The 288,358-nt window shown below is 39.3% G+C and overlaps 1 protein-coding gene across 1 annotated transcript; it reads right to left on the bottom strand.

Annotated features, from left to right (window-relative positions):
- Positions 1–46,614: 46,614 nt before the first annotated feature.
- On the bottom strand, positions 46,615–287,520 carry KCNMB2 (potassium calcium-activated channel subfamily M regulatory beta subunit 2). The gene is made up of 5 exons (XM_030330289.1): positions 287,106–287,520; positions 85,331–85,453; positions 69,666–69,836; positions 67,080–67,275; positions 46,615–52,328 (listed from the first exon to the last, which is right to left on the bottom strand). Exons 2-5 carry the CDS (start codon positions 85,384–85,386, stop codon positions 52,044–52,046), a joined length of 708 nt encoding a protein of 235 aa, XP_030186149.1. The 5' UTR covers positions 85,387–85,453; positions 287,106–287,520; the 3' UTR covers positions 46,615–52,043.
- Positions 287,521–288,358: the final 838 nt, after the last annotated feature.

The following is a 288,358-nucleotide window of genomic DNA, read 5'->3' as shown; positions in this document are numbered from 1 at the left end:
TAGTTTAATTTCCAGGTATTGGGGAATTTTTTCCAAATATCTATGTTTGTGATTTCTAGTCTAGTTCCATTATGATAAGAGAACATATTTTGTATGATTTCAGTTCTTTTATTTATTTCCAGTTTTATTGAGAAATGTTTGACATTCATCACTGTATACTTTTAAGGGGTACAGCATGATGGTTTGATTCAAATATATTATGAAATAATAACCACAATAGGTTAGTTAACATTCATCATCTCACATAGATACAACCAAAAAAAAAAAAAAAAGAAAAGAAAAAAATTCTCCTTTTGTTGAGAATTCTTAGGATCTACTCTTCTAACTACTTTCCTATGTATCATACAGCAGAGTTAACTGTAGTCATGCTATACATCCCCTCTCTAGTACTTAATTTATCTTCTGACTGTCAGTTTGTCCCTTTTGATCATTTTCTTCCAGTCTCCCCTCACCCAGTTCAGCCAACCCATGCCTTTGGTAACCACAAATCTGATCTCTTTTTTAATGAGTTTGGTGGTTTTTGTTTTGTTTTGTTTTATATGTGATCCCACATATAAAACAGTGTCGTTCTCTGTCTCACTTTTTCACTTAGTATCATGTCTTCAATATTTGCTAAAGTTCATGGTACAAAGTAGAACATGGCTTATGCTGGTTAATGTTTCATGTACATTTGTAAAGAATATGCATTCTGCTGTTGTTGGGTAGAGTGCTTGATAAATGTCAGTTAGGTTTGATGGTGTTCAGTCCTTCTATATTTTTTTCTGATTTTACTATTAGTTCTACTGATAGTTGAGAGAGAAATGTTGAAAACTCCAAATATAATTGTGGATTTTCTCTTTTTCCTTTCAGTTCTGTCAGTTTCTGTTTTGGTTATTTTCAAGGGCTATCTTCAGGTATATACAAATTTAGGACTGCTGTGTCTTCTTGGTATGCATTGACTCTTGTCATTATGTAATGTCTTTATCGCTGTTAACTTTCTGTGCTTTAGGATCCTTTTTTTGTCTGATATTAACATAGCCTCTCTGGCTTTCTTCTAGAGTGTTTCTGTGGTAGATCTTTTTCTATCGTTTTAGTTTTACCTCATCAGTTTTATGTTTTATCCATTCTGACCAGCTCTGTATTTTAATTAGTATATTTAGACCATTTCCTCATTTGCTTCCAAGCAGTTATTGATATGGTTGGATTTAGTTGTACCAATTTTTAGTTTGTTTAATGTCTGTCTCCTCTATTTTTTATTTTTCTGTTTTTCCTGTCCTGACTTCTTTTGCGTTATTTGATTTTTTTTAGTGCTTTCTCCAGAGATTACAATAAACTGGCTTAATTTTTTAGTCTGCTTATAATTAATATTTGGCCACTTGAAGTGAAATATAGGAACCTCACAGTTATATAGATAACTTTGTTGTCTCTTTTTTATGTTGTAGATGACATATGTATAATGTCTACATAATTTTAAGGCACAACAGGTGATGTTGTCATTTTGCTTTAAGCAGTCATAGATATTTTAGAGAACATAAAAAGAGAAATATCATTTATTTTTTTACCTAGATATTTACCATTTGTGTTTTTCCCTATTTATTACTGAAATTCCAAGTTTCTTTCTGTTATAAATCTCCCTGCCACCTGGAAAGCTTCTTGTAGTATATGTTTTAGAGAAGATCTGGTGCTGGTGAAGTTTTCTTAGTTTCCTTCATCTGAGAATGCCTTGTTGCCCCTCTTCATTTGTGAAGGTAATTTCTCTGGGTATAGGAATCTTGGTTGGTAGTTTACTTTAAAAATTATTCAATTGTATTTTGTCCTCCATAGTTTCTGATGAGAAATCTTTAGCTATTTAAATCATTTTCCCCCTATATTTCCTGTGTTGCTTTATGTTTTGAAAAATTTTTTCTTGAGAAAAAGTAGTTTTCAACAATTTGATTATAATGTATAATGAACACAAAAGAGTGTTTTTCTTTGAATTTAAGCTGTTGGGATTATCTGAGCTTCTGGAATATATAAATTTATGTCCTCTACCAAATTTGGGAAAATTTCAGTCATTATTTCTTCAAATGTTTTTCTTCACTAATCTCTTTCTTTTCTCTTTTTGGAACTCCAGGGATCTGAATGCTAGAATTTTGAGGATGTTTCCCAGATTCCTGAAACTCTGTTCATCCCCCCAAACCTCATCTCTCTTTTTCTTAATCTCTGTTGTTTAACTTGGGTAATTTCTATTGATATGTATTAAATTCTCTCACTCTTTACTCTGTTATTTCTGTTTTGCTATTGAGACCATCTCATTAATATTTTAGTAATGTGTTCTTTAGTTTCAAAATGTCTATTTATTTATTTATTTATTTATTTATTTAATAGTTTCTATTTCTTTGGTGAATGCTCTGTCTCTCTATTCATTCGAGAGAGTTTGCCTTTCCTTAATGGAGCATAGTTACAATAGCTGCTTTACAGTCTTTGATAATTCTAAAATCTAGTCATTGTGGGATTGGCATCTATTGATTGTCTTTTGCCTTGAGAGTTGTTGAGATTTTACTGGGTCTTTTGATTAATGCTGTATTGTGTTCTGGACATTTTGAACAGTATGTTTTGAGAGTCTGGGTCTTTGGGCCTATTAAAATCCTCTGGACAAAGTCAAGAGTCAACCTGGTTCAGTTTAGACCATAAGTCCCAATCTATCCTCTGTGGACTGTGGATCTGATAGCAATTTAGTTTTCAAAGGCTTTCCAGTGACCCATTGCCATCCGAGACCTGCAGCAGATGAGGAGAAAGAGCCCTGAGCTTCTTGTGGGGGCTCTGCGTATGGTCCATCCAGGGGCCAGTCTGGGACTTAAGCAGTGGTTTGTTCTATAGGTGCACTCTCAAAATCTTTCTATTCGGCTTTGGTTCAGTTCCATGCATGCACAGCTCATGCACGAGCCCAGGACATCATGTATAGATTTAGGGGGTCCTCTTCTCTTCAGCTTCTTCTCTGTGATACCTCCCAAACTCTCCAGTCCTAAGAGACCCCTTTCCCTATACCCCTGGCTGCAAGCTGGGGTTTTAGCTTCCCTGCGCTGTCACTCATTTCCCTTTATCAAGTGCACCTCAGGGGTGAAACAGCAAGAGAAAAAAGGAAAGAAAAATAATGGAAATTTCTCACTGCACTGTTCAGAGCATATCAGCCTCATTTCCTGGTTTCTCCAGTAAAAGAGAAGATTTTACTCTCGGAGTTTTAGGTGTCTGCATACTGTTTGCACCATAGGAGTGCTGCCTGGGCCTGAGCTTGCCTCAGGGAAGGGCCAGGAGAGTAAAAACAGAAAAACACTGGGGTTTTTCCCTAGACTCTCTGTCATGTAGGCTCCTACCTTCATTCTCTGTCCTGTAGCTAGAAAGATTTTCTTGGAGATTTTTCTATATAAACTTGCTATGTGGGTCTGCAATTCAGGCTGCTTTAGTATCTAAGTAAGAAGACAGAGGAGGAGAAAAGGGAACTCTAGGAAACTCACTGTCATATTGATAATTCCTCAAGTTTTGATTTTCCTACTTATTTCACATGTTATTAATAACTTTCCAGAGTCTTCAGGAAGTTCCGTTATGTAGTCTTTCCAGAGTGTAATTTGTGGGAGAGATAGTGGACTTTGTTCGTTTAAACTGGAAGCCTCCTCTTATTTTTCAAAACATTATTGATTCTACAAACAGTGGCCAACTGTAGTTGGAAAGTTCTGTTGGTTGTGTGCTTCAGATAGGTTAATGAATTAAATAGGATTGAAGGCTGTCTGGGTGATTTATTTCCACTTTAGCATTATTTCTACGGGAAAATATATTCTAAATTCCAAATAGTCATTATATGAAAACAACATTTGGCAAACAACTCGCTCCTGTCCTGTCTCCTAGATGACAAAGGAGCTTGGAGACTGAAGTAGATATTTGCTTTGTCATGAAAGTTTCCTCAGTTTCTGTGTTCTGTACTCTGTTGTTGGTTTTGGTTTGGGCATGTTTTTGTCTATGGCTGCCTCTCTGATTCAGAATCTGTGTCATTCTATTTCCTCATTGGTTCATGGCCTTTTTTGTTGATCTTACTCTTTGCTTCTGTCCTTCTGGGTCTTGTTCTTATGCTATCATACTCTGTTCATACCCTTTATGCTGATAATTGGAAAAAATTATACTGACTGAATGTTCGTGTCCCTCAAATTTATATGTTGAAGCATAATTTTTAATGTGACAGTATTAGGAGATAGGGCCCTTGGCAGGTAATTAGGTTATGAAAATGAAGACTGTGAATGGGATTGGTGCCCTTCTAAGAAGAGACACAAAGAGACATGATCTCTTTTTCTGCCTTGTGAGGATTCAGCAAGAAGATGGCTGTCTGTCTGCACATTGGGAAGAGGGCTTTCACCAGAATCTGACCATACTGCCATGCTGATCTCAGACTTGCCAGCCTCCAGAGCTGTGAGAAATAAATATCTATTGTTTAAGCCACACAGTCTATTTTATTTGTTACAGCAGCCTGAACTAAGACACTAACACTACTGTGAATTGCTTTTTTTCTCTCATAATTGATTCAAAAGCTTTCATACTCTGTTCCAAGCATTGCTTTAGAAATTGGGAGATACCAAAATTAACAGTGCCTAGATCATGACTTTAGGAAGCTCATCCTTTATGAGAAGACCATAAATGACCATATTACGAGGGCAAAATAGAGGATAGGGGAATTTAGAGAAAGGCTGGATTATTTCTTGCTGGGGAGTTTAAAGAAGACTTGATAAAGAAAGTTTGAACTGACCCGAGAGAAGAAGCAGGGTTTAAGCACGCATAGAAAGGAGGACAACCACATTGGGAAGAAACCGGAAGAAAGTCAAGGAGCTGGAGAAGCACAAGTTGGGAACAGTGGGTTCTGTTGGCTGGCAGTAAGGGATTCAAAGCAGTAGCACTTCTTCTCTCATTAGGCATAGACGTGCCATGGTATATCCATGATCCTGCTGCTCAGGAAGATTCTTCCTGTCCTCCTATCTCTTCTTCAGCACCTGGCCTTCCCTAAGACATGGTTATTATGAGGATTAAGAAAGCAATTTGTCATAGAAAGTGCTAAATAAAACTGGGGTGCTTTATTCCTCAAGAGATCTCTGCCCAGTCTCCAGGTGTGAGTGATAAGGAGCACACTTAGGGAGAGGTTTTTACCCCCCCGAAAGCATGGCCCAGGGAGGCTCTTCCAGGAAGCCCAGCAGTGAGCCCTCTGCTCCTCAGATGGAGCAAATTCTCCCTTATTTTAACTGTAGACTGGATCCCTTGTGAGACCTGGAGTCAGAAATCTCCTCATCCAGCTCTGGAGGCATGTCCAGAAGGGGTGTTTCTAAAATATTCTAAGTAACTAGAAGGATTTTTAGAATAAGCAAATTGACTCCTAAGATGACAGCACTCATTTGCGTGGAAATTTTCTGGTCTATTTTTGTTTTAAAACCTCCCTACACCATAGTCATCGTACATATGGCTCAGGGCTGCCTGTCATGTTTTTATTTTAGTCAGCTTAAGGAGGCTAATTGTCTCAATGTCTCTTACAACCTGTTATTTATTCGAAAGTGCATTTGCAATAATGCATTAAATGGTAGCCTAGTGACCTGAAAGAGTTAATGCACGTCCCCTTTTGCTGAACTTCTTCTACCTTAGAATCACTTAGGCATTTAGGGAATTTTATTCAGTGAATGTGGAATAATCATGTCTGACCCAGGTGCAGCGAGTATAGGCTTTTAAAACATGTCAAGACAAGGCTGTCTACTGACCTGTGACAAATATCAGAGAGTTAAGAATAACCGTGTGTTTTATCACCATTGTACTTGCCATCATGGAATATTTAAAGTCAAATCAGAACAAAGGCTGGAGATGAGCAAGCCAAATTTAAACAAGTAACAAGGGTCAAGGCAAGGTTAAACCTAACCCACAAAATAAACTTTAAAAATGCGAACCGATCATGCCACTTCCCTGCTTAAAACCCTTGAGTGGTTTCAGGATAGATCTTAAATTCTGCAGAGTATTATCAAGATCCTTCAGGAACTGATTCCAGCCTGATTCTCTTAGGCTCATTTCTTACGGATACACCAGTGTTAATTTGCTAGCACTGCCATAACAAAGCATCACAGGCTGGGTGCCTCAAACAAGAGAGATTTGATGTCTCACGGTTCTAGAAGACAAAAGTTCAAGAATGAAGTATCAGCAAGGTTGGGTCCTTCTGACCCCTCTCTCCTTGGTTTATAGATGGCTATGTCTTCACATGGTCTTCCCTCTGTGTATACAAATTTCCTCTTCTTATAAGGAAAGTTGTATTGGATTAAGGCACACCTTAATGACCTCATCTTGACTTAGTTACCTCTTTAAAGACATTATCCCTAAGTCCAGTCACATTCTGAGGTACTGGGGGTTAGAACTTCAACTTGTAAATTTGGGGGGAACACAATTCAGCCCATGAACCCATGCTCCAGTCATGCTAAACTACTGTAGGTCTTGCTTGCTCTCACTTCTTGTCTATATACATGTAGGTCCTTTTCACACTTCCTTGTCTGACCCATGCCTACTTGGCTCAAGCATCACCTTTGTCATTGCTAGGTTGTGATCTAGAGGGCTGACACTGTGTCTCACTCATTCCTGCATTGATTGAAATAATGCTCAACAAATATTAATCTGAAGTAACAATTTTAGGGGCTCATAAAAGGAAATAAAATGGAAATATTTTTGACACTTTCCCTGTTTTCTCCCCATTTCCACATCTCTATCTCTTTTTTAATTTATTTTATTTTTATTTATTTATTTTTATTTTTTCAATATATGAAGTTTATTGTCAAATTGGTTTCCATACAACACCCAGTGCTCATCCCAAAAGGTGCCCTCCTCAATACCCATCACCCACCCTCCCCTCCCTCCCACCCCCCATCAACCCTCAGTTTGTTCTCAGTTTTTAAGAGTCTCTTATGCTTTGGCTCTCTCCCACTCTAACCTCCTTTTTTTTTTTCCCCCTTCCCCTCCCCCATGGGTTTCTGTTAAGTTTCTCAGGATCCACCTAAGAGTGAAAACATGGTATCTCTCTTTCTCTGTATGGCTTATTTCACTTAGCATAACACTCTCCAGTTCCATCCATGTTGCTACAAAGGGCCATATTTCATTCTTTCTCATTGCCACATAGTACTCCATTGTGTATATAAACCACAATTTCTTTATCCATTCATCAGTTGATGGACATTTAGGCTCTTTCCATAATTTGGCTATTGTTGAGAGTGCTGCTATAAACATTGGGGTACAAGTGCCCCTATGCATCAGTACTCCTGTATCCCTTGGGTAAATTCCTAGCAGTGCTACTGCTGGGTCATAGGGTAGGTCTATTTTTAATTTTCTGAGGAACCTCCACACTGTTTTCCAGAGCGGCTGCACCAATTTGCATTCCCACCAACAGTGCAAGAGGGTTCCCGTTTCTCCACATCCTCTCCAGCATCTATAGTCTCCTGATTTGTTCATTTTGGCCACTCTGACTGGCGTGAGGTGATATCTGAGTGTGGTTTTGATTTGTATTTCCCTAATGAGGAGCGATGTTGAGTATCTTTTCATGTGCCTGTTGGCCATCTGGATGTCTTCTTTAGAGAAGTGTCTATTCATGTCTCCTGCCCATTTCTTCACTGGGTTATTTGTTTTTCAGGTGTGGAGTTTGGTGAGCTCTTTATAGATTTTGGATACTAACCCTTTGTTCGATATGTCATTTGCAAATATCTTTTCCCATTCCATTGGTTGCCTTTTAGTTTTCTTGGTTGTTTCCTTTGCTGTGCAGAAGCTTTTTATCTTCATAAGGTCCCAGTAGTTCATTTTTGCTTTTAATTCCCTTGCCTTTGGGGATGTGTCAAGTAAAAATTGCTACGGCTGAGGTCAGAGATGTCTTTTCCTGCTTTCTCCTCTAGGGTTTTGATGGTTTTCTGTCTCACATTCAAGTCCTTTATCCATTTTGAGTTTATTTTTGTGAATGGTGTGAGAAAGTGGTCTAGTTTCAGTCTTCTGCATGTTGCTGTCCAGTTCTCCCAGCACCATTTGTTAAAGAGACTGTCTTTTTTCCATTGGATGTTCTTTGTCAAAGATGAGTTGGCCATACGTTTGTGGGTCTAGTTCTGGGGTTTCTATTCTATCCCATTGGTCTATGTGTCTGTTTTTGTGCCAATACCATGCTGTCTTGGTGATTACAGCTTTGTAGTAGAGGCTAAAGTCTGGGATTGTGATGTCTCCTGCTTTGGTCTTCTTCAAAATTACTTTGGCTATTCGGGGCCTTTTGTGGTTCCATATGAATTTTAGGATCACTTGTACTAGTTTCGAGAAGAATGCTGGTGCAATTTTGATTGGGTTTGCATTGAATGTGTAGATAGCTTTGGGTAGTGTTGACATTTTGACAATATTTATTCTTCCAATCCATGAGCATGGAATGTTTTTCCATTTCTTTATATCTTCTTCAATTTCCTTCGTAAGCTTTCTTTTTTATTTTTTATTTTTTTTATTTATTTATTTATTTTTTTTAATTTATTTTTTTTTTTCCAACGTTTATTTATTTTGGGGACAGAGAGAGACAGAGCATGAACGGGGGAGGGGCAGAGAGAGAGGGAGACACAGAATCGGAAACAGGCTCCAGGCTCTGAGCCATCAGCCCAGAGCCGGACGCGGGGCTCGAACTCACGGACCGCGAGATCGTGACCTGGCTGAAGTCGGACGCTTAACCGACTGCGCCACCCAGGCGCCCCTCCTTCGTAAGCTTTCTATAGTTTTCAGCATAGAGATCTTTTACATCTTTGATTAGATTCCTAGGTATTTTTAGATTCCTTAGATTCCTTTGATTCCTTAGATTCCTTAGATTCCTTTGATTATTCCTAGGTATTTTATGCTTCTTTGTGCAATTGTGAATGGGATCAGTTTCTTTGTCTTTCTGTTGCTTCATTATTAGTGCATAAGAATGCAACTGATTTCTGTACATTGATTTTGTATCCTGCAACTTTGCTAAATTCATGTATCAGTTCTAGCAGACTTCTGGTGGAGTCTATCGGATTTTCCATGTATAATATCATGTCATCTGCAAAAAGCGAAAGCTTGACTTCATCTTTGCCAATTTTGATGCCTTTGATTTCCTTTTGTTGTCTGATTGCTGATGCTAGAACTTCCAACCTATGTTAAACAACAGCGGTGAGAGTGGACATCCCTGTCGTGTTCCTGATCTCAGGGAAAAAGCTCTCAGTTTTTCCCCATTGAGGATGATGTTAGCTGTGGGCTTTTCATAAATGGCTTTTATGATCTTTAAGTATGTTCCTTCTATCCCGACTTTCTCGAGGGTTTTTATTAAGAAAGGTTGCTGAATTTTGTCAAAGGCCTTTTCTGCATCGATTGACAGGATCATATGGTTCTTATCTTTCCTTTTATTAATGTGATGTATCATGTTGATTGATATGCGAATGTTGAACCAGCCCTGCATCCCAGGAATGAATCCCACTTGGTCATGGTGAATAATTTTTTTTATATGCTGTTGAATTCGATTTGCTAGTATCTTATTGAGAATTTTTGCATCCATATTCATCAGGGATATTGGCCTGTAGTTCTCTTTTTTTTACTGGGTCTCTGTCTGGTTTAGGAATCAAAGTAATAATGGCTTCATAGAATGAGTCTGAAAGTTTTCCTTCCCTTTCTATTTTTTGGAATAGCTTGAGAAGGATAGGTATTATCTCTGCTTTAAATGTCTGGTAGAACTCCCCTGGGAAGCCATCTGGCCCTGGACTCTTATTTGTTGGGAGATTTTTGGTGACTGATTCAATTTCTTCACTGGTTATGGGTCTGCTCAAGCTTTCTATTTCCTCCTGATTGAGTTTTGGAAGCGTGTGGGTGTTTAGGAATTTGTCCATTTCTTCCAGGTTGTCCAGTTTGTTGGCATATAATTTTTCATAGTATTCCCTGATAATTGCTTATATCTCTGAGGGATTGGTTGTAATAATTCCATTTTCATTCATGATTTTATCTATTTGGGTCATCTCCCTTTTCTTTTTCAGAAGCCTGGCTAGAGGTTTATCAATTTTGTTTATTTTTTCAAAAAACCAACTCTTGGTTTTGTTGATCTGCTCTACAATTTTTTTAGATTCTATATTGTTTATTTCTGCTCTGATCTTTATTATTTCTCTTCTTCTGCTGGGTTTAGGCTGTCTTTGCTGTTCTGCTTCTATTTCCTTTAGGTGTGCTGTTAGATTTTGTATTTGGGATTTTTCTTGTTTCTTGAGATAGGCCTGGATTGCAATGTATTTTCCTCTTAGGACTGCCTTTGCTGTATCCCAAAGCATTTGGATTGTTGTATTTTCATTTTCGTTTGTTTCCATATATTTTTAAATTTCTTCTCTAATGGCCTGGTTGACCCACTCATTCTTTAGTAGGGTGTTCTTTAACCTCCATGCTTTTGGAGGTTTTCCAGACTTTTTCCTGTGGTTGATTTCAAGCTTCATAGCATTGTGGTCTGAAAGTATGCATGGTATGATTTCAATTCTTGTATACTTATGAAGGGCTGTTTTGTGACCCAGTATGTGATCTATCTTGGAGAATGTTCCATGTGCACTCGAGAAGAAAGTATATTCTGTTGCTTTGGGATGCAGAGTTCTAACTATATCTGTCAAGTGCATCTGATCCAATGTCTCATTCAGGGCCCTTGTTTCTTTATTGACCGTGTGTCTAGATGATCTATCCATTTCTGTAAGTGGAGTGTTAAAGTCCCCTGCAATGAACACATTCTTATCAATAAGGTTGCTTATGTTTGTGAGTAATTGTTTTATATATTTGGGGGCTCCTGTATTTGGCGCATAGACATTTATAATTGTTAGCTCTTCTTGATGGATAGACCCTGTGATTATTATATAATGCCCTTCTTCATCTCTTATTACAGCCTCTAATTTAAAGTCTAGTTTGTCTGATATAAGTATGGCTACTCCAGCTTTCTTTTGACTTCCAGTGGCATGATAAATAGTTCTCCATCCCCTCACTCTCAATCTGAAGGTGTCCTCAGGTCTAAAATCAGTCTCTTGTAGACAGCAAATAGATGGGTCTTGTTTTTTTAATCCATTCTGATACCCTATGTTTTTTGGTTGGCGCATTTAGTCCATTTACATTCAGTGTTATTATAGAAAGATATGGGTTTAGAGTCATTGTGATGTCCATAGGTTTCATGCTTGTAGCGATGTCTCTGGTACTTTGTCTCACAGGATCCCCCTTAGGATCTCTTGTATGGCTTGTTTAGTGGTGACGAATTCCTTCAGTTTTTCTTTGTTTGGGAAGACCTTTATCTCTCCTTCTATTCTGAATGACAGACTTGCTGGATAAAGGATTCTTGGCTGCATATTTTTTCTGTTCATCACATTGAAGATCTCCTGCCATTCCTTTCTGGCCTGCCAAGTTTCAGTAGAAAGATCGGTCACGAGTCTTATAGGTCTCCCTTTATATGTTAGAGCACGTTTATCTCTAGCTGCTTTCAGAATTTTCTCTTTATCCTTGTATTTTGCTAGTTTCACTATGATATGTCGTGCAGAAGATCGATTCAAGTTACTTCTGAAGGGAGTTCTCTGTGCCTCTTGGATTTCAATGCCTTTTTCCTTCCCCAGATCAGGGAAGTTCTCAGCTATTATTTCTTCAAGTACACCTTCAGCACCTTTCCCTCTCTCTTCCTCCTCTGGAATACCAATTATGCATATATTATTTCTCTTTAGTGCATCACTTAGTTCTCTAATTTTCTCCTCATACTCCTGGATTTTTTTTATCTCTCTTGTTCTCAGCTGCTTCTTTTTCCATAATTTTATCTTCTAGTTCACCTATTCTCTCCTCTGCCTCTTCAATCTAAGCCGTGGTTGTCTCCATTTTATTTTGCAGCTCATTGATAGCATTTTTTAGCTCCTCCTGGCTGTTTCTTAGTCCCTTGATCTCTGTAGCAATAGATTCTCTGCGTCCTGTATACTGTTTAAAGCTCAGCGATTAATTTTATGACTATTATTCTAAATTCACTTTCTGTTATATTGTTTAAATTGTTTTTGATCAGTTTGTTAGCTGTTGTTATTTCCTGGACGTTTTTTTGAGGGGAATTCTTCCGTTTTGTCATTTTGGATAGTCCCTGGAGTGGTGCGGGACTGCGGGGCACTTCCCCTGTGCTGTCTTGAATAACTTGCTTGGTGGGTGGGGCCGCAGTCAGACTGGTGTGTGCCTTCTCTTCCCCTCTACTTGGGGCGGGATTCACTGTGGGATGGCGTGGCCTGTTTGGGCTACTTGCACACTGCCAGGCTTGTGGTGCTGGGGATCTGGCGTATTAGCTGGGGTGGATCGGCAAGGTGCACAGGGGCGGGAGGGGCAGGCTCAGCTCGCTTTTCCTTCAGAGATCCACTTCGGGAGGGGCCCTGCGGCACCAGGAGGGAGTCAGACCCGCCGGAGGGATGGATCCGCAGAAGCACAGCTTTGGGTGTTTGTGGGGTGCAAGCAAGTTCCCTGGCAGGAACCGGTTCCCTTTGGGATTTTGGCTGGGGGATGGGCGAGGGAGATGGCACTGGCGAGCACCTTTGTTCCCCTCCAAGCTGAGCTCTGTCGTCCGGGGCTCAACAACTCTCCCTCCCATTGTCCTCCAGCCCTCCCGTTCTCCAAGCAGAGCTGTTAGCTTATAACCTTCCAGATGTCAAGTCCCTCTTGCTGTCGGAACACACTCCATCCGGCCCCTCCGCTTTTGCAAGCCAGACTCAGGGGCTCTGCTTGGACGGTGGGCCGCCCCTCCACTCTGGCTCCCTCCCGCCAGTCCATGCAGCGTGCACCGCCTTGCTGCCCTTCTTACCCTTCCGTGGGCCTCTCATCTGCACTTGGCTCCTGAGACTCCATTCTGCTAGTCTTCTGGTGGTTTTCTGGGTTATTTAGGCAGGTGTAGGTGGATTCTAAGTGATCAGCAGGCCGCGCGGTGAGCCCAGCGTCCTCCTAGGCCGCCATCTTCCCAGGATCCCTCCTCTCTTTTTTAACTTAATTAAAAAATTTTGTTTTACATTTATTTATTTTTGATAGACAGAGACAGAGCACAAGTGGGGGAGGGGCTGAGAGAGAAGGAGACACAGAATCCGAAGCAGGCTCCAGGCTCCGAGCTGTCAGCACAGAGCCCAACGCGGGACTCGAGCTCACAAACTGTGAGATCATGACCTGAGCTGACGTTGGACACTTAACCGACTGAGCCACTTAGGTGCCCTGACACATCTCTCCGCTTTAATGACATATGTCAATTCTGGTTCAACACAGGTCACCCATCTGGGTCAATACGTTAGAAACAATGCCATGGGAGGTTGAGGGTCCACGCAGTCATAAGAGCCAATCTAGTCAATATGGTAGCCACTAGCTAAATATGGTTATTTCAATGTAAATAATTTTAAATTAAATAAAATTAAAAATTCATTTCCGCATTTATACTAGTTACATTTGAAGTGCTCAGTAGCCACATGTGGCTAGTGGCTACTGTATTGAATAACACAAATATAGTCCGTTTCCAGTATTTCAGAAAGGTCTGTTGGACAGCTCTGGGAGACCTCAAAAGGCCAGCTTGGTCTGTGTTTGCTGCTTCTGCCTCTACCCTGACCCTTTTATTTAGGCTGAAGGCAATCCCAGGTGCATTGAAGTGAAATTTTTTGGCTTTACTGAAGCAAATAAAACTTTGACCCCGAATTTACCTGTTTTACTATGGTCCTTGGGTATGACTCACATTGATCTTCATACTGTAGTGCTACTTGGCAACAGAATAAATTCTAAACACAATTCTATTTACATCTATATTTAAAACTATAGATGTGTTCCGGACAACTTGGGATACAAGTGAAGGTGGTTATAGGTACTCAGAGTTCCTTTTATATTCTGAGACTAAGCTAAAGTCTACACTTACAATCACCAAATATTATTTTCTCTTAAGATCCAATCTTAGGGAAAAAAGACATACAGTATTAGTCATTTCTTCCTTAGCATGGCTTTATCATATTACCTTGCCCTACAGTGTAAGATAAAATAGCACAATAAATCTGTGATTAAGAAATTTGATTCTGTCCCTACCAGCTATCTGAGCCTGGGAAAGTATTTTGTCCCTTTGGAGTCTCTATTTCCTGTACTGTACAATGAGGACAGTATGTCCACTTCATACTGTTGTAAGAAATGACATAGGAGGGTGTAGAACACCTACCAAAGAATACAAATACTAAATGATAACCTACCACAGCATGCATATACTTAATGCTGGCTTTCTTCCTTAACTTTTATCTCTCAAAATTTTTTGATTACTGTTAAGAGGCTTTTTTTGGGGTATGGGGGTACATTAGGGAAGAGGTAGAGCTCTTTTGCAGAGCTCCTGACAAATATTCCAAATATTCCCAGGACCAGTCTTCTATTGTGCCTAAACATTCATTTGAGCCTGGGAGGAGACATACAAGGTGAAATGGTGTTGGGCCTCCTGGATTTCTTCTGTAGGTGGTATGGTTTTTGATCTAATTTCTCTTAAAATATCCTAAGGCTCTTCTTCATGGACACAACCGTCACATATTCTTAAAAGTGACTTCTGGAAGTTCAGGAAAAATGTTCAATGTGGCAGTCCATTATTTCTGGTCAGAACAAGTGGTGGATTCAGCCCACCAGCAGATTGCATTCCATGGGACTGACTGTGTACCTTTGCCACTGGGAGAAATCCATCAGCTAGGTCAGCCCGGTTACCTGAATGTCAGCAGACTGCTTATACTGGGGCATGGCACAATAGGACAAGTGATAATCGACTACCAGTGTTAGTGAAGAGCTTGGTACTGGATGGGCAAGGTTAGTTTTTAAATTACACGTTTAATAGATTCTTACCATTCTCAACGCTAGAAAGCAACTCTAGAAGGAAAATAGCTGGAGTGCAGACTTCTGATTCCAGCACAAAGAGTCTGATCCAGGATTTTAGCATTTAAAGGACTGCTTTATTTTTGAGGAGGATATTCCTCTTGCATAAGAACAATTTTTTAAAGTTTATTTATTTATTTTGAGAGAGAGAGAGAGAGAGAGCACAAGCAGGGGAGGGGCAATAAGAGAAGGGGAGGGAGGGAGGGAGACTCCCAATCAGGCTCCGTGCCATCAACAAAGAACCTGATGTGGGACTCGAACGCATGAACCTGATCATGACCTGAGCCAAAACCAAGAATTGGATGCTTAACTGACTGAACCACCCAGGTGCCCATAAAATTTGTTTTTTTTTGTTTTGTTTTGTTTTGAGGGTCACCTTTTCTTGATTGTCATCACTGACAAAAAGAAGGTGGTTCTTAGGAGTTATAGATGTAAGACAAATAGTGCTAGAAACAAAAGTTCTTCATTTAATAACACAAAAACCTTCTTCAACTTTCTCCCCAAACTGAACTAAATGGAATTGGTTCTACTAAGTAAATTACTTTAACTGTGTTTTTCCATGATTTATTTTAAATTTTTTTTTTTTAACGTTTATTTGTTTTTGAGACAGAGAGAGGCAGAGCATGAACGGGGGAGGGTCAGAGAGAGAGGGAGACACAGAATCGGAAGCAGGCTCCAGGCTCTGGGCCATCATCAGCCCAGAGCCCGACGCGGGGCTCAAACTCACGGACCGTGAGATCGTGACCTGAGCTGAAGTCGGACGCTTAACCGACTGAGCCACCCAGGCGCCCCTCCATGATTTATTTTAAGTTTGAGAAACACACGTGAGGGTTTTACAATTGATGGAGATTTGTATGTCCCTGTTTTATTTGTGTTTCTACTGTGTAGCAACTTACTCCATAATTCAAGACATTTTAGATCCAAGCTTTCTGACCTCGTGAGTAACCATGATGACTGGGGTAGAATTAATTCCTGAAGATTTGACTTAGTTGATAGGGCAATGTAATGGTAATTTTATGGACTGTACAGTATTTAACCTGTTATTTCTTTTATTTGCTAAGAGAAATGAGCCTTCCTTCCACCGCTCTGTTTCCTTCTTCCTTCCTTTTATCCTCTTTCCTTTCTTCTCTGTCTTCCTCCCTCTGTTCATTTCTTCCTTCCTTTTTTCCTCATGGGCACAAGGAACCTCTAATTTCACTACTTGGTATGTAATATTAAATCTATGAAATCAGTTAAACAGTATTTACTGAATACCTTCTCTGTTCCATGCATAGTTCCAGGCACTAACAATACAATGGATGAAAAAATGTGTATAAACCTCTGTCTTCACAGAGCTTACATTCTTGAAATAATCTCCAGATCTGTTAGGGATCTTCTGGAAGCATTTTGGAGGATTTGTCATAAAGTGTAAGGAAAATTTATAGTTTGTAAAATTTTGGAGGATTTGTCATAAAGTGTAAAGGAAAATGTACAGTTTGTAAAAAGCCATTTTCACCAATTTAATGAATTTCAGATGGCCCACTACCTAGGGTTTGGGGTACTTGACCTTACCATTGCTGTTATGGTCAAATGCCTTCAATATCTCTATCCTTAAATTCCCCCATTTAACCTACCTAGAATTTTCTATGATTGTAAGTCATTTATTAAAATGAATGTTTAATTTTACTTTTTTTTTCTTTTTATTAATCTTGATGGGTTGTCCTGTTTCCCTATTTCTGCTGGAATGTTTATGAGACAAATGCCACCCAGATACAAATTTATCTTATTCACTTAGGTTCTGAAATTTGCATTCCTTTTCCTCTGAAAAACAATAGATAGCAATATGTTCTGCATCAAGATCACAGTCATTCTGTTTTTCTTACGCTTAACATAAATTTGAGTTCCTAAGCACGAACTGTCCAACTCTCAGACCATATGTTAACAAATTAGGTAGCAGGATTAAAAATACAAGCAAAAGAGAAAGCTCTCAGTGAGATATATTTTACATAAATCTAGCATTTATGAATGGGAAAAGCCCAGCAAGTTTAAAACAATTCAGCTGAAGCCAACAGCTCTTTTGGAATCTTCTCTCCTCTATCACTTTCTATCATAGTCTGCTAAATTATGCTGTGAATTATGCAGACTGTGAATGAATTTAGCTAAGAATACACTCAAATGCTATCAGGAGAGGGGCTAACTTTTGTGGAAAACCATTTTCATCTTTCATACTTAATTTTCCCTTTCTCTTAAAAAGTGAGACAAATCATCTTTTAAATTACATAAACTTGATTTCTGATACTTTATTTAAATGTTTTTCCTGAGTACAACAATCCTAAAGTTTGACTTCTTCTTCAATGAGACTTATATTCTTGGAGGTAGTGTAGGGACTCTGGATTTGATGGTCATAATTTCCTTTCCTTTAATGATCAAGGTCTTGAAGTGGTGTTTGGTAGTACTTCTTTCCTTGGAAGATTATATCTAAGGCAAGAAGAACCCTCATTCCCTTTTCCCTCATTTCTCTCCTTTCCCAAATGTTTATCTTCAAATATTTAATGAAATCTTAGTTTGTGTAAAGCAAGGTGTTCAAGGTGATATTCTTGGAAATGAGAATTAATAGAAATAATATTATAATAATATAATATTATAATAATATTAATAAAGGTCAATAGATACAATTTAATGCCCATTTTTGCTGTGTACTTTACAGTTTATTCATAAACATATTTCATAAACTCTGGCTTCGAATTCTAAATTTAGGAGCAGAGTGTCCAGCTCATGTACCTGCTCAGTAGGACATAGTACATGTTAAGTAGATTTAATCTCTACATATTGTCAATGAAGAGCTCCTTTCATTGTTCCCCTTCTGCTTGGCCTTGAAGCTTTATTTTTGAGAAGTATTGTCAAATGGGTCCAGGGAGGTAAAATGATCCTGGGCTTCAATAAGGGTGTTTATACAGATGCTGATCAGTTTAATTTCATGTCAGCAGAAGACAGAAACAGGGAGAAGGGCTTAAATTGGAAGAGGAGATACATGAAAGCGGAGAGAATGGACTTCCTTGTCTTATTCCTAATTAATGGAAAAGCTCTCACTTTTTCCCCATTGAGGATGATGTTAGTTATGAGTTTTTCATGTATGGCCTTTATTATCTTGAGATATATTCCCTCTAAACCTACTTTGTTGAGGACATTTATCATGAATGGATGTTGTACTTTGTCAAATGGTTTTCCTGTGCCTATTGAAATGAACATATGTTTTTAATCCTTTCTATTGTTGATGGAATATATTACATTGATTGGTTTGTGAATATTGAACCACCTTTGTATCCTGGGAATAAATTCCACTTGATTGTGGTGAATAATTCTTTTAATGTATTGTTGGATTTAGTTTGTTAATACTTTGTGGAGGAGTTTTGCAGGTGTGTTCTTCAGGGGTATTGGATCTAGCTCTCTTTTTTGTAATATCTTTACCTGGTTTTGGTATTAGGGCAATATTGGCTTCATAGAATGGATTTGGAAGCTTTCCTTCCTTTTTTATTTTTTTGGATAGTTTGAGGAGAATAGGTTCTTCTTTAAAGAAGAATTGCTCTAAACTTCCCTTTTAGACCAGCTTTTGCTGCATCCCAAAGATTTTGGACTGTGGTGTTCATTTTCATTTGTTTTCATGTATTTGTTGATTTCCTCTTTGAATTCTTGGTTGACCCCTTCATTGATTTAACCTCCATGTGTTTGTGTTCTTTCTAGATTTTTCTTGTGGTTGATTTCTAGTGTCATAGTGTTATGGTCAGAAAAGATGCATGGTATGATTTCAATCTTTTTGAATATGTTGAGATTTGTTTTGTGGCCTAACATGTTATCTATTCTGAAAAATATTCCACGTGCACTTGAAAAGAATGTGTATTCTGCTCTTTTGGGATGAAATATTCTGAATATATCTGTTAAGTCCATCTTAAATAGAATGCGGGGGTGGGGCGCCCAGTGCCAGGAAGGTCCATGCAGGTCTGCTGTGGGAAGGGACCTGAAGGCACCCAAAACTCCTGCTGAGGCTGGCCAGGTTGGAGGGAGCAGATCTGCAGAGGTGTGCAAGGGTGGTGTGCACTGTTATTAAGCCAGATGGAGGGTGTTGGTGCTGCACTACTACGGCACTGGTGACCATGTATCTAGGCTGGGGGATCTGTGAGGGAAATGGTGCCTGCCAGTTCTTTTGTTCTTGGAGAAGTTTCCCTGTGATCCCTTCCCCTCCAGCCACATACTCTGATATTAGTAAATAAATCTTCGGGGCGCCTGGGTGGCGCAGTCGGTTAAGCGTCCGACTTCAGCCAGGTCACGATCTCGCGGTCTGTGAGTTCGAGCCCCGCGTCAGGCTCTGGGCTGATGACTCAGAGCCTGGAGCCTGTTTCCGATTCTGTGTCTCCCTCTCTCTCTGCCCCTCCCCCGTTCATGCTCTGTCTCTCTCTGTCCCAAAAATAAATAAACGTTGAAAAAAAAAAAAATTTTTAAAAAAATAAAAAAAAAAAATAAATCTTCACTGTACCCCAGGCATTTTTCAGTGTTGCTTCTATGTTGTGTCTCAGTGGGACTGTTTGTTGTGCTGTCTCTAAGGGTGGGGACTCAGTCTCCTATTGCCCTCCTGACTCTGAGCCAAGCCTGCTGATTTTTAAAGTTCCAGGTGTTAAACTCTACTGATTGTAAGACTGTCTGAAATTAGACCCCTCTGGGTTTCAAAGCCAGATGTTACGGGGATTTGTCTTCACTATGTGGGTTCCCCTGTTCCTGGGGTGCCCAGTGTGTGTGTTTATTTCCTCTCTCCATGCTCACAGTGTCCCTCCCTCCCATGGACAGTCTCAGGAGTCTATTTAGCTCCTACCGCATCTCTGCCCTTCCTACCCTCTTCAATGTGGCCTCTCCTCTACATTTAGCTTTGGAGTCTGTTCTGCCAGTCTTTAGGTTGCTTTCTAGGTTATTTACACTGATGTGGGTATTATCTAGTTGCATCCATTAGACAAGGTGAGATTAGGAGACTCCTACTCTGCCATCTTCCCCAGAAGCCTAAAAAAGAAACCTTAACAAGTTTAAGAAGATTGAAATTCTACCTTTAATCCTTCTGACCACAATGGAACTAGAAATCAATAGTAGAAGAAAAACTGGAGAATTCACATATATGTAGAAATTAAAAAACACACTCTTAAGTAACCATTGGATCAAAGAAGAAATAAAAAGTGAAATTAAAAAATACCTTGAAACAAAAGAAAATAAAAACACAACATACAAAAATGTATGGGCTGCCAAAACAAAACAAAACAAAACAAAACACAAAAGGCAGTACTAAGAGCACAGTTAATAGCAATAAACAACTACAAAAAAAGGAGAAAGATCTCAAGTAAACAACCTAACTTTACACTTCAAGGAGCTAGAAAGAGAGCAACAAACTAAAACCAAAGTTAGTAGAAGGAAGGAAACAATAAAGGTTAGAGCAGAAATAAATAGGAAATAGAAAAACAATAGAGAAAAATCAATGAAACCTAAGAGTTTGTTTTTTAAAAAGATTTTTAAAAAGAAACAGAATTGACAAACCTTTAGATGAAGAAAAAAACCTCAAAATCAGAAAAGAAAGAAGAGATGTGACAAATTTTGCCACAGAAATAAAAAAGATCATGGGACTAAATGAACAATTACATGCCAACAAAATGTATAACCTAGAAGAAATGGATAAATTCCTAGAAATACAATCTATCAATACTAAATCAGGAAAAAATAGAAAATCTGAGCAGCCCGGTAACTAGCATGGGGATTAAATCAGTAATCAAAACCCTTTCAACATGGAAAAGCCCAGATCAGATGATTTCTCCCAACGATTTAAGGAAGAATTAACAATAATCCTTCTCAAACTTTTCCAAAAAATTGAAGAGGAGGGAGCACTCCCAAACTCATTTATAAGGCCAAAATTCCTTTGATACCAAAACCAGAAAAGACACCATAAGATAACACGGGCCAATATCCTTGATGACTATAGATGCAAAATGCTCAACAAAATGCTAGAAAACTGAGTCCAGTAGCACATTAAAAAGATAATACACCATGACCAAGTGGGATTTTATCTCTGGGATACAAGGATGTTTCAACTTATGAAAATCAGTTAATGTGATATACCACATTAACAGAATAAAGGATGAAAATCACATGACCATCTCAATAGATAGAAAAAAGCATTTGTCAAAATCCAACATTTTTCACGATATATACGTTCAACAAACTAGGAATAGGAGTAAAGTGCCTTAACAAAATAAGGACCATGTATGAAAAACCTACATCATTGCCTAAAGTAATCTATTGTTAAAACCTGAAAGTTTTTCTTCTAGGATGAGAAACGAGGCAAAGTTGTCCATTCTCATCACTTCTATTCAACTTATACCAGCAGTCCATAGTCCTAGCCAGTACAATTAGAAAAGAAAAAAAAATGTATCCAAATTGGAGAGGAAGAAGTAAAATTATCCATTTGTAGATAACATTATCTTATATGTAGAAACCCTAAAGATTGTACCAAAAAACTGTTAGAAATAATAAACAAAGTCAGTAAAGTTGCAGGATACAAAATCAACAGTTGCATGTCTGTATACTAACAATGAGTTATCTGACAAAGAAATTAGAAAACAATCCCATTTACAATAGTACCAAAAAAACCCCCTTAGGAATAAACTAACGAGATGGTAGACTTATATATTGAAAACTACACAACCCTGATTAAAGATCTTAAATAAGGCACAACAAAATGGAAACACATCCTGTATTTAGGGATTGGAAAGACTTACAATTGTCAAAATGTCCATACTACCTAAAGTGATCTATAGACTCAATGCAATCTCTATCAAAATCCCAATGATATCCTTTACAGAAATAGAAAAAATAATTTTATAATTCAAATGGAACCACAAAAGATCGTGGATAGCCCAAGAATTCCTGAGAAAGAATAATAATTCTGGAGGCATCATACTTCCTGATTTCAAAATATATTGCAATATATTTTACAATATATATTACAATATAGTACACTAGCCAAAACAGTATGGTACTGGCATAAAGAGACATACAGACCAGTGGAACAGAATAGAGAGCCCAGAAATAAATCCACACGTATGTGGTCAACTTAATTTTGACAAGGGTGCCAAGAATACACAATGGGCAAGGATAGTCTGTTTGACAAATGGTGTTGGGAAAACTGGGGCCCTTATCTTAAACTATATACAAAATAAACTCAAAATGGATAAAAGACTTGATACCTGAAACTGTCAAACTCTGAGAAGAAAACAGGAGAGACTCACAACTGTATGGTCAACTAATCTTTGACAAAGCAGGAAAGGATATTCAGTGGAAAAAAGTCAGTCTCTTCAACAAGTGGTGCTGGGAAAACAGGACGGCAACATGAAGAAGAATGAAACTGGACCACTTTTTTTTTCTAAATTGTTTTTAATTATATTTATTTATTTGAGAGACAGAGAGAGACAGAGCACAAGTGGGGGAGGGGCAGAGAGAGAAGGAGACACAGAAGCCGAAGCAGGCTTCAGGCTCTGAGCTGTCAGCACAGAGCCATATGTGGGGCTCGAACTCACAAATGTGAGATCATGACCCGAGCCAAAGTTGAATGCTCAACCAGCTGAGCCACCCAGGCGCCCTGAAACTGGACCACTTTCTTACACCATACACAAAAATAAATTCAAAATGGATGAAAGACCTAAATGTGAGACAGGGAACCATCAAAATCCTAGAGGAGAACACAGGCAAGAACCTTTTTGACCTCAGCCATAGCAACTTCTTATTAGACACATTGCTGAAGGCAAGGGAATCAAAAGCAAGCATGAACTGTTGGGACTTCAAGATTAAAACTTCTGCACAGCAAAGGAAACGACCAACAAAACTAAAAGGCAGCCTATGTAATGGGAGATGATATTTGCAAATGACATATCTGATAAAGGATTAGTATCCAAAATCTATAAAGAACCTAACAAACTCAACACCCAAAAAACAGATAACCCGGTGAAGAAATGAGCAGAAGACATAACAGATGCTTTTCTGAAAAAGACATCCAGATGGTTAACAGGCACATGAAAAGATGCTCAATATCACTCATCATCAGGGACACACAAATCAAAACCACAATGAGATATCAACTCACACCTGTCAGACAGCTAAAATTAACAAATAAGAAACACAGGTGTTGGCAAAGATGCAGAGAAAGGGGAACCCTCTTACGCTGTTGGTGGGAATGCAAACTGGTGCATCCACTCTGGAGAACAGTATGGAGGTTCTTCAAAAAACTAAAAATAGAACTACCCTATGATTCAGCAATTACACTATTAGATATTTACATGAAGGATACAAAAATACAGATTTGAAGGGATACATGCATGCCAGTGTTTACAGCAGCATTATCAACAATAGCCAAACTATGGAGAGAGCCAGATGTCCATCTACTGATGAATAGATAAAGAAGATACGGTATGTATGTATGTATGTATGTATGTATGTATGTATGTGTACACACACATATATACACAAAATGGAATATTCCCCAGCCATCAAAAAGAATGAAATCTTGCCATTTGTTAGATTGGCATGATGATGAGGATGGAGCTAGAATGTATTATGGTAAATGAAATAAGTCAATCAGAGAAAGACAAATACCATATGATTTCACTCATATGTGGAATTTAAGAAACAAAACAGATGAACATATGGGAAAGGGGTAGGGAAAGAGAAGAGAGGGAAACAAACCACAAGAGACTCTTAATGACAGAGAACAAACTATGGGTTGACAGAGGAAAGTAGATGGGAGATGGGCTAGATGGATGATGGGTACTAAAGAGAGCATTTGCTCTGATGAGCACTGGGTGTTGTATTTATAAACCATATATCTGATAAGGGGTTAATATCCAAAATATGTAAGGAACTCCTACAATTAAATAGCAAAAAGACCAAAAACCCAATTGAAAAATAAAATAAAGACTTGGATACTTGGATAGACATTTCTGCAAAAAAGACATACAAATGACTAATAGCTATGAAAAAAATGCTCAATGTTACTAACCATTTCAGGGAATGCAAATCAAAACCACAATGATATATCACTTTACATTTGTCAAGATGGCTATTATCAAAAAAACAAAAGACAACAAATGTTGGAGATGATGTGTAAAAATTAGAAACCTTGCACACTGTTGGTGGAAATGCAAAATGGTACAGTGTTATGGAAAACAATGTGGATGTTTATGAAGAACTTAAAAATCCACTGCCATATGATCCAGCAGTCTCATTTCTGGGTATTTATCCAAAAGAATTGCAATCAGGATCTTGAAGAGATAGCACTCTGTGTTCATTATAGTGTTACAATAGCCAAGATGTGAAAACAACCTAAATGTCCATTGACAGATGAATGGATAAAAGAAAATGTGGTACATACACACAATAGAATACTATTCAACCTTAAAGGACATTCTGTAATATGCAACAAAATGGATATACCTCGAGGTCATTATACTAAATGAAATGAGCTACTCAGCAAGACAAACACTGCATGATTCTACTTATATGAGGTACCTAAAATAGCCAAATTAATAAAATTGAAGGGTGGAATGGTGGTTACAAGGGGAGAGGGGTAAAGGAAAAAGAGAGTTACTAATCAACGGGCATAAAGTTTCTGTTAAGCAAAATGAATAAACATTGGAAGATTGCTATCCAACATTATACCTATAGTTTACAATAACGATTATACTCTTAAAATTTAGTTAAAAGGTGTAACGTGCTAAATGTTTTTATATCAATAAAATAAAAAAAAGAAAATGGATTTTCTTCAGATACTTTTATGTTTCCACTTAAATCATTGATTCATTTAAAATTTATGTATGTATGTATTTATTTATTATTTATATATTTAAACAATTTTAACTTTATTTTTTTAATTTACATCCAAATTAGTTAGCATATAGTGCAACTAATGATTTCAGGAGTAGATTCCTTAATGCCCCTTACGCATTTAGCCCATCACCCCTCCCACAACCCCTCCAATAACCCTCTGTTCTCCATATTTAAGAGTCTTTTATGTTTTGTCCCCCTCCCTGTTTTTATATTATTTTTACTTCCCTTCCCTTGTGTTCATCTGTTCTGTGTCTTTTTTTTTTTTTTATTTATTTATTTTTTTTTTTTAAATTTTTTTTTCAATGTTTTTATTTATTTTTGGGACAGAGAGAGACAGAGCATGAATGGGGGAGGGGCAGAGAGAGAGGGAGACACAGAATCGGAAACAGGCTCCAGGCTCTGAGCCATCAGCCCAGAGCCTGACGCGGGGCTCGAACTCCCGGACCGCGAGATCGTGACCTGGCTGAAGTCGGACGCTTAACCGACTGCGCCACCCAGGCGCCCCTGTTCTGTGTCTTAAAGTCCTCCTACGAGTGAAGTCATATGAAATTTGTCTTTCTCTGACTAATTTCGCTTAGCATAATACCCTCTAGTTCCATCCACGTAGTTGCAAGATTTCATTCTTTTTGATTGCCAAGTAATACTCCATTGTATATATATACCACATCTTCTTTTTCCATTCATCCATCGATGGACATTTGGGCTCTTTCCATACTTTGGCTATTGTTGATAGTGCTGCTATAAACATGGGGGTGCATGTGTCCCTTCGAAACAGCACACCTGTATCCCTTGGATAAATGCCTAGTAGTGCAATTGCTGGGTTGTAGGGTAGTTCTAGTTTTAGTTTTTTGAGGAACCTCTATACTGTTTTCCAGAGTGGCTGCACCAGTTTGCATTCCCAAAATTTATTTATATTTAAATTTTGAAATAGTGATTTAACTATATTACTGTTCCTAAAATTGATATTAGTTATCCCAGTGCCATCTGTTATAGCCATTATTTTTCCATTAATTTGAAGTCCCATCTTTGTCAAAGATATGATGTGTTTCTGGGCTTTGTATTATTTTAGTTACTTTTTCTATTTCTGCACTGATGCTGTGCTGGTTAATTGCTTTATCTTTATTATCTGGTAGGGCCAGCCAGCCTCTATTATTTCTTTCCAAATTTCTCTTGAATAGATTTTTAGTTTATTCTTTCAGAAGAAGCTCAGAATTTTATTGTCAGTTTCCCCAAAAGTTTTTTTTAAGGAAGTTTGATGGGAATTATATTAAATATATAGGATATTTACTGAGACTTCTTTGTAATACTAAGTCTCTTCATTCAGGAATGTGGTCTCTAATAAAATCTTTCATGTCCTTTGGTTAAATTTTGTCAATTTCTTCATAGAAATGGTATGTTTTTCTTTTTTTTTTTTTTGCCACTGAGAATGTTATTTTTTCCCACTGTATTTTATAACTATATATTGCTGGTATAAAAAAAGCCATAGCTTTTTGTTACATTTATTAGGTAATGGCCATCTACTAAACTTGCTTATTGTTTCTTATAGGTGAGACTATTGCTGGTGTTTTTAAGAGGAAAACAAGTGACCTGGGATCCAAGGAGGGGCAGCTAAATGACCACCTTAGAGGTCTCACAGGTTGTGAACCTTAGTCTTGAATTTACAGTTACTTTCACCAATACCCTCTACAGATGGATAAAAACCACATTAGTAGGGGACAAAATGAATAAACCAGAATGGTAACTAATTTGTATACCATGAAAAGGTATATTTTGTAGGAATGGGAATGATCTTATGTTTCAATCCACGGCACTTAAAAAAATGTTTATTTTTGAGAGAGAAAGAACATGCAAATGGGGGAAGGGCAGAGAGAGAGAGGGGGACAGAGGATCCAAAGTGGGCCTTGCACTGACAGCAGAGAGCCCTATGTGGGGCTCAAAGTTGTGAACCATGAGATCATGACCTGAGCCGGGTCAGATGTTTAAACAACCAAGCCACCCAGGTGCCCCAGCATTTTCATTCTCTATTATGAGGTAGTTGGGAAATAAACTTAACAATGAAAAGTTTTCTTGGGGAGCAGGCAGGTCAATGGTCTTGGAGTTCATTTCAGTTGGATCTTACTGGAATTGAATTTCCTCAAATCCTAAGCAGATAGTGAACATTTCTTCAAGGTCTAGAATATTAGAATTCTGCCTGAGCCATTTTCATCCTCCTGGCTAGTCCTGCACACGTGCTCCTAGGTTTGCCTTCTGGACCCAGCATTTTTCTGTTGGCCACTGACTTCTGTTAGTACATTCTTTGTTTAGGTGCATTTTTACTATCAAGAAAGTTGCTGTTTTTACAAGAGCAAGTCTTGGGGAACCTGAGTGTGACTCAGTGGGTTAAGCATCCGACTCTTGATTTTGGCTCAGGTCATGATCTCACGGTTCATGGGATCATCAGGCTCTGTGCTGACAGTGTGGAGCCTGCCTGGAATTCTCTCTTCCTCTCTCTTTGCCCCTTCCCCACTTTCGCTCACTCTCTCAAAATAAATAAACATTAAACAACAATAACAACAACAACAGTGAATCCTGAGTGTTTGTCACCTGCTTAAAAAAAAAAAGGGCAAGGGGTGCCTCAGTGGCTCAGTCAGTTAAGCATCCGACTTTGGCTTAGGTCATGATATCACACCTTATGGGTTCGAGCCCCACATTGAGCTCTGTGCTGACAGCTCAGAGTATGGATCCTGCTTCAGATTCTATGTCTCTGTCCCTCTCTGTCCCTTCCCTGCTCACACTCTGTTTCTGTCTCTCAGTCTCTCCGTCTCTGTCTCTGTCTTTCTCTCTCTCTCTCTCAAAAATAAATAAGCATTAAAAGAATTTTAAAAGGAGAAATTTTTCTATGGGATCAAAGAAACTGTTTCTTTTACCATTATGTGTCAGTTTAATTAGATTAACTTTCAGAAGGTGGCCTTAATTTTCTGATTTCCAATTTAGAGAGTGTGTGGGAAAATTACCTAATTATGAATCCTCCACTCCTTGGTTCACATAGCCACAGTGCAAAAACAGAAAGTTTGGTGGCCATTTTGGTTTTGTATTCTTTTTGTGTGAATTAAGGTTACTAAATACAGAAATATAAAATTAAAAAACACATTTTAATGACAAAGGGGACATTGCCAAAGATAGGGATGATGGGATGGATAAAGCTTGAATATGCATACCTGTGCCCTTCTCCATCTCGTTTTCCTTTCCATGGCGAACACCAACGCCACAGCTGTGGGAATCCCAATGATAGTTGAGGTATGCTCCAGGGCGAAAAAGTCTGGATACTTTTGAGAACATTGTTAGATAATGGGCAGAGGGTTCTCTTCTTGTCCTTGCCTTAGAAAAGTATGTTGTGTATTCTCCTGAAACAGGAGAGGAGAATTAAGCCCCTTAGTAAAAGATAAAACTTCTCACCAATTTAGTAAATAAACACCATCTCATTATAGTTTGGCTTAATACAGTTTATTGGAGTCAGTCCGTTGGGTGTTATCTGAAACATTTGCTAGAAAAAGTTTCAAGGAGATCTGCTTAAGCTGAGAAAGCACACAGAACACCGACCACATTCATCGGAAATCCAAACTGAAAGAGGAGCCAGATAGAAAATAACATACTGTGTGAGTAACCTTATAAGTAACAAAGGCTAATTAGCTTGAACAGGTGTATTTTACTTGATATTTGGACATTATTGGTCCCTTATTTGTTTCCTTTATGGCTTACATATTTACTATTTATAAATCATGCTCTGGTCTTCCCACATGCTGCTGAAGCAGGTAGATGGTCCTACTCCCCCTTTACAAATAAAGAAGTTTTAGAGTATGTCTTCCTCCGTTCAAAGCGTAAAAGCGAATAGCCTTCGCAGAGCCTGTGTTTCATGCATCTTCTTTTCAGGTCCCATCAAGGCTGTCACAGTGCATTTAGCTAGCGGACCTTTACTAGGTAGTGGTTGGTACACTGTAGCCATGTCCTGGAATAGCTTCCACGTTTCTCAGAATAAAAATTTCAGGACTAGAAGGGGAAAGCCTAAAAATTGTCGAATTACTAAAAGAAGTCATATAAAGAGAGCTGACTTGTTAATCTTTGAGACTGGCTGCCGGTAAAAGGTAAGAATACAAAGAATCAAGGAAAGAATCAAGAGCAGACCTGAGCAGGAAAGGAATCCAGTAGTGGCAGAGGAAGAGAAATTCCTTACATGTTTCCAAGAAGGAAAACATGGAGTGTGGCATCCCTGAAGCCAGGAGAGAGTAAAATGGTCATTTTGAGGAGAACCAGGAAAAAAGCCATTGGATTTTGGAATCAAGAACTGATGGCCCTCCAGGAGCAGTGTTAGCAGATCAGAGTCAGACCACAAGAGGTTGAGAAGGGAAAGGGCAATCATGGGAGGTGGCAATACAGCTGGATGGTTAAGCACAGACATTTGCAGTTAGCTAGTCTGGGTCCAAATCGGCATTCTTCCTAGCTCAGTGTTTCTGATGAGTTACTTCAGCTTTCCAAGACAGTTCCCTTGTTGGTATTGATGAACTAATGGCAGTGCCTACCTCAGGACGAATAAATGGGACAATACATATAAACACTTAGCCTAGTGCCTCACCGATTCAATAAATACTAGTTGCTAAAAAGAAATAGAGGTAGTGCATTTCAATATTTTTGAGCAACCTGGAGGGAAAGGTGATTGAAGAACAGGAAAAACTTGAGAATATTTTTTGGCCAAGTAAAACAGGGTAAAAGAAAATATTGGTGCTAGAATAAAGGATGGCTAATGCAGGTGTGAGGGGAGAGTGAAGACAACATGATGAAGGCAGAGGGTCTTGGCCAAGCAGGCCTTTCCAGCCAGAGTAAAAGGATGTTAAAGAGCTCGCTAGATTACCCTGGAGTGAAGCTCACAGGTACATTTATTGGCCGAGAGAATGGAGATGTAGTGAATATTTAATGGCTTAGTAGAGGGAAGAGGGTTGGAACAGAGATGTAGTGCATGCTATGGCAAGCTCATGAAAAATGAGCACAAGGTAAACAGCTAAGCCCTTCTGGCTTGGCTGACAACAGGACGATTTCATGGTGGACCATGCAGCCAAATGGCCAGTTAGGAGACTCACATTGGCAAGCCTCCCTGGGTGGAGAGAAGGTGCAGAGAGGAAAAGTGGAGGAGTTTACCCAGAATTGGGACTGGCAGTAAGGTACAGGAGAAGCTCTAGAGGAGAGAGGTTCTGGAGGGCAGGTGAGAGCATAGTTGATGAGCGACTGTGAGGTCCAGGTGGAAAAACAAGCCAAGTGATGCTTGAAATGAGCTGATGACCAAAGAGCCTGGGAAATGGAAGGATAGGTGTAGGCAGAGGTCAGATGGATATTTTACTGCATCTTTCCAGAGTTCACATTAATTCACATGGAATTTGAGAGACACTGACTTCTTAAATAAAACTAAGGTAATTTTTACAAAGAAAACTTGGCAAACCTTCACTAGAAAAAAAAAATAACTTTGGGTCTGTCTCCTTTTGATAAAAATTAAAAAATGCGGGGCGCCTGGGTGGCGCAGTCGGTTAAGCGTCCGACTTCAGCCAGGTCACGATCTCGCGGTCTGTGAGTTCGAGCCCCGCGTCAGGCTCTGGGCTGATGGCTCAGAGCCTGGAGCCTGTTTCCGGTTCTGTGTCTCCCTCTCTCTCTGCCCCTCCCCCGTTCATGCTCTGTCTCTCTCTGTCCCAAAAATAAATAAAAAACGTTGAAAAAAAAATTAAAAAATGCATAGAGGTCATTTAGTTTTCTTGGCCAAATGCCTTCCTTGAATAGTGACTTCAAGGTTAGGAAGCTAGGAAATTAAAGATTTCTCTTAAAAATATCTAATCCTATGGGGACATATGGGAAGCATTCTACTACACATGTGGAGAACTGAATACACAAAAATGAACTCTATACTTAAGACTTTGAAAATCTGAACAGTTGAATAGAAGAATTTTTGGCTTACGGAGACAGTTTATGTATCAACAAGTCATTTCTCAGAATAAGTTAAAAAATAGTCTCTTCTAATAATAAATATTACCATAATTAAAAGAATACTTTTAACACTTACAACAGCTCTGATAGGTTGGTATATTAGTTTCTTATTGTTGCTGTAACAAATTACTACATTTAGTGGCCCAAAACAACACAAATATCTTACAACTTTGGAGGTCAGATGTCTGAAACGGGTTTTGCCGGGTTAAAGCCAAGGTTTTGGCAGGGGCTGCATTCCTTCTGGATACTCCTAGGGAGAATCCGCATCCTTGGCTTTTCCAGCTCCTTGATAGAGGCTGCCCACCTTCCTTGGCTGGGGGCCTGTTCCATTTTTTTAAATGTTTTTATTTATTTTTGAGACAGAGACAGAGCATGAACGGGGGAGGGTCAGAGAGAGGGAGACACAGAATCTGAAACAGGCCCCAGGCTCTGAGCTGTCAGCACAGAGTCTGATGTGGGGCTCGAACTCATAGACCGTGAGATCATGACCTGAGCCGACGTTGGCCGCTTAACCAACTGAGCCACCCAGGCGCCCCTGTTCTTCCATTTTTAAAGCCAGTAACACAGCATCTTCCAATCTCAATCTTTCTCTCTCTCTCACCTCTGTTTCCATTGCTAAATATTTCTGACTCAGACTCTTCTGCTTTTCTCTTCTAATGGAACTTGTGTTTATACTAGGCCAACCAGGAAAATCTAGAATAATCTTCTCATTTCAAGATCCTTAACTCAATCACACCTGCAAAGTCCCCTTTGCCATGTGTGATATGTTGCACAGGTTCCAGGGATTAGGACACGGATGTCTTTCGGGTCTTTGTCTTCCACAGTAGGTATGGTTAACCCATGTCACGGAAGAGGAAACAGGCTCAACATTTAAAAGGTTTTCCTGAAGTCACATAGCTAGTGATGCAGCATGAATTAGAGCTCAGGCTACCATGCCATCATAGAAAGTTAAATATATATATGATATATATATATATATATATATATATATATATATATATCTATCTATCATATATATATTTAAGTAAGCTTCACACCCAGCATGGAGCCCAGCACGGGGCTCAAACTCATAACCCTGAGATCAAGACTTGAGCTGAGCTCAAGAGTCAGATGCTTAACTGACTGAGCCACCCAGGTGTTGGTGTATATTTTTTATACAAGTGCTACATGAATATAGGCATGCTCATTAGTTTTCCATGACTACTGTAACAAATGACCAAAAACTTGAGGGCTTAAAACAACAGAAATGCATTCTCTTACAGTTCTGGAGGCCAGAAGTTCAAAATCAGTGTCTCTGGGACAAATAAAAGTATCAGCAGGGCCACACTCCCCCTGAAGATTCCAGGAGATTATCTACTTCTTGCCTCTTCCAGCTTCTGGTGGCTGCTGACAGTTTTTGACTTTTGGACATACCACTCCAAATCTCTGCCTGTCTCACATGGCCTTCTTCTCTGTGTTACAGTAACAAGATTCCCTCAGCCTCTCTCTTATTATAAAGATGCTTTATGATGGCATTTAGGGCCCACCTGGATAATTCAGGATGATTGTCTCATCTCAAGATCCGCAACTTAATCACATCTGCAGAAAACTGCTTTTTCCCAATAAGGTAATATTTATAGGTTCCAGACATTTGGATATGCATCAGTGAGGGTTCTCCAGAGAAACAGAACCAATAGGACATCTCTCTTTTTCTCTTAAGAAACTGGCTCAGAGGAGAGCCGGCTAGTCTGAAATCTGTAGATCACGGGGCAGGCTCAGGCAGAATTGTTGCTGCAGTCTTGAGGCAGAATCTCTTCTTCTCTAGGAAACCTCAGTTTTTACTCTTCAGGCCTTTGACTGATTGAAGAGGCTCATTCATGGCATCAAGGGTAATCCCCTATAAAGTCATCCATCCACATATTAACCCCATCTACAAAATACCTTCACAGCAACCCCTAGCTTAGTATAGGATTAAATAACTGAGTACTATTGTCTAGCCAAGTTGACACATTAGACTAACCATCAAAGGACACATATCTTGGAGGGCATTCTGTTTTTCAAAAAAAAATTTTTTTAATGTTTATTTATTTTTGAGATAGAGACAGAGCATGAGCGGGGGAGGGGCAGAGAGTGAGGGAGACATAGAACCTGAAGCAGGCTTCAGGCTCCAAGCTATCAGCACAGAGCCCGACACGGGGCTCGAACTCATGGGCTGTGAGATCATGACCTGAGCCGAAGTCAGACGCTCAAACGACTGAGCCACCCAGGTGCCCCAGAGGGCACTCTTTAGCATGGTACACCATGTTATAAAAACTAAGGTTTAGGTAACATAGAAGAATAAAGAGTAAAACGTGAAAGCCCCTCCTTTACTCTTCTCTTCAAGACATTCAACTCTTCTCCCCAAGACATCACTGTTAAATGGTGTTTACAATTTCAGACATATAGATTTACATAATATACGTTTCTGTGCTCATATCCATTTTATGTGTATCATAAATTGGACTTGCTTTTTAAATATTTTGTCTTGCAGGTCTTTCTGCATCTGTATATATATAGGTCTACTTCAATTTTCTTAAACTACTGTATAAATGTCCAAGGTATAGATGTACTGTGAAACACTTAACTACTTTCCTTAGTGATGTATCTTCCTTTTCTTTCTTTTTTAATTACTATGAACAGGACTATTACAGTACACAATCCTTGATCAAATATCTATGTGTAGTTAGTTACATCTTTAAGAGATATCCTTAGAAGTGGAATCGCTATATCAAATGGGATTCACATTTTAGCATTTGATAGTACTTTTAAATTATTGTCCATAAAGGCTATAATAATTTGCACTTGCACCAACAGAACAAGCACTTATTTTTACACAGCTTTGATATGAGGAATCTTACAGTTTTAATATTTTACAGCCCGAGGGGAAAGTGACATATGAAGGGAAAGTGATATATCATTTTTTAGTTTACTTTTCCTTGCTTACTAATGTGATCAAACATCTTTTCAAGCATTTGTTGGCCACTTTTATTTCCTTTTCTATGAATTGCCTTTGTCTGTCCCTTGCTCATTGTCTCTTGCCATGTCTTTTTCTTATTTATTTTTAAACGCCTTTTATTTATTAACATAAAGTTAATTTGTCTATTTTATGAATTATACATATTTTACCTATATTTTTCACTTGCTTGTGAACTTCATTTTTGGTTTGTTTTATGGATATTTTTGACTCTGCATATTTTCGTTGTAGTTGAATCTGTCAGTATCTTCCTCTATGGCTCCTACATTTTGTGTGTTGCTTAGGAGATTCTTATCAACTTTCTATTAGGCTATGAGTAGAAAACTTACTGATTTTGTGTTTTTTGCAGGGTTTGTATTTGATTTCCATAGTGCAAGCAAACCCAGACAACTGTACGGTGGCCTGATAGTTGGCTATAGTTGTCGTGATTTTCAATGGACTGTATTCCTCAAGATCTTTGACACACCTGAGCTCTCTAGATATCTTTTTCTATAAATAACATTTTCATGTTTATTTACTCAGCTGTTAATTAATTTTTTTCCTGGAACCACCAGAAGCTAGTTTATTAGGTTCCTTATTTCACACCCTATAATTCACAGATATAGCATTTTTAAATTTTACAATAAAATCAGTGACAAAGAAAGCAAGAAGTTAGTGGATAAGCTCACAGTCTGATACTCTAGTGTCATGCTAGTGATGAGGCTGTTTCTTAGTTTCCCTCTGCATCATTTGTATGTTGGCTTTTTATTCCCTGCCATTTTATTGACGGAGAGTTAGTTCCCTATAGTTTCATCCAGCATAGTAGGGATCTGAATTGGGAATGGTATCTGATATGAATATGGTGTATATATATATACATGTGTGTGTATATATATATATATATATATATACACCATATACATGTATATACACCATATACATGTATATATATATTTATATATATGTATGTGTGTGTATACACACACACACACACACACACACACACGTATATATATATATTTAACAGCATCTGCCATTTCACACTGCAATAATTGGTCCTGGTCCAGCCTCACCATCAAATTACATGACTTCAAATGACATTACACAATCCCAGGAAACACTAAATGTGAATGATTACCCTGTATCATAGTGTAATGGGACTCCCTGTTGGGCTACAATTGAGTGCTCACTTGTTTCTTTGATGTTTTCCCCATTTCAAAGTGAATCTCAATATTTTTATATAAAACATTGAATTAACTAAGAATTCTCTCTATAGATGTTTATTTTCATGAATTCCATCATCCTGCCTATGGACCCAAAGTTTGGCAAATACATAGACTCTCCTGAACAATTTCAAAGTTTTTAAAAATTGTGTTGTCCATTGAGCCTTTCCAGGCAGTTTTTGAGTCACATTTTGAAAGTTTTGTGTTAAGAAGTGACTATGTTTTAGGTCAATCTACTATGGTGGATATAGATAAGACCTGAATGTATGGAAAAGGGGAGAGAAAGTCAGTGAGAATTAGAATTATACTCTTTTGAGGAATTATGTGTCTTTAAAATAAAAAAGTTTTTGAATAGGTAATAAATTCAAGTAAGTTCAAAATTCAAAGTTACTAAATGGTATATGGTTAAAAATGCCTTGAGGCACCTAGATGGCTCAGTCAGTTAAGCTTCTGACTCTTGATTTTGGCTCAGGTCATGATCTCATGATTGGTTAGATCGAGTCCTGCATCAAGCTCTGTGGTGACAGCACAGAGTCTGTTTGGGATTCTCTCTGTTTCCCTCTTTCGCTGCCCCTCCTCTTCTCTCTCTCTCTCAAATGTGTTTCCCTTCACTATTTTCTAGCCACCAAGTTTCTTCCCAGAAGACATAAAACACCATTTCTTGTGCATTTTGCAAAGATTGTCATGTGCAAGCAAGATACATATATATATAGGGCAGGAACTTTCAGGCATGAGCTGAAGGTACAAGCCATGGCAGAATTAATTCTTCTTCAGGGAAACCTTGATTCTGCTCCTAAGGCCATTCAACTGATATAATCAGGCCTGCTCAAGTTATCTCAGATAAACTCCCTTAGAGTGAATTGATTGTAGACACTAGTCACACATACAAAATTCTTTAATTATAACACCTAGATTAGTGTTTGATTGGATAACTGGGGCTATGTCCTAGCCAAATCTACACATAAAACTGATTGTCCATGTCTTGTCATCTTGGCATTTATACACATCTCCCTAAACCATACTTTTTTTTTTTAAGTTTATTTTTTTCGAGAGAGACAAGGACAGAACAATTTGCGGGGGGGAGCAGAGAGAGAAGGAGAGAGAGAGAATCCCAAGCAGACTCCATGCTGCCAGCATAGAGCCCAATATAGGGCTCTAATTCATGAAACTGTGAGATCACAGTCTGAGCCAAAACCAAGAGTTTGACACTAAACCAGCTGAGTGACCCGTGAACCCCTCCCTAAACCAGACTTAATTTCCAAATAAAGGTGATAGCCAAGTCATACTTCCACCCAACATGACACAGCTATCCAGTGAAAATACACTAACTCCCAAAAGAGAATACAGAACCCTTGGGTGATGTTCACTCTTATTCTTGATATTCTGTAGTTCAACTATTGTGATGTAAAGTTACCTATTATTAGTATATCTTATGTTAGACGATCAGGGTGTAAGAAAGGAGAGAAAATAAATATATTCATTTAAAATATATACAAACATTCATAACAAAATAAGGACGACGTATCTGTAATTACTATAGTCTTCATTTTTGCAACTAGTCAAGTGGTTATATCTGGTATTTATAGCTTACCTTCTTTCACTACCCATTTCTTTTTTTTTAAGTATTTTTTTAATGTTTTTCTTTTTTTTTTAAATGTTTTTTAACGTTTATTTATTATTGAGAGACAGAGAGACAGAGCATGAGTAGGGGAGGGGCAGAGAGAGGAGGAGACACAGAATCTGAAGTAGGCTCCAGGCTCTGAGCTGTCAGCACAGAACCCGACACAGGGCTTGAACTCACAGACCGTGAGATCATGACCTGAGCTGAAGTCGGACGCTCAACCAACTGAGCCACCCAGGCGCCCCTGTTTTTCTTTGTTTTTTAAAATTTATTTTTGAGAGAGAGAGAGAGAGAGAGCGTGAGCAGGGGAGGTACACAGAGAGAGAGACAGAAACACAGAATCTGAAGCAGGCTCCAGGCTCTGAGCTGTCAGCACAGAGCCCAATGCAGGGCTCGAACTCATGAACCATGAGATCATGACCTGAGCCAAAGTCGGCCGCTTAACCGACTGAGCCACCCAGGCGTGCCCCCCCATTTCTTTTTTAAAAAATAGTTTATAAAAATGTTTATTTTGAGAGAGAGGAAGAGAGCGTGAGCACAGAGGGGCAGAGAGAATCCCGAGCAGGCTCAGTGCTGTCCTGCAGAGCCTGATGCTGGGCTTGAACTCATGAACCATGAGATCATGACCTGAGCCGAAACCAAGAGTTAGACACTTAACCAACTGAGACACCCAGGTGCCCCTCTTTTGCTACCCGTTTAATATCCTCTTTGCCCTCAGCAAGAACTTTAGCTTATTTTATCTCTTTGCCTAGTGGGGTGACCCAAATTTTCATTCCTGAAGGGTCTGGGCCATTAGCATTCCTGTCTGAATTGGGTTTTTGTATCTTTCTGTTGACTTTAATCAGAGGGCATGATAGAACTAAGGGACACTCTAAGAGATCTCCTATATTCCAGACACACTATTCCTTACCCTCATCGTGTAGTAGCAACTCTAGGACCAGTCTCCCCAGCCAATATAGTAACTCTCTCTCTGCCTGTTGATTCAGAGCCATGAGGAGGAAGTGGCTGAATGTCAATGTTAACTTCCAGTTCAAAGAAATCATTGTTGTGTCTTCTGGTTGAGCAGCCCTGCTCCCTATGAAACTTAAACCTTTAGACTAGCAGAACAGAGGTCTGCTAGGAATGGGAGGTAATGGGAGTAAGAAGCAAAAATTTTGCTAGTGGATGATTCAGACTAGTAGTGAATGATGCCACTCACATTTCTACTCCTCAGTCCCAGGACCCATGAATTCTGACTCTGGGAGAAATAGAACTATATATTGGATGCTAAATTAGAGCATATATGGCATCCTGATGAACCTCGTCCAAGCCCCTGCAAGGTATTGCATCACTGTAACTGAGTTTTCAAAAGGCAATTCCACTGCTCTGTCAAGCCAGATGCTTTAGGATGGTGGCAACATGGTAAGACCAGCGAACCATGATCATGGGCCCTTTGCTGAGCTTCTTTTATTGTGAAGTGAGTTCCTTCATAAGAGGCAATACTGTATGGAATAACATGATAGTGGATAAGGCATTCTATAAGTCCATGGATGGTAGTTTTGGCAGAAGCATTGCATCCAGGGATGGCAAATCCATATCTAGAATAAGTGTCTGTTTCAGGTAGAAAGAGTGCTGCTCCTTCCATTATGGAAGTGGTCCAATGTAATGAACTTGCCACTAGATGGGTAATGATGCCTTTTCGAGGACTTAGTGTTGGTCTCTGCTGCTGGCAGATTGGGTACTCAAGCAGTGGCCATCGCCAGATCAGCCTTAGTGAATGGGAGTGCATGTTGCTGAGCCCATACGTAACTGCCATCCTTTCCACCATAGCCACTTTGTTCGTGAGCCAATTGGATGATGACAGGGGTGGCTGGGGAACATGCTGACTGGTAGCCATAGAACAGGTCATCTTTTCTGCTTGAAGCACGCCCTATATACTGGCTTCTCCCTTACTTCTTTTCACTAAATAAGTCCTTAACAAATATTCCATATCAGTGCATGCAGAGCTTTATGCATCTTTCTAAGAGATTGCTTTATTTTTTTGTTTTATGTGGCCAGACTAATTTTTAGCAATGTGATTTAGTGGAATTGAACAGTGAGGGGCAAGCTCCTTTCTAGGCCCGAGTTGTGCTGTATACCTGATATGTTGAATTGACCTCATAGAACTAGAAATACTTGGTACCTAAGCAGGAAGCCAGCAAAATGGCAGGGACATTCTCAGAGCACCAGTATCTAGACCAGTTTTAGTCATGACCGTTTAGCCCGTGTGTAGTGGTTGAAGAGCATTAACCTAAGCCAATGACTATTTTGGGCTATCTGTGTCTCTTCCCAAAATTCTTTAACTCATTAATGTCTATTTATTTTATTCATTAATTTGTATATCCCCTCTGTAATCTTCTTGTGGACAGAGACCTTGTCTTAATCATTGTTTTATTTCAAGTGCTTCACATAATGCCTGATGCATGGTAGGTACTCATTTCTTAGTCACTTATTACTTTATTCAGCAAATATTGACTGACTCCCTGTTATTAATGCATCTTGAATGAACAGCCCCTTCCTCTTTTCCTTCTTTTTTCTAACTATAACTTTTTACCACATTCTTCCCTTATTTGGCATAGAAGGAAAACAAGTCTTATTGAAAGATAACTTAGTTTGCTTCAATTCTACAGACATTTATTGAGTGCTTACTTTGAAAGGGCACAAAATTTGAGAAGACTTTCCCTCAAGGCACCACTGAGTAAAAAAAAAAAAAAAAAAACCAAAACAACATATAATGAATATAATTAAATATAATCAAAAGTAATATGGCAAATACAATGATAGAAATATACTTTTGGAGCTAGGAGAGTGTCTTATAGCCACTATGGAAGCGGTATGGAGGTTCCTCAAAAAATTAGAAAATAGAACTACTATATAATTCAGCAATCTCACTTCTGGGGATGTATGCAAAGAAAATGAAATGAGGATCTCCAGGAGAGATATGCATTCCCATGTCCACTGCAACATTATTTACAATGGCCAAGATATTGACACAACTTAAGTATCTATTGATGAATGGATAAAGATATATGTATATGTGTGTACACATATACCTATGTATATATGTATATGTATATGTATGTATCCATTGATGAATGGATAAAGATATATGTATATGTGTGTACACATATACATAGGTGTCTATAGATATAGGTATGTATATACATATAGGTATATTCATTTAACCATGAGAAAGGAAGAAATCCTGCCATTTGTGACAATATGGTTGGCCCTTGAGGGCATCATGCTAGATCAGACAAATCAGAGAAAGACAAATACTGTATAACATCACTTATATGTGGATTCTAAAAATGCCAAACTCATAGAGACAGGGAGTAGAATGGTGGTTTCCAGGGGCTGGTGGGGGAGAGTGGGGGCAGTAGAGAGATATTGGTCAAAGTCTACAAACTTCCAGTTATAAGATAAATAAGTTCTGGGGAATCTAATGTACAGCATGTTGACTATAGTTAACAATATTGTATTATATTGTTGACAGTTGCTAAGAGAGTAGATCTTAAATATTCTTATCACACAGAAAATGGTAATTATGTGAGGTAATGAAGGCATTAACTAACCCTACTGTGGTAATCTTTTCTCCCTGTCTACATGTTGAACACCTTACATTTACACAACGTTATAGGTCAGTTATATCTCAATAGAGCTGGAAAAAAAGAATTGTGTATTGGTAACCCAGGAAGCTTGCCTCTCAGATGGATATCTCTTGGGTAGGATGTCTCTGAAGCCACAGTTCTTCACTATCTCTCAGAATTTCCCTGTGGGATGACATGTCAGCCGCCCGCAGAGGGAGCTGGCTTGATAACATGGTCTCTATTGGGGCGATCTCTCTTCCCTTTTTCACTTTGCTTACTCCCCTATTGGTATTTTCTGAGCCTCCAAATAAACTGCTGGCACTTGAATCCTTGTCTCAGGGTCTGCTTCTGGGTGAACCTGAGCCAAGACAAGTAACACACACAGGGTAGAGACAGGATTTGAACCCAGGCACTTAAAGCCTGAGTCTATGCTTTTACCACTGACAAGAAGAGGCAGGTTGGGCAGAGAGCAGGGGTAAAGACACAGAGGCTTGAGAAAGTCTGGTGGGTTTGAAGAAATGGTTCAGTATGGCTAGAACAGAACATATAGGGGGCTAGGATGTGGCTGGCCGGAGCGGGGGTGTGGGGGGGGAATGAAGCCGGAAATGTAGCCTGGGGTGAATTCATGGTCAGGTTAAGGCATTTGAGCTCTATTACGAGGGCAACAGGAAGTCATTACACAGTTCTCTTCAGAGTGTGATATGGTCAGATAGCCTTTGCAGAAGTTCCTTTTGGTGGAAAGAATGAATTGGGGTGAGAGGAAGTGGGGAGACTGGAGAGAAGAAGACTGGTTTGGAGCTGTAGCTACTGGCAGAGCAACAGTGTGGATAGAAAAGAAGGAGGTGACCTGACAGGTGCTTCGAGAACAGGGTCAATGCAACCTGGTGACGAGTCTGGTTGTGGGCACGTGGGGACAGTGAGAAGTATTGGGTGGGTGGCAGGGAGAACTGGGGCATGTGAGAGTTATGTGTGTTTGTATCGATTTAGAAAGGGGACCATTTCAACCAGACGTATTGGGTTGTAGGTAGCTGGAGGTTACTCAGGTGGAGATTCCCAGAAGCTGATAAAGATAGAGCTCTGAGATTTCAGAAAAAGCCCATAACTAGACATACAAATTTTGAAATATTAATTGATATTTGAAGATCTTAATGTGCCACGCATGGACGGAGTTCCTTGGGAAAAGGGAAAAAGGGCTATGCAAATGATCTCACTTGCTCTTCATAATAACCATCTGAGATAGGGAGGAAAGATGATTTTCACCATCATCTTGTAAGGGACAAAATCAGGATATAGAGAGAGGTAAGGTGGCTTCTCCCTTAGCTGGAAAGGGGGAAGAGCTGAGGCAAAGAATAGATCTACTGGCTCTATATCCAGTGCTCCTCCCATCATACTGCACTGTCCCTCCCAAAATACATCTGCCTGCCTATATTGAGTGATAGAGGCTCTCTCCAGAAAAGTTTTTTTTTTTTAAAGAAGGTATCATTTCTTTCCTCATGTTATATATGTCTCTCATATATTGTAGACATCTGGCATATGTCTAATCATGATGTATAATATTCTTTTATGCATTTTTGCTTATTTGCTGGTAATTTGACAGACATTTAACATAATGGTTGGATACACGCATCAATGACACGAATCCCATTTTTCAAGGCAATGCTTGCAGGTGCATTCTTGGAGGCTCAGCTTATCTTGGTCGTTTTTCTCAGTCCATTCATCCCTGCATCAGCTGTCACCATGGTCGTCTTCCCTTTTCATTATTTTTGGCCATGTGCAAACTAACTCTATAGAATTAAGTTTTAGGCTGTAATAATTCACATTTATTCAGTGGACATCCTAAATGCCCACAATAAATCTTCCTGAGGTTTTTCTCTTCCTCCTTTCATGCTGTGGGGAAAGCACTCTCCAAACAGTACAGTAAGTCATGTCAGGAAAAGACCCTGACACAGAGACCCTTTGAATACAGACAACACAACCAACCTTTTTTTTTTTTTTTTTTTTTTTTTTTTTTTTGCCAAGACTTTAAAAAACCTACTTCCTTTTCTTATTTGCCAGGGAGATGATACTGAGATTTGGAAAATGTTGCAGGAGAGGTTTTATATGTAACAAATTGTGACATGTTTTATTACAGGATTTGTGTCATATTTTATCTGCTTGGGGAAAAAAACCCTGACAATGTCACATATATATAAGAGAGTCAAGCCCTTGTAATGTCCCTGGGGCAGCCGCAGTTTGAACTGAGTCGAACCGGCTGAAGGAGCAGCTCACGTACACAGAGAGCAGGAGGGGGCTTGTCATGTTCTTGCTGTGGTTGGCAGTCCGCTTTCCCACCTCTCTGAGCATATGCTAAGTGACGGTGGGGAAAAATGATCCCAGATGATGGCAGGACACCCTCGGTTGTGTTTTCTCAGCTTTCTTCCGTTTTAACCAATTGCCAGTCAATTTTACTGATTTTGTTTTAGGCAGAAAAACATCACCATCCTGATCTTTCTCTTTGATCATGAGAATTTGCTAAGTTTGTTTTAATTGTGATAGAAATCAAGTTATGACTTACTTGTGAGGGACACAAGTAAGGGACAGTTTGTAGAACTTCTGTCCCCTATTCACGCCCCTCTTTCCCCCTTTAAAATGCCTAGAACACAGCCACTACATGCTAATGACTGGCTTAGGAAGCAGATGTGCCCTGACTGATAAAAAACTTGAATAAAGCTACTTTTTTTCCGAATGGTATGTGTCTGTGTGCATGTGCACATGTATAGATTTTTTAAAGCACTGTGGCCCCTTTCCCACCACCCCAGACCTCCTGATTATCCAAAGTATTTTTGTGAGGGCAGAAAGTATTCTTCTTATAGCCATCCTTTCCTTTTGGGAGAATAAAAATTGTTTCCAGTGTGAGGATATTTAGCCATATATTGGATCATTTTCTTCTTACTCTTCCCAGTTTGCTGGAAATCAGAGACAGAAAGTAGGGGATAAACAACATTTTCATTGCTGAGTTGAGAGCTTATGTTTATGTTCTCACTCTCAGTGGAAAACAAGTGCCCTGTAATCCTGTGCATAAAAATGTCAACGTACTTAGATAAGGTGTGTGGTTAATCAGAGCCAGTTTCTTGACTCTTTTCTTGCAAGGAACAAGAACTTGGATCCAGTGTCTGGCACTCTTGAATGGATCCTTGGTGTTAACGACTCTGGTTCAAGTGTATATATTCATGTTCTCCTCCTCCTCTGTCTCTCCCTGTACCCTTGTTTCTTTTACAGGTGGCTCTCTGGAGCCCCTCAACTCAGATGCTTGTTTTCTCAGCATCTTGTGCTTCTATTTTGAAAAATGTTTCTGGGATTTCATGCACTGTCTAGATGAGGTTTGATGCAGGGACTGAATCCCTTTTCTTACCACTTTGTGGGTAGTGGCAGTGAACAGAAATCCTCTTCATAGGTTTCTCCTCCAGAGAAACTGGGGAGCATGTGATACAATATCTCAAGTCAATCTCTTGACTCCCCATCCACATTTCTCTGTTGATAGGGGTGCTTTCAAGTCTCCCAGAACTGACCTTAGTTATGAGATTTTGTTTGGTGGTGCTAAGGCTGGAGTCAGTCCTAGAAAAAAATTGTAGAATCGATGAAGCTCATTTTAATAATATTTGTACTGCATCCATCTTTTTACCTTTGCCTCCAAACTCTCTGTGCTCGGTACTAAAAATAATAATAAGCTTTGACTTTTATTATGTATTACTATGAAGTGATTGCTGTCATCCCACAAGGGTTTACCATATGCTAGACATTTTGCGAAGCATTTTCATATATTATCTCATTTAATCTTATGACTTGGATATTATTATTCCCATTTCCCAGATGAAGAAATTGATGCATGAGTGAGTTAAGTATACTTCCCTGCGTCTCACAGCTAGTGTGTAGCAGAACCAAGATTCAAACTTGGGTTTGAATGATGCCAAGGCCTGTGTGCTCATCGCTTGTTTAGACTGCCTTCCCCTTCTTGGGCATTATTTCATTTTATAGGTTTAAGATTTTAGTTGTCTCCCATCAGAATTTAACTGTTACGTTTTCCTGCAGCCCTGCTCTTTGGTTTCTGGCATGATGGTTCTAGGGTACTGAGGACACATTGGCAGAGAGAGACAGCATTGCCTTATGGTCATCTGCAAGTTTGCTGTCAGGTCACCAGAATCTATAGTAAAAGGAACAGATCTCTAATGGTGGCTTTTCAGGTATATTGTCATTTGGAAAGATCTTCCTGTACAGAGAAGTCTACTTAATTTGCCTACTTTTTATTAATAACTCACTTATTCATTTATTGGTTTAACTAGCATTTGTTGAGCCCCTTCTATGGGCCAGGAATGGTATTAGACCAGATGATAAGAATTTAACAAAAAACAAAGATGAATAAAATAAATCCATGCCTTCCAGAATCTTGTAGGAGTACTAGAGAAATAAAGCAAGACAATAATGTGGGTGATAAGTGTTTCCATAGGGGGTGCCATGGGGTGTTATGGAAGCATAGAAGGCAGGCACCTAGCCTGGGCCTGGGGAGCTCAGGAACGACCAACTGGTGTGGATGAAGTTTGAACTCAATCTTAGAGGATGAGTGTAAGTTAGCCAGGTGGCTAGAAGGGAGGTTGGTGAAGGGAGTCTCAGGCAGAGAAAAGTGTAAACACGAAGGCCCAGAGGTGAGAAAGAATTTGGAAGACTGGGGATGGCCACTGATCCCATGGCTGAAAAGTAGGGGATATGGGAGTGATGATGGGAAGGGGATCTGAAGGGCCAGTTCACTCCATGATCCAAGTCCTTGGCAACAGCAGTTTCTGGGGTATAAGTCTTCCTAAGTAAAGGCAGAACACTGGGCTGGGCTACAGTCTGTTGAATGCAAAGCACTTCCTAGCAGGCCTCCAAGTCTGCAGATGCCAAAGTTAGTCTGGGCTCCACTTACTGCTTTCCATACAATAGAAGTTTTCCCAGTGGCTGCTATTCAGGGATCACAGGCTACACTGATATCAGAGGTAAAGTGAATGGCTGGCTGGCTGGCTTTAACTGCTCTTCTGAAGGGCTTCTTTAAGGTTCCAGTTCTCCATGGTTTTTTTTTTTTGTTGTTTTTAGTCTTTTTTTTAGAATTGAGTTTAATGGTAAATGTTCAGTTTCTGAGGCTACTCAACTATTAAAATGCTTCGTTCTTAAAGCAGAGAGAGTTGCTGATTTCTACTATTAGACAATTTGGACACGTGGCTTTTCAAACATACCACGCGGAATCTTCTAAATAGCCTTGGATGCTTGCCAGGCTAACTTGAAGGCTGTTCGTATTTAAAGAGTTATTTATTCAGCCAGACAGGATAGCATTTTTAAAGAAACGGAGGCCTGGAAAGCCTCTTTGAAATGTTAGCTTCAAAACTGGTGTTAGCTCAAACCCAGTTTGTTGTGAGAGGCCTCAGCTGGTGGAGCTGGGCCTGGCTCCCGAGATTTCTGTTGATGGATGCCAGAGCTGTAGTTAGAACACTTTTTCTAGGAAAGCTGAAATTTCTCAGCTGATTATGACTTTCTAGAGATGGATCTAACTGTACTATTGGCACCAAATTGTGTATTTGCGACAACAGTTGAATGGAAGGGATATCTTTTGTATACAATATGAGTCCCCGAGCTTAAACTCTGTACTTTCTTCCCAGTATTGCTAGATGTTAGCTACAGCAGCTGATACACATACTGCTAATTGTTCAGTTAGATACACATACTGCTAATTGTTCCAAAAGGATACTTCTGTCATGTCAAGGATGATGCAAGGGTGGCCTGCTGTGTTTCCTCACCACTGGAAGGAGCTAACTTTCAGGGTTTGCAGCTGCCTCACTGACTGCTGGAGTTTTAATGCACCAGATAAAAGGATTGAGCTTTGGTGGAAGCTGATGAGTTTGGACAGACCTAAGTTGAAAGTGTTATATGGATGTGTAGATGCTGAGGTCACCATGGCATCGCAGATGGTAGGTAAGGTTGTGGATGCTTCTTGTTGCTATCTCTGTGATAAGATCTCTCACTGTATGGTCCAAGAAGGAATCATTTTCTGAAATGTGATGATGTGTGAAAAAGTTAATGGGTAGAAAGAACCCAGGCTTTCCTCTCTTCATATGCTCCTTAAATGAATTTATTCCAAAATAAGCAGCAAATGGGACAACTGAATCTGTGCTAGTCCAAATAGGTATTTATCAGTCCAAAGAATCCAAGGCCCTTAAGAAACACACAGAGGAATTCTTCAGTATTGGATGAATAGCAATAGTTTTTTTAATTCGATTTTTGAATTCCCAGTCTCCTTTCCCCGTGGCGTATCATCCTCTCCCTTTTAAGTTAATTTGTTTCCTATCTTCCCTCTTCTTGCCCTATCAGTTGTTTCTAAGGGAACCTTGTGTCCTTTGCTGAAACCAAAGTATCCCCGCATCTCTCATTGAATGAAAATCAGAAATTTCTTTTTCTTTTAAATTTTATTAATAACTGGGGGAGTGATAGAAAAATTGCAAAGTAAATTCTGAGTACTAGTTCTTTTTTACTCTTTCAGTCCCATGAGTTTTTCTCATGTCTGCAGTGCTCTTTCTCCTTCACCCAAAATCTCTGTTGGTAGAAGCACTTGGTCCAGGTTGCCGGTAGTGGATATCTGTTGTTTTTGCTTGCCTGGCACCCCTTCTTCTCTTCTTTCCACATGTCCATTTTCCTTCGGGAGTTACTTGACCCCACCCAGTGGGCTGCTCCGTAGTGACTGGGGTGGGTCAGTAGTGGCCAAGTGATACAGAGAGAGCTGGCAGTTTGGAGGACTGAGCGGAGTTCTGGCTTAGTCTCCTCCTGCAGTTTTAGACATGAGGAATTTTGTCACCATGGGGCCATCTTTGCTGGTGTATGAAGATTAAGAACACAACCAATGGAAAAAAAAAGAGCTAGGAGAAAGAGAGAGAGAGAGAGAGAAACAGAGAGATACAGGGAGAGGGAGGGAGGGAGGGAGAGAGAGAGAGAGAGAGAGGGAGATGGAGAGACAGAGATATTTTTATGAAGGGAAGTTGTGATTTCTACCCAAAGCAATTTCTGGTACTGCTAACAGTGCTAATAGGGGATGAAATTGTGTAGACGACCTTGAGCCTTCTCCATGTCCTGATATCACACTATGTTGGTAACAAGTCACATTACAACTTGCAAGGGCTTGGGGATTACATTTGTTTTGGAAGAAGCTGGCTAAAGAACAGTTCTGGAAGCCCTAATTAGGTGATTATATTGAGAGAACAACTTTTCTTCCTACCTAAATGAAGCAGTTAATTCATAAAGTCACTGCTGGAGTTCACAGATTGACATTTCCTTCCAGTTCCTTGGCCTTGCACTGGAGAATGGTACTTTAGCCAAGGCGAATCCATGGCATAATTATAGTAGTGTCTTGTTAGGAACATATCTATGCTCCTAAGTAATCTGGTTACTTAGATAACTTAGTCTGGTGTCAGAGTTGAATAAGAACACAATGTAGAATTTCAGACAGTGAAATTACTTGAGAGATGGTGCAGGATTAAAATTCACATGGGCATCTGAGGGTTAAGCTAGCTCATCAATTCATTTATGAATGTGTAGGTTCTAATAGGTATATTATTAACCTTTGAAAGTTGATGTCATTTATAAATTTTCATTTATGTCATAATCCTGGCTGAATGTGTGATTTTCCATGGTTTTGTATTCTAAACAAATGAAAATTGCTCTTTCCCCAATCCCTCCTCCATTTTTTAATAAAATCGCACTAATAGGGTAAGTTAGTGACACAGGAGTACTGATCTGATTTTGTGTGAATTTAGTGGGTAGATATTATAGGGAGGCAGATTTCAAACTGGTATCAGGAAAACTTTCCAGCATTGTCTTATTAATTGGTAAGCTATCCCACTGCTGGCAGGATTCAAGTAGTAACTATCCCTATCACTAGATGATCCCTGCTAAGGATGTTGTAGAAGGGATTTAGGCATTGCTGTGAGTTCTGGGCAAAACGACATTTTTGAGCTATTCTAGCTCTAAGAGACTATGTACTACTAGTGGTTATATGATTAATACTATTAATACTACTTCTACATTTTGCTATTAATAGTAATAATTGCCACTTGGTAAGCATCTATTATATGCTATATACAGTGCTAGGCATTTTACATATATACCCCAGGTCAACCTCATATGAACCCTCTGTAGATACTATGCTCACAGATGTGGATTAGAGACCTAACTGTTCTCTCTCTCTCTCTACTTTTTCATATACGTTGTCTTGACCCCTTCTGGTTAATCACAAACTCATTCTTAGGAGAGAAGGCAGTGTTGTATACTTGTATTATTCCTTACAGTTGCTGCCATTATGGAAAGGTGGAACAGATTCACCTAAAAAGTTGTCTGCTTAGTTCTGTTGTGCACATCACCCTGACAGGTTCTTCAGGAGAGTCCTGAAACTTTGTTCCTTGAGTCAAACTTCTCACATGGTACATACATTGGCGTGGTTACCGCAGAACTGTGAGGTTGTTCTTACTGAATGTTTTACATAGAGAAAGGGAAAAAAGTAGAAGTTGGGAAGAAGAGGAACAATGTCCAACCTTTAATCACCTCCTTTTCCTCATCAGGACAAAAATTCCCTTGCTTGCTGGAGCATTGTTTGCTTCGGTATTTTGGCGCGGGGGGGGGGGAGGAAATTTAATTGTGCTTGTGAATGACAAATCATCGCTTTAAAATTATTGTTTTAACTCACTTGCATCAACTGCCTATATTATTTTGCTGTCTTAACAGATCTCTCTGTTAATGTCAATGGAATGATTACAGTGTCAAGATGTTTTATCCACTGAAATGTGATGTTTATGGCTTGACATACTGAAAATAATATTTGTTATATAAATGCCACGCATAATTACTTTTTTTGGTTATTTACAGCAATGAGAAAAGAGTAATGTGCTGGAACCCTAAATGTCACGTGGCCTATATAAGAGGTATTTTATGATTGCCTACACCATCATTATGATCAGTCAGCACTTCATCAGTGGCTTTCTGTAGAAAGCCATATTTTTTATTATGGCTATTTGCATGCAATCATTGGTATATTTACCATTTTCTGGGTTTTAATATAATTACAACTCAGGGAATTTGAAATCAATAAAGTTTTAGATGGGATATGCCAATTGGCTAATGAAAGTGATTTGGAAGCATAGGTATTCTGTAAGGGATATCATCTTTGTTGAATAATGTGGAGACTCAGAGCTCTGCTTCTGGGAGGTGTAAATAAAGTTTTGGGCCCTAAAGAAGGGACATGTGGCTTATAGGGAATATTAGCAGGGAGGCCGTTTTTAATCCATGGACAAATATGTGTAGGTTCTATTTGAGGATCAGTTCTGTGCTATGAAGGTTGGAGAATGGTATTCATCCTTCCTTCCATACACCTAGGATGAAATGTTAATGTTAAAAGGGGACTCAGTGATCAGCTGGTCACACATTCTAATCTTATAATTAAAGAAGTCAAGAGACTAATTGAGAAGCCTGAAGTCATCTAGTCACCATGTCTTGAAAGATATCTTTGCCTTCCAGCTCAGTGATCTTCTTTACCTTTTACCCCTATAATCCTTTCCCAACTTTAGCATTCCTCAGTGTTATCAACAATACTCCAAAGCCATGGAAATGGGGGAGAAGGTACAGGCTGGGTATTTTCTCAGCTCTCTGCCATTTGAGTATCTGTGTAACCTTCGGGAAGTTACTTAACATCTCTAAGCCTCAACATTCTCTTCTATAGAATGGGAAAATAATAATGATCCCTCCAATAGGATTGTAATAAAGATTAAATTAGCTAACCTATGCAAAGCATTTAAGACATTATTATTATTCCCAGTTCATTCTCCTTTAATAATGAGCATTTAATTGTGGATACATTTAAATTACTTGAAGGGGCCGTTGTTTTACTGGAACTTAGAGGGCACTAGTTAACTTCTTTTTGGTGTCTTTATTTTGAGATTTCTTCATTCTTCTCTGAAACATTAGTTGGGAATTTTTAATTACAAGTCCTAAAAAAAAAAAAATAAAAGTCATCTTTGGATTACTTGAAGGGAAGCTCAAGAAATATTGAAGATTATAAATTTTCAGCTCCACGATTTTTCTATCATCTTCAGAATTATGTTTTTAGAGTAAGAGTCGAATTTTCCATCATATTTTCCAAATATTCATAATATTGCTTGAAAGTTGTATGTGTTTGGATGTCAAAGGGACTTTATAATCTCTTTAAATGCTGTAAATGTAGTGAATCATAGGTTTTTGGACTGCCATGGGCTTGTCAGCTTAGAACAGAACGCAAGAGGTATTCAAATCTTGCTGATGTCATGGATTTTTGTTTAAATTTTAATTACACATTTGAAGTCCTGATTATACCCTAAGGATTTATGTGCTTATGGAAAGTCAAACTATGAATTACAGTATTACAGGATATTTTCCACTTCATCAGATTAGTTTCACTATTCATTCCACAAATATGTTTTGTAAAATTTTCCAATTTGTAGAAAACTTTGATACCACATTACAAAAGGGTACTTAAATATAGATGAGAAAGATAGATGTGTGTCTTTCCCTTTTGATATTGATGTTAAATAAAAGATGGAATGTTTTTGTTTAAAATCAATCCCTCATTCCACCCCGCCCCCCTCAACACAATAAGTAAATGGCATTGTGAACAAAGTCTTCCTTTAGAGCTGTTATTCATTTAAAGTGTGTGTTAGGAAAAAAGTCTACTCTGTGTATAAAATCTAGCAAAAAAATAATAGAATTGTAAATAGAAAAATAAAACATGTAGAGGAGACAAATATTCTGTGTACATAGTTTTAAAATCCCTATGGGGAACACTTGTCAGAAAGAGAGACTACATACTCGTTAAGTTAAACATAAATTCCCAAAGAGTAACATTGCAATATGTTAATTTGCCACAGTAGATTTACCCACTGAAATCAGTCTACCAGTCTTGGCCAGCAAGTAGGATCTTAATTTTACCATCTAACAGTTGACTTGAAATAGAATAAAGATTTTCACATAAATATCTTAGTGACATAGACTTTCCTGGATTGCAGTGGTGCACCTACTCAACATTCAGTCAATTCACAGGTAATGAAACTCTTTGTAAGTGTTATCTCCTCACACAGTAGCAGGGTCTTAAATGGAAAAGGGCTCTGTTCATTTTCTATTTAAATCACAGGAAGAGATTATAGAATCAGTTGATGAAAACAGCTTATTTTTGGAAATCAGTTAAAAAATCTGAAGTTATGAATAGAAAATAATAAAAGAGAAATAACTGTCTGGGTTTTCTCCCTTCTTTACAGTGATATGGTAGAAATATAAGGAAAATGCTTAACATCCTTTAGTTAGGAAATGTGGTCCCTTCACTTGCTACAGGGCTCAGTTTTGAGTAAGAAAAGAAAGAACATTTTTGGCTGCAGCTTTAGTAAACAATGAATGATGAAAAATATTGCAGAAATGTCTTCAAGAGATCTGACAATTGAGAACACAGACCTTATCGCGTTGATATTGTCTACATTCCTCCACAAAGCTTGGCAAATGAATAACTGAGCCCTGTTTTGGCGGAACGAGAGAAGGAAGTACTAGTTCCAGCATCAAAACAAGATAATGAAAACAACCAACCAACACAAAACAGTTATTTCTTCTCCTGAATAATAAAGACATCATGTTTGCATATAGAACAGCTTTTGCATTATTGCTCTACATATAAGAATATATTAAGGAACTCATAACAGACTGCACATTACAAACTTAAGGTTCTTTGGTGAAGAATGAAAGAAAACAGTATTTGAGCTTTAAAGAAAATGATCTCATCCCTTTTGCTTTTATCTATTGATCCGTTGGATCCTCTCACAGAGCAGGGAGAGGTACTGTGTGAGTTTCACCATGGCTACAATCACCACGCCCCCAGCCATCATACATGTTGGCCAGAACAGTGAATGGAACAGCACGTTGGAACTGTAGAGTTTGGTGAGGATGACGCTCTTCTGGTTTCCTTCTGGGTCGGAATAGCAGGAGAAGTGTTGATACTTCCTGAAGTTTTCCATGACAACATTCACCAGGGACATGGATTCTTCAAAATTTTTTCCACACTTAGGTATATAGGAGCACTGTGGAAAACGAGATAAACTGTCACCAGAAGATACTTTCTTTGTGTATTTATGTATGTCTGGTTCTAGGAGGGGATGGGATATTGAGGTCAGCTTAATGAGCTGTGAAATAATCATGATGGTTTTTCTTTTCGTATTCAAACCAATGCCTCCAGAAACCCTAAGATCTCACACAGTAATGAAGACAATGTTTTTTAGGTATCTGACCCAGATGGACCTAGATAGTTCACCCATATATAGTTTGATTATTGATTAGAATTGGATGACTCCAATGGATTCTTTTTACCGTAGCATGGTGAGTTTTAATTATTCCCTACTGAACACACTTTTCCATGGAATCAGAATGTCAATTTCTGTCTTTTGTCTATCCACGGCTGTCCATATAATATCAAAAGCTACCAGTTCTCTCAGGGAAAGTAGTTTATTCTCTTTTTGCTTGGCTTACTTTATTCAGCCAAGTCACCTTGGTCACCTTGCTATAGTAGCCAAGGAAATAGCTATACCTCTGGTGAGTTGCTGAAAAAGAATCCTGGAAAGGGTAGAGAAACTGACTAGTTAAAGAGCCGTGATGAATTGTTCATGCTCAGTGAGCATGATAGCATGACAAAGCAACTTTTTCCATAAGCCAGGGAAAAATAAAACAGAACCAAATGAGTTTACTCTTCAAGCAGTGCTCATCTGAAAATTTACACTATATTTCCTTTGAACTTTTCCCCTCTCTTATCTTTACTGTTGTATCTCTTCTACATGTCTCTCCTTTCCTCCTACATACTTATATTCTTGGATTGCTTTCTTTGTGTCTCTTTTTCTTCCCTGCCTTGCCCCAACTCCTCAGTTTTTATTATTTATTGCATATACTTTGGAACACATTTTTTCCTCATTTAAATTTTTTTTTTCAACGTTTATTTATTTTTGGGACAGAGAGAGACAGAGCATGAACGGGCGAGGGGCAGAGAGAGAGGGAGACACAGAATCGGAAACAGGCTCCAGGCTCCGAGCCATCAGCCCAGAGCCCGACGCGGGGCTCGAACTCACGGACCGCGAGATCGTGACCTGGCTGAAGTCGGACGCTTAACCGACTGCGCCACCCAGGCGCCCCAATTTTTTCCTCATTTAAAAAGCAGTCTTCAAGGAGATGAAATCTCTGTGCCCCTTTTCCCTTGGCCTGTCAATGGGCAGTGACAAAACTGATTTTTTAAAAAGTTAGGAAAAAAGTGATTGAAAGAAATCTATTCAAACCCCCTCCTGCCCTCCCACCCCAGCCACCCTTATAGACAAAACTCACAGGGATCTGCAGTAGGCCTTAACTCTTTGTTTTTCTAGATCCCAGGGCATTACATTCTTAGAAAATCGACCCCGACTACAAAACATATTTTTCTCTAGCCTGACCACAACACACATCCCAGATGAGCCCCAGTCAGAGCCCCTTGAGAAACCTGCCCCCGCTTGCTCCACTGGCCACGAGTTGACCCTGTCCCACACTCTCCCCAGAGCATAGCTGCAACCCTTTCACATCCTTCAAAACCCCTTAAAAGGCCCAGCCTAACAGAAACGTGGGCTGGCCTCTCTCCTCCCTTGAAGAGTAAATAAACTCTTGTCTTGCTTGTTGCTTCACTCTGTGCAATTCTTTGCCACCTGTGTCACTGGCCACCCTAACAGTGATTTAAGTCACTTTCCAGGGAGATGTGTGAGTCCTTAGCTCTTTCCCCTCTTTATCATAATTGCCTTTCAACAGGAAAAAAAAAAAACAAAAAAAACCAAAACCTGCCTTATTGTTATACACATTATCAAATGATTAACTTAACTGATTTTTCTGAATTGAATTGGTTTGTGACAAGATCACTGCTAATCTATATAATGTTTTGGTGTAAATTAGACAGCTGTGTCCCCTCTTTGGAACACTATTATTTTTCTGCCAAAAAATTGTCCTAATACACTTATTTTATGAAAAAGCCTCACATATTTTACTGCTATTACCAACTTACAAGTTGTGCTTACAAATATTCACTTCTATGACTTTTTACAGTGTGACTGGTATCCCAAAGGTTGTGCAGTGCACAACTCACACAACTGTATGTGGAGACACAAAATGAGGTGGGGTATTGTTGACCTTTAAGGTACATTCTGGAATTCCAGAACAATTTAGACCTGTAGATTTCACAGGAAAAAAAATATAAAAGAAATGGAATGGGTTTTGCTAATGGAGTATGTTTGGATTACTCTTTTTCCCTTATTTTGTTTACAGTGCTGTAATCATTGGATTCTTTGACTATAAACAGCAGGAAGATTCTTACTTAGTTAAGAATGGAGATGGAGTATGCTGGTATTTATCGTAAACCAGGCTTAAAGTAATGTTCTCATAGCAGGGCTGGTTGACACCTTCCCGTGTAATCAGCTAAGAATAAACGTGAGTACACTCATAAATATGAGTACAGCAGAGAGCTGGCACTAGAACAACATTAAGGGTCTGAAAGTAGCTCCAAAAAAGCAGAATTTCTCAGTGAGTTACAAGTTAGTACAAAATTAGCCTATGACTCCATGAAACAAATTTTCTACCAGTTGGATGCCTTTGGGATCAAAAGAGTTTAAGGCAGGATGGAGATACCTACCTTTGTTATTTTTTTCTTCTTCAAAGCTGCCTCATGTCTTTATAGCTTTAAAAAATGTTTTCTGAAGCAAAGCATTAAAGACATCACAGACAAGCCATTTGTAGCTGAATTTGAACAGAGCCAATTTAGATCATAAATGCATCAGGCTTCTGTATATTTTTGTGCCAAGACAGTTTATAGTAGTAGTTTCAGTGGTTAACAGTACCAAATTATTGAAATGATCTCAGTAAAATTGGCATTCCATTAAAATGGAGTTTTTCTTATGCTCTTGTGAATTGATCTGGCTTAAAAAAATTTTTTTTTGAAGAAACATTTGTCAGTCAAATGACAATAATTCTGTCACTAGGTAAGATTCTTTCAAGTATAATGAGATGTAAAGTATTAAAAAGTTTTTTTAAAATTTATTTTGAGACACAGAGAGAGAGAGAGAGAATGAGTAGGGGAGGGGCACAGGGAGAGGGAGAGAGAGAATCCCAAGCAGACTCCGTGATGTCAGCACAGAGCCTTATGCAGCGCTTGATCCCACGAACTATGAGACCATGACCTGAGGCAAAATTAAGAGGTAGATGCTTAGCCGACAGAGGCACCCAGGCGTCCTGATATAAAGTACTTTTGAGACTGTCTAGGAAGGATCTAGTACAGGTTTACTATTCCTTATTAAAGTTTCAAACTATCAGGGTCTCATATACGTTTGGAATGGCCAGATAAGGCATGTTCTATATAGATTGGACTGTGCCGGTGTCAATCATTCATTTACTTTTGTTATTGATGAATCCTTCTTTTGTCATGACCAATGCATGTGCGCATAATGAGCTCAAGCTGTGTTCAGGAGATCTGGTTACTGTGTTTCTATAGGCAATTTACTTGGCTCCTCAGAATCAACTTCTTTATCTGTACAAAGGGGTTAACAGAGCCTTCCGGGCAGGCTTTGTGTGAAGAGCAAATGATGAATATGCCTAAAGCCTCAATACATTTTCATTTATGTACTTTCTTATTGGAATATCACATTGTCCACATGATCTTCTAAAGTCTTCAACCAAGTGCTGCATACTAAACTACGAAACTTCTAAGGAGGGCAAAATTATTAGTTATGTGGTTTTCACAGGGGAGGGCCGTTCAATGGCTTTTATGTTATGGTCCTTGCTTTTGTGTCCCAGGAGAGTTGATATTATGCTGAATCCTACACTAGGATTCTAGGTTTCTGTCTCTATGGCTCAAACTTAGCCATGTGTACATTCCTGAGGCTGGTGTGAATTTGGGGTGAAGGTTTAATGATCTTATGATTTTATCGCATGCTTGGAGGATCATTTTCTGTGTTTGGTTTAAAATACGCAGAATGCATTTCAGCAAATGGAAACTTTACTAAGTGATCTATGTTTATTTGGAAAATATAATGTGGATTGAAAAGATAAAAATCCCAGCATTTTAGATCATTTCTTTTTTTAGTGGGAAGGGTGGGTTAAGAAAGATTTAACTTTTAGACTCTGCATGATATATATGATAAAGGAACATATGAGTTATAATTTTATACACACAACACACTTAAGTACTAATAAAAATATGGTAATTTTTTTACCATGGCCTTGAGTCATTCTTTCTTTTGTGTTTTAACATATGAATATATAAAACTTTCAAGCCTCTGAGATGCTTATTCAGTGGAAGACATAGTCTCACATACCTGTTCTCAATCCTGAGTTTTGTTAACAAACCTTATTGCTTTCCCAAATCCCTTAAATTCTCTTTGGTATTGAAAACCATCAAGCTGGCTCAGGGGTATGGCCTTTCCTCTCTTAGCTGAAGAAACCTGGGTCCTGACAACTTGTCTTGTGGCCCTTACATGGCAATGAAGACCCAGCATTGCATATTTTCTACAATTCTTTGAAAAGTGGCTGAAAATTCGCTTTTATTAACCTCACTTCCAGAATCTTTGATATCACTGGAGTTATTTTTATTCTGATGATGGACAGAAGTTTTGAGGAACTATCTGTTGGGCTTTGCTTAGACATGCTTTGCTAAGCATGTATAAAGTAAATAGTGACAGGCCTTCACCCTAAACATAAAAGGTGTGGGGAGAAGTGGGGGGCAGTGGGAAGGGGATGGTTTGGCTGAGTAACCTCACTGGCCAGCCTCTCTTTTTTATATTGGTAGGAAAGGGGCTATCAATTCTCTGTATCGCCTCAAGGGAAGGGTTTGTTCTTCATTTGTTCTTTTACAAAAAGAGAAGAGTTTTATTTCAGAGAGGGGTTAGAAGTTTAATGAAGTCCAATCAATGTTGAATGTCTCTAATGTGCCTGATGGCATGCTAGACACAGGCATCAAAAACATAAATAATAGGGGCACCTTGGTGGCTCAGTTAGTTGAGCATCCAACTTTGGCTCAGGTTATGATCTCACGATTCATAAGTTTGAACCCTGCATTGCTCTCTGTGCAGATAGCTCAGAGCCTGGAGCCTAGCCTGCTTCAGATTCTGTGTCTCCCTTTCTCTGCCCTGCCCCCGCCCCCCCATCCTCTCCTTCCTGCTTGTTTTCTCTCTCTCTCTCTCTCTCAAAAATAAGTAAACATTAAAAAAAAAACATAAATAATACAAGGCAGATCATTAGAAAGAAACAGGAAGAGATTATAAAGCAAGGATGGGGTGATAACAATGGGACCAGGAATGAAGCTAATGAGGTTTTCAGTAAAGATATATCCTCCATAGGGGGGACCACGAATTTGCTCTCAGAACTTGTTAGTAGCCAGGGCATCCTAAGCCCACCATGGCCATGAGATAAAAACATAAAGATTGCTCATGTGAAACATAGATATTCTTGGTTCTAGAGTCAGATGGAATTGTTTCTCGTGTCCTCAAACAACGAATGTCCTGCATGTGGTGATGAAGCTGGTCCACTGTGTGACATGCCAGGGTTTGTGTTCTGTGCTGGAGAAGAAGAAAGGATCCGCATGTTGAGAGAATATAGAGATCACCTGCTGGAAGCCCTGGGTTACTCCAGTCCACAAGTGTATTTTAAACTTTTGAGTTTTTTGGATATAAGTGATGGACAAAAGAGATGAGAGAGAGAGTCAGTCGGGATGTTGTTTTCTTTCCCTTTTGAGACTTCTTGTTCCTTATCGTGGCTTCTAAAAAAAAGTAAATCCAAAAAATCCCACAAAATCTACTGTCTGCTTGATCTTGGCAAGTGGGACTGTTTGAATTGTTTGGAAGAGGAAAGGAAAACAGCTTTCACACTCTGCTATGCGCTAATGTTCCTTTCAGTATCGAGACACAGGTCTCTCCGGAGAGAAGTGTTCCTTTCTTGTGTTTCCCAGAGCTGCCACGCTGTTAACGGCATTTCTGCCTGATTTGAAGTAGAGAAGAAGCTAAAAGGACCCAGGAAGTCTACTAACTAAATACAAGCCATCTGAAGTCTTGAGATTAGTCAATACCCAAGATGGCTAAACCACAGAGGCATCCCCCTTCCCAGTTCACAGTGTATCCAGTTAGGATTAGAGTAAGTCAGACACGTCCTCTGACCTTGCCCTTTGACATGATCTTCTTTCTCAGCAGTTGGAAAGGAATAGATTATGTCTCCATGCTTTTCTTCTTGATGCTTAGTTCAGGCTCCTTTTGGGCACATTCTTTCATTTCTGCACAAAGGTGCCCTGGGATGTCCCAGAATTCAGTTTTGGCAAGAAGTGACTAAACTCTGTCAATCATAAAAGCATTTCTGAATCTCTGGTCCATAGGTAGCTTCAGCAAAAGTCTCATAGATATCCTTCAATTTAAAGTGCTAATTATGGGGATTTCATACGTCACATTTCCAGGCATGTCTTCTGCCCCCTTTCAGGGTTCACTTCTATCTGTTTAGTATCTATTCTTGGAAACTGGTGATGAATACACAGCCCTGACCTTCCCCATGGATCACAGATAATTCTATTCTGTGTGTGATGGCCTTTTGATTCTAAGCAGCTCTTGGGATATGATGGAATGGCATGGATTCTCACCTGTGCACTAAAACGTATTATCAGAGGATAAATATTTCATAGAATTAGATTTTTCATCCTCTCAAGGGGATGCTCTCATGTTTTCCTCTTTAACAGTAGGATGAGATGAAGAGACTTCGAGTTTTATTCAGACCTAATTAGCGAATGTGTGACTTTAGGAAAATTATTTCATTTTCTGAGCTCAGTTCCATTACTGAAAAAAGTGGAGATAATAGTGGTACCTAAAATGTGGGGTTGCTGCTGTAATTAAATAAGTGAGTTCAGGGGTGCCTGGGTGGCTCAGTCGGTTAAGCGTCCGACTTTGGCTCAGGTCATGATCTCGTGGTCCGTGAGTTGGAGCCCCGCGTCGGGCTCTGTGCTGACAGCTCAGAGCCTGGAGCCTGTTTCCGATTCTGTGTCTCCCTCTCTCTCTGGCCCTCCCCCGTTCATGCTCTGTCTCTCTCTGTCTCAAAAATAAAATAAACGTAAAAAAAAAATAAGTGAGTTCATGTAAAATATTTAATATGATACAGTGCCTGGAACGTTGTAAACTCTTGATAAAATTTGACTGTTGTTTTAGGAGTATGGTTTTAGTCAGGATTAAATGAGATGATTTTTGTAAAGTTCTTAGCATAGTGCTGGGGACACTATATATGGCAGACATTTGACAAATATCGGATTCTTTTCTTTCCTGTCTAGATTTTCAACTTCACTCATGTTTCTTCCCTTTTACCCTTACCCTACCAATACAATGTAGAGGACTTCAGTGCTTCCAAACTTTGCTTAGGATTTTGGGATCTTACAGCATCTAAATTCAAAGCTACATAAAGTCTTGTTCTGCCACTGTCTGGAGACATTTTTAGTTGTCACAATTGGAGAGGGGAGGATGCTAGACATCTAGGGGGCAGAGACCAGGTATCTTACATTGAACAGGACAGAAGCCACCCTCATGGAACAACAAAGAATTATCCCCTGCGCCCCCACACCCCCAAATATCGATAGTGCTGAGGTTGAGAAATCCCTGTCTAGATACGTATATTCTCTGCATTTTGTAAACCCCAAAGGCTTCAAAATGGGTGATGAAGTGAGGGACAATGGTGAGTTTGGAGCTGCAAATAATTGATTAGTTTATAGAACTTATTACATCAATAATAGCTGTCTTCCCTATGACAATTGTACATAAAATATAATATAATATGGTACTATCCCACATAACCAAAGAATGGATGTGATATTGCGATTTATAATAAGAAATAAATATTTGTTCTTTGTTCCTGTTTCTGAAACAGAACTCCTAAAACCCTTGGAATTTCCTAAGTGATAAGAGCTATAAAGGCGTCTTTTGTTAGATTAATAAGGTGACTTTGGGACCACACTTACGGATTGGGGCTGGCTGCCAGGAGAACCACCTATGTGATTAGAGTATTAGAATGTTCAGTCTTACCCCCCTGACCTCCTGGGAGAAGGGCTGGAGAGTGAATCAACTGCCAATGGCTGATGGATTAATTAATCATGCCTAGATAATGAAGCCTCCATAAAAACCCAAAGGACAGGGTTAGGAGAGCTTCCGGGTTGGTGAACGCATGGAGATTTGGGGAGAATGGCATGCTTGGAGCAGCTCTGTGCCCTTCCCCACACTTTGCCCTATATGTCTCTTGCATCTGGATGTTCCTGAGTTCTATAATTTTAAAACAACCTGGGAATCGAATAAGCAAAATGTGTCTCTGCATCTGTGAGCTACTCTAGCAAATTAATTGAACTTAAGGAAGGGGTTTTTGGAATCTCTGACAACCTGGGCTTGTGACTGGCATCTGAACTTGAGGTGGGGACAGTCTTTTGGAACAGGCTCTTAATGTAAGGAATCTAATGCTCTTTCTGGGTAGATAGTGTCAGATTTGAGTTGAATTGTAGGACACTCAGCTGGTTTTGGAGGATTACTTGATGGTGTGGGAAACACCATCTCTTCCCGCCCCAGACACATTGGCATTGAGTTCAGAACCCCTTTAATGGATACGTTTTCTTGCTTTATACCAAATTTCATTTTAAATCCACTCTCAAACTACAGAGTCATGTTTTGAGAATCCCTGGTGGGCAGAATAGGTTTTAAACTTCCAAAGGAGATCAGCATTGAGGAATTTAACAACCATAGTGAATTAATCGTCAGCCACTGTTTGTGATTCCTCTGACGGCCTTGTGGCCTTGAGAGGCAGGGGCCCTTGAGCCCACTTGCAGCAAACAGGAACAGTCAGCCAATTGCTCTACAAGAGCATGCCAGCTTATCAGCTTAAGCAGCTCCAACTGTAATATTGACAAGAGGCTGGGCACTGGGTTTAAAGGCTTAAAAAAAAAAGAATATATGAGAGATTGAAAATTTAAAAATAAAATTCTTTTGGATATTTTCTACAAAGGTACAGACAGCCTGACTGATATCCTTTTGCCTCCTGTTTTCTCAGATCAAACATGGTCAGTGGTGCCTTATGTATCTCAAAAAAACGATGCCCATTTCTTGGCAACTCTGGGGCAGACTGTAAGCTTGTGGGAGGGTAATAGGAAGGAGAGCTCCACATAGAGAATATTTTTATGTTTTCTATAGGAATATCCTGAATACTCCCCATGTTGCATGAAGATTGTGGTTTAATGACCTTCTGATGTGGCGGTAACTGTATTTTCAATATATATACTTGTTTTTTTTCTAAATGTTTATTAATTTTTGAGAGAGAGACAGAGACAGAGACAGAGACAGAGTGCGAGCAGGGGAGAGGCAGAAAGAGAGGGAGACATAGAATCTGAAGCAGGCTCCAGGCTCTGAGTTGTTAGCAGAGAGCCCTACGCGGGGTTTGAACTCACAAATTGCGACATCATGACCTGAGTCAAAGTCGGATGCTTAATTGATTGATTTAACTCAGGTGCCCCCCAAATATGCTTCTGATTAAAGGCAGAGGACAGCTGTCCAGAGCGTGAAGAGCTGTGGGGCCAGAAGGGTGAGCCACCTTTGGTGCCACCTTTCCCTTGGGAGTATATGCTGATTCTAGAAGGGGACTGAAAGCCTAGAAAGCCGAACAGAATTTTTGACAGCCTTGCAGAGGTAGGGGCAGGAACCATCATTGAAGATCTATCAGGTAGGGGCCCCAATGACCACCCCCCCCCCATTCACTGTATTGGGACCTTGAAAGGACTGCATTCTAGGAATAATGGCAACCTGAATTATATCTCCAAAGGGACTTCAATTCAGACTTGTATATCTCAGTTTATGAAGTCAGAATGACATGATCATGTATGGCTCATACATTCAGGAACCTAGCAGAAACAAATAGAAATACTATTTGGAAAAGATGACATCATGACATCATCCCAGGCTTAAAATTATTTTTATAAATAATTTTGCAAATGTGACACCTGATAAGAAATAACCAGATATTACAAGACAAACATGAAAACATACAAGAGAAGAAAAGAAAATAACACATTAGTGTCTCTGGATATTGAAGTCATCAAGATAAACTTTAAAATAACTATAATTTTACTTTTAATGTTGAAGGATTTAAAAGACAAGCATGAGATATTTCATAAAACTAGAAATGATAAAACAGACTCAAATGGATATTCCCAAAATGAAAAATACAATACGAGAAACTAAGAACCCAATGGGTAGGTTTAACAGTAGGTTTGTCAAAGCTGAGGAATGAATTACAAATTAGAAGATAGGTCAGTATTGGGGATGAAGCACTGAGAGATTTAACAGAGGATAGCTACAAAAAAGAGAGATATGGCCAGTATGAGTGCCAAAAGGAGAAAGAGGAGCGAATCAAAGTAGAGAATATTTGATGAAATACTGACTGAGAACTTTCTGAAATTGAGGAAAAACATCAAGGAACAGCAAAAGAAGCCCTGGGAAGCAGTAAGCAGGCTAAATAAAAATAAATGCACTCTCTGCCACTTAAGAGTTAAACTATAGAAAACCAAATAAAATGATCTGTAAAATAAACCAAGATTAGCTTCAAAGAAGCAGCAATTAGACTGAGAGTTGATTTCTAAATAGTAATAAAGCTTACCAGAAGACAATGGAATGTTTCTGATGTGCAGAAACAAAATAACAGCCAAGTTCAGATTTTAGGCTCAGTGAATGTATCCTTCAAGAATAAAAATGAAATAAAAATATTTTCAAACAAATGAAAGCTGAGATAATTCATTAGAGCAGATACTGCACTAAGCAAATACTGAAGAGTATTCTTTATGTAGTAGAAAAATGATCCTAGATGGAAAAACAGAGATAAAGGAAGGAATGAATGATAATAAAAATAGAGAATCATGAGGACACATCTAAATGAATATCTACCACCTACAAAAACAATAATAATGTCTGCATGAATTTAAAGTGTATATAGAAGGGGCACCTGGGTGGCTCAGTTGGTTGACGTCTGACTTCGGCTCAGGTCATGATCTCGTGGTCTGTGAGTTCGAGCCCCATGTCGGGCTCTGTGCTGACAGCGCAGAGCCTGGAGCCTGTTTTGGATTCTGTGTCTCCCTCTCTCTCTGCTCCTCCCCCGCTTGTGCTCTCTCTCTCGCTCTCAAAAATAAATAAACATTAAGAAAAAAAAACATATAGAATAAAATAATAATATATACCTTGGGAAAATAGTAAGTAGGAGTTAAGATGTTTTAATGTCCTTAGTCAAGATCACAAGTTGTAATCTGTAGGCTAAATCCTAAAAGAATACTAATACAAAAGATAACATCCAAGAAAAAAAGGGGGGAATGAGATTATAAAATAATCCAGTGAGGAAAATGTGGTCTTTTCATAAACTGACTTGGTCAAATGGCTATCCACATGAGAAAAAAGAGAAACCCAGAAACCAGGCTGGAGGGAAGGTGGGTGGGGGATGGTTCTAAATGGGTGATAGGCATTAAGGAGGGCACTTGTGATGAGTACTTGGTGTTACATGTAAGTGATGAATCACTAAATTCTACTCCTGAAACCAATACTATACTCTATGCTAACCAACTTGAATTTAAATAAAGTCTTGGGAAGCCAGGGGGTGAGTGTGTGGGGAGTGGCGGGTGTGGTGGTAGGAGGTGGTGGCTGGAGGGTGGGGGGGTGTGTGGGGTGGGGGCAGTGGAAAGAAACCACTTTCATAAAAATCAATTCCAGGCAGATCGTATTCTAAATGTGAAAGGAGAAATAATGACATTTCTCAAAGATAATTTAGGAGAGTGAGTTCATGAACTCAGGATAGCTAAAGACTCTTAAACAGGACAAAAAAATACCAGAAAAACAAAACAAACCAAAAAAACCTCCCCCAAACCCAAACACCAAAACAACAACCACCACAACAGCAAAAACAGACTGACAAAAAATTTTGTCTATTCTGAAATTAGAAAGCTCTTTCATTCAAAGACATCATGAAGAAATTGAAAAGGCCACAGAATGAGAGAAGTTATTTACAATGCATGTAACCAACAGAGGTTCATATCTAGTTATAGAGAATTCCTACAATGAATATGAAGAAGAAATAATCTGATAGAAAAATGGACAAGGGACTTCAACAGACATTGTACAAAAGAGAACATCCAAATGGCCAATAAATAAATGAAAAGGAACGTGACAATATTAGTCATCAGAATCCCAAAGAAATATCAGTACATTAGCTAAAGTTAAAATTGCAGATGAGGGGCGCCTGGGTGGCGCAGTCGGTTAAGCGTCCGACTTCAGCCGGGTCACGATCTTGCGGTGCGTGAGTTCGAGCCCCGCATCAGGCTCTGGGCTGATGGCTCAGAGCCTGGAGCCTGTTTCCGATTCTGTGTCTCCCTCTCTCTCTGCCCCTCCCCCATTCATGCTCTGTCTCTCTCTGTCCCAAAAATAAATAAACGTTGAAAAAAAAAATTTAAAATTGCAGATGATAGCGATGTCAGTAAGGATTTGAAACAATAAAAACTCTCATATCTTTAGAGTTGGTGGGAGTGTAGCTGGGCAGGCACTTTGGAAAACCATTTGATATTATCTACTAAACTTTCAGATGTGTGTACCCTCTGATCTAGATATTTCATTCCCAGGTTTATATCTGACAGAAATGTGCATGCTTGTGCACCAAGAGACATATACAAGAATATTCATGGCAGAATTATTTGTAATAGCCCCAAACTGTACAGGACTCAAAATGTCCATCAACAGTAGAATGGATAAATAAAGTGGCATGGTCATACAGTGGGATATGATACCGTAATGGAAATGAATGAACCTTCACCAAGTGGAATGGCTCTAACAAACCTAAGTATTATGTGAAAGAAGTCAGACACAACGGGAAATATTCTGTATAATTCCATTTATATCAGGTTTAAAAACCAGGCAAAACTAAAAGATAGTGTTTCAGGACATAGGCTTAGGTGCTGACACTACAAAGAAAAATTTAAAAAAGTAATTACCATATTGTCAGGATGGTTGTTATCTTTGGCAAGAGACAGCCTATTATTGAGAGGGTGCGTGAGGGGTATTTTTGCGGTGCAGGAAATGTTTTATTTCTTTACCCTCGTGGTGGTCTCTGTGATAAATACTTGAGCTGCACTCTTTGATTTCTCGCATGTTTCTGTATGTTATAATCCACGATTAAAAACAAGGTAATGGGGCAAATAAACCAAACAATGACCTAGTATCATGCTGACAACAGACAGATACTGGTCCTAAATTTTTAACTGAAACTTTCTATGGTAGGTTCACTCCCTGTTTATAGCCTAAATAATGAATTCACAGGGCTGTAGTGATAAAATGTCAAAATGAGGAAAGGGAAATTTGTCCTACTTTTTGATGCCTCTTCAACTTTGGCCAATTTCCAGTTCCACAGAGATCTGAGAGTTTTATAGGCATTTGCCATTACAGGTCAGTTTTGATTTAAAGATCTGACTTGAGGGAAGATCTTGAAAAACAAACACTTGTGCAAAAGCCAAGCTTTATGTATTTGCAGAACAGGGTTAGGATTGGTATTACTTGTAGCTGCCACAAACGAAAGGAAATCAGAGCAGACGTTTTCAAACGATGGTCTCTGAAATATTCATTATGTTCAGTCCTCAGAGATATCTGCAAGGATTCTTTCAAGTTATTGTGGCCAAAATGCAAGGTGGATTTTCTTACTTTGTGTCCATATAACACAAAACAGGTCCTATGTTCTAGTGTCTAATTTCCAAACTACTGCATTTTTTTCAATACATATAACCTGTATCATTTAGGTGCTGATAACTGTGATGGAAATAAAAGTTTTTACAGAAACAGTACGGTTCATGAGGCTTGTATCCTAGTAATGAGAGCCAGTTATCCTACTGGAGAGTGACATCAGGTGGTCTTGGCATATCTAAATTGCTACCATAAATCCTATACTCAATATATTTAACTTAACATTGATAATAGCAGGTTGGTCCTGCTGACACGTTACTCATCATCTCAGACCTTAGAAATGCAAGTGTTCTGTACAGCTTTCACACAATACACTTTTGTTGTCCATCTGCCTTGTGGAGTTGAATATATTGGCGCTAGAAAATTCAGCCTCTCTGAACTTAGTGCATATGAGGAGAGAAACACAAACACACACACCGTGACCATGGATTGAAGGTCTCCCCTGTGCCAAGCACCATGGTCTGCTCCACACTTTACATACACAGCTCTGATTCTCCAAATGACTTTGCAAGATGGCCATTGTTATGTTTCTCCTTTTAGAGAAAAGGGAGCTGAAGCTCTGAGGGATTAAGTTATGTTCCTGTGGCAAGCAAAAGGCAGTTTTACCCTAGTGCTCTCAGGTCTATGACGAATACCTCTTTTTTGTTTTTTTGTTTTTTTGTTTTTGTTTTGGCTTGTACCACTTGGACTAAGCTGCATGTTTGCTTTGAACGACCTAGTCTATTTGTGTAGAAATGATAGAATGTTTACTCTCCTAGATGAAAGTAAAGGGTAAATCCACACTACCACAAAAAGGGGGAATGATCTGTCCACAACATGCACAGAAAATAAATGTCTCCCAGGCAAGAGTCACATAGTTCTGTGAATGGATGAGGCAGGGCCCGCTTTCCAGTGGTATTTTCCTTTGAAATGCCGGCATGGGAGGACTTCAGAGGGCCGAGTGCAGGAGCTCTGTGGGGGTGACCGAAATGCAGTGTGTGTGTGTGTGTGTGTGTGTGTGTGTGTGTGCCAAGCTCCTACCTTCTGATTGATTTTCATGGTCTCTTCGGTGTGGTAGAGAAGGAGCTTTTCACCAGAAGAAGTCAGGTTAACGTACACCTGGAGGCAGGGGTACTGAGAGAGTTTCCAGCAGTCTGGACCACAGCTGAAGGAGCAGTTAAATGTTTCTGTGATGGATGCATTCACCAAGGTGCATTGAGACTCCTCAGTCCACACGCTACAGAGAGAGGGGAGAATAAACACAGGCCCAGACACTAAGGGCGAGGAAGGCATAATCAGAGGGGATCATCTGTTAGCTCCTTAACCTGAAGAATCCAAGTCTATCGTACAATCTATTTGTTATAGTTTATGCCTTTGAATTGAGCAGCTTTAGGCAAAGTACAATATAAAGATGGATAAACTGCCTGGCACCTGAAAACTTCCAGTGACTTCTATCAGATGTACTATAATATCCAATGCTTGATTTAAGTTAGATTTTTACTTTTTTATCAAATTCGCTGGTAAGCATAAGGCATCTTTTATATCACACCTGTAATCACCCTGCATTCCTATCTTGTCAGCCGTCACACCCCAGTCCTCACCTCTGCAGTGTCTGCCTAGTTTGTAGGTAGCAGAGGTGTAAGAGAGAAGCGGAGGGAAGATGGCAGAGGGGTGGGCGGACTTGACATCTAACTTGATAGATACGAGGTCAGTGATACATTTCTTTGTATGGTCTTTCTAATAAGGGAGAAAAGATAACTCCACCCTTTCATTGTACCAAAACCGATCACTTGTAGCATCTGTCTTCACCCTAACTGGTGCTTTGTATACATTTCCAAAACTTTATAGGTTGGGTATTGAATTTTTTTAAGGTGAGTTTACTGAGAGTCAGAGAAATCAGGAAACATTCAAGGGCACACAGCTAGTAAAGCGATGGAAATGGCGATTCTACCCAGTCCGGCATTTCTCTAAGGCCCAGGCTTATTCCGTGGTACTGCGCTGACACCCTTTGAACACAGTGGAAGAGAGGCCCTTCCATGGAGATAATGGGTTCATGTCAGTGTCCTGGGAACCTCTATTAGAAAGATCAAAAAAGAAAAAGTAAACAAACCTCCAGCTGCCCATTGGCCAGTTTTCCTTCTAAAATACATGTAATTTTATGATCAAGGGTAACATTTGTGATTAAGAAGAGACACACAAGCAATCAAAGTTTTGCCTCTGGGTATAAGCTGATTACTATTGTGATCAGAAAACAGCACATTTTCTTCACAGATGAATACCCTTTCCTTTTGCTGGACATGTGTTGACTTCCCTTTTCATGTCCAGCTTTATGCCGGAGGCAGGTTACTGGCCCTGACCCCCTCTGGCGTGGCAAATTGTATTTTCCTAGGATATGGATGGTCAGATTTTGCTTATACAAAGGGGAAAAAAAGTCTTAGATGGTTCTAAGCACAGATGTGAAGATCTGAAAGCGGTTTTGGAAACAGTGAACACTCAGGCCTGAGGCATCAGCGCTTTCATTGAGAAGGAGCACAGCTGAAGGCATCAGAGACACAGAGCAGAGCAGCCACAAATGGGAAAGATGATGCCTTAATTTTAGCAAATTACTGTCTTTCAGCTAGATTTTGCTTCTAAAATGAAAGTATTAATTTAGGTGGATAAATGAATGCCACAAAATGGTTTGATTCTCTTTCAGATCGAAATCTCAATTTTTCATTTGAAAGGGCCTCATTCCTTTGAGCCAAACCACTGTGAGACTTTCCCCATTAGTTACAGCAATGCTGGTCTCCCCTGTGCTCAAAGTGTCCAATGTATGGACAACAGTTAGCTAGAGAGGCTGTGGGGATTTATCATGTGGCTTACTCAGGGGGAATACACTTGCTGTCTCAGTATTTAATTGCCTCCCTATCTATTCAGTAAACCTAGGGCAAATATTAAAATGAAAGGAGTTCAAAATCTGCTACTGTTAAAAGTTGATGCATAGCAGTATTTCTCAGCCTTGACAGCACGTTAGGATTGCCTGGGGGAACTTTGAAAGATGTTGGTGACTGGGTCCTACTATATGCCATTAAATCTGACCTTCTGGGAGGATGGGGGAGGGGTGACTGAGCATCAGTATTTTTTAAAGTTTCTCAGGAAGTTTAAATGTGCAGTTGAGAACCACTGACATGTGGGGTGATGAAGAGGTGTGTGGGCTGGAAAAGGATGATGGTGGAGAACAGAGGTGTGAAGAGGCAAGAATAGGGACTCTGGGATTAGTGGGATGGGGGTGTGAATCTTACCTCTGCCATATGCTAGAGTTGTGTGATATCAGGCAAATTAGATTTATCTTGAGCCTCAGTTTTGCCATTCTTATAAGGAGCATATTCGTATCATACTGCCTTTATAACATACGTGTGAGCATTAAGCAAGTCATGTATGGGGAGGGAAGTTCCTGCACATAGTAGGTAGTACTATTTTTATCATTATTATTCGGTAGCATTATTAAAAAATGTTACATGCCAGTCACTGCTAATAGTTATTATTGGGAAAGGAGGTGAGGAAGAGGACTTTAGGGTTGATAAGCTATGGGAGAGGAAGGAGAAGGAGAAGACGAACGACCGTGTCCCAACCACCCAATGGCATTACCTCTGCATGTATGAGCGCAGGAGTGTGATTCCCAGCAGAAAGTACATCATGATGGAGCAGACCATCATGGCCAGTCCCAGGAGAATGGCCCGGTCCTCTCCTGCTTTCAGTGCTGTGACAGTTTTCCTTTTGTCCAGGAGGTCGTGGTCCCTGATTTTTTGGTAAATATTTCTGAGGTTGAAAATAATACAGTCTTACATGAAGTTCACAGTTAATCAGCACACTCCTAGAGAGTGGGTAAGTTTCTGCCCATGCTTTCCTTCCTTTTTAGAGGAGCCCTCTAAACCTACCTGAATGCAATTGGATCCCACCATGTGACAACTATCTCCCAACACACACATGCACCAACCTTGAGCAGAAACAAGTCCCCCTTCTTTCCTTGGGGCCCATGTCTGGTTGTAAGCACCTTTTTCCTCCTCTTAAATCTGAAGAAAGAAAGCACTTCCTTCAACTCTTAAAAGAATGCTTTTGGATTTGCCATTTAACCTCCAGCTGATCGTTATTGATCGTTTTATACTCTCTGAATACCTAATGGAGCATTAATTCAAATAAATGGCAGAATACCTCAGAAATCTGTCAACTTAATACCTTATTTCCCTTCAGTAGTAATAGACAAAAATTATTTTGGTTAACATTTTTCTCAAGTTTAGGGTAGCTTAGGGCGCTGTTGGCTTGAGATTTATAAGCAGTATGAAAATGTGGAGTAGTGACCCAGTGTTTTTTCTCATAGATGTAAACACTTGAGTGAGTTTTGAAAAATGTCAGTCAAGGGCCAAACTGCATAACTTTGACTACTTTTATTAGTATTTTTTAAAAATTTTTACAGCAGAAACATAGAGTAAGACAGGACATGAGACTGGACCAAACTGGCTCCTGTGTTCAAAATCTGATTTCCCTGCTGACTACCTGTGTGATCAAGGCAAGTTCCTCATCCTTTCTGATTCCCAGTTTCCTGCATAGTGGGAATAATGTTTAACTGCATTGTAATGTTTAAATGAAATGACACAAGTAAATCATCCAAGAGAATGACTGACGTGAAGCATTTAACAAGTGCTCCCACTGGAAAATGGGGTGGGAAGCTATAGTTCTGTGACAGGTGCATCAAAGTATCCTAAAATTGCTACAATCTTCCAAGGAATTTCTAAAGGACAGAATTGCAGGGAAATGAATAATGTAGAAAGCTTATGAGCAGAAGACTGGATTTGAAAGAAGATCTGGAAGAGAAGACAAAAAAGAAGAAATTGCTGGGGTGCTGGATGCTTGGAGAGATATGTGAGAAGTGTAGGATTTGGTAAAGCAGGTGACTGGGGAAGGAGCAGCTCAGGACTTCCTTTAGTTTCTATTCTGAGAAGCAAGTTTTGGATTGCAGGGGTCCAAGAGTAGGGGTATTGTTGTTGGCCTTTAGGGTCTTTCAAATAGAAAGCTGAAAATGGAGAAGGAAACTCTTAGAGCTTTTTTTTTTTTTTTTTTTTTTTTTTTTTAGTTTCAGGCAAAAAAGCCAATATACACAAGAATAACTTCAGATTTTCCTTAAAAATTTTTATCACTAGTCATTCTTGTTGCTTGGAAAAGAAACCAGAGTGAAATCCAGAATGGAACTTTGCAGGGCAAGGAAGAGATGCCTGTTACTTGTACAATTGTGTATATATTCAGGGCTTCTATTTAGGTTTGTGCTCCAGGATAGCCTTACTGATATTGATGGCTGGCATCCTTTTTGGTTGGCTAGTTCATTCTGGACTAGTTGTTAGATATTTTGATTCTCTGTGGAAGTGTGAAAACGTGTATTAGCTTAATATATTTCCAGAAGGTTTTAGGGTAGAGTATTTATTAATTTAGTTATTGGAGTATGAAATTAACCAATTAGCTTATTATTATTTAAAGTTCTTTTCATGAAGTAGTTTATACAAATCTTAATCTTTCCTTAAAGAGTGGGCCCATTGTAGTAGGAGAATCATAGCTAAATAGAAGCCATATTTCTGTGGTCTTGTCCTTCTTGGCTCCCCTCCACCCTCCCTCACTCTGGGCTGCTCATTATCATCATCGCCAGAAGCCCTGAGAGTTCATATCTTTCATTATTCTCCAGTTCCCAAGTCTAGTGCCCCCAGACTAGCTGCTGTGCTTAGACTTCCATAGACTGTCCACTGCCCACCTTCTAAGTTTCTCCATTTGTTTCCTGAGATTTCCTTTGGAAAATATAAGATTTATATAAAAGCTCTTTAAACTTGACTCTTTATTAACTTGATTAAAAAAAAATCTTTTCCCATTAGCAGCTAAAGCCAATAGTAAGCAGGAAGAAACTGAGTGGCTTCAAAGACCTGTTATAGGAGCACGTGGGCAGCTCAGTTGGTTAAGCATCTGACTCTTGATTTTGGCTCAGGTCATGATCCCACAGTTTGTGAGTTTGAGCCCCGCATGAGGCTCTGTGGTGCTGCACCAAAACTGCTTGGGATTCTCTCTCTGCCCCTCCCCTGCTTGTGCTCTCTCTCTCTCTCTCTCTCTCTCAAAATAAATAAATAAACTTAAAAAATAGACCTGTTGTAAAAGTAATGTGATGTTACTAGGCTATTATTTATCAAAATGTATTTAATTCTGATGGCTGCCTTTACAATTTGCATTTCCTTCAGAGGGAAGCCAGCAAAGAGAAAGCAGTAGTCTGACGGTTCCAGAGGATTAGGCTGTCACTCCACATCACTTATGTCAGCCCATATCTGTGAAAGATGCAGTGTAATCAGTCAGTAATGTCACCAGAACAAGAAGCATATAAAAGTGATTCAAATGAGTAATTTAAAAACAAATCACAGTTTGGAAATGGGTGACAAATGATCTTCATATGCTTTGGAATTTCTAAAGATGGAAAATGGTTGGTTTCCACATAGGCCAAAGGTATTTGGGAAATTAGGATATTACTCAGCCAAAAGAAAGTGGATGAGTCGAGTGGGACATACTCATGAAATTTATCAGTAAATTATTATTGAATTCATGGATAAATTAAGGAATGAATAATTTGGAAAAACAAGGAATTCAGTTTAAGTCCACAAATTTATCTCAAGTGCTGGAAGTCTCTATTTCCTGGGGATATGGCCCCTGCCCAAGAAAGGCATGAAAATAAATATCAACAAAGGGTAGTGAATTCAATGATGGAGCGATTCACAGAGTGAGTACAGAAGGGAAGTAAGTTCTCTAGCCTGGAGGGAGCAGGACAGGAAGCAATAGGCGTTAAGGTTAGGGAAGGCTTCCTGGAGGTAATATCTTAAGCAGAATCTTCAAGATTGAATCAGAGTTAACCAAATAAGACAGGGACTCTAGGGTATTTCAAACATAAGGAATCACATGAAGGAAGGGATGAAGATTTGGAACTGCAAGGCGACTGTCAAAAACTACAAGCATTTTACTATTACATGAGTGTGGGACAGGGGATATGGGGCAGGTGAGTTTGGAAAGGCACTAGGTCATGAAGTGTTTTGTAAATCCTTCTAAAGAGCTTGGCCTTTATCCTGTAGTTAACGGGAAGCAGTCAAAGAGTGACATAATCAAAATTGAGTTTCAGAATGATCACTTTGGCTACAGTGTGGAGATTAGATTAGAAATAGAACAAAACAAATCAGAAAGAACTAGGAAATTGTTACTGTAGTGTTGGCAAAGGGTGATAGATAAGTCCTGGATATAGGATTGAAGTAGGATAGATGGAGAGAAAAGGATGTATGGAGAAATATGTAGAGGTAAAACTTTAGGGTTTGATGATTGATAGAATGTAGAGGATGATGAGGAAGTCAGAGGAAGGATGTAGATTAGATTTAGGCCCAAGTACTTGGCTTGGATCACCGGGGATTGGTAGAACATGTTAAAACTGGGATTCTTCTGTTCTTACTCTTCAGGGTCCCAAAGAAGGGACTTTTGCTGCCCTGCCTAAGAAGGGAGAGGCTGAGGGTGCATCACAGATTCTCCCACAAGCATAGTGTCCTGAGCTCAGGTGAGGAGTGACTAATCTGACTGAGCAGATGGACCAGAGCATGACGGTCATGGGCCAGGTCTATCTTTTGGGTGACTTTGAATGTCATTGTTCATGTATGGCATGATTTTTTAAAAATCCTTTTGGATTTGTCTGTGTTCAGGCCTGGGGTGCCTTGACTTTCCTATCTCCAGGTAGTAAGCCCCAGTGGGGGAGGGCAGTATCCATAGCCGAAACCAAGTGGTCAGTTAGGTGGGCTCTTTCATGCCAAGCTGTCTTCAGTGCTATGTTTCTGGCTTCATACCAGGAAAGCTTGTACTTTGGAAATTACTGTGCCAGCACTAACAGAGCTGGTATTTCATCTCCCTTTGGTTCTTTGCATTTATTCTCTATGAATCTACCTGAAAGGGGGCAGAGGAGAAATAAGGGAATGAAGGCCAGTACAGTTCAATGAAGTACAGTCTTGGGAGGAAGAATCAGTATGGAGCAGGACTACAAATTCAGTTTTGAACATGTACGGTGTCCAACAACAGTAGGTATAGAGCAGGAACTTGGATTTCTTAAAAAAAAAATTTTTTAATGTTTAATTTTGAGAGAGAGAGTGAGGGAGCAAGTGCATTAGTGGAGGTGGGACAGAGAGAGAGGGAGAGAGAGAGAAGCCCAAGCAGGCCCCACACTGTCAGTGCAGAGCCTGATGTGGGGCTTGAAACTACAAACCATGAGATCATGACCTAAGCCAAAATGAAGAGTTGGATACTTAACCAACTGAGCCATCCAGGTGCTCCAGGAATTTGGATTTCTAAGCTTGGTGCAGATCTAGCCTTGGTGTGTTCTGGAAAAGCAGTACATTTGAGCTCTGTTGAGGCAGTCGTGGCTTCAGGATGAACTATGAATCAATATAGTGGATATAAGTCAACATTTATAGATGTTGACAGAACAAATAGTAGATAATGTATAGTCTTTACTACGTGTGCAGGGGGCATTCTGTCCAAATCTTTTTGGTGAATGGGCGTTATTAATAAAGGTACAAGGCAAATCCAAGCACAATAAAAGTCTGATAATAAATCTACAAGGCAAATCCAAGTATAATAAAATATCTTGCATAAAAAAGGGTTATCAATTATCCAATAAAGCTTCCTTCCTTCCCCCCCCCCCCAAACAGTAGTCAGCACAATATAATTTTATTTCAAACTCCATATTTGGATAGTTTCTTAAAGTTTGATATTAGGACTGAGACTATAGTTCATAAGCAAATTATTTACAAGACTATCTATATACAAACATGGATATAAAGAGTAAAATGTGTAAGATTTTTCTCCCTAGCCTTCCCTATTTAAATTCAGATTCTCCTGATAGTTAGCTTGCCAGGAGAAAATATTCAGGTTAAGGCAGGGTAAAGATTATTTATTAATTCATTTGTTTGTCAATATTTTTAAGTCCTCATCAGATGAAATATATGGTGCTGAGTTCTGGGGATACAAAGTGAGTAAGGCATGTCCTGTGGGGCTGGGTAAGAGACCACTGAAATTGATTTGAGAGGAATACAGAAGAGAAGCAAGTCAGTGTGCTGCAGCCATTTGCCAAAGGATCAATTAGTGAACAGCTCATTCACCAAGAGCCAATCTACTGAAGGATCAGTTTGCTAAATGAATAGTTTGCCTACTTTATCACATTTACACACTTAACAAAGACTTTTTAAAGGAGTATTATCTTAAGTATGGTAAATGAATACGGATACTTTTTGTTATGGATATTTTAAGAACACATTCAATCAAAAAGTAAATTCTTCTTGTGAATATATTCTTTTTAGCAGCTTTGTAAGATCTCTTTGATTTTTTTAAAGCTAAGCTTCCTAGGGAGACTGAGTCTTTTTATAAATATATTCTTATGAATATATTCATGGATATATCTTTCTTGACTACGTGTGTGAATATATTCTTCTAATAGATATAACAAAAATTGGCATTTGATTTGGAAGAATCTCAGTTTATATTAATTTTTTCAAAACGTTTTTAGAGTCATTGCCATTTTGCTAACATTTTAGCATCATTGGTATTCTTATGACAAATTTCATGTTGACTACTTTGATTTGTTAACTTTATCAATTAACCAAATTTCTTCTAACTATTTATAAGGTTATGGTAGTTAATTTTGGACAGGAATTTTAACAGCTTTTTGAAGATTTTTTGAAGTTTCGTTTGAAAAGTTTTTATTTTGTCCTTATGACATCATCTTACAAAATGTTTAATTTGTCTCTGCTCTGGTCCTGTTATTGCAACGGGAGGCATCTGGGTAAAAATGGTGGGACCCTCTGTTGGGGGAAAATTGAAGAGGAGAAATCAGCATATGGCACAGATTGGCAGTCTGCTAACCTGTAGAACTATGTAGGATTACATTGAGCATACTAAGTTTTTGGTACATAGCTAAATTTGAGAAACTCATTTTTTTTGGGGGGGTGGGGAGTAATGGTTTCAGGCAAATTGGCTATCACTGTGTTGGGTATTGCTTGAGCTGGGCATTCAACAGATTGACGGTAGATAAATGATACTAGGGCTATGATTTATAAGCATGAAGGTGGTGTAGAAGTGTGCCAGTTGAAGGCCATAACTTGATTTCATTGGCCATGGTTAAGGGTCCTACAGCAGACTGAACTGAGTCTCTGATGAGCAAACAATTTAGAAAGAGAAGAGTATCTAGCAGAATGTGACAGAATAGGAGTAGTTGAGAATAGTTGGATTCTAGGATCTGGTGGGTGGGGGATGGCAGGCAGCAAGCTGGTTAGGTAGGCAGGGGCCGTAGGTAAAGGATCTTGTGTGTCTTCTTAAGTCAGAAGAACCATTAAAAGATTTTAAAGAATGAAATGATATAATCTCATTTGTACTTTAGGAAGATCACTCAAGTTAGCGTGGTTGATTATTTAGAAAAGTTTAAGTCTGGAGGTAGAGGCTGATTCTGGAACTCTCCCAGTGTTTCAGGGGTTAGATAAAGAGGAACTGGAAAAAAAAAAAGCAGTGGCAGAGGAGATGAAAATTTAGATCTGAGCATCATTGGTTTCCAGAACAAGTAACACCATGGATTTTAATGAGATTTTCTCATCAGAGAAACAAAAGACAGTGAGGGTGCTGGATGGAACAGAGAGGGCAAGAAGACAGATCTGCAAAGGGTACGGAATGTGTGAAAGGTGAGGGGGCCTGGAGGGTGTGGGAAAGATATGAATAAAAGTAAACAATTATGTATATCTGAAGTTACTTGGGGGGGATACTTAAGAAACTCATACATAATACTTAACATACTGAATATTTATATTTATGTCTTTCTGGTCTAACGAGTACTGAGCTGCTTAACAGTGAGAGCCAGACCACATTCATCTTTGTAGGCTCAGTCTCTTGGATTTATTAGGGTCACAAAATATATTCCTTTTATGTGGGCTAGATATGGCTACAGTATGCTTAGATTGTGAGGTAGCCAGCATTAGGAAGCTAAATGACCAATGGAAACCAACTAAATTAGGGAAACATGGCTAGAGCAGGCTCCTGTCTTCCTTTTTCTGTCAGTGTCCATTGGACTCTACCACCAACAAATTTAGTATTACTTCCAGAAAGACTTCAAACTTTTGAGACACTAAGAGCTCTCATTTCCAGACTTCAAGGAAAAGAGTCTTCTGTTACATCCTTTCGGGGATGAACCTATGGGGCAGTGGATGGCTGAGGGTCAGGTGAGCTGAAATGAGCAGAGTTGCTATATATTTCTGTTCCAGGAACACAAAAACTGTTATCTCATATGGCAGAGCTGGGAGTGGCATTGATTAAAACAGTCATTGAGGTGGATGAAGCTAGAATGCATTATGCTAAGTGAAATAAGTCAATCAGAGAAAGCCAAATGCCATATGATTTCACTCTTATGTAGAATTTAAGAAACAAAACAGATGAACATATGGGAAGGGGGGGGGAGAGAAAGGAGGGGAATAAACCACAAGAGACTCTTAATGATAGAGAAGAAACTATGTGTCGACAGAGGGAGGTGGGTGGGAGGTGAGCTAGACAGGTGTTGGGTACTAAGAAGAGCACTTGTGATGAGCACTGGGTATTGTATGTAAGTGATGAATCACTGACTTCTACTCCTGAAACCAATATTTCACTGTATGTTAACTCACTAAAATTTAAATTAAAAAAAGAAAAAAGAAATAAACTTTAAAGGAAAACAGAACAAAACAAAAAAACCAGCCATTTTTCTGCCTTTTGTCCATCAAAGCCTTCCATGTTTTTGAGATGTGCTTCTTCATATGTATATCCTCTTTTTCTATTACTTCCACACTTCATGTTTTCTTTTCCTTGAGCTAATAGGTGTGTGTGTGTGTGTGTGTGTGTGTGTGTACACATATAAATTTAATTATTCTGTTTCCAATCTTTTAAAGTACATTCCATTGGGAGAAATGTGCTTTGAGTTTGGGAACAAATGGTAGTCACATTTAATATAGCCATTAACAAGAGAGGTTTTGTCCATGAGCCTACTGTTATTGTAAACTTATTAATCCACAGGACTTGCCAGGAAGTCTTGAAATATTATTTTATGAGTAATAGACAAAGGATGAAAGCAAAATGATGGAGATAAAAGTAGGAGTTATTTCTTTTTAGTCCTGCCTTTAACTTACCAGATCACACAATTTCCCAGTGGTATCTTAATTTTTAATTCTTAATTTTTAATCATATTGTAGCTACTTAATTTTATTTTTTACCTGATCTATTAGCATATTGGAATTGATTAAAAACTCATTAGTGAAAAATAGAAGGAAAGAAAATTATGTGAATCATTCAGCTAAGGTAGGGTAACCTGATAACCTAAAGAGTCTTTGAGAAGTACTGCTTTTTACATTGACTACATTATTTGGCACTAGTGCAATAATGGTAAAAATAAGTAACAAATAATAACTAGAATGACTCTATACATGGAGATAAAAATAGAGTTACAAAGAACTCATGGGTCATAGAATAAAACATGATAAAGTAGGACATATTTAGGACTGAATAATAACAAAACACTAAAGAGCAACTAATGGGTTGTGACTAAAGCAATACATACATTAAATACATTAAATGTAAATACATACATTAAATAAGCAATACATTAAATTCTTGTATTAGGTAAGAAAGGAGCCTAAAAATTAATGTGGTAGACATCTAACTTAGGGAGTTATAAAAAGATTAAGAAAATATATTAAAAGAAAATGCAAGAAGGAAATAATAAATAATAGAAGATAAATTATATTAAAGGATCAATGAATTCAAAATTAATTTTTTGAAAAGACTAATGAAATATACAACCTCTGACAAGACTGATCAAGAATAAAATAGAGAAGGGCAAAATAAATATTAATAATTAAAAAACCATAAATACAGATACAACATGGATTAGAAAGATAATAGAGGATATTTAAAACAACTTTATAGCAAGACATTTGAAAACTCTGACATACATAATTTACTGAAATATACAGTAAATTCTTTTAAATATAGAACTTACTGAAATGGATTCAGGAATAACTAGAAAATCTGAATAGTTCTAAATCATTAAAAAATTGAATCATAAAATTTAAATATCCTCATAATGGAAATCATTCTGGAGTATAGAAAAAGATGGAATGCTATCCAACCTATTTATGAGGTTAGCAAATTTTGATGCCAAAAGCAAATCATACAACACAAAGAGGAGAGTAATGGACCAATTTCATTCATAAACATAAATGCAAACATTTAAAAAACAAGTTAGCTCACTAAATCTAGCAATATATAAAAGTGAAAACACATCATTCTCAATTTGCGGTTATCCCAGGAATATGATGTTCGTCATCATTTGATTATCAATGTAATGTATAAACATATTAAAGGGTTACCATTATATGAAGAGAAACATATTTGATAATAATTAACATCCATTCATGATAAAAACTTTTACAAAATTAGAAATAAAAATATTTTTTTTAATGTTTATTTATTTTTGAGAGAGTGCAAGTGAGGGAGGGGCCAAGGGGGGTAGGTATGGAGGACCCGAAGCAGGCTCTGCACTGACAGCAGTGAGCAGGGTGTGGGGCTTGAACTCACAAACTGCAGGATCATGACCTAAACTGAAGTTGGATGCTTCCAGAAATAGAAACATTCTTAATGTGATGAAATAGAGGAAATATAGTAAACCTGATTCTTAATGGTGAAATGTTTATGAGCAGGAACAAAGCAAAGATATTCACTATTATCTGTTTTATTTGTGGTTTACTGGCTGTATAATATGGCAAGAAAAATAAATGAATGGTATATTTACTGATAAAAAAAAGCAAAAATTTATTATTCACTAATGATATGATTGTGAAGAAAATGCAAAAGAATCTATGGATAAATTATTAAAATTAATTAGAAAATTAGTATAGTTGAAAAAAGTTGATATATTTGCTTTTCCACATGCCTGTAAAAGCAGAAAATATAATTTATATTTATTCATTTTGTTTTTGAAAATATAATTTAAACATTAAAAAATCAAAATACTTAGGAATAAATCTAATGAGCTATGTGTAAGTTCTCTTTGGAGTATCTATGAAGTTTTATTGGGAGATATTAGGGAACACAAATCAATGTAGAGATTAATCATTTTCAGTGAAAGACTCGATGACATAAAGTTGCAAATTTGCCATAAATTAATTAATGGATTTCATAAAATTCCAATAAGATTTCAAGAACTTCAATAAAAATTTCAAGCGGGGTAGGTATGACTTGACAAGCTGATTCTAAAATTTATATGGAAGTACAAACATCTAGGGATAGCAAATCCACTTCTGATTATAAAAGAACAAGGTGGGCAACTTGTCCTGTCAGATAACAAGATTTTTACAATGCAAAAGTTTGTAAGCTCAAGGGTGGTGTCTGTTTGAGGTAGACAGAGTTGACCAGTGAAACAAAATGGAGATCCAAGAACATATCCATGCATGTGTGGAAACCTGATATATGATACATGTGTGCTTTTAGATCACTGGGGAAAGGATATTCTATCTAAGAAAAGGTGCTGGGCCATTTGGTTATCCATAAAGAAAAAAAATTGGATGTCTACTTCACAAAATACAAAAGTCAACTTCAGATGATTGAAGACTTAATTGTGAAAGGCACACCTACAAAATATTAAGGAAACTGAACTTGGAGTAGGAAGGGATTTTAAAATGTTCAAAAAAATGCTAACACATTAAAATAAGAACATATATTTATGAGAAGACATCATAAACAGGGTGAGAACAAACTGGGAGAAGCTATTTGCACACAATAAACAGCAAAAGGGTTAATGTAAATTTTTACAAAGAATTCCTACAAGTCAATAAAAAGACAATCCAGTAGAAAACTTGACTTCGTATTTGAACAGGCACTTCACAGAAAAGAACAAAGGAAACAGGCTCAATCTTATTAGTAATCTGAGAAATGGGAATCGAAGTCATAGTGCCCTCTGGATTGGTGAAAATTAAAAATCTGAAAACCTGGGGCATGTGGGTGGTTCAGTCAATTAAGCATCGGACTTGATTTTGGCTCAAGTCATGAGCTCGCAATTCATTGAGCTTGGGCTCTGTGCTGACAGTGCAAAGCCTGCTTGGGATTCTCTCTCTCCTTCTCTCTCTGTCCCTCCCCTGCTCATGCTCTCTCTCTGTCTCTCAAAATAAGTAAATAAACTTAAAAAACAAACTCTGAAAACCCTATGTAAGGTTGTAGAGCAATGAAATGACATTAATGGCTGCTGTGGAAAGCAATGGCATTACCTGGTAGAGTAGAAGCTGTACATACTTTTGAACTAAATATACCCGTTAGGTACATATCCTAAGAAATATTTGTACAAAGTGTACAAGAAGACATGGACAAGAGGGATTATAGCAGCATTGTTGGTACAAAAAGAACTAGAAATGATGCAAATGTCTATTAGCAATAGACTGGATGAATAAATGGTAGTATATTCATATCAGAGCAGACTACACAGAGAGAAAATGAGATGTAGCTACCCACATTGGCACTGATAAATCATAGAAACATAATGTTTGGTGAAAAAAGTTTCAGAATAATTCATAAGGCACGATTCCATTGATATAAAGCCTCCAAACATTCAGCAGTAAACAATACATTGTTTAAAGATTCCAATGTGATAAACTCCTGAAGAAAAAGCAAGGGGATGACAAACAGAACATTCAGGATGGTGGTTATCTCTGGGTAGAGAGGAGGGTGCTATTAGGGAAGCATCCACAAGTGCTTCAAAAATTCTGATTGCTTTATTTTTTTAACCTTAATGAAGGGTGCTCAGATGCTTATATATCACCATCTTTTGTGTGTTAACATGATGAATATTCCTTTATATCAGTTCACTATTTAATAAAAACAACCCAAAGAATATTTGATAAAAGCTTGGCTGTACTGTCCTTAGCCGATAACCTCTCTTTCCTTTAAATTCTGAATTAGTTATTGTTGATGCTGTTTTATTCTGCTGCCTGCAATTTTGGGATTAAACTAAGCTCACCTAACCAAGAAGTTTGTTCAGAGATGAAAAGTATTCCTTCATAGTGCTGGTGCGTGGAATGGGGGATAAGGATAGAAACCAGTATTGTGCATAGAGCAGATGATCAGAACAAGGACTGGCTTTGATTTAAAAAGATGGGAAAAAAATACAAAATTGACTTTAACTTCCCTTGAGCCATAAGACATTTGGTTTCAGGATCTGGGGTGGACATTTCCTTCTCTTTGGTTGCTCTGCCTGTCTGTAAGCTATTTCCTGATGTTCCACCTCTTGAGGAATCCCAGGGAAGCCAGTGTCCTAACAAGTTTGGCTGTGGTCTCTCGAAGAGGGCGCACGGAGTGGAGCTGAGGAGTTTTGGCTGCCTGGCCCCTGGGATCGCTGCAGGAGCTTGGCGCAGAAAGGCCAGCTTTGCAGAATAAAAAAGTGGAGGTGGAACCATTGCCAGCAGGGCTGGACAGTGCTGCCAGACAACCTACTTCATTTATTTCCAAGTAATTAACTTGAGGACCTTAATGATCTAGATTCATTATCAGCCATCATCACCTTCATTACCACCATGATTACTGCCACTAAGAGCATCTTAAGCAGCACAATAGACGCTGTTCCAAATCAGTTTTAAAATCAGAGTCTTATCCTGCAGGAGTCTGTGAATTAGGCAGTGAAGAGGAAGGTGTGGTCAAGGCAGAGGTACAGACAAATGAACCAACATCAAACTAAGGATACTGGCTTAGTGGCAGATTCCGTTGCTGGGTTCGTTGGCTGTTTTTCCATTTGTCTTTGACTTTCAAGGCTAAAACCGTGCAGATTGATTTCATAGGCCTTGGCATTCCTATCCCATAAATAAAGCTTGCTGAAAATTATTTCTTATAGTCAATAGTTTAATTATTTTAAATCTTATAGTTATTGAAATCATAACTTGAAAATAAAAAAATGAAAGTAGTAATTTAAGAGTTTCATATAATTTTAATGGTGTAGAATATGAAGCTAATTATTGGCTCCCTTTAACTGCACAAACATTGCCAACATATCATATCCACATGTTTACTGTCTCCTTTGATATGCGATTTTCAGCTGTGTTTTAATACAGTCTCCCCCGCTGCGGGCTTGGCTGTTCATTGCTGTTCCAAATGTCTCATGTTTGAAAGAGCCGATGGAAGCTCTGGGTGGAGGGGAGAGAATATGACCTTGAGGTCAAATTCTGATCCCATCACTGGCCAGTTGTTGGACCCTTGGAAGTTATTTAAAAATCTCTGAGCCTCAGCTTCCTCATCTGTAAAATGGGTGCAATCATCTCTATCTTATACATTAAGAGGGCAGTTTATATAAAACATATAGTGCATAGTAATTTCTTCTCTGGTGTTAAACTTTTTGTAAAAATGTTTTATATATATATATATATATATATATATATACTTAATTAAATTATTCGATGAGAATGAATAGGAGGTGAAATAAGTCACGCTTCACCTTCTCTGGTGAAGCCTTCAAAATCTCAGACAGGCTGGCCATTGAAAGTCACAATATTGCTCTAGAGCAGCACAATCTCTGCCATTTCTCACTATCACTGTCAGGGAATTTTTTTTTTAAGGAAACGAGATTATATGCAAAATATGGAATTTTCAAATGACACACTGAGTTTTAGTCTTACAGTAAAGATCTTGCTGAAAAATGATTCACTTACTTGGATTGAAAGCAAATGAAAAATAACTTGATTAAGCACTGAGAAAAAGCACGTGGAAACCTACAGATGAACAAACATAGCGAATTTTCAGTCCATCTTCTTGTGCTGTGTTGAGCACTAGGACTTTGTTCAAACACTAGTTGCCTCCGGGCTGTAATTTTACCTAAACATCATATGATTATTTTTCCCATAATTAAGATAGTATAACATATTACAAAGCATTTAGAAAATGGAGAAGTAAAAAACATGTTTTTCCTTCCAGGCTTTTTCCTGTGTGTGTGTGTGTGTGTGTGTGTGTGTGTGTGTGTGTGTGTAGCTACACACACACATATAGTGGCTGCAATCATAGATTGTATGCAATTTTTCAACTTGATTTTTCAGTTAATATGATGTCAAAGTATTTTTAAGTGCTAAGTGATATATTGCATTTCATGATTTATTTAACAGGTTTTCTGTTGTGAATACTAATGTCGCTTCCAAGTTTTTTGCTGTAATATATAGTTACTGCGAAGAACAGTTTTGCTTTTGGAATTTTTCAAAGGATTTCCTCTGTAGGGTAATACAGACTTTAAAAGGAAAAATGAAAGTACCAGCTCTCAAAACTGCATTCAAGTCAACCTCCTTCAGGTCCTTCCTGTGTCCAGCACCATTTATCAGGTCTGGTTTCTGTCAGCTTCTGCAGGCAGATGAGCCTTGCTTAAGTTGCAATATGCTGGTGTAGGTAGTTGGGTTTCCAACTCCACCAAACCCAAGTAATAGTATAAGGTCAACGAGGAAAAGAGAGAAGCGGCAGAAAATAAACGGAGAGAAAGCAAATATTTAAAAATGGCCAGAGAATTTTATGAATGGATGTGCTCCCTAAACACAAGTGGGAGAGCTAGACTGAGGTGTGAAATTGTCGTTTTGTCTTTTATTTACATTGCCTCTGCCTTTCAATCTTTCTTCTCATTCCTCCACTCCTCCCCTACCCCATGCTACTTCTTCTTCTAAGGACTTTGAGGGCTGCATGGGCTTGTCCATCCTCTTTTCACCCTCTCATAGTTTCTGCTTTCCTTCCTTGCCATATGTCTTTGAAAGGCAATTTTCATCACTTTGGTTCAGTATTTATTGAGAATTTACTATGTGCCAGGAACAGTGGTAGGTGCTGGGGATTCACTGTGAACTACAAAGTCTGTGCTGGTCAAGAGGATGGTGGGAGGCTCTGACTGAATGGATATTCTGAAAGCAGAGCTGGAGCTAGCTAAGTGATGAATAGGTATGTGTGTTCATGGATGAAGGGCATCTATGACAGGGAATAGCCTTTGCAAAGCCATGCAGTGGGAGGGAGCACTGAGAGTGCAAGGCGGTGGACCAGAGTGTCGGAAACCCTACTCCCTCAATGTAGTGCCCATTCCTCATTAACACTTGCCAAACATGAAGCTCAGTTGCCTCTTGCTTTCCTACTGGCGCTCTGTCTGGGCAGTTGGGTTAAATGATTCTGAAAAGCCCCCGGAGTCCCCAGTAATTTACCTTTTCTCATCGTGTCTATAAGATGAAGAGGTCCGGCCACTGGTCCATATAAACATCTTAGAGGATGTTGGTCCAGGGGCTGTTTTCCTTACAGTGGAAGTCCTGGAGGAATGGCGAAAAGACCTAGAAGGGGAACACACTGAAGTTAAATCCATTACCTCGAGTGTGGGGAACTCTGTATCAGTAGCAACCAATAGCTTCGGTGGATCGACTCTCTTAAATAAGGCCAGGTTTCTGTTGCTGTAGGGCAGTGGTTCTCAACTTTGGCTGCATATGAAAATCAATTGGGAATCTTTTAAAAACCAGATCCCTTCCTCAGAAATATGCATTCAATTTTTAAAAAGGTTCCTTGTTTCTAATGCACTGCTAGGGTGGAGAGCCACAGCCGAGCCACTGCCGTAGGGAAACCTGGTTAATTGATGTTAACATCATATTCCTTCTCCACAAATCTAATTTTGGTATGGTTTCACACTCTTTGGTACACTCTATTTTGGTTCAGATTTGGATACTAAAATTCTATTTCTCCTTTCCTATTTAAACTCTTTTCCTTGATGTTGACAGATGTGCACATTGGATGACAAAACATCATCTTTTATTTTTATTTTTTATTTTAAAAAATTTTTAGTGTTTATTTTTGAGAGACAGAGAGACAGACAAAACACGAGTGGGGGAGGAGCAGAGAGAGAGGGAGACACAGAATCCGAAGCAGGCTCCAGGCTCTGAGCTGACAGCCCCACGTAGGGCTCGAACTCACAGACAGTGAGATCATGACCTGAGCTGAAGTTGGAGGCTCAACTGACTGAGTCACAAGGGGCCCCAAAACATCATCTTTTAAATATGCTCTGCTGTTGCCAAAGCTGTGGGTGCATTCTGTGGTGTTTGAGTCTCTGAGAAAATCACAGCAGCAGGAGCAGAAGCAGATACTCTCTGGTTCCTAGAGGCTAGGTTTATAGGATCAAGAGTCAGGATGTTAGACGAATGTTGTGTTCTCTTGGTTAGGATTTGGCTTAGGGGTAAGTTTTTTCATCTCTAAGCATAGCACTGAAAGCAGTTAGCTATTATTATTTGTTTTCTGCATAATAGTCATTTTCTAGGGATTTAGAAATATGAAATATAGAAATCATAATCACATAAAAGTTAAAATAATATTGAGCAAATAGAACAAAGGAAGGAAGGAAAGTGATTCCTTCATGACGTACAATCACTTATGACTTCATTTTTTTGGTTGAATACTATTTTTTTTTTTTAATTTTTTTTTTTTTTTAACATTTTATTTATTTTTGAGACAGAGAGAGACAGAGCATGAACGGGGGAGGGGCAGAGCGAGAGGGAGACACAGAATCGGAAACAGGCTCCAGGCTCTGAGCCATCAGCCCAGAGCCCGACGCGGGGCTCGACCTCGTGGACCGCGAGATCGTGACCTGGCTGAAGTCGGACGCTCAACCGACTGCGCCACCCAGGCGCCCCATGGTTGAATACTATTTTAATGGGAGGCATGAGACTGGAAATATTAGCTATTATATGATATATTCGCTACTACATGCCAGGCACTTTGCATATATTATTTATTCATATATCTTGAGATGTATATTCATATATCCACCTTGTGATTATATAATGAAAACTGCAAGGTGGATGGTGCTATTATTTCCAGATTACAAATGATACTTCCAGGAGATTGAAATATTTGCTCAGATTTAGAAAAAGTGAAGCCATGCTTCAAAACCAATGTCTGCTTGCCTCAAATTCTCATGTTCTCTGAAGAAAGACATATTATGATCTCAGCCCAGTGAATCTCAAACTGTAATGTGCTTGTGAATTACCTGGGGGTTTTACAACAATGTGGATTCTGATTTGGTGGGGTCTGGGGTAGGGCCTGAGTTTTTGCATTAATAACACGGTCTCAGGTGATGCTGTTGTTGAATGTCTTCAGAAAATACTGAGCAGCAAGGGCTCAGAGCATGTACTTAGAGTCAGTGGTTGGTTAGAGGCCCAATTTTGTCACTATATAACTGTGTGGCCTTAGGAAAGTCACTTAATTTTGCTAGGGCTTGGTTGTTTTTTTTTTTTTTTAATTTTCCCAATGTTTATTTATTTTTGAGAGACAGAGAGAGACAGAGCGTGAGTAGGGAAGGGGCAGAGAGAGAGGGAGACACAGAATCCAAAGCAGGCTCCAGACTCCAAGCCACCAGCACAGAGCCTGATGCAGGGCTCAAACCCATGAACCGTGAGATCATGACATGAGCTGAAGTTGGATGCTTAACACACTGAGCCACCCAAGTGTCCCAGGGCTTGATTGTTTTTAATCTGTAACATAGAAAGTTTGAAATAGAGAACCTTTATGATCGCTCTCAGGTCCAACATTTTGTGATTCAGTAAATGGTAGAAGGAATCCAAACATATGCAAGTCATTGTGTACTGCCTTTCTGGGTCTAGGTCTGGGAATAGATTTCCTTCTGCAACTCTAGGGCCAGCATCCAAGAAGGAACAGAGACCATGGAGATAGCAGGGGTTTGGTAACCAGTATAGACGAAGAAAGGATACACCTGAATGGAAGCCCTTAACAGTTTTAGAAAGGCTTAGAAGTTGAATCTGATAGCTATTTTTTAAAAAATGTTTATTTATTTATAAAGTTTTTCTAAATGTTTATTTATTGTTGAGACAGAGTGAGACAGAATGTGAGCAGGAGAGGGGCAGACACAGAATCCGAAGCAGGCTCCAGACTCTGAGCTATCAGCACAGAGCCCCTCATAGCTCAAACCCATGAAGTGTGAGATCATGACCTGAGTTGAAGTCAAACACTTAACTGACTGAGCCACCTACTTGCCCCTATTTATTTTTGAGAGAGAGAGAGAGAGAGAAAACGCATGTGGGGGTGGGGAGAGGCAGAGAGAGAGAGGGAGACAGAGGATCCAATGTGGGCTTTGCGCTGTGAGCAGAGAGCCCTATGCAGGGCTTGAACTCAAGAACCATGAGATCATGACCTGAGCTAAAGTCGGAAGCTTAACTGACTGAGCCACCCAGGTGCCCCCAAATCTGCTAGGTCTTTAAATGACTCGGATCTGAGATACTGAAAGTTAGTTATGTTGCTTTTTGAAGATCTGTAAAACACATCAAATAGCATGGAGATTAAATCCATTACCAAAGCCAGTCAGCCTTCAGGAGATAAGAATGATTTGAGTCTAAGTTGAATGAAATACTCCATAAGAATGTGGGCTGGCTTAAACTTCCAGGAAGTTACTTCAGCACTGACTCTAGTGGAATCTTCTGCTCAGCTCAGTCACTCCGGAAGGACTAGGGATGTGGAGTAGACAGAAAACTGGCACACTTTGAGTTAAGGTAAAGCAATAAATTAGTGAGTTCCTGCCCTGTTACTGGTCATTAACCAGCATTTAATAGACACACCATACACATTATGGATGCTTTGAAATCATTCTAAGTGCAAAGAGCTACAGTGATTTTAATATGCTTAGGATACTTTCAGACTGTGTGTCATTATTCTAGCATGTACCTGGCTCTGTCGTTTTAAGATATGGAAAGTGGGAGACGAAAGATATATTCATTCTAATTAACCATGTAAAGCTTGTTAGAAGGGACTCAGTGACTCCTCAGGTTAGGTCACTGAGTGGAATTGGGTTTCTCCAGCCCAATGTCCTTTCATAAAGACAAACTGTTATTTAAAGCCTGTTAGGTTTGCTGTTAATTAAACTGAAAAGGAGTAGCTGCTTTCAGGACAATGGTATAAAGGTTCTGTGGAAGTTGAAAAAATTTCCAGGCTTCAAAGAAACTCCCAGGATATGTTAATGGAAGTTGATTTGGAGGCTCTCTGAGCTCAAAGGCAGTCCTCCTGAACTCTTAAATAATTACCTCAACTTCACTCACGTTCTAAGACAAGGAACATCTCATTTGAATTGTGATAAGAACAGTGATACAGAGACAGAAAAAAACACTTTATACAATTTTGCAATTTGGAATCCTAGCATGAGCAGAGACCTGTGTTAGTGGTGGCACGGGCCGTGGGCAGGGGGCGGAAGCCTGGATCCAGTTCCATCACGAAATGACCTAGGACTTGCAGTGAGCCTGGCAGGGCCATGACTCGTGTGACTCCAGATGAATGTGGTCGAAAACCCAGCAACCTAAAAGACCCAATCTCAGCCTTGAATGAAAACAGGGTGTCTGTGAGAATGTGACAGTTTCCTTGTCTCAGGAACTTACAAAGGGCCTCTTTCATTGCTCACGCACACACCTTGTGGGTTTCTACCTCCTTGACTCCGTGCGAGCTTTCTCTCTGCCTCACTTCCCTGCCTGGTGAAGGAGTTCCTTTGTCTCCAGGGCTGTCTCAGATGTCACCTCTTCTGGGAAGCCTTTCTCTGACCCACGGTAGCAGCTCCCTCCGCTCTGCTCCCAATCCTTGGTACTCCACTTCTGTTAGAGCAAGGCATGGCTCTCCTGCTTGTATGCAAATCTGCCACCCCTGCTAGGCCACAGGCCCTTCCAGGGCAGGGCTGCATCTTACATACGTTTATGGCACAATGCAGTTCACACAATGACACGCAGCTTATGTTTGCTGCCTGACCGTCCAAGTAGCCATTTGAAAGCATAATTGTTGGTATGACTCTGGCCTCCCGTGTTGTGGCTCAGTGCTGCTGGGTGCAGCTGCAGTTCCTTCCTGACCGACCCCGAGCTCAGCACAGGTCGTCATTCCTTCCCCCACTCCCACCTCCTCCTGCTCCTTCTCCTGATTGTCCTGCTCCCTCTGTCTCTTTCACTGACTTGGCCAAAAGTTTCTGTTGCTTGCTGAATTGTCATCCAATAAGGTTTTCTTTAGAAAGAAAGCATGGTCCAAGCAGAGCCAGATGGGGCCTGTTTGTCTGTTTGCCTCCTGGCATCACCAGCTACCAACCGTGTGACCTTGGACAAGTCAGTTTAACACCTCGGCGTCTAAGTTTCCTCAACTGGAAAAATGGCAGTGGTGACATTTGTTTTTCTGGGTTGCTTGGAAGACTAGTGGAGTAACAGATGCCTAAGGACCTAAAGTAAGATCGAGGCACATACTAAACATCAGTTTCTTTCTTTTTCCCCTTGTTATTAATTTTTATAGCAAATGAACTGGATTTTATCTTTTTGTAAAAAAAAAAATCCAATTAAGTTGCTTGGTACTTGCACATTTAGACTATTGATTTTTTTTTTTTTTTTTTTTTTTTTCTGATGGGTCAGTGGCACTCAAAGGGAAAAACAGTTTTCTGAGATACTGAGATCATGAAATCTGAAGTACTTCCTCATTCCCATTAATTTCTGGTACCTATCCTAAGCCGGGAGAGCAAAAGACAGTGTCCCTGAACCCTGGCCACACACTACAACCACCTGAGGAAATGTCTAACAAACACTGGGTCTCCAGCCCGGCCAGTGAGGATCGTTGGGGTGGGGACCTTGCCCTGGAATGTTGTATAAAAGCTGCTTCAGGTGATTCTGATGTGCAGCCCAGGTGAGAAACACGGCTGCAAACTCTCAGGTTCTGATTTCATTTAAGTTGAATCCTTTATGGAGACTCGCCCTGTCTCTAGAAGCTTCAGCGGGAGACTAACATTTCTGAGTACTGTTCTGGGCAGTGGCTTCTCCACTGGAACCAGTGCCGAGGCCTCGGGGTGACAGCTGCAAGGACGAGTAGCATATGAGGCAGGGGAAGAACAAGCGGACGGATGCCGTTTTCTGGCGTCGGTGGCCTTGAGCTACGCATATGGGATACTCTTAACGCACTCTGCTTTATTAAACAGCAAGCAGGAGCCAGCAGAACTATTTAACACATAATTACATGCCTAATCTTGTGTAAAATTGTAACACTAATGACATCACAGCAGCAACTTGAAAGGTCACTCTAAGCACAGAAATTTAGGAATGCTTCTAATCTGAGAGAGACTATCTTTGCAGACGGCAAATTATATGTTCTCCATAGGAACCGAGTTGTTTTGGCTTCAGGGCCTTTGGAGGGAGAAGCCAAATGTATGGTGATAATTTTAGACCTAGTGATTTAATGTAGAAAACACTGGTACATCTTAAGAGCTGCTTTAAATGTCTTTGGGATGTTTCTTTCTAAAATAAACTATGACGTCTTGTTTTAATGAATCCATTTGACGACATTTGTTAAGTGCCTGTACGTGCCAGGCACCGTACTGGGTGCTGTGGGTGCCAGGCCATCATCATATCTGCTCCTAAGGAGAGTGTGCAGTCTATGGAGGAGTCGGAATAACAAATCGACATTTGCACTCTACCAGAACTGCTCTTTCTAAGGGTGCTGTGACTTCCCAGTGGGCATATCTGATAGTTTCTTGTCTCTTCTCATCTTATTTAACTTGCTCAGCTTACGGAATTTGACATTAATATCGTTGGTCGTTTCCTACTTCCAAGATGCTTTACAACCTTGACTTACAGGACAAGGCTCTCTTGTTTTTCTTTCTCACTCTCTAGCTGTTCCTTCCGTTTCTTTGTTGGGTGCCTGATCCTCTCTCTGCCCCCTAAATGTTAGTATCATCTGGGGGACTAGTCAGTACCATTGAAAAGCCTTGCGACCATACCTCCTAACAGGGATGTGAAAGACCTTTCTTCCCCAGTTTGATGCCTGAAAGATGGAGTGAATGGCTCTGTTTGCTGCTCAGTTGTAGAGGTAAAGAAGGGTATCGCTGAACACTAATGACCTCTTTGAGAGGAATCAAATAAGAGAAAATGGGTTCTGTTAATTTTTTTTTTTTGCAGACTGCTTTTCAGCAGATGGGTTCACAATGTTCGGACTCCTGTGGCTGGAGATGGGTGCAGGAGTCACTTGTGACCTGTCACATATGCTGACTGGACAGCTGCTCATGTAATCAGGATGTGTTTGACTTCTGCTTCAGGAGGACACAGCCCGACTTAAATAATGTACCTGTCCGTTAGCCTGCTGGTGACTTGGCTCACTGAGCATAGCATTTCAGAGGCTCTGAGCTTCTAATCTTCACTCTGTGGCTGAGTAGTTGTATGAATGAAGGCAAAACACTCCTTTTATCCTCAATGTTGCCATCTGTGAAAGGATGTGGAACTCAATGCTATTCTTTTAGTGAATTCAGTTCTTCACTTAACAAATACTGAAGACGTAGCATGTGTCAGGCACTGAGCTGGGTGTTGGGGATATATTGCTGAACACAAAATGGATGGCCCCCCTTTTATGGACCTTACAGTCTAGAGGAGGGGCCAGATCGGCCACACAGGGGTGCATGGGGCTCTTTCAGATAAGATTGTTACGCATGTGCATATAATGAAGCAAGTTGTACATGACATCTACAGTCACAACAGCTATCAGAAATAACTGTCTCCAGGCTTAGTTGAAAAAGCCTTGAAATTAGTTGCAGGTTGAAATCCCAGCTCTACAACACAGTAATTATGTAACCTAAATACATTGTTAAACTTCTCTGAGCCTCATTTTCCTCATCAAGAAAATCGGAGTAATAACAGATATCATAAAGATTCACCATGCAGATAATTTGAAATAATGTATGACATTGAGTAGGCACTCAGTAAATGTTAGTGTTTTTCATTTGGAGGAAATAGAATCTTTTTTTCCAAATTGCCATACGAATATATCAAGTCCTTCTGTTTGAGTCATTTAAAAAAAAAGAGTCTTATGCAGAAATGGAACACATATTTCTACATGGGCTTAATTAGTCCACTATTCCATAATTCATTTCTTAATGAGCTTTTCAAGCAGATAATCACAACTGATGTTCAGTTTGATTCCTTCCATGCTACATATTTAAAACTAGTTTAATTGTTAAACATTCACTCTATTGGGTATCACACATACACAGCTGGTGTGAGAAAACCTGCTCATAACTCACGTGTGCCTCAGATTGGTACAAATGACAGATTTATGCTGAAACCATCCATCTCTTCTTGGTGAATATGGTTTAATTCTTCTATTTCAGTTGAAAATCAAGGACGTTAAACTATAATAAGAGTTTTTTTTAATAGAGAAGAGCTAGAAATGCCAATAATAAACATAAAGGTATGAGGTTCTTCTCCAGACCTATACAAATAATGCATGTATATGCATTGTTTCATGAAATACAGCAATCTGTTTGGGAGCTCTCGCTGCTTACCAGAAGAGGAAGCCGATATTCAGAAAAGTAAGTAAATTGTCTCAAGTCACAGCTATCGACTATTGATCTATAAAGCGATGATTCAGAATTTCGAACCAACCCTGTCCAACTCCAAAACCCATGCTCTCTCAACCTCTTTTGAGGTTTTGAGACCGCTTTTGCCTCCTGGCCTCCTGTTCCTCATATATAACGTGAGAGAAATGAAGGAGATGAGTCTAAGTTTCCTTTCATCTGAAAAATTTTATTTCGTTCTGCTTTGGAAAATTGCAGTCAAGGTCTATTCCTACAACCTGGCTTTATAATTTCACTTTGGTTAGATATAACTTCTTTCTATATTACATTCTGTTAATTTTTAAAATGAAGTCTTCAGTAATGCTCATGGGAAATCTAGTAAGGTAGAGGGAGGAGAAATTAAGCACCAAATAAGGAGGCAGAATGAAATCCCCCCCCATGACTCTTGAAAAGGATTTCAGTGGACCTAGGCATTTCTGTAGAGCGGGACATCTTGGGTACAAACCCTGTCTTGGTGTCAGGATTCCAACAGACTCTTCTATCTAATTTCTCCCACTCCCTATGCTGCCTCACCACACAGCTCATTTATAAGTCTATTGTTAAATCACCACTCTATCCCAAGGAGGGAGCTGTGATCGTCAACACTTTAGATGCTGTAGCATATTGGTGAGAGAGATATTTTGGGGGCAAGAGAATATAGTTCATAGGTCCAACTGTGGTCATCACTGAATGGACTTTATTTAGTCCATGGTCTCTCCTAGTAGGTGCTCTGAACGGACTACTGATAATATGTGTAAAATTCTACTCCTGGAGGAAACTAGCATTCTGAACTTGCTGTTCTCAGCCTCAAATTGAGTGCCCTATCTCTTTCTTTTTGCCAACAGGATTATTCCTTTGATTTATCCTTGTCTTTAATTGCTAAATGGAATAGTGGTAAGAAACCATGAGCTCTGAAAGCAGAGTAAACTTGAGTTCATGTCCCATTTCTGCCCTTTTGCTATCAATATTACATTGGATACAAATTAATTAACTTCTCTGAGTCTCAGTTTCCTTATCTGTGAAGTGGGAATATGATGTAATCTTCAAAATTTTTTTGTGAGGATTAATTACAACAATGAACCTGACATTATTGGCAGCTACTTATTTATATGTAGCTATTTATTTATGTGTATATAAATAAATGTTTATCTGTATATACTAATATACCTAATATGCCAAATTAATACCATTATTCTGATAAAGGGATTTGAGACAGAATTCTAAGAAATCATTGAATACTAGCTAGAAGAGATACCAGAAATATTCTAGGACATATGCCAATAATTAGTCCTGGAGATTTTAGGTTTTCTTAGATAAGCTGTTTAAGGCTTCAGGTAAAAGGCAAATGGGTCTAATTATAAAAGTAGTTTTTCATGATGCAAAGGCACTAAGTCGGCAAAGGAAAATATTTTTTAAATTCTAAATCCTACTTTGATTTGGTGGAAGGAACTGTACTTAAAGATACAAGAAAAAAAAAAAAAAGAACCAGCAGCAGAAATAGTGATTCCTTTTTGAAGGCCACAAGTTGAAGAAAACCCCATTCAAACTGCTTGGATTTTGTGGTGAAATACTCTTGAAAATATATGTTAGATATATAGTTCCTTTTAAAATGTATGTTTTTATTATTGTCTAAAAAAGGCCTGATGTGATAATTCAATTGCTAAGGATAATTATAACATAAATAATATAATCACCTTGGAATAGATTGCTTAAATATCTTGCATCTCCTGCATTTTGTAGCATATATGATTTTGGCTTCCACATTAAGAACTAAGAACCCAGGAGACTAAGAGAAACCACCGAAGATGAGCGAGTGTCAGAAATTGGAATCCTACACATGTACCCCTAAATAACAACCCAAATTGGAAAGAAGCGGCATGGAGGCAGATAGGATCACTTTTACCGCTCACTTTCATTTCTTCCTTGCTCTGTGATATGGGGTGAGTTAATTAACCTCTCTGAATCTCAATTTCGTTACCTGTAAAAATGAGGGGGGCTGTAATATCTACCTCCAACAATTGTTTTGGTATTAAGTGAGAAGACACGTTAAGTGTCTGGAGTATGATAGGTACTAATCAATGTAAATCTCTCTCTGAAAGGAACTGATTTCGTTACCTTGTCCAACATCTGTTATCAAGACCCAGAAAAACTGCCTCTTTTCAAGCAGGGAAAAACAGCCAGTGTATATGGTTGGTGTCTCGAAAAAATGGACATCAAGCCATTAAGAAGCATTTATTGGGGCACCTGGGTGGCTCAGTCGGTTGAGCGTCCAGCTTCGGCTCAGGTCATGATCTCACAGTTCCTGAGTTTGAGCCCTGCATTGGGCTCTGTGCTGAGCCTGGAGCCTGGAGCCTGCTTCAGATTTTGTGTCTCCGTCTCTCTCTGATCCTCCCCTGCTTATGCTCTGTTCTCAATCTCGCCCTCAAAAATAAATAAACATTAAAAAAATTTAAAAAAAGCATATATTAAAAGTTGCTTCATATTAGAAGATGTTAAACATATAGGGATAAACGAAAGAAGTGATTTCCCTGTCCCTCACACCTCAGCCACTCAGTCTCCAAATTCTTGTATATAATTTCTTACTATCTCTAGAGGACCACTATTCAATGAAAGTATAATATGAACCATATAGGTAATTTTAAGTTTTCTAATAGTCACAATAAAAAAATAAAAAGAGGGGCGCCTGGGTGGCGCAGTCGGTTAAGCGTCCGACTTCAGCCAGGTCACGATCTCGCGGTCCGGGAGTTCGAGCCCCGCGTCAGGCTCTGGGCTGATGGCTTGGAGCCTGGAGCCTGTTTCCGATTCTGTGTCTCCCTCTCTCTCTGCCCCTCCCCCGTTCATGCTCTGTCTCTCTCTGTCCCAAAAATAAATAAAAACGTTGAAAAAAAATTAAAAAAAAATAAAATAAAAAGAAAGAGTAGAGATTAATTATAAGAATATATTTTATTTAACCTAATATACTCCAAATATTATCAACATGTAATAAAATAAAAATTATTAATAGAATAATTTGTACTTTGTTTTAAAAAAGAAAATGAAGGCTTTAAGATTGAGTGCCTGTTTTATACTTGTAACACAAAGCAATGCAGGCTAACCACATCTGAAGTGCTCAGTAGGCACATGTGGACAGTGGCTAGTGTTTTGGACTATTTTCGAATCTACCCTCTGTCACTACATCAATTTTTGTGACAAAAATAAAACACAAAAAATAATCGTCATTTTCATTTACTGAGTACTTGCCATGTCATGAGTCTGGTATTTTATATGCATCACATTGACAACTACCCTTATTTTATGGATGATGAAGCTGAGGCTTACAGGGATTAAATAATTTGCCCAAGGTCATACAACTTTTTAAGTGACAGATCTGGCATTCAAATCCAGGTCAGTCTGATTCCACTGTCTATCATACTGTCTGTCTGGTTTCCTCGAATAGCTAACTGGTTACCTGTCTTACAGCAGGACATTTTGATGTGGTTATGTCACAATAGCCACTTCAAATGTAGTGGCCATTATTTTATCATTATCACCTAGTAACTTTTGTCACAGACATTCTTGACCTTCAGCAGTCTTTGAGCCTGAACCTATTCATGAGGACCAGCCAGACCCTCATTTCATTCTCAAGTCACTTAGAGGTATAGGGTTGGGGTGAGATGCAGGGATATAATTGGAGTTCAGAGTGGGTCAAGATTGCTGGTGAAAATGCCAGCATTGTCCCTAAAAGGGATGAAGTTTCCTTAGCTGAAGCCAGATCTAGGGCAGGAGCTATACAAGAGGAATCATACCAGGTAGCAAGACATCTATCAAAGACTATCGGGATCATTTGAAAAGGATTTAGGGGCTGACTTGAAAGTGCAGAGATAGAACAATCTGACTATTAATCAGAATAACAACTAAAATGAATGGAAATATAACAAATATGTTTAATTTGTGATTTCACAGTATTATTTTAAAAAGGCAACTGGTTACCATTAGAAGATGCTAGGAAACAAACTTATTACGTTGAAAATTGGTAAGTATAGGGAAAGAATCACTCATCCTACATTTCCAATATTAACTAAAACACTGGGAAACCAAATAGCTAAAGTAAAGTTTGTCTTTATAGAAATATTTCACCTAATTAAGGAAGATTAAACTATCATCATTTTTCAGCTCTTAAGAAGCTAAAGTTCTTAGGCTTTGATCATCAGTGACTGTTATCATCAAAAAAGAGTATCAGTTATGAATTAGTCTTGTGAAAAACAAAAACAAAAATAACCAAACTTGAATCTTATCAATTCTCTGGAGCCAACGAACAATTTATAGAAAACAAAGAGGACAGAAGAACATGTTATAAAATATAGTGGGGACGCAATCAATGAAATTGAGACTTTGAGAACAGATACCCTGGAGCGTTTAATAAATAATTGCTAAGATAAAATAGAGAAGGAGCCTGTAGATTAAATGAGACTTAAAAACATATTTACCCATTGCAACATTTGAATTTTATTCAGATTCTGATTTACAGACTATGAAAGGAAAAAGTCATGTTCTCTTCTGTTTTTAATCTTTATTGCAGTCCATTTCCACTAGAATTATTTTTTCTAAAGCATACTTTTAGTAAGGTTATGTCCTTGTTTAACATCCATCAATGGCTTTCCATTATCTGTAAGTAAACCCAAGAAATATTTCACAGGCTCTAAATACTCTAAGGAGGGTGATATAAACATGAACTTTAGGGAAGGCTTCCTAGATGAAGGGGAAGTTGATAGGCAAAGAAGAGGAAGAATATTAGACAGACGTTCTGGGAAGGGCAATCAAATATGTTCTCTGATGTGAGCATAGTATGTAGGGATTGGGTGGGAGGTTGGAACTTCATGAAGTTGAGGGTCCATGTTGTGTAGCTAGAGTGTGAAGAGCTGTGAAAACCAGGTCTCAGAGGAGTTGATACTTGGTGCAGTGGGATACATCATTGCACTTTTCCTTTTGCTCCTTAAATATCATTATAAGATGAAGCCCTTCTTTTTGTAAATTTTTTTTAAGTTTATTTATTTTGAGAGAGAGAGAACATGAGCAGGGGAGGGGTAGAGAGAGAGGGAGAGAGAGAATCCCAAGCAGGATCCAGGCCATCAGCACAGAGCCTGATGTGCGGTTTGAACCCATGAACCGTGGTATCATGACCTGAGATGAAATCAAGAGCCAGATGTTTAACTGACTGAGCCACTCAGGAGCCCCAAGATGAAGCTCTTCTTTAAAGCAGTGATTCTTAATTTTTTCCCCTTCATGACACACATTCTCATGCAGTCTACTCCATGGGCATTACCAATTTCTGAAGGTCAGGCTGCAGCATAGTCTCCCAGTTATGCACCAGCTTTAATGTGGTAGCCTTCCTAACCGATAACAGTACAGTGTGTCTCGTTACCCCAGTGGAAAACCCCTCTTGTGCTGATGGTGGTAAGGTAGAGCCCAGCAACCTGTTGGCAGGAGTTTGGGTCAAGAGTGCTAGGGCTACAATGAGGAATATTCTAATTGGCTGGTCCAGAGCCAGCAGACAAATGCAGGTCCAAGACTGAAGGACAAATACAAATGTCAAGAATTATATTCAGATTCAAAGACTGGCTTTAGTGTGTTTCCAAGAGGGAAAGGTGTTCAGGATCATGGAAAATGACACAGTGGCTTCTGATCCTCTCAAGATCTGAGACAAGTTTGGCTCTATGATGCAGGGAGCGAGCCTGGAACAAGTGAGGAGAGGGTCCTGACATAACTGAGGCAGGCTTGGAGGCAAGTGCTTTCCATCTTTATTGGCATGTGACTCTCTCCTTCCCCCCTTATTGACTATGTGGCTATCAGTTGGCAATTAAGCATACCTTAGCTTGTTTCCTGATTTTTAAAAATAGACTTATTATTGGCGCATGGAAGGAACTCCACCAGGTAGCTCTTTTAAATGGATTTATCTCAAAGCTTCAATTATGTCAAGGTCAAAAGATGACCCATTTCTTTTTTTCTGAGCATTCTCACCTTATATAAACTGATGCCTAAGACCAAAATAAAGCTCTTCTCAAACTCATGTTTGCCATATTGCTTTCAAAACATGTCAGTGAATGAAAATAAACACTGCAAACAAATTGTAGAGGGAAAAGACAGTCATTGTTTCTTTCAAGGAACAGAATTCTGTAAGAAACAAAAAGAAATGCAGCTGCAGTAGCCAAGGATAGCTGCCACTTGAGGACATTTGGCTAGACTTGTCCCTCATGAATTGTGGGACCAGGAAGATTGCTTCAGATGCTGTGGTGTATTATAGACCTAGAGTTTACACAGCACAGGGACAGCAGGTTTATTGAGGGAAACTAGATGACAAACCAACCTAAGCTGGGGTCAGTGACATAAATATTTATGCGATATGGAATTCACCAAAAATATTCAATTACTATAAACACCTATTTACTGCTTAGTGATATGTTAAGCCCTTTGTCATCTGAGACTCGTAAGATCCTTAGAGGTCATCCTTTTCCCTTGTATCCGATGCTTCAATTCTTTGGAATGTTCTAAAGGAGGAGTTATTTGGCTATTGATTAAAAAACGCTACTGGTGAGGAATCTACTTTCCCTGGAGACAACCTCCCCCCATTGTTGGACAGTCTATTTGTTGGAAAATGTTTCTATAATTTGAGCTGTAATCTGCCTTCCTAGAGTACCATATTGCTCCTGGTTCTGTGTCTGGATTGCTTTCCAGCTGTTTCAGTCAGCTGTAATATCCTGCCAATACTTCTTCACTATAAACTGAACATTATCTAACTGTTTATCACATTACATGATCTCAATTTCTTTTCTTATTTCCCGCCTTAGGCCATACTCCATTGGGTAATGCCTTTCCCAAAGTATCATGGGCAGAACAATACTAAAATTTATTATTTAATAGTGCTATATTTAAAAAATTAATTTAGTTGCCACAGAACCTTTATAAGATAGGTATTCTTATTATTCCTATCTTACTGATGAGGAAACAGAAGCAGAGAGACTTTAAATAGCCTGCCGAAAGTCACGGAGCTGATAAGGAGAGGACCAAGAAAATGAACCCTGGCTGCCTACACTCAAAATCTATACTCTTAAACACTGTACAATTGTATTTTTCTGAATATATTACTTCTAGTATCATTTGATTAGGCTGAGAATGGCAAAACTATTACCTCCTTCTGTGTATGTATCCTGAGATCACATTAACACTTTTGGCCATTATGACTGACTGATACAGACAGGGAATTAAATCAAGAGTCAGATCCTGAAATTCCACATCTGTCTTGCAGAGGCCATGCAGAAGTCCTTATCTGGAAGATGATGGAGTCCTATTTTGCATTTAATATGATGAAATCATAGTGTGCATTTTTTATTTTGATATCCATCACACATTTTTGAGCATGGGGGCAAGCCACATGATCCTATTTACATATTGGAAACACTACTCTGAAGCTAGAATCGAGGATGAATTGGAGCGGGATGAAATGATAAGCAGGGAATTACGTGATGATGAGGGCAATAATTCAAGCAAGACCCAAAAGGAAGTGGAGATGGTAAAGAACGAAGAGACCCAGGCAGTGTTTGGAAGGTGTGAGGTCGGAACTCAGTGACTGATTGGATTCAAGGGGGAAAAGGTGATGGGAGGAAGATTTAAGAAGGATTTTCAGGTTTCCCTTGAGGACTGTGTGGATGGTGGCATGATTTACCACAGTGGGGAATATAGTAAAGGGAGGGGTGCATTGGGGCAGGGGCAGGGGGGATGGAGTTTGGGGGAGGGTAGGGGTGGTCAGGAAGGATAAAGGAAATGTCAAGTGAAACACCCAGGAAAGGGCTGCAGGCGGTGGATGTGTGTAGGAACTCGGAAGGTCCAGCTGTGTACGACGTGCTGAAGTTTGGCTTTTGTTCTTGCTCTTGGGAGCCCCGAGGATAAAGTCCCTGCGCCGCCCTTGATGTCTTCCTGTGTCAAAACTCAAGCAAAATGCTTCTGATTTTCTTTATTGCCTTGTCAGTTGTAAATGAATTTACATTTACGTAAGGAATAATGTTTGACAAGAACCATATTCATCACTTCAAAATGTTCCCCAAGTACTTGAACAGGGTGACCGTTTGGTATAAGTGGTATGTTTGATGATAGTAAGTGATTATCTCTCAAGAAAATGAATTCCTATTGTAAGAATCTGATATATATTTTTTTTTAATTTTTTTTTTTTCAACGTTTATTTATTTTTGGGACAGAGAGAGACAGAGCATGAACGGGGGAGGGGCAGAGAGAGAGGGAGACACAGAATCGGAAACAGGCTCCAGGCTCTGAGCCATCAGCCCAGAGCCTGACGCGGGGCTCGAACTCACGGACCGCGAGATCGCGGCCTGGCTGAAGTCGGACGCTTAACCGACTGCGCCACCCAGGCGCCCCAGAATCTGATATTTTTGTGTAAAAACACAGGAAGTTTACATCCCAGTAAAATAAGAGTTAAGAGTCTGTTTTGTCTAGAATACAAATGTTAGGTCATTTTTCCTGTTTCCTGTCTTAAAAAAGTATTCTCCTTGTTTTTATCTTTTAAACAATTTCTGTGAGTTTCTCATTCATTGATGCATTCAATTTATCCAATATTTGTTAGAAACATACTAGATCAGGTAGCATACTGCATGTGAAGGATTAATTCCTTTTATTTGGCCATGATCAGAAATATGGGAATTCTTAAAAGAAATCAAACACTTATGCACAATAGTGAACGTGGTGACTTGGCAACAAATATTGATTGGTGAACTGCTGGCCATTTTTAATAGCCTACTTATTCTTGTGGGAACCGAGTATGAATTCTTGCTCCAGAAAGTCAAAGATGAAACAGTATGTGTCTCTGAACTTTGATGCATTTCTGGAGTCCGGCTGCAAATATTACAGAATATTCAGAAAGCAGTTCTGTCCCTGCATTTGTATGAGGATGATTCTGGGACGCCTATTAGCCTCTGGAAGTTGAAATCTTTTGCTATCTTACAGAGGAGTTTCTATTTAAAATTAAGGTCAAAGAGACAAGGAAAATACTAAGGTGTTAGATAGAAGGAACACACATTTGACCTTCAAAACTGCCCTAGGTATGACATCTAAACTGTTGGGATCATTTTGAGCTATTGTCCCTACTGTCTGCTCTTCTTGGATATATTTTCAATAGGGAAGAGAAGGATGACAAAGTTGTTCTAAGTTTGAATGGACAAAAGGAAGTTCTTGTACTTCTAGAAGTAGTTCTTGGCAAGCCTATTACATGTGTCTCCTTTCCAGTCCAGAACTGGGTCTTCTCAGTGTGTGCTTTCCTCAGTGTCTGTGGCACAGGTCTGGCCTCATGTACCCCTACCTCTCTTGGTATATGAATGAGAGCAGAGGACCCAGTGAACCCCAGGTGTTCTCTTGCTCAACCCCATCGGATCTAATGCATTCCTCAAGACTGTGAGTAGGAAACAGGGTCCTTGGTTATTGTAATGGACTGAATGTTTGTAATTCCTAACCCCCAAGATGATGATATTAGGAGGTGGGGCCTTTGAGAGATGATTAGTTCATAGGGTGGAGGCTTCGTCAGTGGGATCACTGCCTGTATAAAAGAGACCCCAGGGAGCTTCCTCGACCTTCTGCCATGTGAGAACACAGTGAAAAGACTGCCCATTTGTGAATAAGGAAGTGAATCTTCACCAGACATTGAACCTGCTGGCACCTTGATCTTGGACTTCCCAGGCTCCAGAACTGTGAGAAATAAATTTCTGTTGTTTATAAGCAACCCAGTCTGTGGTATTCTGTTATAGCTAGCAGATTGCTCGGTGGAAGACAGACATAGTAAGTACTCTGTAGGTCTCTTTCTTATCTTACTCATCTTTATTTCTTTTACTCTGTATCTTTCCAACATCCAGTCTGAAGAAAGGAGTAGCCCTGAGGGCTAGGATTGTAGCTGAAGCAGAAAACCCTGTCCTAAAAAAAGCCCCTAAGTTAATATGTTTGAATAGGGGCATACTGAATATTTGCTCTGTGGCAGAAGTGAAAAATGTAATGGCTTTCTGACTGTAAATGAGAACTGGCAAATGGGGAACCCCTTACTTCATGCAGGTCGGCAATCATTTCAGTAATGGAAGATGAGGTACCATAAACTTTCAGGAGACTGTGCCTGCTAAATTTCTAGAGTCCCAAAGGGGACATTGTTTTTTGAGTATTTAAAAACATTTTTTAAAAATTTATTTACTAATTTTGAAAGAGACAGAGACAGCACGAGTGGGGGAGGGGCAGGGAGGAGGAGGAGGAGGAGAGAGGATCCCATGCAGGCTCCATGCTACCAGCACAGAGCTGGGCACAGGGCTTAAACCCACAAAACCGTGGGATCATGACCTGAGAAGAAACTGAGTTGGATATTTAACTGACTGAGCCACCCAGGCGCCTACCCCCCACAAAGGGGGACATTGATCTGGAGTATGGGTTAATGAGGAGAGTGAGGAAGAAGGGGCAATGAACATGCATATGTGGTCTTTTCTTAGATGAGGGCATTCTCACTACAGTCCAGTAAAATCATGTTATTTTTTTTTTTAAGTTTATTTATTTTGAGGGAGAGAGAACACACGCTTGCAAGCAGCAGAGGGTCAGACGGAGGGAGAGAGAGAGAGAATCCTAGCAGGCTTTGCTCTGCCAGCACAGAGCCCCATGCAGGGCTTGAACTCACAAACTGTGAGATCATGACCTGAGCCAAAATCAAAAGTCGGATGCTTAACCAACAGAGCCACCCAGGTACCCCTGTAAAGATCACGTTCTGAGTGTAAGAGTGTCCTGTTTTGTTAAAAAGACGTGTCTGAACAAAGGGGTAAAGCCTATTTGATTATTCTGGACTCAGATTAAAAAAGGGGAACGAGCTGGCCTGAGATTATTAAGCACATACTGCTATCAAGAAATAATCACCATGCAAATATATAAAGGTCATATTGATTAGTAAGAAAGCAGTAAAAGAGGAGTAACTTGCCAGAGAATAATGAATAGGAAATAAAATGTGTTTAGCAAGTGTTAAGACTGGATATCAGGAATCTCTCTGCCTTGAGCAGAGGGAGCAGATAGAAGGGCCCTTCAGCCTTTTCTCTCTTCCCTATTCCCACATCAGGGCAGTCAGGGCTTGTTGCTCTGGAGGCCTGCCTGGCACTATAAGATGCCCTGGCCTACGCCTGGTCTCCCTTTGTGAATATGGAAGGGTTGTAATGGAAATCAGCAGCGAAAAGTAATGGATACCTTGTCCTTCTAAAAACATCATCCGACCTCTGTCTTTGAAGTGATAGAGGCAAGTTGTATGGGTGCCACTGGCTTTGAGTTCTGAAGAAACCACCAAGGGGTGTTCAGGTGAGGCTAAATCCCTGATGGGCATAGGAGATGGTGAGTGAGGACCAAACTGAGCTAAGGTGGAGAGTGGTTGCTACCAGTTAGATAAGACACCTGACTGTTCCTGCATGTTCTGGTTCCTTAAAACTCACCTCAAACAAATCACTTTTTCAACGTGTATTTATTGAACACCATTCTATGCAAGGCATTGTTACCTACATAGGAAAATTTAGTAGGGAGTAAAACCGGTCCTCATAAAGCTACTAAATTAAACCATATGAAATTGAAGCTATTTGGCCATTTTTGACCTATGCAAATGGCCATTCCATACGGTTTAACCGAATGTATTCGAGTGGGGATAAGGAGATGAAAAATAAATGAGCCAGTACATGTATCATGTCAATTGGTGACGAGTGCCTGGGGGGCTGTCACACAGGATAAGGAGGGCCTGATCATTTATATACATCAGTCAGGGAAGCCTCACTGATAAACTCATATTTTGGTGAAGCAGTAAGGGATTGAGCCAGTGGTATAGAGGTAAGAGGTCTCACCTGCTGGCAGGAGAATAGCAAGTGTAAAGGTGCTGAGGTGATCATGTGCCTCTTGTTTTTGAAGAACAGCAAGGAGGCCAAGTGTGGCCCGAGCATTTGGGTGGCGATGGGATGGCAGGAGGTGAGTTAGAGAGTTAAGAGGCAGGCAGCTAGGTCTCTAAGGGGCTGGAGGCTAGGCCAGCACTTGGCTTTTGCTCAGGTGACATGGGGAGTCATTTCAGGACTTTGAGCATTGGAAGGGCATGATCAACGTAGATTTTCCTGGAATCGCTGTGCCTGGTGTGTTGAGAACAGACTGCAGAGAGCAAGGGTTGAAGCACGGAGTCAGTTTTTGAGGCTGTAGAAATAGTCAAGACCCGAGAGGAGGGATGTGTGGAGTGGTGTGGTAGCAGTGGGGGTCTTGAATACCTTGTGAAGGTAGAGCCTGACGGGACTTGCTGAGAGCTGAATGTAGGCTGTGTGAGAAAAAGAGGAGGTGAGGGTGATTCTAAGATTCATATGCAGCTTTGCTCTTGTCAGGTGAACAGAGAGAAATGATCAAGCAGATAATTATCAGTTAATGAGTATGTATGCTCTTCAAATCTCCGACTAGATTTTGTGCAATTGTTTTTCCCAAGAGTAAGTATCTGTTGCTCTTACCCATGTTTATAGGCATTTCTATTCATTCACTGGAAGAGCAATCCTAGTACCAGCAAACAGCACTGGGTGCTGCCTCTATCACTTAGCAAAGGCATGAGGTATCTTTCCTGGAAGCCTCACACAACTCTGTTAGATGAGGTGAACAAAAAACCTCTGTGGAGCGGTGGCTGTGGTTAGATGAGATAATGCATGTAAAGTGTCTAGCAATGACTATTTTATATAAAGGCAGTGGTAATAAAATATGTACGGACACCATTGGGGTGTTTGGCAGCCCTCTGCACTACTTTCACATATTTTGTGTTATTTTAACCTCTGGAGATTTTATTTTATTTTATTTTTAAGTGTTTATTTTTGAGAGAGACAGTGTGAGTGGGGGAGGGGCAGAGAGCGAGGGGGACAGAGGATCCGAAGCGGGCTCTGTGCTGACAGCAGAGAGCCCAATACGGGGCTGGAACTCAGGAACCATGAGCTCATGACCTGAGCCAAAGTCAGAAACTTAACTGACCGATGGGGCGACTGGGTGGCTCAGTCCGTTAAGTGTCCGACTTCGGCTCAGGTCATGATCTCGCGGTCCGTGAGTTCGAGCTCCGCGTTGGGCTCTGTGCTGACACCTCAGAGCCTGGAGCCTGTTTCAGATTCTGTGTCTCCCTCTCTCTGACCCTGCCCCGTTCATGCTCTGTCTCTCTCTGTCTCAAAAATAAATAAACGTTAAAACAAAACAAAACAAAAAACTGACCGAGCCACTCAGATGCCCCCTTCTGGAGCTTTTATACTGAGAACAATTTTTATGATGGTTTGTTTTTTTATGTTGGTAAAAAAGAATGGTTATTCTATCTCAACAACTTCACTGAAAATTTTGTGACACTTACACATTGATAAAAGTAAGTGAAAACCATGCTAGGCCCTGTCTGGTTCCTGGCCCTGCACAATGTTACCCTTGGTCTCTACCTTCTGGCTGTACTGGCTTGAGGCAGTCCCTCTTGATCAGACTTGGGCACTCAGTATCAAGGTAACCCTGATGCTCCTGTCTTTTATGTTTCTAAGTCATTAAAACCAGATTTCTGCCTTGATTGCTATCCCCAAATTCCTATAGATATAACTTAAATATTATCCACTGACCCTGTCTGTGAATGTGGGGCCTGCTTTCTTCTTGTGACAGCCTCTCTCAGAGCCTGGAGCTTAGTTGGTGAATAACTTCCTGGTGACCAGGACCCTATTACCAGGGTAACCATAGAATTTAGTGCCCAAACTGGAAACCTTTGAGAGTGAAACACTGAGCTATTCATAAATATGCATGGACAACCCTATTTATAACATATAACCATAGGTCTGGATTAGCATCCGACAGTCCAATTTTTGGCTATTGTTCAGCATCCCACTGGTACTTTCTTTTACTGTTAAATTGTCTTGATTTGGACAGTAAATTGTATAACCCACCAACTGAGTTATAGAAACCTACTTGGAGCAGATGTTTTCCTGTTAAATGGTAACTTTATCAGAGACTGAATTCCTGGATCTGTTTCTAAATTATACTCCTGTCCATTTATATAATTTCCTTATTCTGGCATCAATAAAGTGTTGATTACTATAAACTTCATGGTGCATTTTAATATAGGAGAGAACTAGTCCATCATTTTTTTTTCTACCAAAAACTTCTTGGCTATTCTTTAGTATTTACTCTTCTAGATGAATTTTAGACATAGCTTGTCAAATTTTGTTTCAACAATCTTTTGATTTTGATTGGAATGACTCTGAATTTTGGACCAATTTGGAGGGAATTAACATTTTTACCAAATCAAGTCTTTCTGTACTTTCTGCCTTCCTGCCTGGACTTCTGAATATCATTGCTAACTGTGGATTTGCAATTCATATGAAGAGAACCTTTTGGGATACCCCACTGGATTTGTTGCCTGTCTCCACAGTTATTATGGATCTAATGCCTTGTACAAATGACACCATCTATCGGGGTCTTCTGGTGGGTCAGACCCCACTTCTATCCCACCCCAGCATTTCGGCCTGACTGGTGTAAGAACTGGTCATGCACGAATAAACCATAAGACATGATAAAATGGACTTTCATTAAGCAGTACAAGCATTCTTACTCTCAGAGAACTTGGAAATGCGTTTACATGATATATTACTGTGATGGGAATGTAATGGTCAAAAAAAATTAAATGGTTCTAATGAATTCAAGGTAAATTAGAGATGAGACATACAGGGGGTGAAAAATGAAATCGATGAGGTCAATTAAGGAAGGCACATTTGGAAAACTGGAGGAGTCTTTGCACTGCAGGTGGCAGGCTACTTTTCAACATCATCCTGCGGGGCTGGTTAATGTTCACAGATCCTGTAAATGTAACTGCTTCTTCCTCGGGGGGATGGAGCGGGTGGTGTTTGGGGGTTTGGTTTACTTTGGACGTTAGACAGTGCCTCCGGGTAAGTTGGCTATTGCTGTCACATTGCTGTTCAATGATCGTACATCACTGGGTGTCCTTCTCTTTCAGGCTTCACTTGTGCAAAATTAAGAGAAATGTGTGAAAATTAGAAACACAGAATTGATGAGTCTGGCTGAGTTTTTTATTTGCTCTGTGAGCTAGAGATGGGGCTCTTTGTTTATGCGGAGGGAATTATGACACAGGTCAGTGGGATAAAAGAGGGGAAAATGCAGATCTGCAGCCTGAGAAGTAGATGCTCATTGTCTCCAGTAAAGGGAGGGCTCCTCTGGAGAAATGAAGTGGCAAGGCAGGGATCCTGAGAGCAGTGCCTCTTGACCTTTTAAAATTCGTGCCTCCCGCAGTGCTTTTCATTCTGTTTTCTGACTAGTCTTGTGAGATACTGTGATTTATAATACGGAATACATATTTGGTCTTCTTCTGTTTCTGGCACAGAGCTCCTAAAACCCTTGGAATTTCCTAAGTAAGGAGAGCAATAAAGATGTCTTTTGTTATGTTAATGAGGCAATTTTTGGAAAGCACCTTTGGTTGGGGACTGGTTACCAGAAAAAATCGACCTTGTAGGTTAGAGGGTTGGAACTTTCCCACACCCAACCCCTGGGGAGGAGGGTGGGGCTGGAGCTTCCATCAATCACCAATGGCCAAATGATTTAGTCAATCCTGCCTATGTAATACAGCCTCCCTAAGACCCCAAAAGGATGAAGTTAGGACACACACAGAGATTTAGGGAGGGTGGTGTGCCTGAAGGGGGGCGTGGAAGTTCTGAGCCCTTTCCCCACACCTCGCCCTATGCATCTCTTCCATCTGGCTGTTTCTGAGTTATATCCTTTTATAATAAACAAGTATGCTGGTAAGGAAAATGTTTCTCTGAGTTCTGTGTTTTAGCCACTCTCACAAGTTAATTGAACCCGAGGAGGGGGTTTGGGGACCTTCTGATTTGTAGCCAGTAGGTCAAAAGCACACGTAACAACTTGGAACTTGTGACTGGCATGGTGGAGGCAGAGAACAGTCTTGTAAGACCTGATGCTGTCTCCAGGTAGATAGTATCACAATTGAATTGAGTTGGAGAATATCCTGCTGGTGTCTGATAAATGCTTGATATTGTATAGGAATCACTTCCTACCCTCCCCACCACACATGCACGTGCATGCACACACACCCACTCACACACACACACACACACACACACACGCACACAGAAATTGGGTCCAGGAACTCCAAAGATCTTGCCAGACAAGAACATTTTGTCAAGTGTTACTTTCAATAATGTATATTACAGAAAACAAACACACAAAAATACTGAATATACTTAAAAATCTACTTATATATTCCTTTTTCAATTTGAGGTCCCTGTTTTGAGTGCAGTATGTAGTCTTCAAGTTGCTTTGAAAACTTGATGGCTTTAAAATTCTTGAAGCTGCTGCAATTTGCAAGATGCAAACAATGGTGGCAAGTGTCCTGGGCTGGGATATGTGGATGATGTTGGTCTCGTGAAATGGGTGGAAAAGGAGAGGAAGTAGGATCAGGCAGAAGAAACTCTCAACCAAGACAACTCAGGGATTGGGGGAAACTGGTTTTGGGAGAGAGGCTGCTGCACCACTGGGGAGGCAGATGGCCCAGGCATCAAGGTTTGAGGTCCAGGGGAGAGCAGGTGCTAAGTAAAGAGTTGCGGAAAGAATCTTTGAATGAATTGTTCTGGGGAAATCTGTACTTAAATTCCTACCTGCATGGAGTAGATAATGGAGAAAGATCATCCCTGGGAAAAGAGACCTGGCAAGAGCCAGCCAAATTGAATGTGGACACAGCAGCCCCTGGTGATTCAAAATCAGATCAAAGGAGAAGGTGTCTGGACAAAAGTCCTGTCCAATGGATTGAGCCAATGTGGAGTGTATGTGCAGATGCGAAGCACTCCATCTCAGGGCTAAAGAGGCACAGACCTGCATACAGCTTCAGGTGTTGGGTTGGACATGTCAGGTGGCTCTTGACTGACATTTTGTGGGTGAGGTGAAGTGAAGGTAGATGAGGCAACAGTGGTTGTAACTAAGGCACCTTATCGTAATCTGATCTAATCCCTAGTTCTAACATCTAATCCCTAGTTCTACTCACAGGGGTTGCAGATGGATGAAGGAGATGTTTTAAAGTACTGGTTCCTTGTACAAAACGTTCCTACCTTTGCATTTACTGAAGAGTTTTATGCAAATAATTACTTTTTAAGAGTTTGGTTTGTGTTTCTGTCTGCAACACATGAAGAGGCATGGCAGAAATAAAATAATAAAATATGAAAGTAATATAACAAAATTAAATAAGAAAATATGAAAATAAAACAATTCAAGATCACAATGCAGTTGTCACAAGGCAATGAAATGAATTGCCAAGTCACTTGCCTAAAATATATTTTTCCTAGGAATCTGGAAGAGGGAGGTATCTCCTTTTGTGAGGAGGTATGGGAAGATTTTAAATAAGAGGTGGGATTTGAGAGGAATTTTTATGTTTTCATAAAATTTGGAGAGGCAGAGAGGAATGGTGATGTGCAGAAGTAGATGTGGAGAGGAAGAACTGCAGTAGATATATGGTAGGGATGGTTTGTTGGAAACCAAAGCAAGTCTTAGATCGAGAAGAAAGAAGGGAGAAGGGGACACAGGAAGGTCGAGCATAGAATAGAATATTTGGAGTAGGAAAGATAGGATAGTTTGTGTTTTACAATTGCCATCTTCTTAGCAGAAGTAGCAGAAAGGGTATTTAAGTAAATGTGAGGGGAGCAGAGATAAGCTTGGGGGTATGATAAACAGGGGGAACGTCTAGAATGGCAATTTTTGAAAGGTTCTGGGGATTAGGGAACCGACAATGATTAATAGAAGCATTGCCTTGTACAAAACCAGAAAGGATACAGCGCTCCCCCCCACCCCCCACCCCATATACACACACACGTACACACAGGCAAACACACAGCCAAACAGATTCTAGCAGAGCTGATCTGGAAGCCTGACTGGCACATGCTGAAGAGGAAGTAGGTGGGTATTGTAGGAGGAGAATTGGTGACAGGTTGTGAAGAAGGAGAGCTAAATCATGTTTACTAAAGAAAATATCCTTTTCTTAGCTCCTCTCATGCTCCCTTTAGAAAAATGAAAAAAGGTGGGATAAAAAGTCAACAAGAAATGGGAGGTGGTTTTATTTTATAAAACAGAAAAGCAAGGCTGCGACAAGGCTCCTCTCTGCTGACCTTTTAAGGGATGGCTAGAGTAGCCGGCGGATGGCAGGCTTCTTTTTCTAGCACGTAGTTACTAAAATGCGTGTGCGGTGCAAAAGCCACAACGGTGCCCTTTAGGAAAGAAAGAGTGGATTCCAGGAGTCCATGTCCACTTTCACACTCTGGGATGATTGTTTCTTTGGTGCCTACTTTACAAGAGGGCACAACCACCATTACCTGATTAGCAAAGTATGTTTGAGAGCAGGAGGCTAGGGTTTTAGTTGGATGTGCTCACGCTGTAATTTTGGCAGGATTCCTGTACTACGTTATTCATTTCAGACATGAGAGAAGAGCAATAAAGATACTATTTCTTTTTCTTGCTGTTCTAAATTCAGTTCATTGTTCTTGTTGATGGGATTTCATAGGGTCACGCAAAGTATTACAGTTTACTTATACTCCCTCAGTTGTCTGAGTTAAATAACTGTTTAAACACCCCTTGCTTCTGCTTCCATTTTATCCTGCGACTATTACAATGCTCTGGGCCAGGAGAGAGATTTTGTTCTTTTTTTCGTTTTTTGGGGTAAAGTTTAGTTTTAATATATGCGTATTATTCTGGGTAATCAAACCCAGACAAGCTCCCTGTGTTCACATCAGGCTTATGATAGTCTGCATTGGGTGACAGTGCTCAGAATCATTACGGGCTCCTGGGTGGCTCAGTCAGTTGGGTGTCTGACTTTCGATTTTGGCTCAGGTCATTATCTCATGGTTCATGGGATCGAGCCCTGCTGTCGGTGCAGAGCCTGCTTGGGATTCTCTCTCTCCCTCTCTCTCTCTGCCCCTCCCCCACTTGCGTGTGTTCTCTCTCTCTCTCTCTCTCTCTCTCTCTCACACACACACACACTAAATAGGTAAACTAAAAAAAAAAAAAAATGCCCCGAATTCTTAGTTGTTCTGAGTCTTCAATCCTTGACTCCCCCAGGAAGTAATATGTTGTAATGGTAGGGTATTAAGGATATCTACTTTTTGGGTGACAGTTTATGAAAAATCAGTTTATAATTTATTCATGCTTCTTGTTATAATGAGTGTATTTACACAAAGATCAAAATATTCAAAAGCATTTGCTTTTAACAACTGGGCGTTAGATTTTATGTTTGGCAAAATGACAAATAGTGTGATGGAAAGAACACTGGACTATGAATCAAATAATGGGCATTTAATTCTGGATCCTTTATTTACTGTCTAACCTTGATCACTTAATTTCCCTGAGCCTTGGTTTCCTTTTCTATAAAATAAACCTAATCATGACTTGTGTTCTATAGTGGTTTCCTAGTTTAAAATGAGTTTGATATATGTCACTCTATTGAAAAGTGACAATAACTTAATAAAAATAAAAGTGACAATAACTTTGTGAGTGTTGACTTAGTTACTATGAGTCCTGTGTTTCAGGTGAAGAAACTGAGGCACTATGGGGTTTTTGAACCCATCATGCCACTAGAAAATGGCAGAGGTATAACATGACCCACTGTTTTCTACTTCCAAATCAAAGATTTGTTTCACCAGCCCACAGTGGTGTTTTGGCTTGATTCCTTTATAAGAAATTGCTGAGGATCAAAAGATACCATCTAATCTCCCTCTCCACCTCAGCCACTGACTCATCCTACATTTTATCATCACCAGTAAGCACCATTTCAGGAATCTTGATTTTGAGCATCCTACTCCCTGGTCAACAACCCTGTTTCAAAGCTTATTGATTCCAAGATTCTCTCTGGTACATTTTTTTTTAATCTTATTGGGTCCCCCAACCCAATGCCACTGCCTCTTCTCATTATCCATCAACGTGTCACCTCCTCTTTTTACTTCTGTATTATCTAAATGTATTTCATGGTCTTTCACTATAACCCTCCCTTGAAGACACCCTTAGTTCCTTTGCCTCACTTTTCTGTCATTGTTTTTGTTGGACTAAACCCCAACCTTGGGTAAAAATAACTATCCGTCTTCACTGTTCCTGCACAGTGGCAGCCAAACTTTGCTGAAGAAAATCACAAAGCCTGACTTACTGGTTTTACATTAAATAATGACTGTAAATTTCAAATGGCATTCAGCCATTGCCTACAGTTCTCTAGTGAGTTCCATCTCTCTCTCTGAAACAATTCATATGTTCACCTTTCCTGTCAAACATCCCACAGTTTCCAATTCCCTAACTGATGACCTTGCCTCTTCTACCATAGACCTGTGTGGTAGTCCCCCCCAGTTTTGTGGGGGGATACATTACTGGACCCACAGTAGATGCCTGAAACCATGGGTAGTGCTGAACCCTAGATATACGAGGATTTTTCCTCTACGGGCATACCTCGGAGATATTGTGAGTCTGGTTCCAGACCACCACCGTAAAGAGAGCATCACGATAAAATGAGTCATATTTTGGTTTCCCAATGCACATACAAGTTATGTTTATACTATACTGTAGTCTATTAAGTGTGCAATAGCATCATGTTTTTTAAAAAATGTAAATACCTTAAATTTAAAAATATTTTATTGCTGGGGCGCCTAAGCAGCTCACTAGGTTAAGTGTCTGACTCTTGATTTCAGCTCAGGTCATGATTTCACGGTTTGTGAGTTTGAGCCCTTAGGGATTCTATCTCTCTCTGCCCCTCCCCTGCTTGTGCTCTCTGTCTCTCTCTCTCAAAATAAATAAATAAACTCAAAAAAATTTATTGCTGAAAAATGCTAACCATCATCTGAGCTTTCAGTGAGTCATAATCCCTGATCACAGATCACCATAAGAAATATAATAATGAAAAAATTTGAAATATTGTGAGAGTTACCATAATGTGACACAGAGACACAAAATGAGCAAATGCTATTGGAAAAATAGTGCCTATAGATTTTCTCAGTGCAGGGTTGCCACAAACATTCAATTTGTAAAAAAAAAAAAAAAAAAAGCATATTGTGAAGTGTAATAAAATGAGGTATACCTGTACATACATGCCTATGATAAAGTTTAATTTATAAATTATGGACAATAAGAGATTAACAATAAAAATCAACAAAATAGGACAATTGTAACAATTGTAACAAAATACTGTAATAAAAGAATGTGGTCTCTCTCTCAAAATATCTTCTTATATTATATGCATTCTTCTTGTGATGATGTAAGATGATGCCTATGTGATAAGAAGAAGTGAGGTGAATGGCATAGATGTTGAGACATAGGGTTAGGCTACTATTGACCTTCTGACTATATGTCAGCAGGATCATTTGCCTCTGGACTATGGTGGACCATGGGTGACTGAAACTGTGGAAAGAATACTGTGTGGATGGGGCAGGGGTGACTACTGCACATCTGCTGGCATCTTTTCTCACCTTTCCTGTTTTTCCTTATGGGATTCCCACCCCATGCGCTCAGCCAAGATCTTTCCCTTTATTCTCAACTCAGGATCCTATTGTCTCCTATTTCTGCAAAGTTTTCTCTCCTTCCGTTGTTCTCCACCTCTCTTCGTTTCTATTGCTTTCGTGATTACAATCACTCTAATTAGCAGGATTCTAGAATATTCCATATGAAAAAAAAATTCCTCAATCTCGCACCTCCCATTCATTACCTCCTTGTTTTTCTGCTTATCTCTACAGCAAAACTTTTCAAATGAGTTGAATATACCTATTGTCTTCTCTTCCTCATTCTCCATTCAGTCTTCATATATTCCATTAGGATGTGAATCTCCAACTCTCACTAAAACCTCTTTTCAAGGTCGGCAATGATTTCTAAGGTGCCAGAACCAACGTACAGGTCTTTACTCTAAATTTACCTGAACTCTTAACAGCATTCAATATAGTTGGCTACTTATTTCCTGAGCAACTCTTCTCTTGTGGATTCCATAACACCACACTGTCTTGGTTTTTCTTTTCTCTCTCTAACTGTTTCTTCTCAGTCTCCTTGGGTGGCTTGTTGGTCTCTGCCTGTTCTCCAAATGTTGAAGTGACTCTCTTCTTTATCTATGCTTCTTAGATGGCCTCATCCAGTTCCATGGCTTTAAATACCATCTATAGCTAACTGATTCCCAAATTTATATCTCCAGACTTATCTCCTGCATTCCTGACTCCAGTTTCTCAAGTCAAAAATTTAAAAATAACTTTTGATTGCTTTCTTTACTCACCATACTTTCCCACATCCAGATAATCTCCATACTCCGTATGGAGTACTCCATAATCTAATTTATCTCTCAAACCAGTTTTCTTTTCTTTGTTACTACTATTACAACCCTGGTTTAAGCTATCAACATTTCTTCTACCTGCACCTCAGTAGTAGCCTCATTTCTGATGTCTCTGCTTCCTTTTTTACCCTTATTGTCTACACCTTACAGCAGTTAGAGAGGTATTTTAAAAGGGGAAATTAGAGTGGGCCTTTCCTTGCTCTAAATCTGCTAATGGATTTCCATTGCTCTTGATATTTGAACTCTTGATGGGCCCTATGTAGTCTCGCTGACATTATTATGTCCTGTTATTCTTCTTCATCTGGCCACACTGGACATGATGTCTCCTCGGAGCCTTTGGACATACTGTTTTGTCTTCCTAGAATGCTTTGCTCCTACCTCTTGGCTTGCTGTATATCCTTCTGATCTTTTTGTTTACAGCTCAAGATCATGTCTCCAGAGATGCTTTGAATCACCACTCTTTCTGAGAGTCCCACTTGCTTTTCTTCTTTTTCCTAATTACTTTCTACCATTAAATTTTTTTCTTTATGGGGCGCCTGGGTGACTCAGTTGGTTAAGTGTCCGACTTCAGCTTAGGTCATGATCTCATGGTTCGTTGGTTCGAGCCTCATGTCGGGCTCTGTGCTGACAGCTCAGAGTCTGGAGTCTGCTTCAGATTCTGTGTCTCCCTCCTCTGCTCATGCTGTGTCTCTCTGTTTCTCTCTCTCTCTTTCAAAAATAAATTACATTAAAAAAATTTTTTTTTCTTTATAATCCTTCTCACAACTGAAATTACTTTGTGTATTTGTTTATTTATTTACTGTGTTTCTCTCTCAACCAGTGGGTCCATGCATGACATTAGCAATCTTGTTTATATTTTTTATAGCTTTTCTCCAGTGCTTGGTATGTTTCCCATCACCTAGGAGGTGAGAATATTTGTTGAATGAATGCATATGCATAAGGGATGTGAAACTGTTCATTTTGCTATACTGGTGTAACACATTCTATTTTTCACAGATTACTTTAGTAGATCAGTAACACAAGTGGTCTGTATTGGGCACTAAAAGGTAAAATCATAAGCCATATTGGCTGTATTTGCCATGCAACAGCTCTCTTTCCCATATGAAGAGCTATTTTTTGTTTTGCAAAATCAAAACTGGACTAATAGGATATGGATAGACTGTAAGGAAATGTTGACTCAGGTAAATAATACCTGTTAAGAAAAGTTTGTGGCAAAATGGCATTGCATAACATGAGTACAATTGTATTTCTTCTATGTTTTAAACAACCCGACCTTAAACTTCTATTGCTTATTCTGGATGAAGGCCTGAGCAGAATATACAGTAGTATTCAGGCATCACAGGAAATAGTCTTACAACACTGATATTATAGAGGCAAGGGATGGGAATCAAGAGTATCACTCACCACGATCCGTTCCTAGCTTCTTTGTCCAAGCTTGAAGGTTTTCTTTAAAAGTAAGTTAAAGCTCATTCTGACCGAGAGTTAATGCAGACCCAGAGAAACTGTCCATATCTCATCTTAGTAATTAGAAGTATGCCACCTTGAAGGTCTCACACCTTCCATTTGCACTGAATTTAAGGTTAAAGAAATCGTCCAATATCTTGTGTCAAGGCTCTAAAACCCAGAATTTCAACTGGTACACATCCTTGCTAGTAAGTCAAGTTATTGGATGATATGTTGATCAGAAAATGGCATAAGTAGTAAAAAAGTAAACTCTAAGTATCTTCTTATAAAGATCCTTTCCTTTCATGGCCAATATTTGCTTCTTTTTCCACTTGATGCTTATCTCTAAGGAATTGGTTTGTTTATAAACATTTTTCTTAGAGATCCTATTTGTTATTTAAATCAACATAGTGCCCATTTCAAAGCCCTAGCTCCCTATAGGAGTTGCTTAGCTCTTGGATACTTTTCTGCCAATGTCTTTGTTTCTCTTTTTTCCTGAAGTTTACTTCTTTCTTATAGAAGAAAATTTAGCAAATGCTGATAGGTACAAAGAAAAGCAAAGGAGGAAAGGAAAATTACCACCCAGAATCAACTGTGGTTAAATTTTGAAATATGGTACTTTAGGCATGAGGCTAATTTTGAGGAGTCCTATCTTTGACAACAGTGTTGGGTGAAACTTGGAAGAAGGTTGTGTTTTAGCTGAACATGAATAAATTTTTGAAATAGTTTGAGCAAATTCAAAAATAGCACAGCAATACCATTGACATTTTGTTTTACTTGCTTGATACAAAAAGGTGGCGGTGATCCAACTGGGGTTAAGGTTTTTGACTTTTTGTTATTTTTTTTTAATATGAAATTTATTGTCAAATTGGTTTCCATAAAACACCCAGTGCTCATCCCAACAGGTGCTCTCCTCAATACCCATCACCCCCCCCACCCCTTCCACCCCCCATCAACCCTCAGTTTGTTCTCAGTTTTTAAGAGTCTCTTATGTTTTGGCTCCCTCCCTCTCTAACCATTTTTTTTTTCTTTCCTTCCCCTCCCCCATGGTCTTCTGTTAAGTTTCTCAGGATCCACATAAGAGTGAAATATATACACAATGGAATACTACTTGGCAATGAGAAAGAATGAAATATGGCCTTTTGTAGCAACGTGGATGGAACTGGAGAGTGTTATGCTAAGTGAAATAAGTCATACAGAGAATGACTTTTTGTTATTAAAATGATCTCAACCAAAAAAATATTTCTAAGATACTAATAGGTATTTTCCCATCCCACGTTAAGCTTAACATTTTTTTTAACATTTATTTATTTTTGAGAGAAGAGAGAGACAGAGCATGAGTGGGGGAGGAGCAGACAGGGAGACACAGAATCCGAAGCAGGCTCCAGACTCCGAGAGGTCAGCACAGAGCCCGATGCAGAGCCCAAATTCATAAACCGCGAGATCATGACCTGAGCCGAAGTCAGATGTCATTCCACATTAAGCTTTAAATAAAAATTCAAACATTATAACTTTTAGAGTTTCCAAACCTGAAAAGATGATGGTATTTCCCACCCCTAATATATGATGGAGAAAAAAAATAAGGCTAAACTGCAAAATAAGTATGAGAAAGTTCACAATATGACATCTGTCATGTCTATTTTGAAACCTTTTTATTTTTTAAACATCAGGTTCTTTCATGGAGCATTTATTGGGAGCCCCTGCTTTGCAGGTGCCCAGGCACGTCCCCTGTCCTTGCCGCCCCAGATGGAGGAGGTGCTGACATTGCCCGCCACAGCAGTGGTGCTCTCGGAGCTGTCGGTCATGCTTCCCTTCCTCTGCTGCTGGCGTTAGCATCTCTGGGATGCAGGGGGAGCCTAATGTGTGCCAGCCAGAATAGGGAAATGTCCATCTGCTCTGCGCTGGGCCTGAATTTCATCACCGGTGATGGTTGCATAGCAGATGCCTGAAGCCGGGGTACGCAATGGCCATTTACTCAGAGGCCACGGTAGAGGAACTTTAGTCAGTCTGTTTATAGCCTGTAATGCGGAAAGAGAGCCAAACGTGCTAAACAGGCTGTCTCTGCAGAGGTCTGAGCTTTGAGGTCTATGCAGTCTCAAACGGATGGGGCACACTTTGTTTCTAACTCCGTGATGTTGTTGATATGACCTTGGGCAAGTCCCTTTACCTTCATGCTTTGTTGTAACAAAGTATCATCTGTAAACTAATTGCAGATTATAGAATGCATTCTATCTATGTTCCCTGCCTGTTGTGAGGACATAACATCAGATCTCACTTATTCATCTGAGCATAGCACACATGCTGCCTCCTTTGTAGCTGTCAAAAAGGGAACCATTCTTTTTGATTTCTATGGGCACTTTATTAGCTTTTCTCTTTGGACACATAATAAATACATCAGCAAACATTTATTAGCTGTGCCTACTTTATTCCAGGTGCTATTCTGAGTACTTCGGTGGTTATGGGTGATCGGGTGGGGGGGGGGTGGGGGAGTAGTAGAATCAGCTACAAAGATACGTAACTGAGTTCTTGAGGAGTTACTTTACAAATGATGCAGATTACCTATATTCCATCTGCTTCTCTCCCAGCAACTTATAAAGTCCTTCACGATGGAGTCTCTTGCCTATAAAGAGGCTTGACTCTTTATACTTGATTACCTTTGACTACCTCAAAGCATCCATCAACACACCCTGTGCAAAGTAATGACCACATATTGGACACTTACTAATGCCAAGCGTTCTTCCAGATGCTTTACATGAATTAACCCATTCAGTCATTATCACAACACTATTATTACAAACATTTTACAGATGAGATCAGAAAGTGGCACGGAGCAGTTAAGTAACCTAAGGTCACATAGTGGGTGCGTGGCAGAGCCTCACACAGGCAGCCCAGCTCTCTAGCACATACTCATAATCACTGTGGTTTCACATCAGTGGTAGGTTGTTGAATGAATGAGTGAGGAGTGTTGGAATGTTTTAAAGAGTGTAAAGCACTTTTATGGGTTTAAGTCATTACTACTGCTTTTGCTCCAGACAGAACTATCACTACAGGATTATAGCTGACATCCTATATAGCATTTTGGGGGAAAGAAGTCTCAGCATTCTACTTATGATGGTGGAGCTCAAGTACAGATGGGGAGCAAGCACCTGACCAGAGTTGAGCAAACTTACTGTAAAAGATAAATTCAGCTGTAGGAGAACTAGAAAAACAATGTCCCTGATTTCTGATCCTTACCTGTGGGGCCATGACACTTAGGCCAATTCTGGGTGACTTCTGATTATAGGCTTAGCCCATAACTAGTCTCTTTCCCAAAAGACTCTGTATGAGATGATCTTTTGTACCCCAAACTGACTTTTCACTGACATTATTTTTGCCCTCAATATACCCTTTCTAGTACCCAAGCTAGACAATGCCACCTCATCCTCAGTTTCCCCCTCCTTCACTTTGTGGCTAAGTCTTGCCCATTAAGTGTTTCTTAAAGATATCCCCTTCCCTTCTATTCTGACTGCTGTTAATGTTAATATCCCTCCCTGTTAAAAGGCATCAATGGGGGTGCCTGGGTGGCTCAGTCAGTTAAGCTTCCGACTTGATCTCAGGTCATGATCTTGCGGTTCATGAGTTGGAGCCCCGTGTCAGGCTCTGTGCTGACAGCTCAGAGCCTGGAGCCTGCTTTGGATTCTCTGTCTCCCTCTCTCTCTGCCCCTCCCCTGCTTGCACTCTGTCTCAAAAATAAATAAACATTAAAAACATTTTTTACAAAAAGGCATTAATGGCATTTAATTTCCTCTAAGACAGACCATAAACTTCTTACTATGGTGGTCAAGGCACTCCACTACAGGGTCTCAACCTGCTTTTTGGATATCATCTCCCATGATACTTCCACAGTAACCCAATATGTTGTAGCCACACTGGGTTCTTTACAGTTCTTGGAATGGATCATGTTCCCATGTCCCAAGGATGTATGCCCTACCTTCTTTAAAAAAAATTTCTTTTCTTTTCCACCTGTTAAAATATTTGATCTTCTTCAAGGCAAGCTCAAATGTCATTTCCCAATTACCCCAAGATAGAATTCATTGCCATTTCTAACAACTCTATGTTTATAGTTTATGTTCTCTTCAGACATTCTTTGTGTTACAGGGTGGTTGATATGCCTTTTCCACAATAGATTGGAAGATCCTTGAACTTGGAAAACATTACGTCATCTTTGAAGCCATGTACCACCTAGCATAGTTTTCCTGTAATTTTAGCTTTCTGAATGTGTACAGCTCTACTCCCCATATAGGCTGTTGGTTTTTGGCAGGCAGTGACCATTTACAATATGAGCTATCTTCTGTATTTGGGGCTTTCGTTGACTTTAAATTTGCTTTTGCCAGTTAACATGCAGGTATAGGGGATCAAAAGAAAGCTATTACTTCTGATTCCTATTTTCAGTGAGTGCTGTGAGGGCTGAGAAATAACACCTTCAAAGCACTGGCTGCATAGCAGAAGCTCAGAAGAAGTAACGATTGGTTAGCTTCATGGTTGCACTCCTTGGCAAGTCATTTTATGTGACTGAGATTTGGCCTGAGCCATCCAATCTCAGGACTGATTGTCTTCCATAATGAAACACATGTGCAGTTAAATTCTAGAATACTCTCCAAAGGAACATTTATCTTCCCTTCTTCCCCATTGTACCATCAGGCACTTTTACCATGATGTCAGTTGCTCCAGAACAGATAATCAATTTACTAGTACCTTGTAAATGCTTTTAATTTTGAATAGTTTTATTATCATTATTGTTATTATTTTTATTTGTCTCTAAACTCTTTGTACCCCCTTGCTTTAGTCTTCCTGCAATATAGAAAAAAGCCTCACTTTTGCAGATTACCATGCCTGAAGCATAGTAGGCAACAAATATTTGTTGACTCAGTGAATGGAGAATGAATAAATGACCTCCATGCTCCTTAGGCAAAAAAGGACAAACTATTTATTTAAATGAGTTGTCCGCATCAGTCATGCAAAACTCACTCTGGCTCTAGGCAGCATAGCTGGGAATGGTTTTCTGTCCTGGGGCAGATGGATCTCTTCCTCTCTCAAATAACAACTAGATCCATTGAAAGAACAGTGCCGTGGTGGATGCAGGGAGAATTGAAAAGAACATGAGCATTACATGAGGCAGGATATTATTTGTCTGCTGGAGTTGATGAGGAAGTTACACTGGGGAATCAATAACTATTAATCTCTGCAGGATCTCTCCCTCTCTCATTACCTAATGAAGCTCTGCCAAGCAAGAAACCCATAAACTCTCACAGTCTGAAGAACAGTGTGGAATCAGGATTCTTACTGGAAAACCTGACTCTAAGATCTGTGTGGGTGTGGAAGTCTATCTGAGACCTTCTGGGCAGTGTATGCTGAATGACAAGGCAAGCCTCCACAAAGATTCCTAAAACCCAAATGGGATTAGATGAGGGTGGAGATGTGGGACAAATTTTATGAGGAGACTGCTTCATGTATCAGGCCCTGGAATAAGGTGCTGTTGGATTTCCCCTTCAGATTGGAATGGCTGACTGGCCATTTCATTGCCCTCATCAAAGGAGAATGTTTAGAAAGTGAGTTGATTGAGAAGTGGGTCTTTTGTAGATGGCTACTACAGATTAGAGTAGTTATATGAGATTATTACATCAGCTACCTTACATTCTTCTTCAGAAAAAACAGTACCAAAACTTTATCTCCTTTCCCCCTCCTTCTCAAAATCCCTAAGTCTCCATGTCTTATTTTCTAAACCACTTTTTTTTTTTTTTTTTTTTTGTCGAGGTCATTGACTATTAAGACTATGAGATCTTAATGGCAGAGTGGATTATTTTAATTTTTATTTGACCTCTTTTCTAAGTGATTTCCTCAGCAATGAGTGAGTTTCCATCTCTGCTCTCTAAAAGTGGTTAATGGATGTATCTCTCTCTATCAGTTTGGTACAAATTGTGTCTTCCTACTTATTTTTTCATAAGAATACATCTAATCTGCTCTTTGTGCCCCTGCATCAACATTTGTTGAGCAACATTTAAGAGTTTAACAGCCAATATTTATTTGGCACTTCCCTGAGATTATCCAAGATCCATTGGCCTTCAAGTACAATGTGTCATATTTAGAGGAATCTCTGCTATAGTTCTGCTATGATTTTCATGTCGGTGCCCTTGGGAAAGAGCCCATGTCTACAGTCTTACATAGTTACTCTGAATGTCATCACCAAATTAAAGGCAGAACAAAATGCTGAGATGATAAATTTAATCAGCTTTCCCAGAGGTTAGAAACATTTCTCAGACACCTCTGCCCCAACACATCTATATTCCAATCTGTTCAATTCGGCTGTCACAATTTCACCCCAATTTACCCATTGCAAGCACTTGAAATGATGCCTTTAATTAATTCTCTGCACTCAGAACTTTGAGCAATGCCAAGTGAGTTAATTACCCAAGTTTATGGCTTTAAGCATTTCCTAGATGCAAATGATGAAAACTCTTAGTGAGTGCCAGCACCCAATCTTCAAAGACTTCAGCCTCCTCCCTCCACAGAACTGTTCTGAGGAGCTAGAGGTGGGTGTGCTGGGTACAAAATGACCAGATGGTATAGAACAGTATCTAGATGAAATTTTCACTGTAAACTAGCAGATGGTTATTTTTAGAAACATCCTCACTACTTTATTGAAGAAGTGGGAAGGTTCAAAGGGAAGTTGTAATCTGCTTCTGAGCAAATTGGATTAGAATTGTTATTATAGGAATTCTCTTAGGATAAGTCGTTTATATCTCTATGCTAGGTGTTACAATTTGAGGTCAGGTAATGATCATGGATGCCAAAGTGTACTGTTTTAGTGGAAATTTGTTTTACAAGGAGTTTCTCAGGAGGGAAGGAAGGAAAGAAATAACCTTTATTTTCTCCTCTCTAGGCAGTCTAATATATCACATGCATTCCTCATGAGAACTGTGTGATAGGTATTAACATCCCCATTGTTATAGTTAAAGAAACTAAAGCCCAGAAAACGAAACTAAATTAAAGATAGTTGAAGGATTTGAATTCAGGTTTGCCAGACTTTTGGGGTGATGCTTTCTCCATTAGACCCCTTTTCTGTATGTAATTTGATAAATAGCACTGAACCATTAGGAAAGTCATTAATAAAGTTGTTGCTCCCCTTGAGATCACTGGGAACATTTGTTTGTTAAATTGGGATCCTAGTTTGTTGCAATCACTACTACTTGTCAGTAAGAGAAAGGTTTCTTCAGTTTCTTAAATATAAGCACATGTCTTGCCCCTCCTAACAGAGGAGGATATTTCAACATAATGGACCTGGTGTCACCAAGACACAAGGCCTCAGGATAGCTAAGGAATAGTTTTGTGTTCCAAGGTAACTTCACATAAAATGTTCCATTCTTAATTTTCAATAGCTAGTTTCCACTCGTGGACATTAATCTAAAATTGTTAAAAGCATAAAGTTCAGAGTATTTCCTGTGGGCCTGGGAGAAAGGGTATAGACAAAAGTCTAATCTCTTAATGGAGAATCAATTAGTGTAAAACTTTCTACTGTGCAGTAGAAAAAAGGATTTTACCCTATGATGCCTAATTTTCTACTCTCACTCATAAGTCATCATTTTTCTTTCCTAAACTTTGAATTTTGGCAGATTATTCTAGGAGCCTCTGTTGCCCTCCAGCTCCCCTTTCCTTCCCCAAATGGCATCTGGTAATGTTTGAACTGGTAAGAACTGTGTGTTGATAGAACTATGAAGTGTTTCTCACTCTTTAATATATACACAGGGAATCTTGACATAGGAATCAAGAAGGAAAAAGAGCAAATGTTTACTAGATAGAAGTTATTATATCAGGTGAGCAAAGTACTTTTATCATAGACTAAGCTCCATTGTATAGACATAGCTGAAATATTCTTTAGTTCTTTACTTTTTACCTGATATTGGTGAATATAGTTTTGGCAGTAGTTATTTTTGAATAAAGTGATGGCTCCAAGCCAGGCAGACTTTGGCCTCCATATACACAGAAATATCACAGAGGAAATAAGAAAGTTTCATTAGTCTCCAAGTCAAAAATCCCAGATCGAAGTCCTACCTCTGGTAACAATTAACAGAATGAGCTTGGGTTAGTCATTAGACTTTTTATTTTATTTTTAATTTTATTTTTTTAAATGTTCATTAATTTTTGAGAGAGAGCATGAGAGTTAGCAAGCTGGGGTGGGGCAGAGAGGGAGGGAGACAGAGGATCTTGTCTGATGTGGGGCTTGAACTCATAAGTTGTGAGATCATGATGTGAGCCAAAGTCAGATGCTTAACCGACTGAGCCACCCAGGCACCCCAGTCATCAGACTTTTTAAAACCTCAATTGCTGTACCTGCATAATGAGTACATTAGACATGTCAGTCATATTTCCTGCCATGCCTACAGCCCCTTTTATCTGGGCCCTATTTAAAATAAGTAAACTTACTGCCTACAGCCACAGCAAACTGACCCTGGGTGGATAATGACATAAGGTGGGCCAGCAAACTTTGAGGGGATTTGTCATGAAAAGATGAGCTGAGATTTGAAATAGAATTGAGGCCAAGACAGGTCATGGTGAGTGGAAGTTAAGGGTACTTCAATCGAGCAACATTGAGATCAAGAAAAGATTTACAGATTCGAGAACAAGACCGAGTCAGTTATTATGGTAGCACAGTCATTAAGACTACAGGTCTTGGAGTTTGTGGATTCCCATACACTATATAATTATCAGCAATTTATTTAACTTCTCTAGGGCTCTAGTTTCCTTTCAGTGAAATTAAGATAATAATAGTACTTTCATCATAGGATTGTTGTGAAGATTACATGAATTAATACATGGAAACCCTTAGAACACTACTTGGCCCTTTGCTACATCCTATGTCAGTGTTGTGATAACTGTTATTGACTGAGAAGCATCATACCACGGGCTGTATATTGATTTATGTCAGTCAATCCTTCAACAACTTTGTGAGGTAGGTTCTATTAATATCTCCATGTTAAAGATGTGGAAAATAAGGCATGGAAATATTACTGATGTCTTCATGGTCACATAACTAGGAAGAAGCAGGCTGGCATTTAAACCTGGGTTCTTTGGCTCCAGAGTCTGCTTGTTGACCATGACTTTCTACTGCCTCTCTGTAATTGATATGTCCCAACAAGAGGAAAGCAGAGCAGGGCAAAGCGTGGCTGAGTCCTAGAGATGGCTGGAAATTGGTTTAAAGAAGAGAAAAATCAGCTTGAGGAGACTTATGGCTGTCCTGGGTCCAATTACAAGTCCAAGGAAACCTTACCATGTTTGTTCCTGGTCTTGGAGTACCACGAGATCCTTTGTGTATCCTTCTAGAAAGTATCCCCTTTCATGAGAGGGCTCTAGTGAGCAACAAAGAGGAATGGATGAGGTGAGCCAGTGGGTACCAACCCTTTGTCTGTCTCGTTCTCTAGGATTGATGAAATAGGGGTCGCTTTGTTTTGGTTTTCACCATCTACCTATCATTTAGTATAGCACATAGTAGGGGCTCCTGAAATACTCGTTGAATGACAGAGTGAAAAACTGTGATGCATTAAACAAATGTAGAGTATAATTACTTCCTTCTAATGATTGATATCACTATTCTCTTTCTTTCAAAGACTAATTTCTCATGTACAAATCTGTATAGTTACAGAAAAGGACGTTCTGCTAGAAAATTGAGGATTTGTATTATAGTCATAAAACTAGTGGTTGGGATTTCTTTTATTTGAAGGACTAAGAGAGCAAAAAGGCATTTCAGGTTATTATTCCATATTTATCATGTCAACAATTTATCAGGCATGCCTAACTATAAAAGGCCCATTATAGCTTCATTTAATGTGAAATACTGTGTTATTAACTTGCTACATTAAGTGTATTTCATCCTAACCATAGTAATTTCAGAGATCACAGTCTCTTTCCATCTCTGCTAGTAGTTAAAATAAGATTTAACTTCTGCCACCCTAGCACATCATTCGCTACTGAATATTGACCTTCTTGAGGGTCACATGTCTATGCACTCTAAATTAAAATCTGTTAATGATATCATTTCACGAATCCCCAGAAATAGATGTTTTACATTCTGACTAATGTTGCATTCTCTTCAAGCAATGGCCCTCTTTTTCTTGCTGAAAATTCATAGCAAGACCAGTGGTTGATGAATCTGAACACTTCTCTGGCTTCCCTTTGATCCTCCTGCATTAAATGCTTAAAATTTAATGCTGGAGCTTATAGCGCCATGAGCTCGAGGGAGAGAAGTAAATGAAAAGTCAACCTTTTGGGCTGTATTCCTGTGCAGGCTTTTGTGTTTGTGTTCCACCTTTCCCCCCCATGGCTGCTAAAACAGTTTGCTGTCAGAACACTCTCCTGTCAGAAGAACTTTGTGGTTGACACGATGCAGAGATTGGAAAATGTCACTATTAAAGAATTAAAGTGAGCAGGGCTCTTTCCAAACAAGTCCATTTGCGCCTGCAGAATTTTGTCAACACGGCAGGAGCCTGGGGGTTCACATCATTTGTACTAGCACTTGAGAGTCTATGTTTGCTTTTCCTTGGGGAAAATTCAGAAGATGAGAAAGCCCAGCTGTTCTGAGAATTTCTGAGCCTTGGAGGATCGAGCTAGAAAGAGGAGATGGGGAGGGGGTATTGGGGTGGAGGTGGGGGGTCAATATAATCTGATCTCTGATATGGCTGTGACAGATTACCATCATAATTTTTTTTTTTTTTTGGTTTTGTCTTGAAAAAAACTTAGCCAATATGTTTTTCATTTCTGGAGTTGATTTATTATTTTAACATATTTAGACACTTATAACTATAACTTCTTAATAGGGGCTGAAACTTTGGGGAGAGGGCATGTGCTGAGCAGGGAGAACATTGTGCCTGATTATGGCCACAGGGCCCCTGGGCCCCTTTCTGCATGCTTTGTTGTACTGCTATGGAGCAAACAGTGGTCCTATCTCAAGGCTTGTCTTCTCTTTTGCTTTCCCCCTAGGAATCTCACTCACTTTGCCAACCAGGCTTAGCCCTAGTATTTCCTCAAGGTATCACCCCAAAACTCACTTGGTTTACCCTGCCCTGAATCCCACACAGGCCTGAGAGACATGCCTGGACAAGGCTCAGTGCCTTTGCCTCAACTGCCCAGTGCCAGCTTGGCAGGACAGGCATTGGCTACTTCTTGGCCAGCATATGCCAGAGCACAGTGATGGGAGATGGTGCCCCATAGCCATATTGAAACAATATTGCAAAGTGTGTGAGGCGATTGACTCAAAACCCTTTCAGGGACTCCCCCATCCCCAGCCATATGCTTGGTACTACAGGTATGTTTGTCTTCCTGTATCACTTAGGGTATTTTTTGACATTTCTTCCATTATACCGTGATTTGCTGCCTCCACAAGGGCTTTCCATGAATGCCTTGTTGCTGTGTGGGGAGGCAGAGAGAAGAGCCTCAGGTTTCAACTAAGATGTTAATTATGCTGGTGACAGACCTGCCTTAATGGGCCTTTATTGGTATCTCTGCCCCAGTCTCAGAAAATTTAAAAATTTGCTTTTGTTTTCACCTTGACCAAAGAATGATCATTATTCCTATGAGTTGAGTAAAGATGCAGTAGGGGTCAGACAAGAGTAAATTTTGAGGAGCATCCAATGTCATTGGAGTTATTTGTTTCGCCATGGTCATGATTCCACAAGCACAGAGTGAGTGTCAGAGAAATTTTACTATAGCTGAGACCTGGGTGTGCAGGTGCAGAACCCATCTGATAAAGGCCCCTGACTTGTTGGAAGAGTGTGCTATCCCATTGGAGGTTTTATGAATGTGAGTAGCATTTGAATCTTCCTAAATGAATGTACCTAATTTCCCTAATCATTTACTGCAGAGTAATTTTAATGGCTGTACCCCATGAAATATATACTGACAGTGAAATTGCCTTTATAAGGTGTTCTATGACTTTCAATGCTATGATTCCTCAGTGAAATGTATTTTTATGATGGATATTAACAGTTGGTTAGACTCTTCTTACCAGCCCATTATATCTATAAATCAGTGCATCTACAATATTTAAGAAAGATGAATTTTTTAAAACTTAGGTTTATTTTTTCACATAATAATCTTTAGTGCTGGACAGGTGCTTGTTAATTACCCAGTAATGTTGAACTTCTCTATAATCACTGGACAACTCTAAATCTAGCCTATGAGCCTTGGTTAGATGTGGAGTTGGATTTATAAAAGAGAGATTTAAATCATCTGTAAGGCAAGTTGACTCACTCATCAGGTATGTACTGATGGTCTGCTGTCAGCCTGACCCCAAGCTAGGCTGGAGGTCTGACCAAAAAGAGGAGGCTGGCTCTTGAAGGTCTTACGTTCTCATAGTTGAATGGAGGGTGTAGATCCTTGTCTTAAAAACAGCAAGCCCAGAGCATATCAACACCTTCTCTTTTCAACCCCAGCCCAGAGACAAAGCATTGTAGAGGGAAGAGCCTTTGTGGGAGAAACAGGAAAGAAAGCCCTATTCTTAGGGGCAAACCAGAATCAATTAAGGAGGGGAAAATAAAGCAAGAAGAATGGATAGAGACAGATTTGATGCGGGTTAAGAGGCCCTTATAGAAAGCAAATACAATAAATGGGAAAAGAAAAGCAAGGATTGTCTCCTCTTCCTCCAAAGAGGGCTGGGAGAAGAAGTAAGCATTCATTAAGTGTTTTCATTTTATTTGTTTTTGAAAGCAAGAGCACAAGTAGGGCAGAGGGCCAGAGGGAGCGAGAGAGCACACCCAGTGCAGAGCCTGACGTGGGACTTGATCTCACAACCCTGAGATCATGACCAGAGCTGAAATCAAGAGATGGATGCTTAACTGACTGAGCCACCCAGGTGACCCTCATTGAGTTTTTATTATGTGCTAGCTGTTTCATGCATGCTACTCCAATTATTTCTTAAAACAGCCCTGTAAGTAGACATTATGTCCAGTTTTAGGGAAGGTATTGAGGTCAGAAAGGTTAAATAACTACCAAAATTCATATTCCGGTATACAGTGAAGATGATGTTCAAGCACAGGTGTGTCTAACTCCAAATACATTCTCTTTCATGAAGCAGATTCCAATGCCTTGACTGCAAATTCACAAGCATGTTCATTCATTCGGCAAAAACCGAGACCTTAAGATATATCAGACAGTCAAGATTATTTCTCTCATTCCTTTCTTTTCGACTTTAATGCTGCTCTCTGTCCTTGTCTTCTGTTTTGTACCCTTTTAAGTTCTTTTGAACTTGTTACTTGTAAGAAATTGATGACTTTGCATCCCTGGTCTACTGTTAGGGAAGTTAAATCATTTTGTTACATTGAGCCTCTGATTTTTCCCCCGTAAAGTGGAGAATAATAAGAATCCCTACCTCATGATGTTGGGCAGTTTAAATGAGGTAATACATCTGAGCACATCTGTTGCACAGATGGTGGGTGGTTAGCATATGTATGCTCATTAATATATTCACAAAAGATTCTTTCTGTACAGCGGAAGATGATACAGACATGTCTCTTTGGAGAACAATAATTCTACTGATAGTGATGATGGTGAGTAATGATGAAGAAAATCCTTAAAGACAGAGGTCATAAGCTGGCTGCCTAAATATGTGTTTTGTGTGGTATACTCAGTGTTAAAAGTAGTTTCCAGTATTTAAAATAAGATAAGTTTATATAAAAAGCCCCAATCTTTTGATTCTCCTGAAAAGTGGGAAGACCTGTCAATGGTAGGTTGGCGTTCTGCATTAACTGGAGCCAACCAGTCATACTTCCTAGTCTGGGTGACCATATGTCCTGGTTTGCCTGGGATAGCCTGGTTTATACCTATTTCCCTAGGATAATTAATAGTAATATGCCCTTTTTTGGGGATGGGACAATATTTTATGTGTTCCCCTCATCTCTAGTATGCTATGGTGTCTGTCTACTCACCTCAACTGCCGATCACCTTTAAGTTATCTGCCTGCCCCTGTAAGCATTTGAATTTGTGACACCCCCCTCCCCCCTATTTTTTAAGGGCATCTTATTCCTCTTGACTTTGTTTCAATAGCACACTGCTTTCCAAAGGATGCATCAGTTTGGAGGTCAGGAAGATTTAGCTTCTCCACCTTTAGAAACTATACTCACCAATCACTCTTGAATGCAAGGAAAAGGTAATGTCCTGTGAAGTGGCATCTGCCCTATGGAGAGCTTCTGCCAGCCTTGGTAATTCACTGGAAAATTTGGTCAGACCTAGACTGTCCAACTAGACAATTTATTTAGCTCTGCAAGGAAAAAAAATCTGGAGTTGTCCCCCAGGGGCAAATTCATTGAAACATTTAAACAGTGGAAATAAGATATTATTTCCATGGCTATCCAATAACAGTCTGTTACTTTTATAGAGCTCCTTTCCTTGGACATAGAAGTCTCTCCTTCAACATATCACTTGAGGTGGACAGAAAAGTGTTTTTTATTTCTAGTGTTAAAGATAAAGAAGCTGATTTAGAGGTTAAGCAGCATAGCCTAAAGTCACATAGCCCATAGCACACCCCCCTTGCCACCGCATGCATGAATGCACACATTCTTTTTCTGTTACCTGAGGACATTTCTCTACTCTGGAGCCCCCTTTCCCCCCTGTACACACCATGTATCTTATGACCTTTTCCTAATTACATATCAACTGATAACTTGAAATTATATATTTTTATAAAAATTGAAATATATAACCTTGGCATGCACTTTCAATACTCTCTGCATGTTGAGAGACAGAGTGGCTCAGTAAATATTTATTGTAGGCATTCCATGGGTTAGATATGGTGCCTGATTTCATGACTCTTACAGTCTGGTGAGGAGGGGAAACAGACATAGTCAAATATTCACAGAGTATGGAATTAGAAGTGGACAATACAGATAGTCCCTGCCCTGAGAGATATTTATGTCCCAGTGAAGGGTAAGGATTGAGAGTGGTAAGAGGGGCACAATGGAGGGGTGTGGGGGTGAGGGAGTAATGGGGAAGATTTACCATGGAGACCTAGAGAAAGATTTTCTTAGGAAGTAAAATTTGACTTGAGGTTTAAAGTGGGGCTGGGGTTTAGGTAGGAGAGTTCTAAGCAGAGGAAAGGGGATATGAAAAGGCCCTGAGGCAGGAGGAAGTTTGGCTTCTTGGGAGAAGTTGGAGAATACTAATGGGTTAGAGTGCAAATAATGAAGGGGAGGGTGGTACAACCTGAAGCTGCCAGACCACATGGGACTTTGGGGCCATGAATCCTGGACAGTATTCTGAAGGCAATGGAGAATTAGTAACAGTTAAGCAAGGGAGCAGCAGGATCAGATTTAAATTTTGAAAACTTCCATGTTGCTGATATTTTATAGTAGAATAGATTGATGGAGCAGGGCCGATAGGGAATGTGGATTTTTACAATGCTGGAGGGGCTGATGAATGGACCAAAGCGGGAGTGAAGTTAGAGAGCAGACTTAGCATGGGAGTAGAGGCAGAGTGTCAGGATTACCCCTAGGCTTCTGTCCTGGGTGGTGGTGGTGCCATTCATTGAGTCAAGGGGTGGGAGGGGCAGTTGTGGTAAAGGTGAGATTAACACTAAAGAATTGATACCAATGGTTTGTCAATGGGCAAACATGCCAACTTTTACTCACCGACAGAAACACCAGTGTCTTCTGATCTCTGGGTGGGAAGGTATTGTTCCCAGTTTGTGGCCATTCAGTAGATAAACATTTACTGGCACCTAGCTGAGTTTTACTAAATAGCAATACTGTCAGCAAATGTGGTTATTTCCTATTGCACAGCTCTCTTCAAAGTGGGCATCTTGGGTTTCACTGGCAAAAGTCATGGCAGTGGGGATCCACTTAGAAGAATTTTAATTTAATTCTGAGTAATTCTGTCATGTCTGAGCTGTCTTTCCTGATATTACCCTCAACTCACATCTTATGTGCAGCCCCCTTAAACCATTAGGCATAAGTCTATATATTTTTTTTCATATTAAACTATAATTTGTTGTTGTTGTTTTTACCATCACTACTTTGAAAGCTTCTTGAAAGCAGGGACCACGTCACATTCACATTTCTTTTCTAGGTGTCCAGACATTGCCGGGCACATGGGATTTATGCAGCAAATGATTGTTGAGTAAATGTTTTATATGATAGATATGTTTTTTTTTAATTTTTTTTTCAACGTTTATTTATTTTTGGGACAGAGAGAGACAGAGCATGAACGGGGGAGGGGCAGAGAGAGAGGGAGACACAGAATCGGAAACAGGCTCCAGGCTCTGAGCCATCAGCCCAGAGCCCGACGCGGGGCTCGAACTCACAGACTGCAAGATCGTGACCTGGCTGAAGTCGGACGCTTAACCGACTGCGCCACCCAGGCGCCCCATGATAGATATGTTTTAAATTTGTTATTCATTTGTCTCATTTTTGTCCCCACTGACAATGTACTATAGTGACTGTAGGAACATTTTCCAGAAAGTAGTGAGGAAGAAATTTGAGACCTAAACAAATCTTTCGGGCTGTAGTTCATTAAAGTGCAAAGAAAAACTGTTTTTAGTTCCTTAAATTGTAAGATGTATACTCAGATCCTTTAGCAGCTTGATTTTGGGGAAGAGATGTAGCTAAAGTTTGCCATAATGCCACTGTAATAATGTTTGGTTACAATGTGGGAAGGGAATAACCTGGGTTCTGGTCTTACGTCAGCTTCTACCGTTCTTTAATGAAGCTGGTAGACAGCATTTCTAAGATTATTTTACAGTCTTTTTTTAAAATTACCTGGGCAGTGTCATTCATGCATCATAGACCATTGTTTGGCACTAGTAATCCAATTAATTTAAAAGATTAAATATTCTTGGTTAGTTTCTTTTTTAAAAAATACTTTGTTAGTATTATTTGTCTCCCTGACTTTCCAACTTATTCTTGACAATATTCCTGATGTCCACCTGGAACTTGCAGAGTCTATATATCCAAGAGGCTCCTTTAGAAGCCCTTTTTCTGAAAGCTGGTGCACATTATGAATGTCATCCAAAGCCATCCATCAAACTCGTTACTGCGTGGGCAGAGGTGAATGAGCCTCTGGTGTTGGGTCAGATGCTTCTACAGCTCGTGGGGCTTGGTCTTAGACATTCGTCTTTAGCTGCAGAATGGCAAGGTCCCGAAAGGAGAGTACAGGCTGTTCTTTGATGAGAAAGACAAGAAAGCCCAAGTAGGCGTGAATGAGGGAGTCTCAATCTAGCAAGTAAGTGCAGAATTTAGAAACAGCCCCTTTTAAGATACAAAGCCAACATTCACCGTGGCCTGGGCATTTTAAATGGTTGATTCTTTTAGATTAGCTATCTTTTAAGGAACACTGAGTTTTCTTAAGTGGCAGGAAATGAATATTTCTATTTAACTGTTTTTATTAATTGAAAGTTATATTCTTTGCCATACTTAAAATACTGATTTTCAAGTTACTGTGCTATTTTTGGAAAAGGCATTTGTTTAGTGTCCAGAGAGATGTTGGGTTTGCAGCCAAGCTCTGTTATTCACTAGTCTTGTGTCCCAAGACAAGCCCTTTGGCCCCTCTGAGCCTCAGGTACATTGTGAGTAGTAAAAGGGGTGTGTGAAATGTGTCAGATGTGGAGCAGTTTTATTTGTACTCATAAACATTTTATTGGTCAAAATTGGATCATCTCTAATGGTAGATACCCCAGTATTTTGCAAATATTTTCTTCCCCATATGAGTTATTAAAAACTCCTTCATTGTAGTTTCTGGGGTCTAAAATCTTGATCCTTTATTTATCTCATATCCCACACTCAACTGGTCAGGACATCCTCCTAGCTCTACTTTCAAAATATATTGAGAATCAACTACTTATTACTATCTCTACTGCTACCACTCCTGGCCCCAGCCACCATCTTTTCTTACTTGGATTGTCACAGTGTTCTGGGTATCTTTGCTTGCATTCCAGATTCCTTACACTAAAGTCTATACTCGACAGAAGCTAGATGATCACTTAAAATTGAAGTCAATCATTTCATCCCTCTTCTCAAAACCCTCCAGTTACTACCTGTATAATCCAGAATAGAAGTCAAAGCCCTTATGAGGACTAATAGGCCCAATGTGATTTGGCTTCCCATTACCTCTTTGACATTATCTCCTCTTGCTCACTGTACCCTAGCCACACTGGTTTCCTTTTCAGTGCCTTGAATATATTAGGTACACTTTGCTTCAGGGCCTTTGCTGCTTTCTGGCCAGTGTTGTCATCTGTTTCTAAAATGTCATCTTCTCAGGAAGACTTATCCTGACCTCCTAATTGAAATTGTAAACTGATGCATGCCTCCTCAAATCTCTAGTTTACTCTAGCTCTATTTTTATAACTTTCTGTTATAGAAAATTTCAAACATATACAGAAATGGAGTATAATGAAGTCCCAAATATTATCACCTGATTTCAACAATGATACAGTATGGCCAATCTTGTTTCATCTACCCTCACCCACTACTCCTTATCCCAGATTATTTTGAAGCAAATCCAAAACCATATAATTTCATTTGTTATACAGTCAATTGTTGTTTTTTATTATTCATAATTTTATTTTAGCCACTATATATACATTTATAAATGCGCAGATGATATAGTTTATGTACATGGATTAGGTGGGTGTTTAAGGACACATAAAGTGTCTACTAGAAGATTATTAAAGTGTAGAAGTCTGAAAATCATATAATTACATTTGTTATATAGTCAATTCTCATTGGTTTTTGTTGTTATGTTCCCTAAAGTTGTTACAAACACTGAATTAGCAAAGAGAGAACCATTGCTTCTAAGGGAAATAGCGGGTTAGGATTCTATGAGCATCTGGTTACATTTTTGTCAAGCGGTCAGTGCATAACTTTTTTTATGTGTGTTTCCATTTAAAGACACCTTATTTAATATGTGTTATTGATTCATTTACATTGAACTCATGGCCCACAGCACTATAACTGATGCCTGAAGGAGGTTTACCTGACACATGTATTTTCTCCATATGGTACATCACAGCCTTCTTGTGTTTAGGAATACTACACAGGACTTCAGCACTATGCTTGGGGGGCCATTTTAAACTGCAAAATCACTCACAAAAAGTACAAAAATGTGAAAAATGTGTGGCACTAAATAGACCATGAAAAGGACACTTGTTTATAGTTAAAAAGCTGAAACAAGAAAGTAGACCATTTCCTTGTTTGACTTCAGTTGAAAGCTTATGTGCCAGGTGACTCAAATATTTTGCCACTCTGTGCATGTGCATGAGTGACTGCAACAACATTATGAGTATTGATTTTGGTGTTCCAAATAAATTGTAGCATGTAGGAGAAATTGCAAATATGGAATTTGCAAATAATAAAGATTATGTTTCAATATTTACCTCTAACAAAAGGAGTTTCTTTTAAAAACATATCACAGTATTATTATTTCACCAAAATTTTAACAATTACTTAGTATCACCAAAAATCCAGTTATTGTTGCATTTCCCCAATTTTTGCTGTTTCTTTTAATCTGTAGTTACTTCTCTACTTCCCTCACTTTTTCTTTTTCTTTTTATCTTGCAATCCTGTCATGAAGAACAGATTTTTTTTCTGATGGTCTGGATTTTGCTGATTGTCCTTCTGGTATTGTTTAATATGGTCTTTTGTGCCCTGTACTTTCTGCATATTGATGGTTAGATGTGGAGGCTTATTCAGGTTCAAGTTTTGTTTGTTTTTCTTTTTTGGAGAGATTATTTTATGGGTTGTGTTCCGTATTTCCATCAGAGAGCACATAATCTCTGTCTCTTATTTTGTCATGTAAACAGCTATTGATGCTCATTTCTTAGATCAGTGGTTCTTAAGCGATTTTTCCTCCCAGAGAATATTTGGCAATGTTTAGAGACAATTACCAGCAGCTGGAGGGTAGAGCCAGGGATGCTGCTAAATATTGCACAATGCACAGGACAGTCTCCCAGAACAAAGAATTATCCAGACCAAAATTTTGGATAATGGTGATGCACTAATTGTATCATTCCTGTTTTGTTGATCAGCTAAAATACTTTTTTTAAAAGTAATTTATTTTGAAAGAGACAGAGACAGCCTAAGTGGGGGAAGAGAGAATCCCAAGCAGGTTCTGAGCTGCCAGCACAGAGTTCTACGCAGGGTTTGAACCCACGAAACCGTGAGATCATGACCTGAGCTTAAACCAAGAGCTGGATGCTTAACTGACTGAGCCACCCAGGCTCTTCTAGCTGAAATACTTAAAAAGAAAAAAAATACTTAAAAAGAAATACTTAAAAAGAAAATATCAAAAGTATATATATATATATATATATATATATATATATAGACACACACATATACATATACATATTTATACATATATATACACACACACATATACACATATATATGTACATATATATGTATACATATAGGTATATTTTATGTTTATTTATTTTTGAGAGAGAGAGCATGAGCTGAGGGAAGAGGAGAGAGAGAGACACACACACACACAGAATCTGAAGTAGGCTCCAGGCTCTGAGCTGTCAGCACAGAGCCTCACCCAGGGCTCAAACTCGTAGACCATAAGATCATGACCTGAGCTGAAGTGGGACACTTAACCAACTGAGCCACCCAAGCGCCCCTGATTATAGAGAAAAACTTCCCCTCAAAGTTTTATCATCAACGTCAATTATCCTGAAGTGCAAATCATATAGAAGTGGCAGGATTTAAACACAGTAGTGCTCAATATTGTACCATTTTTGGCCAGTAGGAACCTATTCAAGTAGGTATCTATTTTGCTCTGTTTTCTTTCTCTTCCTTCCTTCTGTCCTCCCTTCCATTCCTCCTTCCATTTAATAAAATATATAACTTACTTATTTAATATATTTGTTATATATGTCTCCACTTCGTGAAGCAGGCATATCTATTTCTTTTGTTAGTACATTTAAGTATCTAAAACAGTCTCTGATGCACAGTTGACACTTAAATATGTGTTAAATGAATAAATAACATTGAATCATTGGAGGGGGTACTATTTTAGATTGTGTGATCAGGGATAGTCTCTCTAGAGGGTGCATTAATATAAGACTGAATGACAAAGATGCCAGCCATGTGAAGAATTGGGGAAAGAGTGTTCCAGGCAGAGGAAAGGGTTACACAAAGGTTCTGATGCATGCATTAGCTTGGCTTATTTGAAGATCAAAAAGAAGACAAATGTGGGTAGAACAGAGTGGGTAAGGAGAAGTGGTGCCAGGTGAGGTTGAAGAGGTAGGCAGGGTGAAGATCTTTATAGGACATGGTGAAGAGTTTGTATTTTATTGTTACATGGGAAGAAATTGGAAGGTCCTAAGTAGGAGAAACCTTGATTTGATTTTCCTTTTGAAAAGAAACAATCTGGATGCTATGTGAGGAAATGGCCTTTGGAGGGCAAGGGTGGAAATAAGATCGGTTTGGAAGCTGTTGGAGTCCTTCAGGACTAGATGAGCCGTGTGGGTGGGAGAAGAGGTGTGTGTGTGTGTGTGTGTGTGTGTGTGTGTGTGGAAGGGATGGTAGTGACAATGGAGACAGGGAGAGAAGCAGCTAAAATATGAAAAACTGAAACATATAGATGTATTCTGGTTTATTACATGCAATTACCTAAAATATCTAGTAGGTTATTATAATAATCAGCACCTGTACAATGGGCGAGATATACAACTTGATATTGTGGATCAAATGACACATCAAAACACAAATTTTTACAGCAGCACATGACTGTCAGCAGTGTTGTCAAATATTTTAAATCTCTAACTTACTAAAAATGGTTGGATTGTACTTCCTCATTTCCTTGTGGTTGTTTGGAGCCAACAAGTTGTGAATAGAAGTGATGTATATCACACTGGGTTAGAGCATTTACATATTTGTCAGTTTCAGACTGTCTAGAGGATTCTTTTCTACTGAGATGGCAAGATGGAGGCTACTTTGTTAGTCTGGGTGCCCCCCTCCCAGTGACTACAATGAGATCCCCCACCCCCACCCCTGTCAATAGGCAAAGGACATGTAGCATGAGTGAGGAATAAACCCTTGCTGTTTTAAGCCACTGGGATTTTGTTGTGTTTTTGTTTTACTTGTAGCATAATTTAGCCTTCTATGATTGACACATGGCAAAGAAGGCAAAAGTCTTGAAGACAGAAAAACCAAACCATCTTCCAGGAGACGTCTAGGAATGACCACGATTTAAAAACAATATCTACAGACTGCTGAAATATATATATAAACCTTCTGGGATAAAAAAGTATAAAATATGTCTGGAAATGGGATCTAAAAATGTAATATTCTGCAGAGTGGTTGTTTTATTTGTCTATTTATTAGGAAAAGAACTTTCTGAAGGAATCTTTGACCTGGCTGACTTCAGCCCAGCATTGGGCTAATTGAAAATCTTACCACATGAAGTATAAAAGTCAGGATAGCAGAAATCCAAAAGAGAAAGACTTAAAGAGATAAGAGATTTTAAGATCATTGGTAGTACTGGAGATTAAATGAACAAATACAGTAGAAGAAGAGGTGGAGAATTAATGAAATACCTGACTGGATTTTGGTCTGCTTACAGCTGCTGACTCTGCTGGAAGAGACTCTGGAAGAGACAATCATTTCAGCCATATTCCTAATCAATAGTGCAAGCTGGGACCAAAGTGATTGTACGGTACATGAAACACAGCCTAGGAGAAGCTGATAGGACCTAGACACCATGATATATTTGGCCTGACTCACTCACTTTCTCTTGTGCCACATTTCAGTCAGTTTCGATAAAAATCCAGTACTAAGGAATTTTCTTTTTTTCTCTTTTCCTTCCCTCATGTCCTAGTGTCCCCTTGGTTAACAAACCTGACTAGAAAGTGGTTTTGTTTGTTTGTTTTTGCAATGTTTGTGCAAGATTTGCTAACCTGGCACCAAGTAGAAAACTTCTTTGCTTATCTGTTTCTCCCACATTACATTTCTGGGAAATAATGTGGTAGGCTAGAGTAACACACAAGCCTCTCTTTTCAAGAGTTAACCAGGCCTAAATATGCACTTACACACTGACACTTGATCCCTGGATTCTCAGCCTCGTGGATAGGAGGTTAGGTAAGCTTGCAAGAGAATGAGATAGGTGTGAATGATGGACTAAGAATTGCATGCTGTCGCTCTCATCTCTTTTGCTTCTTGAAAAGACAGCGCTACAATGATTCATAACTTGGCTTAGAAATAGTCATTCATCTGATGGTGTCATGGGTAACATTGCTTGATGCCTTCTCCCTGACACTCTTGTGTGAAAAATAAGCAATTGCATTTCCTTTCTGTGGTTTCCCCCCCTTCTCCTTGGCCCATCATATTTCCCAAAATAACCTCACTGATTCACTGGAAAGATTTTGTGGATACAAATATGTCTTTAATGTCCTTTGACTGCTGGATCTAAAGATATGAATGCCATCAGGGTCCACGTCTGGGTGAAGTCACCCATCTTTATTATGCCTGATGCTCATTCCATTTCTCTAATGAAAAATCACAGGCAGGAGACCAATTGGAATGAAAGAGCAATGTTAATATGCATTGTCATTATCAGAGCCTGTCCCAGAGCCAGGTGTGAAGTGATGGCTCAATAACTGTTTTGTGTGATGAATGAACGAATTCACCAATAACCACATTCTCACATAAAACGTCTATACCTGCTTTCAAGGCACTCACAATCCTTTGCAAGAAGCAGACAAGTAAGCCAATGGTATCACTGCTTTTGAGAAATGGTACGTACATATTGTTAGCACTATGTGTGGAGTGTGACAAGAGCTTATAGAAGCGGCATTTAACACAAACTGGAGGGGGTTGTATTAGTTCCCTATTGCTGCTATAACATATTACCACTAACTTAGTGTCTTAACACAAATTTATTATCTTATAGTACTATAGTTTCTAGCTTAAAGTCTGACACAGGTGGCATTAAGCCAAGTTTAAGGTGTCAGCAGGGCTGCCTTCCTTTCTGGAGGCTCTAGGGGAAAACTGTTTCCTTGTCTTTTCCAGCTTCTAAATGTCATCTACATTTCTTGGCTCATGGCTCCCTTCCTCCATCTTCAACTTCAGCAATGTTGCATCTCTCTGACCTTCCTTCCTTGGTCACATCTCCCTCTGACCACAGGCAGGAAAGGTTCTCTACTTTGAAGAACTCATATGATTAGATTAGGCCAACCTGAATAATTCAGGCTCATCTCTCCACTTCAATTAATCTATTCACATCTGCAAAGTTGCTTTTACCTTATGCAAGGTAACATATATTCAGGTTCCAGGGATTAGAATATAGGCATCTTTGGAGGGGGGCTACTATTCTGCCTATCACAATGAAAAAAGAGGAAGTGAAGGAAAGCATCCTAAAGCGATGACACTTGATTTGGAGCTAAAGGCCAAACTGAAATTCTCAAGGTGAACGGGGAGAGGAGAGAGACATGAGGAAGGGATTCTACGCTAGATGGGAACCCCAGCTTCTGTGGGGAAAATGTGTAGCAGCTGGTACATGGATTCAAGGGAAATCCAGAATTGATTTTTCTTGGTCTTTTAAAAAGGTATATGGCTATTTCCTATTACTGCAATAAATACCTACACATTCAAGGGTTTTGCTATTATTAGCCTATTAATTCTTGTTTCAAAAATTTTTTTCTTTTTGAGACAGAGACAGAGAGAGATAGAGAGACAGAGAGGGAGAGAGAAAGCAGGGGAGGGACAGAGAGAGAGGGATGGAGAATCCCAAGCAGCTTCTGCACTGTTAGTACAGAGCCCTATGTGGGGTTCAAACTCATAAACTGAGAGATCATGACCTGAGCCAAAATCAAGATTGGACGCTTAACCAACTGAGCCACCCAGGTGCCCCTATTAATTCTTGTTTAATTTGCAGCCCAGTGAGGGAGGCAGATGCTAGATGTTATTAATGAAGATTGTTTGGTTTTAACTCATGAGCTAGTGGTCTCTAGCCAGGGTGATGATGAAGGGGTAATAACAACAGGATTAGAAAATCAGTGAAAGGAAAACTAGATCTGTAATATGAGAGACAATATGTCTTTTCAGTTAATTGTGGGAGAAAAACCAGTTACTTGAAATAGTGACAGGCTGCAGTCTTGTGCTTTGTTGGCTCAATATCTCATATTATCCTAAGTGTACATTGTATGTTTGCTATAGCAGCTTTCCTACTTGAGGGCAAATGTGGAAGTGCAAACAAACAATATATTTGAATGTCTATTTCATAAGAAGACAAAATGAAACAGACTATGGTCCATAAAAATAAAAAATCTCAATGTTGTTCACATTCAGTGTATATCAGAAAACAGCTCAAGAAATATTTGAAGAAAAAAAAAAACCCAGTGAACCCAGAATTCTATAACCATTGAAAATATCTTTCAGGAATGAAGGTGAAATAAAAAAAATTTTCAGGCAAAAGAACACCAAAAGAATAGACCTGTTCTAAAAGAATCAGAAAAGGAAATTATTCAGATGAAAGAGAAATTATACCTGAAGGAAACTTGGAACATCAGGAATGAGGAAACAGCAACAAAAATAGTAGATAGACTATTCTTTTCCTCTGGAGTTTAAATATGTTTGATACTTGAAAGTAAAAGTTAGAGCATTGTCATCTGAGGTTTTCAATAAGTGCAAATGTAATACATAGAACTATTATAAAGGAGAAGGATAATGAAATCTACATGGTGGAAAGATTTTCACACTCTATTTGAAGTGATAAATATTCTTTCTATAGACTACAAAGAATTATGTAGATTGTAATCCCCAGACTGGCCACTAAAAAATTAACAGTGAGATATAGTAAAAAACACATTAGGTAAATTAAACACTAAAAATATTTAAATAACTTGACAGGAGTCAGGGAATGGAAAACCAAGGAATGAGAAATAGAGGAAGCAAACAGAAAAGAAATAATAAAATAGTAGACCTAAATTCACCATGATTATATTAAATGCAAATGTTATAAACACCCCCAACTAAAATACAGAGATTGTTGGGATGGATTAAAAAAAATGAACGAACTATATGTGGTCTACAAGAAATTTGCTTCAAAGAAATGATATAGGTAGGTTAAAAGTAAAAGGGTAAGAAATGATACACCATGAAACTATTAATAAAAAAAGCTGGGGTGGCTATATTAATATCTGAAAATGTAGATCTTTGAGCAAAGTAAATCACCAGGGATAAAAAGTAGTGCATTACATCATAATAAAAGAGTCAATTCACCAAGAAGAAATAACAATTCTAAAAGTTATACACTTAACCACAAAGTTCAAAATACATGAGACAAAAACTGACATAACCAAAAGGAGAAACAGACAAATTAACAATTATAGTTAGAAATTTCAAAGTTTCTCTCAGTAATCCACAGAATAGTAGACATGAAATCAATAAGGACATAAAAGACCTAAACAGTATTATCAACCAACTCAATCCAATTGATGTTTATAGAACATTCCACCCAACAACAGCACACAAAATGTTCTTTTTTTAAGTGCATAAGGGAAATTCACCAAGATAGATCATATTCTAGGTCAAAACAAACCTTAAAAAATTGGAAGAAATTGAAATAGTACACAATATATTATTTGACCATAATAAAATTAAACTAGAAACCAACATCAAGAAAACATCAGGAAAATCTCCAAAGGCTTTACTTTTCTCTTCTAAATAGTGTGTACCTATTCTGTATGCTAAAAACAACAAAACACTGATGAAAGAAATCAAAGAAGACAGAAATAACTGGAGAGACATACTGAGTTTATGAATTAGGAGACCCAATATGGTAATGGTATCAATTATCCCCCAATTGATCCAGAGATTTAGTGCAATTCCAGTTAAAATTCTGGCAGAGTATCTTCAAGATACAGACAATCTGCTTGTAAATGTTATATGGAAAGGCAAAGGAATTAGAATAGCCTGAACACTTATGAAAATGAGAAACAAAGTCAGACGAGTTATACTACTGATTTTGAGACTTACTGTAAAACTATAGTGGTCAATCCACTGTAATATTAATGAAAGGATAGGTACATAGATACATGGAACTAAATAGAGTCCAGAAATTGATCAACACAAATATAGTCATCTGATTTTTTTTTTTTTTACAAAAGTGCAGACAATTCAGTGGAGAAAGGCCAGTCTTTTCAACAAAGGTGTTGAAACACTTAGACATATATATGAAAAAAAAAAAAAAAAGAACATCAGTTAAACTTCATACCACCTTATACAAAAATTAACATGAAATGAATGATAGGTCTGAACTTACAGCATTAAACTAATAAACTTCTGGAAAAACACAGGAATAAATCTTTGTTACCTAGGGTTAAGGAAAGAACTCTTGGACATGATACCAAAATTCATCAAAACTCATCAAAATTCATTATTTTTGCTTTGCCAAAGACTGTGTTATAAGAGTGAAAATACATGCTACAGTCTAGGGAAAAATATTTGTAAATCACTTATCTTACAAAGGACTTGTATCCAGATTGTATAAAGAACTTTCAAAATTCAACATTAAGAAAATAACTTAATCAAAAAAATTTTTTGAAGTTTTATTTATTTAGGTAATTTCTACACCCAACATGGGGCTCGAACTTACAACCCTGAGACCAAGAGTCACATGCTCCTCTGACTGCCCCAAATACTTAATTTTTAAAACAGACAAAATGGCTTGATACACAACCAAAGTATATATAAAGATGGAAAATCAGCATGTGAAAAAATATTCAACATCATTAGCCACTTGTGAAATTCGAGTTAAAACTAAAATACGAGAGCACTACACATCTAAAAAAATAGCTAAAATTGAAACACACTGACAATTAATACTCAGTGCCTAACAGGATGTGGAAAAACTGTAACTCTCATAAATTGTTGGTCAGAATGAAAATGGTACTGCCACTCTTCCACAGTATGACAGTTCCTTAATATATGACCTGGTAATTATGTTCCAGGCCACTTACCCCAGAAAAATGAAAACTTATGTTCACACAAAAACCTACAAGCAAAAGTGCATAGAAGATTATGTATAATTCTCATAAGTGGAAACTACCCAAATATCCTTCAAGTGATGGATAAACAACTGTGGTACATCCATACAATGGAATACTACTCAGCAATAAAAAGGAAGCAACCATGCATACAACAACATGAATAAATCTCTAATGCATTGTGTGAATTGAAATAAACCAGACTCAAAAGGTGACAGACTATATGATTCCATTTATATGTCATTCTGTAAAAGACAAAACTATAAAACAGTGGTTGCCAGAGGCCAGAGGTGAGGCAAAGATTTGAGTACAAAGGTTCATTAGGTTGAGAGAACCCTATTTTGATTGTGGTGGTGGTTACATGAATCGATACATGTGTTAAGATTCATAGAACCAAATACCAAACACACAAAAATAGTCATATTCACTGTATGACAAAAGAAGGAAAGAACTATTTGGACATCCAGATGGGAGAAGCAGACAAATCTGCTGCAGTTCTCCAGTTTACGATCGTGTTTTTGATGTTGAACAGGAGAAAACATAAAAACCGTGAACGTGTTCCACTTGAAAATCATATGCATTCCCAAGCCACTGGAGGAAAACAGGTTTGGGAAGGTAAAAAAATCAAAAAGAAAAAGAAATCAAACTTTGAGAAGGAATACAATGAAGCCAAATGCTGTCAGCCGCCCTCTGAGAGCAGGGTTAATCACTTCAGAAGTGGCTCAGAGGCCCAGAGTGGAGTCACACAGGCTGTCACCTAGGAGTCATAAAGCAAGACCTTCCCTACCTGTTCACTGGGGATCATGGTCAACAAGGCATCACCACGGCCTGAAGAGAAGGGTCTTGAAATAGAGCTCACTGGAATGTTCAAAGGTCCTACAACTCCCTTGTGAAAAGACACTAGTGAGAGGAAAGCCCATGACTTTGGCCTGCTTGGAGCAGTGCCAGCTTCCCTGTGCAGGATTCAGTCTGCTGAAAGGAGAGTGTCGACACTCGATCCTTATAAGGGAAAGAATAAAGCAAGTGTTGAAAATGCAAGAAACTAGGCTAAAATGTCACACACTGTGCTCCATAAGTAGCCCTAATCTGAAGACAACTGAGTAGGCCCAGCTTGGTGTAGGATGCTCATGGGAAATTCACAGGGCTTGGTTGAAGGCTGTGAGAACTAGTAGTTCAGGGACCCACCCTGTCTTTGGGGGTCCATAGCCTGAATTACACCTCTTCTCATCACCACTTGGAGGAGATCTGGTTATCTCCAGAAGGGACAGATCTCATACTTTCCGCAGTGTCCTGAGGCTGTCTTATTCATCGTTGCCTCCCTTAGTCTAGGAGAGTGCCTGACATACAGCAGGTGCTCAGTAAATGCTTGCTGCGGAAGTTGATAATGTCAGCTTTGTAAACCTCAAAGGGCCACGTAAGTATAAGGGATTACTTTACTGTATTAGTTGAGGAGATGCCTCCCTGAAGCTACCTTAACTCCCAGGCATAGATAGCTGTCACCATGCTTGATGTGAGCAGGGGCTTTTTAACTTCAGCTGTCCAATTCTCTCTGGAGGAGTCAGCTGAAGCAAACCCATAGGGAGTGTGGACCCTGTAGGCTAGACTTTGGGTAAAGTTCCTATACTGAGGTTGTACTAGGCTCTGTCAATATTTGGAAGGCCTGGGAATAAACTTCCTGCAAGCATAGCCAAGGAAGAAAACCAATGACAGCCTGAGAAAGACATGATCAGGCAAAGGATGCAAGATATGAGTAGGAAGGCCTGGCAAGGCCTGAGGAAGTTAGAAACAGGTGGAAATGTGACACAAGGCAGCATGAAAGTAAATTGTTCCTGAATACAGTGGTGCTGGAGCCTATGCTTTTGGAGCAGGTGCCCAGTCTAAAAACCCAAGTCATATTAGATACGAGAATAGCAAACATAATAGAAACACTGTTTTTCTTTCCTTCAGTTTTCCATTTATATCTGGACACATCTTGATGTTGACATAGATGTATTTTAGGTTAGACATGTTGGAATTTGAATAGCTCATCTTTTTTCTTTTTTAAGTTGCTGAAATTTGCCCAAATGTGAAACACCAATATGAGCCTGACAAGCTGATCATTTAACTTACTCCAAAAAAGTAGGGTTTTATGTTTTTAAAAGCAATGCCTAAAGAGAAAGACTGACTCTACTATTATCTGTGAGTATGAACTCCTCTTTTAAAGTGAGCCAAATCCTGGAGGGATGGGGAATGTGCCTGGGAGCTCTTCAGTCTCTGATTTGGGGTCAAATAGGACCTGATCCACAGAGCACTGGGCCCCCCTATAGTAACTAACGTGCCAGTGTTGGAAAACCTCTGCCCCTGAGATGTTCCTAAGGGCCATGGTATTAAGATATGCAAGTTCTAATTCCTGTTCTGGGCCTTGCCTGCTCTGTGACCACAAGTGAGTTACCTTTCTAAGGTTAAGTTTTCTCACTGATAAAATGGGGGGAATAATAGTATTTAGTCATAAGACTATCCATGAGGGAGATAAATGAGATAGCATATGGATGTTTAGCATGTCTCTGACATATAATAAGTGCTCAGTAAATATTTGATATTATTGTTTTTATGTACATTATCTAGGTATTCAGAAATGTCAGAAATATCACATGTAGAAGAAGAAGCCAAGACCATGGCTGGAGTATAGTGGATCAAACTGCAGAACTCTTTCCCTTGGGAATGAACACTCCATTGTTAATTTGAAAGACCATTGGGAAGTGGTTGAATTGTATACCTTGGTAAGAGGGATGTGTGGAATCAGTTGGGAACAACTGACAGTAGGGACAGACACCTCACGGGAAGAGGGCACTGACAGAGAACGGTCATACAGCATGGGAAAAGTTCAGGTATTTTCAGCATCTCTACCCAAACCTCAAGCAGGGCTGAGGTACCACTGTAGACTTCTGACTTGCTTCCTGAAAATTCAACCCCTGTCTACTCAGGGTCCTGGGCAGTTCTGTTTAGTTGTCATCCTACCATGAAAGGGAAGTTCACTAAGCCAAGGGCCCTTTGTTAAATTGTGTGATTAAAACTAGAGGTGGGTGGGAAACCAAACTTCAATGGTTAAATGAACATAGCATCTAAAAAATTCCAAGTGCACAGAGTGTTTAATAATCTCTCAGTGAGTCAAAGGCAGTTCCTTATTGGGTATGGCAATAAATCCAACCACAGTAGCATGGTGTGGTTTTCAAATAAACTAGATTTATAATAGGACTTTGAAAACAGAAAGACAGCCCCCGATGCAGGTCCTAACTTGTCCCTCCTTGAAATGAATACCGAGGTCTAGCTGAAAACCATGTTAGCTCAAAGACAGAGGCAGACCCTATGTCAAAATATTGAGAAGGTAGACTTCAGAGGAATGGCTCGCACAAAACTTCCACTTGAATTCATAGAAAGAATCTTTCACTATTTGCCTCAAATAACCAGCAACTTTTTGAAACAACCCAACACACAAAACTGCACCACTGCTCTTCATATCTCTTCTCCCCAAGTGAACTGAATATTCAGGAGTTAAATTCTCTTCTGTGGCTCTTGCAATCCCCCTAGAATAGAGCTCTAAAAGGAGATAGGCAGCAGTTTCAGAAAAGCATGAGGCAATAATCAGCCAACATTGCTTACCAAAGCACAAAGCTCTTGGGAACACAAGCCATTATTCAAATCAGCCCCAAACTCTCTTTTTAAAATCCTCCAACTGAAAAAGTAGGCTGGAACCTTCAAAATCTCTCTGTAATTACCTCCAAAATAAACAAAAGTGGTCAAATATTTTTTTTCCTCTTCAGTACTATAGAAATGCCGGGGCAGACATACGGAATTTCAGGATTAGAGAAGAAGAGCTTCAGAAAACAGAAGATGTGTTCTTTCTAGATGGAAGACTCTGGTTCAGGTGTGCTTTCCACAGTCAATCTCTCAAAGAGAAGTGGGACCCAGCCTCAAGTGCAAAAGCTGTATCTCAGGCTGACAAACATTAGGTGTTACTAACATGGCCCTTATCTTGTCACTGCTGCTTCAAAGCCTCCACTGGAGCGAAACTGTCCACCTGCAGATTAACAAGCACAAACTCTTTCACCTGACCCAAAAGAACCTTGCTATCACTGTAACCTACCTTTCTAAACATGGCTCACTCACTCCTGCTCACCATTCCTCTTTGTCATTGATAAGCACATCATGCTTTCTCCAGAGTCTACATGCTTACATATGCTGGTCTCTCTGTCCCAGGTACCCTCTCCATCATCACTCAGCAAATTCCCAGTGGTCTTCCAAGACCTGGTTCAAAGTCACTTCCTCTGTGACACCTTCCCCCACTGTCTCAGGAAGAGAAAGTTGCTCCTTTCCCTGCTCTCAGTACTCTGTGCCAATCCTTTAGAGTCTTTGGGAGCACTTGTAATATAGCTGTTTGAGGGTATTTCCCCACAGTGAACCCCTCCAGGCAAGGACTGTAAGTTATGTCCAGTATAGGACCAAATACTAGCAACTCTGAAGGAATATTTGCTGAATAAACATTGAAATGAAATATTTTGGATTTGAAAATTGAAGAAGGAAGGTCATATTTTCATGTGTGTATGTGTGTGTTACTGAAAGGACGGTGCAATTTAATCATAACCAGGAATCTTTTGTAAATTAATACCATGTTTTTCTGTCTACTAGCTATTTTTCTGAAGGTTTCCATTTCCTCATGGGTAATGCAAAAACGTGTGGAGACCTTGAGAGTTAAATAAAAATAATTATAAGATTTTCATATCTAGAGGGAATTTCTATATTTCTTTTAAAAAAGCAGACTGTAATAAGACAATATAGACAAATACTTCTACAAGGTTAGTGATCAGACATTTGTGCATTTTGGGGTCTCTGTTACTTGGGGACTTCTATACAGGTTTGCCCTTTGGTGCTGAAATTTTTCTAATGATGGCCAATCTTAGACCACACTATTGGAAGAGGTCATGGAGAGGATGTGACCTCCAGTTGACCCACAAGCCCACCTGGGCAGTTTGAGGCTCCTCCCCTGCACCTGTTCTTGCCTACCATTTCTACAGCTGGAGCCATTTTAAAAAGGCTGCTTTGAGATAATGATGGGTTCTTGAGACCAAGTGGATGGTATTCATGACTGAACCCCGTTAAGACCTCTATATAAGCTTTTAAGAGGGCTGTGGGTGAGTGTAGCAATCTATTTATCTTGTTTGTGGGTGCAGGATACGTCTTGTAAGTTCCCTTGCTTGTGAAATCTGCCACCTACCAATCTGGAGTGGCTTTCTTCCTTGTCTCTCTTTGCCCTCTGTGTATAGGGGCCAATTTGCAAACAAACACATATCAAAAAGTCTCCTTCCTTTAAATTATCCTAGGGTTTGTATGAGGGTGGTCTCAGAGCATGGCTCCTCAGGTGGCATTATAGGGCACTGCTGATTAGCCTTGAGGAAGCCCTTCCCTGCGGCAGAGATCATGTTCCTGAGGGTGGGGTAGAGAGTCAGGGGGGTAGGAGGCAGGGTGAAGGGTGGGAGTGTGGCACAGCCGGAGTCTGGTCCCAAGTATTTTGCCTCCAACAGGATGTGGGACTTTGTACAAGGCAACTCCTGTCTGCGGTTTGGTTTCTGGATTTGTTCAACCAGATCTCTAAAGTGAGCTCCAAGGACTATTTTTGCCCCAAGAGTAGGTGACTTCAGGAGTAGGTAAGTCCTTTTCTTCATTTTTAGCTATAATACTATTTTTCTTATCTTGGATGCTCTTTAAACATTCATGTGGACCAACTTCATAAGACAAGCTGATTTTGTATTGTAATTTTAGAATAGTGACTTGACTTCAAAAATTTCCTGGGGATGAGATACAGTTTCTCTTGAGTATTTGCCTATGTCCACCAGGAAAGAATAATAATAAAAATTTATAACTGCAAGATGAAGAAGCTCTAACATTTACAGAGTAATCATTGCATGTTGCTCGCTATATATGTTTTATCTCAATGTGTCCTTACAACAATTATCTCAAGGCTACGATTTTACCCTGATTTTACAGTGAGGAAACTAAGCATTGTCTAAGATCAATGGGCTGAGTTCATATTTGCACTTTTCATTTATTTTTTATTTTTGTACTGAGTTCATATTTGAACAACCTCTTCCCTCTTTTTTCCAATGGAATATATGCATATATAGTAAAAGGAATACTGAAGACAAAAAATGTAAAAAATGAGTTCTTGTGTCTATTTCCTCCTGGTTTACAGCTGCTTTACCCTTCTGTTTGGTTTTAATTTCAAACATGGTGATTTTTTTTTTTTACCACTTGCTATTTCCAATTCATAGATGTGTTAAAGCGCCTAGAATATAAAATTTCTCTGAATAATATAAAATACCATTTAAAACTCCAGATTAAAGAAGCAGTTTGCCCACTGGTTAAGGCAGCAATCTTTGCCTCTGATATTTACCACGTGTGAATCTGAATCCTGGCTCTGATATTTATCATCTGTGTGACCTTGAGCAAGTTACTTAACCTGTCTGTGCTTTAGATTCCCTTCTGTAAAATGGAGATACTGAAAGCAGCTAATGCTGATGAGAGTCTTAACAAAATAACATGCATATAGAACAATTACTATTGCAGGGCCTCACATATAGCACACATCTTATAAATGTCCATTTTTGTTAGTTGCATTATCTCAGTAGGTTAAAATGCCATGAGAGCAAAGTCTCTTTCAACATAATGTCTTCAGCACCCAGATCAGTGGCTGGCACCGGAGTAACATTTGATAAATATTTGTTGAGTCAATATAACACCCAAACACAGCCTCCTTCTAGCAGACTGTACACGCTATTAATTAATACTCAGACAGTCTTTTGGGATAGGTTTCCAAAATAACAGGTGGGTTTTTAATCAGTCCCAAGTTCCACCCATTATACACATCTACAGATTACAGCTTCTGGGTGGTAGCCACCCCCCCTCATAAATATGCTAATCTTATTATTTTCTATTGGGGAAGAGTGACCTGGAGATAGCAGATACACTATTAATCTCCTGGTTTGAATAAGGATGCTATGGTAGGAACATTTTTTAATTTTTTTTTTTAGTGTTTATTTTTGAGAGAGAGAGAGAGAGAGAGAGAGAGAGAGAGAGAATGGGGAAGGGGCAGAGAGAGGGAGATACAGAATCTGAAGCAGGCTCCAGGCTCTGAGCTGTCAGCACAGAGCCAGATGCGGGCCTGAACCCATGAACCGTGAGATCCTGACCTGAGCCAAAGTTGGACGCTTTACCGACTGAGCCACTCAGGCGCCCTGGAACATTTTAAAACTTAGTGGCACAATAGAAGAATTACACTCAAACCTCAAGGTGGGACACACAGACTATTTGAATACTTCCTAGTCACAGTGACCGCAGCAAACACCTTGTCTGATGGAGAGAGGGTGGAAGCAAGGGAACCAACATTCGTTGCATGTCACCGTAGACCAGGAAATTGATCTTAGTGACCTCGTAACTATGCTGCATTTTACATTTTCCACTTTCCAAATGTGAAATCAGAGGTTTCGACAGGGAAGTCGAACAATTGGCTTAAAGGAAACATAACATGGTTTTGAAAGAGGTCCTTTTATTCCCAAACCAGTGCTTTCTCTGTTAAATCAAGCCTGGCACTTAGAAAAGGTTCAGTAAATGGCAAATATTAAAAAAAAAGTTAACTTTATTTCTTCTGGCCGGAGAGGATAGTGGAAGTGATACTGGGCCTATTCTTAATTTTAAGTGGAACTTTCAACCTTTTTTGAGGATTCAGTCTTCTCTAGCATTTTGGGTTGAACCCCGGGCTCTCTGGAAGAAAGGGCTTTATTGACTGAGAGATTCCTTGCAGCACCAAGTGAAGCTAATTTTGCAGCGGGGCCCTATTCTATGGTCTTCCAACAACTTGCACAAGAAGCCCATGGAATGCCTCATGGAAAGCTTGCATCCTGCCCTGCCCCTACCACCAGTTTACCAAAATAGAATCTTCAGGGGTTAGGCCTGTAGATCTGCATTTAAAAAACCTCTGGGGCACCTGGGTGGCTCAGTTGGATAAGCTTCCAGCTTTGGCTCAGGTCATGATCTCACAATTCATGAGTTCAAGCCCTGCATGGGGCTCTGTGCTGACAACTTGGAGCCTGGAGCCTGCTTTGGATTCTGTGTCTCCCTCTCTCTCTGCCCCTCTCCCGCTCCTACTCTGTCACTGTCTCAAAAATAAATAAACATTAAAAAACCTCTAGGCGATTCTGATGCATCTTAAAATTTTATAAACCAATTCTAGGACTTTGGGGGGACACTGTAACAGGTGGACCCCAGGGATAGGCTTTATACACTCTGAGTCTAGAGAGACTGGGGAATGGGGACCTCCTCTGGGCTTCTCTGAATGAGAACAGGTCTCCTAGTGTCCATGTACCAGGCTTCCTTTTCCTTTGAGGAATGACAAAGTCTTGCCTCTTGGTTTTTAGAAGATAGTAGGGGAATCTGTTTTCAGGGGAGAGGCAGGGCTGGGCAAGAGGAAGACTGTCTGGCACTTACCAAGGGGACCTGGCTATGATAGAAGTTTCAGGAATTTAGGATTAAGTTCTGTCTGCAAAATGAGAATAAAAATAATGCCTGCAGATGAAATGCCAGGTTAAGGGTTAATGATGTGAAGGGTTTTGTTTGTATTGTGGCCATTAATCTTCACAGTGAAAATCTATGCAAATGTGCACAATTAAAATACAGGCACTGTGGCATGGTGGTGAAGTGTTTGTGCTCTGGAAGACCTGGATTTGAATTTTGATTCCATGTTGGCAAGTGCTGTTTCCTTCCCTCTCATGGACTCCCTTTTCCCTTGTGTGAAAAGGGATTTATCGTGATATCTACTTCATGTGGTAGCTGTGAGGGGTAAGTGAACTGTAAATAAGCTAATGATGTAAAGAGACTAGCCTGGTTCTTAGAATATAGTAAGTGCTCAATTAATGTCTCTTTAACAGGAATCTTGGTAAAGGCAGGGCCAACGTCCACGCAGTTCATCACTCTGTCTCCAGTTCTTTGTGCAGACTAGGCATTCAACAAATATTAAATATGGGTTGAATACACGAATGGAAGCCAGAGAGGAAGCATGTGATGGCCAGGGCCTCATCAGAAGCATCGGAGGGAATTATAATATTGATACTATAAGATGGTTTAATATGAAAATTAACAAGATCCTTAGGGAAGATGGAAATCTTTCCAAACTTTGCTCCCTATTTAGTACCAGGAAGAATTTGGATGTTTTGAGTACCTTTCATATGCAAAATGGCTTCTCTTACACACACACACACACACACACACACACACACACACACACAGAGTTATAGCCCCGCAAGCAGGGAAGAAACACAAAACTGCTTTCCTCTAGCTGGCATGCAAATCTGGAATCTAGAATTACTGAGTTTTGGAATGTGGCACCTGAGAATTGTGTCCTGATAAGGTTCTCTCCAGAGCCCCAGACTGTGGTGCATTGCCTCCTCCAATTTGGATGTGTGCGGTTAAAGGACGATGGGGAAAGGCAGGAATGAGACGTTTGAAGTGATTGTAATTTGTAATCTGGGGCTCTGAGAAGGAGCTGGAGCTGAGGCCCTCCTTGATTCCTATAGCCTGAGGGTGCCCTGTAATTCAATGGTAGTTTTGTCTAACTATATTACTTCAGGTCCCTGGGGCACCTTCCAGGGCAGGGAATCTGAGAGCAAGGCATAGACAGGGGCCCCAGTGGCTGGTTTGGGCAGGCTTCAAGTATCAGAAAGGGGGAGTATGCATTTCCAGGGCTAGGCTGGGATTTAAGTGTGCTGGCAGAAACTGCTTTTTTTTTTTTTTTTTTCCTGGGCTCCTCTGAAAGTCTTTGAGACCCAACTATGAATTCTAAACAAGCATCTTATCCGCATAATCTGTTACTTTATCTGTAAAAATGGTGGAAGTAGTTTTCTCCCAGAATCTCATTGGAGATGAAATAAGAGCTACGTGAAATTGCTTAGATGAACAGTACAAACAAAATCCTGGGGAGACTGGTAAACAAGTACCAGAACTTCATTAAACCAATGTGTTAATTAAAAAGAATTCTCAACTTCCACTAAAACAGAATCTCTATTTGATTCTGTCTGTTCATTTGAAATTACTGAACTTAATGAACAGAATTCTATTATTTAGAATCCATAATTTATGCTTTTGACTACTTTAGAAGTGCCCTTTCTGATGTTTGAGTTAGTCTTACTGTATTAAAAAAATGAGTTAAAAAACACATTGTGTTAACTTGTCTTTTGCTATTGATCTAGCACTGTGACAGCTGCTAGTGACAAGTCTCGGAAAACCTGTATAAAGTCAAATGCCCTCTTCTGTGGTTCAGTTTCAATACTTTGTGTGTCACAGCCTATGGCTGCAAGTTTAATTCAAGACCTCTTCAGAGCTGAAGCACAGGTGACTTAGCTAAGGTGCCTGGAAAGCAGGAAGTATGTTGCCTAGCAACCAGAAACATTTGAAAATATCCAGTACATCTTCTGTTCAGTGTTCCCAGCCTTCCTGTTTTTCCAATACACATAGCAGATGTCAAGCCTCCCGTTTAAAATTTAAACACATGAAACACCATAGTGAAAAGCAGGGACAGCACTTCCATTTGCAAACTAACAAACTGGCTTCAGGAACCAAATCTTGGGGAATTGCAGAGACTCCTTTCCTTCATGTTGATTTCCCCCAAATAGAACTAGGACACTGCTTTTTTCTCCCCCCTCCTTTAACCTGTAAGAAGAGTTAAGCTGCTTATAAATCAGGGATGCTTGCCAAGAATGTTGATAAAGATGGTAAGAATAGAAAAAGACTTGAAAAGATCATTCACTGATTTCATCCATTCTTTCATTCATCCATTGGTGGATTAACAAATAATACAGTATTGTTTAGTAATAGCCAGAAATCACACACATTTGGGTTCTGTGCCCTACCTTGCTCTGTGAATGACCTCATTTGCAATTAGTTAACCTCTTACCAAGTTTCAATTTCCCCCTCCTAAAAGGGAATAACAGGACCTGCTTTGTAGGTTTTTTTGTTTGTTTTAGTGAGAATATAATGTAATCTAGTTGGTAAAGGGATCAGCCGAGATCATGGGACAGAGGGAGCTGTCAATAAATTGTGGGTGATACTGTTGCTCCTTTATTTTTGTTGGTAAATTCACTAAGTCCACACTATGATACAGAGGTGTTTCTAACTTAATGGAAAAGAGTATAGGCTCCAGAGTCTGACTACCTGATCAAGCAAGTTTCTTAACCTCTCAATGCCTCAATTTTCTCAGGTATAAAATGAAGCTAATGATAGCATTTTACTCCACACGTTGTGAGAATGGAACAAGAGAACATTTGTAAAGAGCGTAGCCCAATGGCAGGCACACAGGGTTAGCATTTCATGAACGTTGGCTATCATCTTTATCATTCTGTATCTTTGCCACTGGAGTTACAAAGATGAATAAATCATGGTCCATGGTCTTAAGTAGTCTCGTGGGGGTAGAGGCACTTGCCGGAGCACACTTATAAGGAATTAACTAGATGGGGATAATGATAATAGAGGTGTAAACAGAAGGCAGTAGAAGCCCAAGGCCAGGTGAAACCCTCCTAAGGCAGCTATTGGAACTATGGTTCTCGCACTTGGCTACACATTAGAACTACCTTTAAAAATGACTGATGTCTGCATTCTCCTCCCAGAGATTCTGACCATTGGTATGGGGCATATAACCTGGGCATTTTAAATCAGGATTGTTTTAAAGCTCTTGGATGATTTTAATGTGCAGCCTAGTGTCGATAGTGATGACATTTACTGCAAAATTGGCACAGGTATCTGGGAGGAGCCGTGAAGTTTTTGCCCTTGTTATCTCTATCTTGCCACGAGCATTTCAGAGTAGCAACTGCAATAGTAGCAATTCCTCTGTTCTTCCGTGTAGTAGTATTAGAAGTAATACTAATGCTGACAGTAACTGCTGTCGTTTATTTGGAGCACACTGTGTGCCAGGCACCGTGCCGGGGGCTTCTAATGTATCTCATTTAATCATCCCAACAACCCTAAGAGTTAGGGGACTTGTCTGTCCTTTGCATTGATGAGGAAACTAATGATCAAAAATTGACCTTGTTTACCCAGAGTCTCATGATTAGTAAGTGCCAGATGCCTCTGCTCCCTGCAACTCAGCCACAGGCTATCACTGTCTACCAGAGACCTTGAAACTAGACCCTGGAAATCAATGCTACTGGCCACTCACATTCTCCCTCAGGCCTTTCTCCTTACATTTCTACTTGCAAATAGGAAAAAAAAAATGAGGTCTGGTTGCTCTGTGGCACTCCAGTGGCTGTGTTTTGTGTTGAAATGTTAAATAAGCTAGCTGTGAGGACCCTGGTGGGGAGGAGCCCAGAGTCACCCTGGAGACACAGGGCTTTGGAGTGGACTGCAGTGTGAACCTGTGGAGGACTGGGGTCAGGGAGGTAGGAGAGCAAATTAGGCATTAGAGCTGGGTGGGCGTGGGGCTGCAGAGAGACCTGTTCTTGTTCATCACAAGAAGTCTAGGCCTGCCATAGTGACCACAGCCAGAGAAAAACAACTTTCTCCTTTCTTGAAGTCCCTGATGGTACAGTAGCCCTGGCCTGGATTGGGAGTGGAAGGCTGTGAGGTTAACAAGAAAGGGGAGACCAGACTAGAGCTATGTGTCTAGTCAAAGTTGCTCTGCACTCATTTGGAAATAGTGTAGACCTTTGAAGTGTGGTTGTTTCTATACACTGAAAGGGATAGGTCAGTGAGGGTGGCTAATGTGGCCTTACACATACAAAGCACGGTGTATAATCACAAAACGAACATCAAGGGCTGTTTGGGGAAGGTCTTTGTGTATATTATCTCATTTCATTACTAAAAAATGCTATGAGCTTGGAATTACCATGATCTTGCTACAGATAATTACTGATCAAAAGTTTAACTTGTTTTGGGGCGCCTGGGTGGCTCAGTCGGTTAAGCGTCCGACTTCAGCCCGGGTCACGATCTCGCGGTCTGTGAGTTCGAGCCCTGCGTTGGGCTCTGGGCTGATGGCTCAGAGCCTGGAGCCTGCTTCCGATTCTGTGTCTCCCTCTCTCTCTCCCCCTCCCCCGTTCATGCTCTATCTCTCTCTGTCTCAAAAATAAGTAAACGGTAAAAAAAATAAAAAATAAAAAAAAAGTTTAACTTGTTTTATTGAATCTCTAGTACTCTAAAGGTTTTTTGCTGAAGATCAAGCAGCTGGTGATTTGAGAGCTAGGCAAATGCCTCCTGTCTATGGCTATGGATACCAAAGGCAAGGATGGGGGGGCATGAAATATAGACGTTAACCAGTGTGGGTCTTGGAGTGGATGTTCACATCAAACCTCCAACAGCTGGTCACGAGATCGGATGGGCCAAGGTTTTCCCCTACCCCTAAACACTTGAAGGTGTCTCCTGTAGTCTGACTGGGGGTAGGGGAAGCAGTACCTAGTGGTAGTACTAAGTCTAAATGTGTCTTCCATGTTGGTACTTTTCTCCTTCTGCTTCTGGGTTTACTTTTCTATGCAAACCTTTTTTGGAAGAAGAGGATGGGATTTTATTCCTTTTAACTTTGATTATAGGATACTTGGCATTCTATTTCCTGGCAGAGATGGCTTTGACTCTAAGTTTGGTGTTTGCTTTTAACAATAATTATTTTAGATATGCTACATCTAAATAACTGTTCAAAAGCATAGGCATGAATAATTTTAAAAAGTTAGAAAAATAAGACTATTATAGACAACTCTAAAAAGTTTTTGTTTTGTTTTGTTTTGTTTTGTTTTTGGTCTTTCCCCAAATACAAACATCAACCCTTCTGAGTGTGTGTGTATGTTATGTGGGTGTGTGTATCTGGAACTCATTTTCAGACCTTCTTTCCTGTGTGATTAAACTCTAATTTTAACATTCATGTAATTTTACATTTTACAAAAATAAAACCTACTCCCATTTATATTACTTCAATGTAGGCAATGAAATATGTATCCACAATTCATAGTATCTCATATGGGTTCTCAGCTAGGCCAGTCCCACCAATGGGATGGCTGTGAGGCGAACCAGGCTTGATTTTTGATAGGTCTCTACTAATGGCTGATTAAGATCTCCCACCTGCCCAAGTGCTGCTGTACAGTGACAGCCTGGCTGTCACAGGCCTGTGACTCAGAAGTGATTACCGGGGAGTGTGTCCACATTCCTGCATGGATACCCCGGGAGGAAGGTCAGAAACTCAGGCTAGGTCTCTGCTCAAATCAGGTCAAGCTGCCAGAGGGATTGTATAGGGATATAGTCAGTACATTTTCCTCAGAAATGGTTGGATTGGGATCCCAGCTTGAGGGCTGAGGCTGGGAGCATGGGGTTCTCTGGGACCTGGGACCATAGATTTATGAGAAAGGGCCTGGGTTTTGGTTTAGAGGACTTAGGAAAAGTGGCCAAAGGAGGATTTATGGTAACTTGGATTTGAATTTGAAGAAGGCGAAAGGGTGGTCAGTACCCAGAGAGGGGAGAACAGAAACTGAAGAGGCTGGAGACTCACAGAAGTTGCATTTTCTAGAAGTTAGGAATTGATGATGATTGGAAAACACTGTGGCCACTCAAATATGCCCTTTATTCTTAGCCTTAAATGAAAAGACCCTGTGAATGGGCTGGTACTGAGCACGTGCAAGAGAGGCAGAGTTGAGTCTTGATCCTCACATTAACTGGTATGATGAATTTGAGAAAGCCGGTTAACCTTTTGTATCTCATGTTGTTACATTGCAAGAGAAGAGGAAAAGTGATTACTTGTTTCTCTTGTCTGACAAGGTATTTTTAAATAAATGTTTTGCCTCTATGAAAGGGAGAATATTTGTTTAGAGTTGTTCTGTCCAGGAGAATTTTTTTTCCTGCAATGATGGAAATGTTCTATAACCCTGCACTGATCGATTATGGGGCCACTAGACACAAAAGGCTCAAATTGAGCACTTGAAATATGACTAGTGAGTCTAGGATACAGAATTATAAATTTAATTAAGTTAACTGAACCCCACCTTTGGGTGATGCCTGAAACATTTTACAAATGACATAAACCAGGGAAGAGATGATCTCTTATTAGGTGACCTTTCTCCTTGGGGACTGCCACCACTGTTTGGAACCATCTGAGATGATTATATGAAAGTGTAATTTGTATAAAAAACACAGGAAATGCCATTTTTTTTACCATGGTACTTGAAATTTAATTGTTTTCCATGGAGGATGAAGATTTTAAATAAAATTATCTGAACATAAAAGCACTTCATCAACTACTAAAGCTGTATTTCTCAATTCCAGCATTATAAATTGAGAGGCTTCTCTTCTCCAGGGCATGACATTCATTGGTCTATGAAAAAAAAGGCATTTCGTTTATTGCTTAAGAAATACACCTTAGACTTGCCTCCTGAATATCCTTGGGCTTTTAAAACCCTGGGAATTGTGTTGATTTATACCATCATTCAAACCACCCAATTTCTCATCTTAACATCTTATAATAAATGCTTGAAATGACTCACAGATTAAGTCCTTTGAATTATTCAGTATTTAGAAAGAGTTTGGGCCTATAGCCAGCAGTGATCCACATGGAAGAGCCAAGATCTACATTCATGGAAGCAGATACATGTTCACAGGAACAAAACGTATGGAGAGCATTTATACATTTGCGTGACTCTCAAAGTTTTCATGGCTCATAAATGAGCTCGTGTGTGTGTGTGTGTGTGTGTGTGTGTGTATTTTCCTCCCCACAACTTTTGGTCCAACATTAACTGAGTACCATTAATTAAAGAATAAGTGTTTTTCCCCATGATGAAAACATTTATATTCTTTGTAACTTTTAATCTGAATAATGGACTTGAATAGCTACTGCTTTTTTTTTTTTTTTTTTTTTCTGGGCATCTGAAAGGGACTTACTGGGGTCTCTGCATGACCACCTCACTAAAATGACCATCTAGAAGCCAAAAGGACACAAATGGAGAGCTAAATATCTCCCTGTTCTTTTTTCTTTTTTCCTCCCCAGCCACATCCTCTTTGCTTTCTGAAAGCTTTAGGAATAATGGAATGGTGGAAAGCATGTAAACAAACCACGACTTCAAAAACCTTCCAGATCTATGACCTATGCTCCATTCCAGCTTCCTCCTCTACAAAATGAGAGTATGGATATCTGTTAAAAACATGAAAATATCAAGGATTCAGTACCCAGCAAACTAGGAGTCTCTTAGTAAATGCTTATCAATATTATTGGTCAGACTTCACTGTCCTCTTTATTTTCTGGTCCTCTGTCCCTTTTTTGTTTCCCTCCTTTTTTCTCCTTCTTTGCTTTCTGTTAATTTTAATCCTCCTTTTCATAGTCCTCTCAGCCATCCTAAAACTTTAAAGGAATAAGACTATATGTATAATTAAGTAACCTTCATCTCTTTCTTTGTCTAGATTTCCTTTAGTCTGCAAATAGAGCAGGAATGACTATCTGTATATCTATAGAGTATATTTTTAAAAAGCTGGTAAAGTTGAGGATCCCATTAGGTTGAAGATACTTAAGAGTAAAGGAAAAATGTATTAAGTACCCACTTTATATCAGGCCCTGGGATTAGACACCTGCAGTAAGGAAGGCGTGTGTGGTCTGTGTACCCTAACTCCATTGGCTTCCGTGAATAGAGATTTGACAGTGATGGGCTCAGACTAGGTTCCTATCCCTTGTTTCACCATTTTCAGCACTAGTCGTTACATAGAAGTGAATCCTATTAGAATTTTAAAGAAAATCATCCGACTAGATCTGTTTTTGCTTTGGAAAAAATCCACCTTAGAATGTAAGCAGCATTAATTGAGTTTAGATTGGCTGTTACAGTAAAATCCTAGAAGAGGAGGACCTTTGGCTCTTATACTATGGCTCAGTGGGCCTCAGTTTCACACTCACATAGCCAGACACTCTAAGACTTTAGGACTCTATTTGAAGAGTATTTTAAAAACACAAGCAGGGGTGCCTGGGTGGCTCAGTCGGTTAAGCGCCCGACTTTGGCTCAGGTCATGATCTCACGATCCGTGAGTTCGAGCCCTGCATCGGGCTCTGTGCTGACAGCTCAGAGCCTGGAGCCTGTTTCAGATTCTGTGTCTCCCTCTCTCTCTGCCCCTCCCCTGTTCATGCTCTGTCTCTCTCTGTCTCAAAAATAAATAAACGTTAAAATAAATAAAAACACAAGCAATTTCTTGCATTCCTTTTTAAACATTACTCCTCAGGAGGATGTGATTGAAGATGAGTTGGGAAAAGAGATGAGCTCTCGCTCCTTTTGTTTTAGTGCTGTTGGCTGGAAGTGCCTCCTCTGGTCTCTTTTTAAATCTGTTACATTAGAAATGGAAGAAATTGGAGAATAATTATGTTCTTGAAGGAAATAGCCGTGTATTGACAGAAAATTTCTTCACATCTTTGGACCCATGATTCCTTTTTAGAGAAAGAAGGGCATTGGGCTAGCACTGTATGGTCTGAAAAGTCCTTTCAAGAATCGAAGTTTCAGGGCTCAGGTACTTTAACAAATCATCCTAGTCAGGGGATGGTAAACTGGAAGAAAGTTTGTCCATACACTTTCTAAAATATTTGCCTACTTCTTAAGGGGTTAGGCACAAACTAGAATTTTAAATCTGATAAATGTTTTAGATGGTGAAATGGGATTCTTTAGTTGATGGAAGTACTGAATTGTGTACCAGAAGACCTGTTTTCTTGTTTTTGTTTTTTTTTAAGCTAGTCTTGCAGCCATAAGTGATTAGTATGAACTCTTTGGGCTTTAGTTTTTCCACTGTAAAATTAATATAATTATGCCTGCACAGAATTATGAAGATTGAATGAGGTTATGCACATGCAAGTACTTTGCAAACTCAAAGGCTTTAATAGATATAGATCCCTGAATCACTTCCATCTTTTTTGGGGTATGTTTCAGAAATTCCATATACTGCCCTTAAATTGGTTGAAGCTGTGACCCTTAAGCTTCATTCCAGGCTTGAGTCTACCACATGAGGATCTTCCTGTGGGTGAATTATCCTCAGTATTGAATATGACCACATTTTTTTCTAATGGGAAATCCTATTTTATGTCAATGATATGTTCTTAAAATTTTGCATAGTGTATAATTTGGATAACTGAAACCTAATTTTCCCAAATTGGTAAGTAAAAAGGAGAGTGCATTGTTGGAACACAGAAATCTACAGCCATTATGACAATTCCTCCCTACTTCCTCTTTCTTCTTCCTCACTTATTCTTTCTGCTGTTCTCCCCATTTTCTTTTTCCTCTTCTTTTTCTTCTTTCTCTCTTTCTCCTTTTTCTCTCTTCCCCCTCCTTCAGAGATGCTTTTATATATCTAGATGCAGAATTACCTATTATTTTTAGAGCTTTCTCCCCCCAAATCAGCAGCCCATTGTCTCTTGGCACTTGTTTGGCCTTCTTTAAAGTATTTTAGCATATCTGATCTTTCTTCCAAAGTTGTTTATTTTGGGAGTTTGTTTTTTGCACTAGCAACATGGTTTGATTAATGATTAGAAACTTTGCTATAGTATTTAAAAAGGGGAATATAATCATAACACTGAATGCTACAGATTTCCATTTCCATTCAAGGAAACTCAGTTTGGCTAAGTTTAATACTTAAATGGCAAGTGCAACAGGCTATAAAGAAAGCAACAGAGAATGAAAGTGCTTGAATATTTCCAACCTCTGTCAACACGTGAGTTTTCTTTATGAAATCCAGCTACACATAACTGCTGCTGGGGCCCCTGATATCCCCTTTCCCTTTGGTGAGGTTTCCATAGTAATATTTAGAAATAGTTCATCTTTTCAATAGAGGTATTGTGGAGTGGTGGCAAGAATATGACTGGAGAAGACTCAAGTTCAAGTCCTGATCCCACTACTCAACTAACCTTAAGACCTTGGATAGACACGTAACCATGCCTTCAATCTATATTTCTTTCTTTAGACAAAGGAAGAGGTAAAGCATTTCTCAGAGTATTTGGGTATCAAATGAGATCATTTAGATGACTGTGTCCTGTGACTTCTAAAGTGTTATATAAGTTCTGTATGTTATTCCTGGTGAAATATCTCCTCTTTTGAACACTACTCCAAGCACAATAAAATGGGAGAAAAATAATCTTAAGAATCTGTAATTACCAAGATACTTGCCATTATCAGGTCAATCTGAATTTTTTACTACCCTTTTATAGGAGAGAATGTCACAGATTTACTAGAACAACAGAAATTTAGATTATAATATGCAGTACTTAGTATTTTTTTTATATTAGGATTTTGTGAATGTTCCTTCATTTAAAATTTTGTGATATGTAATAATGCTCTGAAGACTTTTGTTTAGCTTAAGTCCAAAATGAGAAGTTTAAAGTTCTTTTTCTCTGTTTCATGTATTTTTAATACTTACAGAGTATTTTTTTTAATAGGTGAAAGACATGTAAACGTTTGTTCAAACAGGAATATGCACTGATAGCAAAAGCTGATAGACATTGGTATTCACATTTTTTGATGGGAATATAAAGGGAATTCACTATATTTAAGTATACTCTATTGTTTCATATTTGCCAACTTCCTTTTTCCCTTATCAAAGAATATGCAAATATAAACAAACAAATTTACATAGACATGAAATTTGAGTTGGAAGTTCAGTAGTTGAAAAAAAAAATTCCAAATTCCACATTTAGGTAATTTATTATTATTTTTGGATTCTCCTTTTATTGTCCCTGGAATTGCAGATAGGACAATGCATTACTGCAGAGACAGGTACTCTTAGGTATAATGTAACCAGTTATGAATGAAAAAACATTGTTAGGGAGTTTTCAGCCTCAGAGTTCCTTGTTTTTGTGCTCCAAGACTTTTATTTCTGTGTGTCCTCACTATAAATTCCTTATTTCTTTTCATTAAGGTAAGTTATTTAGTGTGTTCTCAATCTGAAGTCTGAGGTGATAGATACAGATCAATAAAATTTGATGACAAATGTTATAAAGTTGTCTGAAAAATAGGATCATATGCTTGAATTTTAAAAATTCAGGCTACAACGGCTGCCACCAGCTTTATTCTGGAGATGACGTAGCAAGATTTATGTCATAAGACTAACCCTCAAATTATTGTCCTATAAAATATCTTTCACTTGAGCGGAATCTCATTAGTTTCTTTATCATTTCAAAACTGCTAAGCTCTGAGAATTCTTATCTGAAATGTCAAAAGCAAAAGAGAGAGTTTGTAGCCCACTTAATTCTTGATTCCCAATTTTGCTCACCCTAAACCTCATCTCTTTTCTCCCCTCATATTTCATTAATAAGTTTAGGAATATTCTCCAAACTTTAATTGATAGTTTCCTTAGTAACAGTAGACCCAAAGTTCTCAGTAAGACTTCAATTGTGTCAGGCAAAGGTATTTTTCCTTCCAATTACATTCATCTGTAGTTTTACCTTTAGGAAGAAAGCCTATTTAAAAATAGGTAATTTATTCAAAATCTTTTTACAGGGATTTTTGGATTTTTTCCTTTATCTTCATTTAGATTTTTAGAGATGGCAAGAATAACATACGTACTAAAAATTTCAAAACTATACCATTGTCCTAATGTTCTGGTGGTTGCTCAGGAACAGAAATAGTCATAAAAGTAAAAAGTAATAAATAAATTGAATAGTAAAAATTGAGATTCTGAGTCAGACTTTAGGTTACAAACCCCTAGTCACTTCTACAGTTTTTGAAACTTCCTCCCTGACCTGCAATGCTATTTATATCTCTTCCTATAATTGTTTTACTCACATGATTCCTGGGCATTATTCTAATTTCCACAAACAGCATTGAGCATTCCACTGGATATGTGCCTTGCCTTTCATGTTCTCTTTGCAGAAGTCTTCCTTTAGTAATAGCTACTGGGTTCCCATTGTACGGCCATGTAGAAACTCCAGACTCACAGACTGAGGCTTATTACAAAAATATGATGAGAACCAATGAAGAAACTTTTGGATGTGAACATTAATCTTCCTTTTGTCAAGCCATGAACCAAAAAATCTGATCTGACTTTCCCAATTATCCATGCAGTTCACTGTCGTCATGAGCGGTAAATCAGGAGTCAACCCTTTTTTAGTGGCACTGCCATGATTTTGGAAAATCTCACTGCTGCAGTCAAAGATGTAGAGATTTCCTTAGTTCCTATTTCCAAGAGCATCCTCGTGCAGATTCCTGGATGGAAATGCAGAGCTCTTTGTGTTATTGTTAGTCTCCTCCACTGGGCTACTTTGTCCTTGGATGGTATTTGTTTTCCTAAATCAAGCATGCTCAAGAGATGTTCCCCGTCTATCTAAATCTGTTCAGATTTCCTATAAGAGGCACTTGCTAATTTGCTTCTGTCGTTTAAAAAAATAATAAAAGCTGTCTGTACTTCTTGCCAGTAGATATTCACAATCCAGAATAGCTTGGGATATGATTTGTTCCTCTTTTAAACAGAAGGTTTTCTGAACTAAGCAGATATAGTATGTTTAGCTATCACTCTGATTCATCAGGGGATCTCCTTGGTAACTAGCCTTTTCTCTTTGTGTTTTGGGAAAGTTCTTTCAATTAAAAATGAACAAATTAAAAGTTGTATACCATACACAAATATGAACCTAGGGACATATATAAAAAGGTATTACTAAAAAGTGATAGTTTCATATTTGCAAAGTGTGGGAGTAGCAAGATTTCTTTCTCTAACATAATGAAATGGGAATGGGTTATGGAAGAACCTATTAGGGTTATGGGTTTTAAGAATGGTGTCTTAAGCCATATATCATAATAACTTGACAAGAACATGCGGTTTTGGTAGTCAGTGTTTTTTTCATGAAGCTTGGGGGGGTGGTTTCACTTTAACCAGAATTTGCAACTTGAGTGGCACTTATTTGTAATTTAAAAGGGTAAAGGATAATTTACTCAGAAAATATTGACTGGACTATTAAATGCTTAATTCAATTTTCTTCTTTCAGTTTCTACCTATCACTGCTTGTTCCTTCAGACTGATACCGTTTAAAGCAGGCAGCACTTGGCATACTACGGGGATACTACTGATGAACTTCATAGAAAGGACATAAAAATTGCCTAGGTTTGGAGTTGATAACTCTATGACAAAAATATCCCACCGGCATGCTAATAGCTCTGCAAGGCAGTGTGATGATGATCTGTAAAAATGAGGTTACTGAAGTATTAAATATTAATTTCTTCATTTAAAAATGGAGCCAGTGTTGATGTGGCTGACTGGTTTGGCAAGGATGAGCAATAGCTGCCTTGATCTCTGACTGCCTTTTGATGGTACTAACACTCACAGGCTAATATTGTGGTGCTAATCCTATGCCTCAATGTCACAAGAAAATGATCACCCCATGGGGTGTATGAAAGAGCCACTAAAAGAAGCATTTTCAAGTATGGATTTCTCGGGTTAAACTAGAGTATCATTATTGCTAATTGTGGTCTGTTGAATGAGCTTTTAAAATCCTGATAGCTACTGATTTTAGCCCCACCTGCCCTCCCATATGTCAAGGGTAGTTAATGGCAGAACCTAGGCATGAAGGTAAACCCAAGCCTACCTCATGTCGCAATCCTTGCTCTTCACCAAGATCCCTCTGCCTGTTAATCGCTAGACCTCTCTTCAATGGTCTGTGACTTCCTACCCACGTGGAATTAGGCAGAGACAATGTCCTTAGAGGAGCAGTCCAGCATTCAAGGTTCTAAACAAGTATAGGAGGAAGGAGCAAGAGCCTTCCAGATGAATGAAGGATTTGTATATTTCTTTAGGTAAGAATGGGAGAATATGGCAGATGAGTATTTTTGATAAATGTTTGATAAGCCCATAAAATTGGGGTCATTAGCAAAGAGAAGCAGTTGGTGGGTGAAGCTTAAACCGATACAGGCTGTGTGGTTCCATGATAGTTACTAGTCACATATGGCCATTAAGTACTTGAAATACGGCTAGTCTGAATTAAGATACACTGTAAGTGTAAAGTACACACCAGAATTTTAATTCTTAATTTTACTTAATTTTAATACTTAAGTTACTTAATTATTAAGTAATTATTAATACTTAAAATACTTAATTTAATAATACTTAATTTTAATACTTAAAACAGATTGTCAATATTTCACTAATAATTTTCACATGGTAACATGTTAAAATGACAACATTTTAGATACATTAAATAAAATAAAAATTAATTTTAGCTATTTCTTTTTACTTCACTTTAATTTGGCCACTAATAAAACTTAGAGTTATATATATGGCTCACATTTGTGGCCTGCAATTTATTTCTACTAGAATCACGAGCCTTGGAGATGTAAAGGGAGGAGAAGTAAAGTTCCAAGTCCCAACTTGGAGGTTATGATGATGGAAAAAGTGTTGCTCTCTATAAAATCCATTACATGAATTAATTGCAGTAACATACATGAATTGGGTTCCCACTGTAAGACTCTGCCTAGGATGAGAGGCAAATAGAACCATAAAATACAGTCTGTAGTCTTGTTTACATGGGAAGGCAAGAAATAAGCCTCTGAAACCATTGACTGGTAACAAACCTCAGGGTAAGTGCAAATAATGGTACCTGTCTAGGATGTAGAAGGTGTAAGTTGGTTCTCACCCTATATTTTTGGGTAACTATTAGTGTGACCTTATGTAAATTACTTAACCCTTTTAATGGTCAGTTTTCTTATCTATAAAGTTGGCATAACATTATATTTTCATGGCTGTTAACAGGACCAAAATCCAAATGAGTAAGAACCAATATCCATGTTCATATACGTTATGAATTGTGCTATATTTGAAAATCCATTTATTAGCTATTACTGGGTTAGACAGATATAGGACCACTATTTCTTGGGGACCCTTGTTAAATCTACAGATGTTTTTAGGCTTCTGACTCATTCCCGGTAGCACCTGAGTGTGAATTCCATGGACTCTGTGAGCTATTTTAAAAAGTAACATTTATTAAGCATATATAATTAATTTTTACTTCTCACAGCAACTCTGTAAAGTTGGTATTGTTAGCCCCATTTTACTAACGGGAAAACCAAAGCTCAGATTCAGCAAGTCTAGTAGGTTTGAGAGGATGGCCTTAAGTCTAGGTTCTCTCACACAAGGTTCTGTGCTCTTGCCTCCAATTCCCAGAGTCTGATCCTTTTGTATTTGGAGTAGGGCCCAGGTATGCATATTTTAAAAACTTCTAGAGATTGCAGTAGGCATTGAGGCTCACGAACCCTGCTCAGGCAAGCTCTTTGGGACAAGTATTGTCTTGTAAGGCAGCTGGGAGCTTGGACTGTTAGAAGAGTCTCAGTCTGATTCCTGGAGCTTCTACTGATTTTCTTGATCCTATCCTGCAGGATCACACAAGTAGTCTGAAAACCTTTTAACACACACACTTCAGATACTTCAGGTGTTCTTTGGGGGTATCTGTTGAAGGCATGTGGGGCCCCTTCTGAAGAGATAGTCTAACAAAGTTTTCAGACTCCAAGTCTGTTAATTTTTCTTTACTGGGACACTTTTTGCTGAGAGAATAGGGGTGAGAATTAGAGGCAAGACCCTGGCGAGGTAGTTGGTTGAGGAGAGTGTAGGTCCTTTCTGGACACCTTGATTGGGTATATATAAGTGCCAATGGAGAGCCCTAGGGGGAGATGTCAGAGACATAACCCCAGTAGCTTCAAGAGTCAAGAGAAACTAGAAATTCCTGGTATTAGAATTGGATTCTAATACTTTTTCAGTAAAATTTAATATTAAATATTTTAGTTGTGTTTCTGTTTTCCTGCCTTTTAGATTCCCCCAAGTGATAAAACAGAAACTCTTCAAAAATAAGGGAAAAAAATATTTGGATAAAGAACAGCCAAAGTGAGTGACAGCCAGCCTCCAGACAGCCCGGCTAGTAGGTGTAGAAGCTGTCAACACAGCTGGAGGACATGGGCAATCTTGGAATAAGTGTGCTTCTAGACAGACAGGCCTTAAAGAGACCTCTGGGGCCTCACTAGGCAGGCACTGGTAGAGCTAGATTAAAAGAAAAGGCACAACCCTTCTTCCATCTCCAGCTCCCTCTAACCTTATCTCTCTCCCACAGGCTTTGCCTCGACTTTATTGGGATTAGGGGATATGTGCAGTCTCCTCTAGAAAAAAGTGGGAGTGGGAGAGACCAACAATCAGTTGCTGGTTTGTGTGCATGGATATGCTTCAGAGCTCTTTGGGGTCTTGCAGTCCATCTTTTCCTATGGTCTCATGCCAAGGTCATACTCTGTGCTCTCTTCCAACCACTTGAGGGAAAAGCCGTGAATAATGTCTTTAGATGACATTTCTAAGGACAGAGCATCTTGTGAATAGGGACATTTTAAACTGCCCTGCCTCCATTCCTTGTTGGAAAGAAATGAGGAAAATATACATCACAATAAAATGGTAGGAGCTCTGGAATGGTGAGGTCATAGCCCAGGATTCATTGCGGCAGGGAGTTTTCAAATCTATGTCTTTGTAGGTACTTGTCAGACCATTTGTTCTGATTTTTAGTCCTCTTTATTTTAACTGTCAACCCTAGAGGTCAAAGGGGACAGAGTAGATGGATATGAACTTAGGTAAAACTCCCCTGTTTCCAGAAATCCTGAAATGTGGTATGGTCTCTCCTGCCAGTCCCAAGACATCCTTGAACATAGTCTTCACCAGCTTTTTCCTTTTTTTGGGGGGGGGGGCAGCGTGAGGTGGGGCATGTATCTAAATAATGTTTCTCATACTGCCTTGTGTAGAATCATATATTTTCATGTGTCCTTACATTCAGATGGACTGTAGGCTCTGAGAACAGTTGGGTTTATGGATTATCTACTGAAAATCAGGTGCTATGACAGAGATATCAGTGGAATGAATGAGTATTAATAACAATTGAGCCCTTACTCGATAATATCCCACCATAGTAATGAAAGTAGACATGCTAATGTAGCTTCTGTCTTTTGGGGGAGCCAGCCAACAGACAAATAAATTGATGAATGAACAAAACAATTACAGATTATTAAGTGTTAAGACAGGCGTAAACAGTGCTGTGATTAATAGAGAAAAAGGAAGGGTGTCAGGAAAGGTCTCCAGGTCCCATTTAAATGGAGTCCTGTAAGGTGACGAGAAAGTCATAGTCATGCCAGTAATTGAGGGAATCCTGTGGCAACAGGACATTGTATGTCTCCACATTATTCCAGGACATGTCTTTCTCCCCTTCCTCAATCCCTCAAGTGCCTGATACATAGAATACAAAAAGAATTAGCATTATCTTCCTTTTCTCCTTCTGACATAGGCAGTCAGAAGAATCCCTGGCGGGTCAGTCTTCAGAGTCTTCATGTATTGGTGGCTCTGTGTGGTCAGGTATATGTCAAAAATGAAGTGCTCAGCCTACACAAAATGTTTCCCAAAGCAATCCTGTTTTACTCAGTCATTCCTATTAGGCTGCCACATTTTGTGAAGATAAACAAAACAAAGTCTGTTTGGGTTTTCTTGAGTAGTATTGCTAGGTTTTCTTCTCTTCTACCTTCTTCCTCTTTCTTAGGCCTTTTTGGCTAACTTCTTATAAACCCTGGTTCTCTCTACATGGTGTATAGACTATAGGCCAGGATTGTAAGAAAAAGGCTGGGAAGTGAAGCACAGAGATGCTGGTGGGAAGAGCAAACACATGGGGCCATGGGCACCAGAGGAGAGAGGGGCTGTAGTGCTTCATCTGGTCCCACACAGAGGCTGCCCATGAAGAGAACAGGTCAAGTCATGGCCTAACTTCCTACAGGGCCAGGGTTTCTGTGTGAGAGCCCCTTCCCATTCCTTGTCTCTTGTCTATCCCACTGTCCCTGTTCTTCTGATTTCTTTGATTGTTCAAAGTCTAAAGTTGTCCTCAATGTAAATGTTCTTCTTAACAGCTTCCAGTGTTTATCCACAGGAAACGTGCTACCATTTATAAAACTACAAATAAATGGAGGATGGGAAGAATCCCTGAGCCAAGAAGCCCTCTATGAATTGATGTCAGCACAAGAGAGTTTGATTTCCTACTCTTAAGTTCTGGCAATGGTTTTGTTTAATTTGATTTTATGTCTATTAATGGGAGCAAAGGTCCTATCATGAGGAAATGAAAATTAGGCTAAAGAAGCCTACTCATCTCTGGCAGGTTGAGTCATTCTCTTTTGGCTGTAGTGAAGGGGGCAGTTGGATCTGGGCTCTGACTGCTGCCTGATGCTGAACAGCTCTGTGGCCCACACTAAGCTACTCACCTTCTCTGAATCTCTATTTCTACATCTGACCTGAGGGAAAACACCTCCAGCACTCTTGGAAAAATTCAGTGAGATAATGCAGCTGGAAGTGTTTTTGTAACATGCTAAACAAATGGGAGATATTATCTTTCCCTGGCATGGAAAGGTCAGGAATAAGAGGGTCAGACAAACCATGAGAAAATTGATTAAAGCCTAAGCATTTTGACTGCTACCTAGGAGCTGTGTCAGACCTCACAGACTGCCTGAAGGACATTTGCTGTGAGAGATTACTTTACCCTCAAATGGGTTATGTTTTGCCTCTCTATAGGTTATTGTTACCTGGGTGCTAATGAAAAACTTGGGGTAGGATACTTGATGTGATCAGGGGAAGCTGAGAGGTCTCAGGAGGGAGGGGGTGGTAGAACCAAGAACAATATGCCAGGACCCTCATTTTGAAGAGACAAAAGGGTGAGCTTGGAGAGAACAGTAGAGGTTGGAGGAGAAAAATGGGTGGACGAGGAGGATGATAGGGAGAAAGGAAACCCATGAGGTAGCCTGCTATCAGCCTCAGCCCTAACCTTACCTCTCTGTGCATCTGTCTCCACGGTCTGTCTACATTTGTCTGCCAAAAATTGGACCGCAGCCCGAAGCCTGGTGTAAAGCCCTTGTCCTGTGTGCCCACTGGGCTAGTTCTTGTCACTCATGTCAGTGTGTCCAAGCTGTTGGGCTGGACTTGTGCCCTGAGAGGCTTCCAGTTCCCTACTGGGGACTGAGCCCTAGCATGATGCTGGCCTGCTTACCCTAACCTCCCTTTCCAGGCCTGAGCACTTTTTCTAAACCTCTGCTGAAGCCTAGTATAGGAGCATTAACATGGGTCTGGGATCAAAGAGACTTGAGTTTGCATACTGATCCTATCACATACTAGTTGGGTGAATTTAGGCAGCTGATGATCCTTTCTGAGTCTCAGTGTTCTTATGTTTAGAATGGGGATAATGTATGTGTTTTGAACATCTGTGAGATGATTCACGTAAAGAACCTAATAGACCTGACACACAATATGTGGTCCATAAATGGTCAATATTATGATTATTGTTATTCCACACAGAGAAACCTCTGAGAACTAGCACGCTCCTACCTGCCTGACAGAAGGCCAGACCCTCCTCCACCTACTGGATCTGAAATTTTCAGTATCGGTCTTCATTTTGTAATGGTGCTGTGGACTCTCTATACCCTGGCTTCTATTGTTCATGGTGTGCCTAAACTGAGTCTATCTATTCTCTTGTTTCCAGAAGTGGTCTACAGCAGACCATTCCACTTTTAGATAAGCTTTTCCAAGAAAATGTGTGAGAACCTATCAAAGATTACTTCTACTTACTAAAGCAAACACTTAAAAAAAAAAAAACCTAAGGAAAAAGTGCTCAGATACCAACTTGCAGTCTTTACTTACCCACATTTGCCCTTGCTCAGGCTTTGTCCTGAGTCTACCCCAAGCAGGTGTGGCAGAAGTTCTGACATCTACAGAAATCAATCCCTGTGGGAAATTGGCAGTTCATACTTGTAAACTTAACTTCACCTTGATCTCCTTGGAGTGCCCTCAGAAACATGGTAGTTGGTTCCTAATTTGATTCAACTTAGAAGAATAAAATCCATTATTTTAAACCTCAGCAGGTTCTAGAAGTCTGGCTAGTGTTTACTAATCAGTAATTTAAATACATCAGGCTTTTTACCAATGCTTATTAAAAGGCTCATTAGGCTTTTAAGTACTAATAGCTTTTATAATAGGACATGATGAATGAATTAAAAATACATCAAAATCATATTTTAAAATTATTTTGTCCTTCATTCAACATTTAAGAAATATTTGCTGAATACCTACCACATGCTGACCTGTTCTGCTGAGGATTCAAAACAATAAAAAATTCTCTGCCCTTGTGGAGATTGCCTTCTATTATAATTATTAGTAAAATAAATACATAAGTTGTGTATTATTGAAAGATAATTGTTCAAGGCACATAGTAGGTAGGAAAGGAGGAAAATTTAGGACCTGCAATCACAATTGTGAGGGGCTAGAGTCTTTCCAAGAATAGTTGAGCCATGTGGAATTCTGGGAGGAGGGCATTCTTGGTAAGGAGAGCATCAGGTGAGAAGGGCCGTGAGGCCAGAGCCTGCCACTCTGTTCCAGGAATAGCAAAGAAACCATGGTGAATGTACTGGATTGAGAAAGGAGAGAGCAGTAGATGAGTTAAGGCTGTGGCAGACAGCTTGTGAAGGACCTAGGAGGCCATGTAGGGACTTGGGATTCTACTCTGGGAGAGGTGGGTTTTGAGAAGAGGAGTGTTATGAGCTGACTTGCCTTTTAACAGGGTCACTGTCTTGTTGGGAGTAGACTGTAATGCAGGGAGGGAAGGCAGAAACACAGAGCCTTGCAATAACTGAGGTGAGAGATGCAGGCAGTTTGGATTAGTGTGGTAGAAGTGATGGTGTCAGATTCTGGCTCATTTTTGAAGGTAAGGTCAACCAGATTTACTGATGGGTTAGATGCAGAAACTCAGCAAAAGGTCAAGAATGTCTCCTAGACTTTTGGCTTGAGCAACTGAAAAGTTAGCATTGATTGAGAAGGGGATGAAATAGGTTTGGAGAAAATCAGGCATTTGTTTTAAAATGTTAAGTTGAAGATACACATCAGATATGTGTGAGATGTGAAAGATGTGATATTAGGTTAAGTCATCCAGGGAATGGATGGAAGAAGAGCAAAGGAGTGGTAGTAGAGATGTGGAATAGACCAAGGAGACTGGGAAGGAGTGGTCCCTGGGGCAAAGAGGAAATTAGAGAATGGTGGTTTTAAGTGAGCAAAGAAAGAAGGTGTGAAGTATGAAATCAGCTATCAAATACTTCTGAGATGCAAGTAAGGTGAGGCCTGAGAGTTGATATTTTGATCTAACAGATGAAGGAAGAATTGGTGGAATTATTTGGGCAAAGTCTAAATGAAGTGAATTTAAGAGAGAAAGGAAAGAAAATAATTGGAGAGAGTGAGTACAGACAAACTTTGAGAGGAACTTTAATTGAAGGAAAGTAGGAAAATGAGGCGGTTCCTATAGGGAAGTGGAATCAAAGAAATGTTCTTGAAGGGTTGGAGAAGAGTAGCCTGACTTTAAGTGATGGTATAGGTTCCATGGAGAAGAAAACTTAAGGGTGCAGTGTTGGAGCACTGTCCTGGTTGGGCATGGAATCTAGTGCCCACGGGTGGAGGTTGGCCTTTCATAGAAGCCTAAACAGCTCATATGTAGCAAGAGAAGGGAAGGCAGGACTTAGGAGTACAGGTGTTAGGAGATGGGGAAGTATGATGGTGGGAGCTTGAAGGAGTTCTCTCATGGTTGCTTCTGTTTTGTTTGTTTGTTTGTTTGTTTTGTTTTGTTTTGTTTTTAGTAAGTAAGAAGTAAGATCATCAGCTGAGTGAAGATGCAGCAGTAGGGGGAGAGAGTTGATAAATAATAAAATGGGATAGAAGAATATTATACTTGCGGCTGGGCGGCTAAATTGGTTGAGCCTCCTACTCTTGATTTCGGTTCATGTCATGATCCCACAGTCATGGGATAGAGTCCTATCTTGGGCTCTGCACTGAGTGCAGAGCCTGCTTAAGATTTTCTCTCTCTCTCTCTGCCCTTCCCACACGTGTGTGCACATACCTGCGTGATCTCTCTCTCAAATTAAAAAACAAATGAAAGAATATTACACTTGGGCATAGACTGAGAAGACATAACATGCTTGCCCTAATGCCACTTGAAGTTTATGGTCATAATTAAAAAGTGAGGCCATCTTCTGTTGTATGTTTGTATTCAGCTATTTTCAACTGCATGAGTAGAAGTGAAGAATAAGTAGAAAGTTGAATTAATCAGGGTTAAATCAGGGTTGAGGTTTTGCCAAGTGTGATGAAATAACGTAGTAATGGAAATGGGTAATTGAGAATGCAGGCGAAAGAATGATAAAAAAAATTGGTGATGGACTTCAAGCTGGTAAGAGAGAAGTCACGTGAAATAAGGACATGGAGGCAAGAGACAATGAAAGGGTAGTATGATCAGTGAATTGGAGATCTTGGCATCTTTATCAAACCATCATCAATGGTTTTTGGCAAGATACAAGAGGAAATGAGCTGGGGAGATGGGAGGTGGTGGTCAGAGGGTTGGATGCTTCAAATTTAGATTATGGACATGTTGCAGGTTTGGGGAAGGACAAGCCTGGAAGTGTGACCCTAGGAATGAGTGGCTGAGATAGGATGAAGGACCATATCATGGGAGTGGAGGAGTTTCAGAAACTGAAAGTGAAGACTCAACATGAATATTAAAGTTGCTAAGAATTTAAAGAATTTCCCAAATCTTGCTAATGATATTGAAAATATTTAAGATACACTGTTATCTTCCTCAGCATGCACAAATCTTATGTTGTTCACAAAGGCACTTCACTATAGGTATATGAACTCATGAAACCAATGTTAGCACAGACCCTTGTGCATATTTGGTGTCTCTGCTCTGCATTTCCATAAGGAGTCTTTATGTTCCTCTAGGCTAGCAGTTACATTGCAGTCATTCTTTTATGTATTGGTTTTCCTAGCCCAACTGTAAGCTCTTTAAGGACCAAGATGATACTACTACTCATAGTAGCCTTGCAGGCTGGTATAGTGGCTCAATGGGTGTACAATAGGTATTTGTTATATGTAGTATATGGTGGCTAAGAACATGAATTCTGAAGTCTGACACAACTGGGTTCTAATCTTATTAACCACATACTCCTGGAAAAGACACTTAAGCCCATTTCCTCATCTATAAAATGGAGACAACAATAACACCCCCTTATGGCGATATGGTAAGGAGTTGATGAGATGGCGCTTTACATGTAAAGTGCTCAGTATAGTCCTGGCACATAGAATGCGCTTGGTGACCGATGCATGAAAGCAATAAAACTTCATGTTTGACTGGATTGTTTCCAGAGTGGTATACTTTCACATCAGCCACCCTGGGCTACAGTCCTTCAGAGAAAAACGGTATGGGGAGCAATCTGAATGGTGTCCAGTGATCCAATAACATACTGAGGGAGAAATTGATGAAAGAATAATTGTATTTTTTATTAATAGAGCAGACTTCATGAGCTCTCTTAGCAAAGGTGTACACCTCTCTGTACATACAACCCGGAAAATGCACGGTCTTTGTTTCCATAACTACTCAATGAACTGAGTGGTGTTGCCAGTTCCTGCTTCTGTGTTGTCAGTGATTACATTATTGAATCACATGTTGACTAAACTAGAGCACACAGATATGATAAATGCTCATATATAAGCATGAAAACTACTATTTCACAAAGGCACACTTAAAGAAACGTTCTCATACTTTTTGTTTTCGGGGAAACAAGGACAGACCCAGAGCAAGGTGAAGTAGCTAAAATGCATATTTTGTCATGCTAGCATAGCCTTTTTTTCTGTCCCTCATTAGGCACCCCCCATCCTTTTGATTGACCAGAAAACTGTGCTGTGGATCATCAATTTCACCTTCTGTCTGTATTCTGTATTTTCTCCCTAAGCTCAGATCTTCCTGCTCTGAGACACTGGGGGATGCGATAATGAGTCTAGACTGCTCATTTTCTCTGTCTAGCAGATGGGAGCACCTGTCATGTGTGGGCAGACCGCCTCTCTAGAGGTTAGGCAGCGGTAGAGTATTCGGACCCTCTCTCTTTCTAAATGCCACAAGGTTGCACAATTAAGAGAGAGTCAAAACATCTTATGTCAGCCCTCAAAGCAACTGAAAAGTGTCTCTTCTTGTATTTGAAGTTAGAATTTTAGTAGAATTACTCTGGATTGGAAACTTGAATCCTAAGAAAATTTTCATTCAACAGGCCAGAAGTTTTTAGAAACCAACACAGACATTTTTACACTCTCTTTAGGTTTCTACAGGTTCAAGATGACATTGGCCAAGTGCTCTATTTCGTGTGTGTGTGTGTGTGTGTGTGTGTGTGTGTGTGTGTGTGTGTGTAGCCTGTGTATTTACAGGTGTGTGTGAGAGAGGGGGTATGTGGCAGGCAGGTGACTTTCAGGGGTCCAATCTTTTAATGCTAGTATCACATTGAATCTGAAACTGCTTTTTATTCCAGAGGCAATTCCATTGTCACCTGTTACTTGCTTTTACATACAGTTGTCCCAGGAGGAGGAACTGGTTCCTTTGCATCCATCCCTAGGCAGAAAAACATCTGAAGAGTGAGCCACAAGACCTAGATTTTAACCACAGAGAAGTTACCCAATAGGCAGGTGACTTTGGGAAAGTCCTATCACCTCCTCAAGCTTCCCCTCCTTCTTAGCAGATTAGCAAATTAGCTGCCCTTAGACTAGAAGCAATACAGCAGAGTGGTTATGCTTTTTGGCTGGGAATCAGATGACCTGGTTCAAATCTCGGATTCAAAACTTAAGAACTATAGGACTTTGATCTTTAGTTTTATCACCGGTAAAATGGGGATAATAGTTGTACCTAGTTTATAAGGACTGAGGTCTTCTGTTGTGTAGCCCTCCCATGGCCCATCAGTGGGCCATGATCTTTGGGTAGATTTATTCAGCTAATTTTGAATCTACCTAACATAAAAATAATAAAGCCCTTAGAACACTAGCATGTAGCATTAAATTGTTAGTTGTTGTTGTTGTTGTTCTACCTCTAAGATGTCTTCTACCTTAAAATTTTCTTTTATTTAACATCCTTTGCTTCTTTAGTCCCCATTCTCTTTATCTGGTGGGTAGAGCCCAGAGATGTTGCTAGACATCCTATAATGCATAGGACAGAACTTCTCTCCACCAACAGAGAATTACCCTGCCCTTGAGGATTACTGGAGCAGGGAATGGTTTAAAGGCTGCTTTGAGACTCTCTTGGCGATGAATTTTCTTTTTCTTTGCCAAGTAAGTATGTGTTGGTCACTACCAATACATGTTGATGTTTTTGGCTCCAGGTGAGTGAGGATAGAGTAATACCCATTTTATGTCCTTAACTTTCCAGTGGGAAAGCTCAGAAAGTCTAGAAGAATCAAAAAAAATCAAAAAATAAAACTTCTCTCAGCAGTATCCATATGTGCTCTCTTTGCCTTATCTCTGTGCTTTGTTCCCTCTTTGCCCTCCATTTGGGACACAGCATCCATTTACTGCACATGCCCTCATTGTTCCTACCTCTTAAAATCCTATTCATCCTTTAAATAGGAGGGACTCAAACATGATTTTTCCCATGATGGTTTTCCAAATCCTTCAAGTGTTTCCTTTGTCCCTCTGACTCCCAGAACCTAGTGGTTTATATCTCATGACGGATATCCTATCCTGCCTGGTATTTCAAGTATTGCTGTTCCTGCCTAGTCATGCCTCTTAAATGAGAAGTCCCTGGAAGGCAGGAATTGCTTCTCATTCTTTGAATCCTGTAGAATTTAGCACACCATGTTGTACACAGTAAGGGCTCAAGCAATAGTAGTTGAATTACAGTATTGTCTCTATGACTAAGTTCCACTCCTGCTGGTCACTGCAGGTGCCCATGACATCCCTCAGCCTTCACAGGATTCCTGTTTCAACATTCCTACTTATTACCTTCACAACCTCCACACTTAACCCTCCCTCTCTCCTCTCCTCTGTTTAGTGACGAGCAGGCTATTTTAGGAATGCAGCACAAAGTGGCAGCTGCTATTTATAAAGTAGGAAGTGGTCTGTAGTCCCCTGTGGGTCACGTGTCTATCCATCTTCATTTATGTTTGAAAGAGATATTTCCTACAAGTCCTTGTGGTTTCCTTTTTTTCCTATCACACCACCCACCCTACTCACTACCCCAGTCATTGGGGATTTTTATTTTATTTTTGCCTTGGCTTTAATTTTCTATTTGATTTGGACTTCTTTCCTATTTCTTCTCTCTTCTCATAAAAAGCAGAAGCAAGAGAGAAAAACCCCACTAAGCTATGTAAATGTCTTTTTATGAATTGGACCTGGAGAGGAGAGCTTCACTACTAAGGGAAAAATGAACTTCTGCTCCTGTGATTTGGTAATGGAAATGTTGTATTTTATGAAATCTTAAGCATTTTTTTACCCTGGTAATATGTAAACCATTTAATATTCTAATAACTTGCTATTGAAGAGTGGAGGACATAGTAATAGTAGCTTTATTTTTAGTACTAGTGAACAGAATTAAATTTGGGCCAGCTTTTAAACGTGCAGTGTTCACACACCTGTATGTTGGAATTGTGATTCAGACACACACACTGGAGCAATACTATTGGATTGTGAAGATTCATAACTTCAGGACCTCATGAGTAATGAGATTCATTATTTCAGGTCTTTAAAGAACTTCTGAACTCAGCCCCCTGACACTTCTCCTTTCCCACTTCCATCTAACCTTGTTTCTGCCAGGGTTAGAATTTTAAAGATAGTCACAGGTCTTGTTTCCTTAAAAAAACATCTGTCAGTTCTCCATTATGTACAGCATAAAGTCCAAAACTCCTTAGTGTGGCAGAAACGGGTCTTACACTCCACTGCTATATATCTCTTTACCTCCTCTCCTGCTCCAGTGTTCAATACACATTTTACTCTAGCCATGGCAAGCTGGTGTCCTTTCTTTGAAGACACTGTGGACCCTTGTGTGCCTTTGACTCCCTCAACAACAACTTTCCATTTTCCTGGGAGGCTCTGCTTGTCCCCAGGCCCCTATCTCCTCTTGATATGCCCCTACACTTCATTCTATGAAGTGATAAATGTGAAAAGGACTTAGCAGAGGGCTTGGTGCAGAGCAAGGGGTCAGTAAATAAACATTCAGTGAATGAATAGACACCTGAGTTGGCAAATTCAAAGGGAAGATTTGTGTCTTATGAATGGGTTATGTTCTGGATATTTATGTCAGTTTAACTATTTATGTCCTATTTAACTCAGCATGACTGATCCATGTATAATGTTATTTTTATATGAATATATACATTCTTTCCTTCCTTGAAAGCTCTCAATGGCAAAAGAGGACCCTCTTCCTCAATAGTTTTCACAGTAATTATTGCCCTGGAGGCTGCTGCTCTATCAGCCTGGGGGAGCAGCAACCCTGGGGGTGGGAAAGGAAGGGAACTTTGGGCAGGAAGGTTGATACTCGAGTGGGGCTTTGGGGACCAGACACCTGGGATAGTAGAGGTTCTGACAGAGGTTTATATTAATTTGCTAGAGCTTCCATAACAAAGTACCACAGACTGGGTGGCTTACATATCAGAAATTTTCTCACAGTTTTGGAGGTTAGAAGTCAGAAGTCAAGATGCTAGCAGGGTTGGTTTCTTCTGAGGCCTCTCTCTTTGGCCTGTAGATGGCCATCTTCTCCCTTATCTTCACATGGTCTTCCCTCTGTGTGCATCTGTGTGTTAATTTCCCTTATTATAAGGACACCAGTCAGCTTGGGTTAGGACCTACCCTAATAACCTATTTTAACTTAATTATCTCATGAATGATCTTGTCTCTAAAAGCGGTCACATTCTGAGGTACTGGGGGTTAGAACTTCATAAGATTTTTTGGGGGGATACAGGTCAGCTCATGAGAGGATGATAATGGGGACCTCAGTGTCTCCTCACAGGAATGCCTGGAGGGCAGGGATGACACCCTCAGCATTCTTCAGTGGCTTAGTTATGGTGGGCATTCGGTACAGGTTTTGGAACTGACTTATAGCCTCCACTTAGAAGTGAAGTAAGCTTCTGATGGTGGCCCTCCAACAGGTACATGAGCTTTTCCTCTCAGACTTTTTTTCATGTGTGAATTTTATTAGGATTTTATTGACCTTCTCATTTAAATAATTGTGGAAAATACTGACCATGATCAAGCATTGAGGCCTTCCCTTGTGCCTCCCTCCTGTGAATTGAACAATGGGCCATGATGTTTAAGTAGGTTTATTTAGCTAACTTGAAATCCACCTAACTAGATTGCCATGCAGGCCATGTTTCTTCACAAAGATGTTTTGTTTACATGTTTATTTCACTAACGTTCTTCATGAAATTTTTATTGATGGGTTTATCACCACCTGATTCCTAAAAAAGGACTTGAGGTAGCTCTTAAAACGTAGACATAATATGTCTCGAGCATCATCTTCACTTACCCCTTTTATGACCTTGTTGCAGATGCCAGTAACGTTGATCTGATTTGCCTGACTTGTTCTCAGTGAACCATGCTTGCGCCTGGTAATTGCCATTCTCTTGAGTCCACAAACCACATTTTTAAGTAACCTTTCTGGAACACTGACATCTACTTCCCTGGTCTGCAGCTCCCCAATGACACATGAACATCTACATTGAATAGACAAGTAGGGCTAAAGTGTAGAGATGTACATGGCTGCTCCATGGGCCATTAGGATTAGCTGGACTCCTACTTGAAAGGCTTAATGGGGAATAATGTCCTAGGACAGCTATTCAATTGGACTTATACTGATGGAAAGATGCTAAGAAAGGCTTAGATCTGAGAAAGATGACTTGTGTGATTTCAGTCTCATCGTTATTGTCTTGACATTAGATTAAATATTAATTCATATATTGACAAATATTCTCTAGAAGACAAACTCTCTGAGGGCAAGAACTTTGCCTGTTTTGTTTGCTGTTCTATTGCTAGCAATCAGATATGTTTCTGTTATTAAGCAAGTCACTTAGATACTCTGAAACTAAAATTGCTCCTGTGCCTAATGATAATACCAATATTTGTTCTATCTAACCTCAAGGTCATTGAAAACATCTTAATGAGATGTAAAAGCAATTTATAAACCATAAAGTAGCTTGTAAAGATAAGGAGCTATAAGGTATGTGATTTTGAAAGGCCAGAAACAAGATACGGAGACTCTATATGATAAAGAGCTTTACTGTCACGTATGGAGTTCAGACTTGGAGTACAAATCAAAACTTTAAAAGGAATCCATTCATTTGCTGGGTTGTCAACTCACAACTCAGCTTTTAAAAAATGTTGAATTTGATTAGAAAAATCAAAAAATAGCTACAGCTGTATTTGAAAGCACAAATTATTGAATTTGTGAGTGACACACATGAACTTCACTTGTATCACTTCCCTAGTAGATGAATTCTTTTTATGAGAAATGTCCTTTGTCAAAACCTCAAAGGTGGCTGAGAATTCCTTGAAGTAATTTGTTTAAATAATCACATGAGAAGATCCCTCTTAAACTTCTCTGTAAGCAAACAAATGCCACAAAGCAGAATGCATTTCATACCTTTTGGGAGTCCATTAATTTATTTTCAGTGGCATTAAGTAATGAACACTCTTACAGCAAGGTCACAGTTCCATTTTATATCAAACAGCTATCCTTTCTCATATATGATACATGAAGCACATTTCTTGCTTAGGGAAAAATGTTTTATTAAAATCATCTCCTTTGTTCTTTTGTATAGACTGTTTTCTGTGACAATAAAGATTGTCTGCATGACATATCTCTTTAGGACAGCCATTGTATAATTATACTAATAGAGCTTAATCTAATGCTACATTAATTTTCTTCCATTATTTTTTCCAAGAAGGAAGCCACTATTGTTTACATGACAATGCAATTTCTTTCTTTTTGTTTTCTTTTATCTGTGGGAGGTTTATATTAGGGGCAGTAAAGGAAATAAATCTCAGGGTTTGGGAAGCCTTTCTCAATCCTCTGGGTGCAAAGGATCCCTGATAGTTACAGAGCAAATAGACCAATCATTATATCCTACTTCCATGCCCCCCACTACCATGATTCTGTTATTCAGGCATTCTTGATGAGAGGAAAAAAACCATCCTGTAGCAAACAAGAGTGAATGGCCAGGTTGTTTGACTTTAGAACTATCCCTCCTATCCCTTGTACTTGAATGTTTACAGCGTTTCACCCAGAGTAGTGCAAAAACCTCTCAGTTGGTCTCTTTACTCATCTTCTGCTCCTTTAATCCACCCTCTCTCTGTGGCCTGAGAGATCTTCCTAAAATGTCAATCTGATCATGTCATACATTAAAGTTCCCTAACTCCTTAGTATGGCTTATAAAGCTCTCCATATACTGTCTCCAGAGTGGTCTTCTGATGTTGACCCTCTTCTCCCATAACTAGCATTCCCAGATGCCCACAGGGAAAGCCCAAATGCTCTTCCACTCTAAAAGTCCTGTGTGATGCACAGTGAGGTAATGGTGTTATCTTTTGGTGTTATGCCACTTTAAGTATCAGTTAGGTCCCTAGAGAGAAATTATATAAAATCAATCTTTCTAATAATATGAATAACTTAAGGAATGAAAAGTGATCTGTCTTTATTTTGTATTTTGTTAACCTAACTTCTCTTAGACCCCTTTTATCATTTCTAAATGGGGTTAGTTTTAGTAACTTAGGGTTGTTGTGTAGATCAAATGAGATAGTTAATGCAGAGGTCTTAGTACACCAAATGATCAACAAATGTTGGTTATTATGACAATATTATATTTCATATCAGTATTATAGTGATTGAAATATTATAATTTTATTTCACTAATGTTGGGCATGAGATATAATGTTTTCATATTTCTTTTTTTTTTTTTAATTTTTTTTTTCAACGTTTATTTATTTTTGGGACAGAGAGAGACAGAGCATGAACGGGGGAGGGGCAGAGAGAGAGGGAGACACAGAATCGGAAACAGGCTCCAGGCTCTGAGCCATCAGCCCAGAGCCTGACGCGGGGCTCGAACTCCCGGACCGCGAGATCGTGACCTGGCTGAAGTCGGACGCTTAACCGACTGCGCCACCCAGGCGCCCCTTCATATTTCTTATTTGATACCACTTCTGAGATATTATCTACTTTTCATATGTGAACAAATAGAAATTAAATGATATGCTTGATAAGCAAGTGTTTCCCAAGTTTGGCCTCACTGTATTATGTAACAGATAATAAAGCACTGGTTTCACTTTTGGAGTAAGATGCCACAGAAAAGGTATAAGACTCTGATATACATTTTGTATATGGTCCTCATCCTTGGGCAGATTTTATAGCCCTCAATAATCTATATCATTGTTTATTTCATTTTTTTATCTTATATTTTATGTGTTTATAAGTTACCTCAAATTTTTAAGAAAAAATTTGAAGAGGAATTTAAAAATGAATAAATATAAAAATACCATCTGAGTAATAATATGGCCCTCTGAAGAGTTTACGATGTTGGGTAAAGTTGAGTAAAGGACAGTATGTGAAGGGTATTGTATTTTTATGATTTTATAGGAGAGTGAAAATTTATTTCTATGACTAGGCAATACTTTAAATCCTTTAGAATAAGAACCTGTGCTTATAATGATGAAAAAAATATTATAATTCAGAGTTAGTGTCTCTGAAATACCGTGTGGCCTTGATCATACCATTTCTGAGATGAATATCAATAACAGATTTTTAAAATTCTGAGCAAAATCTCAGTGCTGTTATCTTCTTGACTTATTTAATTTCTCTGAACTTCTGTTTCTTGGTGTGCAAAATGGGATGATAGCAGCCATCGTGCCATGTTGTGAACATTATAGACCAAGTATGCTTTGTGCCTGGAATAGTGCTTGAACTATAGGATGTATTCAATGAGTTGAAGATAAGATGTATTCAATGAGTTGCACACTTTAATGCCTACATGAATCACCTGGGGATCATCTGAAAAGTCAGACTCTGATTCAGTAGATTTGGGGTGAGATCCAAAATTCTGCTTTTGCAACAAGCTCCAAGATGATGCTGGTGTTTACGGTCTATGACCATACTTTGAGCAGCAAGCATGGAGAGCAGGGGTTGGCAAATTATGGCCCATAGGCCAAATCCGGCAGTTGCTTGTTCTTGTAAATGAAGTTTTGCTGGAACACAGCCATGCTCACTTGTCCATGTATTGTTTATGCCTGCTTGTACACTACATTGTGAAAGCAAAGTGGTTGCAACAGAGGTTGTGTGGCCCACAAAGCCTAAAATATTTAGTGTCTGGCACTTTACAGAAAAAGACCATTAATCCTTGATATAAAGCACTGTAAGTTCATAACACTTTGAGGGGACAATGGAATGCCACTGAGGGAGATGGAAGGATCTGTCTGAGGAAACACAATATTGTAATGGGTCTCACCGGGTCCTCAGATGCTGGGTGTGGGTTTGATTTGATCTATGATTGTGAGGCATTGTGTATAAGATGCAACAGGGTTGGGTGACATATAAGACTCCAAACAGGCTTTGGAGTCTTGGCCTTGCCAGTTATTACCTCTTTGACCTTGAGGAAGTCATTTTAACTTCTCTGTGCCTCAGTTTTCTCAGCTGTAAAATAAGATTCATCAAACCAGTCCATGGGTTCTATTAGAGAATTTGTGATTATATATAAAAGATATTTAACATTTAACCTCCATTAGAATAGGTAATAACTGTGTTATGGTCTATGTGTCCTCCCAAATTCTTATGTTGAAACTTAACCCCTAAAGTGATATTATTGAGAGGTTGGGGCATTTGGGGGGTGATTAGGAATTAGTACCCTTATAAAAGAGGCTCCAGAGTGCTCCCTAGTTGCTTTTACTATGTTGAGGACAAAACAAGAAGTCTGAACCCTGGAAAAGGATCCTCACCTGACCATGGTGTGGCACCCTGATCTCAGACTTCCTACTTCCAGAACTGTGAGAAATAACTTTCTGTTGTTACAGTGGCTCAAACAAACTAAGACGCGCTGTTCCTACGGCATTGGCCAGGATGAGAGAAAGTCTTGTCAGCCATGAGAGGCTTGCTGCCAGAATTTCTAAGCTTTTTGATGCTCAGAGTCAAGTGGGTAGCTGTTTCCAGCTTCCATGCAGTCCTTTTTGGGAAAGGGCCCTGGTGAGAGCTTGTTCTCAGACAACTGAGCTGGGCATCATGTCAGCACTCAAGTGGTGATGGTAATAGTTTAGAACCCAAGACCAAGTCTTCTCACAGGGATAGGGAAACAATGGTGGTTTTATTGAGTGCCTACCATTGTCAGTTGGTGTACTAAGAATTTTGCACACATTATTTTCTTTTTTTTACCCCAGTCTTATTGAGAAACAACTGACCTACATCACTGTAAAAGTTTAAGGCATAGAGCATGATGGTTTGATTGACATATATTGTGAAACAATTACCATGATAGGGTTTATGCCATTCAGGGTGTGTCTGCTGGTAATGTCTTTGGGTGGGTGAGACCTGCTATTATGATCTCTATATTTGCGCAAGGGAACTATTTGAGCTCTGAGGACAGGAATGGAGGATGGGTATGAGAACGTTGGGATAGGACTGCTGGCTTGCTTCCCTACCCAAGTGAGGCTGTAGGATGGGTTTCACAGTTACCTGGATTTTCTGGTTAGTCTTACTAGATGGTTGGGACAGAGTACTGTATTTAGTAGTAGGTGGGGCTATAAATTGGCCTCTTACCCTGGCAGGGAAGCAGGAGGGAATCCAGGACCGCCTATACGGCTTATTGTTTGGGGGCCCAAGTTGGGCCGGAGTGTATACTGAATATCCTGGTCAGGTGAAGCCATTGGTTTTGCTCTGTAGATGGGGGAAGCCATGAGCTGTGTCAAGTGCCATTGTAAGCATTGCTGTTGGGCGAGTTGTACAGTTTCTTGTATGCTCTAGTTAGGTTCCCCAATCAGACAGGCTAAAGGCTATATTCAGCAATGAGTAGGTCTATGAATTAGGTTCTCTGCCTGGGCATAGTGGGAGAAGCAATCTAAAGCCAATAAAGCTTTTTTGTTGTCTCAACCCATGCTGACCTGTACCCCAAGTTCTATGGCCAAACAGGGCCACTGGCTTTGCTCTGCAAGCTAATGGCTCTGCTGCCCTTCTCTAAGTTTGAGTACTGCTGGGCCACACAGTTTCCAGGACTTGTCACCAGCTTTTCTGGTCAGATGGGGTCAGAAGACACTTTCCACAGCAGTTGTGGCTATGCCTCAGTTCCCAGGCCTGGGCAGAAAGGGGAGGGGCTGCTCTAGGCTACTCTCTTTCCCAAACTGGTGCTACAATTCCGGGGGGTGGGAGTAGGAGCTACCCTCCTCCTTGGCTATGAATTAATCCCTCTGCTTGTGCATAACACTGGAATTCTCCACACCCAGAATTGGCTTTGCTGTGGGGTGATCAACTCTGCCTATCCACTTCTTGGCTTGTGTTGCTGAGGCACACAACTTCCAGAAGTTGTTGCCAGTTCTCCTGGTCAGATGAGGCTGGAAGGTACTCTTCATGGCAAGTGAGGCTGTGACTCTGCTCCTTACCTGGGCGTGGGCAAACTGGGCTCTAGGGCCACCAAAACTCCCCATTTGAGGATATGAATTAGGCAGATCTGTACCCTGATAGTTTCCCTGGTTGCCATTTGGTTCTTCAGATGAGCAAAGCTGCTGGATCACCACTTGGGCTCTGCAGGTTTGTACTTGCTCTGGCAAGATCCCTGTACTAGCTGTTGCAAGCCCCTCCCCACTTCCCTCACAGTGATTCCCAGTGGTTGAGTCTCTCAGATTCCTCTGCAATCCCAGTAGTGCAAGATCAAAATAGGGGCTCCCCAATAAAGACCCTAATGTTTGGGAAATGTTCGCCTCCCCTGGGTTCTCTTTTTCTCACTAGAAGAGCTGGAGGCTCAAGGGATACCTCTTCTGGTGCTGTGCTGGCCTGATGGAGGGACAGTGTGGTCAATGTATAGCCGCTTCTCTCACCCTTCTAATGCAGTCTGTCTTGATCTTTGTGGGATGTGTGTGTAGCTTGCTTCAGCCTCATTTTCTAGGATTCTCTCAGAGGTGTGTTGTTCTTGAATAGTTGTTAGTTGTTCTTATAAGGGGAAGAGAAGTCAGGAATGACCTATTTTGCCATCTTGGTGATGTCACTACATTATTTAATCTTCTGTACATTCTCTGCAATGTAGATACTACTCCCTTAAGGAGAAAACTAAAGATCAGAAAAATTAAGTAATCCAAGGTCAACCACATAAGTGACAGAGCTACATTAAGACCCAGAACTGTCTGATTCAGAACCAAATACTCTTTCTACTTGGCCATGAGGCTTCCATAGGCTAGAGGGGAAAGTAACTTGGTAAAGACTTGGTAAAGAGATTAGTGCTCAGGGGCTTATCATAGACTTGTTGGAACCCTAGCTAATCGTGGGAACATCAGTTCTAGGCTTTGTTCACTGCTCAGAAGGGGATTCTTAAAAACACAGTGAGCCTGACTAATCTGATGGGAAATTATGTGAAGCTTAGAGGGCAGCAGGTTGGATAGTAATAATAGTAATGATAATGATCCTAGCAATGGCTACCATTTATAAAGTATTATGATGGACCATTTCTACATACACATGTTGTGTTTAATTAAAATAACTTCCCTATGAAATAGGAATTACTCATTTCAAGAGAGGTTGATTTGCTTGTTCACAAAGCCCATGTGGTATGCACAATGGATCTGAGTGGACCGATAAACTGAGCTGTGGAGCATAGTATTGACCAACTCTGAGGCCACATTTAGCTCTGATATTAGCTGATGTGGTAAGCTTTGACAAGCCATGTGTCCCTCTAAGTCTCAATTTCTTTACTGTAAACAGAGAGAATTTCACCAAATAATATTTTGTGGATATCTGAGCTCTAGCATTTTAAGGCTGTATGAAATTTACATTAAACTTGACTAACATTGTTATTTGGAGAAATTTGAACTTTTAAGAACTATAGTTTTCAGAAACATGTTGAGAGCTTTAACATTCATTTAAATATTTAAAGGTGAGGGACCCATGTCTAAATGAGGGTTTGTTATTCACAGATGTTTTGTTTGGCTGGCAACCTGAGGATTTAGAACATTCTGCCTTGAAATCAAATTGCATAATATTATGCTTCTGTGATTTTCACCTGGCAGTTGTCACATCAGATCTGGCCTCCATTCTGGAAACATGCACAGAATTCCAGAGTGAGTGCTTCACGCATGAACTGACTTTGCTATTTGAAATGGTAAAAACATCCTTAGTCTATTGCCTTGCAAAGATCCTTTAGCAGGAGGGGCTGGAAGGAAATGAGTGTCTTTTGAGCGCTGCTTCACTTCACTATGGGATTTCTGTCAAGGCCCAAGCTCAGGCATTTGCCTAATGAAGTAACTTGGCGTTCACATAGTCTGATGGGGTGAGAGCTGTCTGCCCAGCATGTGACTCCTACTCACTCAGTACTGTGCATGCCAGCCAGACTTAGTGAAGGTGTCTTAATTCAAGAAGATAACGTTCTGGGCGTATGCGAAGCTTTGGTATAGTTGTCTGAGCAGTCCTTTAAGCTTATTATTTTGGGCAGCATTTGCTGAGTAATATGCTATGTGTATGGTATAGCGCTGGTTACAGGAGGCTTGGGGTGAAGGGACAGAGGCAGAAGGAATGGCCCTCTGGCCTTTGGTTTCCCATTGTCTGGCATGCATTCCATCTAGACTGGGAGGCAACCAACCTCACATCAAGTAGTCCATGAAGAGATTCAGCTTTTAAACCACTGCTAGAGAATGTGACACAGATGTTCAGAAGAAAGAGAAAACAATGGAAGAAAGGGATTGGCACAGAGGCTAGAGAAATGTTCTTGGAGTATTTGGTAAGGTAGGTTTTCCAGTTGGGTGTCAGAAGAAAGAGAGGCTATAATGAAGTAACTTTACCTTGATGTGATAATGTAGGTCTATTTGTTATTCATGAATGGACGTCTTTGAAATTCCTCAGGGATGAGCAGAATAGCAGCTTACTGTACCAGCACTTTGGTAGCATGAGGAAAACCTGTTTCTTAAAGTGTGCACTTGAGAAGTTTGAGAAGTGGGCTAGGAATATGGCATCTTTTTGACAAGGCTTTAAGTTTTGGAGCCAATGGTGGCTGTCTTTCCTTCTATCCCCTCTTTTCTTCTCTTGCTTTGCTTATTTCTCTTTCCTAGACTCTTTCCATGAATGATGGGGTTCTAAAATGCCAGTTCCAAGATGGGATTAATGTTAACATGGGGCCAGGGCAAGGTCAAGAACTTGGGAGAGGATGGAACAATATGTTAATTATGAAGTGAGCAGCCTCGCTGATGACAGGCCACAGCTATGACAGCAGCCCTTACTCATTGATGGAAAGTTTGCTATGTGTTACCCCATTTGAAAATGGACTCCTGTGGAGTAGGTGACTATCCCTATTTCACAGGTGAAAACCCAAGGCTTAGAGAGATGACCTAGCTTGATCCAAGTCACATGGGGCAGGGGTAGGGTTTGTTTCCAGGTCAGTCCACCTCCAAAGTCTAAGCCCTAGGCTGAAAGCAAGAGACCTGGAATCAAAGCTGGAGTGACTGAGAACTTGCAACTAAAGACAAACCCTCACATCTTCCAAAGATGCAGAGCAATGAGGGCTGAACTCCACAAACCCACACAAATGAATTCCGAGGCCTTGTCCCCTGTGGTGTGGGCCCCTTTTGGGGCAGCATAGCCGGAGGGCTCTAGAATGGGTAAGTGCCTCTGCCAGGCCCTGGCTCTGTTGCCTTGGACAAGTTGCTTCTACCCTGTGAGCCTTAGTTTTGCATTTTGCAGAGATGGAGTGACAACTGAGAGACAGAGAGCAGTTAGCAGGCAAACAGCAGAGGCCATCATGCAGTAGGTATGAAACCAGTGCAGCCTCAGAGGCTCGCCTCTGCATTTGGGTTTTACCGAGCTCCTTTTAAAATGTCTTCAGCTGAGCACGCTGCTTGTCTCCTTCACTCCAAGGAAGGCACGTTTTAATCATTTTGATATATGCTATTTAAAGCTCACACATGAGACTTCGAATATGGGCTGAGGCGAGTACAGCATTCCTTGAGATGGGTGCCAGAACACCCTGTCACCTTTTCTGTTAGACTGATGAACACATTCCTGACATATGCTATAATGCCATTATTCAAGATGAATTCTCAGGTGGTAATTTCCACTTTATAGCAGTATCATTTCATTTCCGCATTCAATAGCATTAATGCTTATTAACCTACTAAAGAAAAGAACTTGACGGTTCCTAGAGAATCACTTCTGGAAACTCCTGGCTTTTATTCCTGCTGGAGTTTAGTTGTCAGAAATAGAGTTCCATTTGCATTTAGTAGACTGTGAAGATCTCTCAGAAGAAATTAAACATGGATCCCTAATTTATATTAATGTAATATAATTGAGGTCTTAGTTGGAACATTCTAGGTCATGTTTACATGTCAGCCTGCTTTTATCACGTTTGCATGTCTGGATAGGAGACCATTGCCGCCGGTTTCAAAATGGTAACAACGTACTTTTGTGGGCCTCCTTTATGAGAACCTACCAGTCCCCCTTGGTTTCATTACCCTTCCATCTCCTGTTAAAGGGGGCCGACAGCTGCTGGGATGCAGACCTCCTGTTTTCCCCTGGAGGAACATGAATTCTGATGGCAGGTTGTGAAATTCAGGAAGCTCTCACACTTTACAAAAATAACTTTGCAGCCTGGGGCTCTGGGGAAAGCCTCAAAGGACCAAGGCAGCTTCTTTGGAAGTTGGCTCCCAGGACTGAGGGCCCAGCAGGGCATCTATACCTGGCACGCCTGGAGTCCAGGGACTCATATCCTCCCTGCGTCTCTGGAAAGCCCGCTCCTCAGATCAGTAAACAACAGTACTGTCACTGCTTCTGGGGGGCTGTCTCACTTCCCGCATTTTCTCTCTGTCTTATTTTGTGTTTTCCTGAGAATTCTGTATAGAATAGAAGAGGCTGAAAAAGCTCCAGGGAAAATCAACAAGGGAGGGGCTTTGCTGCCCTGGTCAGGTGTATAGTTCTTTCACAGTCACTCTAAAAAGCTTTCTCTTTCGATTTCTCAGCACTCCATCCGGGCTAGGGCTGTGATATATTCTTCCCCATTCCACTGTCTACTTCTGTGTGCGTGAAACCCAGAGATCATTCTGCACCAGATCTTTGCCACTGAATTTCTCACTCGTGCTCCGAAGCCACATCATACCACTTCCAGTCTGGATTTGGGTATCTTATTTACACAGCGCTATCACATTTATGGGAGAATTAAAATTAATACTCGAGCATGCTTTCTTAGTTTGTCCAAGATTTTCTCTTCCATGGAAAGGGGTATGTAAATATAATACAGTTTACTAAGACCCATACACCAAGAGCTAACATTTACTGAACATTATGTTAAGCACATGATAGACTTTATTTTATCCATTTAGTTCTTACGACCGCTCTCTGAGGTAGAAACCATTATGCTCCCCACTTGCAAATGAGAAAGCAGGTTTCGAGAGCCTGAGTGCGATTGCACGGCAAAGTGGCAGAGTCAAACACTGAACCCATTGGGTTGAATATAGAGCTACTCTCGCAACGAGTACGGCACAACATCTTTCAGTAAGTACGGTAATAAAGCTCCACTTCACCTTTTGCTGACTGAAACAGGTTGCCTCTGTGATTTTCCTCACCAAATTCTCAACATTGTAAAAACAAAACAATGAAAGCAAACAACTTTTTTTTTGGTCTACAGCTTAAAGTCATATATATATCTAAAAGCACTTTTAAAAAATTGCCAATTTTAGCTACTTCTTGTTTTCCTCCATTTCATTTATTTTTGCCATTAATCTCATTATTTTCTTTTATTTTGGGGGGTTTGCTCCATTGCTCCTTTGAGTTGAATATTCAGTTTAAGTTTTTGGTTCTTCTTGTTTTATGATAAATATATTCAAAACTATGCATTTTCCTACAACTATTTTAGCAGTGTCCCTCACGTGTTGACATTAGATGCTTTTATTGTCTCTCAGCTTGAAGTATTTTTTTTTTAAGTGTGCATAAATAAAACGAAAGCTGCTTCTTTGAAGAGACAAATAAGAGAAACCAACTTATGGCAGGACTACTTAAAGGATGAGAACACTTGAAGTCTGGAATGAAAGGAGAAAAATAGTAAAAAATAAAAAGAATACAGTAAATCATTGCATGCTAGTAAATTTGAATGAAATAAAATGGATACATTTCTAGAAATGAATAAAATGTTAAAATTGGCTTAAAAAAGAATTGGTTAGTTCTATAACCTACAGCCTCCAGGTTCAACCCGTCTCACAGATGAGAACCAAACTTATATAAGAAATAGATAGTTTTTATTTTAGTAAATAGAAAAAGGGAAAATTGTCGAACACATTTCATGAGGCTAGTATTACTGAGACCCAAGACCTATGCATAGCACACACACAAAAATTATAGGCCAATTTGACTATCATTGATGTAAAAACTGGGGATGAAATATTAGCCAAACCCAACATTGTGTTTTAAAAAATCATAATCATGGTTTAATTCTAAAAATATAAAGATGAGTTGACATGAACAATTTATTAATGTAAGTTAATAGGTTAATGAATGGTGAAAAATTAATGATACCTAAAAACCTTTTAGAGAACCAAGATTTACTAATTTTATAAAAAAATATATGCCAAAAGATTATGACCAACATCATAGTTAATGGATATGCCTTCAGGCACAAGATAAGGATGGCCATCATCTCTGCTAGTGCTCAATACAGAACAAAGGTATTCTGGCTATGCACTAAGAAGAGTGTGAGAGGAGTCAGGATTGGAGAGGAAGAGAGGACTGTTGTTATTTGAAAATGACATCATTTACATAAAAAATGGAAAAGCACCTGCAAATAAACTATAAAAACTAATAAGAATGGTTAGTAAATTTACTGGGTATAAGGATAATTTAGTATGTTTTGTTAGCAAAAATCAAATAGAAAAGTAGAGAAAACGTAGCATTATCAAAGGGCTATGAATATAAATCATCTACATAGAAATTATTCTCACAAAGAATGCATAGAGCCACTATGGATAAGATACAAAATCTTATAAAAGAGATCTGAATAAATGGAGTGATAGCACTATATTTGTAGATGGGATGTTTTTGTGAAGGTGTCACTAATTTCTCATCTACTGATGTCAAGTTTCCTGGTATTTTAATTGAATATACAAGTTGACTCTAAATAGTATCTGGAGAACTAAAGGTCTAGAAATAGCTAAGCTAATTTTTAAAAAAGGAAACGGGGGGATTTTCTTACCCAATATTAGACACATGACACTATTAAATTTAAACACTTAAAACGTATTAACAAGGTCTCAGTTGTGTGTTATAAATAGCTTCACAAACCAGCAGAGAAAAGATCAATTACTCTATAGATGATGTCAGGAGAATTGATTCATCATATGGGGGGTGGTGGGAGTTGAACCCTATCTGATATCATATGTAAAATGTCTGTAATTAAAATCAGTTCTGAATAAGAGTACAAAGAAAAATAGAATAGAAGGGTATGTTTGAGATTATCTGTAACTTTTAGATTGGAAAGAATTTCTTGAACAAGACCAGAAGAGCTTAAAACATAAAAAGCAAGGGTGAAGGGTTTAATGACAACAAAACACAGATTGTATTCAATGAAGGAGAGTATAGTTAAAACTGTGAAAAATGACAAGCCAAGAGAAGTTATTTGTGTAAAACAAAGAACATTAATATCTAAACCATGTAATTACAAATCAATAAGAAATAGCGGAAACCTAATAGAAAAATGGACAATTTAGAACACGAGATACCTATGTGCCATGAACTGAGGGAAACAATTAACCTAATAAAACCATATTGAGATATGAACAATATCACAATATCATTTACTTAGAGAAATGCAAGTTGAAACAACTAAATGCCACTTTATACCCATCAGATGAGAAATGTTAGCACATCAAATAATACCATGCCTTGGCAAAGATATGGAATCGAAAAATGGTACAAAAATGTCAGTGACCATAAGTATGCAAAAACTTGATGCCTCGGTATGTATATTTACCAAAAAACTCTTTAACAGATTCATAAAGATACATGTGTGATGATTGTCAAACTGCTTAGAGCAGCAGGATGTAAAGCAGTTAGGTGCCCAATGCTAGGAGAACAGATAAAGGTGATTTATACATACCAGGGAATACTAAGAGCACTAAGATCTACATGAAAATAGGAAGACTTCATTTAAGAACAGGGTTAGGAGGACAGAGAAACGACTTATTTATAACCTAATACTTTTTATGTATATTACATATGTATATTACATATGAACACTTTATACATTTCAAGAATTCATATATCTCTAAGTGGATGGGTGGAAGCAGGGTGAATGGACACATAATCAATAGTGGAGTCTGTGCCTATGGTGGGGGGGGGGGGGGGGGTGTTGATAAGAGAGGTGAAAAAATAGAGCCTTGCATGAACTCATGGTGAGAGTCTGTCATGAGCTGAGAAATAGTATTAATTCAATTTTGTGCACCTAAAATCAAAATAAAAAAGGAAGAAAAGGAAAATATACTATAAATGAAATGAATTATTTTTACATATTGGGGCATTACTGATCCTCCTGTTTGAAAATAATAAATCACTATGTCTTTTATCATTTGGCTTAAAATAACAATCTTCTTCATGAATTATTAGTCAGGATTTATTTAATGACTCTCTTCCCTATTTTAAGGAAGTCAGATAATGTCACTATTATTCATTTCTGTATCCCCAGACCCTAAAACATTATGACTTGCCCATGAGAGATGTTTGATAAAATGAAACTGAGTTGTTTATCAAAAACAACATGAAGTGAAGCCTACTTAACAGTTTTTAAGCACTTACTATGTGTTAGTAAGTAGCACATATTCTCAATTCTCAAAGCAGTCTGAAGTAGGCTTTTTCACTTGTGTTTTGTAGATTACAAAACTTGGGCTCAGAGAGTTTAAATAACTTTTCCATGTTTATAAGTGATGGCACTAGGATTTTTAACTCAGATTGTTTTGATTCCAGAGGTCTCTTAATTACAGGACATGACCAGATCGTGATAGAAAGTAGCTATGTTCTTTCTCTCCTCTGCCCCATACATTTTGGTCTCCAAATTTTGCCTTGAGTGTATTTCTAGAATATAAAAGGGGAAACATGGGAAAAGCACACCCATAACAAACTTCAGCTGCCCAAGAGGAATATTCTCCCTTTGGATTATTCTTCCACCTACCTCATTATACATGCAACTCAGAACGATTACCCAAAAGGCATGCCAGGCCTTGAATGCTGATCTTGGATAGATTATGAATTGAACTGGAAGAACTGAAATGTAAACATACTTTATAGTTCTTTATTATATCTACTTAGAATTAAAGTATAGCTGTAAGATTGTATTTGTTTTCCTTAGAGCTTACTTGCATTTATCCAACAATAATATATATGGAGAGGTGGATCCAGATTAATTAGGTGAATATGTAATAAATTCTACTGCTGAAAAATGCCTTTTTAATAAAGATAACATATCTGTGGTGCTGGCATAGTTTTAATCGAAGTCATTTTTCTCCTTCTTGAGTGGAAGATAAATGTTCTCTAATGAACTTTGTCACCGTGGCCAGACCAAGTTCATTAACAGCATGATACACTGTTAACTTACTATCTAGAATTGTGGTTTTGGAGATTAATGCCAGAGAGCCCTCTACCACTGTCCCTTCTGTAGTTCTATCTGACTAATTCTCAGATCTGCTGGCTTAAAGGAATGGCATCAGAGGTGCTCATAACAGTAGATCCTGACTTCTTTCCAGGGAATGTCCTGTCTTCCCTGGGCTACAGCATCAACACCCACTGCCTTGCAACTATTACCTTTGTATCCATCTCTAAGTCAGACGAACAGATGCCATTTGCCCCTCGGAGAGTTAGCCTACTTTCTTCTGGCCTGCATAGCTAAATTATGCTAAGTCTGGGCCAAAATGAAGCCAGGAGTTAAACCAAGCTTTATAATTTGGAGGAAACAAATTAACATGCCTGATTATAATTACAACCTGTGTCACAGATAGTGAGCCATTGCCAGATCCTTGTCTGTCTGTTTCCAGAGCCTTAATGGAGTCTATGGCCCAGAACAGGTGGTAATGTGCCGTGGGCTCTGCCCTACAGCTGTTTGATTTCCCTGTGATCTTGAAACTGCCTTCCCAGGACTATCATCTAGTCAGGGAGATGGATGCCTTTAGGAAACAAATGTTCTCAGGCTTGCTCCTCTAGATGCGGTCACCTTTTGTGATACATACCACATTTTCTTGTGTTCATATCAGAAACTGTTTTGAAAGTGATGATAGCTTTGGATTCAGAGAAATGCATGCAGATGGATGCCACAAATGGAGAGCCTGCCTTCTACCTGGAATAAATAAGTGTCCTCCTTTTGTGGTTCCAGGAGGACCCCATAAAACACCTGTCTCTGCACTCAAGTAGTGCCAGAAATTCTCTTAAAGTTGCTCAATATCTAATACTTTTCCTTCTGTTGAAAGGTAAATACAGACACAAAGGCTTATTGGTCCTATTGACACACACCTGTTTCCAGATGCTTTCATTCTTGGTGCTTGGCCTTATTTCCTCCCTCCCCATCTCTGTGAGCAATGCTCAAATGCCTGCCAGAAGTAACCATGTATCTTGGCTACAAGTTTTCTCAGGTCTGCCCAGCAGGACAGGAGTTCCACTAAGAAGTGATATTGTGCTCCACCAAGAGCCCTCCTAACCAGTGACTGGATAAAAAAAAAATCCTGCTTCCCCTGAAGTGTCCTTCTACACTGGCCTTTAGGGCTTTTTTGGTGTGATTCCTCATCAGTGACCTGAAGAGGTAGTTGGTTTGATGTTGTCCCTTCATTGCTGGAGCTCTTAATTTCTGGTCTTAATTCCCTTTCTCCTATAGGTGTTTCTTCCCCCTTGCGAAGAAATGACTGGTACTAGAATTGTTGTTTCAGGGGGTTTGCTTTAGGAGAATTCCAAATATGAATGGCAGTGAGAGAACACAAGAGAATCTTGGATCCTGAACAAGAGGGGAACTACCATTAGAAAAAAGAAAATTACAAAACCAAGAGCTTATCTATTAGGGGCAAAGATCTGTGAAAGGCATGTTCCAATATAATTCTCCATTTAACTTGACAAGAGATTTATGTGGTAGACTCTTATCCCCCTTTTACACATGGGCAAACTAACACTCAATAAAATGAACTTGCTCAATGCACATAGCCTGTAAGGGATACAGAACTTTGGTTCCAAGTCTAGTATTTCTACAGCACTATGGTTGCCTGCTACTCTGCCTTCCCGTTTGGGATAGGATGCAAAAGGAAGGCAGGATGGGTCTGCAGCAGAAACTGACCTAAAGCCAAGAGAAGTTGGTGCATACACATGTAATTTTAACTTAGGGACAGCCTGTGAGCATTCTGGGGCAGAAGCAGCACCTTCTTGGTCCCAGTCATCTCGTTGTTGCTCCAGTGCTGAGAATAACTTGCCATGCCAGATAGGCTGAGTTCTAGGTGTGTCAGGAGGGGTGTACATTCTAGGTGTGACAGAGTATGGTGGTTTTCATGTAGCTGTGTCTGAGCACACTCCTCAGTCATATGGTACCACAGGAAACATGGGCCTCAGAAATCAGCCAGGCTGGGTTTTAATCCTCCTCTCCAACACCCCCCCACCACCCCCCAAATCAACACTCCAGTAATAAACCACTTCTCTTTCTTTGTCCAGAGGTTCCCTTTGCCAGGAATTCTACCTTGCCGGCTTTCAATCTGGAGAGTTTCTCCTTTACCTTAAAGTCTCAGTCAAATACTACCTTCTTGGACACCTTCCCTGATTGGATACTCTGCTTAAGTACTTTATTTTTGACTTGGGCATTATCGTTCCTGTCAGACCCTAAAGGACTCCTGACAACCAGGCACATTTAGTGAGGTGGTAGGACTGGGTGGACCCTTGAGGTTCTATTTCACATGCTCATTTGTCCCGAGGGACATTGGTCTGTGAGAAGGCTATTGTTTAGATGTCTAAAAGTGTAGAGGGCAAAGAGCTATGGAGAAAACAGTTGCCTATCCCTCTAGTACCTTCATGAACAAAGTCTGAGCTCTTCAGGGATGATAATATTTGAAAAAGACAGCTCTGAGAATTGGGCAGTGGTGACTTGGTGAGCAATGCAGTTTGAGGAGAAAGGAGGCATCACATGTGAGGAGTTGCTGAAGGCTCCCAGAAATAATAGGGCAAGACCCAAGAGGGTTAGGCTAGAAGGACTGAAATTTGAGGCATTTCTGTGATCTGAACCTATTGGTTCCTACAGACTGGAGAGGTTAAAGAGATCCGAGTTTTAGCTCTTTGGAGGGCAGGGAACTTGTCTGTGTGCCAATAACTTTATTATTATGTACACTACTGTTTAAATTTAATATGATTTTCATATATCATGAATTTTTCTGATTTTTTAAAATTAAGACTTTTAAGAGCAGTTTTAGTTTCACAGAAAAACTGAGGGAAAGGTGCAGAGTTTTTCATACATCTCCTACTCCCACACATGCACACCTACCCCCCATTATCAATATCCCCCACCAGAATGGTACATTTATTAGAATTTCTGAACTTAGATTGACACACTGTCATTATTCAAAGTCCATAGTTGACATTATGGTTCACTCTTGGTGTTGTACGTTCTGTGGAAACCTTGTCTTTTGTAAACTTTACATTTTGAAATAATTATAGATTCATAGGAAGTTGCAAATCAATGTACAGGGAAATACTGTGCACCCTTCACCTAGTCTCTTCTAATGTTAGCATTTTATACAACTATAATACAGTATAAAAAATGAAGTTGACATTGGTATAATCACTAGAACTTATTCAGATGTCATCAGTTATATATGCACTTGTATATGTTTATATTGTGCTGTACATCTTTATTACATGTTTAGCCTTAAACATGTAAGGCTCCTCCACCACTCCTCCAATCAAGACATTCAACTGCACTATCCATCATCACAAGACTTTCTCAGGTTACCTTTTTTTTAGTCACTTCTGTCTACTCCTATCTCTAACCCTGGCAACCACTAGCCCATTTTCCATCTCTATAATTATTTTATTTCATGAATGTTACACAAAATAATGTAGTAGTATCCTTTGAAGATTGGCGTTTTCCCCCCCCACTCAGCATAATTGAGGTTCATCTAGGTTATTTACAGTAGTTTTTTTTCCTTTTTATCCTGAATTGTATTATATGGTGTGTATGTACCACAGGGACCTTTATTTTTTTTTTATGTTTATTTATTTATTAGAGAGTGAGAGAGAGAGAGAGAGAGAGTGTGTGTGCAGGAGAGGTGCAGAGAGAAGGAGAAAGAATCACAAGCAGGCTCTGTGCTGTCAGCGCAGAGCCTGACATGGGGCTCGAACTCACAAGCTGTGAGATCATGACCTGAGATGAAACTATGAGTCAGATGCTTAACTGACTGAACCACCCAGGCACCCCCAAACCTTTATTTTTTATCTCTATATTTCCTGCATGGCATCTGGCACATGGTTGGAGTCCATCCAGCATGAGCTATGTGAAATAATTGACTCTGCAGATAACTTTGTCAAATGTTTTGTGTGAATGTAGAAAGCTGAAGTTGGTTATTTCTATAGCATTTAGAAGAGTCAAATATTCTGACCTACTGGTTCAAATTCACCATGAGTCCCTCTAGATGACCAGTCACTTCATTTGACTGATGAACTGGATTATATAAGACTGATAAAGAAACTTTATTTGTATGTGGTATGATTAGGCCAGATTTGAAATTGGTGCTATGTGTGAATTAAGCCTTCGGTGGCTTGATAACCTCATGTGATTTTTTATCTGGCAGTGAAGGTCAATTAAAACTTGAAATCACAGAAAATGAAAGTGCATTGATGGGGTTTAAGTGTAAAAATCTGATGAATGTCAGAACTTTTCCCTCCTAACTTAAACTTCCAATAATAATAATGTTTTCCTTTTCTATTGTGCTTGAAAATTATAAAAGATAGTTTTCCATATTCTTACTTGTTCCTGAATAAATACTGTGAGGTGTGTGGGGAGCACACAGTGGTGGTGACACTATTATTGTCATTGCACTTGACAAATGAGACTACAAAACTATGTAAGTGTCAGGTGATTTGCCTAAGACTGAAAAACCACTTAATGAATGAACCTGGGTAGAACTCTGATATTCATTCAACATCCATTGTATCAGACTGATGTTGCTCATCGATAAGCAAACCCTTTTTTAGAACACAAGAAATCTTTGCTTTTTTTTTTTTTTTTTACTTACAGACTACATTCATCATTTGTCTCTCAAAATCTCAATGTCAAAGTATCCCAAGTATGTATTCCTACAGCATTCACTTGCTGAAAGTCATGTTTGTAAAAAAACAAAAAACAAAAAAACAAACAAAAAAAACCCCCAAACCAGAAGAAGCTCTATCTTAATTGTTTTTCCTCAAACAAATCTTAGAGGTACTTAGAATAAACTGCTGTATGATATTACAGATGATTGCGGTAATTTATTTTACCTGGGAGCAAGATCCTAGCTGTTCAGTAAATTTTCTACAAATCTCCAGATGGCTTAATTATACCATTTTAAAAGCCAAGCATATAAAAATAAAATGGATAAATAAGCACAATTTGGAAATATACAGTGATGAAATAAAAGTTAAAGCAAAACTTGAGTTTTTAAAAATGAAATCTTTTCACTTATGATAAAAACTCAACAAACTAGGAATAGTTGATCTTCATCAACTTGATGAAGAATATGCATGTAAAACCCACAGTTAACATCATACTTAATGGTTAGAAGCTGGATGCTTTCCTCTAATATCAGGAATAGGGCAAGCATTTTCTCTCATCACTTCTACTCAATATCATACTGAAAATCTTAATTACTGCAATAGAACAAAAAAAAATAAAAGGTATACAGTTTGGGAAAGAAGAAATAAAACTGTCTTTGTTCACAGGTAATATGATTGTCTGTGAAGAAAATGCCAAGGAATTGACAAAAGGTCTCCTGTAACAAGTGTTTATAACAAGATTACAAGACACAAAATTAATATACAAAAGTCAATTGCTTTCTTATATACCAGCAATAAATAAATAGAATTTAAAATGAAAGGAAAATAGTACTATTAAAATGGTACCCACCCTCACCCCCACCCCACCCCACCCCACCCCGCCAAGAAATACTTAAGTATAAATCTAACAAAATATGTACAGGATCTATATGTAGAAAACTACAAACTCTGATGAAATAAATTTTAAAAAAACCAAATAGATATTCCATGTTCATGGATTAGAAGACTCAATATTGTTAAGATGTCAATTCTTCCCAAACTGATCTATAGATTTAACACCATCCAAGTTAAAATCCCAGAAAGCTACTTTGTAGATATTGATAAAATGATTCTGAAGTTTATCTGGGAAGGCAGAAAGCCTAGAATCAATAACATAATACTGAAGAAAATGATTTATACTACCTGACTTTAAGACTGACTATAAAGTTAATCAGGACAGTGTGGTATTGGTGAAATAATATATTCATAGATCAGAACATAGAACAGATATATAGATACATAGCATAGATAGAATACATGGAATAGAACAGAATTGGAGCCAGAAATGGGCCTAAACAAATATAGTCAACTGATCTTTGACAAAGGAGAAAAGAATATGCAATGGAAAAAAGGTAGTCTTTTTTTTTTTTAATTTTTTTTTTCAACGTTTATTTTTATTTTTGGGACAGAGAGAGACAGAGCATGGACGGGGGAGGGGCAGAGAGAGAGGGAGACACAGAATCGGAAACAGGCTCCAGGCTCCGAGCCATCAGCCCAGAGCCCGACGCGGGGCTCGAACTCCCGGACCGCGAGATCGTGACCTGGCTGAAGTCGGACGCTTAACCGACTGCACCACCCAGGCGCCCCATGAAAAAAGGTAGTCTTAACAACAAATGGTGTTGGACTAATTGGACATCCATATGCAAACAAACCTGGACACAGATTTTATATCTTTCACAAAAATTAAACTCAAAATGGATCATAGACCTAATGCAAAGACAAAATTATAAAACTTCTAGAAGAGGGCTTAGGAGCAAACCTAGGTGACCTTGGGTTTGGTGCTGAGTTTTTAGCTACATTAGTTAAAGCACACTTCATGAAAGAAAAATTGATATGTTGGTCTTTATTTTTATTTTTTTAGTTTATTTTAGAGAGAGGGTGGGAGAGGAGAAGGGGCAGAGAGAGGGAGACAGAATTCTGAGCAGGCTCCATGCTGTCAGTGCAGAACCTGATGCAGGGCTTGAACTCATGAACCATGAGATCATGACCTGAGCTGATATCAAGAGTTGGGCACTTAACTGACCAAGCCACCCAGGCACCCCATATATGTTGGTCTTTATTTAAAAAATGAGAACTTTGGCTCTGTGAGTCAGAGATTATTTTTTGTTGTAATAGTAAATATTTAACCCAAGTGAATTTTAGAGCATATATAAACAAAAAGAGGAAACTTTTCAAGGTTTTAAGACTTATCAACAGAAGTTACATCTGGTACTCATTTCATTGGGTTGTAGTAAGTGGTGATATATAAAGTCCATAGGAGTGAAGGACTTTTCTTCCTGGGCAAGAGAAGCCAACTTGTATTTATTGAGCACTTGTTCTATGTCAGGCATTGTACTAGACACTTACATATATAACTGCAAGAGGAAATCTCTCCCACTCTTAGCCGTGAGGTTCATACATCCTCACACTGCTCACTGATTGCATCCTTCATTCCATATGGAAGTAATAGAAGAATGTTCTATGCAATAGAGAAAACTTTTAACCTCAAAGGTCCTTCTGATCTATAGAATGAAGTGGTAGATATAGATGTAAATGTGCTCTAGTGGGTCTCTTTTTTCTTTTTAATGTTCCAGAAGGCCTTAGTGTGATGTGGACTCACAGAGAGTAGAAATATAGGAAGGAACATGCAGCAGGAGAATGGACAATTTAGGGTCAGGCTGAAAAGGAGCTCTTTTTCCCAAAGCGGAGAGTTACTCGTGAGGGTAAGGAGCCTAGAATTGAGTTACAGAGATATTACTTATTTATTAAGAACTCTGCCAGGTAGGTGGTATTTTAGCCATTTTATAGATAGTTAAGGGAGTCTCAGAATAAGTAATTTTTTTTTTTTGTAATTTTTTTTTTCAACGTTATTTATTTTGGGACAGAGAGAGACAGAGCATGAATGGGGGAGGGGCAGAGAGAGAGGGAGACACAGAATCGGAAACCAGGCTCCAGGCTCTGAGCCATCAGCCCAGAGCCCGACGCGGGGCTCGAACTCACAGACCGCGAGATCGTGACCTGGCTGAAGTCGGACGCTTACCGACTGCGCCACCCAGGTGCCCCAAGTAATTTTTTTCAAGATCACACAACTAATAGCAATAGCAAAGGCAGAGTTAAACACTTAACTCCAAGGCTAATATTCTTTCTTCTCTTCTAGTGGTGGCATAGTATAATGGTTAAGTGGGGTAGATTCCAGTGTCAGGTTACTTTGGCTCATTTTCTGGGATTTCTATAGTTATTTAATCTTGGACAATTTATTTCACATATCTATACCTCAATGTCACCATCTGAAAAATAGTGAAAATCCTATGATTGTATCAGAGTGCTGTGTGAATTGAGATAATTATGAGCTTTTAACATATTACATGGTACATAATAAAGGATCAATACACGTCAGCTAGAATTATTCCAACATGACCTTGCTTCTGTTGAAAACAGCAAAATACATTTTAATGTGTTATTGGATTCATAGACATAAAAAAATATCTGACCAACAACTTGAATCTTAGAAAGTCCATAAATAAATGACTGACTAGTGATATTTTAGGAGGTTTGTGTGGAAGGAGTTTCACCACAATCTGTTAGCATAAACCAGAACAGCCTATCTAAACTGCTCCTCTAATCTCTATGTTCTTTCTGATATACTTCCTGGCTAAAATATAATTTATTTATATCTGTCTCCTCTGGTGAGACATTCAATACCTTAAATCTATATATGAGTTGGGGCCATAACATATTCAAGGTACTACATTATTTATACAAGGAATTTACAATCTTGTCAAGAGTTTTCTTTAAAAAATATAACATAAAAAGTGAGAAGTGCAATAAGAAGTGTAGATTCAATACTGTAGGTGTTGGGAGGTAGAAACGGTTGCTTCTGGCAGGTAGATGTGGAAAAGCTTTAGAGAAAAGGTAGTGTTTGATTGGTGCCTTGACCCAAGAGTACATTTAGACACTCAGAGATAATAGTGAAGGTGATCTAGAAGGGAATAAAAGCAGGGAAAATATAAAGGAGGATGAGGGAGTTCAGTAAGTTAGTGTATGTGAAAGAGATTAGAAGGAAACAAAGTTGGTGAAATCGAGTGTGGGAATCAAAAGCAGTCTAGAGAATTTGAATTCTCTAGGTAAAGGGTAACAGTTGAATATGTTTAAGATAATAGGCTCTGACCTGCCCTTTGGAAATAACTCTGGTGGCCAATTATAGCCTGGACTGCAAGAGAGAGAAGAGGTGAGGAGGTGAATTAGGTATTGTGGAAATCCACAAGGAGGTCTGAAATAAGGTGCTCACTGTGAAAAGGACATATCTGCAGTAAATTGTGGGAGTAGACCTGGCAGCGTTGAGCCATATTTGGATGAGTTTCCAGGGACTGAGAGAAGTCTGATACATTTCAAGGCTGTGTGGGTAAGAGAATGCTGGGAACCCTTGATAGAAACAGTAGGATACGTGGCATTGACAGAAATACTGAAGTCACTGGGGGACATAACAAGGATGAAGTTCACCTTATAGCACCTCCAAGTAGAATGTCTAGTAATATTTTAGAAAGGGGGGAGTGGAAAATAGAATATCAGAAATGGAAAACAAACACTGTATGCAAGGGTCATTATGATCCTTGGACTTCTTCTGTCATCCTTGTGAGTGAGTAGTGTCCCCAGCTTCCCTCTGTGAGTTTGCTAGTGGTTTCTTCATAAACCATCTCTCTGTGTGTGACCTTCATTTTACATATACTAGATCATTTACATTTACCAACCCATATATTATTAAAATCAGTGTGAGACTTCAGAAGTTTCTTATTCTATATTTCACTGTGAAGATGAGGAGACTGAAGATCAATGTAATTAAGTAGTCTCTGAAGGTCATTAGACACTGATGAGAGATCTGCTCACCCCCCTCTGCCAGTGGAGTTCTGCTTCATGTGATACCCCTCTCCAAAGCTGCCCTGTATCATAAGATACCTCTGCCCACCCCTACATCACAAGCAACTCCTGACCCCAGGAAAGAAACAGCAATGCTCAGAAGAGATCCCGCTGTTGGAGAAAGATTGATTCTTGAAAGGAGGCTCCAGCTGCTTGCTCACTTACAAAGCTAATTGTGCATATTTATTCTACATGAAGATGAACAGAACACTGGAACTTCAAGGTAGCAAGAGGCTGAGGGAGTGCACTTTTTCTTATATGTTTTTAAAGTCCCCAACACACCATATTCTCACAATTAGGACACCGGTCCCTTGGTTTGCATTTATGAATGATATTCTGGAAACATAATTCATTGAAATAAAGGGATGTTTGGTGTGGGAAGTAATTTGTGGTGAATCCCTGGGTTGGGGGCTGGAAAACTGAGAAGAAATAAGATCCTTGTTGTCATACCTGAGTCACAGATCCCAACCTCATCAAATACTCCAACTATTAACTATTATATCTATTTTGGATGTAAAGTCCAAATCTTACGTCCAAAATTAGCTTGGTAAAAAAAATTACATAACTCCATGAGGTGTGCAGGTGGAATATCCTTTTTGTATTTCATTAACAATGATGCCAACAAATTATCAAACTCCAGCAGTAACAATTATTTGTGGTGCTAAGACCATGAATTAGGTAATGAATATAATTGAAGTATTGAGTTTATATTATAATAATTTGTTATTTATCATTCAGTGATATTTATAATGATTATAAACTGAAAGAAAATTTCATGCCAAAATATAAATGTTTAAGTGTGGTCATATGGACTCCTGGGCGAATGACTGGTGTGTGAAAGAGACATAGAACGTGTATTTAGATGTAAAGTTTTCCCAGCTCTCTAACTTGATCTCATAGCCTGGTTGAAGAAGGAATTTGACATGGAAGACTGGGAAGAGCTGTCATGAGCGATGAGCACCTGGTGTGGAAAATATTGCGAGTTGCCAAATGATACCTGTATTAATTTATGGAAATCTGTGAAATAGTGCTCCTCAAAGCTATTCCACTATAGCTATATCTAAAGCTGTCTTTCGCCTTTCCCTCTGTGTGGCATAAAAAGTGAGCTCATTGTGAGGAAGGTGAGTGTGTGTGTGTGTGTGTGAGTGAGCATGCACGCAGATCTTTTACTAACAGTGCTGTTATGTCCTGATAAACCCATCGTAAGTTGAAAATATTGTAAGTCCAAAATGCACTTAATGCACCCAATGTAGCAAACACCATAGCTTTTCCTAGCCTACCTAAACATGCTCAGAACACTTACATTAGCCTACAGTTGGGTAAGGTGTCTAGCACAAAGCCTATTTTTACAATAAAGTGTCGAAAATCTCCTGTAATGTACTGAATACTGTACTGAAAGTGAAAAACTGAATGTCTGTATGGGCACAGAGTGCTTGTAACTGTACCGATTGTTTATCCTTCTGATTGTGGGGCTGACTGGGGAACTGCAGCTTGCTGCCACAACCCAGCATTGTGGGAGAATATCATACTGTATACTGCTAACCTGGGAAAAGATAACATTCAAAGTGAGGTTTCTACTGAATGCATGCTGCTTTTGGCACCATCATAAAGTAAAAAAAAAATGTAAGTTGAACTAATGTAATTGGGGTACCATCTGTATATGTTTTTGTATATGCACCTGTGTAAGGGAGATTTTAATGAAAGAAAACCAGAATCCCGTGTCTATCGGAGACTTGTCTTAGTAACCTGTTTGTCCTCCAGTCTTCACCAGCCCACTGGTAGGGAGAAGAAAAATCAGTATTTGTATCCAAATTGTGCTGGCTTTTAGCTCTCCTCAGTTCAAGCACACTGGCAAAGTACCTTCCTTAAGCAGGTATTTTGGCCCATCTCCAGGCTGCTGAGCACTTGCCCAATCAAGTCTTTGTCCTCTGGGTACTGCTGGCTTTCTTCCAGGCTTTCCACTGCAGAAGACCACTACCATATCTAGACTGCTGTCTTCTGCTATGTCCCAAAGCTGACCAATCGCACACCAAAACGGGTCCATTCCCTTTGATCCCCATAGTCCAAAAGCCTCAATCCATTTCACAGGGGGGCAAGGAGAGGGGAAGATGGTCCTCTCCATTGGGCTCAGGCTTGTGCCACTGTGTCCTTCCACTGCCTCCATCTCTGATTTCACACCAGCCTGATGAGACCAATGAACAGAGGTTTGCAGAGCCTCAGGCATCCTGTAATTTAATCTCAATTGCCCCTCTTCTACCTTTCTCAACATTTCTCCCTAGGACTTCATGTCAGAAAGATGGCAGCTGTTCATTTTGCCTCTTAGGGAGACTACCATTGGGTTTTGCAGCATTGGACAAACTATGGGTCTTAGTTGGCTCCCAAGGGTTTAAGAGCTACTCTGTGTGGCAGCCTTTCCCCTTGATCTAGGCACTCTTGGTGCTACAAACGTTCTTGTTTAATATGGACATAAAGGCAGAGGGACACACCCAGGAGTCAGAGCAGGGTCCTATGTTTTCAGCCTCTGTTTTGAGGTGTGTACATTTCCTGAGGCATCGTGCTGTTTTGTTTCCAAGGAAACAAAAGCATCAGAATGAGGAAGACTTGCCTCCCAGGTGATGCGGAATAATTTATGATTTCAATTAAATTGCTCCCAAACCTGGTGCACTGTCAACCTGTTGTGGTGAATGCAAACCAATAGGCCATATTTTTTATTTTAAAGGAAAACATTTCCCAGGCAAAGCTGGAAACCATGCATGAACATGACACAGTGTCTAGAATTGCTCTTTTCTCCATAGGAGAGTCAGTATCTAGATATATTACATTGGGTGTGCTTGCATGGATTGAAATTACATTAAAACAATAAACTCTTAGTAAAATCCAAATTAGTTCACCAAGGGAGTGGCAAGAGAAGCTGAAATCCCTAAGTCAAATTTTAGTCTGTAGCTTTGGTCCCACCTTTTCTCACCAAACCCTTTATTTGAATTGCAACAGATAGCATAGCTGAAGTTTCATAGCTGAGATTTGAGTTTCCCTTTCTCATTCTTTAAATACCCTGACTCCAGTCAGAAGGGCCATTCATCCATCCAGTGTCCACCATGTGTTATTTGTTCCTAAACATGGGCAGCAAAAGGGAATCAAGGAATGCCAGCTGGACAGGCAGAGACAGCTTGGGTATTTTGTTGTCTTGTTGTGGGTCAAGGGATAAAATGCATACAGGCTCCTTTGGCTAAGAAACTCGGGTCCTCTAGCCCATTTTCTCAGTGTAGCTGTGATTGACAACATTAATAACTTGTCAGTCTCTTTTTGGCCCAGGTGAGGCAGGAAGCATCACTGTGAATGACATCTTTACCAGAAATCTCAGAAGGTACTGAGACGTTTATCAGTCACAGAGAGAAGTGAAGCTCAAGTGGGAAGATGGCCAAGAGGGTTGGGTTGTGAGTGAGAAGTAATTTTCACCTCCAAGGATCATGTTAAGAAGAGTAGAAATAGTCTCAGCTTTTCTTCAAGTTCAGTTATCTGAATCCTTTGAGAGTTAAGCTTCTATTAGGAGACAATGGAAATACTTCCCCTGTCTTAGAGATGCTGTGTAGTCTTATTGAGTTTTTTGGTTCATTTCTTTGCTTCCAAATAATGCCTCACATCCAGCATTACCAAAAAAAAATTTACTTTTTCAAGTAATTGTAATTCGCTTCTTAAAACACTAGAGCTTGTTAGGCTTTCATGGAAATTTTTTCTAAAAACTATTGTAGCATTTCTGACCTTATAAGAGCACAGACCATTAATGCTATGGAACATATTCCTTGGCAGACCGAAACTCAGGCCCCCATCTACAACATCAATTTGCATCTACTGATACATATAATAGCTTCTGTTTGTATCTGGGAAGGTAGAGTTACGGAAAGGAAAAGAATGGAGGAAATGACATAATATCTGTGTTAACCGTCACTTGCTTGAATTTAGCTCAAACTAATATCTGGAGCTCATAGCATAGTTATCAGGACCCCAAAGTGGGCACAACTATTTTTAAGAAAGAATTTGTGAGAGGCACCTGGATGACTCAGTCGGTTAATTGTCCAACTCTTGGTAATGGGCTCAGGTCATGATCTCACAATTCATGAATCAAGCCCTATGTTGGGCTCTGCATTGACTGTGTGGAGCCTGCTTGGGATTCTCCCTCTCCCTCTCTCTCTGCTCCTTCCCTGCTCTTTCTCTCTCTCAAAATAAATAATGGAACTAAAAAAAAGATTTTTGTGATATTCTACACCCAGCCTAAGCCTGATTGGGGTGCAGGTGACAAAGTGTAGCCAAGAATTTGAAAAAGGTTGTTCTTTCTGTGACTGGAATCAGTGTAACTCAGTAGTCCATGATCTTGGAATTAACAGTTGCTTTGCAGGGGAGATGGGGATAGCAATCTTGTTGGAGTGCTAGGACACTTCTTTTGAAATTGATTTTATGTTCAAACATACATTTTAATTTAGATTGTAGGTTTAGTTTGGCAGTGGGTTCCAGAAGAATTTTGCTGGAAATTGTCAGGGAACTAAAGCCCACCCAAACTATCTGTTGACACCACCTTGTTGTCATGGTCTTAACATGAACACAGATGGTTCAATGGTAGCAGGTAGTCTCTTAAAAGCAATTTCAGGGAAGTGGACATTGTGGTCATTCATACATGGTTATAAGAGCAGGCGAGAAGCAATATGGTGGATACTGGGATAGGGTGAGCTCTTCTCTTAGCACTGGAGATTCAGAACTGTAGTTGGCCTAACTGTAAATGTGAATCTGTTGGTAATGCCAAGTAACATTGGAGGTATTGTATAAATGTTATCTTCTCTTTCTAGATTCTCAGAACCATTATGCACATATGCTGGTTATTGTATACTGGCTTATAATGCAGAACTGCCCTTTTAGAGTACAGAGATATGTAGAGCATTTTGCCTTACTCTAAATGGGCCCAAATTTAATGAGGAGATTCAATTTGGAATTCCACTGGCTGTTTGCAAGAGATCAACCTCACAGTTCTTGGCTTTTCATTTACTTCTTGAATTATTTGTGTTCATTCCATATTTCTTTGAGGTCAAGGAGTTTGTCTTATTGATATTTGTGTATCAGTGTCTATCACAAAGCTGTTCATGTAGCAGTTACTCAATAAATGTTACATAGTAATGTATAAAGATGACTGTGATCTCAGACTATTAGTAGCCTTATTCCTCAGAGAAGGACCCTGTTTATATGGTTCTGAACTTCTCTGATTCTTGACAGAGAGTCCCAGTGTGACTTCAATGTTTCTTATGCTCCCCAAACTCCCCTACTCACTTCAATCAAATCAAACCTTACAGATAGGCCTGGCACTTTCCTCTTGAATTTGATGCAGACTCTCAGAATTTTGATACAGTATTTGTGTTTCACCACCCTCCCTTTCAGGAGCAATTAGCCATTCTGCCCATGGAAATTTTTCCTACAGAATTGCTTTTAGTTCACCCTTGCTTATTCTATACCACAGAACCTATTTATGATAAATCCAGAGGGAGAAAGTAGTGTGAACAGATGTATAAATGTAGGAAAATTTAGGACCATCTCTAGAGAACAGTGAGTAACTCAATATGGCTGGTACCAAAAATACAGGAAGGCAGTCAAAGAGTCAAAGTTTGGAAAGCTAACTGGGCTTGGAGTAAGAAAGTTGGAGTTATGATGTAGATAATTAGAAGTCATTTAAAAGAGATAAGGAGTGATCTGAGTGAAAATATTCTTCACATATGTTAAATGCAAACTAATTAAATTTACTTCAGCTAATAAACAATGTGTTGTTGAAATAAGGTTTAAGAGAAGGTATTTAAGTAGACAGATCTTATAGTGAAAGTAGTTATTACTTTGGGCTATGAGCAATTTAAAACTGGGAGTGTTTTCTTAGATAGAAATATAATGGTTAAAAATACATATAGTTGAAAGTATTCCGTCCAGGGTAACCCAACTAAAATTGTTCAAAAGACTTAGGCATTTGAGCATCTCCCTTTCTCTATTATGATTTTCCCTTCCCCAAATCTCAGGAGACTATATCATGTTCCTTAACACAAAGTTAGAAAGTTGCCTTCCCTGGTAAAGTCTATTATATCTCCCAATAATGATGCTTTGATTTATTTGAACCATACCCTGAACTGGGCACTTATAAAAACTCCTCATTTTCTCTATGGTTTTAAACTGTAATTCCCTGAGAATATTGCTAGATCACAACCCACAAATCTCATTCTCTAATCTTAGCAATGATGGCTAACGTACTTTCTCCAGCATTTGACCACATCTATTCTGATTTGTGTTCTGTGTTATAGAAAGCTAAATGATAAATGCACTTTAACTGACAGAAACCAGAATTAGCATTTTTTTTTTTGTTCATAGGTTTCCTTTTCAAGAAATATTTGTTTACAAGATGAGGTGGGAATAGAGTCTAGTATTAACAAGGAAGCCAAGGGCTCTTGACTTCTTGTGTTCTTTTGGCATTAAGCACAGAATCCAAGAGAGGAGAATTTGAGGGAGGAAGGGTGTTGAGAAAGGGTGGGGACAGTGCCAGCGAGAGTTCCATATAAGACACATAATAGCTAAGCTTAAAATCACTCACATTAGAAGTATGAGTTTAATGTATTTTGAAAGCATTAAAAATATGGAGGAAGATCTTATGTAGTTAATTTGGGCTTAAGCTGTTTTCTTAATTAAAACTAGCTAAATGGTTAGTTACACTCATGGACATTGGCCAGAAGGTTCACACTAGCTGCTTCCACACAATTACAGCTGTCCTCTGGATGTTCAGGTTTCATTTTTCTTCCTCTCTGTCAAAATTTATATTCTTGGCTTTTCTTTGGAAAATCAGTGACAGAAATACAAGAGCAGAATATTTGATTGCACTGGGTACTATCCCCATAATATCATTCGTAGTCTTTGAGAAGCAACAGCTTATTCAAATACAATGTTATCAGATTAGCATAATCAGGGTTGAAATGGCTCATGAATACAGGTGGAGATAGGGGAGCGTAATCAGCAGCTGCGGGTCTGTTCTTTTCCACCTGTGACTGTAAGTCAAAATGGGCACCTGATGAAAGAAAGTTACAAAGGTTTTCAGGGACAAAGTTGAGGAGGTGTCTGAACATTTGGGGGAAAAAGTTGTTTCCTGGCGAATGTTATCATAAAAGTGAAATAAGTCAAAATGAGATACCATTTTTCTGATACTCTTAGGAGAACAAATGTGATAAGTTCCTTAAAAATAGGACTGGGGTTTTGGGTTTCTGTATCACTTGAGTGATGAAGCCCTGGTCAGACAAATATCCTCCCAGGACTTTCTATTATAATTCCCTAAACAGATAGGCAAAGCCACACAATCAAACCTCAAACTAGTTTCAAAGACAAAATTGATGATTTGACATAGCATAAATTGATTATGGTATTTTCTTTGTAGTTATACATTAAGGGAAGCATTATCTGGTAACCAAAAGATGAGAATTTCAACTTTTCTTGCTGGTCACTTCAGAAGCTTAGGCTTTTATAGAAAATGAAACAATATCAAAGTTTGTAAATAACCTGGCTAACTGGAGCTCTAAACCACAGTGAGGCAATCAATAAGATGATATTAATCGTACTTAATTTAAAAGGAGACCTAAGCATTTATAGATTGCTTTTCTAATCCTGCGTTTTATCTTTGGTTAGTGTGAGGTAATGTAGGGACAGTAATAATGATCACTTGTTGAATGCTTACCGTGTGCCAGACACTTACATGATTTAATCCTTTCCACAATCCTTTGTGGGAAATTTCATTACCGTTTTCACTCTATAAATGAGGGACAAGGTGCTCGCGAAGGTTAATAACTTGTTCAGGTTGATGTTTAGCCATTGGAGGAACTGGTGTTCAAATTCAAGACGCTCTGATTTCAGGTTTCCTTTGTTGTTGTTGCTGTTTTTGCAAGATCCTGTACAGAGCGAATATTGCCAGGAATAGAAGTTTCTACTTCCTTTGTGGGATCCTTGGGTAAACTAAAGTCTCACCTTGTAGGATATGTCATGTCAAGGTTTTACTGTTTGCAGTTATACATTTCAAGGCACATGAACAGATGAACCCTGATTTATCTAAGAAGGATAGAAAAGTAAACAAATGTGTATCGAACATGTAATGTGCCAGGTTGATAGGGCACAGTACCTCTTTTAATCCTCATGATGGTCCATTTTGCAGAGGAGAAAGAAGGTTCAGAAAAACTAAGGACCTGCCCAAGTTTACCAACTAAGTTGGTAAAGAGCTGAGTTTGAACCTAAGGCTGTCTGATTCCAGCTCCCACCTTCTCTCCCCTGCTGCACACTGCTCGAGGCCCCGTGATGCACTACCTCCTTTGTGGCAATGTCTGTTCTCTATATTCCTGATAGAACTATTAGTATAGGTTAGAAAATGGAAAAGCTACTTGAATTCTTCTGAAAGCCCCCAAATTCAAGGTATTATGCAAATTACTAACATAGAGGTCAAATGGATCACACTGAACAAATGATGTATTGTCTCAATGAATATGTTTAAAATGGAGAAATTGATCCCAGGCAACATTACACATTTTCCACAGTGGAATCAGCTATTTTCTTTAGTCAGATGTTTTAGTGCAGACATTTTACAGCTGCGAAAATGAATTTATGTGTTTTCAAAAATCCAAGGCAATAATGAGAAACATTTTAAAACACTGAGCTGTTCATGGATTTGGTGTCAACCAATCAAGGGTAAGGAGAAATAGATACATTGGAAGTTTTTCCCCCCCCTGAGACTTGATTAAAGGAAAGCAGTTTAAATTTGCCCTTGCATGGTTTAAGTCTCCTGTGGAGGAGGGGCCTTGGGTGAGCTAACATCTCTGGGAATTGGGCCTAGACAGAAATAACAAGTAGGTACTCACCCACGTGAAACCTGAAGCTCTAAAGTGGGCATCTGTGTCTGATGTAATTTTTCATCCGTGCGATGTAAGACCTTGTCTCAGGAGAGTTTCTGGGCAGGTGTTCTCCCTTGTGAGATTAGACCGTGTCTTACCCAACACTCAAGGAAAGGGCTAGCTGGGGTTTATCCCACAACATCATGGATGGCTCTGACAGGTCATTAAAATTTTTTTTAATGTTTATTTTAAGAGAGAGAGCGAGACAGAGTGCGAGAGGGGGAGGGTCAGAGGGAGAAGGAGGCACAGAATCCGAAGCAGGTTCCAGTTTCTGAGCTGTCAGCACAGAGCCTGACATGGGGCTCGAACTCAGGAACCATGAGATCATGACCTGAGCTGAAGTCGGAGGCTTAACTGACTAAGTCACGCAGATGCCCCATCTGATATGTCACTTTTTAAGTGGAAGTCTTGAATACAGTCCACTGTTATTGATTGGTAGTCATCTATAGGGCATTTCTTTTTTTTTTTTTTTTTTGCAAAACAGAGGTGGGTATAGATTGAAACTATGAAAGAAACCTGAAATAAATTATACACACTTTCTGAATCTTAAATCCAAATATTATTACCTTTATTTCAACTGAACTGAGAGATGGATGAAACAATTTTTTTTTTTTATTATACCCCAGTGGACTGGTTTGAACCTATAACTGATTCATTAGACTGGAACCAGGTTAGAACATCAAAATATTTTCTAAATCACACATGAGTCACTGAATATTATTCAGTTAGAGTTCTTGTACCAAGGGTTTCTTCACTATCAGAACTAAAATTCAAGTTAACAATTTCCCTGCTATGTATCTGTGTGAGGACATAGATGCTATTAGATGCCTTGGTAGTAGAATGTAGAATGGGAGAGAGAATACATACTAAGTCAGTGTTTCAAACTTTTAGCTACAAATTTCCTTCTTTCCTTCCTTTCTTTCTTCCCATACTGACTCTGAAAGTCAATATGAGTCAGATAAATGTGATCCTATGCTGTTTGAAGCAAGCCCTGAGGCCCCAAGCACAGGCAGATAGATGGTCTCTTATTTCCTCTAAGGAATACCAGGACACCATGGAACATGGTTTGAAAAGGTCTGCACTAAATGATATTGTGCAGGATTTGGGTTCTTTGTCTTCAACCATTCCTTTGGCACAGATTGATTCCTACAGTTCTATCTTGACATCTCTCCTGAGTGCTAGTCCCACTTCCAGTTGTTAGCTATCCATTGTTCACTTAGAGTCCTTACTGGTATTCTAAACTTGACATGTCTATGCTGAACTGATTCTATGTTCCTCTTAAGTTGACTGTTTGTGTAACATGGCCACCATTCTCCCAGTTAACCAGGCTTATAACTCATTAATTCATTACTTAATTCATAATTTATTCTTCTCCTATCCAGCCAAGAAAGAAAGAACTCCCTACCTTGTTATGAGACAATGAAAGCACTCTTGGGGGCAGGCTTGGTCTGTGCTGCTGTACTCAGATTTGAGGCGAGCAGTGAAGTCAATAATGGGTGCTTGGAAAAGGAGGGAGCAGCAGTACCTCAGAGGATGAACAGAGCAAAGCTGCGGCAAGCAGTTGGAGAGGTTATTAGGAGTCACGGCAAGGCCAGGGTTCAGACCTGGGTCAACCCAGGAAAGCGTCATCCATGGTGTTTGGTTTAACCTTGTGCATGATGATTCTCGTTTGGGTTGTCTTTAAGGCACTCCATGGCCTCATGCAGTCAGGGGGCTAGGTTCTTCTTTTGGCTCTACCCTTTATTAGCTATATGAACTTGAGCAAAGAGCTTCCTGAGATTCAACATTCTCAAAGGTAAATGGGAGTAACAGTTCCTTCTCTGCCTTTGAGTTTGTGGTTGGAATTAAACAAAATAGTGAAATATGCATAAGTTTTAAATACTCTGCACATGGGGTGGTGTTAGGTGGTACACTGATCTCAACCTTTCATTTGTTCATTCATTCAAATATTTACCAAATGCTCACTGTGTCTGGGTGCTATGCTAGGCATGAGGCAATATAGCAATAAGCACAACCTCTTATTCTTATGGGCAGATTCTGCTCTACAGATAGATGAGGAGGCACATTTTAAAGAAATTATCACACAACTAATAATAATTTCCAGATATATGAAACTTACTATGTGCCAGTCTTGTTTTAAGCCTTTAACTTATTTAATCCTCCTAACAATTTTAGGAGAGAGGCAATAATGTCATCCCATTTTACAGATGAGGAAATTGAAGTCAAGAGAGTAAACAACTTGTTCTAGGTCTCCCAGATAATAAGTGGTATAGCCAAGAAAAGAACTTAGTCAGGCTCTCAGCTCTAAATTCTGTGTTGATGGTAACAATCACTATTTCAAGCTATCCCCCATACATGAGCTGGTACATCTGGTGGGTGAGAGCAGTCACTTCCAAATTCCGCAGTTAACTACTTCTCTGATCTTCTGTTCCTTTATCAGAAAATAGTGAAGAATACTAATACCTTCTTCATGGGGTTATTTTGAAGATAATACTTGTAAAGGAATTAACACAGTAACTGACATCACAAATACACAATAAATGTTAGCTTTAGCCATTAACTCTGATAACTGCAATGGAAAAAAAAGCAGGGTGCTGCAAGGTTGTAAAACAGGAAGGCCTCGTCTTGACTGGCAGAGGGGGCTGGTAGGCCAGTACTCCTGGAAAAAATATCAAGCTGAGACCCAAAGTCTCAGAACAAAAGTGTTAGAAGGAGAAGGGTGGAGGGAGCTGCTGTGTAAGGACCCTGGGCAAGAAGGCTGTCAGTGACTTCCAGGAACAGAGAGGTGGTCAGTTGGAGCAAGAGAACCAAGGGTAGAAGTTAGCCTGGAGAGGTGGGAGGGAGACCTTCTCCATCTGTTCCTCCCTTGTCATTCCCCCTGCCATCATGCTAATCTGAGGCCTAGTATCTCAGGCCCTAAATTATTTTGATGACTTTGTAAGTATTCTTCCTGTGTGTACTCTCTTGCACCTCCCATTTAGTGAGTGTATATACGAGGCAGATGAAGGTCTTCAAGCATTTATTTGATCATGGCATTGCCCTACCAAAACCCCTGCAAACATTTGCCATTGCCTGTCATATTGTCATTGCCTGCCCCAGATTCCTTCACCAAGCATGCAGTGGCATCCACCTGTTTTGGGTCTTCTCTCTCACAACTACCTTTCACATGCCCCAAACTCTTAGCAACCTTGCCCTCCTCTTCCCTGCCTGGAATGCATCTCTCTTGCCCCTTTGTTTCCTGTCTTGACCTGTGTTAAGTCCTATCTATCTTTTAGGACTGTAACAAATGTTCTCTTTCCCATGAAACCATTTTACATTGTGCCAGCCAGAAGTTATGTCCTGTCTTTGAGACGCTGTGGTTTTTTGGTTGTGTTTCCTGGATGTAATTTTCCTCTAAAAATACTCAGTGAAATAAAAATCATTTTTTTTTAATTAAAAATCTGCATGTAGAAAAGTACAAAAGTCATCCCTAATGCCATCACGCAGTCTAACTATGTTAGATTTTGCCATATTTTTTGTACAGCTTGAGAACTTAATTCCTATATACTTTTCAGTATACTATCCTTTCCATAAAAATTCTTTCAAAATGTTATTTTAAAGGCTGCATAATATTCCCATGTAGAGAATATACTACATAATACATGTAACCATTCCCTGCTGGGAACTTCAGTTTATTTATCCATAAGAAGAATGCCTGGGATGCCTGGGTGGCTCAGTGTTTAGGCGTTTGACTCTTGCCACTCAGGTTCTGATCTCATGGTTTGGGGGATGAGCCCCACATTGGGCTCTGCACTGACAGTGTGGAGCTGCTTGGGATTCTCTCTCTCTCTCTCGCTCTCTCTCTCGCTCTCTCTCTCTCTCTCTCGCTCTCTCTCTCTCTGCCCCTCTCCTGCTAGCACTTGCTCTCTTAAATAAACAAATTTGAAAAATAAAGAATGCCTGTTTCCTAGGGTCATAGTAAAGATTAACTGAGACATACATTAAAGCTCTCTCTACAGTGCCTAGGACATGGTGGATGCTCAATAAATGCTGATTGTTCCTTTTATTTTGCTAGAAAATTTTTCCCATGATTCATCTGCTCTCATCTGAGGAAAAGAGTGTGTAGTATGGATGGAGGGAGGGAGTGTTCCCATAAAGGGTCTTCTTTTCTGCCCCTGAAGGAAATCATAGTTATTTGTATGAAAAACAAAAGGCTTCCATCCCCACACCCCAAGAAAAAGATCCTTAGACTCAGTAAAATGCAGGAAATGCACATTTGCATTTTTAGCAATTTGTTTGGGTCAAGGAAGGAGCTTGGAAGTTTTAGTAAAAGTTGGGTTTGAAAAGGATAGCCATTAAATTGGCCTTCTGTTTTCTGTGGCCCTTATTTCCATATATAATTGTAGACTCTAGACCTCAGGCCTTTCTAGCCTAATTGTTGCAAGCAAAAATACCTTTGGGCCTAGTTGTTTGATGCTCTAAAAAAACTTCAGAATAAAATGTCTTAGAGGTGGTCTTAATTCATCTTGTTACTCCCAAACTTGAGTGCAAGTCCGAGAGTAATCCTGTCCTCTTAGTGTTTAGAGTCTGGAAATCTTTGGAAATTCCACTTGGCAGCCATCTTCTACCAAGTTACATGTTCTGTACTTTGAATGCTTTTTAGTTTTCTAGTCCCTTGCACAATCTGAGCAGGCTGCTTGAGGACACTTGTGTTCTCTGCATTTTCAATATCCATATGATTCCCCCCTTTTATCCTTAGGGGAAAGGAGCAGTTCCATACCTTAAGTATTCTGTAATCTCTGTAGTGGGTGGAGGATAGTGTATGAGGCCCTCAAACCTTGCTTCCCTTCCTAACTAGACTGCAAACTCTTTGAAGCCAGAGGCCATGGAATGCTCTACCCTGTATCCTCAAACCTAAACTGTGTTAATATGAGGTAGCTGCTCAGTAAGTATTAGCTGAGAGAATTAATGATGACTATGCTTCCTCCTCTTAGTAGAGAAATCCTTCTAGGACATAGACTTTAAGATCTAACAGATCTAGGTTTTAATGCCAGCTCCATCATTGGCTGTGTGCTCCTGGACAGGTCATTTATCTTCCCTTGCCCCAATTTCTCATGCAAACAGTGGGAAAATTCTTCTCATCTTGCCATAGGACTAAAGGAGATAATATGCGTGTGAGGGCTTGCCACTTAGTACACTCACAGTCAAAGGAACTTCCTTTCCTTTAGGAGACATCCAATTTAAATTTCATTTTAAATTCTCTTTACCTCTCTTCTCTCTGTGATGAAATTTAGAAGAGAGCAAAATATGCAAGGGAAAGGCTGTAAAAAGAAGTAGGAAGATTGGAAAATGGCAAGGACATTCAGATTTTTCCAATGTTTTTTTCTGATTTTTATTTTAGTAACTTTAATTTTACAAAAATATGTTCTTGTTGTCAGTCAGAAAGCTTATCTTCTCTTAACCTCCCTGTTTCTCCCTTGTGAGTCATAAGTGAGAAAGAGGCATGAACAGAGTGACAGAAAGTGTCAAAACTCTCCATGCTTGTCCCCTGAATGCAACAATGAGGCTCCTTAGGCCTGTCTTGGTAGTTATGTACTTGGTCTGTCCTTTTTTTTGAAACTAGGTAAGGTTAGAAAAGAATTTGGGAGGATGGCTCAGTGCACAGCTGTGGTCAGATAGGTTGTAAGGATAAAGTAACGTAATTCATGTAAAGAGAACTTTAGCATGGTATCTGAACATGGTGAGCCTGAAATAACAGCAATATTTATGATGATGATGATGGCTAGCAAGAAAGCCCCACAAAGTGAAAAAAATTATATTATTTTTGCTAATTTTTAAAAACCACTTTATTGAGGCATGTTTGACATGTAAAAAGTTGTATTTATTTTTAAATGTTTGTTTATTTTGAGAGGGAGAGTGGGGAAGGGGCAGAGAGAGAGGGAGAGAGAGAATGCCAAGCAGGATCCATGCTGTCAGCACAGAGCCCGACATGAGGCTTGAACCCACGAACCATGAGATCACGACCTGATCTGAAATCGAGTGTTGGATACTTAACCAACTGAGCCACCCAAAAGTCCAAAAAGTTACTTGTATTTAATGTATACAACTTGAGTTTGGGGTTATTTCTTTTTAAATGTGGAAAAGTAAGAATTTGAACTAGTGGAACATAATTTGCTATTGTTTGAAAGTTTTTTATGCTTTTGATTACATATTAACTCTAGGAAATAAAACTAAATTTACTTTTAAAAATACTACCTATAAAATGATTGTAATTTTATTAAAACCTATGTAACATTTTTTCTGTTAGTATACATTGAAATGTATAGCAACATTTCTTATAAAAACATCAAGGATGATTTCTTAATGTCAAGGATAATTTCTTCTTGGTAATCAGTTTTCTCTTTGGTTACTTTAAAACTTGCACCCTTGTATTTTTTTGAAAGCATTTAACTTTTTAAAAAATAGTGATCACATTTCTTTAGAATAACAAAATGATTTTTAAAACTAACACAATTAGAAGCAAAAATTCTGATGTCCTAGTAATAGCTAATTCTGCATCATAGAAATTTGGATGATTGTTCTATCCTAAAGGTAATGTAGAAACAAATAACACACATACAATAAAATAACCTTAAAGAAAGCCAGTATCTAAACAAACAGAAAAATAAAACATGTTTCCTCCCTTGCCCTATACCACATTTCCTCAGTGAGATGGGTGGGGGTCTGTCTAGTCCCAAAATCTCTCTAGGGAATAAAATGGAATTATTTTGCTGGTTATCCATTCTAGACTGGTCTAGGGAAGAAGGAATGAGTTGGAAGATATGATATCTAGGTCCCATTTTCCATTTTCACATGTGGTTTGGTATGAATTTGTAGGTATATCCTGAAAGCTTACTCTCTTCTTTGATTTTTCCATTTGTGAAATGGGAATTATAAAACCAACCCTACATATATTTTAGAGCTGTTTTAACAACATAATAACAGGTCATTTGAGCATTTCAACTTGTACACAAGGTCCTGACAGGTCAAATGACATTTATCAGCCTGCGAGTGAAACTGTAAACTCTTATACATCGTTGTTCACTTTCCTGGGTTAAAAATCTCCTGGAAGTACAGTTTTTTTTTTTTTTTTCCCAAAGAATTTATGCTGTTTGTTGTTTTCCTTTAGAAGCTTGAATTTAATTTTTTTATCTTCTCTATTTTGCTCTTACCTCCCTCTGAGCCTCTATATCCCATGACTATCTATAATTTTATTTCTCTGCAATATGTATTTTCATGTTTGTTTCAAGTGATTCATAATATGGACCTATATTTTAAGCTCTCTTACCCCCTTATATTCCCTGGGTCTCCTACCATATCCATATTAAAACTTTATTTAAAGGAGAACCATAGAGCTACCACAGAAATATCATTCCTGCAAGCGAGTAGGAAAATGGGTCCCATGCACATTGATTGGCCCTTTCATTAAAGCTTTAAAGAAAATATGGTTTTAAAGAACTGTTTTAACAAGTTTAACCAGAGCACAGAAGGAAATTTCTCATGTTAGATATTCACTAGTTTGCCCTCAGAAATTAGGAATGATTTCTTGTCTTCAGCATTTGCTGATAAATCAATTAGCAAAGCTGAAACCTGTGAACACCACACATTTTCTGCAATGAACTCTGAAGGACTAATCTGAACTGAAGTGATAATGACATTTACTTTATTCTCTGCCTTGGTGATCCCATATATAAATTGTCAACTGTAATAAAATACCTCCATGCTGAGAATGAGAAATGCACAGCTCTAATTTTAGTCCTGAAGTTTAGACACTTTAAGCACAAGTATCTAGCAGGCTCTTGTAACCAAAGGTTTGAAGAGGTTCAAAGGCATTTTAAAAACAAAAACATTGGGTTTAAGCAGGCAGTAAACATACCCAATGTGAGATCCTTCCTGTCTTTTGATTCGTTTATCTTAACCACTTCCCCTCAGTGGACCATACATTTCATATTCTTTAGAATTCAAAGATATTCTTCTAGGAGAGGTATCCCATTTGCCATTATATTGTCCCTTTCCTCACACCTGACTCACCCTTGAGTTTCTGTGTTCAATACTCGTGTTGTTCATGGCTTTAAGGTGAAGATACATATGCTGTAGAGGAAGATGATAAAGTGGAAACAGTATGGTCTTAAATCTGACTCTGGATCTGGTCCCAGAAAGCTACTTGACAGTGGGCAAGGTATTAAATCTTTTAGGGCCTCTTTTTATAGATAAGTAAACAGTTTGAGGTTGATAATGTCTAAGCTTTCATCACCCTAGGATTCTGCTGGTCATAAGCTATTCTTGTAGAGTTCTCAGTATTGCATGTCCTGTTTCCAGCATTCTTAGACAAGGCAGCACCTTAGACAGCATCTGATCAAATCGAGTAATTTTACATACTCGGAAATTGATAGATTAAATGGTTAGACACAACAGAGTAGATTTTGGGCTTTTTCATAGAAGGCAAGTGACTTCAAAATAAATATCATTAGTCACTAACAAATCAAAGGAATGATTGAGTAAAGGGAATGAATGCTAACTGGTATTGGTTAAAAAGAGATTTTCTGGATTGCTCTGAGTTTGAAAATCATATCTCTTCAGCCCAAACTGATACATTGCATTTACATTTTAGTTTGCTAAAATATCCATAAAACATTACAAATCCTACTCTAGTTTTTGAACTAAAACAATAGGGTAAGCTTGGGCCATGAAGAGAAGGGAATATGGATTTCAGACACTCCAAAGTGTTGGCCATACACTATAAAAGATGCATGCTTCTGGTTTACGCTGTGTCTCCTCAGGTTTAATGGCCTCTCCTCAGCCTGCTCTGTGTTGGATATTATTAGCCTGTCTGTGGAATAGTCGTCTGTATTTGGGAATAAATTTCATAATTTCTCTCGATCATATCTGACTTCACCTGTCTCGTCTCCATGCTACTGTCACACTCCCCTCTAGCTGCTTGTCCACCCTATGGTTTAATTTTCTATGGTGGTGCTTAGCTTAGCAAGGAACAGCACTCCCATTGGCTGGTCCCAGAAGGGGGAGACTATTGGGCAGGGATGGCAGGGAGGAGGGCATGCTAAGGATATGGTGAGAGGAAAAGAGCCAGAAACAAGATGCCTCGAGGGAGAGAATTGTGCCAAGCTGTAGTTGTGGGTTAGCCTGATGGGCTTCTCCAGAAAAAGGCTTGCCATGGTCACCTTGGGATGGCTCTGGGTTTCCTCGGTGTGAGAACTCTGGTTCTCGGGCTTTGAACTATGTTGCAAGCACTCTTTCCTTTCAGACCAATATATGTATGATGTCAGTTTCATTTGCCAGCCTCTGAATTTGTTTTGTCCTAGGCATGACATTTTCAAAGGTGTCTATACATAGAATTAAGGTGCTTAAACCTGCAGTAGAATTTCCAATCTACAATAGGATCACCACCGCACAGAACACGCCATCATGCCAGCACTGCATCCAGTTCCTTCTCTCATCATTCACCTAAAGCGCCTTCTCGAGGTCACCACGCTTCCTTGTTTCTAAAGCCAGTGGAGGTGGTGACCCTCTCTTGTTTGCTCTCTCTGCATTTGTAGATCACTCCCTCCTGGAAATGCTCTGTATTTGGTGCATTTCTTGGGCAGTTGTCTCTTCTGACCATTTTGGACTTTTTTTTTTTTTTTTTTTTTTTTTTTTTTTGCTTTCTTTGTGCTCATACCTCAGATTATCATTTTAATTTCTTTCAGCATTTTGTTCCTCGGATTCTCTTTTATCTACATGCTCTCTCTGGGCCATGTTTACAGCTTCAGTCTCTGTCTCTGTGCTTATGCTATACCTTCCCAGGACCTTAGCCTGTGTCTCCAGCCTATTTGCTATTCCTTTTAGCTCTTGAACACCTATATTTGACCACCAACTTTACAAACCTTTGCTACAACATCTATTCCGTTATTACTTCTACTTATGTAACTCATAAGCAACACCCTCAAGACCCAAATGCCTTTTTCTGCCCCAGATCTGCTCCTCTTGTTCCCCTGGCTCAGGAAGTACATGATCCTCCCGCTCCATGTTCTCAACAGCTCGTTGCCCTTGATAAGCAGTAGTCACAGAACTGTCAATTCTACAGTTTCTATACCTGCCTATCACCACGCCTACCACTGGTCCAGGCTGCAATCATTTCTTACCATAAGAGCCACTTTCTAGGGTGATGTGCCAATTGCCAATTCCACTGTATTTATGTATTACTAGTTCTCAGAATGTGTTTCCCCAGACCAGCTGCGACAGCATCACCGGGGAGCTTGTTTGAGCTGCAGATTCTCCAGAGCTAAACACATCAGAAACTCTGGGGTGGGTCCAGCTGTCTGTGCTTTAATAAGCCCTCCAGGTGGCTATGGTGCTCACTGAAGTGTGAGAACTTCACCAACCTCATGGCCTGATTCACTTCATGATTATCCTACTTGAGCTACTTACCCACTATGTCGGCCTCTCTCCTGCTACAGGGCCTTTGTATATGGTGCTTCCTCTTCCTGAAACCCACTCCTCCTCTTTACTGGCCCGAGTCCTCCTTACCTCTCAGGCTCTACTTAGATACCACTTCCACCAGAATTCTATCAGGGGCTTGGCCTAAATGTCCCATGGCACTCTGTGGCAACATCTATTTTTCATTGTCCTTTTTACCATAATTGCTGGTCACTTGCCTGGCACATCCTCTAGAAAACTCCCTGAGGATTTGCACCATGTTTGTTCTATTCGCTAAAGCTCTCTTAGCAACCAGGATCGTTCCAAGTGCATAGTCGGTGATCCACAAAAAGATTTTTGGACAAATGATTCTGGTTGAACCCTGGATCTCTGTGGCTTCATTCTGCACTATAGTTACAGGTTGTACCTACTCCAGATTGCCCATCTCTTCAGACTCCCCAACCTGCACTTTACCCTGTGTTCCAGGCCTCTGCCATATTAGCCAAGGCATCTGAGCTGGTGAACAGGGTGTTATCCTCAATCCATCCTTCTTACATCCTCCTCCCTCCAACCACATCAAAACAGTCAGTAAGCCTCTTGAGGAAAAAGTATGCAGAACCCTGTTATTAATTATAGAGACATCTAATAATTCAGTCTGGCAGAAACCCTTCAAGTCAGCCACTCTCTTCTCCATTCTTTGCCAAGACTACTCAAGGTGGGCAGGCAATTACTGACCAGATATTTGCATAATAGCTTTCCCTTTGTTGCCTTTGTTCTTATCTGGCCCCAACTAATTGCTTGAGAGTGCCACTATTACTTCTCCACTTCTTCTGATAGGAAGCTTCTCTACTGATGTGTAAAATTTAGGCAACTTGCTTTTCAAAGCACAGTGCAGAATTTACTGGTGGTGCTATCAATTTTAGAATAACGGAGGAGAGACAAGGCCCCAGGCAAAATAGAATGAGGACACTTTCTGTATATTTTCTTTACTCTGTGACTTAAAATGAGGGCCTACTGAGAAAGGCTAGGAAAATAATGCAGTTTTCACTTTTCTATAATCCTTATAGCAGCTTTCCTTCTGAGTCAGCTGTGGACAGGGACATTCATTGACGCGAAGTTTATGCTATCCAAGGAGTTTTGTGTTACTTTAACACAACCCAGAACCTTCTCGCACCAACTCCAACCTTCCCCCACCAACTCCAACAAGGCCACAATCACTAAAGAGTAGCAGGGGGTAGGGGAGACCCAGAGACCTTGACACAATCACTTACTTCACCTTTCTTTTCTTTTCCTGCTATTGCCTCTCTATTCCTGGCATTTCTGCCCTGTGGTCTGCTCTCTCTGTCTCTCTCTCTCTCTCTAGCAACAGATTCCTCCCCAATTAACTTCTCTAAATAAATTCTTATGCAGAACTCTATTTTATAAATAGACAAAGTTGCTTTTTATAAGGTGTGGAGATTTCACTTACTAAAAGTCAATGTATCCTCAAAAAATTAAAAATAGAAAATACCATATGATCCAGCAATCCTACTTCAGAGCATATATCCCAAGAATTGAGAGCAGGGTCCTGAAGAGAGATTTGTGCACCCTGGTTGACTGCAGCCCTATTCATAGTAGCCAAGAGGTGGAAGCCAGACAAATGTTTGTCAATAGATGAATGGATAAACAACACGTGGAATGACCTAGAAAGGATTATTATTCATCCTCAAAAAGGAAGGAAATTCTAACACATGCTACAATATGGATAGGACATTATGTTAAGTGAAATAAGCTAGTCACAAGAAGAAAAATACTGTATGATACTACTTACGTGAAGTATCTATAGTAGTCAAATTCACGGAAACAGAAAGAATGGGGGCAACTAGGAGCTGGGGGTAGCAGGTAATAGGAAGTTACTGTTTAACAGGAATAGAGTTTCAATTGCAAAATGAAAAAGTTCTGAGATTGGTTGCAAACAATGAGAATATACTTAACACTACTGGACTGTACATTTAAAAAGGTTAAGATGGTAATTTTCATTGTATGTGTATTTTGCCACAATTTTTCAAAAAGTAAATGCATAAGAAAAAAAAGTCAATGTACAAGAATGAGTTTGAGAAACAGATATTTGAACTCTGGGGTCTTGGGTGGCCATTCATTCTTAACATTCAATGTATGTTCTGTTTTGATTGTATGATATTAAAAAAATACTATCACCTGGTGACTCTCCCTACCCACCTTTTAAAACAACCTGCCTTATAATTCCAGGCTGTTCACTAATTAAAGATCTCAGGAGGATACAGAATTAAATTTGAAACATAATTTCACCCATTGTTGTGTTTAAATTTGATTTATGTCACGTTGGAGTTTTTGTCAATTATTATTTTAACAGTAATTAAAGAAATGTTTTTTTAAAAAATTGAAAGCAAATGTTTTATAACCTTTGCAAAAACTCCATAAACCCTAGAATTTTGGTGAACCACAGTTTGAACACTACTGCTCCAACAGACTGTTAGTTTTTACCTAGTTTCCACCTCTCTCCAATTCTCCACACATCTGCTAGGACTTATCTTTCTAAAACACAGAAGTGACCTTGGCATTCTCTGCTTAAACATTCTTGGCATAACTTCATCCCTTAGTGTTGTGCTCAGCCCCAGCTGTACCTGGATATCATTGAAAAATGCCACTTCAGGACCTTCCCCAAACCAATAAATGAATCTCTTAGAGGATCTGAGTATATTTTAGAACTCCTCAAGTGTGATGTGCAACCAGAATTTAGAACAACTGACTTAGAAGAAAGTGGATACACTCCTTAACATTGCCTGACAAGATTCTGAGAATCTTATCTTTCCCCAATTATGCTTAACTTCAACATAGCCCTGCACATCTTGGATCACATGAGGTTCCCTGGGCACATGCACACTCTAATCCCTTCTTCCTTCTCGGGCTGCTCCCTGTGACTCTGGCCTTTTCCATTCTATCCCTGACAGATTGGTGTTCCACCTGTAAAACACAGCTCAAGTATCACTAATTTCATGTTGGTTTCTTCCTTCCCTACCCTTTCCTCTGTCTCTCAACTGATCAATGAATGAACTCTACTGCAACTAAAGCTTTTTCTTTTTGATCTCTCCCTGCTAAATGTTTGGCTTATTGTTGATGTGTATCCCTGGGATAAGTTTCCTTACCAGAATGAATGAATGAATGAACAAATGAATAAGTAGAACATCTAACAGATTTCTAAAAAGCCTGTTCACTTTACCTTTATATACAAGCTCAAATTCTGTAGTGCTTTACAGACTTATCATTATCTATATTTTGCATCTCAGAAAGTGTTGCTGTGTAGTTATCTCTTGGCTCAAACCTAGAGTCCTCTATGAATCCAAAGCTCATCCAACCAGACCCTCTTCTGCCTGGAGCAATTTCCAGGGTTCAGATGGAGACAGTGGAGCTAAAAGGTCAGGTAATGTGAGTTCAAGATTGTGTACTCCGTAGAGATTTTTGGGGCTGGTGTTAGACTCCAACGAGAAACTTACACTTCATCTGTTATTCTGTATTTTTCTAGATTCCTTGTCAAACTATCCTTATAGTTTTCTAGTTTCTAGTTTTTCTAGATTCCTTATCAAACTATCCACCTTCCAAAAGTTTAAAAATCTGATTTCTTGTTAAGGCTTCATGATTTACTTTCCATATCTTTTCTTCTGTCCCCAGAATTTAAAATTGGAAATATTGCAGAGCCAACACAAAACAGGGAATTGTGGTCAAGGAGATTATTAAAAGGGTCAGTTTTTTTACTAGTAAAGCTTGGTCAGAGGGGGAAAGATGAAAGTCAGGGTCAAAATACCTTGCCCATAACCATGAAAACACTCCTCATGGCAGTCTGGAAAATGAAGCGTGGATGGCACATCAGTCAAAATTATTTATGCGAAATTACTGACATGGTGGTACTCGAGTACCTCCAAGATTTCTGCTTCAGGAGTCTTATGCAATTCATGGTGAATGCTGTGTTTGTTGTATCACTATGTTAGTAATGGAAATGACAATGTGACTTTGTCCCCACTTTCATGCTTTGCACTCCAATTTTATCCAATCGAAATTTTTCCTTTGATTATTCTGTGGGCCTGGCTGTGCAAACTCGGTGTTGTGCACAGTTCATGAGGAATGAAATTGAGGAGAGGCAAGTGGCTTTTAGATGCCAGAACACTTACAAGTGAGCTTTACTTTTTCCAGTACTGTGTCCTATGGGTCATTTTCTCTGTCATAGTGATGATATTGGAAACAAACTTTCAACTAGACACTAATGAAATGGTTATTGAGCTTCACCTTGTATATCTTTGTACCTATTAACATCACAATCCACATAACATTCCAAAGTGCTCTGCAGTCATAATTGATTCAGCAAGGCAATGATTTCCAACTGGCCAAGGAGCTCCTTTATGATGTGATAAAAATCCATTATAGGCAACAGGCATAAGAATGTCAGCTTGTGACCTAAACTCTTCCCCATGGTGCCTGTTTAGGGCAGGTAGCCTGAGACTGTGTGACTAACCCTGTTCCTTTATGAGTGCCAAGTGTCCACAGGATGTCTGGCACTGTGTAGAAAATACTGGCAGGCACACCTGTGAAGCCTAAGCCTCAGGTTGGAAACTCCACTGACCCTCTTCTCTCTAGCCATAAGCCACATAGAAACCTTGATCTGAAGCAAACAATGGAGTAGATGTGTTAACTGGAAGAGGTTCTCTTATAAATCACATCTTTTGATTTTGGTGCAGATTTATGGGAGCTGTTTGAGAAACAGATTTGGAGCCTGATACGAAATTGGATCTTTTGTCTTTTAGACACATAGAAGTTCTTTTCAATCTGGCTGTTGTTGAAGGTATCTGATTCATTCCTGGACTTCAGTAGTTCTAACAAGGTTTTGACAATCTCCAGGGTGGTGGTGGCGGCAGCCGGGCAAGAGGAAAGAGGATGGGAGAAGAGCATGTAATATTTTCAGGGATCTTGTAAGGGAGAAATGAGAAGCAATTAACCTCATCAAGAAGGAAAAAACAGACCATATTTTAATTTGCGTTGATGTTTTCTCCTGGAGAGTGGGACAGCGTCATGATGAGGGGAGGTGGTGGTGCAGAATTAAGAAAAGAGCTTGGACTTAGGAGTAATACAGACTTGAGTTCCTATCTCAATTCTTCCAGTTATTTTCAGCTGTGTGACCATTGGAGTTTGGTCATGTAATTCTGAGTTTGTTTCCTCATTTGTAAAATAGAAAGTGTCTTTCTGGTTAGAATTATTGTATAGTTTAGTTAACATAGGGAAAGGCCAAGTGTGTAGCAAGTGTAAAATCAATGCGCTTTGTTCTTATTCTGCACTGTTGTTGAGGAGAGGTTATTAAAATGGATAATCTGCAACTGGATGCAGGCAAGTGTGTGGGTAGGACTCAGAAACTTAGTTCATAAAGGGAAGGTGTCCAAGATGGGAGGCTAATAATGGAGCAATGTCAAATCTGAGTGGGAAGGAAATGTATGCCTCCACATCTGAGGGTACAAATCCAAGCAAAAAAGTGGCAAGGTTTGACCAGAGGGTGAGGTAGTTTAGTGGAAGGCGGGTCCAGACACATTTTCAGGCACATTTTTCTCTCCCATGGTGCTGTTTTGGAAGGCCCTAGTTTCCATGCCTGAGGGTGGTTCTGGAGATTATTTAACCAGATCTGAGACATACATAGTGTTGCTGACCTGCTGGATGGTATCCAGTAAGGACCATTTATGTTTAGTCTTCACAATGAGATGGAAAAGGACCCCTGCTTATCATCCTGTGAAAGTTTTATTGGCCTGAAGTTAAATCTGGGGCAGACCTCAGGCTCCTCAGGGAGGTGACCTACAGAGTGGTGTGGGTACTTGTTGGATTACCAGGTTGACCCATTTTTCAACTCAAGTAAATGACTTTACCTCTTTGGCCCTAGTTTCTTCAAATTTAAAAAGAGGATAATAATTCCCACCTGCCTAGTTATATGGATTTATGAGGTTCAGATTCAAACAGAGATAATGTATGATAACGCTTATAACTGTAAACTGTAAAACTGATACAGATTATGAACTGTAAACCATCATGTAAGGATACGAGAAGTTTTTAATGTGCCCAAACATGTCTTTTGGGTGTGATACTCATCTAAAACTCAACACCTCATCATATAGATGCATTGATCTTTGTTTCTTTTTTGCAAACATATGACCACTAAGGTATAGAATTAGAAGACTCAATAATTCCGTATTCAAACAGATAATTGTGTTCACCATACCTATAATGAATAGTCTAATAAATAATTCCACTACTTCTATGTCTTGGAAATGAGAATCTCCAACAAGTTTTCCATAAGAAAAAAATAAATGAAATCTCTTGAATGATACTGATATGAGACTTTTGTATTATTTACTTACTCTGCAAGTTGGTATCTCACTCAGTATAATTAATTATCCATTCATCTCACTTTAACAATTAAAAAAATTATTAGGCAGAGGGGGAAGGAGAGAGAATCTTAAGCAGGCTCCATGTTCAGGGCAAAGCCTAACTCGGAGCTTGATATCACGACTATGAGATCATGACCTAAGCCAAAATAAAAAATTGGACACTTAACTGACTGAGCCACCCAGGTGCCCTTCATCTCACTTTTTAAAGGGTTTTTTATGTGTTAACATTCCTCTTTTATTTTTTTTTTAATGTTTTTTTTGTTTCTGAGAGAGAAAGCGTGAACGAGGTGGGGGGTGGGGGGGTGGCACAGATAGAGGGAGACAGAATCCGAAGCAGGCTCCAGGCTCTGAGGTGTGAGAACAGAGCCCAGTGTGGGGCTTGAACTTGCGAAATGTGAGATCATGACCTGAGCTGAAGTCAGATGCTCAACCAACAGAGCCATCCAGGCACCCCAACATTCCTCTTTTATATCTATACTCACTTATAAATAATGCCTACAATTGACAACTTACATATTAATTTCTCTAGATGCACCCTCTTCCTTGAAGTCTAGACTCCTATATCCCACCTCCTACAATACATCCCCACTTGTGTGTCTAATAGCCATCTCACAATCAACATCTCTAAGACTGCTACCATCCCCTGCAAATGTACTCCTTTTGCTATATCTCAATAAATGGCTACTCCATTTTTCCAGTTTCTCTGATTTCATGCTTGGAGGTCTTCCTTGATTTTATCTTTTGTCACACTCTACATGAATTCATCAGCAAGTCCTATTGGCTCTGGTTTCCAAATATATTCAGACTCTGGCTACTTTCCACTGTCTCCATTGTTTCCAAACTAATTTCTTGCTCAGATAATTTCTTCCTAATTAATCTCCCTGCTTCTGTTCTTCTCATGCTTCCCTGCTTCCACAGACCATTCTCACCATAGCAGCCAAAGTGAACTCTATGTTGAAGTACAAAATACATCACCCTACTCCTTTGCTATGATCTTTCCACTACATTCCATCTAATTGAATGTAGGGTCCTACACGATGTGCCCTATTTTCTGCCTCCCACCCTATCTCCTAATATGTTTTTCCTTGTTCACTTTGCTCTTGCCTCAGTGGCCTCTCTGCTATTGATCAAACATTTCACGCGTGTTGGGTACATAAGGAAGGGGAGGAGGAAGGGCATGCCAGGATGAGAACAGCAACTTCAAAGTCTTGGTCCTCAAAGAACTTAGTATTATTGGAATTTCAGTGCCCCTGGGGGTGAGCCTATATGAAGATATAGGCTTAGCCAGGTAATCAGTGGTTTGGTATGCAATGTCCAAGAGGTTAGACTTTTTCCCAATAGGTAATGGGTAGCCCATAAAGAGTTTTAGGCAGAAGAGTGATATAATAAGAGTTGTATTGTAGGAGTTTAGAGTGAAAGATGTACTGAAAGTGGGCACCTGTGGGGAGTATATGGCAATGGCCCAGATAAGGAATTTTTTTTTTTAGTAAAAATTTTTAAAAAATATTTATTTTTGAGAGAGAGCGCACCAGGGGAGGGGCAGAGAGAGAGGGAGACACAGATCTGAATGAAGCAAGATATAGGCTCTGAGCTGTCAGCACAGAGCCTGACACAGGGCTCGAACTCATGTACCATGAGATCTTGAGCTGAAGTAGGATGCTTAACCAACTGAGCCACCCACGTGTCCCCAGACAAGGGATGTTAAAGGCCCAATCTATGGTAGGTACAAGATGATCAAGAGTATTTCAGGAAGTAGAACTTGACACACTATAGACATTAAATAACCACGGGTTAAAAAAATAATAATAATAAGCCTTGTCTAAAATCAATAGAAGTTTGTCATCAATTGGTTTTCAGAGTAGATATTAATGCAAAAAATTCAGATCAATGACTCAAAAAACTACTTGGAAATCAGTTCAGGGACCTTAACTTAATTCAACAAAAAAGCAGACTCATAAAGGACCAAGTCATGTTTTTTTGAAACTGTGTTCTCTGGCTAGACTCTATAGTATATTTAATTATGGATTTCGAGACAAATCTCATTCAATTGCCCCTCTAGGAGGAACTGAGTCAGGTGATATATGACTTTTTATTGGTTTGCTTATTTTATCAGACACTTTTTTCATTTCTGGTACTTGTTCCCAGATGTATCATTTGCCATCTCACACATCATAAATATGTACATAAATATTTTAAAAGTTTCTGTTTTTCCAGGTTGAATATGTGCCATTTAATGGATATTAGCTCTAACCAAAAAGTACCTAAGGTAATAAACTGCTCTGGCCTTTAAGCTTAAGTTAACCCAAATAGCATCAGGAATAGCACGTTTGAATTGGCAGAGACCTTAGAGATCATCTACAACACTCCCACCCCCACCCCAGAGACCCTGTTGTCCATATGTCATTTAAAGGAAAACAGAAATTGAGTGGCAAGGAGACTTGCCAAACGTCATAACTGCAGTGGACAATGATTTGGAACACAGGAATGAGGTTTTCTGAGGCCATGTTATAGCAAAGGAGTCACACACACAAAATAAAAGGAACTTTGTATGCACTAGAAGGCCTGAAGAACATGCTAACAATATAGGCCCTTCTTGTAAGATTCTGATTCAATAGAAGTCTTTGCTTTTCAAAATACCTCCCTGCCATGATGCTGGTAGAGCTGGTCTATGTACTACAGTTTGAAAGTGACTTAAACAAAATATGTAGGCACAGACATATACACCATCTAGGATTGTGATATTACCCAGATTCTAGACTGACCGATACTGCTTTAAAAAAAATCTCTACTAACATCTATTGTTATGGAAAATGCACATAGACCATCACGGGGCTCTTTGTGGCTGATGCCAACATAACATGATAATTGCAAATCTAGCTGTCCTTTTCCAGCAATTTCAGTATCAAGCTCTCCTAATTTTGATGTATTTCAAATATGTGTCATTCCTTAAAAGAGTCTAAGATAAACACTGAATAATGTCCATGTCCTCAATGAATCTGTGTCTTCGGGAACTAGATGTGATTCCTTCTTTGGGGGAGGCAGAGGCTGGGCAGTATGAACTTTGTGTGACACCTAGGACTCTTGGTTTTCCAGAGTCTGAAATAATGTGGTCAAACTATGACTTTGGAAATGCTTGTATGAGGACTGAGTGGAAGATCGCCAATGTGTAACTTGAACATGATCTATAGGTGCGGGTGTGATTGAGGTAATTCAGACCCTCCATGAATATTGCCAGTAAAAGCAATAAGCCCCATGCCCCCCCCCCCAAAAAAAAAGGCCTGTGGAAAACAATGTATACTACAGGCATGAGAAAGATGTAGTCTTTTGGGTTCACATGAAATACACAAACTTGAACCGGGTTATTACAGAAAAATTGCATAGAACTGAAACAGACTTTAGGAATCATCTAATTTGTGACCCCTCCCCGCCCCCCGCCAAAAAAAAATTGTAGCTACAGACTTTTTTTTTTCAAACAAAGTTTTATATAGAACCCCCAGATATAAAAAGATAAAGGCAGAGACATTCTGAATGAAGTCAGGGTGCAGGGAAAGGCTGGCCTGATCTTCCCAAGCTGCTGGCTGTCGGACTGGATATCCTACATCAGAGCCCTGGGGCCTCAAAAGAAAAGCACTATTTGAGTCCATGCCTTCTTTTTTTGAGAGCAGTGAGGGACAAGGTTAGGGATTTGCCCATAGCAGGAAGGGTGGAGCCAGATGTTTAACAACTCACCCAGTCTGTTTTTGTGCTCCTAAGAAGTGCTAAGTACTGCTTCTTCCCTGGGTTTCCTTTAGGGAACTGGTCTAAACAAGGAAGATAGGAGTGCTCCCTCCCCCTAAAAAGGTCTGTGGTTGTGAGAAGCCATAAGGTCCTCTTTATGCATACCCTGAAGCTCCCTGGGTAGAGTTATGGTTCTACAACAAGAATGAACTCTGGAAAAGGGAAAAAACAGTAAAAACCTGGTGATCCTTGCAATTTGAAGACAAGGTTGTGAAACCTCACAGTCAGCTCTTCCTTTAGGCAGATCCGTACCTCTGTTGACCCCTCAAATGAATTTTTATTGATTTTAGCATTGCATATTGATGGTATGTGGGGAAGTTTGAGAGTTTTCCTCTAGCAGTTTCTCGGGTGTGTGGGACTAACTGTGAGAGGATGGGAATTACTTAAATAAAGACCCCTCAGAGGGGGTTTGTGAGACATTAGCTTCTTCTCCATTCTAGAATGTACCGTGTTTTATAAGTTACCTCTACAAAATCCCGTAGCAATTTGCTGTCAGTCACTAATCTTAGGCTGTTTTTCAGTGCTCATGCAACATCACCCAACACATTGAAATAAAGTTAGTAGACTTGCCTTTTTTCCCCTTCAATTAGAGACTAGGAAATTTGCCTGTTCAGGGGAAAAGAGTGCACTAGTTCTGTTCCAAAACTATAAGTGTAGTATGATGTTAACTCTACAGTTGAACCTTTGAACAACATGGGTTTGAACTGCACAGGTCCAGTTCTACATAGCTTTTATTTTATTTTTTTAAAATAAAACAGTACATTACTGTAAATGTAGTTTCTCTTATGATTTTCTTAACATTTTCTTTGGCTTTATTGTGAGAATACTGTATATATACATATGACATGCAAAGTAAGTGTTAATTGCTTATGTTAGTGGTGAGGCTTCTGATCAACAGTAGGCTATTAGTAGTTAAATTTTTAGGGAATCCAAATTTTTATGTGGATTTTCAACTGCATGGGGCCAAGGGGGTTGGTACCCCTAACTCCTGAGTTGTTCAAGGAACAATTTTATTTTAAAAAGTGATTAAAGTATTAGATGAAGTAGGGTGGTTGAAGCATTGGAATCAGACTCTGCAAACTGTTTTAACCAATTGTAAGCTGTGTGACTCTGGCAAACAACTCAATTACTCTGTGCCTTAATTTCAACTATAGATAGGAGATAATAATAGTGCCTATTCTGGGGCGCCTGGGTGGCGCAGTCGGTTAAGCGTCCGACTTCAGCCAGGTCACGATCTCGCGGTCCGTGAGTTCGAGCCCCGCGTCAGGCTCTGGGCTGATGGCTCAGCGGCTGGAGCCTGTTTCTGATTCTGTGTCTCCCTCTCTCTTCTGCCCCTCCCCCATTCATGCTCTGTCTCTCTCTGTCCCCAAAAATAAATAAACGTTGAAAAAAAAAAGTGCCTATTCTGTAGTGTTGTTGTGAGGCTTAAACAAGGTAACATATAAGCTCTTGGTGAAGTGTCTGGCACATAGAAAATTCTCAGTAAATGGTCAGCTATTATTAGTTCCTGAATAGTGGGACAATGGGTGACTTTCTTCCTTAATTCTGCCCCCCCGCCGTAATTCAATGCAATTATATTATATGGTATGGTATGACAGAAAACAAAATCATAAGTACAAAAAAAAAGTTTCCATTTTTGAAAAATGCAAAAATTTGAAAGCTCCTTCCTTTCCCAAATTCAATGTCAACCAAACTGATGCTTAGTTTTTAAATGTAATAGTGTTTATGAAGAGGAGAAAAAAACAAATGGAGCAAATGGACAGGTAAAATTGTCCCACCCAATCTTCTTGAAAATATCCCTTCACCCCCCTTTCCTCTCAACTGCCCCTTTGTCTCTATGACCTTCTAGCACCAAACAAGAGAGGGAAGTAGGAAAGAGAGGGAACAATGAGAAAGGTGATGTGTACTTTTTGGTTAAACACTCCCAAGGTTTGAATCTAAGAGGATGGCATTTTAATCTCAAGCCAACCCTCCTCTCTCATTGTCACACTTGTGGGGTGCCAGTCTGCCAGTCGCTTTTAGTATATTATTGACATGGAAGCAGATCTGACTTGATTGCCCCTCTTTGTAGATTAGATAAAAAGATCATTCAAAAGATTGTAGCTCCTAATGAACAACTTAATGTGTTAGGACTTTCTTCGGGCGTCTTGCTTTAGGGAATGGCCTGAGACCAGGCTTTTACCTCACCCTGCCACTCCAATTAACCAGGATAATTTATGGAATGGCCACTCCAGGCCCAGGTTATAAAACTGAATTGAAGGGGTCCCTGCCTTTCCAGGAGGCCTCACACAGTCCTTTTTCAGATGTGAATGGTCCTGATGGGGATCGCTGAATGAAGGCCACGGGCTGAGTTCCCAGGGTGTGATGTGGGGTCTGTGGGCGGGGGATTTCTGGGGGTTGTGGAGGAGGCATCCAGTTAGATTGACACAGGCTTCAATGTTTGAATGTGGGCTCAGGCAGAACCAAGTGTGCTGGCAAAGTTGAATGGTTTTTAGTGCTTCTATCAGAAATCTGGGGTCTGGGGGGCGCCTGGGTGGCGCAGTCGGTTAAGCGTCCGACTTCAGCCAGGTCACGATCTCGCGGTCCGTGAGTTCGAGCCCCGCGTCAGGCTCTGGGCTGATGGCTCGGAGGCTGGAGCCTGTTTCCGATTCTGTGTCTCCCTCTCTCTCTGCCCCTCCCCCGTTCATGCTCTGTCTCTCTCTGTCCCAAAAATAAATAAACGTTGAAAAAAAAATTTTTTATAAAAAGAAATCTGGGGTCTGGAAACCTGTTGACCTGACTGGAGGGCTTGGATGGTGAAAGCTGAGCAGTTGCAGTGTTGGAGTAAAAACCTATTACATGTGTTTATAAAAAACTTATATTTTAAATCATTTTCTTCTCATTTTTTTAATTTTAATTTTAATTTTTTTTAAAAAATTAATGTTTATTTAAGAGACAGAGAGAAACAGAGCACGAGTGGGGGAAGGACAGAGAGAGAAGGAGACACAGAATCCTAAGTAGGCTCCAGGCTCTGAGCTGTAAGCACAGAGCCTGAGGTGGGGCCCGAACCTGCGAAAAGCAAGGTTTTCGAACCACAAAGAGCAAGATCATGACCTGAGCCGAAGTCAGACGCTTAACCAACCCGGATCATTTTCTTTTTAGATAAACTTGCCTTTATTTTTATAAAGGGCCTTTTTTTTTTTTTTTTTTTTTTTTTTAAGGCTATAGAAAATGGTTAGAGAACAGAACAAAACAACCTAATGCGTATTTAGTGTTTAGAGCCTGAGGGGAATCACTTTATTTGCATAGGTCTGTTTGGCCACTTAGTTGTGTGACCTGAACAGTTATTAGTTGTTGAGCACTTTCTAGGTGCCAGACCCTACGCTGCATGTGTTATCGCCATTATCTCATAAATTACTCACCGGAGTCCTTTGCATAGACCCTCATGTTTTCTCCATGAGGATCCTGAGGCTGAGAGTAGTGCGGTAATTGCTTAGGGGCCTAGAAGTAGTGCGATGATGTTGGGGGCAGCTCAGCCTCCGCGTCTTCAAACGTGAAATGAAAATCATAATAGCTGCCTTCTAGGCTGCTCATCAGGAATAAACGAAGATACGCACATATAAATCATGTGTAAACTATATGACATGTAAATTAAAAAATGAAAAATTATATGTGTACACACATATATGTGTGTATGTATCTGGTACCTAATAAACATTTAATAAGTGGCATTATTTTAACAGAAGTCTCCTTTCTACAAAGACCAAGTTGCTTCCGTAGAGGAATGTGTGGTGAGCAGTGAACAAAGAAGCTTTCATCTGGGGTCGGCTAACACACTCCTAGGGTCGGTTTAGTTACTGTCTGTCACCTCCCTGAGCAGCTTCCTGGAAGTCCTTTCTCTCTTCCATTAGTGAAATGAATTATTCACTGATAGGAAACTTCTGCTTTTACCTCAGGTGATGGTGGCAGGGATTTTAACCTCTCCTTCAGCTCCTTGTTAGAACGAGACCCTCTTCTATCTGTGTGCCTTTTTTTTTTTTTTTGCTAGGCTATGAGCTCCTGAAAGGCAGGGACTGAATCTGGTGAAGACTACATTCCTTGGCTTCTGCAGGTGTTCTGTTCCTTGCCATGTCCTAGTGGCAGAGTCACCTGGACCCTCAGACAGAAAGGATCATTGGAGAATCTAGTCAACCCACAGAATTCTGTTTATTGAGAAAGATCGATCCTTGGATTCCAGGATTCTGTCTTCCATTCTGTATTTCCCAGCACTTCCCAGGCCTTAGCTTAGCCTGGGATAATCCATCGCTATTAGAAAATTTATTAGAGGTTATTTATTAAAAATGGTTAAATGAAGATTTTCCCTAGTAGAAAAATGTGGTACAAAAAAAAAAAAAGAAGTTAACACCCAGATGATAATAGTAGAGGAACAGAAAAATAGACCCATGGAGTAGAAGAGGGTGCAAATTATGTCCTCCATACCATCTACTATGCTTATATGATAAATGTGGCGTTGTAAATCAGGAAAGGGAGAGGAGACTATTAGACCTGTTTGGAGAAAAAGACAAAGAATATTCCTCTGACATCATCCGAAACAAATTCCAGATTGATTAATACTCTAAACATAAAAAAAAATATGTTGTCCTAGAAAAGGTATAAAGGAATAATATTTTAATTTTGACATCAAACCTGGAAACCATAAGGGAAAAGATTGGCATATTTGACTGCAAAAAAAATAAATAAATAAAACTATGACACAAAATATATGTAAATGCAAAAAAAACCCATACTCAACATGTTGGCAATGGTTACCTTTGTGAAAGTAACACAGAGGACATGTCATATATTATTTGGGCTACTAGAAAAACATTAAATAGAAAAATGTTTAGAGAAAATATATTTGTGTTTGGCTATGGATCTATCTGAAAAAAAAAAAAAAACGGTAGGTTTTTCACTACACAATTTTACCCTGTATCAGTCTTATTTCTTTCATTAGTAGACAGTAGTTTTTCATCTTTCTTTTCATGTGCTTCTAAAAAAGCCCCCGCGCCCTACCCCTTTCTCATCTTCTGAGAAAGGTTGTAATCAATCAGAAATTGATTTTTAAAAACCCAGATTTTTTTAAAGATGAAATAAAATGTTGGCTAAAATAGTCCATCCTCAATCTGTTTGACCTGTTACCACAATTACTTCTTCCCCCTGTCCCAGCCCCGTCCATTGGCATATCATAAAATTCTCTTTTAATTTGGATCTTTGCTGGTATTTGCAGTTGGAAATTATTTCTACCCCTCTGGGCAGGAGAAAGCCTGGGTTGGAGGAGAGAAACAGTGAGAAGGGGAGCTGTGGCAGTCTTTAGACCCTAAAACCTGAAGAAGTTTTATATACTGCTCTCCCATATAGAGAAAAAAAAAATCAATTAAAGATGGTTGTATAAAAGGTTTTACTTTCTGGATAGATATTCTGTTCCACCATACACACTAAGTAATAAACGTACATGAAAGTGTTGGAGCATTTATGAGAATGAATCATTCCTAAATTATCAGCTCACATTATCATATAAACGATCACTTTTGTTTTCTCTCCCAATAGTGCTATAATCGCTAATAAAGCAGTTTATACATGTTTTAAGCGAGAGTACAGCGCCCCAGAAAACTAGTATCCTATTGCTTTAATACTAAAAATGCAAAATTATTCAGGCAGCTTCCATCAGATGTCTGAGTGTCTGGATCAAGTCCCAGTCAGTCTACCCTACATCTGTAAGGAGAACAAGTCAGACTGAACCCTGAATACAGAACTGTAGGAAGTGTCCCCGGCTTGGCATATTTAAAGACCCAGATCACGCTGCTACTGCTGGAATCTGTTCCCAGTCTCAGCCACTCTCCTCTTCCCATCCCTAAAAAACTCCTCCTCCAAGAATTTGGGTCTCCAGAAGAGAAAATAAGTGGAAAATAATGATCCTACCTTTGATGCATGGTGGCCATGATATGGGCAATTAAAAAGAAGTTCTCTAGTCTAGTGAAAAGGATGGCTAATATAATAGTTTGGACTTAAGTGATGCAGATTGGCTCTGTGGAAAAAAAAAAAAAAAAAATGACCCTGAGGGGGGAAAACAGACCTTTATAAATTTCATCATACATCATGTGGAACAAAAGAGCCATTGAAATTGGTGTTTGAACAAGTGTATTATGAGGATGCTGTTTTCAATAAGTTCTGCCAAAATCTTAAAACCACAAGCACTTTCAGAGCTGATAATTGCCTGGAGAGATAATCTACTTTCTGTTCACTGAAATCTAAGTGAAGGAAAGAGGATCCTGTCCAGAGAGTTTTAATTGGCTTGAAAGCCTTAATCAGATGATGAATTTTCCTCTGCAGACCCTTTCTTAGTCTGTCAGGAAGAGTTCCTGCTGCTAAATCTGAAAATGTTGGCCAACAAACATTCCTTAATAGAAGTAAGAACATTGTAGATAGGTGCACACAAATACAATATATACACAATGGCTCTGTCTCAGATGGTTTCTGTTTGTTTTTTGAGGAGGTTGGAGGGGGAGGATTGCAACTTTTGACAGTGGAAAAGAGCAGGTGTAATAATCAATTTGTCTTTCTGTCGAGTACATTTGAGTGGGTCCTGCTTACTTGATATTAATACAGTAGAAATCTGACCATTGGTCCCAAATCAGGAAATAGGGATTTAAAAAAAAAAAATACAGACTTTGGTTCTTGGAGAGCGAAGGAGGGAGAGAGAATGTGTGAGAGACTGAGCAGGTTCTCCCCTGTAACATCAGAACAACTATTGCCTGGGGCAAAGTACTCTGCATTGTCTACCACTAAGCCTCACCAATTTATCTTGGCCTATCAATGTAAAAATCCTCTACTACTCCAGCCTTGGACCAATTTTTCATTATTGTTCAGGGATTTCTATGGTGGACAGTGGGCTACTACTGGAGCCACTAAACTTGTCTTTTGGTTGGGATGTTAATATCCTGAGCTATCCCTTTCATCGTCTTCTTAAGGCAGAAGTGCTAACCCCATCAGCTAGGACAACCTGTTGGCTTAGCTGCCTTTTGTTTTGTGTGCATCTCCTTTGTTAGTTCCCTTGCAGAAGTTGGACATCACAAAGATAACACTGGTTTTGGTAAAATAAGTCATTTCGACCCAGGTTTTCCTGGCTGCTGGGGGCAGGCAGTTTAGTCTGGAGCTTCACAGACCCCAGGTTTCTACTCTCCTCCTGCTATTGTATCACTTTCAGGCACGAAAACAGATAATTTTAATACTATGGAGTGCAGTGAACAGTCTGCTATGGTAACAAAAAGAAAGGAGCCACTGACTCTGCCCAGGTTCTTCCATTGTGTTTCAGTGTTTCCGAATTTTCTGAGTGCTTTTATGTGCATCATCTTATTTGTTCCTCAAAATAGCACTGAAGAGAGGAGAGCAGACATTATGCCCACTCTTATGATTGAGTGCCTCAGAAAGGTTAGGTAACTTTCCAGGATCACATAGCTGCTAAATTTAAGCCTCAAGAAGGAAATTTATCTTCTGCTTCCAAATTCTAGCCTCTTGAGGTCATTCTGGTGAGAGATCTGATCAAAGGCAAACTGTGGGGCGCCTGGGTGGCTCAGTCGCTTAAGCGTCCAACTTTGGCTTGGGTGGTGATCTTGTGGTTTGTGAGTTTGAGCCGCATGTCAGGCTCTGTGCTGACGGCTCAGAGTCTGGAGCCTGCTTTGGATTCTGTGTTGGCCTCTCTCTCTCTGCCCCTCTCCTGCTCATGCTCTCTTGCTCTCAAAAATGAAGAAACAAACAATTTTTAAAAATAAAAAAAGGCAAATTGTTATTGTTTTGATATTTTGTGAATCAGTCATATTGGAAAATAATAGTTCAAATTTCTGACTGGACAAATTTCTGACATCATCTCCAACTACTGAATTAAATAATATTTTTGATAAATTCCTAGCCAAAAGAGACTGAAACTTACCATTATTGTTACTTTTTTATATTTACATAATTTAATTCTGGTTTAGATGAGAAAATAATGTTTAGCCAATGATTAGTATAAAATTAGCCAAAGAATATAATGTAATTGCTTATGTTATTTTGTGAAATATAAATAGCAAATGGGTCGTATTTAAACAGCCAATTACCTGTAAGTATATAATAGCAATTTTTAGAATAACTTTTTTATTTCTGAAACATGCATTTTAATATGTCTTAATATATCAAAGGTAGCCATTTTATCCACCATGTAAATAATGTGCACTTTAAGACTGTTCATGTTCTGAACTTCATACTGAGCTTCAATATTATATCAAACTCAAAGTACATTATGTCTTTTTCCTCCTATAATCAATTGGACATATAGAAAATTATGCCACCTTGAAAGAGGACTAAGTTCATTAAGTTCTTATTTTGTGCTCCAGAGTTTACATACAGCATCTGTTTTAATCATGAACTTTACCATTGAGAAGCTGAGCTTCAGAAAAGTTAAATAATTTGCTTATAGCCACTCAACTATTTATGGTAAAAAATATTTAATCCAGGTCCTTTCTCTGCATCACATTGCTTCCCAAGAGAAATTATTGTTTACTTCTTATAAATGTAAATATAAACCAACTCATATGAAAAGTCCTATTCTGGAAGGTCTAAAGGATGGATGCAGAAAAAAATATTATTCTGCAGAGGAAAGCTCAACATAAATTAACTGGTGAGGGGAAATTAGTGATGGATGTGGGAAAAGATCTGTCAAAAAAAGTGACCTGTTGAACAATTTCTACCGGTATTTGTAAAGATAGATAAGCCATGCTCTGGTAATTACATGATCATGCTTATAATAAAAAAAACAATTAAAATATTTTAGTCATGCTACTTACCTGTTTTTATATGAGTTTATGATGATGTAAAATGGTGGCATGACCTGAGAATGTAACCTGTAAATTGAGGAAAAATTTCTGACAAAAATTATATTTTTATGAGATACTGGTGTGGAAATTACAGTGCACTTAGGCTAAATAAATGGTAAAGTGAAGGCACTTTTGATTTTAAATAATGTTTCTAACAGGGATAACATAAATATATGCATATAAATTTTTTTTTCCCAGTGAAGTTCAGTCTTGGTAATGTTCTCTCCATTGACTACCATGTGTATATATTGTAAACATTTTTGGATTACTCACAGTTTCCAACAAGTGGGATTGATCAATGTCTACCTGGCTTGGGATTCATTGTCCTTTCCTTCTCTCTACTTGATAATAGTAAGGCCATTATCCCTTATATCTAAAACTACCTTTACATCCCTATCAACAATCCTGTGGAGTAGGAATCCTACCTGATTAACCTAATATATCACTGGGTAGTCACTTTATTATCTTGGTTTGTGCTTCTATATATTTGTAAGTTGATTCTTCATAGCTCCTAATAGCTAGTATATATATTTTAAACTTGATAAGTTAATTTTGAACTTGGTTGGGAGGAGGACTGGTATAATTAACTTAGCAGTCTTGGTGTAATTTTCTTATGGTATTATGATATAACTCACTACTGACCACACTACTGACTATACTCCTCCACTCATGGGGTATCACCTCCTTCTGTAACCACCCAGCTCAAATTAGCATCTCTTCACCCACCCCACTCCTGGTCATTCTTATTATACATTTTAATACTTCCATAGCATTTATCACCAACTGAATCGATCTTGCTTATTTTCTTACTTTTATTATCCAACTAGAATAAAAGCATCATGAGGACAGAGACTTAAATTGTTTACATTGTGTCAAATACGTAAAACAACGGAAGATTGAAGAATAAATGTATGAAAGAGGAGAACTAAATGGTCACCTTTGAATCCTATTTCTTTCCCCCTGACCAAAACTGACTGGACAATGGTTGGAACCTGACTCAAAGGTGGGGTGCAATTCTTAAGCTCTACAGGGATATCTGAATGGACTGGTATGGAAAAGATGCAAGCATATTCTCTCTCTCTCTTCTCTCTTCTCTCTTCTCTCTCTCTCTCTCTCTCTCTCTCTCTCTCTCTCTCTCTCTATATATATATATATATATATATATATATACACATACACATACATACACGGACAAGTAGAAGATGAAGGGAAATGCTCACAAAGCAGAGAGAGAAAAGATATGTAAGGGGGAAAGAAAGCTCACGTGGTTAGAGAAGCCCTGTAAGGAGCTAAATTAAAGTGATGGAGACAAGGAGTGAAAAGGCACAAGCCCTACTGATCAGGTCCTCAGTGCTATCTGGATTTCCAAATAAGCTTCTGCTTCCAGATCTTCCTCCAGGAGGACCGGCTTTGTCTGGCATCTCCTTGTCTAGGGTATGATGTGTTTCCTTGGTCCCTGTGCCCTTAGTAGACCTCTGTTTTTACATCTAAAAGTGCTTGATCCAAATTTCCTTCTTGATGTCTGATTTAGAGTGCAACATGTTCTGTTCTGCTCTTGGAAAAAGAAAAAAAAAAACATCTAATGATGGAACAGGATTTTACAGTTTATGGAGTGCTTTAATGTGTATTTTGCTATTTTTTCCTGACAGCAACTCCTCTCCATGAAGTGGTTCTTGATTTCCTCTAGGTGGGAAATTTCTCTCTTCAGTACTTTGTTACCACTTTGATCTCATTCTCAGCATGCATCACAGTCTTTATTTGTGTAAATGCTTTACCTTTGCTACTAGGTACTAAGCATCTAGAAGGCAGAGACTATGTCCTGTTTATTTCAACCCTCACAGTGTTTAGTATCCTGCCTCATATAATATTGTTGCTAAATAAAATCTTTGTTCAAATATTGATCTGTTTTTAAAACTGACTGTAAATCCATTCCATGATCTCTGATTGCACTTAAGTATTCTAATGATTTAGATCTTAAATTATAAACTTTGGAGTAGTTATTTTAAATATTTATTTCCTCAAATATATTTATATATAAATATTTTCTCAAATATTTATGTTTATGACTCTATTTGTATTATAATCCATAGAGTCCACAACAATTTCTGGAAAATATCCCGTAAGAATTGCCATATCGGTTTTTAAATAAATGATCAAAAAAGAACATTTAGAACACGTATTATAAAATTAGTAAACTTAGTTCCAGACAAATTTATTTTAGTTAATCCAAGCCTTTGTCTAGATTTTTATTCTTCAAAATTATAACTTCTCAGACTATGCATGAGGTCCTTCAGATTTGGTGACTGCTTTTCCTACTATGTAAGTGGTATTCTGAGGACTGAGTCTGGGGTGAATAAGGTTATCATCCATGGGATCCACATTTGTCTCAAAAATCCTAGGATTTCCCTTTGGTTTCATCCTATTTTATTTTTAAACATTCAGAACTGAAGAGGGGGGAATAAAAGCAAACCAACAACAAAAATGCACAAGATTACAATTTTTGCTCAAGGGCAATAATGATAGCACCAGAATTTTGCATAAGATAAATAAATCTCCCCTTCTGTTCTTACTAGGTACAATGTTCTAAACAACTATATTATTATATGCTGAGGTCCTATGTTTGATATCCTTAGTACTTTTACATGAATATTAGTTAAAATAGGATATAGGAAGGACAAGATAAGATAAGGTGTTTGGATGGTTCTGCCCTTGAAAAAAAAATCGGTGAATATCTGTTTCCTTAGCTACTCTGTTAAATGGGGTATTTACACATTCTTTAATCATTCACTAAACACTTACTGAGCACCTGCTGTATCTTTCTATGTACTGTGCTAGGAACAGGAGCAATAAGATAAAATGTGGAAGAAGACACACAAACAACCGACTATAAAATCCTATGGTAGGTGCCAAAGTAGAACTTAATAGTTTTCTATAATTGAGATATGCACGAGAGAGAGAGAGAGAGAGAGAGAGAGAGAGAGAGAGAGAGAAGGAAGGAAGGAAGGGGGAAAAAAAGCATTATCAACCCTGCTTTTGTAAAGGAGTGGGAGGATTGCTCAAGGAATTTTATGGACACATGCTTGAACTAAGTTTCAGATAGAAAAGGCATATAAGACCTTTTAGAAAGAAGGGACATTATAGGCAAAGGCATGATAATGTACAATGATATGGGCTATACTGGGTAACTGCACAGTTGTTCAATTACCTGGAAAGAGAAAGGAGAGTGTTGGGGAAGGAGTTTGGAGAGGGAAGGAAACTTAGCTAATGAATGGCTTATAAAGTCATTCTGAGAAATTTATCGTTTATTGTGGGGGTAGTAGGGAGCAATAGTAGAGAGGGGTTAAGAATGTAATAGGGGGCACCTGGGCAACTGGGAGCTCAGTTGGTTAAGCATCTGACTTCAGCTCAGGCATAATCTTATGGTTTGTGGGTTTGAGCCCAATATTGGGCTCTGTGCTGACAGTTCAGAGCCTGGAACCTGCTTTGGATTCTGTGTCTCCCTCTGTCTCTGCCCCCCTCCTCCCGCTCCCATTCATGCTCTGTCCCTATCTCACTCTCAAAAATAAATAAACATTAAAAAATTTACAAAAAAGAATGTAATAGCAAGGCTGGAGTTTAACTATGTAAAATATAATTGGTTGGGGGAGTAAGGCTGGGCTAGTGAAATAATTTCTCAAGTTGATAAACGTCAGAGCATTTGAAAACAGCAATTGCAAGTGAAATAATATTTTGCTATCAATTGCTATTATTATTCACATGCAGTTTTAAAGTTCAGAAAGTATTGGCTAAAACAAGTTTAAGCACATGGTTAAATACCATTCCAGAAAGCACATTAATGCCTACTTCTCTAGCTGCCTATTTTATTCCTTATTTCAGAAGAAAATAAAGATGCATTGTAGAGCACATGAACAAAAGGGAAAAGAGAGGCAAGCGGATTATCTACCTTCACAGAAGAGGTGTTTTCAATATGTGCGTCCATAGGTACATGAGGAATAGTGGTCAGAGGAACTGAGCCTGAGACCCAGTTCTAACACACGTTAGCCATATGACTTTGAAAAGTTAATTGACTTCTCTGATCCTCACTTTGCTCATCCTTAAAATGGGGTAAGAAATTCCTGCCTTGACTATCTTATAAAGTCACCGTCAGCATCTGTTGATGGGGAGCCTGAGTGGCTCAGTGGATTGAGTGTCTGACTTCAGCTCAGGTCATGATCTCACTGTTTGTGGGTTCGAGCCCTGCGTCGGGCTCTGTGCTGACAGCTCAGAGCCTGGAGCCTGCTTTGGATTCTGTGTCCTGCTCTCTCTCTGCCCCTCCCTCGCTCATGCTCTGTCTCTCTCCCAAGAATAAATAAAGAATCTGTGTTTTTTATTTTTTTAAATAAAAAAAAAGAATCTGTTGAGATAATATTGTAAGTACAAAAGTATTTAATTTGTACATATTTTCAAAACAAGGAATCCTGAGGGATACCAAAGCAAGAGATCATAAATCATTATTAGAAAAACTTTCTTCAAAATGCTTATAGATATCTCTCCAGAAACTATCTATCTCCAGGCTTACCTCTCTCTGTTCTGTTTTTCACTCTGTAATACAAATGTAAGAATTGATTTTTATGAATGATGGTGCTTGGATTGGAAATGTTACTGTTATGAGTGTTACACAATGACAATTTCTCCAAGCAAATAGGACATATTCTAGGACTAGCCACGTGGAATATATACTAAGGAATAGTGGTTGGGTCAGTACACATGGTTTATTTTTAACTAAAAATTTTAAGGAATAATAGGTTAGTACAGAGGAAAGAGAATTTTGGGTGGAATCGTATTACTTGTTCATTTAGGCTCAATTAGGCTATAAATTATATCCATAGGGAAATTGTAGGTTCACATATCCGCATAGTTCAACTCACTTACAAATATTCAACTACCAAATATTTATTTAACATATTATTAGAGGTTGTTTGGGAAGATAGATTAGCAACATTAGAATTGGAACTTCAAAGCATTTCCAGCAGAACTTCAAAGCATCTGCAACTCTGGAAAACTCAACAGCTTGGCTATTTTTTATGCTCTCTTTATCCACAAAGTAATCACTATGGCAGGATAATATAGACCTGATTAGAGCCCAAGTAAAGAGGCATGGTTGAGCTCTGTCAGTTAACTTTGCTCAGGATTGTGGGAACTGGCTGTTTTGTTTGAGGAAACTGGAATGAGTATCCAGAGAGACCCCACTATGGTGAAAAAAATTGTTCTCGGCTAAAGGATCACAAAGAATTTTCTTTTTCTTCTTCATCTTAGAATCTGAAGATTTAAAATTCCATCTACTACTGTACCAAGATTGCTCAAGTTCCTGGCCAGTAGATGGCTCTCTATTTTTTTTTTTTTTTTAAACCAAGATGCTGTCCAATGTACTGAATTTAGTAAAGGTTCAGAATAGCCTGTATCATAAAGATAATTGAAGTAATGGAACTCGTGTTTTGAGGCCATTTTCTCACTAGTTTGATGAACTTGAATGGAGATATCTATTGAATATTTTAAGTCGATCTTTCTTTCCTTTATAATTAGGAGGCAAACTCATGAGGCCTTTCATGCTTGAATATTTACACAGATTTTCCTTCTGCCTTTCTCATCCATGCAGCAAATTGATGATAAAGTTGTGTTAGATCTATATTATCTGATTGTAGGCAATGCTGACACGTTTCACCGCATAGCACACTTTTTCCAGTTCTTATATGATAGTGCTAAATGCCTATCATATGAAAAGATTGGGGTTATTTTATTGCATAACCATAATTTATATCTAATCTAATCCTCAATATATAACTTATTAGATGTCCTCTACATTTTAGATTGTTCCAGTTAAAAGAGGAGCTATAGCAAAAATTATTGAGAAGTAAAACTATAACTTAGACATATATATGTGGGACAACTAAAAAGTAGAAAAATGAAAGTGTAATAAATTAGAGATTTTATTCAAAGGGCATACAGGGCTTCAGTATTTTTAAAGCATATGATTAATTTATTGAAGCAACAGAGGCAGAAATGGTGTTATGGAAAGAGTACAAAATGTTGAAATCAGAAGATGGCTGTCTTTCTCTTTTGGGAAAAACACTTAAAGTCTGAATTTCAATTTTCTAATCTGCAAAGTGATAATATAATATCTACTTCATAACTTTCTTGAATAGTTACACTGTCTGAGGTAATATAAGTAAAACTTTTGTGTAACTTGTAATGTAAGATAGCATATCTTTTTGGTCAAAGCTCCTTTTCTTCTTGGCAGAGTCCCTGGATTCTATTACTTATTTCTTTCTCTTTTTGTAAACAAGAAAACCGATGCATTTTATATTTCTCTTGACTGTTACTTCTTTGCGAGGAGGCTTCTGCTGTATTAGCTGGTGTATTCTGCTCCTCTTTCCCTTACTTTCTGCTCCAGAATCACGTTTTCAGGCTTTTTTTCTCCTCCACAATAGCTAGTGACAATTAGGAACTGAGGGATAAAGCCTTTGTTATTCTGAGTTGCTAACAAAAGAAACTTTTATTTTAGCAAGAGCAAAAAGGCATCATTGCTATTGGTCAGTGTCCAGAGAGAACTTGGAAATATTTTAATTATAGTGAACTTGTATTGCAGCTGTGTTCATTTTAATGAAACTTGACTTTCCAGTCTTATCTTTACTGAAATATTTTCACATTTTCTCCACTCACTTTTTCCTTTCTAAGACTAAATACAAATGCACTTTTAGGAACATTTGTGTGTGTGTGTGTGTGTGTGTGTGTGTGTGTGTGTGTGTGTGTGTGTGATTAAAAAATGATGATTAAAACATGGTCTTCCCTTGGAGGGTTATAGTTTGTCTTCCTACCATAATTGTAAATACATGAAAACCAGAAAACCTTGAGAGAGAATCTTAGGAATGTAATTTTACAAAAATTGGTGAGAGACTGAACTTTCAAGATGGTAATGACTTGTAAAGGGCTGAAAATAAATTGAGGGGCCACAAACCACTTCACTCTGAATATTAAAGAAACATCATCTACTGGAGAAAGAACCAATGCAAACCAGCCTAGATGTGATAACTACCAAAAAGGAAAACAGATGTGGCTACATTTCGGGTATCTTGTTCAATGTCAGGAAGGGGAAACAATATTACAATGGGTACTATAGGAGGTATAGTTCCAGGTAATAACATGATATTTTGTTTTATCTTCAGCCCCATTATTGTGTGAATAAGGAAAAATGCCATGCAATAAAAAGATACAAGTTGAAGGAAGCATAGGTGCAGAATCCATTGCCAGAAGCAGTCCTGCATCATCTCCTAAAATCACTGAATTTTAAGATAGAAGTTCTGATGTTTTTATTTTTATTTATTTATATAAAAATTTTGTTTTAATGTTTATTTTTGAGAGAGAGACAGAGAGACAGACAGAGTGTGAGCAGGCGAGTGGCAGAGAGAGAGAGACACAGAATCCAAAGCAGGCTCCAGGCTCTGAACACAGAGCCCAGTGCGGGGCTCGAACTCATAAACTGAGATCATGACCTGAGCCGAAGTCGGATGCTTAACTGACCCAGGTGTCCCATGATGTTTTTAACTATATCAGGTCAAAGACAAGTCTCCTGCTGTAAATACTTACATAATTCTTGACAGTTTACAGTTTAAATATATACAAATATACAATTATATAATTCTTTACACTATACAATTGTGTATAAGTTATTCCTTTAAATTAATGAGTACTCACGATGTTCAGTGTACCATATTATGAGGAAAACATATCCTCCACCCTGAGAAAGCTGAAATCCTAATAAGGTCTGGGGCATGTAAACCACTGACTATAATATTAAAAATTTTTTTATGTTTATTTTTGAGAGAGAGAGAGAGAGCGCGAGCAAAAGAGCAAGTGGGGGAGGGGCAGAGAGAGAGGGAGACACAGAATCTGAAGCAGCCTTCAGGCTGTGCTGTCAGCCAAGAGCCTGAGCTCAAACTCACGGACCACGAGATCTTGACTTGAGCTGAATTGGATGCTTAACTGACTGAGCCACTCAGGTGCTCTACCACTGACTATAATATTATTGAGGCTCAAGGAAGGAACCAACAGAGGATATTAAAATAATTTACAGTAAGGGACTCTAGTTGGCATCTATTACTTTAGCTTTCCTTCATCTTTCTTTTGGAGATTGCCCCTTTCTCTCATCATATGTTTCTGGTAGGGCTATCAATCACAGAGCACTACCCCCCCCCCCCCACACCCCATCCTGATGTGGTCACATGAACCAAGGTGGCAAATCAGAATGCCATGATCGGTGCAGGGCCAGTCAAATCTAAGCAGAGTCACTTGAAACCTATTTCTGGGTAATTATTTGGATGTTTGAAATCTTCTGAGGGCAAAGTCTATGTAAGTCAGAAGCTGCTGGTGGCTATCTATTAACACATGGAGAGCAATTTCTAGAAGATGCAGCCAATCTGAAAGAAAAGCCAAGAAATGAATAGAGGACATTTTTGAGCAGATCTAGCTATGCCAAAAGTAGTCAACCTCTGACATTTTTACTTATATGAGCCAATACATTTTATATTTGCTTGGATGTGTTTGAACTGTGAGTTCTGAATAACAGACTCCATTCTTTTGAATCAGGTCCTAATTTTATCTATCATAAAGATTTCTCTGTGCATTCCAGTTAGGACTCACATATTTACTAGTTCAATAGGGATTTCTTGAGTGTCTTTCAAGCTGGAGAGGCACTGGTTATTCCATACTTTTCTCCCTTTTACCATTTCTCTTAAGTCTCTTAAGACTACTAAACTGATTGAATATGCCCATGGTCATAGCATGAATGTCATCAGAAGGTTTTGTACTCTTTCAAAGAGGAGCTTTTCTGTCAGCCATTGTGGATGCTCAAGGTCTCACTGGCATTTATAAGAGTGTATTTGGAGGGATTCACATTTTGTCTGTGATTTCAAATGAATAAACAGAGAAATGTCATGGAAGAAACAGCAGAAATATACTTGCAAGCTAGCATAGTTACACTTACAGAAGTGTAGTGATTGGTCCAGTTTCAATAATTTTTCAACAGCTTTTTAAGTCTGAGACATTTGTGAACTTACTTTGACCCAGATAAAATGGAAAAAAAAGACATTATTCTTTCTGCCTTTTGATTACATATCTTCTTCTTCATCTGTGTCTGATTATATATTGTGTTATAAACCAAGTTTTCATATTCATAGCAGCATCATATAGGCTTTCCATATGTTCACTTTTTAGATAACTGAAAATTATTCCCTTAAGTGACACAGTTGATTTATAGCATTAAACTGCTTGAAAGGGATCTTTAAAAGTTAACTATATATTTTCATGTTTTTTTCAAAACAAAGTATAATAACAATATAGCTATTATTTTTTTAATAAGCCGATTCCATGTGGCAATCCCTTTGTTAGCCATTTATATTTAACATCTCCTTTCGAACTACTCCTATGATGGAAGAGATACACTCCTTATGTAAGAGAGGAGTAGACTGAGGATCAGAATGGTTAAGTAACTTAACCAAGATCACAAAACCACAAGGAGGCCAAGCTGGAATTTGAACTCAGATCTGACTCCATGGCTGCTATTCTTATCACAATGTCATGATTAAGAACATCAAAGGTGTGCTTTGCAAAGATGTAATGATGATCTCCCTGGCTTCAGATACTCTATACTATCTGTCCTGGTGCAAATGGCCTCATGCTGTTCTTTCTCTTGATTTATGTCTGACATTTATAATTTTCTCCCTTATTGTCAGAATGCTAACTCTCTTTTACTATTTTAAGTAGGCCTGGCAGAGGCAAAATGTGTCTGTCCTCCATTTCAGATGATTGCTTCTTAGCTGCTTTAAATCACTTTCTAGGATAACTGATCCCAGGCCCTCTGTATCCATGTAGAGGCAATAATGATGATAATGGTGATAATAGGGTGATCATTTATCAAATACCTTCTATAAGCCACTAGATGTATTACATATATGGTCTACTTTATCCTCACTTGACATTTCTTTTGGTTGCTCAGGACTTTTCCCACTTATTTTCTAGGTCTTAGGTAAATTTCAAACAGATAATATTGACTAATGGGTAAACGATACCTTGCTTAAGTGAGCTACTTAGACATACATATTCACAAAAATGCACACTCAGAAGCTCTGAATATTTACATTGACCTTTCTACCTCTGGTCAAATATTGGCAAGGGTAAAGATGGGAATGAGAAAACCCAGAATGGTGACATGCCAAGGAGATTTTCGATATAGTCATGATGTGTTGGTTGGAAAATGACTTAACTACTTCTGTTAAGTGCTGAAAGGTTTGAAGTAATCTTATTAATTCATGTGATTACGTGTTATTATGCATCCTCAGTACCTAGAGCTACAAGAGGCATGAAGTTTATCTTTAAATGAATGCTTCTCAATTATGCAAACAGCAATGTGTTTTGGTATAATTTTTCCTGTGGAGCCATTAGGTGGTTAATCTGTAGAATATGAGTACACCTCTTAAAGTACAAGTCTGCTTGATGACATCTGCAGTTTGCATTGTAAATGCATCAATAATAAAATGATTTTGCTGAAATCGTCTCACCTGAGGAACATTCATATGAAGTTTTCTCAATTTGTATACTCTTATCTAAATACAAGGCAGGGGCATGGGTTTTGATGTTTGTCAGATTTTTTTCTTAATTATTCAACACTTTGTTCCTCTCTGACATTGGGTTCAAATAGAAAACAGAGAGACAGTGTTTTTCTGGGAGGAGACAAGATGCATTAGCCAGCTGGGCCGACCTGTTTGTTTTCATTTGGGTTTGGATACATTTAAAAACACATTTTTAATGTTTGTTTATTTTGAGACAGAGAGAGACAGAGTGTGAGAGGGGCAGGGGCAGGGGCAGAGAGAGATGGAGACATAGAATCCTAAGTAGGCCCCAGGCTCTGAGCTGTCAGCACAGAACCTGATGCGGGGCTCAGACTCAACAAGCTGGGAGATCAGGACCTGAGCCCAAGTAGGGTGCTTAACCGACTGAGCCACTCAGGTCCCCCTGGATACATATTTTAAGTGACTTATATGTTATTCTCTATGAATTTTCTCTGAGCTAAAATTGCCAAGTAGGTTTGTGTGTACAAGCATGCGTGTGTATTTGTGTGGTGTATCTAGATGCTGCCTGCTTGAATGCTGTGACCATTGAACTTTCCAGAAGTGACTTACATCTGTATTTGAACCTACATCGACAAGTAGCTAAGAGTGACTCTCATGATGGAGTGATTCTCATGATATTTTCCTGTTAGTAGGAGCCCACCCTGCTCTAAAGAGATCATTCACTACCACTTTATTTGTCCACTCTTGGTATCCTTGGAACTTTGGAAATATTTTTGGGTGTTTATATTCATGTTCTACTCAGTCCTGGTTGCCTTGTTTCAGAAATCTGTATCTCATTAGTATCCATAATCAACAGTGTGGTTAAATATTGTATTTCTAAAAATCTAGTTCTTCTTCCTGCCATGGAATTTATGCTATAGAGATGTGATTTACTAGAACCCTGATTTTCAGCATGATGCTATCGGAGAAAAGCCAGAGGAGATGCTGAAGGTTCAAATTTGGAGACATAAATGTGTTGACAGAGTATGTGGAAGGGGTGTAATCAGTGGGAGCTATGTGTCCCTGACCACGTCTGCTTGGGCAACTTATTAGAGTAGTTGGAGCTGCTATAAAGAGCTGCATTCTCGGGAGAACAAGCTGATGTGACACAATACAGTTTAGCATAGCTCTCCATGTCTGGAAGGGTGTATTCTTTGGCAGGGAAGTGCATTTATAGTTGCTGCCATGGCCTCCATCCATGCTTGAATTGATTTTCCCTAGAAATTTTTCACTTTTCTCCCAGGTAATTCTACTTTGCATCATTTTCCGCCCTAGATAGAGTAAACTCATTTCAAGAAGGGAGAATTCCCAAATTGTAAACTTAGAAGTCGATTCTGGAGGAAGCACTGTGCTGAATTCTGACTGCCAGCTGCTGCTTGTGTGACTTTGGGCTCATTATGACTTTCCCTCTTTTTTAAAATGGAACAGCACATATTTGTCTAAAATAGTTGAAACAATATGGGTGCCTGGGTGGCTCAGTCGGTTAAGCATCTGACTTCAGCTCAGGTCATGATCTCTCGGTTCGTGAGTTCGAGACCCACACTGGGCTCTCTGCTGTCGGCACAGAGCCTGCTTCAGATCTTCTGTCTCCCCCTCTCCCTACCCCTTCCCTGCCTCACACACACTCTCTCTCTCTCAAAAATAAACATTAAAAGACTATAAAAAAAATAAATAGTGGAAACAATATAGAAGAGCAGGAAGTAGAAAGTGGTCCCTTCCACCCTAGCTCCTCATTCTCCTTCTCTAGATGTAATGACTACCAGTCACTCGGTTTATATGATTCAGACCTTGCCCTATGTACATACAGGTTTATATACTTTTATTAATAAAAAGTTGACTTTGCTACATACGTTTGTATCTTGATCTTTACGCTCAAAAATATTTCTAAGATATCCTTCTGAATGAGTTTAATGTCATCTTTTTCATTGTTCTTATTGCATTCAAAATGTTCTAGAATACAGTTGTATCCTAAGTTATTTGACTAGAAAATACTTGGGTGTCCTCAGATGTCCAACATTACTAATAATACTACAATGAAGACAATTGCACATAATATCCTTACACACTTGTGAAAGTATTTCTGAGGAATAAATGGCTGCAAATGGAATTGCTGAGGTAGTAATTTTGCTCCTTAAAATTTTTGATAGATTCTGCTGAATTACTCTTCAAAAAGTTTTTATTGATTTATAATCCCTCAAAAGTATATATAAGAGCTGAATGAATTTATTAAATTGAACTCTATTTTTCTTTTGTATAAAATGGCACCAAATTACCTTTTTGTTAAGGTTAACCTGAGAATTAGATAAAATAACACGGGTAAAGTAGCTAGCACCGTGCCTGACCAAAAGTGGATACTCCAGAAATCTTTATTTGCTCCAAATGCTCCATTTTGCACAAAGCAACAATGAAGCAATTATTAAAGAAGTCCAATTTTCCCACGTGGGTCATACCCAGTGTTCTCAGCACTCCAGTATTCACACCTACATCAGTGCTGAGCTTCTTACTTGAGTAAGAGGTCTGGTCACTATTGTCTTTATACTGGTCATTATCCTTCTTTGCACATGATGCCCATTATAATCAGAATTTAGGCATTTTAAAAGTATTTTGCAAATGTCTCCTCAGTCTTTTGTTGTGCCTCTTTGTTTCCATGTAATTTAGAGTCTTGAGACCTGGAATTCTATTTTGAGTGATCAAACATGAAAGTGCTCACATCTGTTTGGTTTGACAAAAAGTCATAAAGGAGGGTTTGAGAGATTGGTAGATGCTAAATGTTGATGCTCTCATTGTGTCTAAGCCATTCACTTATTTGTAGGAGGTCTCTGGGGGCATTCTGGCAATTCCGTTCCAGAGCGCCCACACTTCCATTGCGACCTCCTTCACTTTATATGGTTGTATATACCTCCCCTGTACTTCAGTTGATGCTTGTATATTTGAGAAGTGAGATGTGATGCATGGCCATCCAGTAGAGGAGAAATGTCTTTCATATTTCATGCACATACAGCTGAATTCAAGTTTACAATTTACCTTAGAGAAACATCCAGACCTGGATACTGATAGTCTTCAAGTCTCCGTGGATTTTCTGTCTGTCAGTGTTCTGGCCCTCAATCATCCCTACAAGGTGCCCACCCTCCGGCCACCCACCTCATTTAAGCTCAGTTAAGCTTTGGACAGCTCTGAATATCCAGTGCATTTTATTTTATAATAGATACTTCTGCATTGCTTACTCTGTGCAGACACTGTTGTGGGCGCTTTATAAATATTAACTTATTTGATCCTTAATGGCTGCCCCTGTTTTTCTGGTTCCAGCTCTTAAGGAAAGATAAAACATTTCTAATCCCTTGTCTGTAAACCAGCCTTCACATACCAGGTTCCCCAGGGCCTACTCTTTTTCAAATCAAGGAATTCCAGCTCACTCACTTGTTCACATACCACACAATTTGAATTATTTTATATCCTGACCACTCTCCTCTGAATGTCCTCTGATTTGTTAATGACTCTCTCAGAGATTGCAAGCTGTCTGGTTCTGGCCCACAGATGTGTTTTGCTTGGCACACTTTTTTATTTATTTTGTTTTTCAATAAAACAGAAAAACAAGAGAAAATGGACCGCCTTTCTACAGGATATGCGTTCTCCAGCTCCAGGTTTCTATGTAGCACCTATTGTTTTAGTTATGGCTTCACTCAACTTGGCCCCTCGAGTTGTCTGAGTTTGAGACCCCTGCTGAAATACAATATCCAGAACTGAACTTAGATGCCATCTGGCCACAGCACAGTAGAGGGGATCCTTCATCCTACAGTGCTATTAATATTGTAAACTTGGATATATCTCTTACAACAAATTTTCTTGAAATGCATTTTTAACCCATATATCAGCCATTCCTCCACACCGCTTCTGAGGCTGGATTTAATCATTTTTACTTTCAGAATAAAAAATTTACTTGCACCAAATCATTATTGAAGAGTATATACTTTCTTGGCAGTTTAGAGATAGAGGGGAAAGAGATGGTTTTCAAAACCCAGCCTTCCCCTTCAGGTCTCTTCTCTTAGCCTTACAGCTCTTGGGGTCTCCTATTTCCTTATCCCTTCTTTCAGCACCAGTGGTTAACTTGACTGCTTCCTGCATCCTTTCCCAGAATCCCCTCTCTGGGGCTTCTCAGTCTTTTTCCTTAATCACACAGAGCAACTTAGTCCTGGGCTAGCTATGCCAAACTTGGTGCTCACAACTATTGTCTTCCCAGCCGACATCAGAGCCTCTACCTATCAGGAACTACTTTCCAAAGAAGGCAGCAAGTGACTCTCATAACCAAATGTTTTTTTTCCTACTGCAGTAAGACCACTTGTTTTAGAGCTAGGCAACATGTCCAATCCAGTGCTCTCATCTTACAGGTGGAAAAACCCAGATGCAGAAAGGTCACATTAGTTAACTACCATAATGCAGCTAATTAACAGGGAGGTAGATCATGGAAGCCAGCACGTCTATATATATAAAATTGTGCTATATATGCTATATATGATGTTACTAGAAACTCTGTATTTATACATCAGCAGTCACTAATTCTATGTACAGTGAGTCTTGGGGCTATTATTTTAGATTTGACCTTGTCTACACCAGAGCGGATCACCGCATTTCCTCTCCCCTTACACACACACACGAGTTGCTTTGTCCCAGCTTGTGGCTAAAAGGCTGCTGTATTCCTTTCCATACTGAGATTTGTCATAAAACGTCTTTGGATTTCCTGACAACATTTTGCAAAAGGTAAAAATTACAATGTGAGCATTTCCAGCTACACGAACAGTGGAATCTAATGTAGCAATATTACAGAATGATGGGATTTTAGAGTTGTGAGACGTTATCTATCATCTAATCTGATCCTCCCCTGCTTTTAACCATGTGGAGATTTACGTCCTGAAGAGATCAGCCTTCTCCGAGAGCCATAGAATCATTTAGTTTCAGAACCAATAATAGAACCAGGCTGTCCTAACTAGTCCAGTCATACAACTCCATACAACTTCCATGTAAAAACAAATAAACAACAAAACCTGCTTCTCGGCATTGTTTTGTGTTGATTGATAGCAAAGGGGATCATGTGCCACTTACAGTAATCTCTTAAGATTTTATAATAATCCTTACATTATCCTGTTAAACTGGTTGTAGCTCTGTGCTTAATAGATTGAAATCTATTATTCATAATGCCATCTTGTTCTGTTCAAATAACATTATCCTTATAACTAAAATTTTATGGATTCATACTCCATTTCATAGCACAATGAGACAGAGTTTTTAGAACAAAGAGTTTTCATTTGTGAATTCAGTTCAGTAAGTATTTTGCAAGTACCTACTGTGTCCCTAGCATTATCTTTGGCCTTTGTGGTAATTCAGAGGCAATATATTGCACATGGCTTTTAGCCTCAGAGAACTAATATTGTGTTGTGGGTGTCTGGGTATCCAGAAACATCATAAGAATAATGTTCTTTCTAAGGAGGTGAAACAGTGTAATGGGTAAAGGCATGGACTCGAGGTCAGGCAGTGTTGGGTTTGCACCTTGGTTTTTTATTTACTAGCTGTGGTATCTTAGTTAACTCTCAGTGTCCTCATCTGGGGATAACAATAGCACTTATTTCATAGAGTTATTTCCAAGATTCTGTTAAAAGTCAAGACCGAAATCACTTAGCACATGCCTCACATATATTGCTCAAAAATGTTAGCTAAGGCCATCACTCACGCAGGTGGAGTCAAGATGGAGGAGTTCATGGGACAGCCTTGCCCTTGGTGAATTGTGGATAACTGTGGCGGGGCCTTTATTAGGGATACCATAGGTGGTGGTATCCTTTCAAGCAATCAAATGTTTCAGAATTCTCCAGTGGGAGTAAACCAGTTTACGAGTGGGTTTTGACAGCTCTTAAAACTAGTGCTCCACAGTTGGGAAATTGAAAAACAAAGCAAAACAAAACAAAAAAACAAAACAAAACAAAAGTGAACTGATGTTTAAAATCTTTATTATTTTATGCCAATGAAGTCTCTTTGCTCAAAGCACGTTAGAAAAACCAAGTATCTCAGCACATTTAGGGGAAGGAAACAGGCTTTGGATCTGAAATATTTAGATTTTATTGGTTGATTGACTACTGGTTGACTGATTGGTTGAGTTCTGTTTGTGTGGCTCAGTGTAGCCCATTTGCCCACAACAGCAATCTAAATTTTTGAGGAAGAATCCTAAGAGTAAAGTTGGGAATAGTAATCACTTCCCTGGAGCATTATCTCAATGTAATTTTGAATTATTTGTTCTTGTGAGAAGTGTCCTCCAGATAGAAGTCTCCCTTCCTTTGACTGTCAGTGTTTCCTGTTCACAGCAGGTTCTCAGACAAAGGCCTCCCAATTGGTTGTCAGTTACTGGTGTTCCCACCCTGCCCTTATCTTGAACACCCTCTGTTGTTGCTAAAAAATTAGCCACTCAGAGGAATGCATTTGAACCAAATGGTACAAAGTGCTTTGGAAAGACCTAAAGCATTGTTTGTTGATCTAAGATAGTCAAATGAACTTCCTAATTACTTGCCAACTTTTGTTTGCTTCTTTCCAAGTTCTTTTGTTCCTCGTTATATATTTTTTTCTCCTTTTTTTTTTAAACGGAGAAAATAACCCAAATATAGGGAAGGAGGAAAGGGCTTTAACAATGCATCTGTATAATCTGAAAGAAAAAGATTATGCCTAATTTGAAATGAAATGTTTCTTAAACAACTTTGCAGTCAGACTATTAATAATCATTTTGCAAAGCTGGTGACAAATACCAGAGCACACTGGAATATTAGGGATCCGTGAATTGCTGTCAGTTTGAATTTGTATATATTGTCTCATAACTAAAATTACTCTGATTTAGTTTGCAGAGGAAGAAAATCTCCTGTAAACTAACACTATTGTCAAATATATTTGTGTGAGACCATTTGCACATATGCAAAATTAGAGATCTCAACACATTCTTGGATAATTAATACTAGTAAAGATCAAAGACTTGTTGTCTAAAATAATCAACTAAGATCCTTTTCTAGAGTTGTCCAGATGTTTGCAACTATTCCCCAATTCTGTTTGCATGTTTAGATGGAGCTTCTTTCAGAAAATTGATCAAACAGAAGAGAATTCTGGTAATAAATAACTGAAAATTTAAAAGGCTGAGAAAAATCACACAACTCCATTATATTAGAGTTGCAACTGTGACTTGTGAATGAACCCCACACCATTGTAAAAAATATGAGAAAATATACACTAGAATCTAGAAACATCCTGAGTCCAAGAGAGAAGAAAAATTACTTCCCTATGAAAGGAAGCATTCCCACAAGTTATCAGCTCCCTGTACTCTGGAGTTTTTGGTCCTACAAATCTTTCCAGAGTCAGGAAGCATTGCCTTGTCTAGTTTTCCATCCTCTAGCTATTTTCTGACACAACCAATCCGATACCATTCTCTTTAATGCTTCTTTCTACATAGTAACTATCACCAATTCCTCTGCTAATTCAAAAGGGTGAATGCAAAATAAATACGGTTCTCTGAGAGATTCTAGCTTACCTACAGTGCATGCCACTCAGTCAGCACTCTGCTCCCTCAGTTCTCCCCAACATGGCCCAGATGGCTCCTGAGATGACCCAAGAGCACACTGCACACTGGGGTAGGATCCAAGAAAAGGAGGAAAAGAGATAGGTGTTCAGGGATGTTTGTACCAGGACACAGTGCTCATTGGTCAGTGCCCTCCCTGGTTGTGCGGGACGTGGGAACAGAGCATTCAGCCGTGCAGGGTAAATAGCAACTAGACTAGTGCCTGGTGCAACTAACCAAAGGTGGTGACGAGGCCCCTGAAGCACAGAGCTGAGAGGAAGAATATTTACTCCAGTGCTCCTCTGCCTTACAAAAGAACTCTGAAGCTGAGACATACATTTATTTAATTAAATTAATTTAAAAAAATTAAAAACAACAACAACAACCCTGGAACTATGATCCATGAGATATTCTATGTAATTTGTCTTAAACTATTTCAGGATATTTTTGTGGAGGATGATGGCAACAATTAAAATACAGTCCGAAATGGAAAGGACTTGAGAGGTAACTGAGTTTAGTCTTCTCGCTTTATAAATGAACAAACACTGGCCCTTGCATGTTATGGCCACGGTCCACGTACTGAGGCCCTGCAGTGCAGGTGAACACTACCCTTCCACCACACACCGCCCCTTCTTCATTACCTAGGATATGTCTTTTACACATTCACAGGCTCCATCTTCCTGCTTCAAGCTTGCAAGTTTCCATCCTCTCTTCGGTGTATTTCAAACAATGTACTGAGTGTGGCGATTGAATTATTACAGTTCTCTCTGTATTCTATGGGCCGTTTAAAATTGGCTTAGGTTAAATGGGAAACTTCACACTAGTCGTAAGAAACTCTTAAGAGACACAGCAATTCAATCTGGTTCACGTAATAATAGCAATAAAGTAGAAATTGAACATTTTTTTTCTCTCCCAACAAGCTAAAAACAATTTACAGATTTTCTTATTAATCCTCACAGAAGAGCTGTGACCATTTTCCTCACTGGAGACCTCAACCACAGAGGTCATGCGGCAGAATGTACAGGAACAGCAGGCTCTGGTGTGGGAATAAAGGATTTTGTTTCAGGGTCCCTTGGTGGTACTAATATGCTGTTTGGTCTGGTCCCTCTGAATTTCCATTCATTTATCATTAAAAAAATTTTTTTTAATGTTTATTTATTTTTGACAGAGACAGAATGCGAATGAGTTAGGGGCAGAGAGAGAGGGAGCCACAGAATCCTAAGTGGGCTCAAGGCTCCAAGCTGTCAGCACAGAACCCAACACGGGGCTCGAACCACAAGCTGTGAGATCATGACCTGATCAGAACTTGGACGCTCAACCAACTGAGCCACCCAGGCGCCCCTTCATCATTTTTTTTAATGTTATTTATTTTGAGAGAGAGAGGGAGGGAGCGGGGCGGGGGGGAGGGTCAGAGAGAGAGGGAGAGAGTGAATCCTTAGCAGGCCCTGTGCTGCTAGTGCAGAGCCCTACACAGGGCTTGATCTCACAAACTGTGAGATCATGACCTGATGGCCTGAGCCAAAGTCAAGAGTCGGCCTCTTAGCTCCCTGAACCATCCAGGTGCCCTGTAATTCACTCATTAAATGGGAGGAGTTGGGCAAGGTGATTTCCAAGATGCCTTCATGGCAAAGTCTAAGAGATTTCACAGGGATTGGAGTCCACAGCTTAGCTTTTCTCACTTTTGATACCCTGGTTAAACAAGTTTTCCTTAAGGCTCTGTAACTTTACTGTTTTTCTAGATCTTTTCTGTTTACAAATTCTTTTTCTTCTCCTTTTCCTAAGAGGAACAGGAAAGAGTAATTCCTTTTTTGTGTCAGGGAAGTGGCCCACCGATAGGGATAGAAAGGAGGAGGCAGTAAATGGACAATTACCTCATTTATCCCTGGTAGAAGCCTATTGTTCTTTGGGGTTTGAAGTTTCTTTCATGGCAATGTCACTCCCACCCTTTCCTCTAAGTCTCACATTGTACTTTTTCAGACTGAAAGCATCCATTATTTCTTCCAAGTTCTTTCTTCAAAATGTTTCTGCTCTTGATTAATCCTTCCTTACTGCTCTAATTAATCCTTACTCCTCCACCCCAATAGTACCATAACCCATTTTAGAGGAAGAAGAGCCTTTTGTCAAGCAAAAGCAACGCTTATTGTGGCTTTAATCCAATGTCCAGTTCTTCGGAGTCAGTGGTTTTTCTATCTGGATACATATTAGAATCACCTGGAAGAACTAATAAATAATACAGATACCTTTTCTAGCCCAAAACAATTTAACCAGAATCTCTGCATATCAGAATTAGGCCTAAGTATTATTGCAAGGGTCCTAGTTGAGTTTAACATTCAACAGGGGTTGATAACCCAGTGCTCCCAGGTTTTGAAACACTTATTAGCCTTTGTTTATTCTTCAGCTTTAGTCCATTTTACTGGCTCCTTCTGGTCAATCTGCAAATGTGCTCAGCCTTCTGTTATCTTAATAAACACCTTCTCTTTGTCCCTCAAGCTATGATTCCTTGCATCCTCTTTCCTTCCACTTCACCCTCTCAATTGTTCTGCTCCGGTCAGTCCTGAAATAGCTTTCTTTGAGGTCACCACAATGGCCAAAATAGTCCCTCTGTCTTCACCGTCCCCAGGCTCTCTGCAGGGCCTGACATTCCTGATCATCATTGCCTCTGTGACATTCTGTCTTCCTTGGCTCCTGTGATCTGAATTCTCTTGGTTTCTTTCCCAGGTCCCCAAAGTTCTTTAAAATTGTACCTCTAAAGTGGCCCTGAAGTGTAGCTGCTTCTCACAGTTGTATCCTAGTTGCTTTTAAATTCTTGATTTGTTCTTTCCCCCAAAGTGATTGCCTAAGTTTAATGATCACATTTGTGAAAATGGCTCTAAAATCTGCATCCCTCTCCTGAGTTGCAATTTATATTTCACAAGGAGACATTCTTATCTGGATGTTTTTCCTCCATTTTGAACTCATGTGTTCCAACTGACCTTCTCTTCTACCAATTCCCTTCCTTCTCTGTGATCCCCCCACTGAACTCCAACCAACACTCTCTTCACACTTTTTGGGCTTTAAAAAGTCTGGTTATCTGTCAATTTTCTCTCTATTCACTCCTCATATCCCATGAATCCCCAAATTGAGTCTTTCTTACCTTGTAATTTTTAAGACATCTGTTTCCTCCTCTTCACTTCTAATTCTTATCCAAGCTCTTGTCTAAAGCCACAGATCAAATATCCAGTCTTCTATTTGCTGTCCCAAATTCCCAGTCAAAATTAGCCTTTCCTTTCTTGGTGGTCCCAAAGCACTTTGTGGGTCTAGTATGAGATTTAGCACATAATTCTCTTTAATACATCACTGTGTGTGAAGATTTCATTACTTAATTATAACCTCTCATTGTCAGAGACCATATCATTTTGGATGGAGTTAATATTAAAACAACAGACTTACAATTTATCTGAGTAAAGAACACATACACACACACACACACACGTACAATACAGTGGAAATGGTTTATGCACCATAAAGTTTAATGTGGCATGAGGCTTTGTGAACGCAGGTGATCCTTTATCACCATGACTAGATTGGATGATCACTCATCATACCAACACATACTTTATAAATGTCATTTCATTCAAAATCCCGACAAACAAGCAAGGTCAATGTTATGGGAATACATTTGACACGTGCAGAAACATACTGAAAACCTTAAGTGACTTGGCCAAAGAAACACAGCTAGTAATGGAAGAACAGGGGTCAAATCTAGATAGAGAACCTCAGAATCCTCACACTACATGAGTCCCTCAGATTAAGTCCCACCCTGTGTTCACATGCTGGGAGATGGTGGCCAGAGAAGAAGAGCCTTGGCTAGAGAAAGGCTCAGAGATAGCAAAGAGCTATTTTATTGCTGAAAAAAGAGTAAAACATTCTGTTTGTTCTTTGTTTGGACTCTCGTTGTTGTTGTTGTAATTTCCCAGGTGTAGAGTGAGCCTGAGTAGCGGGCAGGTGGAGGGCTTCAGTGGGCATGTGGGAAGTTACTCCCATGCTCTGCCAGCTCCTCTGGTCTGTCAGTCCACCACTCGTTTCCTCTCTTTCCTCCCTGAAGGCACTGTATCCAAGAAACACCCATTAAAATGACAAGAACCTTGGACTTGTTTGTATTTCTGATCAGCTAAGTGCTGAGAAAGAATTTGTTGGATGGCCTTGTGAGGTCCCCTCTAGCTAACTCCCATCCATGTTAAAGTCACGTGCAGAGGGCAGGGACGTGTGTCCTTTATACAACCCCCAGATGCTGTTGGTAACTGAGCAGTACTTTCTTTTAAGGGGTAATCAGTATTAGTTTGCAAGCAATTTGAGGGCAAATGAGCATGTCTTCTAGTCTTTTTATTAATCTTTTTATCTTACTAGGCTACTGACTCTGAATGTAAATTATACCTATTTCATGGAAATAGTGTGAATTTGAGTTATTTATTTTTAAGGAGAAGCAAAAGCTTAAGTGCCTTCTCTCAAAGGGGCCCAATAATTGATTGTTTAAAAGAACTGAATTAAACTGATTTGCATTTGGGTCGCTTCTTAATCAGAGGAAAAGGAAGGAATTGTTTTTCTTTTTCTTTTTAAAAATTTTTTTAATGTTTATTCTTAAGAGAAAGGGAGAGAGGGAGAGAGGGGAGGGTAGGGTAGGGGTAGAGAGAGAAGGAGACAAAGAATATGAGGCAGGCTCCAGGCTCCGCCGAGCTGTCAGTACAGAGCCCGACCCAGGGTTCAAACCCTCAATCCATGTGATCATGACCTGAGCTGAAGTCGGATGGATGTTCAACCAACTGACTCACCCAGGAGCCCTGAGGAATTTGTTTTTTTCTAACAATTCCATGCGACCTTGATAAGAAAAAAAAATTTTCTTTAAACATAAATTTTTATATATTCTCCAAATCATATTATGATTTCAAGTTCTATTTCGTAACTGTAACAACAGATGAGGAAAAGGCATGGTGTTTTGTTACCAATTGTAGTTTCAAGATCTGGTTCTGATAAATATTTCAGGTTTGAATTCTTATTAGAAGTTCATTTAGGGGCGCTGGGTGGCTCGGTTGAGCAACCGACTTCGGCCCAGGTCACGATCTCACGGTTTGTGGGTTCAAGCCCGGCGTTGGGCTCTGTGCTGACAGCTCGGAGCATGGAGCCAGCTTCGGATTCTGTGTCTCCCCCTCTCTCTGACCCTCCCCCCACTCATGCTCTGTCTCTCTCTGTCTCAGAAATAAATAAACATTTAAAAGAAATTTAAAAAGATGTTCATTTAAATTACCTGCAACCTTAATGGTCTGAAAGTTATTATTTTAAATGCACATTGCTTTGGAATTTCTTGGCAATGGTGATTAAGAGTATAGACTCCGGAATTAGGACGGATCATCTGAGGTTGAATGAAGGCCTTAACACTAACTGTGTGACTTGGACAAATTGCTGGACCTCTTTGTGCCTCAGTTTCTTTATCTGAAAAATAGAGATAATAAAAACCTACTTGTAAGTTTGTCAATGGGGTAAACATAGAACAGTGCTTGACTCATGAATTAAGTAATCAAAATTTGTTAGCCACTATTAATTTTAATAATTTCTGATAAAACAGTTTGGCTCTGGCATATTCCTTTTCAACGATTTCTTCCAATTATCTACTCTTTTCTTCTCCACTACCCTTACTCCCTCTCAAGTATTTACTCTTGGGTAAACTGATTGAACAATCTCTTGGTACAAAAGAATCTCTGAAGTGATCAGAAAAATGCTCAGTGCTGGGTAACATTCCTATTGGCAGCCAAGAGCTCTGTCCTTTCTGCATCTGAGTGGCCTGCCCATGCTTCTGCTTCCTTATTCTGCTTTTGACGGTATTCCTAAAAGTCAGCATTGGCCAGTATCTAGTTCATCTTGCAGAATTTTTTCATCAAATCCTATAAGCACATCCGGACCAAGAGTAGCCCCCAAACTAGATTTCTTGTTTTTGTTTGTTTTGTTTTTCCTAGCATGGTGCCAGATGGCACTTAGGTTAGGATATAAAGGAAATCTGTTTTCTTCCTCCTATTTTCTATATCTGTCATAAATCTTAACTGACTTTGGCTGAATTGAAATTTAGAAGTTCAAGTTTCAGGCGGAAGTTTCAGTTTGAATTTCACTTTAAATTTTTATTAAATTGATTTGCTTTTGCAAATATGAATTAATTCAATGTCACGTTAGTGGAAGCTGTTGACAAACAGTGATAAAGACTCAGCCAAGAGAACACTTGGGCATAGGAGAGTTTTTTTTCTGCTTATCTTTATTGAAGAACTACCAGTAAGAAACCCCTTAGCTCCTATTATGCCTTTGAAATATGGATCACATCAAACTGCACTACCTAGCAAAGAAGAAAGAAATCTGCACACCATTAAAGGTGCTGTCAGAATTGACCTGTGGTATTATTCACAAATCTAGCAGACTACTGAGGCATAAACGTGTAACTTATTAGGTCATTGCTTTCAAATACAAATTATAATAATTTCCCGGTAATAGAGCGTTTGAATATCTACAATTTAAGGAGAGCAAACCCCAGGAAAATTACTATATTTGCTTGAGTTAAAATAGTTACAAACAACAACAAAACAACAGCTTCTAGAAATGGAAGGACCTGTCATCCAAATTCTACCTCGACTGAGGAAAGGTGATTCTATAGGAAAGTAGCCCATGTACCCCACATGACGAGGTAAGGCCATTTGGGGAAAATGGGATGGCAAGGAAATAGAGCTTATAATGCCACTGATCTATAGTGGGTTGTGGAGAGTATTATGCAGAGAGTATTGGGACATAATTTATATTTTATCTGAAATGTGGTGTGGTGTCAACCCAAATTATCTTAGAAATCGGCAGCAGAAGAATGGAATCCTTTTTGGTTTTGTTATTCAAAAGGATAAGACTGCAGAAAAAATAGAGAAACAATTTGAGGTTACATTAAGGAATATATGTGAGGTCTGTTACAAAACTGTGCTCATTTGCGTGGCTCTCCTTTCCCTTTTACTACTTCTCAGTGTGGAAGCGTGTGGGGGGACACTGTCAAATCACTCTTCCATAGTACCATTTAGAATCCTATCTGCAAACCTTGCTCAGCATCTGGATGAGGGCCAGCACCGTGCGTTAGGGGTTTACTTAATGGGTAAGGAGAGAGAGCAGAGATAGATGTTAATCCACAGGAAAGCAGATTGCCCTGGTCAGCTGCTGGCAAGACCTTTGTATGCGAGTCATGTGCTTCCCTCTGTTTCCTGGGGTTCTAGGCATGACCCTTTGGGACCTCACAGTCTGGGCCTGTACAACTGGGGCCTGTGCAGATTGGTGCCTGAGCAGAAAATGTGTCAAATGGCCAGCAGGTGTCAACTTCAGTGCTTGAAAATTGAGGAGTCAGTCTGTCTTTCTCTTGAACCGCAGCTTTGCCACCTGCAAGTCGTGTTGCCTCAGTTTTCTCAAGTATAAATGGAAATAAGAGGAACACTCATTTCTGGGGTCTGTTCTGAGCTGAAAATGAGAAAATGCATATCAAATGCCTAGCATAATACCTTGAACTTGCTAGGGGTTCACAAGCTACAGAAGATATTATGTCAAGTGCCTATCATGTAAGGTCTTGTTAACAGGAACCATATGAAAAATGAACAGCTACTTCTCCATGATTGTTGCCCCCAAATCCTCTCTGGAAATGTACATGTCTCGGTGAAACAATCTCCAGACGGAAAGGTGATGTATTTGTAGTTAGGTGAGGCAGGGTGGCCTTGGATCTAGAGTCAGAGGCACTGGCTGAGAGGCTAGCTGGCCATTACTTGCTGTGGGACTTGGGACAGGACATCTAGTGTCTGTGAGCTCCGTTTCCCTGTCTTAAAACTCCCATTCATGAGGATGCCCACCACACAGTTATGGGACTCAGCTTAATTGAGTGTGAATTCCATGTGTAATGCACAAAATGAGGTAAGATGCTAGTTCACCAGCTATCAAGAGGCCCTCATGGCCCTCCTCAAAAGAAAGGAGTCTATACCACTCTTACATCCTACTGGCTCTTTGTCAACTGCCCTCACTCTTGCTTTGTTTTTTGGGGAAAAATTCTTTTAAAGAATGGCCTGTTTCCTCACCATCTGCTCAGTCTTTTAATGATATTGAACCTAATTTTGATGCTTAACCTTGTTTTGGAAAGTGATCTCTCCTTTCACCAATGAATTAGTAAAATGCAAATCACAAATCCAAAGCCCTGCCTATTTGAATTCTCTGTAGCATTTGACATGATTACCTGGCCCCCACCTTAATAATAACAACAGGCACCATTTCTTGAAAGGCTATTTCCTGTTCCACGCGCTAGCCACCTGCCCCTGCATGGCAGGTATGAAGGCCTCATTTTATGAAGGAGGAAACTGAGGCACAGAGATGTTAATTAACTTGCTCAATGGGACATAACTGGCATATAAGTGTCAAAAAGGAAAAAAAGAGAGAGAGAGAGAGAGGTAGATTGGAACCCAGTTAATACTGACGCTTCTTCTTGGAGCTTTGTCCTTTTCTTAGCTTTGATTTGTAATCTTTCTGTATGAAAATACCCAAAGCACTGTGTACCTTTCTGATGGCATTTGTCTCCTCCTAGCCCCTGGAACCTGATATAGTACCTGGATAATCTATAATCTCCTTGAGAACATCCTTTAGCATAATGACTTGTGGGACAAATTACTTTTTAACAAAGGGAGCATTAGACAAAGAATCTTTCCTTGGGCTGATAAATCTGAAGAGTTAACACTAAGTTGGAATGTGAAAACATCAACATCTTCCTGGTTCATTTATAACCAATATAACACTGACCTTCTCAAGCTCAGAGTTCCCTTAGGGTTAATTGGTCAAGAGGTTTCTCCATACTCTTGCAAGGGTAGAGAAAGATAGCTAAAGACACAAAAAGTGCATACTTTGTTTAGAAGTTGCATTTGAGCAGCACCTGGGTGGCTTAGTCAGTTGAGCTTCTGACTTCAGCTCAGGTCATGATCTCACGGCTTGTGAGTTTGAGCCCCAAGTCAGGCTCTGTGTTGCCAGCACAGAGCCTGGAGCCTGCTTCAGATTCTGTGTGTGTGTCTCTCTCTCTGCCCCCCCTGCTCACTCTCTTTCTCTCAAAAATAAACATTAAAAAAAAAAGTTGCATTTGAAAATCTCATTGCTGTTCTGATTGATGACAAAAGATCCCAGTCAGGGGGAGCATAATGTGAGTCCAATCAACTCTAGGTAAGGTCATGCTCAGGAGAGGAATTTGAGCAAGTTTGTGTGATGCCCAGAAGGACCATAAACAAGAGACAATGAGTGTTGTTACATTTCCTGCTGACCTTTATTTAACAGCACTCTCTTATTAGGAAAGAGCTTACTTTAGCTTATTGTTAAAATTGCTGTTTGTTCACCTGGTTTGAAAAAGAAATGGGCAAGAGTAAGCCTGGAGGTAGGTTAAGAGTTTGCCAACTCCGTGTTGGGGCAGTGCCCTTTTGGGCTCTTTTTCCTTTAATATTGTAATTATATGAATATAATGAAAATATAATATGTATATAATATTATACAAATATACATATATGTTGGGCAAAAGGGCTAATGTATTAAGTGGATGCAAAGCACAGTGTGGTACACAATGTTATTTTATTAAAAAAATGTTTAATGTTTATTTATTTTTGAGGGAGAGAGAGAAAGGGAGAGAGTGAGCAAGCAGGGGAGGAGCAGAGAAAGAGGGAGACACAGAATCCAAAACAGACTCCAGACTCTGAGCTGTCAGCACAGAGCCCGATGCAGGGCTTGAACTCATAAACCTTGAGACCTGAAGTAGGACGTTTAATCGCCTGAGCCACCTAAGTACACCTACAATGATATTTTAAAGGAAAGTGTACTAAAACATAGGAGGACTTCTAGATACAATGAAATTTCCATTTTTGCAAGTGAAAATAATTGAATATAAGCAATTTCCTATGGCTCAGCTTTTTACAAGACACCTCAACTTACACTGACCCAAGTCCTATAATGTAAGTGACACTATCCCACTTAACAGAGACGAAGCTCAGAGAAGTTAAATGATTTTTCCCAAGGATGTGCACTAGGTGGATCTTGAACCCAGGTCAACTTCCTTCCTATTCCAGAAGTGTGTCTTTTTATAAAATCTAATTCTTCTCTTCATGAAATTTGTAAGTAGAATTAAAAGAAAAATTATGTAAAACTGTGTAATGAGTAAGTAGCAAAATGTAAAACCTGCTGGAAGACCTCAAAGCCTGGAGAGGTCCTTTCTAGCTTGGAGGACAAGGAATGGAAAGAGAGAAAGGAAAATGGAAAGGGCTGAGAGAAAGGGTCATTGGAGAGTTGGTAGAAGTCTGACAGGTGGAAATGGAAGGGAAGAGAGACATTTCCTGGGTGTTCAAAGTGCAGTGGGCCAAAGGACAGAGGCATGAGGGTGTTATGATTGGTATGTTTGAGGGGTGGTAAATAGTACAATTCACTTTTATCACAGGGTGAGAGAGGGGAGGTAAAGATTAGGCTGGTGTTTTGTGTGGACATCAAAAACTGGAAGACTGTGATGTCCTGTCCTGGGAGACTTGATTTGCTTGGTTGAGTGACAGCCACTGAAGAGCTGTGATTAGGGAAGTTCCATGATCAAGGTCAGGCTTTGGAACTACTCTTTAGGAAAGGCTATGAGGAAGAAAACAAGGTGGGAAGAGATTAAAGCATTTTTTTTTCTTCCAAATTTATATATGATAGATCTATTTAGGGTGTTTGTTCAAGTTGCAGGCCTTACCCAGAAATATTCTGATTAAATACAGGTAGCCACATGAGTTGATATTTTTAAAAAGCTCCCCAGGTAATTCTTATGGAAGTGATTTAAGGACAGCACTTTGAAAAAATAAATCAGACTAAAGGCTAGGAGGTTGGTTAGCCAAACTATCATAATAACCAAGGTGTGAGAACAAAGGAGCTTTATTTGTATAGGGAGGAAAAAAGATACACAAGAGAATTTTGAAGGAAGACTCAATAGGACTCAGGCCAATTGAGTCTATAGCTGGAGAAGGATTCAAAGAATAGTTGGCTTTAGAACCTGGACCATCAGTAGCACAATGAATAGAAATATGAGGCAGAGTAGATTCATTAGGTCTTACTGTGAGTTAAGCTCTGCCAAGTGAGTTTTGAAGTGTAGACAGCCATCACAGGGAAAGGTCTACCAGGCGACAGGCAATGTAGGACCTGGGTTGGGGAGCAGGGTCACAGCCAGAGAGATAGTTTGGGATGAAAGTAAAGACGGTATTTTCAATTACTGAAAAAGTATAACAAAAAATAAGAAAAGGAAAAAGAGGATCCAGCAAAGAGGAAAGCTAGGAAAGAGCTATAAAGTGGGAGGGGACCTAGGAAGTGAAAACATAATTAAAATCAAGGAAAGAGGGGCGCTTGGGTGGCTTGGTCGGTTAAGCGTCTTCGGCTCAGGTCATGATCTCACGGTGCGTGAGTTCGAGCCCCGCGTCGGGCTCTGAGCTGACAGCTCAGAGCCTGGAGCCTGTTTCAGATTCTGTGTCTCCCTCTCTCTCTGACCCTCCCCCGTTCATGCTCTGTCTCTCTCTGTCTCAAAAATAAATAAACATTAAAGAAATTTTTAAAAAATCAAGGAAAGAGGATTTTAAGAGAAAAATCAATCTCTCTCTCCCTCTCTCCCTCCCTCATATCTCTATCTCTATCTATTTAAGGAGGGAGGGAGAGAGATTTTATTATATTATACATATATTATATATAATGTATAAATATATATGTAATATATATAAATATAATATATATTAGAATACTATAGAATAATTGAGGGTCAGGAGGTCTGTGAAAAAGCCAAATTAGATGATAAAGGGTAAAGAGGGCAGTCACAGGAAAGCTGTGTGGTCAGAATTCATACACCAGTGCTTTAAAAAAAATGGGGAGCAAAGAAATGGAGGCAGTAAGTATAGACTATAATTTCAGAATGTTCTTTGATCCAAGAGAGTTCTAGTTATGTTCCAGGGTTCTATAACCTCCCCATCTATTGGGTTACTCAAATTAGGAATCTAAAATTGTCCTTGACACCTCCTCCTTTACTCCTTTACTCATATCATCTCAGATTTAGCCCATCGCCAACTCTGATCTGACTTCTTGAACGTGGATGAATCCTTCTGGCCACTTGTCTGTCATTTTGCTGCTACCTGGTCTAAACTACCCTCACCTGGATTATTACAATGGCCTTTAAATTAGCTTCTCTGTATCTACTTGGTCATCTCCATTTTGATCAGCACATTGCAGCAGATCAATGGCAGAGATAATGTTTGCAAAGCACAAATATCTTCTCAGCCTCCCGCTTAATGCTTTGAGTGGCTTTCCATTGCTCTTAACATTAATGAGCAAACTTCTCCACGTGGCCTGTGAGGGCTTACCTAGCCAGACTCTTTTTTGCCTCTTCTGCCTCATCTTAACCACCTGCTGCTTGATTCCTGCCTCCAGCTACACTGGCCCTTCCTTGGAGCACAGTCCCCATTTACTCTCTGTAACAGGCTTCCTTTTTTGTTTCATTCATTAATTTTTAAAAATTCATTGCCTTTCACTGGAGCATAAGCTCCATTAGGGCAGGAAATTCCCTCCCTCTCCTGCACACAGGCGTGTCACCTGATAAATGTTGACTAAGTGAAAGGGTCATGCTTCTGCCTTGCACATTCTTTGCTCTGCTTAGAAAGCTTTTGCTCTAATCCTTGCTGTTTTCACACTTACTTTTTCTTGTTTTCACTCCCTTGCTTCCTCATTTAGCATCTTAGTCCTTTCTTCTTCAGAGAAGCTTTCCCTGACATTCTTGACTACATTAATCTCTCCAATTAAACAATCTCTTAGCACTTACTACATTTGTAATTTTACATTTATTTGAGTGACTATTAGAAAAATATCTTTCTCATTCAGGACTGTAACCTCCATGGTTGGGGATGGGGTCATTTCTGATTTGGCTCAACATTGCAACCCCAATACCCATCGTAGTGCCTAGTCCATAGTGAAATTGAGTAAATATTTGTTGAATAAATTAATGAGTTGTTGAGTCAATGCTGACATGAAATGAGGACTGATCAATTAAAGGCTAGCAGAATGGAGAATAGATATATATTTTTAAATGTGGATGCCTGAGTATGTTGGTCTAGGGTAAGAATCTTCTACTCGATAAACTAAACACCATATGATCAAAGTTACATGCAAGGCAACTTTTCGTAAAGGCATAAAACAGAGCGTATCTCTTTTTTTATACAATGTTTTCCTCAGTTTCTGTTCAGCAGACACCAGATCCACTTGTCAGGGGAGAAATAGGCCGAGAAGATTGAGAAGCAGGTTGTAATAGGCATTCTTTGGCCAGTTTTCTTTGTACCAAGGCTATTGTTACCTTTTATATACCCAAAGAGATTTTTTTTCAAATTTGGTAACCTATTATCCAAGCCTTCCTTCTACTTTGGATATGAACATTCTCTCTCTCTCAACATTTTTTTTTTATTCATTCCAACAGAGAATCGAGTCCTGTACTGTTCTATTTTTATGTTTTTAAAGCAAATAGTTACCTTGAGTTGTCTACACAGAAGCCCCACATGACTGTTGCCAAGCACCACACAGGATCAAATAGAACCACTAGGAAGTGAGGTTAAAGCAGTCATTGGTTATCCCCACAGAGAGAAAGAAACTGGATCAATCCTGGTAGAGTTTTGCCTCTAAAGTTAGGTATTATTTTCTTCCGGGTATCAGGTTGTTGTTTTTCTCCCTGAATTTCTTCATTTGGAATATACCAGGAAATGAAAAAACAAATCCAGAGACAATCAGTCGCTCCAGATTTACTACAGAATACAATCCCTCTGAGGAAACTGCAGTTCAGTTTGATGAAACTACAAATACTTCATATGGTCAGAAATTTTCAAATGCTTGTACAAAGCCAAACTCAAGACATTCAAGAATTATCTCATGGGCAATATTTACCATGTGCTTCTTCTCTCTACCTCATAGAGTACTGGGTGCTGTGTAGCCAGAATGACCCTCTGCATCTTTGTGAAGCAACAAAGATTCTAGATTTGCATTTGAATGACCTGTTGTTGTTTTTTTTTTTAACTTCCTGAGAATTTCACTTTGAAAGATATTTTACTTTTCTGGATAACAGTGATGGAGTCTAATGCTTGACCTTTATTAGCTTTCCAGTGAAAAAATTAATAATTAAAAAAAGACTTAAAAAGTCTAGCCAAACTCACTATTTATAATGTCCTGAGCTATGTCACATGTACAGTGGAATTTCCCCAGACACATGTAGTATAGTCAGGGCTTTATTTTGACAAAATTCCAAATTGAATCCTCCTTTGGTAGGATCCTACGTGGATTGGTTTTATAAATTATTTCCAATGACAGATGTCTGTGAATAATAGGATTCTATGGATAAACAGGCAACATCAGAACTCACAAGCCCCCTTTTCCTTGCTCTTCCAGAAGAGCCCTGTCTGCACCACAGTGCACAAAGGGGATTCAGTGCAATTAAGATTTGTGTGGTTTCTAGAACTCTACATCTCCAGTCATGCAGCCTGGTAAATAATGATAAGACATTTACCTGATTTCTCTAGTGCAGCTTTACCTCAGGGAATAGGGTGACGAGGAGAGTGTATGTCAATCAAAAAGTTATTTAAAAAAATCTTATATATTTCATACAGTTCTATTCACCTAAGAATTATAAAAATGTAGTACCTGCTCTCAAGGAGTTTGTAGCCTAATTATCTGGGCTAAAAATTATACTTTAAAAATTAGTTCCATATTTTACTACTTGCCTAAATGTTCTGATTTACTCATTGAGTGGATTTGTTGAAAACTGAAAATGAACTTCCATATCCAGAATAGTCTGGAGTTTTAATTTCACACTCAGGAAAACACCAAAGTGACAAGGAACCTGCATGTGGGATTCATTTGACATTTTCCCTATTTAGTACAAATTCTGGCAAATGTAAACCAAAGCCCTGCTGTCTGGTCACATAAGCATCTTCTCTTTCTTTCCTAGGAAGTCAGCACGCTTGACATTTTGACAGCTGATTTATTTTTTTCCCTCCCCCTGAGCTGAAATTCTCACCCAGGCTCATCTGTCACCCTGGCTTTGAGGAGGAGAGGGTTTAGGTGTTTGCTGTCTGAGGTTGTCAGACTTGAAGTTGGCTTCAAATGAAAGGCTCCACCATACTCTTTAGAAAGATAGGGTAGTGGCTGTGGGCAGACAGAAGAGAGGAGGAGGGATGGGGAAACAGTCAAAGAAACATCTGATATAAGCTGGAGAATATGAAGAGAAGAGTTGAGAGGGCAAGTGAATGAGGAGTTAGCAAGCACAGGTGGGTCCAGGGCTTTCTTATTATAAAATAGTTCCATGCAGCCCTCTTTCTGAGGTGCATTGTTTATTTGTTCCTTTGGACATTAACCCATCTTAGGTCAAACTGGACGCTATAGACATCATTCATTCATTCATTCAAGAATTATTTATAGGGGAGGGCGCCTGGGTGGCTCAGTTGGTTGAGTGTCCAACTCTTGGTTTCAGCTCAGGTCATGATCTGGCTTTGTGGGTTCAAGCCCCACATCGGGATCTGCACTGGCAGCGGCAGTGTGGAGCCTGCTTGGGATTCTCTCTCCCTCTCTCTCTGCCCTTCCCCCACTTGTGCTGTCTCTGTCTCTCTTAAAATAAATAAATACATAAATAAACTTAAAAAAATTACTTATAGAGCATTAATTACTGCCAAGAACTCTACCAGGCCCTGGAAATAGTGCAGTGACTATAGCCCAGTCCTTAACCTCTAGGGACTTACAATCTAATTGGAGAAGAGGGGGGCAGATTAGTGAACCAAAGATCACAGCACAGTGTGCTAAGGGTTGTGGCAGAACCATACACAGAGTATTCTTGGAGCAAAAGGGAACAATATCCTGTGAAGACTTAAAACAAAAAATCAAAGCTTGAAAATCTGTGACATTTTTATGACAACGGCACATCCACACTGTTGGAGAGAGAGAGTACTGTTGGAACTAGTCACATTTAAAGAGGTGAATTTGAGAGAAATGACAAAATATTAGAGGAAACACAAATACACAAATCTGATCATTAGTGTTACAAACCAACCTTCAAGAATCTGAAATTGGAGAAGTTGTTTCATGTCAGATGAAGTTCAAAACTGATTAAAGAAAAATTTAGCCTATGTAGTAGATTGGTATTCAAGACTTTCTTCCAATAGTTTAATTGGAGGTGCTATTTTTTATTAAGCAATTAAAAAAATCGAATTCCTTTGCATTAAGAAATTAGTAATGTTAAATCTAGAATAATTGATGATGCTAATTGCCAATTTCATGCACGTCCTGCACTGAAGTCCTATTATACAATGTTGTGTTTATCAGGTTAGTTTAGCAATAATAAAGCCCATGTAGTCACAGACAGAGTGGAGAAAGGAGATATTGAAAATGGAGCCTGACAAAGCTGAGGGAAGGCACTTGGATAAAGTTCTTTTAACATGAATCTGTAAAATTGGGTTTGGTATCTCAGAAAAGCAGATATTTTCTTGATTTGTCCAGAATTTCCTCTTTCATTTTGGGTCTAATCAGAAATGAGCAAATGTCAAACATTTCAGGAAATTCTGCTTCTGGTGCTGGCCAGGTGCTCAAACACCCTGAGCTTTTACATGATGCCTTAGTGCTTAAGTGTCTCTCAAATGATAGCTACTGGACGACTTCGGAGGCATTGCAATTCCAAGAAATAAGACTTAAAGGAGATACTTCAGACCAAATCTCTCAGAGTCAGGGTCATTGTGTGTGTGTGTGTGTGTGTGTGTGTGTGTGTGTGTATACACACATATAATGTTTAAAGTTTCATCTAAGATAATAGTTGAAGTGAATATAGGTAATTTGTACTATGAACGTGCATGGGGCTAACAGCTATGCATAGATTACCTCATATAATACTCACAACCCCAGGAATGACATGTTATTTCAACCTATGTTTCTGCTGCAGAAAAGGAGACTCAGCAAGGTTTGGACAATTGGCAGTGGGCAGAAGTGGGATTCAAACCTAGGTATTCAGGACAGTGAAGCTGGTGTTCCAACACTGCATTATGCAGCATGTCTAAAGATTAAGGTTTTCTTAATGAGCACATTAGGGTTCATTTAACTTGTTTCTCAGGAGTTTAAGTCTACTTTTTATTTAGGGAAGGAATACATGAAGCCACTCACATTGTTCACAGAGGAAAGAAAATAAGCTTTTCTTCAGGTTCTACCTTTAAAAAAAAAACTCCTCTAATCGCTGGCAGTCTTTGGGCACTAACTACATTAAAGAAGGTTAATCTGACATTCTGTTTATGAAGAGTCTCTGTGGCTAAAGGAAGAGTAAATTTTGATAGCTTACTAGTTCTTTGACCTTCAGCCATTTGACTAACTTTACAGCTTAGTTTTGCTGTCTGTTCAATGGAAAGTATAATATGTACTATTAAAGCATACTGTGAAGATAAAATGACAACAGCAATGAGAACACTATTACTTTTTAAGCGTCTCCTCTGTGCCAGAGTACTCTCATGAGGCACTGACTTACATGGTCATGTTTAATCTCTAACCCATAGAGGTACCAGTGATGTAACTGAGGCTCAGTACAATTTTTAAAAACTGCCTGTAGTCACATAGCCATGAAGTGGAGGAGGTTAGATCCAGATCAAGCCTATCTGTTCCTACAGCCTATGCTTGTCTTAGATGCTGTGCCCTTTTCACGTTACTCTACCTCTATAGACTACAGAACATTCTAGAAATATTGGGCATTATTATTTCCACCCAATTTGGACAATAGCATTATTTCATTATACTTTAATTATTTGAAGACATGTACTTTATGAATACTAGGGAAGTCACTGTTAATGATACCATGAGGTTGACCATGCTGTTTTGAGAGCAATAAATGAATGTAAGTTACTAGTACCAGTATTAGTTATTGTTAGTTGATTCCTGGTGCCAAAAAACTACTGGGGCTTGTATGCTCATAAAGGGGTATTGAGCCCACCTGTATCTTCTAACCTGGTTTTTTCATCTTCTTCTTATCACCAACAGAGGGCAGAGAAAATATAGATAATGTTTATGTCCATAGTTAAAATATTTTTTTAACATTATTTATTATTGAGAGACAGAGAGAGACAGAGCATGAGCAGGGGAGGGGCTGAGAGGTGGGGAGACACAGAATCTGAAGTAGGCTCCAGGCTCTGAGCTGTCAGCACAGAGCCTGACACGGGGCTTGAACTCACGGACCATAAGATCATGACCTGAGCCGAAGTCGGATGCTTAACCGACTGAGCTACCCAGGCACCCCTGTTTATGTCCATAGTTATAGGTACAGATCTGTGAAGATGTCTTTTCAAAAAAGAAGTCATCTTCAGATAAGATCAAATTCAGGCAAATTGAATTTTTATTTGCTTTGACATAGATTGGAATCAGTGATATTTTTTTCCCTCCTGTGTAGAGAGGAGAAAGAAAAGCATCTTGATAAATCTCCTTGACTTTCCTCAAGGTGTTCAGTATCTTTCTCTTTGGAAAAAGCAACAGGGTGTTATGACACAGCTTTGACCCTGAGGTTGACAAGCTTATGCCTGGGGCCTAATGCTACTGATAGATTTTGATGGGGACAAACATTCAGTTCCTGTATTCAGCAGCTTGTTCATTCATATGACAATCGGGAACACAACAAAGTCACTGTTCTAGAGTTTACATTCTAGCAGGAGAGAGACAGACAATAAAAACTCAACATACAATATGTTGGGGGATAATCTGGTATGCTGCAGAGAAAAACCTGGGACTTGGAATAGGAAGCTTGTGAGAGGGTATGATTTAAAAGACCTACAGGAAAGTCTTCTCTGATAAAGAGACATTTGGCAGAAACCTGAAGAAAGTGAGGGTCTGAGTCATGTAGCTGTGTAGGGAAAAAGTTTTCCAGGCAGTGGGCATAGGCTCTGAGGTTTGAGAGGATGTGGCAGGTTTGAGGAAAAGTCAGGAGGCCAGTGTGGCTAAAGAGTGCTGAAGGGAGGATGGAAGCAGAGGGAGTGAGGGAAGAACCCAGGGCTGATCACACGTAGCTTGTGAAACACTGTAAGGATCTGCCTTTTATCTGTGGTCAGATGGGAAGATGTTGGACACTTTCGAGCAGAAGATACTATGGTTGAAGTTCAATGTGGAAACAAACTGGGTCTTGGATACAGAATGGAATGTGTGCATAGGAGCTGGGGAGACAGAAGCAAAAGGCCAAGAATGGTGAACATATTGCAATAATCTGAGAGTTGGTGGTAACCTGCCCAGAGGTAGCAGTGGGGATAATAATTACATTCCAGGTACAGTTTGAAAGTAGAAGAAATGGGATTTTCTGCTACGTGTGAAGGGAAGAAAAGATTCGAAGAGGATTCCAAAATGTTTCTTCTGAGCAAGTGGCAAAATGGAGTTTCCATTTACATACATGGGAAAAAATATGGGAGGACGGCATTTTGTGTGGAAATTCAGAATTTGATTTTGAACATGTTGAATGTGAGGTGCCTATAAGGCATGTATGTGGAAGTGTTATATAGATAGTTGAATATGTAAGTCCAGGTTAGGGATCAGAATCTGTGACGTGCCTGTGTATGGATAGTTTCTAAGGTCCTGACATGAGGTTGGACTCATTTCGGGAGTAAGTAGAGATAAAGAAGAGATGTATAGTTGAGCCATGGAGCGCTCCAACCTTTAAAGATTTAGAAGATAATTAGGAGCCAGCAAAAGAGATTGGAAAATTCTCTGCCTGTAAAGTAGGGAAAATCAAACACACAGACACACACACACACACACACACACACACACACGTACACACACTCTTTTTCTGGTAAATATGAGCTAAGAAGTCAGTCTCCTGGGAAGGATAATGCTGAGCATTTCATGACATGCCAAGAAACTGAAGGAAAAGGGCTCTGATAGGGGAATAGCACTTCTCTTCGGTTTTGGTTGGACTGACAAACGATTTTAGAATTTGGGGTGAAGATAAAGTAGATGACATGAAGTATGATAATGGGGAAAATGAGCAACATGGTTATAAAAGGAGATAAAGAAACCTGTATGATAGAAGTCTCCTTGTGACTATGAATATACCTGCTTTTTGAAAAAAAATTAGGAACTGTAAACGAATGAATAAAGAGAATAGAATGCACCAATAATACACACCAAGATAACTTCTAACATTTTGGTATACTTTTTTCTAGTTTTTTCGTACACACACACACATATATATGTATAAATTAGGACTATATTGTAGATACATTATTATAGTCTGTCTTTGAATTGGATATAATAGTAAAACTATTTTTGGAAGGTTCATTTGTCATTCTGTTTTGGTGAGAGGAGAGAGACAATCAAAGAGAAGACAGTGCTAGGTTGAGAAATGTCTGGTCCAATATCAACCAATAAAGTCAAATGATGGCTGTATGTGTATATGAGAGAGACACACAGTAAGGGCGATTGTGGACTTGGTGAGTTGTGTCTTGGTGACGGATACATTGGTTGTGCTATGCATGGGGGCTGAGAAGACAAGGCTGACTAAAGCTTTGCCTATTTTTTACGTCAGGGTGGATTTCGGACTTGTTTTCCTGGACAGCTGGAGAATTGGTGGTTTTTCATTGCTAGATGTAGCAGAAACTGAAAGGGGAAAATATGTATAAATGCTTTGGCTGATATCTATCGATGTAAAGAGGTAATGAAATGAATTTGTGACACAAAGTAGGTTGTTTTGACTAAATTACTTGGTTTGCCTTTCCCTACAGCTTACAAAGAAAATAAATTCCATATCTCCCCTATATTTTTGAAGTTCTAGATACATATACCATCAAGATCTAATATAGGAACTTTTCCCATATATCTGTGAACATTTTGAAAGGATATTTTAGTTAATCAGTGAAGTGTTATGAACATGATGATAGCAAAATAATTTCTCTTATTGACAAGTTTTATGGCATGGATTACCTCTAAAATAAATACTTGATGAGATTAGATTCAGAAGATATTGGTTAAGACCAGAGCCAGTGAAAATCTCTTTCAAATAAATAATGAAAACAATAGAAATAATATTCAGTTGTAAACTTCTGACAGCAGTATGTAAAATGTGTGTGTGTGTGTGTGTGTGTGTGTGTGTGTGTATGTGTTTTTCTGTTTGTGTATTGCGAGCTCTCTTTTCATGTATGGGTTCTTGACTGGGGAGCACAATTGGCTAGAGAATGGGACTTTACAAGGTCAAGGTCACACATTCCACTGGCCACATAGAGGCAGAAAACTATGTCACAATCATCAACTGCATCAGAAATTCTATATAGTCATTTCATGGACTGATGCTCTTGGTCACATAACTAGACAAGAGAGTTTGGCTGGTTCAATCATATTCATCAGGAAAAAGAGACACAACTTCAAGCTATATGCTTTAGGCTATAGTGTATTGTCATACACTATAGGGCAATGATTTCAACTTTGTGAATGGCAGTATATACACAGAAGCTCCCAAATGTACAAACTCAATTGCATTAGAAAAGAGAAAAGCCCTACTTAGTCTTAACTCCAATATTTAGCTGAAAACAAGCACACTATAATTGTCTTTCACTTTTTTCCTAGTTAATACTGCATCAATAGCAAAGTTTTAGAAGAATATCACATTCTTTTATGAATGTACTATTCTATGTATCTCTGTTATTCATTATAATCAAATCAATGCATCAGAACATAGGCTTTTTCAAGATCTAAAGCAGCATCTTTACATTTCGGAGTTTGTGAAGTCCATCAGGGAAATAACGCAAGAGCACTGAGAAATTCACTCACTACGTTTCTGCCACTTCACGTTGAGGGTCATATGCAATGACAAATACTGAAACTTGCACCAGAGATCAAGTTGGTGAAACATTATTTTCTGACCATTATATTTTTGCTTTAAAAATCTCAACCTATGATTTCCTGACAAGTCCTTTTCTGATCGAGCTATCTATACCAGTCCTATAATAAAGTACAAAGCAGCGTAAGTTCCTCTGCAAATCCACTCGTTATCTGCTGGACTTTGGAACCCAACTGCCCTCTCATCTTTCAAGGAGAATTATGCTTTTATGCTATTCATTAAAAGAAGAAGAAGAAGAAAGGAAAAAGGTAAAACGCCAAGTCCATAACCTCTAACGAATCACTATTTCCATCTGCAGCCCGGCAGTAGTCTAAAAGCAGGAGCAGGAACAGAGAGAAAAGCCCCTTCTTTTAATCTAAAACTCTGCTTTAGCAAAAACCATTAACACAAACAGTGTGGATCAGCCTTTCCCTATGCAAAATGGACGAAGGTACCCAATTTTCTTTTATAATAAATCCGAAGTAGTTCTTTATCAGGGAAATCCGTTGTAATCTTTCAATTTCCCCTTTTAAAAATTAGACTCTGGCTATCAAAGCATGTTGGCCATGGGAATAAAATATTTATCTAACAGGTTTCCAGTCTTAACGACCACTTCCTATTCTTTATTTTTCTTAGACCTTTATGCCTCCCACCTACCAAAGTCTTCACTCAACCCTACCAACAGCCCAGCTGGCACCACAGATAAGAAACTGTTTTTTCCGTGACCTCTAAGCATTCTACTCCAAGGGAAAAGCAACGTGGAATGCACACTCAGCAGGCTACGAGCCTGGAGCCAGTTTGTCCTCGAGGCATTTCTGCCATAAAATATAATACTATCCACTGTGTTTTGCTCTAAGCCCATCCGTTCCCCACTCCCCTCTCTCCCCTTCCTGCTCTCACTCCGCACCTGGCTGCAATTCACGACCCGCACCGCACAATGCAAACAAAAGCCCAAAACAGCAACAGATTCCTTTGTTTTACATGCAAATCCTACCTCCGGTAGTTGTCACATCTTCCTCAAAAGCCACGCTTAATTTTTAATGACAGCGATCCAGTGCAGTCCTCCAAATAGCCACGGGTAATCATCATTGCCTCTCGTGCCTAAAGCTTTTCTGGACCATTAATGTCACAACCCTTGCTAACTCATAGCTTTAATACTCTCTGCTCAAAATGTCTGAAAGAGTTTGGGAGGACAATAGTGACAGGCACGCTAGACAGCCATGCTTGAAATTAGTTATCAGAAGCTCCGTTAAAGCTGCTTCATACTGTTTTTAAAGCGTGCAGGAGGTAGGATTTATTAGCCTATGATAGGCATGCTGTTTCTGTTTTTATTAAATACTGTAATAGGCTGTCTGTTAGCAATGCTGTGATAGGTCCAACATCACTTCCCACTGCTTTCGAATTTCATATTAAAAAGGGAGAGAGGACTCAGACTTCCTTGGGAGACCGAGAGGGACACCACCCTGCCTACTGGATCAGATTTCCAGATCCTCTATAACCGCAGGAGGAAGAATTCCTTGTGCAAATGATATTTTTACATGGAAAGTGAAGTTGAGATAAAAACACTCTAGGATTCCCCAAACAATTCTCTCACTCCCAGCAAGGGACTCCTGCTCTTCCCAGTTACAAAAATAAATGTTCTCTGGAGTCAGATAAAAGAATCAGTCCCCATGGGAAATGCTCTCATTATTACTGAGGTAGGAGTCAGGGTATGCGTATATGCAAAATCTCAAATGATGTATCAAATGGACTGAATGGATCAATGAGCACATTCATTATTTCATGCGGATTTGCAGAGCTTTGTGTTACAGTTTGAAGCAATCACATGTGTGCACTCCTGTCAAAGTGCAAAGAAGGAAAGGTGGGGGGGAGGGGGGGATCCACATTGGGCAGTCATGATCATGGAAGATGGAAGGAGGATTTCCTACCATTGGTCAGAGATGAGGCTGGAAATGCTACTCGGAAAAGTTGCTAAGTACTTTTCCAAATAAGGAAACAGAAAAAAGTTCTGGTAGTTCACAGTAACACAGAGAATGCGTTATGCTTCAACTACCCAGATTTTGTCCTTTTTTTATAGTGTTCTTTCTCCCCTCCTGCTATCCCAGGAGCAATAGTTATGTAGTAGTTGCTATGGAAACCGAGTGGTCGCTCCAGCAGAGGGGCTGAGGAAGGGCGGCAGATGGAATACGGACTGACGGAAATGTACTATGTCGGTCTATAGAATTGAAAATAAGGAGTGATTAATGA

The sequence above is a fragment of the Lynx canadensis genome, chromosome C2 (genome assembly GCF_007474595.2).
Source record: "Lynx canadensis isolate LIC74 chromosome C2, mLynCan4.pri.v2, whole genome shotgun sequence".
Taxonomy (NCBI): Eukaryota; Metazoa; Chordata; class Mammalia; order Carnivora; family Felidae; genus Lynx; species Lynx canadensis.
This window is presented reverse-complemented; position numbering and strand designations above follow the sequence as displayed.

What these genes read in the sequence shown, in the direction of transcription:
- KCNMB2 (XM_030330289.1), bottom strand. Translation starts at nt 85,386, where the DNA reads ATGTTTATATGGACCAGTGGCCGGACCTCTTCATCTTATAGACACGAT. An exon ending in CTGCGCTCATACATGCAGAG is followed by an intron (nt 67,276 to 69,665) that starts GTAATGCCATTG and finishes CTCTCTCTGTAG; the next exon opens with CGTGTGGACTGAGGAGTCTC. An exon ending in CCATGAAAATCAATCAGAAG is followed by an intron (nt 52,329 to 67,079) that starts GTAGGAGCTTGG and finishes CGTTTTCCACAG; the next exon opens with TGCTCCTATATACCTAAGTG.